General features: G+C 38.2%; 3 protein-coding genes across 5 annotated transcripts; 1 reads left to right on the top strand and 2 right to left on the bottom strand.

Annotated features, from left to right (window-relative positions):
• Positions 1–62,513: 62,513 nt before the first annotated feature.
• ENPP3 (ectonucleotide pyrophosphatase/phosphodiesterase 3) lies at positions 62,514–137,417 on the bottom strand. 2 transcript variants are annotated; one of them, XM_060616683.3, is made up of 25 exons: positions 137,255–137,417; positions 133,617–133,692; positions 127,520–127,642; positions 125,641–125,766; positions 122,584–122,644; positions 121,017–121,114; positions 112,446–112,525; positions 109,240–109,359; positions 108,611–108,720; positions 107,095–107,160; positions 106,282–106,354; positions 98,457–98,565; positions 97,271–97,399; positions 96,498–96,529; positions 93,801–93,928; positions 88,474–88,540; positions 85,793–85,880; positions 84,066–84,244; positions 82,515–82,566; positions 81,023–81,177; positions 74,034–74,169; positions 71,436–71,513; positions 70,690–70,822; positions 68,931–69,087; positions 62,514–62,768 (listed from the first exon to the last, which is right to left on the bottom strand). In XM_060616683.3, exons 1-25 carry the CDS (start codon positions 137,330–137,332, stop codon positions 62,598–62,600), a joined length of 2,625 nt encoding a protein of 874 aa, XP_060472666.1. In that variant the 5' UTR covers positions 137,333–137,417; the 3' UTR covers positions 62,514–62,597. The 2 variants fall into 2 exon arrangements, with proteins under 2 accessions (XP_060472666.1, XP_078303446.1); XM_078447320.2 differs by lacking the exons at positions 133,617–133,692; positions 137,255–137,417 and adding an exon at positions 130,555–130,668.
• A 15,253-nt stretch (positions 137,418–152,670) lies between these two features.
• Positions 152,671–205,015, top strand: MED23 (mediator complex subunit 23). 2 transcript variants are annotated; one of them, XM_060616681.3, is made up of 30 exons: positions 152,671–152,913; positions 153,255–153,286; positions 153,449–153,536; positions 156,188–156,312; positions 157,321–157,432; positions 159,170–159,268; positions 159,869–159,970; positions 160,555–160,624; positions 162,103–162,215; positions 163,680–163,775; positions 164,322–164,339; positions 169,416–169,616; positions 171,201–171,344; positions 179,409–179,554; positions 180,553–180,798; positions 182,610–182,752; positions 183,770–183,944; positions 185,560–185,723; positions 188,147–188,271; positions 189,304–189,509; positions 189,599–189,779; positions 191,222–191,392; positions 191,829–192,045; positions 193,605–193,841; positions 195,160–195,325; positions 196,140–196,212; positions 197,218–197,432; positions 198,373–198,493; positions 199,242–199,373; positions 201,186–205,015. In XM_060616681.3, the coding sequence occupies exons 1-30, from the start codon at positions 152,866–152,868 to the stop codon at positions 201,351–201,353; spliced, it is 4,134 nt and encodes a 1,377-aa protein (XP_060472664.1). In that variant the 5' UTR covers positions 152,671–152,865; the 3' UTR covers positions 201,354–205,015. The 2 variants fall into 2 exon arrangements, with proteins under 2 accessions (XP_060472664.1, XP_060472665.1); XM_060616682.3 differs by lacking the exon at positions 164,322–164,339.
• Positions 205,007–215,813, bottom strand: ARG1 (arginase 1). The gene is made up of 8 exons (XM_078447319.2): positions 215,686–215,813; positions 212,109–212,181; positions 209,432–209,606; positions 207,715–207,874; positions 206,421–206,515; positions 205,995–206,099; positions 205,418–205,554; positions 205,007–205,196 (listed from the first exon to the last, which is right to left on the bottom strand). The coding sequence occupies exons 1-8, from the start codon at positions 215,740–215,742 to the stop codon at positions 205,030–205,032; spliced, it is 969 nt and encodes a 322-aa protein (XP_078303445.1). The 5' UTR covers positions 215,743–215,813; the 3' UTR covers positions 205,007–205,029.
• Positions 215,814–268,301: the final 52,488 nt, after the last annotated feature.

The raw sequence follows: 268,301 nt of genomic DNA, 5'->3' as shown, positions 1-268,301 counted from the left end.
AAATCTAAAAGAAACTGAACATAGACGTCCAAAGTGGCTTTGAACCTAACAAAACACGTGGAATCAGTGTCTTCACTGTAGCATCACTTTGAAGGCTTCGCCCATGGGACCCGTCAGCATAGTCTGCAGTCACAAACTCAAATGCCCTAAATAAGAGAGGCAGCCCCACTGTGGGTGAACCGTGTGCCCTGTTATAGGGGTGAGGCATTTACTCAGCAGGATTGTGTGCCCATTGTGGCCAGATAGATTTCTCAAGAGAAACAGGAAATTTAGACGTTTGTGTGAGTTCTCCAGATTGCAAAACTTTGTCTACAAAACTCAGAAAAACAATTTCTTTAAACACTTGAAAGGCCAAACAAAATGTAACACATCTGCAGGGTGGGCCCGGCAAACAGGCCACCAGGATGTGGCCTCTGACATTGCTCAGGCCTCTCCTGTGCCAGTCAGAACATCTATGGGTAACTATAAAAGTCTAATTGAAATTGTGAAATCAAAGGAATAAGAATGGATCAAGTATGCCACTCAGATTATTTAGCTACAGACATCACGATGCCTGTAGCAAAGATTTGCCTCAGTCTTGTTTATATTCCAAATAGTCTGAGAGATGGCTTTACACTCCTAAGTACAACAGAACCATGAAACATAAATCTGCAACACTACTTTCTTGGTTAGGCCAAGGTTAATACGAACGTTTCGGGGCCCCTAGGTGGCTCAGTCGATTAAATGTCTCAGGTCATGAGCTCACGGTTTGTGAGTTCAAGCCCTGCATTGAGCTCTCTGGGCCCATTTTGGATCCTGTGCCCCCCACCCCTGCCCCTCCCCGGCTGGTTCGTTCTCTCTCTCTCTCTCTCTCTCCCTCTCTCTCTCTCTCTCTCAAAATAAATATATAAACTTAAAAAAAATAGTATTGAATGTTTCATCCTTGGTCCTAAACCACTTTGCTTTAATGATTGAAGACTCTAATCTAGTATAACAGTAAAGATGAGAGTTTAAGATTTTATGAGATTCCTTAAGTTTTACTCTACAGACATACGTAAACGTTTCTCCCTTGCTGCCTGAAACTTGAGACACAGATAAGACCAAAACACCAGATAAAACTGACTTATCTATGTTTGAACTGTGACTTCTCAACATTGAGGAACAGCTCTTCTTGGCTTTTAGAAACGGAAATATGCTGTAGAGTAATTCTTTTACCAGCTGCCCCACACCTTCTCCAGCTTTCTCCAATTCTCCAGTAAAACACCAAAGACATCTAGCCCGGTCTAAAAAACTACATGGCTCTTTCATCTTTGTAAGACGTGGAAAAAAATGTTTTCCATAGTGTTAACTTAATATTTAGATTTTGTATGACATCCTTTCTCTTTCTTTTTTGTAAGCACAAAAATACACTCTCTGGGAGAAGCTTGGATAACTATGTGACCTTGTCCAGATAGATTGCAGGACCTCTGAGTCGGCTTCCTCGTTTATAAACTGGTATTACAAATAATACCATAAAACTACATCATTATTTCCAAATGCCAACAAAATGTTAATATTTCCCCAACTTACATAAAAGTTTAAATGTATTCTTTCCATGTTTAGGGCTGCCTGGGTGGCTCAGTCGGTTAAGTATCTGACTTTGGTTCAGGTCATGATCTCGTGGTTCATGAGTTTGAGCCCTACATGGGGCTCTCTGCTGTCAGCATAGAGCCAGCTTCGGATCCTCTGTCCCCCGCTCTCTCACTCTCTCTTTGCCCCTCCCCCACTCATGCTGTCTCAAAAAATAAAAAAATAAAAAATAATAAAAAAGTAAGTGTATCCTTTCCATATTTAAATCACTCAACTGACATCCCTAACAGAATAAAGCAATTTAATTTCCACATAAATAATGCATGATTTAGGGGCACCTGGGTGGCTCAGTTTCTTAAGTGTGTCTCGGTCCTTGAGTTTCTCTCGGTCCTTGAGTTCCAGCCCTGCGTCAGGCTCTGTGCTGACAGCTCAGATCCTGGAGCCTGCTTCAGATTCTGTGTCTCCCTCTTTCTCTGTCTCTCCCCCATTCACTCTCTCTCTCTTTCTCTCTCTCTCTCAAAAATGAATAAACATTTAAAAATGTTTAAAAAATAATGCATGAGTTACACTTAATTCCTGGAAAGGTTTGAGAGCTGCCATTGAAAACGCATCTATAAAAGGAGAGCCTGTGGGGTCCGGAAGGGATGCTTGCCTCTCGGGGGTGGAGGAGCCATGGTTTGTCATCAAGCAGACAGAAAATTGAGTGAAGCGTATACTGTAACTGAGAGTAATAGACACTGTGGAAAGATGGAAAACACGTACCCAGTCTAGAGGGAGCTGCTGTCCAGCCCACTCCTTCACTTTCCGGTTGGCCGCAATCTCTGCCACTTCCGTCATCTCTCATACCTCATGTCCAGCAAAACCTCAAGGTGCCAACAATCTGAATTCACGTCTGCCACTTTGCTATTTGCTTTCTAGGTGCCTCATGTCTTTTTCCCCCCCTGCTCTTCCTTCACTTGTTTACATTTGTGTTAATTTTTTTTTTTTTTTATACTGGGCTAATTCCTCTGTTATATTTCAGCTTTTTTAAAGGAGTTTTTCGGGGCGCCTGGGTGGCTCAGTCGGGTAAGTGTCCGACTTCGGCTCAGGTCATGATCTCACGGCTCGTGAGTTCGAGCCCCGCGTCGGGCTCTGTGCTGACAGCTCAGAGCCTGGAGCCTGCTTCAGATTCTGTGTCTCCCTCTCTCTCTGACCCTCCCCTGTTCATGCCCTGTCTCTCTCTGTCTCAAAAGTAAATAAACGTTAAAAAACAAAAGGAGTTTTTCTTAGCAGTTGCTCTGTATAACATGACTCTTTAACTTACCACCTGCTTCAGATTAATACGGACTTAATTCTGGGAAAATATAGTGTTGTTTTTTTTTTTTTTTCCTGTAATACATCTTTCTTTCCTCATCCTTTTCTTTTGCTCTTAATGTTAGTCTATATGTGTTATAAAGCCAATGATGCAGTGTTATTATTTTAAACCTTATGTGTTTTTAGAGAAATTAAGAGAACAGGGTACATGTACACACACACACACACACACACACACACAGATTTTTTTCCCCCTTGAATATGAATCACTTTTTCTTGTTTCTGTGCATGTATTGTAATTTTGGGTTGAAAACTGAGCTGTCAGGTAATGTGTTGTAGCAACTTTGGATTCTGATTATTTTTTCTGACCTTTTTTAACACTCCCCTGGACTTATAGCTACAGATTTGTCCTGCTGTTTTCTACCTTTGCCATTTTCATACCTCACCACTACCCCACCAAATTAAGTCCACCCCTCTGGTGGCTGAAAGCCTCAAATTCTCACTGTTCTTATCCAAAGCCCTAGCAGTTTTTCAAGAATAAATATTTCTCAACTTGTCTGCCATCGGTCAACTTACAGAACCCTGAAATTATTGTTATTGAGAGATCTGTCCATTTTTATACTTCTATTTTATAGAGAGAATATGCAAATCCTTTTACACTAACATAGCTGGAAATCCATTTCAGATTTTTTAATTAATGCCGGAAATTTTGATATTTATTTAAAATTTTAAATATTGGCAACTGAGTCAATATTTTTAAAGATGCCATGGAAGCCAACAAAATGTACCTGAAAGATCCGTTGATGCGTAGGCTCTCAATTTGCACTCTATCCTGAGTATGCCAAGTAAGCCTGCAAAGCATTGAAGTTCTCCTTCAGTTTTCATTTTAACCCCAGCCTAGGAATTCCCTATCTGTGCCCATGTCCACTCCATAGAGACTAAATCACAGTATCTCAATCCCTTTATATTTCTTTGGGGTACCTCAGTGATGGGGGTAATATATAAAAAGTCCAATGTGGGGGCGCCTGGGTGGCTCAGTTGGTTGAGTACCTGACTTGAGTACCTGACTGTGAGTCATGATCTCACAGTTCCTAGGTTCAAACCCCGTGTCAGGCTCTGTGCTGACAGCTCAGAGCCTGGAGCCTGCTTCAGATTCTGTGTCTCCCTCTCTCTCTGCCCCTCTCCAATTCATCCCCCCACCTTTCAAGAATAAATAAACATTTAAAAAAAGTTGAATGTTTGTTGAGCTGAGTTAAGGTGTGAAGGGACTGATGCCCCAATATATAATGTTGTTCCAGAAGAAAGACAATTGGATGCTAGATAGCCAAACAACAAACATCCCCTACAACCTCTTCAAAGCTTTATTTACTATTGGAACTCTCTAAGCATTGTGAGGTCTCCATGGGCAGTTCCATACAAGGTAACAAATTGCTACTAAAAGATTGTGGGCATTATGCATGCTCTCTAGAAGCCTCTTGATATGTTAGGAAATATGTGTAGAAAAGACACAAACGTATATGTTAGTATTCAAATGCACAGCATGTATTAAATGATCTTGCCTTCTAAGCCTTCATCTCACAGGATAACTGGGGATTGAGGTGATCTTGGGGCATATTCTCTCAGTCCCTTTCAGTATCTTTGGAGTAACTCAGTGTTTGGGGGATAATTGTGCCCCTTCTTTCTGTTTGCTCCCATACCTCTGCTCCCCAGGGTGTTTGTTGGCAGGGGTTGGACAGAAAGAGCGCTTATTAAGTAGTGTGGAAGAGGCTTGCATTGGCTTGCTTCTTTGGAGGTTTGTCTTTAGACTCTTGCTGATCTTATGTGGGCAGTGTCAGGTCTGATCTAGCCTCTGGGCACATTCACTTGTGTCTTCTGAAATGCGGTTGGTAAATGTCTGACTTGTTTTCTTGGCTCCGACAGAGCTCAGAAACTCTTTACATTTGATTAAACTCTACCTCAACCCATGGTAGGGCTACAGATACTTCTCATTACAGCCACTTCCTCCATCCAACCATGGTCCAAGCTCTTCATGTTATGCTCTCGGAGTTAGGGTCACCTCATCTTTAACTGTAAGGTTTATGTCATAACTCCATTGGCTCTCAGCTCAGCACTTTCCATATCCCCAAAATGCATGCAGGAACTTGTGAATCGTTCCCTTTGTACAGGAAAGTCAAAGAGAGCTCAGAGTGCTACTCATATTCTGCCTAACTATATTAGTCAGGGGAGCATTCTGTCAATGGTTCCTCCAGGGGGCTCCTCAGGAAGTGGAGTAAAAGCATCTGTACTTTATGCTTTCTATATAACCTGCTAATGCTTACCCCAATCCAGGATTTCAGCTCATAAAAGGTAAAGTTATCATAAAAGTGTCTAACTGAGGGCTTTCATTAATGCTCTCACTTCTCCTGTCCACACTCCATAGCATCAAAGTCAACTTTCTCTCATTCTGGCCTAAAAGGGACTTATATATCACATTCTAAGTTCTGTATTCCCATGATTTAAAGCAAAATTAATATTCAGCTCTTTCAGGCCTCACTCTTAAATGTTTGTGGAAATTTGAGAAATTTAGAAACCCTTTTCATTCTTGACAACACCTGGCTTTGAAGACTATGGCCTTGCTAAGTATTCAAATTATATCTTTTAGATGAAAGATTGTAATAACAATTCCTTTATCTTTGTATCTTTGTATATTTGGAATAATGAAGCTAAGGATCCCTACCTTACCTTCCTCACCCAGCTCTGAGGCAGGCGGATAATTCTAGTTGATCAGGAATCAGATCACTCACACAAGAGAAAGACAGACAGAAAGAAATAGGGAAGGGAAAGAAGGAGAAAGAAAGAAATGAAGGCAGAAAAATGAAAACTCATTATTCTTTTCAAAATTATTATCCATTTATATGCCTCCAAGTATATAACCACATTTGATATGCATATATAAAAGGTCTGACTTTTTTAAAATTCACCAATCTGGGGCATCCCATTTTTTCTATCCATATGGTCATGAAAGCTGGTCACGAATGAGCATGGGACCCAAAGGGCCCACCCAAAGGACCACGTGACCTTTCTTCTCACCCATGGGAAAGAACGTTTGTTACAAAGATGCCATAATTGTAGGATAGTCTGAAGTCTTGGGAGAAGGCAAGAATGTTGCAGCTGTGGGTCCCAAAGAATAAGAATGTACTCTTCCTCACTGTGCTGGTGACATTATCCAGGGCAGCAGAGGCTGAGGTCTGGCCTAGTGTAAGACAGAGTTTTTAATTCTTATAATATGGAGTATAGTGGGGCAAAGGGAAGTTCTCTATCCTTAAGCCACCTGAAAGGAAAACATTGGAGAAACAGAATAAAAAAGGGATATGTCACATTTTATTTCAAAATAAACTTTCAAAAAATAAAATGTAAACATATACATACACAAACAAAACAAAAACAAAAAGGAACTCACAAATGCATATAAAGAAAATGTAGATGATTTTTTAAAAAGTACCTCATAGTTCTTGACCTTTCAAACAAATAGTTTTTTGAAAGAATAAATGAATATGAGAGATAAAGTATTATTTTTATTAATAGACAATGAAATTTATAATTATTTAAAGTTAATGACAATTTAAAGTTTTGTACTTAAGAAAAAATGATAAATGACCCAATTTTTTTTAAGATAGCCACTTAATGGAAATAGAAAAGCATATGGCCAAAACATTGAAAGCAATGTCTTCACTAATAATAGGAGAATTTTCAAAGAAACGCTGAATTGCCAATGAAATAAAATTAGACAAAACATTTAAAAACGCTTTTTTCATACTGAGTACAGGCAGGTAAGAACTGCTATCCTTTACATAAGTAAAACAGAGTGATCTTTATATTTGATCAGCTTATAACCGAAAGGCAACTTTGAGGCCACAGGGGAGACAAATCCAAACAAACCCTATGGTGTCACTAAATCGAAGAGTCAAATATTGATATTCAGAGAAGTCAAAACAGCCATGATCTATGGGAAAAATTATCAGATAGGAAATAACTAAAAGAGAGAGAGAAGGGAAAGTGGGGAGAGGGTTACTCTGAGCATCTGTAGAGGTGCCCTTAAGATTTGGGGGATCATGGGGCACCTGGGTGGCTCAGTCGGTTAAGGATCCAACTTCGGCTCCAGTCATGATCTCACAGTTCCTAGGTTTGAGCCCCGTGTCAGGCTCTGTGCTGACAGCTCAGAGCCTGGAGCCTGCTTCAGATTCTGTGTCTCCCTCTCTCTCTCTGCCCCTCCCCCTCTCATGCTCTGTCTCTATCTGTCTCAAAAATAAGTAAACATTAAAAAAATTTTAAATCTGGCCAGAATTATGTCCAGATGACATTTAGGGGGAAAAAAGACTTTGGGGATCATTTGTGTTCTTACTGGCCAGAGTGGAAAAGCCTTAGAAAACACAGGTCACTATAGATTCCTCAGAAGATTATTACCTTGACAATGAAGTTGAAATAGACCCAGCCAAAGCTGGTCTGGATCCACCATACAAAAGCTTAAAAGTAGCCTTGATTCCAAGTAACCAACTAACTATGTGTTAAAGCAAAATCCAACACAATTTAAAGGAATACAATAAAATTTAGCAATGGACAACATAAAACACACCATGTCAACTGTCCAGTCAAAACTTTCCAGACATTTAAGGAGGCTGAAAAATAGGATTTTTACTATGAGAAAAACTAATCAATAGAAAGAGACCCAGAAACGACAGGGATGATGGAGCTGCAGATAAGGGCTTAATAAAATGTAGCAAACAGCCCAATTCTTTTTTTTTTTTTTTAGTAGCGACTTAGGAGAAATAACAAAGCATATTATAAATATCTTACACTTATATACATATTACATTTATATACATATTATAAATATTCTTCATATATTAAAGAAGTTACAGGCAAAACAGTAGCATGATGAAGAAAAAAATGAAAGATGTTAAAAAAATGTAACTTCTTGTCATGAAAAATGCAATATTTGAAAAGAAAAATACACTGGATAGATTTAAGAGCATATTAAAAACAGTATATAGAAAGAACAGTGAAGTTGAAGACACAGCAATACAATCTATCCAAAATAAGTACACAAAGAAAAAAATATGACTAAAAAGTAATGAACAAACCATCAGGGACCTGAAGGACATTTGAGGAGCACAAATGTAATTAGAACTTCAGAAAAAGATTTTGGGGGTGGAGGTGGGGGCGGAAGTTTAGGAAAAAAAATATTTGAAGAAATAATGGAACAAAGTAATTGAATAAATGGATCAAAATTTTCCAATTTTTAAGGCATCTATCAACTCACAGATTTCAGAATTTGAACAAATGCCAAGCAGAACAGACACACAACACACACACACACACACATACACACACACACACACACACACACACACAAAACTGTATCAAGGCACATCGTAGTCAGATTGCTGAAAACTAGCATTAAAAAAAAATTTTAGGAGCGCCTGGATTGTTCAGTTGGTTAAGCATCTGACACTTGATTCTGGCTCAAGTGAGCCGTGACTCTGACCTCATGGCTCATGAGTTTGAGACCCTTGTCAGGCTTTCTGCAGACAGTGCCCACTGCTTGGGATTCTCTACCTCCCACTCTGTCTCTGACCCTCTCCCACTCACGCTCTCTGTCTGTGAAAAATAAATAAATAAACACTTTTAAAAAGTCTTTTAAAGCTGTATTATATGCAGAGGGGGTTAGAGGGAAGATAAGAATCACAACAGACTTGTTGGAATCTTTTGCAGCAATAAGATATGGAGAGACATCTTCAAAGGAAAGAGAGAAAAAACACTTGTCAAACTAGATTTCTTTACCCAGTGAAAAATATCTTTGAAAAACAAAGGTAAAATTAAAACATATTCAGACAAACTAAGCTGAAAGAATATATCCCCAGCAGAATTGTACTATAAAAAAATATCAAAGGAAGTTCTTCAGAAGAAGGAAAATGGTATCAGACCAAAATTTAAATCTATACAAAGGCATGAAGAGTATGGGAAATTGTAAATGTTTAGATAAATACAGGGATTTTTCTTTTAATATCTTTAAAGTAGAATTCACTGCAGCAAAATTAATAATAACATACATAGAAGTCAAAGACATGTCAACAATAACATGCAACATGGGAGAATGAAATGGAAATTTACCACTATAAAGTTCATACCCTATGGGTGAAGTGTTACAAAATTATTGGAGGATAAGTTATGACATGTTCAAAGATGTATAATGCAAACTTTAAGTAAACCACTTGTAAAATAAAACAAAACAAAGAGCTAATATGCCAATAATGGAGATAAAATAGAATCATAGTTAATTATTCAAATTAATCCAAAAAATAGGAAAAGAGGAAACAGGAAAAAAACAAAAGATGGGAATATAAAAAATAAATAATATGGTAGATTTAAATCTACTTATATTGACAATAGCCTTAAAAACAAGACGTCCAGGGGTGCCTGGGTGGCTCAGTCGGTTAAGCATCCGACTTCGGCTCAGGTCATGATCTCGCGGTCAGTGAGTTCGAGCCCCACGTCAGGCTCTGGGCTGACAGCTCGGAGTCTGGAGCCTGTTTTGGATTCTGTGTCTCCCTCTCTCTCTGACCCTCCCCCGTTCATGCTGTCTCTCCCTGTCTCAAAAATAAATAAACGTTAAAAAAAATTTAAAAAAAACCCAAAAAACAAAAAACAAGACATCCAGATGGCTGACAGACACACTAAAAGATGCTCAACATCGCTCATCATCAGGGAAATCCAAATCAAAACCACAATGAGACACCACCTCACACCTGTCAGAATGGCTAAAAGTAACAACTCAGGAAACGACAGATGTTGGCAAGGATGTGGAGAAAGGGGAACACTTTGGTATTGTTGGTGGGAATGCAAAGTGTTGTAGCCATTTGCAAAAACTTTTGAGCCATTTTTTCCTCAAAAAAAAAAAATAAAAATAGAGCTCCCTACAAACCAGTAATTGTACTACTTGGTATTTATACAAAGGCTACAAAAATCCTGTTTCCAAGGGGCACATGCACCCTAATGTTTATAGCAGCACTATCAACAATAGCCATATTATGGAAAGAACCCAAATGTCTATCGACTGATGAACAGATAAAGAAGATGTGGTATATAGGTACAATGGAATATTAGTCAGCCATCAAAAAGAATGAAATCTTGCCATTTGCAACAATGTGGGTGGAACTAGAGTGTATTATGTTAAGTGAAATAAATCAGTCAGAGAAAGCCAAATACCATATAATGTCACTCATATGTGGAATTCAAAAAAATAAAACTGATGAATGTATGGGAAGGGAAGGAAAAATAAGATAAAAAACAGGCAGCGAGGCAAACCATAAGATACTCTAAATACAGAGAACAAACTGAGGGTTGCTGGAGGGGAAGTGGATGGGGGAATGGGCTAAATGGGAGATAGGTACTAAGAAGGGCACTTGTAGGGGTGAGCACAGGGTATTATATGTAAGTAATGAACCACTAAATTCTACCCCTGAAAAAAAAATAATAATAAATGGACTAAAACTGGGGCACCTGGGTGGCTCAGTCAGTTAAGCATCCAACTTTGGCTCAGATCATGATCTCAAAGTTCACGAGTTTGAGCCCCGCATCAGGCTCTGTGCTGACAGCTCGGAACATAAAGCCTGCTTCAGATTCTGTGTCTCCCTCTCTCTCTGTTCCTCCCCTGCTTGTGCACTCTCTCTCTCTCTCTCTCTCTCAAAAGTAAATAAAGATTTAAAAAAACTTTTTTAAATGGATTAAAGCTACCTTAATTAGTTTCCATATTGAATAAAAACGCAAAACCCGATTTCATGCTATGCATAAGATACTCACCTTAAATGTAAAGACAGATAGGATAGACGAAAAGGATGGAAAAAGATATACCATGCAACATTAATCAAAAGAAAGCTAGTTGGGGCAACTTAGTGGCTCAGTAGGTTAAGTGTCCAACTTCAGCTCAGGTCATAATCTCATGGTTTTTGAGTTTGAGCCCCACATCAGGCTCTGTGCTGACACCTCAGAGCCTGGAGCCTGCTTTGGATTCTGTGTTTCCCTCTCTCTGCCCCTTCCCTGCTTGTTCTCTCTCTCTCTCTCTCTCTCTCTTTCTCTCTCTCTCTCTCAAAAATAAATAAATAAACATTTTAAAAATGTGAGCATGTTATAATAGTATTCAACAAAGAAGTTTAAAAACAAACAAAAAACAAAGAACTTACCAAGGATATCAGACATTCTCTTATGATAAAGGGGCCAGTTTATCAAGAAAATGTAACAATCCTAAATGTGAATGCACTTAATCAGAATATATATGCAAAACCTTATAAACTTGAAAAAATAAATCTACAATAATACTTGAAGATTTCAACACTTCTCTCAGTAATTGATAGAACAAATAGAAAATCAGTAAAGATACAGAAGAATTAAATAGCAATATCAACCAAAATGACATAGCGGGCATATATATAAAAAACTCCACCCAACAGCCAAATACACCTTTTTTTTCATGTGCTTATGGAATAAAAAACCAATATAGATCATAAGATAAGCCACAATATTTTTAAGAGGATGGAAATCATACAAAGTATGTTCTCTGAACACAACAGATCTAACCTAAAAATAAAAACATTCCCAAATATTTGGCACTTAAGTAGCATACTCCTTTTTTAAAACAATTTTTTCATGTCTATTTTGGAAAGAGACAGAGACAGACTGTGAGCAGGGGAGAGGCAGAGAGAGAGGGAGACACAGAATCTGAAGCAGGATCCAGGCTCTGAGCTGTCAGCACAGAGCCTGATGCGGGGCTGGAACTCATGGACCACGAGATCATGACCAATGCCAAAGTCGGACACTTAACCGAGAGCCACCCAGGTGCCCCTTAAATAGCATACTTGTAAATAACCCTTGGGTCAAAAAAAAAAAAAAATCACAGGAGAAAATGGAAATAGTTTTAATTTAATGAAAATGAAAACATAATGAATCAAAATTTGTTATAAGCAGCTAAATCAATACACACTGGAAATTTTATGATGTTTAAGCTGGTATCAGCAAAGAAGTTCCCAATCAATGACTTAGAATGAAATGAACAAATTAAATTTAGATAAGCTGAGGGAAGCAAATAGTGAAGAGAAGAATAGAAATTAATGAAATTGAGAACAGAAAAAAGGGAAGAAAATCAATGACACCGAAAATGTTTCTTTGAAAAGTTTATAAGATTTATAAACCTCTAGTTAGGCTTACCAGGAAAAAAAAAGAGAGAAGTCACAAATTCCCCGTATTGAAACAGGTGACACAAACACTATGAGTCCTCCGAACATTAAAAGGATAATATTATACACAATTTTATGGGAAATTCTAGAAGAGCAAAACTATAGTGCTGGAAAGCATGTCAGTGTTGACTATAAACGGGCACAAGGAGGCTTTTGGGAGTGATAGAAATGCTCTATATCATGATCGTGGTGGTTCATGACTCCATGTACACACATGTCAAAACTCATGAAACAACACACCTTAAAGCAAAGAATTTCACTGTATACAAAAAGTGCCTCAATAAAGCTGATTTTTAAAAATTAAACAATGAAGTAATATGAACAGAGACTTCTGGGAAATGGTGATGGATCAAAGCATATATATTTTCTTTCTCTTTCTCCCAAACCAAACTAAAATAACAGAATGATTTTTTTTAAAGGCATAAATCCACAAGGGCAAAGAGAAGTGGAGAAGAGATGACCAAGAATATATAACTTTGGGTGGAAAAACAGATGGACCCTTGGTAACTGCTTTAGGAGACCAAAGAAAGTTTAACCCTAAACCAGAAGCAAAAAAACCAAGATGCAACTAGATTTATATGTAGAATGAGCTGCACCTGTTACTTCTGTTAGAGGGCATAGGAGTTGGACTTAAAAACAGGATAATTGGTTAAAATCTGTTTAAGAAGTAGAGAGCCAAATTCTCTCCCAGCCCCATACAGTTGGCCTGTCTCTTCCTTCTTTGTCAGCACAAAACTGGATGTTTATTCTGTGGAGAAAATAATTCTATAGAATTAGGGTGGAATCCTATCCAGTGGTAGGATGTGGTCAAAGAAGGATTCCCTGAGGAAGTGATGCTTGGACCAAACTTTGAAAGATAAGTAGGGTTTAATGAGAGGAAGACCCAATGATTTTGAAAACTGACCTTTGCTGATTGCGTAACATCTGTAGAGAGGAAGAAATGAGATAAATGAATCATGGGTCATAAACTGGAGACCATTCACATATCAGTTTCTTATCTGCCAATTTTATGGGTTCCCTTTTATACCTGAGAACAATTCAAGATACTCCCAACATTGACGGAAATATTTTTCGGAGCCAGATAGCAGGGGGGCACTTGAATTTACAAGTGGAAAAAAAAAGAAACTTCAAAAAGATGATGACAATAATACACATTTGAAATGGGATTCGGGTATATGCATTCTGAAAATAGGAAGAGAAATAGTAAATTAGATAAAATATACATTTGAAAATAGATTCAAATATGCATTTTGAAAATAAGGGGAGTCACATAAATAAGAAAAGCTATACATCAAAAGGAGATTTGAAAAGAAAGCACGTCGCAGAATGATGTCAAGGAAGGAGATCAGTAAAGATATTTTTTGTTTTAAATTAATTTGAGTCCTGAGGCACTGCAACAAATGACCTAGAGGCGGTTGTCACAGGAAATTGAATGTCTTGTGCTTTTTCTCCTCAATCGTATGAAGTCAAACTTTCAAAGACACTTCATAGGAATGAATGCTTGACTGAGAAAAAAAAAACTGTAACATAAAGATTTATTCTGTTTTTTTTTTTTTTACATTTTGTTCAGAATAGAGATGTTTGAGCTTTATAAATCACAAATCGTAAAAGGTATCAAAATTTTATTTCAGTAGATTATTACGTGTCTTTCAAGATAGAAGGACGTGGACTCCATGGGTCACAACGTTGGGCCTTTGTGCATAAAGAAGAAATCGGCTTCCCAGCTCAGAGGTGAGACTGCCACGTGACCTGGAGGCCTAGGCCCCCTCTCTAGCAATTGCTGAAAATTGTAAACACAAGTGAAGTAATTCCCAGGAGAGGCAGAAGGACTTTAAGGTTTCACTCAATCACGTTCTTCTGCTCACTAGAAGTAAGCCATGATTGAGATTGTCTGGAAAACAGCTGTTGGGGACAGACGCATCTGGTGAGCAGCTGAAACATGAAGTTGCTTTTTTTGAGCCAAGGCTTAATGCCAATGGTATCTCTAGAATTAAACTTACTTGAGAAGAGCCAGTACAAAAAGAACACTCTGACTCTTTCTCTCCGACAGCAGAAAATGAGTGTCCCATGCAAAAGGCACCCTCCCTGCACCAGGATATAGAGACATCCTTATTGCTAAAGGTAGGGAATTCAAAGTCAAGTAGGCTTTGTAAACAAACTTCTTAGTTTCCTCATCAGTTAGCACACAAATCTAAGTTTCCTTGTCTTATCACTTCTTCACAGATTTATTGTTTCTTTGTGTAAAAGGTATAAAAGCTCCCTCCTTTGGTCATTTCTTTGGATCTCATTTTCTTATGAGGCTCAGTACATACGAAATTAAATTTATTTTTCTTCTGTTAATCTGTGCTATGTTAATTTAGGTATTAGGCCAGTCAAAAGAACCAAGAGGGGTTGGGGAAACTGTCCCTTCCCTAACAGTTTTGGCACAGTGGGCAGGATACTTCAATGGCTGGACACCATGTGTTCTGGTACTACAACTGGAAGATCCCAGGGCCTCTGATAAGCACCAGCAGTAAGTAAGAATTCTTACCGGTCAGCCTCCCAGATCTCTATCTAGAGAATTCAACAGAAGTGTAAGTGGTGAAAATCCTTTTGCTCTTTTATGAAATTTGGATTATCAGGAGAAAATACTTGTGGAACTAGTTCCTTGGATAATTTTTTTTAATGTTTATTTATTTTTGAGAGAGACAGACAGAGCGTGAGTGGGGGAGGGGCAAAGAGAGAGGAGACACAGAATCCGAAGCAGGCTCCAGGCTCTGGGCTGTCAGCACAGAGCCCTATGCCAGGCTCGAACTCACGAACTGTGAGATCATGATCTGAGCCAAAGTCAGATGCTTAACTGACTGAGCCACCCAGGTGCCCCACTAGTTCCTTGGATATAATGTCTCTGGTAAAGATTTTGTATGAGTACCCTCAGTTTGTATTGATCCTTTTCCTCCCAAACATGGCCACTATTTCTCTTTGTTTCTGTCTATTATATCATTTATAAGGATCAAGAATCACAGGGCAAAACACAGGCATAGACCTTGTAAGCCCTGCTGTTCAAACTAGCCTCACAGACTGGTGAGTTCACAGTTCTTACCAAACCAGTGTCAGTTTACAACAAACTTTGCTGTGGGTCCCCTGTGTGAAAGCTAAATGAGGCTTTACCTTTTGTCCTATTCTATGTCCTGAGAGTGTGACTTTATGACCAACGAGAATATTCTCTCTGGTCTCCACCATCCAGAAGATGCACTCACCAGTGTCCACTTTGGTGGCCAGTTGAATGGACTGGGATTTCAAGATACCAACTTACAAGCAGCATTCTCTTTGTCTGGATGTGCAGCTCTCAGGGAAATTGGTCAAAACAGGTCCCAGTCCATAAGGGACCCTTGTCATCTCAGGCTTGTTGTCCAATGATGCTACAAAAGTCTCAATTTAGTAGCACCTGCCCAATGTCACAGATTAGTGGGCCTACAACTGGAGGCATCTCATGTTCCTATGAGAGACCAGAAAAACTATTTTCACTTCACCATCCTTTTAAGCTGTCTGGATCTATGAGGGTTGTAGCTCTTGCACTCTCTTGTGGGATGCCTCTTGCATCTTTGGTTTGTTACGGAACCAGGCTGGAATGCTGGCGGAAAAACCAAGCAGCACTTGGAAATCTTGGTGGATCGGAGATTTATTTAACAATGGCGGGCTCAGAGGAGACCATTTCTCTAAGGATCTGAGCCCCGAGTGCAAGTGGGAAGGGTAATTTACAGTTGTCAGCTTCCATATTCATGGCGGGTTTTCTGCGCATGGCAAACAGGACAAGAAGGACCTGGAAGAGAGGTCTCTAAGCGAGAGACAAGAGCTTGTTTTAGTCCCGTCAGCCATCTTTGGTGCAGTACTTTATTCATTTTTCCAACAGGTTGAGTCATTAAAACAAAACAAAAACAAAAAACCTGCTGGTTTGAGTCACTAGTTATATTAGTATAAGATCCTATTCATCAATGGTCATACAATGGATCCTTTGAATTGAAAAACACTTCTACATTTTAGACGGCCATCATCCTAAACAATTGTCTGATTGGTACCTATAGAAAGACCAAATTAAAAAGTCAATACAAAAAATATGATGGCCAGCCTTAGGGACTCCATGAACAAGATGAAAGAACAGAATAAACTTTAAACAAAATTAAAGTCCACATCCAACATAAATTCCCCTTCTTAAAATCTGGTCTCATCTCCCCAAATTTTCTTAATACCTCAAACCCCTCCACCCTCCCCAGAAAATCCCTTAAACACTCAGCTGCTTGTTTTAACTTCCTTTTCCCTATAAGATTTACAGAGAGCACGCCAGCCCAATCTCTAGGCCCAAAGTCTACAAGTTACTCATGTAAATGCTAAAAAGGCCAGAAATAAATTTAGCACAAATACCCGGTAAGAGCAATCAGGCTCCTTTTGCTGGGTTCTATAATCAGACTTTGCCAGCTTCAGGTCTTCCTATGCAAGGTCCTTTGTGGTATCCAAAATGCCCTCCCAAAAAAATTCATCTTCCCTAGACAGCAGAACATAGAAATCTTTTGATTTCCATCTTAGCTGGGAATTTTCCAATAGATATAAAAAGGCAAATTCAAAATAAAGTGGTAGAGTGGGCAAATCAACCTCTAAGCATTCTAAGGGCAAAGGCTACCCAACTCTTTAAGACAGCTTGTGGAAGCTCAGATTTTAAAAGAAGTTAAAATCAATGATTCTTAATTTATAATGACTTGAGAAATGCAAAAGCAGAATTCTGAGAGCAGCTCAAAATTCACTCAGACCCTTTTCTATTTGCCTTCAGAAATTTGCAGATATTATAAAGAAACCAAGATACTGAAAACAAAATTGTTCTGTACCTGAGAAAAAGAATGAAAATTTAAATAGTAGTTACTTCAGGCTTACCTCCAGTAATAGGCAAATATACCCCAAAACTCTGAGGAAAACACTTGTATTCTTCCTCTGTTCCTTGAGGCTGTAAATCTTATCGTGGCTTTGAAATGGAAATACAACCCACTGAGGCTTGATACTAAGGGGGAAAAGAGAAAGAGGGCTTTTAAAAAATAGAAATACTAAAAAGGCTCCCTTGCCCAAACTCCATATCACAGCTTCCTGAAGATCACTTCCAGTGACAAATACAAATCTTTAAAGTCTTCTCCACAAGGGTGCCTGGGTGACTCAGTCAGTTCAGCATTAAACTCTTGATTTTGGCCCAGGTCAAGATCTCACACTTCATGAGATGGAGACTTGCGTCAGTCTCTGCGCTCTCAATCTGCCCCCCTCTCTCTCCCTTTCTATCTGTCCCCTCAACCCCTCCTCTCTCTCTCTTTCAAAATAAATAAACTAAAACAAAAAAAAATCTTCTTTGCAAATAGTAAAAGGCTTTAGCTATCTGAATGGATACACTTATTCTGAATGTTATTGATAACCTAGTGAGTTTGATATTGTTATACCTGATTCATAACTAAAATTTTAAAATTAAAGCCATAGGATCTCTATTTATGTTTCTCCTCTATGTATGTCTATAATATGTACATTAAAATATAGTACTTTTCTACCTCTGGACAGTATCACCAAAATTAATTCATAAAAGAGCTCTATTTAATCGGGTTAAAATTAAGTGCTTATAAATTAAGTATTTCCAATTCTCAAAAAAAGGTAATAGAAACTAACTCTATTGCTCTTCAAAATTACATGCCTTGGGAAAACCGTTGTTATTAAAGCAAGTTTAAGTTTATTGGCTTAATGAATATAGATATGTCTTTAGAGTTCTCAGCATTAAATATGATACTTTTATTCCACCTAGGTTTACTAAAATTCAAATAAGCTCATGTTATCTCTGTCACAAAATTTGTCCGCAAGAAAAAAACCTAAGGTAATGACTAAGTGCTTTAATGTCTCAAGAAATTCTCATGAGTAGTCTAAATATGATAAGAATAAATGAGTTAAATAATAACAACAATGATGTTGATGATGATGATGAGTACTTACTCATCTTCTTCAAACAGAAGAGTTTTTAGGTGGACTTTTTAGCAATGATTGCATTATGATAGGTGTACTTAAAAAGTTTTCCGAATCTATTTGGTAACTTGCAGAACTTCCACCCTTAGGATTTTGTTAAGTTAAATTAAATTATGGGAACTTATTGAATATCTAGATCATTTCCAAATAAGATAAAATACCAAAACATTAATTGCTAAGCAAGTCTAGGTTTACCTACTTTTGACCTTTTTTTTAAATAAAGAAACTAAAGAGATTTGGGTGTATGAGTAAACATATCTTGTGTTATGTTAAATAAATCGTGCTATAAGGAGATATATACTTCTAGAAATTATGAAGTGTATTAATAATTTTGCCAGTCTAGGAATACTGATATAACAGTTCATAATTGCTTACTTTTTAATTTTCACTAGAAATTAAAGTTTCTAACAGTTAAGAATTCTAACTAATATATGTGATTAAAACTACTAGAAATAAGAGAGATAACTCTGTATGCAAAAACAGTAGGATATATGTTTTTAGCAAGCAAATGAATGAGGAATAAAGATGCATTTTTGTTGAGAGAAAAAAAGTAATTTTGTCCCAAAATAAAGCTGATTATTTCTGAATGGGAAAGATAACGAGACAAACTAAAATGGACATAGAAAGTTGTAGAGGGTTTATGGTGGGGAAAGAATTTTTATGTGATTTAGCTGGACGGGATTGAATTGACTTGTTATTAGTATTGAAAAGATAAGCTTGAGGGATGCCTGAGTGGCTCAGTGGGTTAAGTGTCCGACTCTTGGTTTTGGCTCAGGTCATGATCTTGTGGTTCATGAGATCAAGCCCTGCATCGGGGCTCTGTGCTGACAGTGAGGAGCCTGCTTAAGATTCTCTCTCTCACTCTCTCTCTCTCTCTGCACCCCCCGTGCTCAAGCTTTCTTTCTTTCTCTCTCTCTTTCAAAAATAAATAAATAAACATTAAAAAAAACAAGCTTGAGTATCAATAGTGTACTTATATCAAAATGGAATTTAGTTTTCTTTCATCTGTTAAAAGAACAAATAAGTTTGCTTGGACTATTGGTCTGCTTCTCACATGAATTTATGCTTCTCATAAGAGATAATAAAGGTTTTTTTATTTTTTTAAAGAAATCTGCTTAGAAAACAAGGATTCTATGTTTTTCCAATACAATTTCCTGTGTTATCAGGTCTTTGATTACTAAATTAAACCCTCTTGATATTAAAGGAGCTAAGTTTTGCTCAGAACTATGTAACCATCTATGTTTGCCTATAAGGTCTATAATTATCACTTTGGTTAAATAGATAACTAAGTATTGTTTCACAGTGACCTATGATCCTATTTCACCAAGTGTTTTAAAACCTTTTCAGTATTTTTGACAAACTTCCCCCAAATCAAATTCTAAAAAAAGTCTTTTGACCTCAAACAAATGTTGAGAATCTTAACAGGGTCCCTGGGATATCTCAAAAGATTTATTCTCTCTTTTTATAAAAGAAATATTACACAAATTAGGCTTATTTAATATATTAAATTACATAGAAGCATTGTCAAATAAGCCATGGTAAACTTTCTTAGGTTGTATGATATAAATGAATGTTAATAATATGAGCATTCTAAGAATTATATAACATTCCTAGAATTGTGATATGTCCTAATATCAACCATAATTCTATTTATTATTATCTTAAAATGTTATGTGTCACAGAAATAAATGATCTTGTCAATTTTTTTTGCATTATAATGAGCTCTCATCAGATGTTTAACTATGGCTATTTTAAGTCTTTTGTTATGTATAGATGGTTACCGTTTTATTTGGATCCTTTTACAAAAGCTTCCTGAAAACGTGTTTCATCTTCAGAGAAATTCATGAAAGGAATCTAACGGGTACTTCGGAGTACAGATTTCTGATAACTTTCAAATATCACTCAACTAAGTAAGAATTTATAGAACCCTTGGTGGAGACACTGCTGGCTTCATAATAAAAGATCAACAAGAGGTAATTACACGGGACTGAATGAATTGAGAATAACGCCTATAATTTTTATGACTTTTTATTTGAAACGTTGCTATTTTTTTAAGGTTATTTATTTATTTTTGAAGGAGAGAGGGGCAGACAGAGGGAGAGAGAAAGTTCCAAGCAGGCAGCAGTGACCTGCACTTGACGTGGGGCTCAATCTCACAAACCACGAGATCATGACCTGAGCCAAATCAAGAGTCGGAACTTAACCAGCTGAGCTGCTCAGGTGCCCCGAAACATTGCTAATTTTGTAATGTTTGGTTTGCTAGATATAAATAAAGCTTTTTCTTTTTTTCTTAAGCTTCCTGTGACTTAGGGCAAAGATAAAACATCTTTTTTTCCCCTACCTGATCCCTCCAAATTTGGCACGGTCAGTGAATATTTTTATATTTTTCTGGCAATTGTGGGACCCAAGGAATTTAACAAAAATCCCCTACCCCTGGACAAGCAGAGCAAGACTAACTCCATTTTGTGCTACACCCACCATCTCATGTATAACCCCCACATGACCTACTTATTGCTTAAGACACTCCCCCACCCTAGTCAAGCCTCTGAGCACACCCTTACTGGAAACCGGCTCATATAGGAATACGGAACCCCTAACCGCTGAAGAATGTAAACCCCACCTTTTGCCCGCCAAACTTGCACGCCAATTCTGACCAGAGTGATAGGCTAGTTCAAACAGTTACTATAGGGTAAATTGTAACTCAATTGGCCACCTGCGTGTGGACTGACATGACTATGCAACTTTCTGTGTGTGTTACAATCTCATTGGCCCCTGGCCCCTATAAAACTGCTACGCCTCTTAATCTAGGGGTCCAAGTCCCTGCTCTGCTGTGTCGGGTATACTTGGGCCCAAGCTCGAACTTGTAAATAAACCCTCGTACGTTTGCATCAGTATCGGCTCCTTGGTGGTCTCTCGGATTCGAAATCGGGGGCATTACACAATATAGTTATTTGCATAAGTTCAATAAAAATCCATATTTCACGTATTTTTTTCATTGTTTTCATTACATCAATTCTGTGATGCACTAAAAACATCCTAGTACTTACTTGCCCATCTGTTGTGTGGAATCCCAGGGCAGTCATAAAAATCTATATAAAAATACTCTTTCTAGGCCTCCAACATGTTTGGTAAATCTGCCTCCTAAATGTATTTACTCATACAACTTTTTCCATTAGTTGCAGATATTTTCTTTGGGGATTCTTTTTTGAAGAGCCAAGATTCTCTTTGAAGAGAAGGGACAGTGAGAGCAGGAAGGGAAGCACATGATTAGGTTGTGCCTGATATCCATGGATCCCGACTGGACTGCACCCAAATATACTATTTTGAAGGATCTGCAACTATTTGTTAAGGTAGTTAAAGAAGTATCGTTTTGTGGTGAGAAAAGGTTTTGTAATCAGAATACCTTTGTGGAAGTCCTAGTTTCTCTATTTCATAGTTGAATGACCTAGCCCAATTACCTCACTTCTTTCTGCTTTGGTTTCAACATTTTTTTTTTTTTACTTATTTTTTAATGCTTTTATTTATTTTTGAGACAGAGAGAGAGAGAGAGAGAGAGACTGAGCACAAGTGGGGTAGGGGCAGAGAGAGAGAGAGGGAGAGACACAGAGAATCTGAAGCAGGCTCCAGGCTCTGAGCTGTCAGCACAGAGCCCGGGACGGGGCTTGAACTCCTGAACCACGAGATCATGACCTGAGCTAAAGTCGGACACTCAACCAACTGACCCACCCAGGCATCCCTGGTTTCCACATTATAAAAATAAGGATAATATAATACTATCTGTTCTGCTCATCTCGAAAGGCTGTTTGAAAGATAATTAAGGGGCGCCTGGGTGGCTCAGTCGGTTAAGCGTCCGACTTCGGCTCAGGTCATGATCTCACGGTCTGTGAGTTCGAGCCCTGCGTCGGGCTCTGTGCTGACAGCTCAGAGCCTGGAGCCCGTTTCAGATTCTGTGTCTCCCTCTCTCTCTGCCTCTCCCCTGTTCATGCTCTGTCTCTCTCTGTCTCAAAAATAAATAAACGTTAAAAAAAAATTAAAAAAAAAAAAAAGAAAGATAAGATTCTGGACGTTGAAAGCACTTTGTAAATTTTAAGGGACCCTTAGAATTGGTGATGGTGTTCCTGTTATAGTCACTGTGGAGCAGGTGCAAATTGAAGCCAACCATTTATTCCTAAAGAGTGAATCTGCCACTTTGGAGTAGTGGTTTGTTTACTCTCAACTTCCTAGGATTTTATTTTTTTTGTTTCAAACGAAGCATTGGCAAACATAACTTGTTAACATTATGTTTTAAATTAATGCTCATTTTTAATTTCAGACCACGACTACTGGAACACAAAAAGGTGTTTTTACCTTGAAAAAAACTTTTCAGGTTAAAAACCACAAAGGAGGCAAACTGGTTTTTCTTAATTGCTCCAAAGGACCTTCTATCCTGAGGTGATCATTGTGTAAATTTACAGACCTGTCTGAGGATCCAAAGTAAATTTCTAAACACACAGAACTCTATGCAAGAAACTAACCCTTTGTTTCAAGGTAAAATGGGAGTTTAAAAATAAAAGAGTGCTTTTTTATAAGATCTGTGATAAGATAAACAGACCTGCCCTCCCTTTCCCCTCTCCTGACTATAATGACTTTCATTCCTAAAAAAAACCACTTAAGACTTCTTTGCCACTTAATATCACTTTTTGACACGATCCTGGCCTATTTTCACTCCCTTTGAGCCTCTTATTCCAAGACGTCATCAGCTCCAGGTAAAATGCAATATTCAAATACCCTTTCATAAGGAAGATTCTGGATGTTCCTTGATCCTATTGCCCAATCGTCAATATCCCATGTGGTTTTTTTCCCCAAAGATGTATTATTATCATATGATGCATATAATGTAATTTGTATATCATACAATAGTTCTGCTGATTTTAAATTACTCTTTGGCTAATAGTAAAAAGAAGTATTTGAAAGATACCATACTGCTAAAAGAAACAGCCCTTTGTTTTGTTTTCTTTTTTATTGAAGTATAATTGGCATACAATATTATATTAGTTTTAGGTGTTCAACGTAGCGATTCAATATTTATATATATACACTACAAAAATGATCACCATAACAAGTCTAGTTACCATCTGCCACAATACAGAGTTAATACAATATTATTGCCTATATTCCCTGTGCTGGACATTACATTCCTATGATTTTATTTTGTAACTGAAAATTTGTGCTCTTGATCCCCCCTTTATGCATTTTGCCCACCCCCAAATGCCCTTTCCTCTGGCAACCATCAGTCTGTTCTCTGTAACTCTGAGTCGGGTTTTGTTTCATTTTGTTTGTTCATTTGTTTTGTTTTGTAGATTCCACATTTAAGTGAAATCGTATATTTGTCTTTTTCTACATCTTACATATTTCACTTAGCATAATATCCTCCAGGTCCATCCATGTTGTCAAAAGTGGTAATGTTTCATTCTTTTTATGGTTGAGTAATATTCCATTGTGTGTGTGTGTGTGTGTGTGTATGTACCATTTTTTTATCCACTTATCTATTAATGGACACATGTAGCTTCTATATCTTGACTACTATAAATAACACTGCCATGAAGGTAGGGCTGTATGCCTCTTTTCAAGTTAGTGTTTTTATTCAGATAAATACCCAAAAGTGGAATTGCTGGGTTATATGGTAATTCTATTTTTAATTTTTTGAGGAAACTCCATACTGTTTTCCATAGTGGCTGCCCAATTTGCATTCCCACCAATAGTACATGAGAATTCCTTTTCTTTACATCTTCACCAAGACTTATCATTTCTTTTTTGTTTGTTTGTTTGTTGCTTTTTTGATAATAGCCATTCTGACAAGTATGAGGTGATATCTTGTTACGGTTTTGATTTGCATTTTTCCAATGATTAGTAATGTTAAGCATCTTTTCATGTGCCTGTTGGTCATTTGCATGCCTTCTTTGGAAAAACGTCTGTTCAGATCTTCTGAATTAGATTTGTTGTTTTTTCCTCTTGAATTATAAGAGTTCTTCATATTTTTTGGATATTATCGATAGATGATTTGCAAATAGTTTCTCCCATTCAGTAGGTTGCCTTTTCATCTTGTTGATAGTTTCCTTTGCTGTGTAAAGCTTTTTAGTTTGCTGTAGTCCCATTTGTTTATTTTTGCTTTTGTTGCCCTTGCCTGTGGATTCAGGTAGAAAAAATACCGCTAAGAGCAATATCAAGAAGCTTATAGTCTATATTTTCTTCTAGGAGTTTTGTGTTTTCAGGTCTTACATTCAAGTATTTTATCCCTTTTGTGTCAATATTTGGATATGGTGTAAGGAAATGATCTAGTTTCATTCTTTTGAATGTAGCTGTCCAGTTTTCCCAACATCAGTTATTAAAGAGACTGTCTTTTCCCCATTGTGTATTCTTGTCTGCTTTGTCGTAGATTAATTGCTCCAAAAAAAAAAAAATTAAGCTCATAAAAAATAATTACTTGGCTTGCATCGAATCCTAGGTTCTAAATTTTCCACCAGTATCAGGACCAGTCTGTGCACAAGTTTTAAATTTGGGAATCATTAAAAAAATTAGGGAATCATGACTTTATAAACAGCAGGCAAACTAGAAGGGAAGAAAGAAAATATGCTCATCAAATTGAATTATTCCAGTTGGCTGGGTTTTTTTAATCAAATCACCAGAATGACTGCCAAATCCATTCTTTGGGTGGTATGCCACATGCTCCTAATATGACCAAAATACCAGGAGTGTTTAGAAAGGTAAACTCCCTACAGGGAGGAGAACTAAGAAATTCCAGTGTTTCTCTAGCCCCCACCCCAACCCCGACTCCCAAGCCCCAAACCCCAGGGTGACCAGGACCCCTGGTGAAATACCCATACTTCAGACCAAAGATCTTCTGTGGAGTATATTAGACTTTCAGTGAGGCTTGTGTATTTGGGGGGAAATACTATTATGATACGATTTTATATTTAAAACACTAAATAAAAATTTTTATTCTAAAATTTCAAATCATTTATTATTAATTTGGTTTTCCAAGAGGGAGTTTGAAACTTTGGATCCTGTCCATACCTTTTCCTCCTTTCTTCTTCTTGTGGGAATTTGCCCGACTTCTCATGCCAGAACCAAGATCTTGTACTGAGAGTGAGTGTCAGTGAGACCACCACTCTCCCAGGGTGCAAGAAAGAGAATTCCAACCTCCATCAGCTCCCTGGGCACCGATGTTCCATATTTGCCCTCACTCTTCTCCTTCTCAATAAGCCTTCCTGTAGAAACTATAAACGTAATGCCCAGGGGTTCTGTATGAAGCTTGAGTTAAATGTCTTGAGAGTGAGCTGATGGAGATCTGGATGAGTCCGGTTCCAAGGAGGGTCACCATTTCAGACAGAGCGATTTTCTTCCACACCAATTTCCTTGGAGAGAAGTAGAATGGAAGAGAGGGAAGGGAACCCTGACCCATATTTATTCAGTGTGGGCTTACTTAAGACTTTTGCTAAGTAAACATAGAAAAATACACTGAAACAGCCAGACTTATTACTACAACCAGAAAGTATTTTTCATGATTTATTGCTTCTTAATTTCCAACTCCTGGAATAGAGCTCTGCTAATGAGAACGCACTACTAGTTCTCAAACCCACGAGCAAAGTTAAAATAACATATGCTGGAATTATCAGGAAATATTAACACTTACATGTTGCTGTGTCGATGATTTCTTGTAGAGAAATAAAGATCGAAGTCTTACCACACAGAGTAACCAGTGATAATTGACTAGCCTTCTTGATCAGTGATGACTCCAGAGGAATAAAGTCTAAAGTTTTTGTGGTCTCTACAATCTAAAATCAGAAATGAAGCACTGGGGCATCTGCATGGCTCCATCAGTTAAGCGTCCAACTTTGGCTCAGGTCGTGATCTTAGGGTTCGTGAGTTCGAGCCCTGTGTCGGGCTCTTTGCTGACAGCTCGGAGTCTGGAGCCTACTTTGGGTTTTGTGTCTTCTTCTCTCTCTGCTCCTCCTCTGCTCATGCTCTCTCTCTGTCAAAAATAAATAAACGTTAAAAAAATTTTAATAAATTAAAAAAAAATGAAGCACTTATTGTGCATAGATCAGTCTCTCTAGGATCACAAAGATAACCAGGCAGAGGAAGCACCAATCTGAAGGTGGTGGGCATGGCTGGGTGTATCTCATACATGCGTTCACGGACATAGACTTTCATTTCAGAAACCAAAACCTCCAGGTTCCAGTATTCCCTCATTAACCACAAGATGCTGAAATTACACAATAACTATGTTGGGAATGCTTTCATTAGCTTAATGCTTTATTTACCTATATTAACCCTTCATTTACCAAAAAGCAAGTATTGTTGAGATGGATGATAGAATGTTTTATCTAGCATTTATATCTCAGTGGAGAAAAGTTAATGACAACCGGGAGCTGGTTCTGATAGGGAAAGAAGAGAGAGAGGATGAGGGCACGGAGCATCTGAAATGACTATGACAATGAAAATGCACACAAAGGGCACTGTGCACTCTGAAATCAGCTTATTCATTTTCTAACCTTGTTTTATTGAACCTTACTCCTGACAGCGTTCCCCCACTTGAGGTAGTGTAGGTTATCTGGATAAAAGAAAGAAGGAAAAATTAGTGAATAAGATAAATCAGGATTTCATACCTAATGAGGCAAGTGGAACAAGATGGAACTTCCCTTGGCTAAGAGGGAATTTAAAAATCCACAATAAGTGGCTAGGCACATCTGGAGAAAGATTTCCAGAAAACAGGTGTGGAAAAGCTCTAAGAACACATATAGCCTTGGTATGAATTCATGTTCTGTATTCCCGAGATATTCCAGTTGCCCTGGTTTCTGCTGCTTCCTAGTGTCCTTTCTGCTCCTCACCATCCTAGGTCTGTCCCATCCACTCCGTAACAACCTATGATGTGCTCCACCCTGCTGACCATTGGGTTCCTATGTTATTTTCTTCAGAGTCCTGTTTCCAGAAAACTGTACTCTTAATCAGTATCAATGACATAGTTGCCTGGAAGTCCTCACCAGTGGTCTAATCTACTTCCAATATAGAGCTAGCAGGTCATAAATAGGTTTGGGGTGCCTGGGTAGCTCAGTTGGTTAAGTGTCTGATACTTGATTTCGACTCAGGTAATGATCTCATGATTGTGAGGTCGGGGCCCACACTGGGCTCCATGCCCAGCATGGATTCTCTTTCTCCCTCTCCCTCTGCCCCTCCCCTGCTCATGCATGCATGGGTAGCTCACTCTATCTCAAAAGAAAGAAAGAAAGAAAGAAAGAAAGAAAGAAAGAAAGAAAGAAAGAAAATAAGTTAATAAGTTTAACCTCAGCAGGCCTATCAAATCCTCTCCAGCCCTCAATCTGTCCACCTTGCTATCTTGAGCTGCTTTAACCTTCACTACCACCATTGCTACCACCATCAAGGCCCTTCCACCCATTTTTTATGGACATTCACCTCTGTGTGTGACAGAAAGATACTGAGAGCCTATTACATGGCTATTGTAGACTCTGGGTCTAAATTTCTCTCTTGTCTAGCAAAAGAGAGGGATGCAGTATCGAAAGTGAGAGATGGCTAATGTCCAGGAAAAGACAAGAGCCCCAAATAAGGGTCCTTGCCGGTTTTTATTAGGATCAGAAGGCTTACAAACATGGCGATGGACGTGCATAAAGACATAATGAATCTGTGAATATTAACTTGTGGATGTGAGGAAAAGGGGGTCTTGGGATATTTGTGGTTAGGGGTTTGGGTTAATACAAAACCAAATCTGGGCGCCAGGCAGTAGGGAGGAAGGTTGTTTACAGGGGACATGAAGCAGCACCTCTGTTTATCTTAGCTAGCCTCGGGGATGAGACAGGGGAGATAACCTCAGGGTTAATAAGGCACCTTTTCTTTTATTAACCATCTCACTCTGGGCTGCTTTGCCTGCAGGGCAGCAATCCATAGTCCAATTCACCAATTTACCTAACATGGCCATATCCTCCTGTGAAAGCAGCTTTTCTGCTTTAGTACTGAATTGGGGTGCTTCCGCCCTGAACATCTAATCTTGTTTATTTCATATACCTATGTATTGGGTACCTTTGTGCCGTTTCTATTTCAGGCCTTTGCCTCTCCATCTCTATTTTGGGGGCTCAGCAACCCTTCTCTATTTTGGGGTGCCTTTGCACCTTCCTATTTCTGGCACCGTTGCACCCCCCCATTCTTGGGGTGCCAATCTGGTTTACCCAAACTTGGGTGTGAGCATTTTATGATTGTGTATTTCTTTATGCCTTGTCAACCCATTGGAATAAGACTGGGGGATTCCCAAGCTTATCCCCCACACATGGCTGGCACTGGTAAGGTAGCAATGAAGAAAGAGACACAAATCCCTGCCTTTCTGACACTTATGTTTTACTGGGGGGATGCAAATAACAAGGAAAATAAGTAAATAAAACACATAGTGTATCAGCAAATGGTAAGTTCTATGGAGAAAAACAAGTGGGAGGAGGAGAGGAGTGTTAGGGAGGGATGGTTACAATTTTAAGCATAGTGGCCAGGGAAGGCCTTACTGAGAAGGTGTCATCTAAGGCCTGAAGGAGGTGAGGAAGGGCATCTGGGGAAGGAGTGTTGCAGGAATAGGGACCTGGCAGGTGCACAGCTCTGAGGCTTGTGCCTGCCTGGCCTTTCTGAGGAATGCCCAGGGGTCCAGTGTTGCTGCAGCAGAGTTGGAGAGGGAAGATGAGAGCAGATGAAGTGAAAAAGGGGAGGAGGCTGGGCCTTGGAGGTAAGAAATAACCCTGACCATCCCCAAGTCCCACAAGCACTGAACTAACTACCACCATGGGAGGCCCCCCTAGAGAGTATCTTCTGGGACTTCATACCTTTATCCAAGTGCAGCCAGAGAATTTACTGTCTTGATGTTCTGCCCTTTGTTTCGAGCCTCTGCCAATTTAAGGCAAGATCCTCACGTATTTCCTTGTTCCCTCGATGGCAGTTATGTTGACAGGTTTTCATTTGGAATTGTATTTGCTCTCAGTTTCTACAGAGATCTAAATCTGCAAAGATTTATTTATTTATTTATTTATTTTTTTGCTGTTGACTTCTTCCAATTAAGTCAAGAGCAGAAAAAGTATATGGGAGGATTCACAATCAGGAATGTAGGCATTCCTGAGCTGTGACAGTAAGAATGTGGTGATAAGATAATGACCTGCAGAAGATGGGAGAGGCAGTTATGAATTCTGAAGGGGACACATTGGCCTACACCTGTTGCAAGGTGTGTCCACCTCTACTGCCCAGGTGAGTTCATTGTCCTTCCTTCTGCTGAATGAATGCCTGCCTTTCTTCTTCTTCTTTTTATGTTTATTTATTCGTTTTGAGAGTGTGAACAGGGCAGAGGCAGGGAGAGAGAATACTGAGCAGGCTCTGAACTGTCAGCTCAGAGCCTGACATGGGGTTCAATCCCATGACCCTGGGATCATAACCTGAGCTGAAACCAAGAGTTGGGTGTTTGACTGAGTCACCCAGGTGCCTCAAAATGCCTGTTTTTCAACAAGCTAGTAATAAGTTGTGAGTTAAGACTTGCTATCTTTTGAACTATTTTAAACTATTTAGTATTATGTTTCATAGTACCCGGATGCCATTGTAATTTTTTAATGAGGAGAAGACTTTTAAGGAAAGCCCAAGATTGAATCCAAGGGTAGGAAGCATTCAACAGCAAATTAAGGTGAATTGACTCTGGATTCTAACCCCACCCTACTTTATTTATAACCACAATGATGTTTCATACAAATTGTCTGTATTCGAAGCGATTATTTACAACACTTCTGTACCAGATGATATCTGTACCAGATGCTATCATAAGCATGTGTTAACTCTACATGTATTAGCCCATAAAAAGTTTCTGATGTACTCAGTTAGTAAACCATTTTATATATTTAAAAATTTGATGCTTAGAGTCTAAAAAATTTGCACAGCGTTGCTTTGTGTGGCTGCCAAAGGCACATATTTTCATTTACTCTGCAGAGGGAGGTATGAGGAACTGGTAAAATATATTCAAACCGTAAGAAGAAATAAGCAGACTGATATCACTGGCTCTGGCTGTGATATTTAATCTAGTTTATTCCTTGATGGATTTCTCTGATGAATGAGTGATATACACTCTGATGAATGATCTGCTTTAGGTCGAGAAAGCCACAGGAAATCTTGGCTTGTTCAGATTGTACAGGCTTGCCAACTGGTCTGAAAACATTGTAAAAATAGATATAGACACATTATTTCACTTTTTCCATATCTGTGTCCATTTTCAACTGAAGAAGTCAGAATTATGTGTTTTGGGAAAATCATAGAAATCAACTAACTAGATACCATCAGTTCTTCCAGAGCTCATGCAGCACTGTTGCTCTGTGTGTGTCCCTTCCTTATCTCGGGATGAGAAATCCAGAAGATCTCCAAGAAATGAATGAAGTAGGATGTACATGAAGGGTCTTGGCCATTCCTTTTTTTAACCACATCAGACAGAGGAGGTAGTGGCTCTAAGACTCAAGAAAAGCTCTTCACTGAGGACACGGATGAATCAATCCAAGGACACATGATGGTTTACTTTCCTTGAGGTTGGGTCACTCAGGAGCACAGAGTCCCAAGTGTTTCAAAATCCAAACTTCTGATGGTTTTTGCATCAAGATATTCCACCCACTGTCACCCCACCATTTCCTTGCTCTCCTTCCACTGCCATCCATAGCATTTATATTAAGCGAGTCTCTCTTTACAAGTTTGAGGCATTCTAGAAAAGTTCTGACTTACTTTTTTGCAATGTTTATAAACCTTATTAATGCTTTTCCTTTGGGCACATTGTCATTTCAGACATTCCATCTCACTTGAAGAGCACAACTTATACATCTGTATACACAGTTTAAATTTACATATTTATATATATTTAATAAATATCTATTTTTTCACGAGCTACATTAATAGTCACATGTCATGATGCCTCAGACTTTTTGAAATGTCATATTTAAGAAGACTATAATTTCTGATCAAATCATTTTTTAAATTCTGAATTAAAGTTGGTGGATACCTGTGGCAAAACAGCATGGTAGTAACACTGGAAAAAATTTGAAAAATTTTTTCTTATCTCTAAATATTTTCAAATCAGTATCCCTCTTCTAAACTTGAAAAAAAAAATCCACTCTTATTTATTTATTTTTTATTCCACTCTTTTAACAAATATCAATTTATTTAATAAATACGAATTGAGTGGCTGATACCTGCCTCGAGCACCTACCACCTCACAGGCACATTTGCTAGACGACGGAAACATAAAGAAGAAATGAGCACTAACAAAGGTGATCCCTGTCCTCATGCAGTTTAGAGTCTAATGACGGTGCTCAACGAATCACACCAACAAATATAGTTATAAGCAAATGAAGATGAAGGCAAGATGTTTAGGACTTACCAATTATTCAAACCATTTATAGGAGAAATCATTTGATCAATAAACTACATGAGGATGCATATAAATTGTTTGGGAAGTTTCTGCCTGGTTACTCCCAACTGCATTTCGGTATCTAACCAGCACCTAAACCACAATACAACAAAAGTAAGCTCCTTATCTTCACCCCAGACTTTCTGTTTGAGTTGACACCATGTTTATTCTGTCAGCTGCTTACGGCAAAACCTTGGTGTCATCTTGACTTTTCTTTCTCTTTCAATTCTTTTACCCACTCCTTCAGCAAATCTGTGGCTCTACCTTCAAAATACATGTAGAATCTGACCACTTCCCACTCCCACCTCTGCTCCCACTGAGGTCTGGATTATCAGAACACAAGTGATATCGAATCTTGCCTGGATTTTTACAAATACCTCTTAAACAGCCTGTCTTCTACATTTTCCCTACTGACAGTTAATTCTCAATGTGGGTGATGTAGTGACCCCGCTGAGGGTTAAGTCACTTCACTGCTCAAAATGTTCCAGTCCACACTACCTACCCATTACATTCACAGCCCTACAGGGGCCTATTTCCACTCTGACCTCCTCTCCTGTTCCTTTGCCTTTCACTCCCTATACTCGACTCTCCTGGTCTCTTGTTGGTCCCTGGACTAGCCAGGGACCATTCCCTTTCTAGATCCTTTCCTCCCCCAGTTCCTCCTGCCTGGAATGTCTCTCCTCAGAGATCTGCATGGCTCACTCACTCCCTCACTTCCTTCAAGTCTTTTTTCAAATGACATCCATCTAATAAGGCAACCTGTCCTGGGCCCCACTGCTTTCCAGACTCCTTTAATTCTGTTCTCCTTTTCTCTGTCCCCTGTAAGCAAGTATATAAATTTTATATAAAATTATATTGTTTCTTTGTCTTTCCTGCTGGAGTCTAAAATTTTGGGGCACCTGGGTGGCTCAGTTGGTTAAGCATCTGACTCTTGATTTCAGCTCAGGTCATGATCTCTCAGGTTGTGAGAGCAAACCCCATGTGTTGGGCTCTGTGCTGGGCTTGGAGCCTGCTTAAATTTCTCTCTCTCCCTCTCCTTCTGCTCCTCCCCCAACCCCCGCCCCCTGCCCGACATTCTCTCTCTTTCTCTCTCTGTCTCGAAAAAAAAAAAATTCATAAGGGCAGGAAGCTTTGCCTTTTTTCATTCACATATCCCAAGCATTTAGAACACTGTCTGGCATTTAATATATATTTTTCAAATAGAAGAATAGAAGTTAGTTAGCAGGGTAATGTAGTGGAAGAAGTGCAGGCTTTAGGTATGCAAACCTGAATTCTACCACAACTCCGCATGTTCTAGCTGGGTGAGCTTGCGTGAGTTACTACACACTCTGAAGCTTCAGCAACTCCAACTGTGAAAATGTAAACCATAACATCATTGTTGTCAGCATGCAAGACATGGACACGCGGCCTCATTTCCAGCCCCACCTTCTACCTTCCACCCTTCTCTTCCCCACCCTCCATCCAAGCCATCAGAGAAGCTGCTGGCTCGCTCCTGAGTGCTGCGTGTCTGGGGACATTTGGACACCTCTGGACACTATTTGGTGTTCATCCCCTCCTATGTGATCTTGGCCAAGTCACTTAATGACAATAACCTGATTTGCACGGAGTCACAACGTGGCCTCCTCTCATGATATCACAGGATCCTCTAACCAGGCTCACGGTACACACGTCATCTCACTTGATCCTCATGACAACTCTGCAGGATGCTGTCAGTGCACCCACTTCATAGATGAGGAAACTGAGGTTGTAGAGAGAGGCGGTTACAACTTCTTACGGTCATATGGCTAATAAATGGAAGAACTGGAATTCAAACTAGGGTTTATGGAACTCCAGATCTCGAGTTCTTTTATAATCCCAGGATGCAGAACAGAGATTGTCGCTATTCTTACCAAAAAACAAAAAACAAAAACAAAAACAAACAAAAAACAAGGCAAGAAAATGAAGAGTAGCATTGTGAGCATCACACATGAAGCACCCAGTGTGACATACATGTAGTTATCACTGATATCATCACAATATTTGTATAAGAAATAGTGAACAAAACATATAAATGCTATATTTTTTCAAACAAGCTTCTATAAGCCATAAATAGAGTTTGAGCACTCAGAAGTATTTGCTCACTTTGGCACCCTAGACACTACCCAAAAGCTCATCAATAGCACAAGCTCTTCTGAGTTCCTCTGTGAGAACTTCAGCAGGTCAGTTAGTTACTGGGAGGTATCAGTAGCTGAAAGACACAATTGTCCAAGCCTAGGTTTCTTAAGTCATAAACAATGGCCCCATTAATACTATACAAAGTTAGAAGACCAGAAGGGACAGGTTCATTTCTTGCAGCAAATAGTATAATATTGACCAATGACCAAAAGAAAGCAGGAATAGAAATGTGTTCGATTTTGCTCTTTGGTTTTCTTTCACGAAGAAGAGGCTTCAGACCAAGAACAATAGAATAAACATTAATGAGAGGATACAGAAGCATAAATATCTGAATATGTGAGATTGTGAGAGAAAGGGACACTACTCGGAACCAGTTCATCCCCACAAGTTAAAGCGGTGGGCTCTTAAGATATCTTAGCCATTGACAGTTCCTTCTGAGAAGGGAACTGAAATATACTTGCTGAGGGACAGAAGATGACAGTAGGGCTGCTGTCATTACAATTCCCTAAAGTAAATTGCACAAGCCATAGTTTGGCTTTAAAACACGTGTTAAAACCAGTCCAAGGGAGTAACAGGAACATATTAATTCATGAAGTACGGATTCATTCATCTATTTATTCAAAAATAAACCAATGCCTACCAGTGACATCAATAAATGTCTTCTGAATGAAAGAAATTCCCACCCTCATGGAAAATAACACCATGGATTTTTTGTTTGTTCATTTGTTTGTTTTCGGTAACCAGTCAATGTAGGCCATGCTGTAGTCAGAGCACAGCTGGATCTTCACCTTGTTACGGATCAGAGGCACAATGAGTGAACCAAGAAGTGAAATTGGTCTGATAGGAGGGAGGAATCATGTTCAGAGAGGGTATAAAGGCCACTCCCTTCTGTGGAGGTGGCCTGCCCCGGAGCACTGAGTTCAGTACCACGTATCACAATTGAAATGAAAAGAAATAGTGTTAAGTCAAGGACAATACAAATATGTTGAGGAGGTGCACAGGCCTGATTCAATGAGGAACACTGAAAAGGAAACAAAACAAAACAAAACAAAACACACAGGTGTTTGCCCTGAGAGACAAGATTCAAAGAATACATAACAGCTGCCTCCCTTCTAGAAAGGGTGATGCAAGGTGGGTGGAGTTGAGGAGTATGGACCACCTTGGAGTTGGGCCTCTGGGGCATTATCTCATTTAACCCTCATGTTTAGCTTTATGTGTTTGATCCCTGAGGGACACAAGCACCTAATGTCTGTCCCCAAGAACAAGAGGAACACTGAAAGACATCCTTTATGGATGGCCAGTCCCATCTTCCCAGGCTCTGAATTGTTGCTTTTGTATTAATTGATTCCCATTGTTTGCAAAAGTTCCAAGCAGCTGGGGTCACCTGGGTGGCTCAGTCAGTTAAGTGTCCAACTCTTGATTTTGACTCAGGTCATGATCCCAAGGTTGTGGGATCGAGGCTTGCATTGGGCTCCACACTGGGTGTGGGGCCTGCATAGGACTCTCTCTCTCTCTCTCTCTCTCTCTCTCTCATTCTCTCCACCCTCCACCCTCTTTCTCTCAAAACAAAACAAAACAAAACAAAACTTCCAAGCAGTTAACATCAGTGAAGATTCAGAAAAGAAAAAAAGTATTTGACTTTAGGGGCAGATGGCAGTGGAGAAACCACTCCAGGGATCATAAATGACTGTACAAGCTGAAAGGACACAGGGAACACAACATGAAATGCCACAGCAGCCCAATCCCATAGAAAAGTGTGCTGACACATGGCACGAGCCTGTGCAGACACAGCTGCTCACTGATTTCCTAAATGGGCTGTTGGACCTTTAGAATGTGGTGTCCAGGGGCATGTGGGTGGCTGAGTCGGTTAAGCGTCCAACTCTTGAGTTCCACTCAGGTCATGTCGCAGTTTGTCTGTTAGAGCCCAGCATCGGGCTCTGTGCTGACAGTGTGGAGCCTGCTTGGGATTCTGCTCTCTCTCTCTTTCTCACTCTCTTTCTCTCTCTCCTTCTCTCTCTTCCCTTCCTCCACTCACACACTCTCTCTCAAAGTAAATAAACTTAAAAAAAGTATTAAAAAAAAAAGAATGTCATGTCCACTTTGAAAATGAGCAAAATTGGTATGCCTGGATAGCAAAGTCAGTTGGATTTCTCCAGTTCAATAAACATTTCTGAATCTGGCTTCTATTCCTTCAAGAACCATGCTTACCTTCAAATCCATTTTGGTTTATAGAGGCCATCTTCACCAGCGTTGCTCACAAAGAAAGGGATCCTTTCAGGGAGACGTCAGAAAATATATGAAAAGGGTCTTTGAAAGCTATCACATTTGAAACTGACTTTCAATGAGCTACTGCCAGCTGCAGGGATCAGTTCAAGTAGATTAATGGCTTTTCTTTATTTTTAGTATCTAATAGTTCACTTTTTCCTACTATTCTCAAATAACCTAAATATTCTGAGCTTTCCTGTGTGCCCTTAACAAGGAAATGGACAGACAGCATAAGAAGAAGCATTCTTTTTCTCTGGTAAATGTTCCCAGGAGATTTCTGCACCGCAGATGTACTATGGTTAATGGGCATACATCTATAAGCATAAATTTAAGAACTATTCAGGAAAACAGACATCCAAAACATCACCTTCATAAAATGGTAGTGCTCTTTTAAATACTATGTTTTGGGGTTTAGGAGCAGAAAGAAATAGCAGCCTAGATGACTCCGCGTGGGTGAGGGTCACCTCCCCAACATGGCGGATTCTTGTTATAAACTCCGTCCAGTATGTCTTTCCACTGCCTCTCAGATCAGGTCAATCCTTAGCTCCCCTGAACTGTTCTGTGCTCAGGTTAACTTTTTTATTTTTTTAAATTTTATTTTATTTAAAAAAAAATTTTTTTTTTTTAACATTTATTTATTTTTGAGACAGAGAGAGACAGAGCATGAACGGGGGAGGGTCAGAGAGAGGGAGACACAGAATCTGAAACAGGCTCCAGGCTCTGAGCTGTCAACACAGAGCCTGACACGGGGCTCGAACTCTCGGACGGCGAGATCATGACCTGAGCCGAAGTCGGCCACTTAACCGACTGAGCCACCCAGGCGCCCCGGGTTAACTTTTTTAAAATACTTATTATATGCCAAGCAGTGCAGGTATGAGAAGTGAAATAAAAGAGAGTCACTTATGTTAATGGATGTTAAAATGGAGTCAGGAGACCATTTAGAAACTGGGCCTCATGCATGTCTTCTCCAGTGGGAACCCTGAACTTTTGAACTGAGCCAAATGGCAAATATTCTGGTTGGAACTCTGCTCTGAACATGCAACTTGCTACAGTAATGGATTTCTGCTTAGTGACAGCCGTAGCAACCAATTATGTATAACCAAGTTTAGTTTTCTGTCACCAGCACCAATCCAAATTCCTTGTAAACAATGTATACAAGTATTCCCTTTTTGTCTTTAAAAACTACCCTGACTTTGCTGCCCAATATGGGACACTTTTACCCTGAATTGTGATTCTTTGATCCCAAGTGAATGTTTGGGATTATTAATTAATGGGATAATTAATCCCAAGTTAATTATTGCCTTCTGGCAATTTTAGGTTGACAAAGAACACAACTGAATTTAATTTTCACAGTAACGTCTTGAAGTGGGTACCATTTTGATTCCCATTTTACAAAGGCAGAGACTGAAGCTTAAAAATTTGCTTAAACAATTGGCTGGTAGGGTAGGTGGGGATGCGGGCTCGGAGCCCTGGTTCTTCACTGCTGCACTGAAATGCTTTTCTCAGCCAAGTTCCTTCCACGTAGGATGGGTCTATAAATGCCTAAATTTAATCTGAAGCATTCTAATGAAAAGAAAAATCCCAGGTAGAAAACAAGTTGGTGGGATATAGAATCTCTGGCCACTAGAACCAAAAAGATGTCCCTGGCAAAAACAACAGTGAACATTGGGTGTGAGATCAGTTATTTTGGCTGGTTCAGCCACAGCCGTGGCCACAGCCTCAGCCTGGAAGAAGAGGTCAAGGCTGGCCATGTAAGCACAGAGGAGAGACTCTAATTCTTTATTGTTCTTTTTTATTTTAACTTTTCAAGATTTGTGGGGTTTGGAAATCTGCCAGAAAAGCCTGAAAACAGCCTGAGCAGAACTGTTGGCAGTGTCCCTAGGAGTTGTTGGCCAAAAGCTGCAAACTCTTCTCTTCATCACTGAGACATGTCTGTTGGGAGTAGCCCAAAGATAATCTTTCAACCAAGATAATTAGCTTAGCAAAAGGGAGCCATTGTGGTTGAGAGAGCTCACCATTGATTACTAGGTCAAGATAAGGACTGTTTTCTCTTTTTTCCCTCCTGAGACCTCAGATAGTAAAGTACTTTTGACCTTGTGCAATAAAGATTCTCTTTCCTGTTGGGAATTATGTAGGGAGGAAGGGGAAGAGGTGGGAAGAAGTCAACATTCATTGTATGACTTCTCAGCACTCAAGTTTATGCCATCAGCCTTCACTTTCCCCACAGGCATGTGGCCCTCACCAGTAGAATCAGAAGAAAAACATAACATGTCTAAGACCAGCCACAGCCCTGAAGGGTTCAGAGGAAGCCAACCCAAGATATGTTGCTTTGGCATATTGATTATTTTAAGTTGAAGGCCCTTGAGAAACAGCAGATGCAGGAAGCTCCCCCCCCACCCCGCTTTGTACGTAAAAACATGTCATAAAATATGCCATGAGAAATATGCCATCCCTGCACCAGGAAGAGAACATTCTTATGACCAGAAATGAGTATACAAGCAAATTAAATTAACTGCCACAATTAACACACAATTAACTGTCTTGAGCCCAAACCCTTTTGTCTTATCACATCTCCAAAATTTATCATTAATTATTATATATTTTTTTAAATAATAAAAATTGCCCCTGTCATTCATTATTTTAAAAGATATGTAGACTTTGGGGCCTAATGGCTTCTTCTGGTCACCATTTTCCTTTTGAAGACTCACATGTACACAATAAAAATATTAAATAAAATTTGTATGCTTTTCCCCTGTTAACCTACCTCTGTCAGTTTACTTCTTAGGCTCAGCCACAGAACCTTCTAGGGTGGTGGGAAGCTGCCCCCCACCCCCCCCCCCCCCCAGCCGAGAGCCCTCTTGGAACTCATAGAAAAGAATTTTCCAAGTAACTTGATGACAAAAACTAGCCAAACTGATGAAATGCCTCTTTGAAATATTTTTTCTCCTTTTTCATTCTTAGGCATTCTGTTCACAATCATTGATGAAAATTTAGAAAATATAAACAAAAAATAGGTAAATTAAAACCACCCAAAATACCACTATGCAGAGATAATTACCATGAATACCTTTGTGCAGATTCTTCCAAACTTTTTCTATTTAAGTATGAACATAAATTACTTCTTTAAAAAAAAGGGGATCAAATCCTACACATGGTTTAGTAATTTGCTTTTTTTCTTATTGTGTTGCTGGATAGATCACTATGAGCCCACCATCATTTACTAATCAGTTCAACATTTAGGTAGCTCCTTACTTATCACCCTTACTTTAAGCAACAACACAACATCGCTCACACATTTTTTGAGCACTTGCCAATTATCTGACAATAAACTGCCCAAGCTGAAACCACCGCAGTTGTTAGGTCCTAACTGTGTTAGGACACAGTTCCGAGACACTGTCCTCCAGAAACATGGTATCCGACAACAATTTCACTAACAATGTTTGAAAGTGCCCCAAAGTCCTTAACATAGCAAACCAGCGAGCCCCTAAATGATGCCAGAAGAGGGAAGAAGAGTCACATTTCTGTTTTGCCAGGAGGCCTCTCCGTGGGGGCTCTCACCCTTCACTAAGAGAATGTAAACGATTGTCATTCTGTGGCCCCCATCCCAAACTTGTAAAATGAGACAGCAGCAGAGTTCCACTATCATCCCAGAACATCCCAGAACAATGAAGAGTCCTCCAGGACCTTCTGAGAAGGCATTGCCACAGGGTGCCGTGTTGTTCAGAAAACAGAGCAAGAGCCAACATTTGGTGTAGAGGCCTGTCTGCAGCAGGTGGTCAAAACTGATGCTTCAGAGATGCAGAATTGTCTATTTATTTAGTTATTTTGCTTTTAATTAATTAATTTACTAAACGTTTCAAGCTTCTATTTAAGTTCTAGTTAGTTAAAATATAGTGTAATATTGGTTTCAGGAGTAGAATTTGTAGTGTGTGTGTCTAACCACACAGAAATGATGCCCATCAGGGAGCATCTTCAATCAGACCGAGGCATCTGCAACTGCTCCCACATATATAGGGTAGCAAATATTCAATTTTCCAGTCAAGCAGAAAGCACCATTTAACTGTTATTGGAAAAGTAAAAACAATGAAAATGGAAATTTGGACACAAAAAGCCACATAATACCTAAAATAACTAAAATGGTTTTAGATAGTAATATGTTCTCTGTACCTGATTCAGCCCTGGTTTCAACGGTCATTTATTAATTTAATTTTTTTCTTTTCCAGGGAAGGTTCCGTTTTTTTCTTTAATAAATCATAATTGGACTACCTAAGGCCATAATTTCCCTGAGGCCTATGACATATTTCATCTTATTAAATCCCCCCAAACAACTATTTGGGAAAGTGCTGAAGCTTAGAAAGGCTAAGTGATTTATTTGTGGTAACAGAGGCAGGACATGAAGATGTCTTCCAATGACTTCCCCACTCCATCATATCTCCTGGCCTCCAAAACCTTACAATAGGCATGAAATGAAGCAAAAATGTACTGAAGTATGCTGATATATTAACAGACATAGGTAATCAGATAGACAAATAAATATCTAGATACCAAAACCTTACAACAGGCATGAAATCAAGCAAAAATGTACTGAAATATGCTGATATATTAACAGACATAGGTAATCAGATAGACAAATAAATATGTAGATACCAAAACCTTACAACAGGCATGAAATCAAGCAAAAATGTACTGAAATATGCTGATATATTAACAGACATAGGTAATTAGATAGACAAATAAATATCTAGATTCATACATATGCTATTTCATGCATATTGAATTCAACCATCTGATGAATTTATCTCCCAGAACTCAAGATCACCTATTCATTTTATGTATGCATGCATGCATTGATGTATATATATATAATATGTATGTATTTGCTCACCTTTGGTCAGCTTTCTCTTGCATATACCACAGAACTGATTGTGGGTTTTTTTTTTTTCATTATGGTAAAAATTATGGTAAGTGTACTCTTTAAGCCCCATCACCCATTTCACCCATGCCCTCACCCACCTTTTCCTCTGGTAACCATCAGTTTGCTCTCTATAGTTAAGAGTTTCTATCTTGGTTTGTCTCTTTCATTTTTCCTCTTTGTTTGTTTGCTTTGTTTCTTAAATTGCACAGATGAGTGAGATCATATGGTATTTGTCTTTCTCTGATTGACTTATTTTGCTTAGCGTACATTGTTGCAAATGGCAAGATTTCATTCTTCTTTATGGCTGAATAATATCCCATTACACACACACACACACACACACACACACACACACACACACACCTTCTTTATCCGTTCACCTATCAATGGACAATGGACATTTGGGCTACTTCTATAGTTTGGCTATTGTAAATGCACTAAAACATTGGGATGCATGTATCCTTTTGAATTAATGTCTTTATATATTTTTGGTAAATACCCAGTAGTGTGATTGCTGGATCATAGGGTGGTTCCATGTTTAAGTTTTGAGGAACCTCCAATCTGTCTTCCACAGTGGCTGCACCAGTTTGCATTCCCACCAACAGTGCAAAAGGGTTCCTTTTTCCTCACATCCTCACCAGCACTTGTTGCTTGTTGTGTTGACAGGTGTGAGGTGACCACAGAATTGGTTCTTAAATTTCACACCCCAAGCCCTCTGGCTTCTTTTCTCTCTGCAGTTGACAGAGAAAGTTAAGGCCCATCTTTAATTCATTTATTCATATGTTTACTCATATGCATGAAACCGCCCTGGAACCTTCTACGAAACTTATAAAAACATCCTCAGTGTCTTTCAACATAAACACACACACACAAACGCATACATGCACGCACCTACATTCTGCAATCCTGAAATCTCTCTGGTTTCAGTAGCTTACAGATATGATCTCAAATTCTTCTTTTAGTCATTAAACATTATATTATTTCAAGCATACCCCAAGGACCATACTAATCACCTAGGTTTGACAAGTCTTAACATTTTAACATTTTACCTAATTTTTCCTTTTATTAAAGGAATACAACATTATAAATACCATAGGAGCTCCCATATGCCTCTCCTTGACCTCTTTTCTTTCTCTTCCTCACCGAAGGTAACCACCAACATGACTTATCATGTGGGGGTTACATCTTTTATTATTTATATATGTATTAGTTAACACTAATCTTTCATACTCTTAAAATTTCCTTTAAATGGAACACTGAAGTATCATTCTGAAACTCTCTTCATTCCTCCAATATTGCTTTTGAAACTTATCTGCAACAATACATGTCGTCAGTTAATTGTAACTGCGTTTTAGTAGTGGGCTTCTGTAAGTACATGTTACCATTTGTTTATACTGTTACCTCTTTATGAATATGTAGGTTATTTCTATTTTTTTTTTTTAATTACAAGATCCCATCTCCTGCTCCTTCATGGAAACTGAGCTCTCAGCACCAATATTGGGACATTCCCCGGAGGCTGCTTACCGCCTGGGGGTGAAGTTATTCCTTTGTGTATGGGCCCTGGGGATATCTCTTACTTTTTGCAAATTCAGCTACACATTTGAAGTATGGTTGCCATATTTTATCCAACATAGTGTTACTTAGCAAGGATGTTTTCTGGTTAGCAGATCCTTCTTACCACCTGAAATGGGAACGTTACTACTTTCTTTTCTAAACTTTCCTTTTTGTTGGTGTCACCACATTCTGTTGCTTCTCTCCCTTTTTGCTCCTCTTCCCATCTCTTGTCTTTTAAATATCAAAATTATCACAGGGTTTGTCTTAACCCTTCTCGCTCTAATGAGTACTTCCTGGGTGATCATTTTCGTAGACATAACTGACCACAGCATGCTGATGACTCACCAATCAGGAGCCCAGAATTCTCTGACCAGAATCTTCCTCACTTTGTGCTCTGTATATCCAATTATCTCCTGTTTATTTCCACCCGAATGGGCCACTGGCACTTTAAATTCAGCACTTCTAAAACTTAACCCATTCCTTCCCCACAATTTTCTCTTTGTCTTATATTTCTAATGTCATCCACCCAAGTCAGAAAACTTGAAGTCACTCTATACTCCTCCCTCCCTTTCACTCAGACCTTGGCTTTCTGTATCCCACAGAGTCATTAACTACCACATCCACTCAGGTCCACCTGCCTTCTCCTCTATTCAGTCCCCCCACCCCCCGCGTTTTTTTTTTTTTTTTTAACTTTTTGAGGTCTTTGTCATCTCTCTTTGAGCAATCACAAGAGTCACTTTGCTCTTGTGCTTTCCAACTACGGTTGCCAAATTTAGGAAATAAAAATACCGAATTGTCAGTTAAATTTGAATTTCAGGAAAACTATTATTTTAGTGGAAATATACCTCAAATATTGATGGGAACCTATAATTTATCTGGCAGCCCTACAAACACACCTTTAATATTGCACCAAAGGGAGCAAAAAATTTTACCATGGTGTTTCCAGCTTCATGTCGTCCAATTTCCCCGTTGCCCACAAGACTGTCTTTGGACAAATCTTCACCTGGGACACAAAACCTTCCATGACCTGGCCACTCTATACCTCTCCAATTTTCCTCACATATCTATCCCCTCATTCACTGTGTTCCCACCACACTAGCCTTAGTCCTGGAATGCCTGGAGCTGTTTTCTGTCTTAGAACTTGCAGACCCACCTACCCGGATCACTGACCCTCAGATCTTTATATGGCTGACTGATTCTCATTTCTCCAAACTTAGTGAACTGTTACTTCTTCAGAGAAACCTTCTTTGGGCATACTATCTATAGTAGTTCCTGGTTACTCTTCGTCTCATTCTTGTTTCTTTTCTTGATAACACTTTCATAATCTGTCAGAATTTTGCTTATTTGCTCATCAGTTTATTATCTATCTTTTCATCAGAACATAAGTCCTATGAGATCAAAGACTTGTTCACCACTGTACTCCTCAGGCTTAATACAGTTCCTAACACATAGGTGGTATCCAATAAGTATTTATAGAACAAATGAACAGGTGAAGTAATGAATGAATGAACAAATGATTGAATATTTAAGCCCATGAGTTCCTTCTGAGTCCTTGCTTACACTTTATGCTTTCAGCCTATCTTTGTCAGTTTGGACTGCCATAGCACAATATGGTGGTTTAAACAATAGACATTTATATTCTCACAGTTCTGGAGGCTAGAAGTCCAAGGTCAAGGTGTTAGCATGGTCAACTTCTGATAAGGACTCTTTGGCTTTTCCATGGTTGCCTTCTCACTGAATTCTCACATAGTAGGGAGAGACAGATGTGGGCAAGCTCTCTGGTATCTCTTTTTATAAAGACACCAATCCCATCATAAAGGCCTTACCTTCATGACCTCATCTAAATCTAAAGATCTCCCAAAGATCCCATGTCCAAATACCATCACACTGGGAGTGAGGGTTACAATATCTGAGTTTGAGGCACACACAGTTCAGTCCATAGGATGTTCCAAGTGTATTGCCCTCTTTTCCCTTCTGAGTGCTCAAGAATCTCTATATAGAGATTCCAGGTAAAATAAATCACTTCTTCCTTTGAACCTCACCAACATCATATGTACCTGTTGTACTTACTGTAATGAGTTTTTTACACAACTGTCTCCCCCTCTGAGACTGTAAGTTCCTTGAGGGCTGTACCAACACCTCTCTGTGCCATGTCTGGCATGATGTCTGGAACTATATTCACAAGGTTTAATACAGTCCAACCAATATTCATCAACTGCATAGATAATTGGATGAATGAATACTAACATCTAAGAAGTCAATATAAAATGACGAGGATTTGAGCAGCCAATATTCATATTATGTAGCTCGTAAAAGCTACTCCTAGAAGATATATTCCTGGACTATTTCAAAGCCTATTTACAGTTAGTTTTCATGGTATTCATTAATTTGGTTACATGATTTTCAAATCAATCTGTATTAGTTTGCTGGGACTGCCATAACAAAGTACCACAGACTGGGTGGCTTAATCAACAGAAATTTATTTTCTCATAGTTTTGAAAATTAGAAATCCTCAATTAGGAGTTTGGCTGGGTTGGCTACTTCTGAGGGCTGTGAGGGAGGGATCTGTTTCTGACTTACTCCTTGGCTTATAAATGGCCATCTCCTCCCTGTGTCTTCACATCATCTTCCCTCTGTAAGTGTCTGTGTTCAAATTTTCTCTTCTTATAAGGACCCTACTCATATAGGATTAAGGCTTACCCTAATGACCTCATATTAACTTGATTATACTTTCAAAGACTCTACTTCCAAGTAGAATTACATTCTGAAGTATTGGGGTTAGAACTTCAACACATAAATTTGGGGGAGAACACAATTCAGCCCATAATGTAATCTTCATTATGCAAATGAGAAAAGTGGAAGACAAGGCCGGTCTAAGCAGCCACCTAACTGCAGAGAAAGAAATGATAAACAGTCATCTGAAACCAAGGGACGGAATATGGTGGGCATGGGATGCAGAGGAGAACACAGTGAAAAGCAAGTGCACGCGCGTGCATACACACACACACACACACACAGACACACACACACGCACACACGCACACACACACACGGCTGACCAAAAAGCAGAGTGTACTGCTGTATAATAAACAGAGCCTGTAGGATAATACTTAGTTATGTTCAGAATGGCCTGTTTAAAGGGGCAGGAAAGGCTGTGATACATTTTATAACGTGATCCTTCAAGTAAGGTTAAGTACTTGTAAATATAGCTTCTTAAGATGAACATCCAGACACATGAAAAAATTCATTACTCAGTCCTCCAGTGGTCCCAATGGTTTCTAATAGCTCCAATTTTGAAATGAATTACCATAGATCATAGAGTAGAAATGAAAAACCAAAATATCAAGTTGTTCCCCAAAATGGGTTAAAATACCAGGAATATGCATTCAGGCGAGAAATACCATGTGTAAAATAAGATACATTCTAGCATTTAATTTTTATGTTTGCCCTTAATTTCTCCTTTGCCACCCACCTTCTAGAACATCCTGGAAGAGTGAATCACCATGTGTTAAGGAAACTCAGGAGTATTGGTTTCTTGGAAGTCTGGCAGGTGACTCATATTTCATAGATTTTGTCTTAAACAATTTCATTTGGAAAAAAGTCTTCACATTTCCCAAATATACAGTGTGTCTGTTAAAAAAATTAAACATGATAAAATAATTCATAGCTTGGTAAATCTGGAAAGTGTTATACACTTTTTGTAGCATAAGATATTTTCACTTCATCATGTCGACTTCTACACTCATGTTTGTAACCATAACTACAATCAATAATTGTATTGATCATGGTAATGCTAATTGTTTTGGCGAATACATGACCAAAATCAGGTTTCTGTTCGAACACAACAACCCTGAATATTTTATTTTGGACAACTCAGCTCTATCTTGGCAATCCTACCACTTCTATATTTGAAAATAAGCTGACTATGAGGGCACTTCCTATTAAATTTCAATCAACAAAAAGAGAACTCTGTACATTGGATATTCCTGAATTCTTTCTTCTGTAGATTAGATAGTTTGGTTTTGGTCTGGATTTCTTTATATTCCTGAAATCTCCTTGTGGACTTTTTCAATTTAGGCCAGTGTCTGGACCAAAGCAACAGTGGATCTTACCTTTTCAAGGCACCAAAGCCATAAATAATAAAAAGAGTGCCCTTGTAGAACTCTCAAAGCAGTTAATTTCTACTTCTTTAGACAGTCATGTATATCCACACAAATGAGATAGCATTTATCTTTTGGTATAAAAAGAGGTTTAGTAAAATACTTTGTGTAGAGCATTTAGCACAGTACTATTATATGTAGGAGACAGAATAACCAATACCCAGAATATGACCTTATACAAGCAGCACTTAGAAGGATATGCATCCGGATATTAGCAGTGATTTGCTCTGCTTGGTCATATTTTGGGTGTTATTTCTTTTTCCTATCTGACTTCTCTGTTTACAGAAAGCATGTACAGCTTTGTAACAAGATTCATAGGTGATGTTTAGTTTTTAAGATAATATTTTAAATTCAGCGCAAGTGTTTATTTATTCATCTCTTTTTAAAGCTGAAATTCCCCTGTTAATTGCATAGTCCAAACTACCCATTTGCACAATGGGCCCTATTTCCCCATTAAGAATTTCATGTGTTTAGGGGTACCTGGGTAGCTCAGTTGCTTAAGCGTCCGACTCTGGCTCAGGTCATGATCTCACGGTTCGTGAGTTCGAGCTCTGTGTTGGGCTCTGTGCTGACAGATCAGACTTGTAGCCTGCTTCAAATTCTGTGTCTCCCTCTCTCTCTGTCCCTCCCTCCCCCACTCTCTCTCTCAAAAATAAGTAAACGTTTAAAAAATTAAAAAAAAAGTTTCATGTGTTCAAATTTTTGTTAGTAACATAAATTATAAGGCATAAATGAAAGGAAATTTTTCTTGCCTAAAAAAGTAGTCACCCTCTTTGGCTTCAACATGCTAAATTTGGAGGAAAGTATTAATGGCAGATAACATGATAATCATAACAGCATTTTCCATGGAGATCACTGTCTGGAGGTTTGAGGAACCAGATGTGCTCCCATTCCCCTCCTGTGCCGACTCTGAAGCCAAACTCAGCTTTTTGCCACATCTCCCAAATAAATCCAACACTACAACGCATTCATAAGTAATAGCCAATTTTACTGATGCTTTCTCGGGGGAAGTGAGGAAAAGAAATTACATCACATATCACCCAGAAAAACTTAATGAAAGTTGATCTTCACTGTTTGTCCCCACATTCCCGTCTCTCATCAACAAACAAACAAACAAGCAAGCAAACAAAATCTTTCTATTATCTTTACATTCAGATCCAGGCTTTGACTTGAGTTCCTCAGTTATCAAAAAGAAACCCAGGCAGGTGACCGGCAATGCCGTCCACAGACAGCCATCATCACCACCACAGTGAAAAAACCAGATCAGTTGATATTTAGTGTTAGTTAAGTCTGGCCCGTGGGTGTTTCATGCTTCATCTCAAGCAGTTTATCAAAGTATTCACCCACCAAAGCAGGTGTATGTGTTGGTGGTGGGAGTGAAATTCTGCAGCTAAGAGAGTATTATTTTCGCCAGATAGACAAATATGCAATATTGTCATATATCTGTATATGTATAGATAAATATACATGTATTTATACACGTATAGATAAATATACAACAGGAAAATGACAAGGACTCTTTGACTTTAAGTCCCCTGTATGTGGGAGCCATCTATATGCCCTCTCAGACAGCACAGAGCAGTAGCTTCTGAGGACACATGGAACCTCCCAGTACAAGTAGTTTTTCAATAATTTTTTTTCAAATGTTTATTTTGGGAGACAGACTGACAGAGTGAGGGAAGGGCAGAGAAAAAGGGAGACACAGAATCCGACGCAGGCTCTAGGCTCCTAGCCTGTCAGCACAGAGCCTGGCATGGGGCTCGAACCCATGAAGCACAGGATCATGACCTGGGCCAACTGAGCCACCCACATGTCCCCCTCCCCACCCAGTGCAAGCAGTTTTTAAGAAAACTTAAAAAAATTTTTTCTCTATACTTTTATATAACACACTTGACTGATCAAGATGAGTTTTAATTGGAAATACCAAGCAAACTTCTACTTTGCTTCAATAGTCATGGGTCTTGTTGGTATATAAAGTTATCTATAACATAAGAATAAGAAATCTTACCTTGATAGCTGTCACGAAGCCACATTCAAGCGTTTTTCCAACTATTGACGCCATCACTCAGCAACCAGTTAGTAATTGCCTAGTTACTGTTTCCAAGTATGTAGGCTCTGGCTTGTAAAGTCGGAGTGGGAAAAAAGGAAAACCCAGCCTACAAAGTTTCCATCAAATAAGTCTGAACTCCAGACATGTCTTGAGTCACTCTGAGTCTACTTGGTTATTGAAATTATATGGAAACTTTTTCTACTCATTGGCACCGCTAAAACCTCCAGACAACTGGTTTCCAGCCTAATGGAGTGCTGTGCTGTTTTTCCCTAATTGCCTCTTGAAACGTAAGAGAGTCTAACTCTTCCATTCTCTTCTTTGTTGTTTTGAGGTTTCAAAATTTATGTTTGTGTGTTATCCAGGTCATTCTTATTTTGAAATAAAGATAATTGCCACTTTAGATTTTAATATTGCACTTCTTCATTTGGTATTGCTCCTCAAAACCAAAGTCACCCGCTTGTCTAAAGTGGCTACATTCCATGGTCGTCCCAGACGTACCTGATGAATACGGAATACGGCTTTCCGGCAGCAAGCGTGAAGGAGGATTTATTTGCCCTGGGTTGCCCCAAGCTCTCCTTTTGTGGATCCTTTCTCATTATCAGCATCTATCCTCCAAGTTTTACCCAGAACTCTCAGGCAACTATCATCTCTAGATATCTTTAATAATAATAATAAAATAATAATAAAGAATTGAGTGAGTTAATCTCTTAGGGATACATACAACTCAAAATAAAGCACACATATTTAGGATGAATTTAGCAAATCTCTGGTGGGAATAGTTAAAACTACAAAGGAAAACATGTCAGGACATACTTTTCAGAGGCGGGGGGGGCATCACACTGGGATAGGAACAGTACTCTAAATTTTCTGACCCTCACTTGCTGCATCTCTAACCTCAGGATTGTGTAGAAAATGAGATTGTGTAAATAGAAATAAATAATATTGTGTAAAACATGTAAAGAGTGGTGAGGTCTGAATAAGGCCAATAGTCTAGTTAACAGTATCATACAATGGCATTTCCCAGTTTTGATATTTCACTGTAGGCACGTAAGATGTTACCACCGGGGGAGGCTGGGAGGAGGGTATACTGGACTCTGTACTGTTTTTTCAACTTCCTGTGAGTCTATATTATTTCAAAAATACTTTTTAAAAAGATGAGAAAGGATTTTAGAGTCTTCCTACAAAGGTACAGTGCACTGAAGAAATAATATTAAAATGTTATGTCTCATTTCCAATTATCTTCTGTGTCCTGAAGAGCAACGTTATCCCCTCAGTATAACTCATAAACAAGAAGCATCTTCAGTTCTCAAAAAAAAATTATCTTTGAAAAGCATTATTGTAATTTTTCTCTTGTGCCTATTTTGAGCACAGTTATTCATCCTGACTTGCCCAAAGGTGGATAAGGGTGAAGTAGGGAAAATTAATATGTTTTTCATTCTTTAGCAAATATCAAATAAAAAACACTGGTGTTCTGATAGTCAAAACTAGGACTTTGCCCAGAGACATTAACCTTTCACCACAGATTGTTATTTGGGGAAATGATTATGTGAATTCCTTGGTCTCCTCTTCAAAATATTCAGAAACGGACTTGACTGCCAAAACACAGAGCTTTCAGTGCAGCAGATCCAGAAGGAGAAGAGGCTGCTCCTTTTTGGCCTCGTTGGACTGTGGAAAGAAGGAGAAAAAAGAAAATGGCAGCAATTAGTTGTCCCTGTCAGTTTTTACATCCCTGGGCTGCAGACCAAATGTGGTAGGTTTGTGAGGAAATAACTTATGAGGATACAGGGGAGGTGGCCCTGCATTGTGGACTTTGGGAGCAAGCTGCCTGGAACCAACGCAGGGAGACGGGGCACGGTCATGGAGGCATGGAGCAGATGAGGCCCCTGAAGCTCATTTTCCAAAGTTACTGTTTCCCTGTGGCATGGATCCTGGTTTGGAGCCAGCTTGTGTGAGAAGAAATCCCACATTCGGGGATAGGATTGGATTTCGAGGCCAGCTGGATAGAAAAGATGATGCTGAGGTGCCTTAGCCAAATAGATGGACCTTGAGTTCAGACTGGTAGATTTCAACGCTGGAGACCAATAGGGCATTTCCATGGCAAGGCAGAGGGGAATTTACCTGTAAGCACAGAAGACTTGAACCCAAGTCTAGTCCTGTTTAAAGCCTATTGTGGCCTTATAATGTAAACAATTGTTTTGGGTCGTATTCAGACACTCTAGGATGAGAGATTCTTTTAGTCTGCTGTGTATGTGTGTTATAAGTTACGGGCACTCTACAGTGTACCTGGGAAGCTAAAGAAAAGAAAAAAGATTAAAATTAAGCAGAGTTTATTCTCACTTAGATTTCAATATACGTCAGGACAAATCATGTTATTGCATCGTCACGAGTAAAGTCTCTCTGAGCATAGTTTAGTATAGCTGAAGCTCTTAGCACTTTTCTAATGCAAGTTTAAATGGGCGCAGATAGGTTTACTTATATTTTCTGAACTGCTTCCCGATCAGACACCCTGGTGGTTGCTGGGACAAAGATGAATGAGATAAGATTTCTACTCACAAAGTGCTCACAAGCATATAAATAAATAATTATGATATAATGAATATATGCACTAAAATTACTTTCAAGAGTAATGGTATCAGCAGAAGTTCTGAAGTTATGGAGGAAACAAAGATCCATCAGCCAGCTTTTCGCTAAGACTCTATCCAGCAATGTCATTGAAACAATAATGTGTCTAGTAATAGTACCATCTATAGTGGTTCAAAGGGTCATATTTTAAAATTTGTACATTGTTTTATATTTTCCAAAAAAATGCATTATTTTCCTGCAATCCAACTTTTAAGACTAAATTCTTCCACATTGGAATCTATAATCCCAAGGTTAATTCTCAGGGCAAGTAGATTATAATAACAGCAATTTTCACTTTTCAGAGCATGTGTCCTGTGTTAACTCACTTAATCTTTACAACAGGCACTGAACTATCCACACAGAGTTCATGCAGTATGATACAAGAGCCCCACCTTTTAACCATTGTGCTGTACTTCGGTTCCCTGTGCTTTCCCTAAAGCACTTGGCAGGCCCTTCCATGTAGTACTGGGCTTACAAATTGTCTCCACTGCTCCATATTTACAAGTATATTCCTCAGAACACTAGCACTATATGCACAGCTTACTGGTGCCTTTTGTTTTTAGTTACAAAGCTTTTGTTTTTCTTTTTTAACTGAAAAAAGTCCTTGGAGCCTTTGATATATGAATGTGCACTGTATATACTTCTGAAGGACACAATAGTGTTTAATGCTTCCCAAACATATAGACTACTGGGTAATTGAGCATTCCAGGTTTGTTAGGTTTCTCTAGAGAAACAGAACTAATTAGATATGCACACACACACACACACACACACACACACACACACACATACACATACACATACATCTATATAAATAATAAGATTTATTTTAATAATAAACCGACTTACACAGTTATGGAGGCCAGAGAATTCAAAATCTACAGGGTGCTCCAGAATGCTGGAAACCTGGGGAGGAGCCAATTTGCAGTTCAACTCCAAAGAGATAATGCTGCAGATGAAGTCTGAAGATGGTCTGGAGAATCCCCTCTTGTTTGAAGTCAAACTTTCAGATAATTGGATGAGGCCACCCACATTATGGAGGGCAGTGCACTTTTCTCAAAGTCCACCTATGTAATTCAAATTTTATCCAAAAACATTTTCTCAGAAACATCCAGAATATATCCATCCAAGTTAACACACACAATGAGACATTATACCTGAAGATCAGGATTCCAAAGATATCATCTTAGAAAACACTGCCTTGCTTGAATTGTTAGCTCCTTGAAGGCAAGACCTGACGTTTGAGATTCTTGTATCCTTCAATATTATCATTGATTGATAGTAATAGACTGTAATTATGGTAAAATGGAATGAGCACTGAACTTGGAGTTAAAAAACCTGGAGACCAATCCTGGCTTAACGTTCCAGGAACTTTGAGGTCTTGAGTAAATAATTCAAACTCCATTCTTATCAGGTTTGTTATATGTGAAATGGGAACAATAATAACTGTGTCAAAAGATTGTGGAATTAAATGAGGAGATATGTGAAAGTGTGTGGTGCATTTTATGAATTGAAAAGTTTCATAAAGCAAACAATGATAACTCCATGACAAAAGACTGTCAAAATATGGCAATGTCAAAGTACATCTCTGAAAATCAAAATGCTTCATTTTATTTCAATGTCACCAAAACATGGTATCGGTTAAACCATAGGAAATTGTCAATGTTTAGCATATTTGTAGTTTCGTACGAATTTTTTTGATACTATAACATGAATAGAGCATAAAATGCAGAGTTATAATACTTGAGGTTATTGCTAACAGACTTGTTATTGCAAACTAGAACTTGATATACCCTATTCATTATTGTCTTTGCCCACAAGGAGATTTTAGTCTGGAACAGGGTGACTCAGAGTACCTATTAAACACAACAAAAAGGAAAAAAAAAAAAAAAAAACGATCACTTTCCTGAGTTGGTTGCAACTTTGAAAATAATCTCCCTTATCTATTTTGTAAGGTGGATCCCAGGAAATGGTTATAAGTCTGAGAAGACAAGAAATTTTTTCTAACAGCCATTCTGGCTTTCTACAGCTCCCTGAACATACCTGTCATGTGCCTTTATAGCTTCCCCCATGAATCTGCCTGGTTAATACCTCATCTTCTAGTCTGCTCATATCTCGCCTTCTCAAGGAAGGCTACCCTGACCACTCTGTTTTATATGTTCAGCAAACTGCCCTCACAACCCATTTTCCTGATGCTTTCTACCATTTCTTTCTTTCTTTCTCTTTCGATAGCACCTATCACTTTCTTACACATATAATTTAATTTTCTTATCTGTTGTATTTATTATTTATTGCTTGTCTGCCTTGCTAGAATATAAGCTTCTCAAGGGCAGGGATCTTTGTCAAGTTTGTTCATTGATTAGCCTAAGCTCCTGGAACAGTGCCTGGGATATAGGAACTCAATAAACATTGGTTGAATAAATAGATTTAATGAGAAGATCTTGAATAGGCAAGATATGTTGCTGAATGGCTAGGAAAAGGTAGGTTGGTTCCAGATTCAAAGGGAGAGCAAGAGAAGAAGGTATTTAGTATCAAAATAATTTTTAAAAAGATTATTGGATTAATTAAGATTATTACCAAGATTTGATTCTAAATTTCTTATTTTCATTTAAAAAAATTGCTTAAATGCTTTAAGAGGCCAAAGTTGGAATCTGAAGTGATACTTGGTGAAATCTCTGCAGAATAAGCTTATTTTCTGAGATGAGATCCACACAAATCTGGAAGAAACTCATGAAACTACTGCCAAGGCCAGTTGATCTGAGCCACTGTGGTCAATCCATTTCCGTTTTTTTTTTTTTTTTTTCTTTCTTTCTTTCCAATATCCCAGAGTAACAGGATTAACCATGCCATGATTCCTTTTCCCCCCTCCCCCCGCACCCTTAAATTGCTTATGTGGCCATAACTTATAAAATATTCTTGGACCTAACTAATGCATAAGGATTGTAATAGAGGCAGGCCAAATTTAAAGATCAGGGCAACCACAAACCATGATGGAGGATGCTATTAATGTGACTAACTCGTCCTGGCAGGAAATATAGGAGTCAAACCTACAAATCACAGGACAAAGATCAACTTGACACAATCCACAAATCTGAGTCACTAAGATTGTGCCTAAACCCAAGTGAAGCAGTAGCAATTGCCTGGTTAGCTCAAAATGAGTGCTTTCTATATTCCTTAGGAGACTATCATAAACAAATCTCATAAGTATCACATTAAATAGACAAGATACTGTTGTAATCATTAAGCAAATTTCTTAATTTCAAGAAATAGAACATTTTTAGATCTTTGTTCATCTCTTAGAGATATAGAACATTATTCCTTAATTGATTAGCCTTAAGAGAGAGACTAGATGGCCTCTCCAGATTTCTTCTAGACCTATGAGTCTTTAACTTACACATTAACAAACATAGTATCATAGGAGAATGGAAATAGTATAGTTCTAAGTGCCAATCCTGCTTTACTAGTCATCAATCAACCATCTCGATACTGTGGATTTGGGAGTCAAAACTGCATGAATTCTCTGTCACTGGAAGACTGAGGTTTGTTCCTGTCTGGAAGTTTGTTCAAGCGTGAGTCCACTGATTGAGGGAGTGATTGTGGTCTGCCAAGGGTGCTGTGTAAAAAGGAAGTTGTTTCTCCCAACAGCCTTGTTTGTGTTTTCAAAAACTGTTTCAGTTTATGTTCTGTTTCCATTCCCATGCCCAGCCCTCCCAAAGTAAACAGATGACAAGTAGTGGTGGTGGGATAGCGGTGATGCAGGGGTGGGGATGGAGGTGGAGGAAGGAAAGAGATGTCCCCAGGGCAAGAGGATTTTCAAAGGATTTCCAAATGTAATTTGGAAATGAACTCAAGTGCCAAACCAGATGGGATTTATACCAACAAGATCAGCCCAATCTATAAGCATAAAAACAGACTCCTAGAAGTTCCATTTACTTATTTGAAAATGATCAAACACTGATGGGCACTCTTATACTAAACAGCTAAATTAGTGGCTAAAGATGAATCTTTGGCACATCAAAAGGTATACCCCTTTCTTCCATTCATCCCACTCTTCCACTTCTATTTGTCCAGAAAACTAATTTATTTCTCAGAATTTCTAGAAGAATGGACCCTGAATTCTCTTAATTCCAACTATGGCACTAAAAACTCTGAAAGGTTAAAAAAAGAAAAAAAGTAGAAAGAGAAGGAAAAAGAAGCAAATGCACTGAGAAAATAAACTTCCAGAATTTTAACTAAATCTGGAAAATAAGTCAACATTTAGAATTTTCCTTCTTTCCAAGTCTACTCCCAAGACCTTAGGTGACCTCAGTTGGATTAGAAAGTTCTCTTTCTACAAACAAAATTAACTATAATCCTTGATTCAGTAATATTGGAACTCATAAAATCTTCCTTTTATATGCCTGTCTACCAAAATACATATAACTTAAAATAGTAGTGCTATGTGGTTCTTCTATTTAAAGGCAAGTAATTCTATTGTATTAAATTATAATTTATATAAAAAGCACTTGTCAAAATTTAGTTGATCACATATTCCTATGTTAGCAGAATAAAAGAAAAGATAATCACATCACCTGAGATGACATAGTTCTCTTGTCCAAAAGTAAAAAATAGCTACATCTATCTATCTATCTATTTATCTATCTATTTATCTATCTATAAAATAACAACATATATATATATGTATATATATATATATATATATAGTTTGTGTAGTGTTACAGTGAGTATGTGTTACTTTTATGATTCAGAAAGCATAAATTATTTCCATTTTTGGTGGGGGAGAACTTTATTTCATTAAATTCAGATTTTAAATACACCAATTTAGAAATTAAAGTTGTATCAATATAGTACTTATAGTTTTAGAAAATAAAGCTACTATATATATGTTTGCCCACTTCTAGGAATATTCACAAGAGATATTCTTCCAACAAAACTGCATATGCATACGGTTATACACTGGTGTATATTTGTAACTATAAAATATTGGAAAATCTAACTGCTCTTACATAGAAGATTGACTTAATAAACTACGGTAGCCCACAGGTTTGATAACCTCGATGAAACAGACCAAGTCTTTGAAAGACATAATCTATCACAAGAAGGAATAGATTATTTGAATAGACCTATATCTTTTTAAAAATTGACTCAATCATTAATGAACTTCTAAAGCATAAAAAAACCAGGCCTAGAGAGTTCACTGGTAAATTCTACTTAAAGAAGAAATTATACCAATTCTCTACAATCTTTTTCAGAAGATAGGAGTGGATGGCATACTTCCTAACTCATTTCATGAGGTTAACATCACCTTAATACCAAAACCAGAGAAAGACATTATAAGAAAAGAAAGCTAAAGACCAATATCTCACATGGACATAAATTCAAAAATCCTCAACAAAATATTAGCAAATTGAATTCAATAATGTATGAAAATAATTGTACTACATGACCAAGTGGGATTTATCTAGGTATGCAAGGCTAGTTAAACATTTGAAAAGCAATTAATGTAATCCATCACACCAAAAGGCTAAAAAAGGAAATGTTAATAGTCTTATCAATAGATAGATATAAATAGAAAAAAGACTAGAATAGAATAGACAAGAACATTTAACAAAATCCAGGACCAATTCATGATAAATAAGTCTCAGTAAACTAGGAATAGAGAACTTCCTAAACTTGATAAAGAATACCTACCAAAAAACTACCACTAACATCATACATAATGATAAGAGACTCAAAACTTTCCCACTAAGGTCAAGCACAAGGCAAGGATGTTCCCTCTTACCTCTCCTTTTCAACATCATGCTGGAGGTTCTAGCTGATGTAATTAGACAGGAAAAAGATACAAAAGGTATACAGATTGGGAAGGAAGAAATAAAACTGTCTTGTTTCTCAGATGATATGATTGTCTATGTAGAACATCCAAAAAAATCAACAATAAAAACAACAAAAACTCTTGGAACTAATAAGTGACTTTAGTTAAGTTTTAAGATACAAGAAAAATTTATAAAAGTCAATCATTTTGCTTTATGCTTGCAATGAACAAGTGAAATTTGAAATTAAAAACACAATACATTAGCAGCTCCCCAAATGACATACTTAGGTATAAATCTAACAAAATACGTATAAGATCTAAATGAAGAAAACTATAAAAGTGGTAAACAAAACAAATAACTAAATAAATGGAGATATATCCCATGTTCATGGATAGGAGGATTCACTATTGTCAGGATGTTAGTTCTTTACTTGATCTATAGATTCAATGCAATTTCAATCCACATTCCAGTAAATTATTTTATGGGTATCAACAAACTGGTTCCAAGTTTATAAAGAGGTAAAAGGCCCAGAATAGCTATCATGATATTGAAAGAGAAGAACAGAGTTGGAGGACTGATGCTACTTGACTTCAAGACTTACTATGAAGCTAGACTAATCAAGAGAGTAGTATTGGTGAAAAACAGACAAAAAGATCAATGGAATAAAATAGAGAGCACAGAAATAGACCCAAATAAATATAGTCAAGTGATCTTTGACAAAGGAGCAAAGGCAATACAATGGAGCAAAGATAGTCTTTTCAATAAACAGTCCTGAAGCAAGTGGAGAAAATCCACATGCAGAAAAATGAATCTAGACACAGATCTTACACCCTTAAAAAAAGTAACTCAAAATGGACATATATGTAAAATGCAAAACTATAAAACTCTTAGAAGATAACTTAAGAGAAAATCTAGATGTTCTTAAATTTGGTGATGACTTTTTAGATATAACACCAAATGCATAATCCATAGAAGAAATAATAAGCTGGATTTCATTAAAATTAAGAACTTTTTCTCTGCAAAAAGACAATATTAGAAAACAAGCCACAGACTAGGAGAAAATATTTGCAAAATATACACTTGATAAAGGACTGTTATTCAAAGTATACAAAGAACTCTTAAAACTCAACAATAAGAAAACAATCTGATTAAAAAATGGGCTGTAGACCTTAACAGACACGAAACCAAAGAACATAACAAATAAACATATGAAGCTTCTCCATATCATATATCATCAGGAAAATGCAAATTAAGACAATAATGAGAGGTGCCTGGGTGGCTTAGTTGGTTAAGCATCTGACTCTTGATTTTGACTGAGGTCATGATCTCTCACAATCGTGAGATGGAGCTTCCTGTCAGGCTCCAAGCTGGGTGTGGAGCTTGCTTAGTATTCTCTCTCTCCTTCTCCCTCTCTCCCTCTGCACTCCCCCACTGGCACACACATGTGCTTTCTCTAATATAGATATAGATATAGATATAGATATAGATATAGATATAGATATAGATATATAGATATACTTATGCACACATATATATATACACAATGTATATGCATATATACATATATATATACATATATACAATACAGTGTCTGTGTGTGTGCGTATATATATATATATATATATATATATATATATAAAATGAGATACAACTACACACGATTGGAATGGCCCAAATCCAGAACACTGACAACACCAAATGCTAGCAAGGATGCGAAGCAAAAGGAACTTTGATTTATTTTTGGTGGGAATGCAAAATGGTAGAGCTGTTTTGAAAGACATCTTGGCAATTTTGCACAAAACAAAATACACACTTACCATATGCTCCAACAATCTTTCTCCTTGGTATTTACCCAAAGGAACTGAAAACTCATGCCCATACAAAAACCTATACATGAACATTTATAGTACCTTTATTCATGATTGCCAAAACTTAGAAGCAACCAAGATGTTTACAGTAGGTGAATGAATAAATAAATGAGTATATCCAGACAATGGACTCATGATTTTTTGTACACATAGTTATAAATACGAGTAGAGATACAAATAAAAAGATCCTAGAAAAAAAGATGTAGACATCAATTGTACTTTCGTTGACTCAAGTGGAACAGGTTCAATGATACTCCAGAAGTAATGAGGGCACCAGTGCCCACTAAATAGAACCAGGGCTCCTTGGAGAAAGAGCTGATTCCAGAGTTAATATAGGGAAAGTATAAGATGAACCTAAACATTTTTTATACCACAAAGTAAGGAGGTGCTCTAAAAATGATAAGGATATGTCAAAGAACACAGAGTCCACTTAAAGGAGCTCCCACAGGCCAAATCTGGAGCGATTTGAGTACCAGAACAAACAATAATAGTGTATTTTATTTCATTAGGATAAAAAGAATCCGTGAGTCTATATAAATCATAAACAAATGAACACATAAGAAAGGAAAACTTTTCCTTACAGTGGAATGCTAATAAATGTAGAAGGACTAATGGAATTTTAAAAAATCACCCTTTTGCTAACCATCATAGTAAAAATTTAATCAGGGAAGAATCATTAATGGATACTAAAGACAGTGGATGATTTAATGAAAAACAGGAAGTTTATAGGGTCTCAGGTATACCCCCAAAATATCTTATAAGTTATGAAGAGGGAAATACTACCTTTACAGAAAGGAAGCCAGGTAAATACGGACTTCACCAACTGATCAAATTTGGCATCAGTAATAATGGCACAATTGAACATTTTGTGCTTCCTTATATGAAGTGCTGAGAACACACTATCACTGATGTAGTATTGTTCTTATAAAAATGCAAAACATGGATCCAATTATGAGGAAATGCCAGAAAACCCAGTTTGAGGAACAGTCTACAAAATAAACGATCTGGACTCATCAAAAATGTCAACATTATTTGGTAAAGGCTGAGGAACAGTTGTACATTATAAGAGAACAAAGTGGAAAGAAAACTTGATGCAATGAGTGATTCCCTTCTGGATCCCAGAAGAGAAAATATTATAAAGGACATTACTGAAAATATGAGAAAATTTGAATTAGGCCTATAAATTAAATAACAGTATTGTACCAACATTAAACCTCCCACTGCGGTTGTATGAGTTAATGTCCTTGATCCTAGGAAATACACATTGAAGTTTTGGGCATAAATGGGTGTGATGACTACCATGTACTCTCAGAAAGTTCAGGGAAAAAAATAAAGATGTATATAAATTATATCATGAGAATATTAACAATTGGTAAAGTTGGATGAAGGTTATAGAAAAGTATAACCTTATTTATTTATTTTTTAAATGTTTATTTATTCTTGAGAGACAGAGTGCAAGTGGGAGAGGAGCAGAGAGAGAGGGATACACAGAATCCAAAGCACTTGTCAAGCTCTGAGCTGTCAGCACGGAGCGCGATGCTGGGCTTGAACTCCAAAACTGTGAGATCTTGACCTGAGCCAAAGTTGGACGCTTAACCAACTGAGCCACCCAGGTGCCCCAGCCTTATTTATTTTTGAGAGAGAAAGCACAAGTGGGGAAGGGACAAAGAGAGAGGGGGGAACAGAGGGATTGGAAGTGGGCTCTGAGCTGACAGCAGCAAGCCCCATGCAGGGCTCAAACCCATGAACTTTGAGATCCTGACTTGAGCCGAAGTTGGACCCTTAACCAAACTGAACCACCCAAGCACCCCTAAATTCAGGTGATCTTATCTAATTTCCACACTGTGGTGGGCAGAGGACATGAATTGGAGGAATTCTGACTATATTAATTTTTGCCATGTAGCTGGGAATAGTTTTCAGTTTGTGCCTTACATTTTTCACTGCACAATTTTTTAAACTAAATCCTACAAGTGGAGAAAATATATTTAAAAAATCCAATGGCATTTAAACTATCATTTCAATTAGTTGTAGTTAATGATCATACTTCAATTGACCTCCTAATAGAAATAGTTTATTTATTTTTTTGAAGCTCATGTCACAGGATTTTTCATCACTAGCAAAGCCTTTGTCCCCTGAATGAACTGGTCTTTATATCAGAAAATAATCTGGAACATTGCTAGTCTAGTAATCCAAAAATCTGACTAATGGCATTGCTCTTCAAATAAGTATGGGATCTCTTTGATTAATAACTATATTTTGAAAAATTAAAGATAAACATATACAAAGTGATTTTTTTAAATTTTAGATAATCCCGAAGGTCACAAAATAAAAATTTTATTTCCCTATTCCTCTTTACTATTAATTCCTACCTCTCCCCACCCCAGCTTTATTATGCAAATCAGGGGTTGACAGAGTATAGCCCATCCAAGGGTTTGGGTTTTTTTGTTTTGTTTTGTTTTGTTCTGGCTTTTGTTTTTTTTTTTTTTTGTTTTTTTTTTTGTTTTTTGTTTTTTGCAAATAGTGTTTTCTTGAAGCCAAATCTAGCCCTCCATGGTGTCTTTTGTTTTTGTTTTTGTTTGGTTGTTTGTCTGTTTTTTGTAAATAAAGTTTTCTTGGAACACAACAACTCTCCCCCTTTTTTAAAATATTATCTATGACTACTTCCTTGATGTAATGGCAGAGTTGAGTAGTTGCAAAAGAGACTATATGGCCTAAAAATTTTTATTATCTGGCCCTTTAAAGAAAAAGTTTGCTGACCCCTAAAAAATGATAGAATGCTATTCTACCTTGTTCTTTATTTAACAATAGACATACATTCAATATATAGATCTACTTCTTTCTTCATAGTATTGGAATAGCATTGCACTCATATTGTTTGTATAAACAAATTCCAGAATTTGTTCAACCAGTCTTTTAGGTTGTTTCCTAGTCTTTCCTACAGTAAAACATATACTGGCATGGGGTTTTTTTTATTAAAATTTTTTTTAATGTTTATTTATTTGAGAGAGAGAGAGAGAGAGAGAGAGAGAGAGACAGAGTGCGAATGGAGGAGGGGGAGAGAGAGAGGGAGACACAGAATCTGAAGCAGGCTCCAGGCTCTGAGCTGTCAGCACAGAGCCAATGTGGGGCTCGAACTCAGGAACCGTGAAATCATGACCTGAACCGAAGTTGAACCCTTAACCAAGCTGAGCCACCCAGGCACCCCTGTTGGCAGGTTTTACAAGTGAAATTACTGAATGAGGTAATGTGCTTCTTTTAATAAATATTGTCTAATTGTCAAATGCAACATTTCTTGTATAACCTTCACCAAAGTGACACTTAGCCTGGTCTCCTTTCTCTTTAGATAATGCTGGGCAGAAAATATGGCCAAAGATTATAAATAAGATAATAAATATAATATGGTAGGTATACCACAGCACAATCTCTGTGCAAAAAAAAAAGAGGAACTTTAAAATAACACACACTTGTAGAGATGAAAAAGAGAAGGGAATAATGAAAATTCTGTGACATGGCTTTTTAGAAGGGTTAAGGAAAAATAGAACACTTTATTTTGTGATTATTTAACAGAAAAATCATTTACATTCTGCCCCAATTCATTTATATATTAAGTTAAATAACGGTTTCAAATGTGGGTAAATATGTCTTAAGTTGCAAAATTTCAGAGACAGGCTGTACTTTTTCCTGGTAAAAGTCCAGCCCAGTAAGAAGTTCCACATCGCGGACCCGGGCAATGTGGGCTTTCCATCTCTCTTCAATCCAAACAGCTTCTGGTTTATCTTCCTGTAAAAGCGAAACAAAAGCCTGTTTTTCATAGGGCATTATTTTTCATTAACAGAGGGATCTTCTATTATTTAGAGGTTTTCCTTTTCCCTGTGTATTTATTGCCTTAAATCTTAACTTGATACAGCTAAATTTTGTTGTTTACTAAAATAAAAGGAAAACAGAAGTACAAAAAGTACGTTATAACAAATACAGACCACCACAAAGTCATAAAGCTTAGCTACTTTAGTATTTACTTCAGATATAAAAGAAATAAGATAGTACAGATGAAGTTAAATCCCCAATGTCCTTCTACTCAGAACTAATAATTAGCACGAGTCCATGTTTTAAAATTTTTACAGCACATCAATCTACAATATATAGCATGAGTTATGAGTGTTCCAATTTATATAAGCGGTATTATAAGTGGTATTCTATAATTACTTTCTCAATCAGTATTACATGTGCAGGGGCGCCTGGGTGTCTCAGTCAGTTGAGCCTCTGACTTCAGCTTAGGTCATGATCTCACATTTCATGGGTTTGAGCCCCATGTTGGGCTCTACGCTAACAACTCAGAGCTTGGAGCCTGCTTCAGATCCTCTGTCTCCCTCTCTCTTTGCCCCTCCCCTACTCATGCTCTGTCTCTCTCTCTCTCTCAAAATAAATGAACATTAAAAAAATTAAAAAAAAGAATTATGTGTGCAATCTATCCATAGAGATATATCCAGAGCCAGTTAAATCGGTTGTTTTTAGCTGTGGTTTGTGGTAGCATAGTTTATTTTCTTTTTATTGCCATATTGATAGTATTTTTGGCATTGTAAATAATACTGTAATGAATAACTTGGCACATGCCTCCTGTATCCAAGAATATGAGTTTCTAGGATACATAAATGGAATTGCTGGATCATAGTGTACACGCAACTTAATTTTCCCAGATATTAAACCTCACATTCCTCAGGTTATTTATACCAATTTACACTTGCATTGATAGTGGAAGAGAATACCTACTTCCCCACATCCTTGCCAAACCACAGTGTGAAATAGTGTTTTATCTGTTTGATTTTATTACCCTGAGTATCATCAGAGTTGAGTGTCTTTTCACATATTTCTTGGCCATCTGACTTTTAATGGGTTTTTTACTATATAAAAATTAGTTCGATCCTTTAGAGCTATGGATTTCTATAAAATTTCTTATTTTTTATATATTAATTTTCTGATATTCATATGGTACTGCTAATTTCCATTTAGATTTTTTTAAAAGTAAGAAAATTTAAAGGTTTGTTTAGATGAATGTGTTTTAATAACTCTCATTTGACTTCAGCATAGTAGTTTGTTTTTTTTTTTTAATTTTTTTGTTTATTCATTTTTTTGAGAGAGACAGAGACAGCGCGAATGAGGGAGAGGCAGAGAGAGGGGGAGAGAGAGAGAGAGAGAGAGAGAGAGAGAGAGAGAGAATATCCCAAACAGGCTCTGCACTGTCAATGCAGAGCCGACATGGGGCTCGAACTCACGAAACCATGAAATCATGACCTGAGCCCAAACCAAGAGTGGGATGTTTAACCGACTGAGCCACCCAGGTGCCCCTGGTTTACTTGTTTTTTTAAATACGCAAGCTTAACATAGGCAGCTATTATTTGAGCCAGAGGAAGTGTAAGAGGAAACTACTTCTTGTTTCTAACCACTAAAGCATTTCTCTGTGAGATTCACGATGTGCATTAATTTTTTAAGTAAATACGCAGTGTACTAATTTGAGCCTATTTCCAACGAGAATCTAATTGATTCTTTTCTTTTTCTGCCCTTATTTCCCATTTCAGCAGCATTCACTATTTTTTATCACTTTTTTCACAAAGTTTTCTCCCACTTGATTTATATTACTCTGCTCCCTCATGGCTTATTTGGTACCCATCCAACTAAATGTTCACTCGACACCTGACTACGTCTACCCTCTTTTAAAACTGCAATGAAATAAACCTAAAGCAGGCCACCTAACTCTATCTAGTCAGGGGTAATACTCAAGTTCTTTAATACCAGGTAGTTCACCCGCACCAAGTAATCTGAACAGAAGCCAGCAATAGACAACTCTTACCGTACTAATGCATCCAACAGAAGAGCAGCCTTGCAAACATAGAGTGATTATGAGCTATATTTAAAAACAACTGACCCTTGAACAACATCGGCTTGAACTGTGGGGATCCACATATATGCAGATTTGTTTCAATAAATACAATACAGAACTGTCATTGTATTTTCTCTTCCTTGTGCTTTTCTTAATAACCTTTTCTTTTCCCTAGCTTACTTTATTGTAAGAATACAGTATACAATACATGTAATAAAATATGTGTTAAATGGGCTACTAATGCTATTGTAAGGCTTCCAGCCAATAGTAGGCTATTAGTAGCTAGATTTGGGAGTTAAAAGTTATACGTGGATTTTCAACTGTGTGGCGGTTGGCACCCTTAACCCCCCCATATTGTTCAAGAGTCAACTGTGTATGTGTTCAAATTGTTACATAAACAGAAGTATTATATACCCCTAAAATACAATGCCCTTTGTTGGGTTTTTCAGGCAATATCAGTCTCAGTATTTTTCTACCCTACTTCTTTATCTTCTCCCCTTAACCACATACAGTTTGGTTATTGCTGCTACCACACTAATGAAATTGCTTTGGCAAGGATAACCCAGCTGAGTGGGTTTTTGTTTTTCGAACTTTCACTTAGTTGATCACTACAGGCTTCTAAAATTTCCTTTTTTCTTGCATAGCTCTAACTGATGACTTGTTCAGTGAACACCCTCTATCTCTTCAACTGATTCCAGTGATTTCCATCCTAGCAGATAGACATTTCCCTCAGTTTGAATTTTGGATCTCTTCTTTCCACTTTCTTTCCTTTAGCAACTTTACTTCACTCCCATGATTTAATATCAGATCTATTTCTACAGTTCTGGTTTCTCTTCCAAGTTCCATGCCTGCATTTTCCGATATCTGCTGAGCAAGCTACAATAATGACAGTCACTTGGACTCATGACAACATTCTCTTTTAACTGACAGGGATTTAACAATACAAAGCTGAGGGAAAAAAAATAAAAAGGGGGGAAAAAAGGCAGAAAATATGGAAAGGACAAGAGAAGGAAGAAAATAAACGAGGCAGCATGAATCTAATTCCCTAGACCAAGCGTGGGGTGGAATCATGAATCTATCGTTTCTACAAATGGTGTTAATTGCCTCAAACCTCTTCCAGTGGTGGAGTGATTATTTAAAAGTGCAGTTTCCTTACAACATACCCCTGAAAGAAAGACAACAATTTCATTGGGGGCTTAAAGCACTCGTACCTTTTCTAATGCTAGTGGAAATATTGGTTGATTTAGCCATATTAGGATATAGTTTGTATATGTACTGGTACTTATTGGGTGATTTGATATGTAGAGGATTTTGCTTGTATGCAATTTCACTTTATGTTGACTGTAGCTCCAACATAAGATGTGATTTCTTTAAAACTTGTCTAATGCTCACAGCAATTTTATTAGGGAAGGTGATTTTTTATACAGTTGAGGAGATGAACATTCAATTATTTACCCAAAGAAGCCATATCAATAACTGAACACAAGATGTCCAACTCCCAAATCCGTGCATTTAAGATCTATCCTATGCTGCTTCTCCTGTATCCTCCTAGATAATCAACTAGCCTCTCAATCTGAAGACTAAAAAGAGCGAATTCATCCTTCCCAAAACAACTGATTGTCTTATATATGTCCTAGTCAGTTATGCCTAAGTTTTCAGTTACATTTGACCCTTTCCATCCTGCCTCTCACCTCCCTCATGTCTGACAGCCACATCTTGTTCACAATCTCTCTCATAGCTTGGTTTAAATTTGCTTTACACTCGTCATATTATGTCTCATAATTACCTTTATAAATGCCATACCCTTATTAGTATACTTCAAATTCCTTAAAATCTTAGATAATGTTCAATTCATTAGGGTTGATGTCTTATTCCATGGAGATGACACCCTATTAATTCCGAGATCATCTTTACTTGGGATGTCAGAGGCTTTATAGCATTTGTTCTTTACCTTGAAGTGTAGGTAGAATTTTTAGCAGATGGAAAACAAGGGCATTATAGGAGAGAAAAGTAGGAGCAGTGGCGTCGAGGTAGGGAAACCCAAGATATGTCAAGTAGTTTCAAGGACTTCAGTTAGCCCACAACTTGGGTTTGCAGGTCTAACTGAAGATAAATTGTGAAGAGTCTTAAGTGCAGGCTAGGAGTTTTTTGTTTGCTTGTTTTCATTTTTTATTCTTGGTAGATAAAGTTTTGGGATGAAAAAGTATGTCATAATGAAAACCTAAGGTTTAAGGTAAACTGGTATACTACAGAGGTGAAGGGGAGGAGGACAAGAGACAATGAAGCTACTTAAGATTCATTTTCAAAAGTCCTGATAAAAGGTAATAAGGACCTAGATCAGGGATATCCAATAGTTTCTTCTACCTAGAACCCGTTGTAAAGAACTATTTAATTCTGATTCAGTGGTAGCCAGCACCATACTGTATTAGTCACCACTGTCTGCCACTGGAAGAGTAAGTGAAGAATGATGGCTTCCCTGTTTTTGGAAAACTTTCCCCACTCTAGGACTATGAGAGACCCACTGTTTAGCCTCTAACCTATGCCCTCCATCTCTAGTCATTGAAAAACCATTCAAACATTCAAGTTCACATCCTATCTTCAAGACCCAGTTAGAATGTCGCCTTCCCTACCAGGAAATATTTCTCCTTTGAAGTCCTATAACAATTTTATCTGTCCTTTGTGCCACTTTTCTCTTCTTTCTTCTATTTTACTAGGTATCTATGGGCTAGCCTATGAGCACTTTTGATAGAATTCATGTCTATTTCATCTGTGTATCTCCCACAATACATAGTATGATGAAGGCAGTTATGTGTTGAACATCTAAAAGAATAAAGATGAATCCCAGTCTGGCCTAGAACCTACGCTTTTTCCAGTCTCTACTAGCCTATGGGATTTTCCATGTGAACGCCTATTTCTACAACGGACATGCCTAAACTTAACTATCTTATCTACCTGCCAAAATAGTTCTCATTCCTAACTTCCCTCTATGTTTTTTTTTTTTCTAATTACCTACATTTAAAATCTCTGATTCATCTTCCAGTCTCCTTTTTTCTTTGGCTCTTGCATCCAACCCACTACCAAATCTTTTCTCCACTGAAAGTTCTTCTTAATCCTCTCAATTTGTACAAATTCTGCCCATTCTCAGGGCCCAGCCCTACTCCCTTCTCATTTTACATAACCTTCCTTTATTGATTATTCCCGCCAAATGTGTTTCAAATTTGAAACACTAAATCCTTATAACAGTATTTAGCAATTAATAACAACTTTGTGACATCTCTTACTTTTATATTTTTAAAATAATTTTTATATTATCAACTGACCCATCTACATGTCCATATTTAATTTATCCTTATTTATATTTCATTTTTATGTCTCATTTACATATCAAAGTTATAGATGTACTCCGTGAGGGCAGAGACTATGTATTTCTCCTTGGTGCATTCTAAAAAGTTTCTTTCACAGTGCTGTACACTGTGAAAATATATTTGTTGAATGACTAGTGAAACCGAATTACAAGAATACATATTTTTTTCTAAAAAAATTCAGGCAAATTTAAGTAACTAGTTACATACAATTTTCCTTGATCCATTAAGATGCTGAAGTAGACTAACACATGATGTTTAAAAAAGAGTTACTTTAACTCATTGTGTGTATGTATATGTAATTAATTTCAGTCCTCACGTTTCAAGTTGATGGAGTTTTTTTTACGTATTCCTTCAGGAAACATTAATTTAGTGCCAACTTTGGCACAGCACCTTAAATTTCTATAGTAAGAATCAAAATGTTAATAAGGTACCAACCCTTCCCTTCTGAGTGAGTGTGAATAAAATGTGTATGAATAAAATACATAAGATACGCATATCTAAAAACATGTTCATGTAGGCACATCCATATTTAAATTGATATCTATTACATAAAGATCAATAGTCTAAGGAAAAGTTTAAAAATGTGGTAATTTTTAGTACAACCCTGCCCATGTTGTAGCCAAAGCCACTTTTATAAAAGCCTGGAGGAGATCTGACTAATCATTTTCTCAGGTCCTGAGGACTCTCCAGGAGCATACTCACAGGGCAGCTCTCCACGTTGGTAGGTCGGTGAGGGATAATAAAGGGCAGGACATCCAACCACCCAGGACAGGCGTTGGGGGTGTGGCTCTTATTTTTGCAACTGCTCAGCACCACAAAGTAATGAGTTGGGATGGGAACACTAGTGTTCTTTATATATCTAAAAACACAATGGAAAAGATTGGATGTTGTTATACTTTTGCTTCTAAAATTTATAAATGTCATTATATAAATATTTTAAATGCCAAGGTAAAAATATAGTCCAAGAAAAAAGTACGTGAATAGGAAGTACAAAATCTTATCACATATTTTTAGACTTCCATGAGCCAGAACAGAAATTTATAGAAGTCCAAACTTGGTCATTTTAGCATAAATGAAGAATATTAGAATCCAAAGAAAAGCAGACCATGACATTTTGCTTCCTGTGTTTCCCAGCTTTGTTGACTTTATACTTCACAGAGACATTTTCCAGGGGAGCAGGGACTGGGACAAAGAAGCCCCAATTCCAACCCTAGCCGTGCATTTCCACTAGATATTTGGGCGGGTGCTGATCCTCTAACTTTCTATGATTTAGTAAGTTTCCTCAACTTTAACATGGAGGTGATCCTATGCTACCTACTTCACAGTGCGGATATGGAAATAAATCCATACAACAGATGACAGTCTTTTAGATAATGAACATGAAAGTATTTTTTAAAAAACTTAAGAGCACGATAAAGGAAAGCTATTATTATGAGCCTGGTAAAAAAAAAAAAAAAAATATGAGCTGCTACAAGGAGCGATATTACTGGGATTTTAGGATTTTTACATGAACCAGAGCTAGACTTCTGGGTTTGTATCTGGCTTTGCCACTTAGCAGCTGTGTAACATAGGCAAGATACTCAACCTCTCTGTGTCTCAGTTTCCTCCTCTCTAAATGGGGGCTAAAAGAATCTAACCTAAGAATTTTTTATGGACTAAACGAAGTATATGTGTACAGAAAAATACTTGGCATATAGTAAAGTGCTATCAAAGTGTTTGTTAGAATTATTAATTGGTGAAATACAGGATTAATAAACACTAAAATAAGAACAAGGCAAATGAAAATAGAAAAAGGCCACACACTGAGTCACCAAAAATGTTAATCAGAAGGTATAGGTAGAAATTGTTGTGTTACACAACGTAGGCTTAGACAGCACAATGATTTAGTTTGCCTTTCATACATTTTGATAATAAAGATAAAACTTCTAAAACTCTGTATGCCTGTATGCTGCACTCAAAGGTAGTTCTTAGCAACGTATTATGACCAGGTTTGGTACAAAAATGTACAGATTACTAGGACTGCTTTTCTAGGGGAAGCCTATACCCTCTCCTGGAAGGTATTTTATGGATCACTCACTATTGGACAACATTGTGAATCGTCACTACTTGACATTTTATTTATTTATTTATTTTTTGCTGGAATGCTTCTATGTTTACTGATATACAGTGAGTCTTCCTTATCTCTTTAACTTTTACAAAATCACATTTTCCCTGTGCCCATTTGTTTAGAAGTTTTCCAAATAAAAATTTTGCTGAACTCTTCCTTGCCCATTAGTTTAAATGTTTGCCATATAAAACTTTTGTTATATATTTAGATGGTTGAAAATAGTCAATGATAACATCTCTATAAAATATATTGTGTAATATTTCAAATACTAAGCTTTTATTTAGAGTACTGAGGTTTCCCCTCATGATATCCCACTGCTAAATCAAAAAGTCCATTTGTTTTCAAATTACTTACTCTGTAATTTCATTTGGAGCATCAAAATGACCATCATAATTATAATCAAATACTGGCCCACTAACCACATTTACTCCATTTCTTTCCAAGGCATGTTTTACAAGAAGAACACTGTGGAAGTAATCCCACATTTCTAAAAATAATAGAATAAGATGTTAAAAATATCAACCCTTATTGCATATGGAAATATTTTCTATTACAGACAGGTACATTTAAATAGCATCAGAGATTGCTTCGGTAATTGTCCATGGTGATTAGGTAATTCTGCAAAACAGTCCATACAACACAATTAAATAAAGAGCCACATTGATGATATTTCTTGTTGCCGATGTAGTTGCCGTTGTGAAATTACAGTAAAATTTGTTTCCAAATTCCTCCCTAGTGCTGAGTTGCTTTGGAGACAGTGATACTAAATAATGGTCAGAACCTACAGACTGCTGTATTGATTATGATTCTAGGGACAAACCACCTAACATTTACTTACGGTAAGTGCCAGTAAAATTTTGTTTTGTGAACAGCCATTTACAGCTAAATTAGGATTAAAAATAAATTATTGAAGCTCTAGTCACAAGGCACCCAGAGTTGAAGTAAAAAAAAATATGCCAGAGGTCCTTCCTATTCCTAAATTTAAAGCAGTAGAACATAATGACCCAATATCATGGAGAAATTGCCAAAAGGATGTGTTTAGTTTGTAAGTTCACAAAGTCACTTAGGCACTTAAATTAATAATCTAAATGTATACTTACTTTTAAATGCTTTATACATAGGGACCAAGTTACTTGTGATTAAAGCATCATATTGACTATCAGAAGTTCTATTGTTTGCTGCAAAACAAATGAATTTGATTAAATCAAACTAGAAGAGAAAATATATCATACTCCATACTAAGCAAAATACAATTACATACTAGTGAAAATTCATTAGCAGTCAAAACATAGGGATACTAAGTACTCTCCAGCAGACATTATCAACAATGCCAGCAGTTTTACGCATTTGATGCCTGTAGGTTGAACGGTGACCCTCAAAAAGATATGTCCAAGTCCTAACCCCGCTGTACCTGTGAATGTGATATACAGGAAAATTGGGTCTTCACAGATAGAACTGAGTTATGGGTCTCAAGATGAGATTATCCTGGACTTAGAGAGGGCTGGTGTTTTTTATAAAAAGAGAGTGTGTTGAGAACAAGAGAGAGTCAGGTGAGAAGGCACTGGGAAGATGGAGGCAAAGATTAGGAATGATGAGCCATGTATCAAATGATGCCCGGAGCCCCCAGAAGCAGGAAGAGGTAAAAAAAAGGATTCTCCCCTAGATTCTCTCCTTCAGCACCAGAGAGGTGCTGGCCCTGCCAACACCTTGATTTAGATTTCTGCTGTCTAGATCTGTGAGAGATACGTTTCTATTGTTTTAAGCTAGTGGTTTTGTGGTAATCTGTTACAACAGCCCTAGAAAACAAACACTCTACCAACGTGAATGCATAGTTATTGAATGTGCACAAAATAATAATGCTATTATAAGTAACCATTCTAAAGTCAAATTTTCTTCAGAGAGCTAGTTTTAACACAATGAAGACTGCTAATGACACCACACAGGATTGGTTCTGAGGACTCATGGATGTGCTGTCTAGCACAGTGAGTGCTGGGCATAGCATGTTCTAGAACCAAGACTACCTCGGTTGGAACCCCAGCTCCATCACCTACCAGCTGAACCATTAGAGCAAAATGCTATGTCCCTCTGCATTTCATTTGTCTCATGGCATCTATGTCATATAAATATACTGAGGATTAAAAAAGCTGCAAGCCTGTAAATGTTTATTATAATTATAATGCTCTTTGTGTTTAAACATACATTTGGGTGTGTTAACTAATATTTAAATGAAAGGCTAATGAGGGGGCACCAAAAGGCAAGGAAAAACAAGTTGTTGGGTTTTTTCTTTAAAATTTCACATGTTATTCACAGTCCTCAGAACCCCTAGAAGCCTTTTCTACTTTTTAAACTAAGCTCTGAAAGTTGGGATAGCCATCAATATAGCATTACCTCCTTTTCAGAGAAAAATAAAATTAACTTACAACAGACTTTTTAACAGAGTAGTGGAGAGTTAGCAGAGTTTCATTTCATCCTTAATATTTTTTGAGACAAGTTGTTTACTTATTAATTTCATCTCTTTTTCAAGGCAAACATTTATATATCAACAAATGCCTTATGGCTCAACAGATACAATATTATATGCCAATTTTAAAATTTTATTAATAAAATGTTGCAACTGTGTAAGGTTTATCCTATGGTTTGTGTAAGTTTGGGAGCTTTGTCTGAAGATATTTTAATAAGATATATCAGCTTATTTGTCCTAATTCAGCGTTAGGAATTTAAACTGACATGCTACTTGGTTTCATTAAACCTTTCTTTCCTTACTGTAAGAATCCCTAAATTATAAATCTCTAAACTGACCTCACAGGTCATGGCTTCCAGGAAAATGAAGCCAAACAGCAGAAGCAAACCCATTCCCAGAAGCTGAAATTGTTGAAAATCCCATGAGTGAGTTAACAAATATGACATTTCCTGCTGAATAGGGAAAAGATTTGAGTTTAGAAAAATGACATGGGTGGGGCACCTGGGTGGCTCAGTCAGTTGAGCATCTGACTTCAACTCTGGTCATGATCTCACAGTTCATGAGTTTGGCTGCGTCGGGCTCTCTGCTATGGGCGTGGAGCCCTCTTGGGATGCTCTGTTCTACACCCCCCCGCCCCTCCCCCACTTGTGCTCTCTCTTTCTCTCTCTCAGAAATAAAAAATAAACATTTAAAAAGAAAAAAAGGGAAAATGACACTGGCTTTTGTATGTTCCCAAGAGAAGAGACGTTTTCTAAAACAAACAAACAAACGAAAAACGTAAAGTTCATTCAGCTATTTAATCCATGGTGTGAAATTGTCGGACATGAGCTTGCCCCATGTGTGACAGGCCAGAATTCCAGCCTGATTTCTTGCCACGGGCACAGCTGCACTCTCGGTGCAGGCCTTAGCTGGGGTGGCAGCCAGAAAAAATATTTTTTTAGACGCTTTGCATCCATCTCCAAAGAATCTTCCGTTTTAAAATTAAACTTAAACCTGACGAACTCTCTGAACATCTGGGCCAGATTAGAGCCAATGTGTGGTTCCCACTGCAAAATTTATTAGTCTTTATTATAGCTGTTACACTGTATCAGGTCAGCCCACAACCACTGGAAGCCTCTGGGCAGCTAGTTTAGCCCAAGCAGGTAGTTTAGGTGGGGAGCATATGTTTAAGGCACATGCCCACATCCAGCTGATGAGGGCTTTCTAAGTTGTTGCCCTAAAAAAGAGTTATACTAACCAGGAGGATAGAGGAAGCCGTGGGTGATATTCTCGTCTGCTAAATAAAAGGAACAGTTTTGGCTTTCAGAAGGAGCAACCCTAACATCAGCCCGCAGACAGTCTGGGACAGTGGGAGGAAGAGGCGATGTGTCTCCCTGTTGAAAGAGAGAAAAAGAAAAAAAAAAGTTACACCCACAGTTGTGGCTAACCCATCACCTTATATGGTTTGTAACTTCCCTAGAATGTTTTTCATTTAACCTTTTCCTATTTTCTTAGTGAATCAGGTCTACGCAAGCAATGGAAATGGATGTCTTCAGCAATGTTTTCTTCTGTGGTTCCCTTCTGGTTAGGGACACTGCGAGGGCAAATCAAATACATCTTGGAAAGGAACATTTACAGAATAAAATCCTGAACTGGGAGTAAAAAAAGGAATAATGGGAGCTACTGCTAAAAACCAAAATTCTTTTTAGGATCTAACTTTTAGGTGGTGAAATATATTGTACCTGCAAGTAAATTTTGAAAATAAATAACAAACAATTTATTTTAAAAATACACATATGAACTAAGGATGTTGTTATTCTTCAACTGGGCAACCTGAGATTAATTCAAAGAAGCTATGGTTGTCTGATCTTACTTATTTGGGGATTTAAAAAAAATTGTAGCCATGTTTAATTTATCATGAAATATAGGAACAAGTTTTTTATAATTTTCCTTGTAACTCTATTTAAAGACTAATACAATAATTTACCCACTAGCAAGCATCCTATAAATATGCTGCCTAACCCAAGTACTTAAGGTAATACAGTATTAAATCATCATCATATTTCAATTAGGTTGTAACCATGAATGAGTAAACATTTTGTTATTCATTTTTTTTTCAGATTTTGATTCATATGCCCACTACTGCCCACAATGTGTATATTTCTTAACAAAATTTTTAAAATAATTTATAAAAAATGGTTAAATTAATTTAAGATATCCTTTATTCACTGCATGCACTAAAAGCAAAAATAAGCTATGATGTCTAAAATGTATATGGTAATCATTTTACAATATACGAATCATGTTGTATACTTCAAACTTATACAATGTTATGTGTCAATTATATCTCAATAAAGTGGGAGAAAAATAATATGCATAAGCTCAATTCACAAAGAAAAAGGCAAAAAACACCGTGCACCACATTCATAGGCAAGAGAGTACGATGAAGAATAGGTAGGAGAATAGACACTGAATAGACATAGAATAGGTAGGAGATAAAGATGAGGGAAGTCTGGGGAAAGTCACCCAGAGAATGTACCCCCTAACATACTACAACACTTCGGTTGTAAAACACTTATACAGAAATTGAATAGACTTGTCAACTTGATTGAACACATTTATCTCTGTTCCCTTCTGAAATCCCTTGAAAAGAACATTAATGATGAAGACACATAATGGATAAGAAATTTTCAGAAGCTGGAAATCCTATTTGTTTACTATTGTAACATGACTTGACAGAGCAGTAAACACTGACAACCAAAAGCCTGTGATTGGGGAAAGCACAAAGAAGCTGATTCTTACTGCCAAACCCCAAGGGTAGAACTTGGGAGTTTCCTAAAGACAGGTAATGTACATAGGGCCAGAAAGAAGAGTATAGGTTGAAAGTCTGTAAAAGAGGCTAGATAAAACATCTACTCACTAGAGAGGTTGAATAAGAGGGATGTCCAGACTAAAGGACACCTGCCCAGAGAGCAGGTGTACCATATTGAAAGTAATGGGATTAAATAAAAATCTATATACTGAATGATAAGACTCCTGTCAGTCTCATTGCTACCATGAAGGCTACCAATTATATATGCTGGATCAGATTAAAAGTGTCCCTTTTCAGGGAAACAAAAGCCAGCCTTAAAGGAAACCTGGATGCTTACCATTGGGAATCCCCAACAAAATGGCTGGTTCTCACCCTGATCAACCTATAGCGAAGTCTATCATCTTGCAAGCCCCAGCCACATAGCTTAGTTCCTCTCCCTTAACATATAAAATTACAGCCAAGGATCATCAGGCATTTTGTCGGGGTGGGGGAGGAACCAAGACAAAAAAGAGACAATGCGGAGAGAGAAGAAAACTCACTCCTTAGAGAGATGAGAGTATGTATGGCATCCATACAGAAAGAAGAGCACACAATAGAAAAGCAGAAAGAGGGGCGCCTGGGTGGCTCAGTTGGTTAAGCATCTGACTTCAGCTCAGGTCATGATCTTGCAGTCTGTGAGCTCCAGCCCCACGTCTGGCTCTGTGCTGACAGTTCAGAGCCTGGAGCCTGCTTCAGAGTCTGTGTCTCCTTCTCTCTGCCCCTCCCTGAGTCATGCTTTGTCTCTGTCTCTCAAAATAAATAAATGCTAAAAAAAAAAAAAGGCAGAAAGAGCTCTTGGATATAAAAAGTTATGACAGCAGAAACAAAATATTCAATAAGAGTTATAAGATAAAGTTGCAAATATCTCTCAAAAAGTAGAATTTAACAAAAGATGGGAAAAAAATTAGAGAACATATAAAAACATTAGAGAATCAGTCCAGGAAGTCTTATTAATTTGAAGAAAAATCACCTCTAAAATCTAAACGTAACCCATCAAGTAAGTGTGTAGATAGAATAAGAATTTGTTAAGATGCACAAAGTCGTTGGGGCACCTGGGTGGCTTGGTCAGTTAAGCGTCCGACTTCGGCTCAGGTCATGATCTCATGGTCCATGAGTTCGAGCCCCGCGTCAGGCTCTGTGCTGACAGCTCAGAGCCTGAAGCCTGTTTCAGATTCTGTGTCTCCCTCTCTCTCTGCCCCTCCCCTGTTCATGCTCTGTCTCTCTCTGTCTCAAGAATAAACGTTAAAAAAAAAAAAAAGATGCACAAAGTCGCAAAAATGTACCTTTCCGTCTTCCTTTCTCAGGAAGTTCCTGAGTGATATAATCTACAAAACCAAAAAGTAAACCAAGAAACATGAAGATTTTTGTGTTAGAGGCAATGGATTAGCTCTCACCATTTATTTCACTCTCCTGGTGCAGACACTGGAAAGCTAAAAACATCTGTTTATATTCTTTCAAAAACACACCCTAGCAAATAGTTCTCAATGACCAGGTTTCTCCACTTGACATAAAGGGGCACGTGAAGATGTTGCAAAATGGGAGAACCAACAATATCGACTGTCAGCTGCGTAGACAACCAGAATATTGTGAGTTGATGGTTCCTACCACACATCCCTATCGCTTTCCTCTAAATCTTCACATGCTTTGTAAGCTTTACTTGAAGTGTGCAATACATGAATGTAGCCACGGTCACATTTTCCGTAATGTAAGCAAGGTGAAATGCCTGCATTCAACAGTTAAAATAATAAAAATGTTAAGGAGGGAAGTGTACTGTAATTTTTAATGAGACTGCAGCTGTAGAAGTTGTACTCAAATAACTGGCAAAAATATTTACTATTTTCTCTAAGTAGCATAGACTTTGGGGCACATGGATCAAAATGGGTTTAGTCAGAAAGTACTAAAAAAAAGTTACACTTTTTTTGCTTACCGAAAATCCTGTTTCTTACATACCAAACTTGAACCCCAAATATAAGTGCATCAAGACTAGGAAAGACAGGATGTGGCCTCCTGTATGAACATGAGGTTATGCATTAGGCAGCCCTTTAAAAGGATAGAGGGGAGGTGTGGTCACGTCATTTCTGAGTCCTGGGTTCCTGAGAGAAGATACAGTGAACCATCGCACCCCCAACCCCCCACCTCCACACACAGAAACAGGTTCAGCCCTGCTAGCTTTTCAGAGTTCCTTAGAGTTTTTTAAGCCAGGGGATAAAAGTCAGGAAAAGAATAAATAGAACTCAGACACTCAGATAAAATCTGAACTCCCTAGCTCTCAAAATTCTTCAAGAGAAGTAGGTGATGAGCACAGACAGGAAAGCAAGATACTTTCATTTCTAGTCTGGCATGGGGTTAAAATAAAACTTGAATAGGAGATAAAAGTATTTTTATTGAAGCTACAGACTCTCTTTACCTGTAGGCTGATCATAAAAGCTAGTTATTTATTTGAAGATTGGATTGTTACCATCTGAACTTATGGTAAGAATACTAACTGTATACTTTTTAAATTATTCTTCTGGGCATGTGGGTTTTTTCTATAGGGAAAAATATTTCTTATAGTTAAAAAAATGTTTGCAATACATAATAACGTTCCTAGTTTTTTAAAGAGTCACAAAATACGATTAAGTCATAATTTATAATATTAGCGCTAGGAAACTTTGGAAACAAAACAAGGCTATTTAAAAATCCAGCGAAGGAATGTCTGGGTGGCTTAGTCGGTTGAGTGTCCGACTCTTGATTTTGGCTCAGGTCATGATCTCACGGTAGTGAGATTGAGCCCCTCCTCCCCGTCCACCTCTCCCTCCCCCCACCCCCCCACCCCCGCCAAAATCCAGTGATAAGCGAGGTATGTACGAATATAGATCAAGAGAGACAGAAGTGCTTTGCAAGTGTGCTAGATTTTCTTCTCTGAAAAAGTTCTTTGATTTATTTTAAATTTATAAGGCATACATTCTAAAACATAATCATAGTTCTTGCTCTTAATTTCAATTTTTCACCTAACAACAGAAAAAGCCATTCATCTGGCCCTACTGAGCAGGCCCAGAAGCAAAATGCATATACAGTCTAATCAACTCTAATGGTTTTGAAGCAGTTGTTGTTAGGACCATGATTTCAAATCACAGCTACTTCTCCAGAACTCTTCTGAGATAATAACAACAACAAAAATTAGAAAACCCACCAAAACCACAGAAAAACAAAAGCTCCATAAAACTTAAAGGCACAAGCCAATTGGGCCCATGCTCCAAAAAGTGCTTATTTAAAGTCTGATTTTTTTTTTTTTTCAAACACAGGGCTGATTTACAACATTTTTATGTGAATCTCAAAACATCCTTGTATGTAATTTTCTTGAACCACAACATACTAACAGAGTAATTTCTGAATTAGAAAGCAGAAAATTGCTAGAATTCCATCCTGTCACATGGAGGGAGAAATATACAAGTAGGTCTGTGGGATCAGTGAAAGGGCAGGAACTTTTGGTAACAATGAAGCCAGTTTTAAAACAATAACAAAAAAGAATTGTACTAAACGCCTGGTCTGAGCCCACTTAAAATCTCTCTGCCTCTGATTTCCGCTAAAGCTCATATAAATTCAGGAATGCAAGACAGCAGGGGAAAGTATTAAAAACATCAACATTCCCCTTAACTCCACAGAGTCCCTGATAACCTAGACTTTTCAAAATAGAGAACTGAATAATAAGACTGGCCTTAAATATACTGCCCTTCTCAAAAACAAAAACAAATAGAAATTATTTCAAGGAATAAACAACTTCATATTGTTGTTCCACAGTATGTTGAAGAAAATCACAAACACCATGTTGTGTATTAGGAAAGTGATGTTGCCATTAACCATACACATGAACTCAGGTAACTGTTGGTAAAATATTTGCCCACATTGGGAAATATCAGGGCTCTCCTACCACTGACCACAATTAAACCATTGTCAGCAGCAGAGCTGGTGTTCAGAACACACAAAGCTTCAATTAATAGTGGGAAAATATGCTTATTTTTCTCCAGAAATCTTAAATTGGAACAGAAGATAAGTAAATAAACCAATCACTTCCTTGCCATTAAAAGGGGTGGAATATCTGTACCCTTAGGAAGAACAGTATAGGTTGACGTTTGTCATCAGAATCTTTGGATCTAAGATATCAAGATTTTCTTTACAAAACAGCTTCCTGATTATTTATTTACCCTGCTGGTTGAAAGTACTGCATTGTCCTAAAGCCTTTAAAAATAATGGTTGGGGTTAATCTGGCAGTCATTCAGGAAGTATTGACAGGGCAGCTCTATTGTGCGGATACGTTAAACAGGACCATCCATGCCCTGAAGGGGGTTTTGACTGGTTTTTGGCAGGCTGATTTTTGCTTTCATTTACATTTCCCTGATTGCTAATGAAGTTCAATTGCATGGCTCATAGTCTTTGTCCATTTATTAACTAAGAAGTTTATCATTCTCTTGTTCTCTTGTTTATTGGAAGAAATTTATTAGCTATTCTAGATCCTAATTGCCATTCTGGATACTACCCATCTCTTGTTTCTTATATGCAATGCAAATATATTGTCTCATCCATAACTTTGTCTTTTTGTCACACATTAATGTTAATATGGTCAAATTAATAATTTTTTTTTATTCTTGGATCCTAAGAAATTCTTTTCTATCCCAAGTCATAAGGATATACGCAAAGGAAAACAGATTTGCTGTTCACGTTTAAGTCTATAAATCTACCAGCAATTTAATTTTGTATATGGTGTGAGTTAGAGATCTGACATTTTATTTTGCTAGCCACATGTCCCAGGGTCACTTACCCAAAAGGTGTTTTCCAGACAGTGAAAAAGGAAGAGAATATAAACAGCTGGATTCTCAACTTCAGTCTGGAGAGCTCTATGACAAGGGACATCTATACATGTAAGTCCAGCCTGACTTATTAGAATACTGCATCCTTCAGGGAAGGATTACTTTTTACTCACATTGTGTTCCTTGTGCCTGCCATAATATACACAGCAGATAGTAAGGTATTTGTTAAATAATCAAATAAATATAAAGCCCTTTATAATCTAGTTACCATCACCTTCCAGGTGCACCCACCCCACTGTGTACGTAGGATATACAAAATAAACGGTGTGTCTCTGTACTTCCTGTTGCTTCTTTTTGAAATCTTTCCTACCTGCCTTACCAATTGGCCTGTAAGCACCTTCTAATTTCTCCAGGCAAAACTCAGTGTGTTCCTCTTTTGCACCCATACAGCACCTATAAATACCTTTAAACAATATCTGGGCTATTGTCTTACAAGACAAACTCACTTTGGGATCTCTACTGAAAATCAAAATTCAATTCTTAGAATATTAGAGAGCTACAAATGTTTTTTTCCCCAGTCTTTGGGGATCAATGGACAGAGAAACTTACTGGCTTGAGTACTGTATATGAGCTCCACATGGGCATCCTGATAGCTTTTCCAAATCCACTGACATATTCCCTGTGATAGAGAAGACAGTGCTCCTTGTTCTTCTGCATGACCCTGGGCCTCCCAAATGGCACATTTAGTTTCTCTGTGGCTGTTACTAAAATGACAATAACATAAAAATGGTTGTAAAATTAGCAAATGCTTCTATGTGTAACGCTATCATTCTCAGGGTGCCTGGGTGGCTTAGTTGGTTAAGTGTCTGACTCTTGGTTTCAGCTCCATTCATGATCTCCGTTCATGATCTTCCTTCATGTGGGTTCGAGCCCTGCATGGGCGCTCTATGCTGACAGCACAGAGCCTGGTGGGGATTCTCACTCTCTCCCTCTCTCTCTGCCCCTCCCCAACTTGCTCTCTCTCACTCTCTCTCAAAATAAATAAATAAAAACTTTTAAAAAACCATCATTCTCTGGTGGTTTATTATATGCCAGTTACTCTCCTAAATATTTTACATACTTAACCTTTTAATTCTTACAACTCTGAAGTGTTATTATTCCACTCTATATATTACAAAACTAGGGCTTAGATATTTAGCCAAGCAGCTAACAGCTCACAGGGCATATTTGAAGAGGGAAAACCTCAAAACCAAAAGGACATACTTTGTAACAAAGATGACCTACATTAATAATTATCATAGGAACAATGTTGCAATTTTATAAAGAAAAGTATGCCCTAATGTATTTATTTTTATTTGCCTGTTAGTATATTCTAAAACTCCATCAATTATTGATACTTTAAAAACCTGCAAGGTATTCATGCCATGGAATAACACTCAATAGATTATAAAAAGATTTTCAACCAACCAAGACATTGACTGAACTTTTACTGTGCGTCAGGCACTATTTTAAGTGCGCACATAGATTAACTCATTTAATCTTCATAAAAACTCTATAAAGACGGTATCCCCATTTTATAAATGATGAAACAAGCCCAATGAGTTTAACACGAGAATACTTTAAAGATAACGGATAATAATAATGTCGCTACAGGCCAGGCACTGTTCTAAATTCTTTCCATGGATTAATTCCTTCAGTCTTTACAACCACATGAGGTGGGTACCATTATTATAGATGAGTAGACAGAGGCACAGAGACATTAAGTGATTTGGCTCAGGTTACATAGCCAAGAAGCAGTAGAAGTAGGAGTCCAACCCAGGCAGTGAACCCTGTTCACATCTAAGAAAGGGAACAGGGGACCGTAGAGAAGGCACAACCATTTCAAGGAATTTGTTGTGTTCCTGGAACCACTATAACTACCCAGGCTTGCAACTGATCTTACCAGATCTAGTTCTGTTTTTTTCCCCCTCCTACATATTGGCAATACGATCTTTATGTTCAAAAGCCTCTGTGAGTTTATTTTAAAGAACCCCCAAAAAGGCAATATTGTGTTTTGTTGGGCCTAAACATCAAAGACTTGACATGTTTTCTACTGACTTACTTTCATTTTGGGAGAGATTTAGCATTAGATTCACATGTTCTAAAGCAGCATTCTGTAAAACAATGCGGGGAAGGGAGAAAGTAAGTCAAAGTGATAACACATGTTGTAAAAGGTGATCAGGATTATTTCCTGATCAGGATTGCAGTAATCACATGAATATTTTACTACTCAACAAAGAAGCCAGACTAACTTGAGTTTAAATTCCAATTCTGCCACTTACTCAGAAATACAGAGATACTATTACTCCTTAAAAGACTTTGTGTGGGAGTTTGCAAAGATGCAATTGATGTTGGGGCAAAGCATTTTGACCACAGCTAGAATCAACTGCTAAACTGAAATAACAACATCTCTGGGCTTCTAGGGCTTTAATAGGAGTACAACTCACTTGAGGGTCTTGTTAAAATGCAGATTCTGATTAGAAAACCTGAGCTCAGTGGGGCCTGAGATTCTAGATCTCTGAGCAGCTTGCAAGTGAGGCAGATGTTGAATCCTGTGACCACACTCTGAATAGCAAAGGGCATTCTTCACAGAGAAGAATTTGGAAGCTGGCAGTCCGGAGGTAGACCAAACATCCATGACCTGGGACAATTCACCTGACTTCTCTGACCCTTCTTTGTTCCTAAAATGTAGACTAAAACACCCACATTGTGATGTTTATTATTATTACCATTATTTTGAAAGGCACTTCCATCAAAGTTGTCTGTAGGTAAGAAACCCGCATCCATACTTTGATCTTGACTGTGGATTTGATTTCTACTGGGAAGCTTGACTGGACTTTCACCCTTTAAAGCCTTTTTTGGTTGGCATCTATCTATATACTTTTTGATCTGTGTGGTGTAATGGTATTTGGAGGATTATAGAAGGTCAAGTCTTTGCTGACTCCTGGTTATAAGGAATAATTCTTGGCGGAGGCAGCCCGTGCTTATTGAACTCTACAACCACATTTTGAACTTGGCGTCAAATGCACGTTGACATTGGTTTTAACTTGATGGATTCCTGATAACTGGGCTTGGATTCCATTCTGAAACCCCAAGGCCCATCCATGTGCTCTAGTTCTCACAAGGATAACTTGCATTTTGAGCTCCTGTTCTGACTCCTTGCCTTTTGGGGGTGGGGGTGGGGGTTCCTAGCACTGGAATCTCACCTTACTGACGGTCTCCTGGGATCTGAAGTCAAGCTCCTGAACTCAGCCAAGTGCCTGATGCACTAAAAAGACCTGTAAGAGGTCTTGTAGCTGTAAGAGGGATGGTTTACCAAGGAAATAAAAAAGAGCTCCAAGATTCTACCATTTTGAATGGTTAAGGACACTTAGCTCACAAGGGAATTAATAATTTCCAAATAGTGCTTTCCAATTTACAAAGCATAGTCACATACTTAATTGACAATGCATCTCTCATCCCCAGACAAGGTTCAGAGAAACCACATACATTTACTTAGTAAAGATCCTAACTAGAACACAAACCTGGTTGTCAGCTACCCTGACGATAACCCTGGTTATGGAAATTAGTTTGCCCCTTTATATTCTTATGAATATATGAAGTTATTACTTACGCTTTGTAGCACAGGGCATGAACAATGGAGAGTATCTGTGGGCAGTGGGACAGTAAAGCCACAAACAGAAAACTTCGACACTTCCTCTGCATGGGATGGCTCATAAAAAGGGACCTTCAGAAGATGGTTTAAACTACCATGGGTGCCATTATTTGGTGCTGGTTGAATGTGTAGAAGGTCTGTTTTTAAAAATAAGTTCAAAGTAGTTTTAAGTTAAAAGGCAACAATATCTGTCTAGGAGATGGAGGAAAACAAAATTTCCATTAATAAATTCCACAGTAAGGGGCACCTGGGTGGCTCAGTCGATTGAGCATCTGACTTCGGCTCAGGTCATGATCTCGTGATTCGTGAGTTCGAGCCCCACATCGGGCTCTGTGCTGTCAGGCTGACAGCCCGCTTCAGATCCTCTGTCCCCCTCTGTCTGCCCCTTCCCAGCTTGTGCTCTCCCAAAAAATAAATAATTAATTAATTAATAAATAGATAAATAAATAAATTCTGCCGTAAAACAGTCTTGGACTGCATGTGCCATTGGGTTTACTGACTCTTGCCCCATGGTTTCACCACCTCCTCTTTCTAGAGAATGGGGACCGTTGCTGTAAGAGCTATAGGAATTTTCAGGAACTGTGTCTGCTCCTCTACAGAAAAGTATTATTGCTTAAAGGATCACTTTGTTCTTTAAGCATATCATGGTCTTTCTAGCATAAGAAGCTATAGTTTTATCAAAAAACAATTTTGAAGAAGTTAAATAATTTACAATCTTATTGGTAGTATATTTACTTAGTTATATGAAACTTCTCTAAGGACAGATACCTTTAAAAAGTTAAACTCATAGATTTTGCTTAATATTTAGATAACTTTTTCTATTTTGTTCTATAACAATACAATATACAAATATTTTATGGACATAGCCTTTTAAGTGGCTCCTGCTGAATACCGCCTAATAGATCTCTTCCAGAACTTAAATCCTATCTGGTTCCTTCTAAGCTTCCCCACAAAGGGCCAGCATCTCTGACCACACATCCAGCTGGGGAACCAAGAATCAAAGTTGTTAAGGCTACAACACAGTATTTTCAAATGGATACTCTTTGGTTTCTAAGTCATATTCAATCACCACACGCCTTTGGCAAGATTAAGAGTAACAATGGTGAGGATATTTATGTCAGAATTCTAAAGCTCAAGGTGAAATTGCAACTTACCCATTACCTTGCCTAAACGATTTGTTAATACAATGGTTTGAAGTAAGCATGTAGGCATAAAGATAGGGGAAATCCCCTAAAACTCTAATTATTTAAGGTTTTTTTTTTAACACTGAGTATAATAATAAGCAGCTATACAAATAGGATTTCTATCATCCTTTTATGCCAGAAGCTTTTTCTCTGTAATTACAAGAAAATACTTGTGTTTTAGGGGTTCTTTTCCTACTCTGAAAAGTTGGAAATGTGATCTTACTCACCTAAGTTTTATTAAGTTTTCAAGTAGTAACTAACTGATAGAAAGGCTCATCTCCTGAGATCTAATCTCTGTCATTACCAGCAATCAGAAACAATAATTTCATAAACTACTATGGCTGAATAATTCAGAATGGTGATTCATTCTTATCTTTTCTACTTTCTGTCTTCTTAGTGCAGAGCAGCCCCCTCTGGGATTCAATTTATTGCCAATTTCAAAATATGTATTTTTAAAACTACATCCACATTTTGATGTTAAATTTATATAGATATACTCACCACATATTAGGTTATAGACTTCGATATTTTCGAATGGTTCAATTTCAGTCTTCTCTTTAAAACTGGGTCCATGTGCCAAAAAGATAGCCTAGGTGATGACAGTCCTACTGTTACTAGATGCCATCTAAACTCAAAAACAAATAGTGGAAGAGACACAATTGCCTTCTGTCACAGCTCTCCTAGCTGTGTCTCCTGCTATTATAAGGATTTCTTTTCAGATTTGAAAATGACTTGTATGTTACCTCCACCCGTGACTGGGATTCCACAAATCCCAATCAAATATAATGCATATTGTATTTATATTTTTCTAAATGTACCTGATTCCACAGCACCTTGCGTGTCAACAGACGAGGAGAAAACAAGCAACAATGGACAATCAATGTCAGCACAATTCTACAATATCTGGACAGTACAAATTACAAATTCATAATATAACATCAGGAATTCTTTTGGTTGTCTTTTCATATCATTGTTCAAATATGTTAATACATGACCAAAACATGCTGAAGTTTCTAAACACTAAAGTTTTTTCACAGCTTAGACTAACCCACCGATTTCTCAAATATATCTCCCCTTTACCTTTCGGATGAAGAATTCTAAATACTTTTTATTTATATTTAAATAATTAATGTTAAGTTAATTATGTTATTCATAACAATCTAATTCTTTCAGATTGCAAATAACTAGAAGAAAAGTGTCAAACATAATTATTTTTTGGTAATAGGACTATATAAAACATATATATCCTTTTTTTCCAAGATAGCAAATAAATGGAGACATAGGTTTTCTTTCTAGCAATTAACTTAATTATCAAATAGTACTCTATTTGATAGAAAGGCACTCTGTCTCTAGAGACTTTTCAAATGTTTACAAGGGGATATAATGCATCACAGCAATGTTAAAAGGCAGTATATTCATAATGGGCCCAACACATTTTCTTTATTTGAGAAGGAATGTGTGTGTGTGTGTGTGTGTGTGTGTGTGTGTGTGTGTGTGTGTGTGAATAACACACACAGGAAATAGGAAAGACAATGAGGTTGCCTGTTAGAATGGCTAAAATTAACAATTCAGGAAATAACAGATGTTGGCAAAGATGTGGAGAAAGGGGAACACTTTTGCACCACTAATGGGAATGCAAACTGGTGCAGGCACGCTGAAGAACAGTATTGAGGTTCCTCAAAAAATCAAAAATAGAGCTACCCTACAACCCAGCAATTGTACTAGTAGGTGTTTATCCAAAGGATACAAAAATGCCGATTTGAAGGGGCACACGCAATGTTTATAGCAGCACTATCAACGATAGCCAAAGTATGGAAAGAGTCCAAATGTCCACTGACTGACAAATGGATAAAGAAGATGTGGAATAAGACTCCTTGGTGATGAAAAAGAATGAAATCTTGCCATTTGCAACAGTGTGGATGGAACTAGAGGAAATTATGCTAAGCGAAATAAGTCAGTCAGACAAAGGCAAATAACATGATTTCACTCACCTGAATTTAAGAAGCATACTAAGATGAACATAGGGGAAGAGAAGGAAAACATAAGATAAAAACAGAGAGAGGGGCAAACATAAGAGACTATTAAATACAGAGAACAAACCGAGGGTTGCTGGAGGAGAGGTGGGTAGAGGGATGGGCTAAATGGGTGATGGGTATTAAGGAGGCACTTGCTGGGATGAGCACTGGCTGTTGTATGTAAGAGATGGATCGCTGGGTTCTACTCCTGAAGCCAAGATTCCACTGTGTGTTAGCTAACTTGAATTTAAAGAAATAAATTTTTTAAAAAGATAATGAGGTTGCAGAAAATCATGAAGTTTACCTATGTGGGCATATCCGCTACACTTCTCTCATGGACTCTTCCAAATAGTCTCTTCCCTGGGCTTCCAGGACATACTCCACTCCAGGTTTTCTTCTTTGCTCACTGGCTATACTTCTAGGTGTCTTTCAACCTCTTCAAGTAGAAGTGCTTAGAGCTCAGGACTTGGTCTTCCTCTCTACCTGTACTCACTTTCTAAGGATCTTGTCTAGCTGCGTATCTTTTAAATAATTGATATACCTAAAACTCAATTTTTTGTTTATTTCTGGGTAGATTCCCTTTAGGTGCCTATAAAGCATCTCTAATTTACATGTCTGATAAATATTTTCAACTTAACATGCCCAACTGAACCTTCACTCCTTCTTCTCCAATCAGCCACGCAGTCTTACATCCTTCCAATAGCCGATGAAGGCTCTCCTGCCCCCAACGCGTCAGGCACAATCCTACCTTTGGGCCTTTGTACTTGGCTGTTTCCTCTGTTGGGTACACCTATCCCCTGAACACTTGAAAGGCTGATTCTTTCACCTTCTTCAAGTCTCTGTTCAAATGTCATCTCAATGAATCTTACCCTCTCCACCTTATGTAAAGTTGCATACTGCCCCCATGGTACCCTGGGACATGCCCCATTTCCAACTACTCTGTGTCACCTTTATTTCCCATGGCATTTATCCCCTAACATACCAAATAATATATTTCCTTATTATGCCAATTGTCTATATCCCTCTGTTAGAATGAAAGCTTCATGAGGGCAGGGATCCTTATCTGTGTTGTTCACAGGTGTATTCAAGGGCCCTAAAGACTGCCTGTGACAAAGTAGGTGCTCAATAAATATTTGTTAAAAAAAATAAAATAAAGCAGTAAGTTACCTCCATGCTCTTAAACTCATTGTTATAACCGTGGTTGCCTCCTCCACAGGATGAATATGCTTTACTCCTTTAAAGAAATGATATTACATTGCAATTAATACATTAATATGAGACCTTATTGTAAACTGACCTTTAATGGATTTTTATGCAGCTTATGCTTTTATATAGGTAAATTTTCTGTCAACAACAGCATAAATATATTTTCATGCTCAAGTTCATAACCACAGAGGAACAAACAGAATGGTAGCAGAATGGTAGCAGGAAGGAGAATTCCAGAACCAGAAGTAGAATTCAAAAGCCTTTGACTCTTAGACATTGACAAGATAATAACAAAGCATAGGTTAAAAAAAAAATGAATATAACTTCATGTCAGCTATATGTCAATAAAAATCTATTTATTAATTTAAAAATGTAAAAAATTGTCTTCAAGCTTATCTGTATCTTTACACATTAATGTCTGTGTGGTTAAGAATAGTTTAATTAATATACTACTTTAAGCATTTCAGTGCTTTAGAAATATGTCTTTGAAACTGGGAAAAATATTGATTCCTATTCTACAGTAGAGATAGGTAGGGAAATAATGTAAAAGTATAAAGAATACTGAAGGAAAGTTCATTATAACACTCGGTAAGAAGAAGCTAGTATATTCTTGTAAATTTAGAATTTATTTCTAACTTTTGGGCTTTTCTTCTATAGGCTGTTGTGTTCTGTTACTTGAATGACTTTTCAAATTTAATTTGCCTTTTACCCACCTTCTCCTATTTTAGTATTTGAATTGAGCAATTTTAGCAGTCCAAACTGGCAATAAATAAACCTAGATTTTTTTTTTAAAAAACAACAATGCCATACTGGTTCAAATTAGGTCTCTAATGGAAAAAGAGACTCTTATTCCCTAAGAGATTTGTCTCATTTGCTTTCCCACCCCCTACCTCCCACTCCTCAGGGAAAACACACACACACAATGTTTTTGTTTTTATGTTGTAGGCAGGACTTTAATTTAGTGTCCTAAAAGATCAGCTTCTAAAACATTCATAACTGAGTCTCAGCTTAATTAAAAACAAATCACAAAATAAAAAATAAATCATCACACTGAGCAGGCTACACTCAGCTACACTCAACACTACCCAATAGAGGGAAGAAAGGAGAGGCTAAGTACTTACTTACTAGCTGGATGGGGAAAGAAAGGGAGTCCTATTTATAAGGTGTTTAAATTCAATTACCCTAAGATGCCAGCTCATTACCTTAGTTAATTCCAATAAAATGTGGGGCTTAAGGTAAGAGTTGTCTTAAAAATATTTTTATCCTTCTTGCATACATATTTGCTTCCTTCAAGATTACTGGAACTAGGGGTGCCTGGGTGGCTCAGTCAGCTGGGTGTCCAACTTCGGCTCAGGTCATGATCTGCCCATTCGTGGGTTCAAGCCCCATGTTAGGCTCTGAGCTGTCAGAACCTGCTTCGGATTCTGTGTCTCCCTCTCTCTCTTCCCCTCCCCTGATTGTGCACTCTCTCTCTCTCTGTCTCAAAAATAAATAAATAAACATTAAAAAAAGATTACCGTAACCATTTGGGGATAATTCAGTTTTAAATTCTGTGTGGGAGGCTAGAGTATTCATTAATGAAAGAACAAAAAGGTCTTTAGAACCAAGTCATTGGTAAAATTCTCTGAAATTTGGTCTGTTCTATATCTCTCTATTTTCAGAAATATCTCTTTTTATAATATTTTCAACTCCTAACCCAACTCAATCAGAAAACTTTAGTCAATATTGCAAAGCTTTATTCAGAAGTAAAAGATAAAAATTAGTGTTTGAAAAAGCTCTATTTTCTCTTCTCAAGTGAAAATGTTACAAATTTGCTCTTCTAACTGCTCATGTTTATGCTCTCCAGCCATTAATTTGGCTCTGGAAATCCATATGGAAAAATGGAAGCTGGCATTTGGAAAAGATGAGTTGATTTTATCTGTCATGATTTAGCTCAACTTCCAAGTACCATATTAAATCTTCTGGAACAAACTCTCTTTTATCTTCTCCATGTCTAATTCATAAAGTCAAAATCAAGGCCAGTGTCTCTGCCACAGTCGGGTAATGACACAGATGGGAGACAAGTAAGACTTCTTTCCTGACCGCCCCCCGCCCCTCCAGGCAGTTGCCAACTATCTGCCTGTGTAGTCCTTTCACATCTTCCCTTGCTTTCCTACTCTGCCACCATTCTAAGCTAGACCCTTATTACTTCTGAACTGCACGAAGTTCCTAATTGGTTATCCTGACTCTGAACTTCAGAATCTTCCCACATAAAACACACACACACACACACACACACACACACACACACACACACACACGCACACACACCTAATCACATTGAACACTGTGAGCTCTCAGAAATGCAAATCCACACAACCACATATTCACCTGCAGCCACCTTGTATCTACCAATGGTCTATTTTCTTCCCAGGCAAAGTCACACTTTTCAGTCATGACAGGTAAGGTCTGTCAGGCGGAGAGTGGCTTCATTTACCTGGTGCTCTGGCAACACAGAACCAGTGCAATCGAGGGCATCTAGCCTGTCTGCCTGCAGACCCTCCCTTGACCCCAGAGCAGGTGCTGGCTTTAAAAAGGTGCCCCATTGCTCTGGGCAGAATATTTAGAGAAAGAAGCACCCCTGAGAAGACACAGGCTGGCAGTACTCAAGGCTTGGCAAGAATATGGATGCCTTCCAGCAAAAGAAAAGTGGTCCATGGCCTCCTGCAGACAGGCCCCCCATCAGGGCTCAGTGAGCTGAGCAAGGGTTACTTTTCCACTGCCTCTCATGTTCTTGGCTGAGTGCCTCTGTACAACGCACAGACTGCCCAACGGCCTGGGGCAGACCTGTTGTATGTGACGGCATTTAGCCGATCTCATCCTTAATTTTCAAAGCCCAGAGCAGGAATCACACCTACCAGGAAGCATCCTCTGGATGTTCTGTGACATCCACATCTAGTCTGTGTAATCACTCTTATTGTTTAGGAAAGAGCACATTTGTGGTGATCCTAGTGTGGCCATTGTTATACCTGATTATAATTGTTGTCTTCCTCCCTGCCTGGGCAAAGATCCTTAGGGTGAGGACTGGGTCTATCCCCATTTCGTAGAAACGTGCCTGGAAAGTATTTGTCACTTTCCGATCATAAAATAAAAAGCTATTATTCATGTTCTCTGTTCTCTAAGGGGGAAATACTTCAGCTGTAGTTTCAAATAATTGGGTTTCCCCAAATTAGTGAAATCCAACATGTTTTAGGCAAAATGAGGATAGTGATGATGATGATGATAGGTTGTACTAAATGACAAAGTTTGCTATAACTCTGGGAAGGGAATACAATCTAGTTATCAAACATTTGACACTATAACTAAAGACAACATACTTTGCCATAGAAACTAGGTAGCCTGACGCTCATGTGTTACGAATTGGAGGTAGAGTGACTTAACCAGATGAGAACTTGGTTGCTCTGGTTAGGACTATAATCAACATTTCTTTTGGGGTAAGTCGGTTTCCTTTAACATCAAGAGAATAATAAAACCAGGCTAATCTTGTGTTACAGATGATGAAAATGAAGCCCCAAGACATTAATTTGTTTACATTTCCCCCAAGCTAGGCGTGGAGGCGGGTCTGGAACTCAGCCTGCTGCTCTTTTTACATCTCACTGCTAGCTATTAAATATAAAAAGCTCATAATTTGAGACTGGGTGTTATGTAATACCCAGAGGTACCCTGGCAGCTGGACTCTCCTTCTACAACCCACAGGGCATGTTATAGGATGGATGGGCACTTTCTTGTTTTGTACCAGTGGCCTCCTAACTTCTTTGATCTCATACTCTCAACAGTAAGTATTTGGAGAATATACCCACATTTGGGACTATATTTGCTTACATATTACCCGCATACATTATTTAAAACCCGATATACTTAATATAAGTAAAGCTTAGTCTTTTAAAATCTCCTGGAGAATGTTATGTTGAGCCACACAGCATATAGCCAAGGACCTTCACAAAGGGTTATGAAACTTCTTATCCCAAGAAGAGAGGCCAGTGCCATCTAGTGGCCAGGTGTGAACATGCACACTCTCTGGCCTAGCGGTGTATTGCTTGGGTTTCCTGGTTACCTCACAGAACAGGCTCTCCCAACTCCCTCATCTTTTTTGTCTCCTCTTTATTAAATATATCTTCCAGCATCTGTAATCCCATTGTCCTCTGTATCCCCCGACATGACGTAGCATGCAAATAAGGCCAGAAAACAATGTGATCCTGATTCCATTTAAAACCACTTATGCACAGGGAAAAAAACAAAACAAAACAAAACACTGGAATAAAATACAAAAAAAAAAAAAAAAGGAAATATTAGCTAAACTATCAGAAAGTGTATATTTTTTGGTTTTCTGGCTTATTACCAGTCTTCTTCATTTGACAAGGAAGGCAGGAATCCTGTCTGTATCCCAAATGCCTGGAACAAAGCCTGGCATACACAATAACAAGCATCAATAAAATTTTGTGAAACCAACGAATTCATTGGTTATCTTGGGATGAAGCGATCCAGAATGGTTTTTATCTTCCCTAAATGCAGTTGTAACTTGCAGATGCTCAACAATCAACATGAATTAGAACTAGAAAAAAAAAATGTTCACCTAATTGGTTAGCTTAGCCACAAATGTACTCTTTCCTAAAAACCACAAAGGTGACAAAGATTTCGATGACCTATCTAATCAATTACTTACTGCCAACCTGGAAGACAACTGATGTCATCTTTACATCCTGTCAACTACCTGAAAAAAGATCTAACTGGGGGTTAAGAATGTGCTGGTACTTGTGGTTTCTGGAACGGCCAATCAACAGTGCTAACCCTCTCCCTTCTGTGCATCTATATTGTGAGGATTACGATGCTAAGATTGGCCCCTGATATTTCAAATGCACAAATGCTAGGTAGCATATAGAAAGTCAAGGATTGAGGCACCTGGATGGCTCAGTTGGTTGAGCGTCTGAGTCTTGATTTCAGCTGAGGGCATGGTCTCGCTGTTCGTGAGATCAAGCAAGCCCCAGGTTGAGCTCTGCGCTGGCAGTGTGGAGCCTGCTTGGGATTCTCTCTCTCCCTTTCTCTCTGCCCCTCCCCTGCTCAAGTGCACCGAACGCTCACTTTCTCTCTCAAGAGAAATAAACTTAAAAAAATACATATTGAAAAAAGTCAAGGAAATACCAATGCTCAGGAAAAGTTGCATGATCATAATAGACCAGTAAAATTAAGGCAATTTATAATGAAAGATGGTGGTTAAAAGTATTATGAAACAAGTAAATAGATGCACAAACCTCACAGCCAGCCACTGTCGGTCCACCAAAAGATGAACTTTGTCAATTCTGACATTTTTAGCAAAGTGTAGTCGTTTTGGCAAATCAGGAGTCAAATAGGGTTTGAAATGCTGATCAGGTTTTCGGCACTAAATAATAGGTAGATTATTTGTTTGTGTAAGTTATAAAATATGCAGGCTAATTTAACAATTTCATTTGCTAAGACAATTAAGCGCTCTTTAAAAAGTAAGAAGATTTAAGCATGGCTAATAAAATAAGGCTATTAACCCTATTCTCAGTGTGGCCAAATTCCCCAATTAGGTTGCTTTTATTGTTGCAACAATACTTAAATTGCAATTAAAATGTGATTTAAATTATGATTTGGTGTCTGATGTTCTAAGTTTTTATATCTTTAGCCACCATAACCCTCCCCTCCTTTTTTGACAGACAATAGATATGTCTAGATTTCAAGTGGCAATTACAATTTTTGAATTTAAATTATGTATGCATATTATATAACACATTAGTAGATATCAGTAAAAATTTTAAAAACCAGTTTAATTGCACCAAAATCCTTTTACAGTTGATTCAATTTACCCTTGAAATAACCTACATTTGCTTAATTCTCAAGTCAAGTCAAAACCTAGTACAGGCTCCTTATTTGTGAACGATTCATGGATTTCTCACAAACTGAAGTGAAATTTTGTGTCTTTCATAATTACTGCTGTAACTAGATGGCATATTTCAAAACTGTGTAAAGATGCAACTCAGTCATCTAAAAAAAGAAGTGAGGAAATGAGAAACAGAACTACAAAGGAATTTTTTCTCCCTTGTGAACTTTTTTTGAGAAATAAGAGGAAAAAAATACAGGTACGCATATGGGAAAATAATTTTTTTCTACTTTCTCATTTTATTTATTTTAAGCCTTGATAATCACACAAATATTTTAAGTCTGTGTCACTGCTGTTTTGGGCTCAATTTATGTAAGAAGAAAGATACTATGAAATTGAAAAAAAAAAACAATAGAGCAAGGAGAGTAACAGAATGAAAAGGGGAAGAGAAATTATTTATTGCAGATATTTCGGCCAGTTTTTCTTTGCTTATTTTGGTATCTTTACCGGGCTTCTTTTTCTTTCTAATTTATCATTACTTCCTGTTGAAGTCAATATTTTTGTAACATCCAGGCAAGTACATGATGGCAGCAGTTGGTTATGAAGCTTCTTCAAACATACAAAGAACTAGAATGTGCCCTTGAGGACCACAGATCATCTGACAAGTCACACTTTCCTAGCTGGTGTGTAGCCAGAGTAAATCCAGAGGAAAGTGGAGGCACACTGCCAATTTCCGAAGCAGGACGGGGTTATACTTTGCATTTGAGAATTTAGGATGAAGACCTTAGAGTTGGGAAGACTGTGCTCATTTTATCTAAGAACAAGGATGCCATTGTCTGTCATGCAACCAGAATGCTGTTGAACTTAAAGAGTCATCCGTTCATGTTTGATTACGTTTGTCCAATATAAGCTCAAAACAGGCCTACTGGGAATACTGTACCCCCACATGGAAAATTTCCTGGGAATAATGGACTATTCAGGAAATGATGGTCCATTTCTTCGGGGTTCTATAGCTCTAGGCCCAGTCTTTATTTGTGATACCATTAATGGTTTCCAAAGCCCGTGGTATCCAATCCTCCTCCACTACAGGATTATTAGAGATTTTCCCTTCCTCAGCAACAGGGCTTCTGCTTTATGGCTCGTGAGGTGATGGGGAAAAGGACAACAATATGTGGTTTTAGAGAGTCCATCTGTTGAAAATTCTGAAGTACCCATCCAATCAGCATGAACACACTGCCTGTATGCCCTTCGCCAGCAGAGGGAGACATTGTCCACCATGTTTACTCAAGACCAAAATATCAAAGTATAAGAGAAAAAAGAAGTGATTAACACTCTAAAGAATTGCTGCTCTAATGGTCATTTCTGCATCAGACTTGCAGTGGGTCCTAGGTGACAGTAACATTCTTCATGCGGTGTTTTCTTACCTTCAATCCTTCCCAGTTCATCCTAACAGTTTTCTTCTATAATTGCACACGACCTATATACTTAAATAAACATAGCTCCACCCCAAGCAATGATAAACTCATGAATTCCATATAATAGATAATATGCTTGTGAGTATACCTTGAATACAGAAGTATTAAAACTACATGCAAGAACATTTCAGGTCTCTCTAGGAGTAGGGAATTCTACTTTGAAAAGTCCAGTTTTCTTTAAGATCTGTATCTCGAATTTGCCCCACTAAGTTTACTCACAACCTGGAATGTGAGAACCAGTCAAAAGAAGTTGGAATTAGAGGGTAAAGAGATGATTTTTCTGACCTCTATGAAAAGATGTGTAAGAGTTCATGATTCACTATTTTCTTATGTTAAGTCACACAACACATGTGACTGGCATGGCCCTTTTGAATGGGACAGCAACACACTCAGTAAAAGCCAGGAGTCAGGGCCACTGTTGTCACAAACTAATCTCTAGTGGTAGCGACTGTAAATGAAAACACCTAAGACAAAAGCAGCTGATCTGCAGGTAAAATACTATTAACGGAGGGTTTAAGAAATAAATTTCAAGTGGATTGGACTCAGAAATATGGAACATAAATTTCCTCAAATCCAGATTTTAAGGACATTATATTAACTTAGATATATGTGTTAGGACACTGTATACTTACACTGAGGTTCCTAACAATTTCTTCAGAATTAACTGTTTCAAAAGAAAAAAATAAATAAACCACATTACAAATGTGAACATATCAGATGAATTTCACACATACATTTATTAATGACTATGACCTGGTAAAATTAATAAGAAATTCTTTTAAAATTTATTGATTTTTTTTGAGAGAGAGAGAGAGAGAGAGAGAAAGGGAGCATGAGCCAGGGAGGGGCAGAGAGAGGAGAGAGAAAAATCCCAAGCTCCAGGCTCCATCTCACAAACTGAGATCATGACCTGAGCCAAGATCAAGAGTCAGACACATAACAGACAGAGCCACCCAGGTGTCCCTAAATAGGAAATTATTTTCAGCAAAGAATTATTTTAGAATTTAACGTATAAGTAGAATATATTTTAACCTAACGATTAAGTAGAATATATTAATATTTTTGTAATATTAATGTTTAATTGATGTTTTAATTATAACCTAATAATTACATGGAAATATCAATATTTTATTAATAGTAATGTTTGATTGTATTAATTAATATTTTATTCATATTAATATAGTTAAGTAGAGTATACTTTTACCTAACGATATTTGATATTACCATAGACTTTATAGGATGATGATATTTAAACAAGGACGGGGATTTCTTATTTGCTTCTGTGTGGTCTTCCCAAGAAGACAGAAGAGGGGGCCTGGCAATCCCTGTATCCTCAGAATCAGGAAGTTATGGTTACACACTTTCAATTTTACCCCTTTTTTCACATGGGTGTCTTCGTACTTACAAGTGTAAAAGTCCTGAGGTATATTACGAGCCCTGATACGAGGGGCAGGCCCTTCGTACATGTAGAAGTTTATTCGATGAAAATAATTAGTCATATATTCCATCTTGTCACAGTAAGTCTTATCCATTCCTGAATTAAAAAAAAAAAATCCACTGAATGCATATAGATGGTAACAATTAGTTGTCTTTCATGATGTCAAATCAGAGATATTTTATGTGGCAGATCTCAAACTAAGTTTCACTGAGAATCTATATTAATTTAACCTATTATTTCACTCTAAATGGCAGATCTAAAAAATCCTGGCAGTGGAGGAGAAGGGTCGCATTGATCAGAGAAGAATAAACAAGAATTATAAACAGATCATTTGTTCAACATAAATCAATTAATTTCAAAGAAGAAAATCCTCTGTAGAAAGCTCGTTAGATCTTAGGTGTATTATTTAACTTTATATAAGTAGCATGTGCTTAAAAAAAAGATTTGGTAGTTAAAACTTTTTCTATTTGTAGATTCTTCAGACTGCCCTTAAATTTTTATTTTCATATTTATTTATAAATTTATTTCATGTTTTATAGTATCTTTTATCAAAATGCACATTAAAATGGTTCCCTTTAATTTTAAAACAATAGGTCAATGTGTTAAGAAAACATTTCAGAAATTTTTAAATAAATTACTCTGTTTCTCATTATCTTGATGTCCTAAAATAAAAACAAGAGTTCTGTAGACATGGTCCTTTTCCTCCTCTCTTCCTTGACTGGTTCCTTCAAAGCCTTTGGAGCTTAGCTTGACTAATGTAGAAAGTGTCACCCCATCTAGAAAAGGCCTATTTCTGCTTTACATACCTCCAAACACACCATATCTAGGAAAGTACTTGACATTGAGTAGGCACTCAAAAAATATTTGGTTGACTAACAACCCAACCATATCTCTGTTAAGTACTATGACCTCCATTTTCACAAAAAAGTAAGTATAAGGATGGATTTTCATAATGAATGTTAAAATAATTAAAGTAGAAATTTTAGTTTTAGTATTCTATTCATCACAGCCTACCACAAAACGTATTCTTTGCTTGTTCGAGAACCTTTAGGTCTAGAAGTATAGACTTTAAAATATCACTATCCTTTTTGCATGCTCCTTGAAGTGAGAAGATATCATCAATGATAAAATATAATTAAAAAAAAAAGCGTACCATGGTCGGCCAAAAGGATTATATTGACACAATTGTCTAAGTTCCGCTGTTTTAGGCCTTCCATCAACATTCCAAAAGTCTTATCTACCAACTGTAAGGCTTGAATTACCTAAGGGGGAAAAAAAATGGAGTTAAGACTGTCTTCATAAATTAAAATTTAATTGATGAAATCATTATCCAAGGGAGTGAGTAAAAACTGAACACATTTCCTTCTCTGAAATTTCTGGATTTTGAAATAGGACATCAGAGCCCAGCACTGTGCTACCACATTTACCAAATATCAATTCCCTGAATTTCTATAAGCAAATAAAAAAAAGTAAACCATGTTTTCCACAAAGGAATATAGACTACTGTCCAATTAGTATCTGAGAAAAATGTTCTGCCTCAACAAATATTCAGCTGCAAAGGCTTTCATCATAATACCCAATGCTGGAGAGGGGAGTCCATAGACACTTCTCTAGAAGTCCACATGGTTATTTGGGTGCTGAGGGATTATGTGACAATGCCTAACCAGAGCGTTAAAAAAAGGACCTACCCTATAACCTAACAATTCTATTTCTGGAAATTTGTCCTCATAAACACTTATAGTACAAATGGCTATTTACACCTAGGACTATTCATTACTTTATTTATTTATTTATTATTCATTCATTAATTCATTTCTAATTTCAATTTAAAATATAAAATTTCAATAAATTTCAATTTCAATATAAAAATAAATATGCCACACATGCTTACAAACATTTCAAAATGTATTTTAAAAAACCATGGCATGGGGAACTGCTCATAAATACAATGCTAAACATAAAATATTAAAACTAAACTGTATGTACCCACAGATATTTCATAATCCTTTCATGTTTAAATATATTTAGCACTCCTTAGTAAACACACATGCACAGAAAACAAAAAAGAAATATATCAAGGGAATATTAACAATGGTTGTCTCTGTATAGTGAATTGGAGTTCATTTTTATTTTATTGCTTATATTCTTTTGTGTTTTAAAATTTTCTATGCCTTATCAGCATAGTACATTAAACTATTTTAAGTGTGTAACTTTTTTTTAAGTTTATTTAGTTTGAGAGAGACAGGGAGAGAGAATGAGCAGGGAAGGTGCAGAGAGAGGGGGAGAGAAAGAATCCCAAGCAGGGAGCCTGATATGGGGCTCAATCCCACAAACTGTGAGATCATGACCTGAACCGAGATCAAGAGTCAGATGCTTAACTGACTGAGCCACCCAGGTGTCCCTTAAATGAATAACTTTTAATTGACTAACTGTTCATTATTTGTTTCAGTGAAGAGGAAACTGTAATAGCAAATGGATTGGGGGAAAATGTGTAATCTCTTATAGTACTATTATAAAAATTATCGCTTTTTTATTTTTTTGAGAAGGAATTTTACAAGCTAATTATTGTTAAGAGCTTTAGTACATTATCTCATGAAATTGTCATGGCAAACATGCATGGTTGGTGCTATTTCCACCATCTGGAATTTCCAGTTGGAAATACCAGGAAACTTGAGGCTTAAAAATTTTACATAATATGTTTATGGTCCTACAGTTAACAAGGGATAGAACAGAATTGACTTCAAACCAGCTCTATCTACTGCTAAAATCCATCAGCTCGGAGATAACTTTCCTGACTCTCATTCTTACGGTGACCATGCACTCTGGTTTACGAGCATGAGTTATGGTTCCCGCCCATTGTCATGGCATAATTATGTCCCTTTTCACAGTCACCCTACTCACTCCTCCCAACTGCAGTAATAGCCCCTTCTCTGTCCTCTCCCAGCACCCTGGCATCTGTTACCACTGGACTCTCCACAGATTTGAAATCATCTGTGCGTATGTCTGCCTCCCAAGAAGAGTGTGAGCTCCTGCAGGGAAGGAACCGGGCAACCTAACTCACCACACGCTTTCCAAGCATAGGGTTTTTCACACAGTATCCACTCCACAGATGGCACATATTGCTGAATGTAAAATGACTAGATGCCAGCCCCTTACTCTAGCCCAGACAAAGGAAAGAAGAGAAATCCCTGTGACAGACCACAAGTGAGCATTTTGGGGGGTGGTAAGATAATAAATAGGAATAGAAATGTCTGCAGCTTTGGGGTAAACCAAGTCTGGGTAGAAAACCTTGCTTGTTTCACATGGAATCATGATCCTTCACTTTCACAGTGGATATTGTGGAAACAGTAAAATCAATACTGATAAAATGAGTTCAATGCTAAGACCCTCAATAAACAGTTGCTTTTTGGATCCAAACATTCCCTTTTGTAAAATGAAATTCAAGACTGCAGAGGATCCTGCTAGTAGGAAGCTCTATGCAGCATTAACATAGTGGGCTTTTCAATAGGTACAACATCCTTCCTGTGTATTCTACCTCCACATGCTTTCTTGTGGGGGATAAGCTTAGGAATCCCCCGGGTTTACACCAATGGGTTGACAAGGCATAAAGAAATACAAAGTCATGAAATGCTCACACCCGAGTTTGGGTAAACCAGATTGGCACCCCAAGAATAGGGGGTGCAAATGCACCCCAAAGTAGAGAGGGGTTGCAGAGCCCCCAAAATAGAGAGGGAGAGGCAAAGGCCTGAAATAGAAATGGCACAAAGGTGCCCAATACATAGGTGTATGAAATAAACAAGATAAGATATTCAGGCTCGAAGTACTATGCAGAAAAGCTGCTTTCACAGGAGGATAGGGCCAGGTTAGGTAAATTGGTGAACTGGACTTTGGACCCCTGTGCTGCAGGCAAAGCAGCCCAGAGTGGAGCTGGCTAACAAAAGAAAAGATGCCTTATTAACCCTGAGGTTATTTCCCCTATCTGTCTCATCCCCTAGGCTGGCAAAGATAAACAGAGGTGCTGCCTCCTGTCCCCCGTAACCAACCTTACTCCCGACTGCCCAGCACACAGATTTTGTTTTATATTGACCCAAACCCCAAACACTGTATGTCTTCAAAAATCCCCTTTTCCCTCACGTCCCCAAGCTAACGTTCCCAGTTTCTTTGTCTCTTTGTACACACCCATCACTTTTGTAAGCCTTATGATCTGAATAAATACAGGGCAAGGACCCTTATTCTGGGCTCTTGTCTTTTCCCGGACATTAGCCATCTCTCACTTTCAATCCTGCATCCCACTCTTTTACTAGACAAGAGAGAACTTTAGACCCAGAGTCTATGACACTTTCTCAAAAGTGGAGGTCCTCAGTGCTGTAGAATCATTCTACCATGTACATGAGCATTATCAAGAATTAAGTCGATCTGTTCTTAATTTCAATTTTCTTTCCAAATTGAATTTTTCTTCCTAACTTTTCTTTCCATCTAACATGTAATAACTTGTTTTTCAATCATGAGTTAACAGGTGAAACTTGTTAAAGTATTAGAACATTACTTAAGGTTATTCAAGACCCATCAGGACATTCTGTGCCTAATTCAACTTCAATACTAGAGAATCATTGAAACAAATTTGGTATCAAGAAGTTTCTGGGGTGCCTCAATTGGTTAAGCGTCCAACTTTGGCTCAGGTCAAGATCTTGAGCTCAGGTCAGTTAGTGAGTTCAAGCCCCACGTCAGGCTCTGTGCTGACAGCTCAGAGTCTGGATCCTGCTTTGGATTCTGTGTCTCCCTCTCTCTCTGCCCCTCCCCTGCTCCCACTCTGTCTCTCTCTCTCTCTCTCTCTCTCTCTCTCTCTGTCTCCCTCTCTCTCTCTCTCAAAAATAAATAAACATTTAAAAAAAAGAAGTTCCTGGTTTCACAAGACTTTAAATCTCTCCACCACCTTCTACATCCCTAATTCATAAAGCCTTCTCCAGCTATACCAGGCCACAATACTCTCCCCATTTTAACACTGTTGTTTTTAACTCAGGAAACAACAGATGTTGGCAAGGATGCAGAGAAAGGGGAACACTTTTGCATTGTTGGTGGGAATGCAAACTGGTGCAGCCACTCTGGGGAACAGTCTGGAGGTTCCTCAAAAAATTAAAAATAGAGCTACCCTATAACCCAGCAATTGCACTACTAGGTATTTATTCAAAGGGTACAAAAATGCTGATTTGAAGGGGCACATGCACCCCAATGTTTACAGCAGCATTATCAACAATAGTCAAGTTATGGAAAGAGCCCAAATGTCTACTGACTAACAAATGGGTAAAGAAGATGTGGTATGTATACACGATGGAATACTACTCGGCAATCAAAAAGAATGAAATCTTGCCATTTGCAACAACATGGATAGAACTAGAGTGTATTATGCTAAGCAAAATAAGCCACTCAGAGAAAGACAAATATCATATGATTTCACTCATGTAGAATTTAAGAAACACAACAAATGAACATAGGGGAAGGGAAGGAAAAGTAACATAAAAACAGAGAGGGAGGCAAACCATAAGAAACTATTAAATACAGAGAACAAACTGAGGATTGCTGGAGGGGTGTTGGGTGAGGGGATGGGCTAAGTGGGTGATGGGCATTAAGGAGGGCACTTGTTGGGATGAGCACTGGGTGTTGCATCTAACTGATGAATCACTGTGTTCTACTCCTGAAACCAAGACTACACTGTATGCTAACCAACTTGGATTTGCATTTTTAATTTTTTTTTAATGTTTGTTTATTTTTGAGAGAGAGAGACAGAGACAGAAACAGAGACAGACAGAGACACAGACAGACAGAGACAGAGTGTGAGCAGGGGAGGGGCAGAGAGAGGGAGAGACACAGAACTGGAAGTCGGCTCCAGGCTCCTTGCTGTCAGCACAGAGCCCCACGTGAGGCTCCAACTCACAAACTGTGAGATCATGACCTGAGCCAAAGTCAGAGGCTTAACGGACTGAGCCACTCAGGCGCCCCTAAATTTTTAAAAAAATGTAGGTGTGAGAAAAAAATAAACACTTGTTGCTTTAATTCATTTTTTGAGAGAGAAAGCGCACGTGCACAGGAATGCTAGCATGCAAGTTGGGGAGGGGTGGAGGGCGAGGGATAGAGAGAATCTTAACCAGGCTCCACAGCCAGCACAGATCCCAACACAAAGCCTGACCTCATGACCATGAGATCATGACCTGAGCTGAAGTCAAGAGTCAGATTCTCAACCGACTGAGCTAGACACCCCTAAACACTGTTTCAGCTACCAAAATTTTAAAGGTTTCTTAAAATAAAACCTTGCTATACATTAAGTCATTACTTATTTGTCCTTTCAACATAGTTACTGGGTAATGGCTTCATTTTCTTCAACCCCTAAGAATGCCCAGCACAACATCACGCCCACCAGAAACTATTAAAAGTAGACCTTAAAAGGATAGCAGAGCAAGAGCAAGAGAGTATTGATGACTGAAAAATGTAGAAGTTAATAAGCTTGAAAAAGAGTGAGTGAACAAACAAACTAAAGTAGCCTTTTGCTTTCAAATTATGTCACATTCACTCCAAACTAAAGTATATGACTAACAATAATAACAGCAATAAAGCCATAAAGCTTTCCAGGTTCTCCATCCATTTTGCCTCTTCTAAAGTTTTAAATGAGGCATGGTCTTAATCCTTCTATTTTCACTTTTCACTCTCTCCTTAGGACATCTTCACTTCCATGCACCATCTACATGCTGCCAAACTGCCTGATTTCATCCCCTTGGAGGTTTCAATCCATATTCAATTGCCTTCTGGGCATCTTCATTTGGACACCACAAGCCCCTTAACCACGACAAGATCTTCTCCTTCAAAATTGACCCCCTTCAGTCGCCTCATTGATGTAAATGGAAACACCTGCCAGCTAATGATAGCAATCTGACAACTGTCCTTGATCCTCCACTCCACCACCCGAATCCTACCAAGCCGTGCCAGGTCTATCTCCCAAATGAATCTCAAATGCAACTCCTTCCTCCCATGATGGTTGCCACTACCCTAGTTCAAGGTGCAATTATCTCTTTTCAGGAATGTTGCAAAGCTAACCCATCTCTCCCCACCTTCCTCTGTTCCCTCTAACCCATTCCTCTTGCATAGTAAAACTGATCTTTAGATACAACCCGATCTGGTCATGTTGCTTTCTTGATTAAAATGCCTCAGTGCTTCCCTTGCACATTACATGGCCAACAAGGATCTGCATGATTTGGTGCCTGCCTCCTTCTCTAGGCTTCTTTCTAGCCATTGCCCCTGGGTCACAATGCTCCAGACATGGGAGGGAGATAATCCTCATAGCGTTCCAAACAATACTTGGCACAGAGGAGCACACAAGAAGAGTTAACTGCCATTACCATTCTTACCATTATCACCATGTCTATTTGTCCCTTTGCCTGTCTGTCCCTTTGTTCATTCTGTGCATTCCTCTACCATGCTCACCTCCTCCCTCAACCAGGCTGTTTGTGAACTTTTTTCCTTTTTCTTATTCAGAGAACTTTCTAACCAGTCACAGTCCCTGCCCCTCCTCAGACTAGTTAGGACCTCCTCAATCACCCCTCAGGGCACCTTGATCTTTTCCTTTGTGGCACTTTTCAACATTACACTTAAAATTTATTTGGGAGCTAAACTAGAGCATTGACTAGAAAAAAAGATATGGTGCCTAATATTAACTCAGCTGTATGGGTCAGACAAATACAGATTATAGTGTCCCCTCTCAAAACAATTAGCCATATCAAGTGTGGATAAGAATTAAAACAGAAAAGAAGTGGTGAATGTACTTCAGATAGTTACTATGCCACTCACCCTTAAAATAGCCTGATTAAATGTTAAATTCTGGGATATCACCGAAGTGGTGTTGGAATATGGAGGACTAATGGGTTAAAAATGGTAGGACTTGATGGGGCGCCTGGGTGGCTCAGTCGGTTAAGCGTCTGACTTCAGCTCAGGTCACGATCTCGCGGTCTGTGAGTTTGAGCCCCATGTCGAGCTCTGGGCTGATGGCTCAGAGCCTGGAGCCTGCTTCCGATTCTGTGTCTCCCTCTCTCTCTGCCCCTCCCCTGTTCATGCTCTGTCTCTCTCTGTCTCAAAAATAAATAAACGTTAAAAAAAAAATTAAAAAAAAAATGGTAGGACTTGAGCAAGGCCTTGTATCAGGAATCATTTTGGTTTAATGGTTTATCATTTCTGATAAACCACAAAGTCAGGGTACCAGAAGAAATATGCTTTGTTTTCCAATGGAGGATAACTGTTAAATAAGTTTCCATGAAGCAGGAAAATGCCTCCATACTCATGGAGGCCTTCATAGCTTTACATTATTATGTCCAGGACAATACAGGCTTCAGTGTAACAATAATAACAGCAATAAAGGAGATGATTTTTTTTTAAGTAATATTTAAGGTCTTTATTTCTGTAGTAAAAATGTAACATAACGGTTTAGATAATGGCAAAACTAATATTTAAAAGTCTACTTCAATTTTAATGGAGGCCCAGGAGAGGAAGGACTCTGCTGGGGGCACCAGCATATAAAGTCCAATTATAAGGATGTTGTGAATGGAACATAGTGTGTGAATAGACAGCTGGATAGTTCACAACAGACTTGCAAGTGACTTAATTTGGAATGAGCTACATTAGCATGTTGAATTGGCATGCAGTATCTAGCCTTGATGGTTCCACTGTATGAAATAACAGTGCTACATCTAAGTTTTCAATGAATGTTTATCAAATGAATCGAGATGTTGTCATAAACCAGGTATATCTTTTAGACTTTTAATTTTTTTGGTAATTTTTAAAATTTTTAATAAGGTAGAGATACTTTTAGACTGTTCGCTATTTTAATGTCTTCATGTTCATATCAGATACATTTGTATTCAGTGAGAATTAAAGAATATTTTACTTTGTGGGTTAGGGCTAGATGATTTTATATTTGTTCAATAAAACCAACTTACTCCGGCACTGACTGGCCCATTTTTATGTCCTGCAGAATCAGGCTCTTCCACATAGATGGTATAAAAAGCAGGTCTAGGGGTAAAATTGAAGCAGAGAAAGACATTATCAACTTGGAATAAACCTACGGGTTGGATTTGGCAAGTGCATAGGTTTAGAACTTGGTGGCAGTTTCCTTCCTTTTCTCTGGCCTCCTTGTCTTCATCCAGGCCCAGTCGTTCCACTTGGCCCAGAGGGGAGGTACTCGTAACAGGAAGTAAGACCTTCCTGGGCATGAGCGTTGGTCTGACTCACTTATGAAAATCTCCCTTATTCTTTCTGCCAAGACCTCTCTTGGTGTGCCTCAGCCTTCTATAGTTCCCAGTCTCTGACTTTCCACCCACTCTTTGTTTTGCCATTTGAATTCTTTCTTTAGATGGCTGGTTTCTGAGGCGCTGTTGACATGTTGCTCTCTTTCAGGATGCTCTGACTCAGGACTGTTGACAGGGCCTTGCTCTGGCACCTCTAGCTCCATGAATCAATCCTCATAATGAAGTTTCAGACCCTTTCGCCACTCTGCCTCCAGTCTACATCAGGTTCTGTGTTACTTGCCTCTACTCCTGGTACTGGCTCTATCTCTATTGCCCCATAGTGCCAGTCACATTCTCAAGAGCAAAAAGTCAACTCAACTGCTCTCAGGAATAATTCTTGAAAATTTCTTAAAAAAGAAAACGCCAAGTTTCTTTCAGAAGGGGTCATTTAAAGTAAAGAAATAATTGCATTTTATACTCGCAGATATCCCAGTGTGCCAGCCCTTCTCTGATTCTAAGTAATACCTTTCAGCTTTGGGCAGGTCCAGCCATTTCAACAATGTAAAGATCCTCTCTTCATATGGGATACTTCTGAAAAGGAGAGAAAAAATAATTTTCAAAAACTACTCAAATAAAAAAAATAACTCCACTATATTCCTACTCAGAAAGACAGTTAATATTTTCAGATGTCCATTTTGTGTTCATATACGATCAGAATACTGAAGGGGATTCAGTATTACTCAATGGGATTCCTGTTTTCGATACTTATATAGAGATACGTTTGTCTCAGTGTAAATTAAATATATATTGTTTTCTTTCTTTCTCATCCTTCCATCTTCCGACTTTCCCCCAACTGAAATAAACACCATTAATTACTATCCATTCGGTTTATTTTTATTTCATTTATTTATACATTTGTGTATATTGGGCACCTATTTGTTCATTTTAAACAATATTTATCAGTGGGAAAACCAAAGATGCTTTCCTTCCTAGAGATGACATTCTAGTGAAGACAAACCATAAACAATAGATCTGATTCATAAATAAATTCTATTGTGTGTCTCAAGGTGACAAATGCTAGGGATAAAAGAAACACCAGAGTACAGTAAGGTGAGAATTCAGGGTGGGGGTGGTTTGGAATTTGAAATCTTAGTTTAATCAGGCTAAGACAATATTGAGAAAGTAATTTTCGAGCAACAGCCTGAAGAGGGTGACGGAGCAGGCTATGCAGATACATGGAGTGAGTTATCTCAGGCAGAGGGAACAGCCCACACAAAGGCCCTAAGCAGACAATTCTGGCGTGTTAAGGCCTACCCAGGAGGTCAGCACCAGGTGGAATAATGGGATAATGGGAGACAAGGTCTGAGACACAGTGGGGTGGTTGGGGTCATACCAATAGGACCCTGAAGGCTTTTACTGTGAGTGAAACAGGGAGCCATTAAAGTTTTTAGTGCAAAAGAACGTCGTAATTGGACTTGTTTTTTAAAGTTAACATTCTGGTTGGTAGATAGAGAATAGATGGTAGGAGACAAGAATAGAAGCAGGGAGATGGGGAAAATGCAATAATATAGGCAAAAGATGATGGTTTCTCCAACCACAGCAGTAATGCTGGAAATAACAAAAGTTCATAGATGGCATATATTTTGAATTAGAGTCACAAGCATTTACTGACAGACCAGGTGAGGGATGTAAGAGAGAGGAATCAATGATAACTTCAAGATTTTCGACCCAGGGGCACCCGGGTGTCTCAGTTGGTTGGGCCGCTGACTACCGCTCAGGTCATGATCTCGCGGTCTGTGAGTTTAAGCCCCCCGTCAGGCTCTGTTCTGAATGCTCAGAGCCTGGAGCCTGCTTCAGATTCTGTGTCTCGCTCTCTCTCTCTGCCCCTTCCCTGCTTGCTCTCTGTCTCTCTCTCTCGCTCAAAAATAATAATAAAAAAAATTAAAAAAAAAGATTTTTGACCCAAACAACTGGAAAAATAGAATTACTACCAAGGTTAGTAATCATACCTGCCTAGGAGCAATCATATCTTAACGACTACCTGTTATAACTCATATATATAGAAGGAAAGGAGCCATTGATAGCGACGTCTGATCCAGGCCAAAAGAAGCTACCAGCTTTTAAACCTTGATACGTTGCTGTCAGCCAGATCTATAAGAAGAGAAAACCTAAGGTAAGTGGAAGTCAAAAGAATAATCTGTTTGGGTAGAACTTGTAGAAATGGTGCCATTTTTTAGCAACTAAACAATATTAATTAACATTCACAAAATTTAATTACGTAGGGATCCACCCCAAAAGTCAAGAACATAGTAAGGTAGTAAGAAAGATCACTCTTTTTCAAATTGGTAAAACTGTATAGCTCCTCTTTTGCTTTTAAAGAAGTATAAAACAGAAAGGGGGAGGGGAGGAAATTAACAGAAAACCCTTCTGAGAAACCTCTAGATTGTTATGTTTAGAATACTACATCCAAGTTTCAACAGAAGGCAAGTTAAGTGAACAATCATGAATATTTACATGATTTAAATTAAAATTATAAATGGTGAAACACCTTCCCATTACACCCCGCACTTAGAAATTAGAAAGATAATGTAAAAGTGCAGAAAGGAAAGTGATCCACTATCACACTGAAAAATGGAGATTATTTTGATGCCACATGTAGATGCTACATACTGGTTGCCCTTGCCACCAAGCTGGATTGTTTTTCTCCTTTGATGAAAGTGAAAAATTCTTGTTGAGGTTTACATCATACATATTATTATCAATGATGCCATGGGATTCTGGATATAATCCCTAAAATGATAATTTCAAAAAAGATTTAAAATAATATATCAATCAATCACTTTTAAATTAAAATATCATAGGATCTATAACTCATATCTTAGAAAGACATCATATACTTTTCGATACAAAACCCCTGGGTCTGAACCTAAATACCAAATATATATACATGTATATGTATATATGCAGGCATAGGTGCAAGTGTAGGTATTGGTATGTATAAGTGCAGATATAGGTACAGGTATGTATGTAGGTAGGTATAGGTATAGGTAGGTGTAAGTGTAGATATAGGTACAGATATGTATCTAGATAGGTATAGGTATAGGTATAGGTATAGGTATAGGTATAGGTATAGGTATAGGTATAGGTATAGGTGTAAGTATAGGTAGGTGTAAGTGTAGGTATAGATGTAAGTATAGGCATGGTTCCACCATGGTCTAGAGCAGTAAATGAATGATATTAGGCAGATGGCTTGTGCCAATGACATTAATATAACTCTTACGTGATTAATAACTGTTAATTAAAGTTTCTTATATGATAATAATGATCAGCCACTGGTTATACTGGCAATAATAGCAAGAAATGCACTACTTAGAAGCTTTAAGGATCAAATATCTTGGCTAAAGGGGTTAAAGTGTGTTATCAGCACTTTAGAAGGGAGCCTGCCAAATTTCTCTCCATCTTCCCTTCCACTTATCCATCAATCCAATCATTTTTTTCAATCCACTAACACATATTTATTCAATTATTCCACACATTTTATTGAATGCCTATGATATCCCATGCATTTGTAACTATTTCTAGATAGATTTTAGGGTCCTTATTTCAGAACATCACTATATGGATACATACACACATACACAGTAAATTAATAGCACTTATGTATAACACCTTATTTATATATACATACATATGTGTTATATATAATGTGTGTATATTTATGTATATATGCACACATATAGTCAATTCTTTTTTTATTGAAGGATAGTTGACATACAGTGTTTCAGCAGTTCCAGGTGTACAACACAGTGATTTGACACTTCTACACATTACACTATGCTCACCATGGTAAGTGTAGTTACCATCTGTCACCTTACAACATTATGACGTAATTATTGACTATATTCCTTATGCTGTACTCTTCATCCCTGGGACTTATTTATTTTATAACTGGAAGTTTATACCTCTTAATACCTTTCATATATTTTGCGGATTCTCCCCAACTCCCTACCCTCTGGCAACTACCAGTTTGTTCTCTGTACTTATGATTTGTTTGTTATTTTGTTTTGTGCTTGTTTGTTCATTTGTTTTGGCTTTCAGATTCCACATATAAGTGAAATCATAGGGCGTTTATCTTTCTCCGTCTGACTTATTTCACTTAGCATGATACCCTCTAGGTCCCTCCATGTTGTCACATTGCAAGATATCATTCATTTTTACAGATGGTAATGTGCCATATATAACTCGTCTTCTTTATACATTCATCTATCAATGGACACTTAGGTTGCTTCTGTATCTTGGCTATTGCAAATAATGCTCGTTTTTATATGTCTTTTCATTTTCTTTGGGTAAATACCCAATAGTGGAATTACTGTATCTTATAGAATTTTATTTTTAATTGTTTGAGGAACCTCCACATTGCTTTCCACAGTGGTTGTACCAATTCACATCCCTGCCAACAGTGCGTGAAGGTTCCAATTCACATTCCCGCCAACAGTGCGTGAAGGTTCCTTTTTCTCCACATCCTTGCCCATACTTGTTATTTGTTGTCTTTTTCATACTATCCATCCTTATAGGTGTAAGGTGATACCTTATTGTGGTTTTATTTGCATTTCCCTAATGATTAGTAGTCAATTCTTGTTATCTGTGGTAATTATGTTCTATAAAGTTGCTACAAACACTGAATGAGTGAATACTGAACCATTGCTCCTAGGGAAAATAAAGTGCAAGCCTCTAGTCACAACACTTTTATCTGCTGATCAATACATAATCTTGTTTTTGTCTATTTCTGTTTAAAAATTATCATTTAATAGATATTGTTGGTTCACTATAACTCATGCCTGAGTGAAGCTTATCTAACACACATATAGTCAGTACACCGTGAAAACGTTTGTTTGCTACATGAGAGTTAAAACAAGAAAGGCAGAGTGTCACCTTTTAGACCTCAACTGGGAATATGTGAGCTGGGCAACTCAAATATTTAGGTAAAATCTGCAAATATATATATATATATTTATATATAAATTATATATTTATTTATATTTATATATAAATTATATATTTATTTATATTTATATATAAATTATATATTTATTTATATTTATATATAAATTATATATTTATTTATATTTATATATAAATTATATATATTATACTACACACATAATATATATATACATTACATACATTAGACATTGCAACTTAAGAGTTAAAATTTAAATAAATTATAGTTACTGTCCTACAGTAATAAAAGAGTAAATGCAAAGTGGTAAAGACATAATATCCTTTGGTAATAAAGTCTGAGGTAGAGGACTCCTTAAGATGTGTTGTAAATCTATAAATGTTAAAAAATTTAATTTGCCTTTGAGTTCATTTTGATCGTTTCACTTATGTCTTATTACACATTAAGGAGCATTCACTTGGTTTATTTGCTTTATCTAAAGACATATAGCCAGCATGCATTTATTTATCAAACAGAAGTCTTTGTCAAATTAAATACAATGAAAAGATTAGGGAAAAAAGACATTTCCTACTTCAGAGTGGCTGTCTTCACACATAACCTACAATTCCCAGCAGACTCAGAAAAGTGGAGGCAAATCCAAAGATCAGAGGAGAATGGTATTTCTCACAACCAAGAAGCTATCCTGGCCTGTCACACAGGTGAATTAGCCTATTGCTGGGACATTCATTCATACGTAACATCTCAGAGCACTGGATGGCCTCACAATGAGATGCTACCTCCTAGCCTGAATGAAGCCACATGTGCTTCTGAAATGTGTGTGTGACATGGGACTCAGCCACTTCCTGTGTAAGCGTGTCTGTCATGGTCAGTTGCCTGTCTATGGCCTGTCAGTCTTGCCACTGGGCCAAACACTTACCGTGACAATAGTGTAATGATTTGGGAAGGTTTTGGTTGGATAGACAGCTCTCATGTATTTTGAATGAATTCCACATGTTTCTGCAACAAAACATAGTGAGAAATGAAGAAGTTGTTTTTTCCTGGTAAGTTTTTTTTAAGTAAAAATCTAAACATAAAGTTTTTACAGAGAAATAAAAAGCTAACTAAAGAGTGGATTGAAGATGGAAAGAGGTTGAAATTCTTTTTTTTTATTTAATTTTTTATTTTTAAAAATTTACATCCAAATTAGTTAGCATATAGTGCAACAATGATTTCAGGAGTAGATTCCTTAGTGCCCCTTACCCATTTAGCCCGTCTCCCCTCCCACAACCCCTCCAGCAACCCTCAGTTTGTTCTCCATATTTTTGAGTCTCTTATGTTTTGTCCCCCTCCCTGGTTTTATATTATTTTTGTATCCCTTCCCTTATGTTCATCTGTTTTGTCTCTTAAAGTCTTCATATGAGTGAAGTCATATGATTTTTGTCTTTCTCTGACTGACTAATTTCACTTAGCATAATACCCTCCAGTTCCATCCATGTAATTGCAAATGGCAAGATTTCATTCTTTTTGATTGCTGAGTAATATTCCATTGTGTGTGTGTGTGTGTGTGTGTGTGTGTGTGTGTGTGTGTGTGTGTATACCACATCTTCTTTATCCATTCATCCATCAATGGACATTTGGTCTCTTTCCATACTTTGGCTATTGTTGACAGTGCTGCTATAAACATGGGGGTGCATGTGTCCCTTCGAAACAGCACACCTGTATCACTTGGATAAATGCCTAATAGTGCAATTGCTGGGTCGTAGGGTAGTTCTATTTTTAGTTGCTTGAGGAACCTCCATACTGTTTTCCAGGGTGGCTTGCACCAGCTTGCATTCCCACCAACAACACAAAAGAGATCCTCTTTCTCCGCATCCTTGCCAACATCCATTGTTGCCTGAGTTGTTAATGTTAGCCATTCTGACAGGTGTAAGGTGGTATCTCATTGTACTTTGATTTGTATTTCCCTGATGATGAGTGATGTGGGGCATTTTTTCATGTGTCAGTTGGCCATCTGGATGTCTTCTTTGGAGAAGTGTCTATTCATGTTTTTTTGCCCATTTCTTCACTGGATTATTTGTTTTTTTGGGGGTGTTTTTTGGGTGTTTGATAAGTTCTTTATAGATTTTGGATACTAACCCTTTATCTGATATGTCATTTGCAAATATCTTCTCCCATTCTGTTGGTTGCCTTTTAGTTTTGCTGATTGTTTCCTTCCCTGCGCAGAAGCTTTTTATTTTGATGAGGTCCCAGTAGTTCATTTTTGCTTTTGTTTCCCTTGCCTCCAGAGACATGTTGAGTAAGAAGTTGCTGAGGCCAAGATCAAAGAGGTTTTTGCCTGCTTTCTCCTTAAGGAGAATGTATGACGGCTCCCGGTCATACATTTAGGTCTTTCATCTGTTTTGAGTTTATTTTTGTGTATGGTGTAAGAAAGTGGTCCAGGTTCATTCTTCTGCATGTCGCTGTCCAGTTTTCCCAGCACCACTTCCTGAAGAGACTGTCTTTATTCCATTGGATATTCTTTCCTGCTTTGTCAAAGCATAGTTGGCCATATATTTGTGGGTCCATTTCTGGGTTCTGTATTCTGTTCCATTGATCTGAGTGTCTGCTCTTGTGCCAGTACCATACTGTCTTGATGATTACAGCTTTGTAGTATAGCTTGAAGTCTGGGATTGTGATGCCTCCTGCTTTGGTTTTCTTTTTCAAGATTGCTTTGGCTATTCGGGGTCTTTTCAGGTTCCATACAAATTTTAGGATTATTTGTTCTAGCTCTGTGAAGAATGCTGTTGTTACTTTGATAGGGATTGCATTGAATATGTAGATTGCTTTGGGTAGTATCGATATTTTAACAATATTTGTTCTTCCTATCCAGGAGTATGGAATTTTTTCCATTTTTTTTGTGTCTTCTTCAATTTCTTTCATAAGCTTTCTACAGTTTTCAGTGTATAGATTTTTCACCTCCTTGGTTAAATTTATTCCTAGGTATTTTATGGTTTTTTGTGCAACTGTAAATGGGATCGATTCCTTGATTTCAAAAAGGTTGAAATTCTGATGCCTACAATTCCTACATTCTAAGGAATGTCCGTTTTTAATAGAGAAGTGAAAGACTCTACAACATTTCTCTATAAAGGCCAGATCATAAATGTTAGGCTTTGTAAGTCCATATGTTCCTTGTTATAGCAGCTGAATTCAGCTATTGAGGCCAAAAGCATCCATAGATGCTACATCAACAAATAAGCATGGCTGTCCTCCAATAAATCTTTATTTGTGGACATTGAAATTTGAATTCCATGTAATTTGTACATATGACTAAATATTCTCTTCTTTATTTCTCAACCAGTTAAGAATGTAAAACAATTCTTAGCATTTACTAGGCCACACAAAAATAGAGTGGGCCACATTTTGTCCATGAGCCACATCTTGGGGATCATTCAGCTAAGCATACCCCAAATTACACACTGCCACCAGCTTTGTATGTTTGTGTTGCTCCTCTCTTTCTGACTCAGGTCATTATGATGAGAATTTCTATATAACATTTTCATCCCAGCTAATAGTTCTTATGTGACAGCATCCAATATAACAAAAGTCAACACAACTATCTAGGTAACTGAAAAGGAATTTGCCCTATATACGAGCATAAGCCTATGTCACGTAGTAACATTTATAAAATAAGTAGTAAATAACTTTACTACTTATTATTTTCAGTACAGTTTCCATTTGATCAGTGAAGTTTCCTGTGATCTGTTTTCCACAAAGTGCGGCATCAACTTTGCTTTCAAATGTTCTGCTGTTTTCGATCTGTGCAATAACACCACTCAAGGTCAGAACCACTCCAGCATTGCTATTTCCTCTCCAACGGTGAAGGATAAGAAATTTTCCATTTCAAAATACTGTCAACTCAAATTCTAAAAGAAAGCTTCACCATTATTGATTTTATTTAGGTTAAAACAAAAAGCAAAAATGATTGTTGTCCAGAAAGTTACAAAGTTTATAGTTGGAAACAATGAAAGTTTTCTCAAATAGGCTTGGAGTTGGTCCAATATGCAGTGTTTCCAATATGACCTAGGGATTATCTCCTTCAGAACCTTCTTAGGCTCCATATCAAGTTTACTAAATAGGACTCTGGTAGGAATGGAGGGGTAAGTAGAAGATGAAGAAAAGAGATCTGGAAAAAAAATCAACATTTGTGGCAAGCCACCCAAAGTGGTTCTGATGTACCTAAGTTTGAGGCCTGCCCTAGGATTTGATTTCTAAGTATAATTAAAGATTAAAATAACCTTTTTTTTCAGTCAATACTACCATAAGTCTCATACTTAACCAGAGAAAGACAACATTTATTATTTTTAAGAAGTCATACAATAAGAAAATAAAATGAGATCCAATTCTCTTATATAATTAAAAGAATTTAAGTGGGGGAGGAAGCATACAATAAACAGAAATATTAAAGTCAGTTTTTCTTTTTATTTCCTTCAAACATGGGTGATGTAATCAAATTCTTAAATGCCTTAAGTCATGGAGTATAAAATAAAATACAAACTAAGCTACCAGTAATGTAAAAACATGACATTAGTTGGGATGTCCCAAATAGGACACACCTGCGGACTATCCATGACTCATGCTACAATTTTGGATCACCTGCCTTTGAACAAGAGCTGTTGTAGAACAGCTCACAGAAAGCAAAAAATTCTATAATTGTTTCTTCTAGAACTTAATAATCTAAATCATAAAGGAAGGAAGGATACACAAGAAGCCAACAAGAGTAGATGCTTCTGCAGAGATAAAGCTAGAAAAATCTGGAAAGAGTTTTTTTTGTTTGTTAGTTGGTTGTTGTTATTCTACTATATACATTTTAATATCATTTTTAAAAGTTTATCATTTGTGTATTTTACTCTTTAAAGAACTTTTTCAAAAAGGAAGTACCAACCCCCCAAAAATCTGGAAACATAAATAGAATAAACACATATCCTTACAAACTATAAACTTGGGGCATCTGGGTGGCTCAGTCGCTTGAGTGTCCGACTTCGGCTCAGGTCATGATCTCACAGCTCAGTGAGTTCCAGCCCCGCATCGGGCTCTGGTGCTGACAGCTCAGAGCCTGGAGCCTGCTTCGGATTCTATGTCTCCCTCTCTCTCTGCCCCTAACCCACTCTCATTCTGTCTCTGTCCCTATCAAAAATAAATAAACATTAAAAAAATTTAAAAAAGAAACTATAAACTCTAAGAAAGAGCAGAAAACTAAATGCGTAGTAGGTGAAACAGCTGACAGATACAGCAAAAACAGTACGAGGATGGAAGTGTATAGCAGCAAACAGCTACATTAAAAAAGAAATTTTACATAAACAACCTAACTTTACAACTCAAAGAAGAAAAGGAACAAACTACATCCAAAGTTAGCTGAAGGAAGGAAACAATAAAGATTATAGCAGACATAAAGGAAACAAAGAGAAATACTTGTAAGAAAAGTACTTGTAAAAGTCAAGAAAATTAAAGTTGGTTTTTTGAAAAGATAAAATTAACAAATCTTTAGCTAGACTACACCTTCTCCAGAGAAAAGTCTAGGATTACAAGGCTTTACTGATGAATTCTCTCAAGTATTTAAAGACAAATTAATGCACGGGGCTCCTAGGGAGCTGTCAGTTAAGGGTCCAATTTCAGCTCAGGTCATGATCTCATGGTTCGTGAGTTGGAGTCCTTCATCAGGCTCTCTGCTATCAGCATAGAGCCCACTTTGGATCCTGTCTCCCTCTCTCTCTGCCTCTCCTCCTCACATGCTCTGTCTCTGTCTTTGTCTCTCTCAAAAATAAACATTCATATGAAACCAAGAAGAATCAATGGAGATCATTCTTAAACTCTTCCAAAAAACTGAAGAGAAGAAAACTGTCCCAAACTCATTTTATGAAGACAGCATTTACCCTGATACCAAAACCAGACAAAGACACCACAAGAAAAGGAAACTACAGGACAATATCCCTGATGAACATAGATGAAAAAAATCTTCAACAAAATACCAAGAAACTGGATTCAACAGTACATTAAAGGAATCACACACCATGACCAAGTGGAATTTATCCCTGGGATAAAATATGGCTCAACATATGAAAATCAATTAATGTGATATACCACATTAATAAAATACAGGATAAAAATCACATGATCATCTAAATAGATGCAGAAAAGGCATCTGATAAAGTTCAATACTCTTTCATGATAAAGACTCTCAACATACTAGAAATGGAGGGAAATTACCTCAACATAGTAAAGGTCATGTATGGAAAGCCCACAACTAAGAAAAACTGAGAGCTTTTCCAGTAAAATTAGGAACTAGGCAAGGACACTTTCATATACCATAAACAATATCTAACTCAAAATGAACTAAAGACTCAAGAATCTTACAAGAAAAGAGGAGGAAAGATTTGTGATATTGGTTTTAGTAATGATCTCATGAATATGACACCAAAAACACAAGCAACAAAAGCAAAAATAAACTAATGGGACTGCATCAAACTAACAAGCTTCTGCATAGCAAAGGAAACCATCAACAGAAACAACATATGGAATGGAAGAAAATACTTACAAACCATATATGTGGTAAGGAGTTGACTTCTAAAATAGATAATAAATTCTTACAATTCAATAGAAAAAAAAAACTAATAACCCAATTAAAAAATAGGCTAAGGACTTGAATAGATACTTCTCTGAAGAAGACCTACAAATGACCAATACATACAAGATGATCAATGTCATTAAACATCAGGAAAATGCAAGTCAAAACCACAATGAGATATCACTGCACACCTGTTAGGATGGCTATTATCAGAAACACAAAAGACATGTGTTAGTGAGGGTGTGGAGAAAGTGCAACCCTTGTGCACTGACAGTGAGAATAAAAAAGTTATACAACTATCATATGATCCAGCAATCCTACTTCTGGATATTTATCCAAAATAATTGAAATCAAGTTCTTGAGGAGATATTAACACCCCCATGTTCAATGCAATACTATTCACAATAACCAAGATGTGGAAACAACCTAAATGTCCATCAATAGATAAATGGATTTTTAAGTGGTGTATATATGCAATGGAACTTGATTTGGCCTTAAAAAAATGAAACCATATAAATGAATCTTGAGGACATTAAATGAAATAAGCCTGTTACAGAAAGACAGATACAAATAATTCCACTTATATGAGATCTAAAAGAGTCAAGGTCTTAAAACAAAGAATAGAATGGTGATTTCCAGGGTCTGTGGGGAGGAAAAAAATGGAGAGTTGCTAATCAATGGGTATAAAATTTCATTTACGCAAGATGAATAAATTCTAGAGATCTGCTATACAACATTGGGCCTATAGATAACAATATTTCATTATACACTTAAAAGTCTGTTAAGTGGTTATATCTCCTAAGTATTTTTACCACAATAAAATTAAAAAGAAGAAAGAAAGAGGAAGAGGGGGAGGAGGAAGAGGCAGCAGACAGCAAACGGCATCTGCTGTGGAGAAGTTAAGAATTCTATTGTTTGTGAAAGTAAACTTTGCTAACTAACTCTGATCTTCAAAAATCTACAAATGTTGCCTGCCAGATACACCTGTTACTACTAGTCTTAATCTATCCCCAATTTCCTACCTAACTTTCCAGGAAGCCTGACTTGTGGTGCAAGTCGAATCACTTCCATCTCACCTGACAGTCTGCTGTTCTTGGGCCTGACCCTTTTTTTCCTGTCCCCACCCACACTAAGACAAGATAATGACCTTGTCCTCTCACTAGAGTTGAGTCTGAGTCCTTGTAAGTCACCAATATGACTCACTGTGCTGTGGTATTAGTTCATGTTCAGCTTCCCAGACCGCTGTCACTCAACTCATGCAGCTTCTTGGGATACTGGAGATGGGGTTCTAGACTTCCTTAAAGTGATGTCTGTTGTCACACACCTCACCTCAAGCCTACTTTTCCCAGGAAGTCCTAATCCTAAGTCTCATTCACATCTATTCTTAATCAGGCCTCCTGGAAACTAACAGCCCATTTGCCTTGGTAGACCTAGTTAGTGATGTCTACACATTAAAGAATCAAATGTTGTCTGCATGACTTAAAAAATACATATTAAGCTTTAAAAAGGGAACATTCTCAATGGCCCAATGTTTCATTTGTGTCATTTCCAACCCTGAGTGGGATGAGCAAATCAAATAATTCCCCTTCAGAAGGGGTTCGGTTCAGCCTGGCTAGCTAAATTCCCTTTTGGATACAGAATTGGATATCCCGATTGTCAAGGAAAATTCAGATGAGGAAATACAAACTGGGAAGTGTTAATCAACTTTCCAGGCCAAAGTAACTCAGCAGTTAAACGACAAATCCTGAATTTGAAGCTAATTCGGTCAGAGCCCCAAACTCTCAATGTCTTTGCTGTAGTTCTGCCTCAGGGAATAAGAAAAAAGCTGAAGAGACAAAGTATCTTGTGTTGTAGGGGGAAGCAGTTCGTCTCTCTAGAGTCATGGAATTTTAGAGCTGGAATTAACAGTGGAATTCCATAAAGTTAATCCTCTCATTTTACAAATGAAGAAACGAAGACCCAGATGAGGTAATTGACTTACTCAGGCTCAAACAGCTCTTTTTTAATAATTTGGAGAAAAATAAAAACAGGCTTCCAGTAAAATTGTGATAAACTTTGAGAACCTTAGAGGCAAAAGAAGGCCTAGTAGAAGGGGGAAGAAAGAAAGGAATTGTCAGGCAGTGAAGAATACAGAGTCTGGAACCAACCCTCTGGTTCCAACCATGCTCTGATACACTTCTTGGCTCTGTATCCATAGGTACTTAATTTCTCCTTATTAATAACTTTATAAAATTGTATGAAGGCCAAGTGTCCTAGAAAGAAGCGTCACATCCTGATAAAGATGATAACAGAAACAATAATTACAATCACAGCTTAAAACCATTCAGTGTGTACCACATATACATTCTCACAGTATTTGCATCAGGTAGGAAGTGACCATTTTACAGCTGGAGAGAAAGAGCGCCAATAGATGAGATAAGTTTGCCCAAGGTCTCACAGCTAATAAGTGGTGAAGCCAGGTTCCAGGCAGTTTCATTCCAGAACCAGAGAGAGATACTAGACGTTTTGCCTTCTGGAGCGTATGATGTGCTGACTCTGCTCTGCCATTCAGACTCTTTCAGGATCATGTCCTTGCTGGTCATATGCTTGTTGCTAAGACCCAGAACCCAAGTCTGACAAACACCGCTTTTGAGACATTATATGTGAACAGATTTCCATAGGATGAAGTTATATTCAAATACAAAACGAATCACAAGAAACAAACAAAAAGATGAGCATGCGTCAAAAAAGAGGAGGAGCCAAAAGTATGAAACTAGGTATCCTGAGTGGTGAAGTCCTCAGGATCTCCAGAGGTCCTGGGAGAAGACAAACTACTAATATGGAAGGTCAGGAAGAAAGGTGCACATCTACAGGATGGCTAACTAGGTGTCCTCATCGTTTGTGTGCCTGTGGTTGTGGAGGACTTACTCAGTTTATGAATATTAGGTAGGAGAGTATCCCAGGTCTGCAAATATTCAGCTCGAAATCCATCCATGGAAAACAAAATAACTGGCGGCAATTCAAATCTGAAAGTGGAAAACAGAATTAGTACATGTTTTTATTGTAAAAAAAAACAAAAACAAAGACGTCTGTACTACTTACAATTCTGTAAATTAGAAAATCCTTAGAAAGCACATTAAGACAATTACCGTGTTTTTTTATTTCCCTTTTTAAAGATTTATTTTTTGATGTTATTTATTTTGAGAAAGAGAGAGAGCATGAGTGGGGGAGGGACGGAAAGAGAGGGAGAGAGAGAAAATCCTAAGCAGGATCCGCACTGATGATGATGCTGACTTAATTCTCACATGAAATCTTCCAAACTTGGCATTATTATTGTTATTATTATTATTACTACTACTACAACTTTAAATTTTTTAATGTTTATTTTTTGAAAGAGACAGAGAGAGAGACAGAGGCAGAGACAGAGACGGAATGCGAGTGAGGGAATGAGACAGAGAATCCCAAGCAGGCTCCAGGCTCTGAGCTGTCAACACACAGCCTGATGCAGGGCTCAAACCCACAAACTGTGAGATCATGACCTGAGCCAAAGTTGGACGCTTAACTGACTGAGTCACTCAGGCGCCCCTCTACTATAATTTTATAGATGAAGTTCAGAGAAGTGACTAGTGCAGAGTTTCAGGGGCAAGACCAGGAGTCAAACTCAAGTATTTTTTTTCTAAATTCTTGGCTCTTCCTCCTGGATGCTGCTGAACTGGGCAACTGGACCTGAGGACTGGGGTAAACCAAAGTGGCATGGTACAAAAACAGACATGATGCACACACATTTTTTTTATATAAAATAATGCTATCTAAAAATGACTGCACTAAGTCTTCCTATAGCCAGGTACTCCTTTTTTCTTCTACCTCATCATCTTCCTCCCACTGCTTGGGCCAGAATGAAGTAGGGGACGGGCATAAGGGGCCACTGGAGAAGAAATCCATCCTGACTGGGACATGCTGTGGGCATGTTTCCAGGATTGGGAAAAGTCCAGTAGCAGCCACCCCAAATGTGTGGAGGAGATGCATAGGAGGGGTCAGCGAGGGGTTCTACCTCACATGTTCATCATGCAGGTACACATAACGAGTCCTCCTCATCCTTCAAGGTCTACCTTTCCTTGTGAGGCCTTCCATGGGCAAACTTCTTCCCCTCCCCTCAGTAAGCATAAATTCGAGGTACCGGGATGTGAATAGAGAAGAGTTCTGGCTGGAGTAATTCAGATCTAAATTCCAGTCCTGATCATAGGACCTTGGGGATGTCAGTATGTAATAGTTCAGCAAATCTTTTTAAGTCATTGTTGTAAGACATGAATATAAAAAAATTAATTTAAAAATGCTTTGTAGACAAAACTCTGAGTTTGAAGTCAGAAGAATCCTCATCGTTTCTTAACTTTATTGTTTTGAAATATAAATATAGTGGAGGAAATTCCACCCTGTGTCTCAACTACATTCCATGTGCCATCTGTTAAAGGAGAATAAAAACTGCCCTTATTCTCACCCTTCTGGACACTGAGACGGCTGGGCTGTGCCACACTCTTCTTTCACCCATGGGGTTTCTCCTAAAAAAATGTAAGATCAAAATCTTTAGACAACTACACCATAAAAAAAAAAAAAAAACAAATGTTCAATGACCTTGATCTTTCCAAACTACTTAGTCCATGTTATTCCAATGATTTAATTCCACCAGAACATGTTAAGTGTTATTCCACATGGTGAAAAGGTCAGTGCGTCCAGATATTTGCACAGATCGAATATCAAGAAGCTCATCTTTACCAAGAAAAACAAAGGAGATTCATTTAACTGGAAAGGGACAATTAGAAAAAATGAGTTTAACAAATACAGATATACCATCTAAAGAAAGGAGGAAAGAAATCATGGTGGGGGGTGGGGGGTGGGCAGAAGCAGCCAATGAGAATAATTGATATCAACTGGGAAAACCTGAACAAAGATCTTAACTAAAAAAATTTGACTCCATAAATGTTTCTGTTTATAGAACATTCCAGCTGATTAATGAAGTAGAAATGATAGTGCATAAATGTCATCACTTGCACCCCTTGATGGATATACGCAAGATCATCAATGGCTAACATCCCAGAAAAGGTGACAAGCAGTCAAGATGTGCCTCTTGATGGAAGTAATACCACCGTCTACGGAGTATACTTGCAAAATAAAAAAATAAATAAATAGCACCTGAATCTGAACAGTCGTCTGATTCTGATTGCAACTACCAATTTTCAGGAAATGAGATGACAAACTGCTTAAGTTACAGGGGATGCAGTCTACAAAGCTCAGACTGGAAAACTAGAACAAATGGCCCTTTTCCTCCAACACGTAAATTGCAAGGGGAAAAAAAGAAAGAGAACCTACTTTTAAAGGACTTGAAATACATCAGCCACTTGTAATGTATGGAATCTATTTGGATCCTACTTCAGACAATCTTTTTAAAAAATGTTATGAAACAAGCAGAAAAATCAGAACAGTGGATATTTGATGACAACAAACAACAATTGATATTTTTAGATCTATTAATGGTATTATAATTTTGTTAAATACTTACATTTTTTAGATATGTCCTGAAAATATTTACAGATGAATATTAACTCTAGGATTTACTTAGAAATAATCTAAAATTTAGGGAGAAAAGCTGGGGTGGATAAAATTACATTTTTTTTAAGAAAAACAAAATCCAAAACTTGAAGATAAGCAAAAGGAGGACTGATCACTAAACTTCATTTTAATATCATTCTGGGAATTATCTAAAATGGACGTTATCTAATCAAATGGATTATCTAATTACCTAGGAATGTATACCTTTATTTAGCTTATTCTTTACCATTTATTTTACTTCACAGTAACAATAGCAGTTAATTGGTAGAAAAGTGATAGCAACATAACTGATTCTTGTCTGATAACAAAGAAATTTTCCTGTAGAAATGCAAATCATTTCTATCCCACCAAAAGTTACAGTACTTTTTACCTCATTCTAACATTCTTTCCATACTATATATACTCAGTCTCTTTCATTCTCTTTAAGCCAACTGAACATTCCAGTTGGTTATCTCATGAATGAGCTAATTACTCTTTGACATGTTCACATTACATTTATATGAGAGTTGTGTTTTTATCTTTTGAAAATTATACTTTGTCAAGATGAGACAAGACTGGCCATTAGTTGATAATTGCTGGGGCTAGGTGCCAGACATATGGGGAGATCACCATACTATTCTGTTCTGTACATTTGTTAGAAGTTTATCATAAAATCTTTAAAATTCCAAACTTAAAATGTAAGAGTAACTGGCTGGTTTCTTCCAAAATTATTCAAATGCCTTCAAGCTACTGCTTAAAGATTTAATTTTGGCAAAAATCATGTAACCTCTTTAAACAAAATGTTGAATCCTTACAGTAAGAACACATTTACATTTATTTTGAAAAATAAGCTGAAATGATGAAATTAACTCCATCAAAGTGCCCAATTAGTGGTGGTAGTAAACTTCTACACTGCTAAACAATTATTTTTGTATCTATTAAGTTTGAACAATATTGTGCAAGGAATTCAGCAGGAAATTTTACCATATGACCTGAGGACCAGTCTTGAGATAAAAAGTTAAAAGTTATATATTTGGGGTAAAAGCTGGGAAAATATAGAGGTCAGAGGCAGTGTGGTCAGTGAACTTATAGAAATAAGCAAGCAAGAAATTATGCTTGCCTTTGTGAATGTAGCAGAATTTTTAATGATACAATACTAAATGTCAAGCAATAATTATTTGAAAAAGAAGTTACCATTTCAGGCTTTTATTTTTCTTTTTTTGATAGCTCTTTTTAGTTGGTTTTCAATTACATTTTGTAATAAAAACTGATTCATCCATTAGTGCAAAACCTATTTTCTACTAAGAGATTACAGTTAATGTTTCTTCTATAACATCTTCCTCCTAGTCCTCTTATCGGGTGTGGCATTATGAAAAAAAGGTTGATAGCTTGAAGCAATTTTGTTGCTGTGTGTTTATGCTCACTTTTCATAAATTTCATTAGGTGTTCAGAGGGATTAGTAATTAAAAAAAAAAATCTACAGTATCTCACTTAGAGCTGGAATCAGGAGTTGAACCTGTATCCTAATCTTGGCTCTGCATTAACTCTCTCATGGTCTTTAATCAGTAATTTAACCAGTCAGGACACAGCTGTTTCAACAGTAACATTGGTTTAACAGACTGATATACAAGCCAGATAATCTCTTTCCTCATGTTTTAACTTTAGGATCTGCCATCTGGTGTCTCAAACCACAAGTATTTCTATCATAGTCATTGGACTAGAGAAACCTTGCCTTACCAAGAAATACAGAACTTTCACCTTTCTCTTCTTTTCTGTAGTCCCTATGTTATGAGCTCCCTCTCTCTACAGCACACAAGCCGCATTTCTTCCCACGGTAAACACACTGGCCATTTCTTCTACGTGGAGTAGCTCAAGATTCTCTGACTCGTTTTCGTTTATGCAGCCTAGACCAGTCAGCTCTGGGGTCACTGAACCCGTGGAGGCAAATGGTTCGATCTCCTCTGCTTACCTTGACAGACACTGTTATAGTCAGCACAGCAGTCTTTCCTCTGCAGACAATCATCTGAACAAGAGCAGAGGCTGGAATCTAGTCTGGTCTCCCCACAACGAAATCTATTGCATGTCCATATTTGAGCTGTAAAATCACACAGTTCGGTTGCCAGCATTTAACTTCTTGTAAGTATCCAATATCAAACATGAATTCCATGCGTTTATCCCTGTATTACTGGGCAGTCAAAGTCTTGGCTTATCGCCCTAATAAATGAGAATATGTAAGACAAACAAGGGGCTATCCACCGCTTTTCTTCATTTGGCACGGGTGCAGTCTTTCAAGCAGCAGCTCTGATCCACCTAGCAGGTACACCTCTGAGTTTGGAGAAACTCTGAACACTGGCTCTGTCCCCACCCACCCCACCCTATTGGGAAATAGGAGTTCCCAACAGCGATGAACCGTTATGCCTGAATGATTGTTGCCACCCGAGAGCAGTTTTATCTAAGGACAGGCAGCAAGGAAGAGGCAGTGACAACAGAAGTAGCAGGAACACGGTCAGGTGGGTAAGGATGTAGGGAGGTCAGGGCACCTCGCAGCTGAGGGTGACAGAACTGGTGGATGAGCCTCCGCCATGCCCTTGCTGTTCTCCCAGGCTATGTGCTCAGTTATGACATCAGTGTAAATAAACATCTGGGCTAAAAACAGCAAGAGACTGCATCGCCATTGTTTCCTAGTGCCACCTGCTAGGAGTCAGTGTCTAAAATCAACATCAGCCCTGTGCGGAGACAAATGCATTGAACAGGTAACTGCTGTGTGCTTCCATTGTGCACAAAGTTCTTCATTGCCCTTCACTTATTATTAGAAAATACTGGGAAAGGTTTAGTAAAGGGAATACACATCTTATCTACAGTACGTTATCCCTTCCCTCTTATCCTTTTCAGAAAGCGTAATGTAAGGAGTTCTGTTATTCCAGTCTTACTCTCCTTGAATCACTAGCCACCCCCGTATGCACATGCCGTCACTGGTTTCTTAAAAAATTAAACATTGTGAACGGTCTCTTCTCCCCAGAGAATAGTGTTTTTCAAGTTGCGTTCTGTGGAGCACTGGCATCAGAATCACCAAGATGATTCTGCTTTCCAAGTGAATCTTATGCATCCTAAAATCTAAGAGCCACTGCCAATGAAACTAAGATGATTAACTTGAGTCATAGTGAAACTCCATTGTGACATCTGTACTCCATGCAACATACACAGCATCTTGTCTGCTAGAGACTAGTACTCCTCAACCTCAATCAGATCAAGTGTGGACTCTATGTTTAGTACTGTAAAGGGGGGAATGGTAATCATAGATCCCATACACAAGCTGTTATGAGTTAAATAATGTCCCCACAAAATGTTGGAGTCCTAGCCCCCAATGTCATGAATGTGACCTTGCTTAGAAAAAGATCTCTGTAGACACTCAAGTTAAAATGAGGTCCTTAGTGTGGGCCCTATCCAGTGCGACTGGTATTTTTATAAAACGGGGAAAGTTGGACATGAACTCACACACACAGGGAAGACTGCGAAGACACAAGAGAACTCTCCGTGAAGACGGAGGCAGAGTTTGGGGTTACGCTACCACAAACCAACAACTGCCAGTGACTGCCAGCAACCCACCAGCTAGGAGAGGGGCAAGGAACAGATTCTCCCTCGTAGCCCTTAGAAAGAACCAACCTTCAAAACAGCTATATCCCGGCTTTCTAGCCTCTGGGACTGTGAGAAAATGAATTTCTGTGGGTTAAGTCTCCCCCTCCCCAGTTTCTGTGTTATGGCAGCCCTAGAAAACTAATACACATCAGACGTGCATTCGTGAAAGCACAACCAACATGTTACAATGAACTTATCCTCAGAGTCCATACTTGATTTCACACAGGTGTCTTCAAAATCCCAGCAACAGTCACCCCGCTGTTTACATTCCATATCACACCGGCAGCTCTCCAGTCCTCTGAATGAAGAATCAAAGCATTTCTTCCTGCAACTGCCTGCAGAGTAGAGGAAATGAGAAAACCAGTGCTTAGGAGTTATCCGGTATCTCAGAGCTGGATGAAGCACACAGAAGAGGTACCTAGTACAGACCTCTGACCTCTGTAGGTCAAACAGGTATTTTGTTATTGCGCTGTATGATTCATCAGTGCAAAGTGATAAATAATAAGCGATTTTTCCGTAGGACTCCAGAGAGGTCCCAGACTCAGAAATACCAGGCACCATTAGGTGAAGGTAGGAGGCACAGGCAGAGGCTAAATGTAGCGGAATTGGGTGAAAGTCTGGAGCTGGAGCAGCAACTATCCACCCCACTTCTGTCTTCACATTGAAGGCTCATAATCTGGAGAAATTTAGGAAAAGTAGCTTTCCTCACAGAGGTAGACACAGAGGATAGCTACGAGGAGAAAAGAGGAACACGCCATATTCACAAACGTGAACAGATGGTTACCAGACATTTGAGAATGGCAAGATAATATCCAACATAAAAACATAGACCAAAACAAGTAAGAAGAGAAAGAAAGAAAGAAAGAAAGAGAGAAAGAAAGAAAAGGAAAAAGAAAAGCTTGATTGAAAAGGAAACAATGCAAGGAATGGAAGAGTTAAACACAAATATACACACGCACAGCTAATGGTGAGATCCTGTGAAGAGACAACATTGTATCCATGAAATAAGAAAGAAAGCTATAATTTAAAAAAGAGAAATAACATTCTGGGAATAAAAACATGAGAAATAGAAACATAAGAGCGGTAATGAAAAATTCAGTAGAGGGGCGCCTGGGTGGCGCAGTCGATTAAGCGTCCGACTTCAACCAGGTCACGATCTCGCGGTCCGTGAGTTCGAGCCCCGCGTCAGGCTCTGGGCTGATGGCTTGGAGCCTGGAGCCTGTTTCCGATTCTGTGTCTCCCTCTCTCTCTGCCCCTCCCCCGTTCATGCTCTGTCTCTCTCTGTCCCAAAAATAAATAAAAAACGTTGAAAAAAAATTAAAAAAAAAAAAAATTCAGTAGAGGGGTTGTGGTAGGCAGAATCATGGTTCCCAACATGATTTGTTCCCCTAATCCCCAAGACTGAATATGCTATGCTGTTTTACACAGCAAAGAGACATTGCAGATGTAATTAAGGCTATTACTTAGTTGACCTTAAAACAGGAATGTGGTACCTAAAAGTGAAAACAAAGAAAGTGCAGATGATATTATTAAAGAATTCACATTATAAAATTCACCAGAACTGAAAAGCTTAAATTATTACATCAACATTTCGCAGGGCAAAACTCACACCAAGAGGTCAACAGGAATAAAGTGATCTTGAAAGCTCACGGAGAAAAATCATAAGCAATCTGTAAAAGATCACAAGTCAGAATGGTATCAAATTTCTTAAAAGCAATACTGGAACCTAGAAGATAGGAAAGCAATGTCTTCATCTTTTTTAAAGGAAAATTATGTTCATCTCAGAATTCATTATCTAGCCAAACCATTAAGTGTTAAGTTAGGGTGATGAAGATATTTTTATATAGGTAAGAACTCAGGTTAAATCTCATATGCATCCTATTTTAGGAAACTACTAAAGATGTTCTTTAGCAAAATGAGGAAGTAACACAAAGAGATCCAAAAACTATGAGATCCAACACAATGGAGAGTCTAGCGAAATAACAACCATAGGTATATGAGAGCAAACAAAGAGAGAAAACTAAGAGAGCAAACAACACAGATCAGAGCAGCAGGACAGAGGAACAAAAATTAAAATAAAAGATATCACTCTATACCTAACTTTACACTGCCAAAAATGAGAGAGCCAGAGAATGCCAAGAGTTGGTGGAGATACATGGTAAAGACAGAGTAGGCTGTAGCAGCCATTCTAGGAAGCAATCTGGGGCTACTCAACTGAGTTAAAATACAAACCCTAATTATGAGGGAGCTTGGGGCAAGCTGAAGGCAAAATATAGGTTGGTACACACACACACACCCAGGTGGAATATGTGTGATATTCCTCGGACACTCCTGGCTACCCAAGAACAAAGGAAAGGGGTTTAAGTGCTTGCCATGGTAATACGGGAAACTAAAGCAAATGAAAAATTAAATTCCCTTACTGCCTACAGCCCATTGACAAGTCCTTGAGACAGCAGAGTGACCTCCCTCTAGGAGCTCAGCTGCTGGATAATGCTTTACTAGGGGCAAAAAGGAATCTTGGCATAACATTATCCCAACTTTGAGGATCCCGTAAGTCTGCTTCCTTTACCCCAACTGCCCCAAGATATATGCTGGCAATCATACTCCAAGCTTATGGCCCCCCAATATACATCTAAAGGGTCTCATGACTGAGGTTTTATAAAATGGTAATAAATGGCATTTCCCTAGTAACAGCTAGCCCCTCAAGGTCCTGGAAACCCTGCTTCCAAAATTCCTTAGAGACTTACTCTATCCTCGACCCTCTCCCAATCTGAGGGTATGTAATGAGTTACTGGTCAGGACCCCAGTGAAGTTCTTCCTGCCCATGGGTCCTATCCCCATGCTTTAATAAAATCACCTTTTTGCACCAAAGACATCTTCAAGAATTCTTTCTTGGCCATCAGCTCCAGACCCCACAAACCCTCCATCACCCCAAAATTTCATCACTAAGACCCAGGAATTCTATCCCTGGTAGATGATGAAGCAATCTCACACAAGTCCATAAGGGAACCTGCAGGATATATGTGGTGTAAAGGAACTAACGTCAGTCAGGCACTGGGGGGAGGGCATAGGTTAAATAGTACATTAGATACATGCTACAGAGTATTAAGTAGTAAGTAGATAGATGCATAAGAATAGATGCATGATAACAATGTAGATCGATCTTAAGAAACATTCAGTGAAAAAGTAACCAAAAAAGTGTTATACCATTTATACAAAAGGCCTTTACATTTTTATATTCACTCACCTGCTTTGAAACATTTTCTGCACATGGTTTCTAGGAAACAACAATCACTTGGCTTTCCTCCCACATTCCTGACAAATTCTTCCTAGGCTTCATCTGTGGGTTTTTTCCCCCACCGCATGTTCCCAATTCTGTAAGGTTAGTGTGTTCCAGTCACATTGCTTTAAGTCCCACATATGATGCTGATAACCACCTCACTGTATGTCCATCTAGAACTTCCCTTCAAAAGACAGCCTCATATATCCAACTGCCTTCGTGGTTTTTCCTCTTGGACATCTAGTAAATATTTCAAATTTAACATGTCCAAAAACGAGCTCCCGATTATTCTCCCCAAACCAGCTTCTTCTACAGTGTTTCCCATCTCAGTTAGGGAATTTCTGTATTTCCAGCTGTTCCTATCAAAAATCTTGAGGTCATTCTTCTTTCTCCGTATCCATTCTGTCAATAAAATCTATCTACCACATCAAAGATATCCAGGACCTAAACATGTCTCACCAGTTACAATCACTGCTGTAGTTCAAGACATAAAACTTGTATGGATTATGGCAATAATTTCCCAGTTGGTGTTCCCCACGTCTCCTCGTTTCACTCTGCCATTTATTCAAACACAGTAGCCTGAATGAGTGTACCGAAAGCAAACCACAGCATGTCATTTCTCTGCTCCAATCACTTCCCAGCACTCTCAGAATAAAAGCCTGTGGCCATATTCAATCTATCAGCCTCACTGATTTGGCTTCTCTTCAGTCCTTTGGTCCATCTCATTTTATGACCAACCTCCTTCTTGTCCTCTTAGTTCGAACTCACTGATCTTGTTACTTGTTAAATGAACTTGCCAGGCAAGCTCCTGCCTTAAGCCTTTGCACTTGTTTTTTTTCCTCTCGCCTGGAATGTCCCTCCACAAATATCCCTGTTTCTCCCTTACTTCTTCAGCTCTTTACAAAAGTTATTTCACATACACCCCCAATCCTACCCCAACTCAATATTTTATAATCCCCTTTTCAGCTTTACTTACTCCCTAGCACTTTATCATATATATATATATATATATATATATATATATATGACTTATTTATTTTTTTATTGTCTCCCTTCCATGCTAGAATGTAAACTCTTTGAAGTTTCCCAGTAATTAGAATAGTACCTAGCATACAGTCAGTGTTCAATTATTGAAGAGTAAGTAAAAAGCATGTGTACATAAAAGAACACATTTTTTAATGTTTTATTTATTTTTGACAGAGAGAGAGAGAGAGACAGAGAGACAGAGCATGAACGGGGGAGGGGCAGAGAGAGAGGGAGACACAGAATCGGAAACAGGCTCCAGGCTCCCAGCCATCAGCCCAGAGCCTGACGCGGGGCTCGAACTCACAGACCGCGAGATCGTGACCTGAGCTGAAGTTGGACGCTCAACCGACTGAGCCACCTAGGTGCCCCAAAAGAACACATTTATAAGAATACATACAAACTCGGGGCGCCTGGGCGGTCTGTGAGTTCGAGCCCCGCGTCGGGCTCTGGGCTGACAGCTCAGAGCCTGGAGCCTGCTTCGGATTCTGTGTCCCCCTCTCTCTCTGCCCCTCCCCCGTTCATGTTATGTCTCTCTCTGTCTCAAAAATAAATAAATGTTAAAAAAAAAAATTAAAAAAAAAAATACATACAAACTCAAACTAGAAGAACCACTTTTAAAATTCACACTGCCTATGAAAAGCAGGTTAACTGGAATGGAGAATGGTGAAAATGGTCCAGGGTTGGGGATTAGGAATCAGTGGTAAAAGAATGAGGAGGTGACTATTTCAAGAGCGCTGGCAAAGGAGGGGCTGGAGTTAAATACCAAAGTCCTGGAGGGGGTGGTGCCACATGAGGGTTGACAGATGGAGATAAAAGGACAAGAATAAGGAACAATGACACTGGGAAGCCAGCCAGTAGGTGCAATAAAATAAGGAGGTGAGAGAAACAGCCAAAATAACCAGAGATTAGTATGTGCCTCTTGCAATTAATTTACGTAATTTAAGAGAACCAAGAAGTGATGTACTTCTGTGCACACTTACATCAGAATAATACTACTAAAGTGGCCCAGAAACACTTGTTAGATCTAAGCCTAGGGCTCTGTAGTTCAGAAACACAACCTGTAGCTCTGTACTATAATTCAGAAACACAACAGCCAAGTGACTCAAAAAAGATAGTAATTTTCCAGGTAAGGTCCACCTTTTCAGTTCTGCCATGTTCCCATGCTATCCTGGGAGTACTGAATGTTTGTTAATTTTTAAGTGAAAACATAACTGAAAAATTGTTTATCAGTCTCACCAAGAGTCTCCCTAATGAAGAAGCAAAAAGACCTTCCCCAAGGGAGTCAAACTAAAAGTTAATCAGCCAAATTAAAAAGGAGAACAAATGATCTCATGTTCGACCTCCTACTTCCCCTTAATAAAAGTACCCAAACAATACATAACAAAACTTAGACAATGCTTGTAAATGATTTATTTATTGTTCATATTGACCAGATATTGCAAAAAAAGATGTATTTTGATATGTTGCAGCATCTTTCTCCAATTTTTTCTTTGCTTCTCAGGAGGAAAAATAAAGAAACATGAAGCTTTTAGTCTGCACTACATTTCAAGAATGTGTCATTGCCTAGCCAAGAAATAGTGAGATTTCAAGAAGAAAGTGATACCTTCTCCCAGGAGGTCCTGGGAGGGGAGTAACCAAGACTTTTGAGGCCAAGTTTATCAGCAGGTAGGAATGACTAGAGTAGATGTTGAGACAGAAGGAGTCTTTGATCCAGTTATCAAATACTCTATGAAGGTGAGAACAAATGAGGGGAAAATACAGGAATGATATGACTCTCAAAGGAGTAAGGGGTGAGGGTAAAAGAGTGAAGTCCAGAAATGACATTGGATAATGCTAACCACAGATGTGGGCTCCCGATAAGTGCGGTGTGGGAGAAGAAGAAACCTTGGATGAGACTGCCCACGCAAGAGAGAGGGGGCTCGAGAGAGGGGACAAGTTTCAACGGTAAAGGTGAGGAGAAAGGAGGAATCAGGAAATGTGTTGAGAAAACACTGAGGGGTTACCTTGCTCCTCTTGTCGCCTGAGTCCAAGCCCCAGGCCCAGTCCAAGTGACACAATCACCAACAAAGCAAGGAGAACCTATATTTAAAATAAGGAAAAGTGGCCTTTACAATTTTTAAAAAATGCACAAAGGTGCAAAGATCCCGCCCTCCATCAGTGAATCTAAAGCCCCACAGCAAGCTAGTTATTCATAACACCAGATCCAACAGTGACAGGGGAACGTACAATTTTAAAGGCCTGAAAATAAGAAAGCTCTGGGCACAAGTTTAAAATAGTATTTACTACAGATCTTTAAATTCCAATGTATGAGTCCTGGTTAGCATAACCCCAGATTGAGTTAAAGCATGGATGAAACTACGAGGGCCATTTACCTTTGCCCACTTCTCATTCTTAACTAGGTACCTGTTTGGAGATGATTTATCTAAGAGCATTCCTGAGTTGTGAAATCGTTAACTACCTCATTCCTAGGGAGCAGGGGTTTCCCTCCCAGCTCTGTCCTATGGAGGGGATGAGAATAGTTAATACGTGTGAAAATACAGCATTCAAATAATTAACTGGCAAATGATCCGCTTTGATCTCTAGCACAGACAACGATGTGGAAGCTCTGTGACCAAAGATTGTGTGTGTCACTCATTATCACTACTGCTGACAAGGCTCTTCAGTGTAGTGGACTTTATGCAATGACTAGAATTAAACTGTGATATAATTGCAGAGAATTATTCCCACTCACCTTTTTCCCCACCCAGTAAGTCCAATGATAAGCATGCTGGATGACAGAGCTTGAAAAACATATATTGCCATAGAATATGAACACAACAAACACATGAATTACTTAGGAATGTATTTTACAACTCCAATAACCTTTGTTATAGCTTTTTAAAAAATCACTTTCATAAAAAACACAATAACAAAATTTGCTTCGATAATACTGTAAACCACTGATTTTGTTTTCACTCTGAAAATCATCTGGAAAATTAACATATCTAATTTTTACAACAGCAGTGGATTCAGGGACTGGGAAAATATGTGAAAATACTATGTAAACAATTCTTTTTTTTTAATATTTTATTTTAAATAATCTCTATACCCAACGTGGGGCTCAAACTCACAACCCCGAGATCGAGAGTCACATGCTCTATGGACTGAGCCACCCAGGCACCCCCTATGAAAACAATTCTTACATAAAGTCTGAAACTTCGCCCAGGTTTCAGTGACCTTCCAGCATTCAGTGGAAAGAATGGAGAGGCAAAAAGTGAACATAAATAGTTACTAAATAGCATCACTAGCACTGAGTCCCTTATTATGATGCTAAAAAGCCACTCATGACCAGGACTAGGAATACAAAGCAGGGAAACACTGGGACATAGTCCCTATGGTAAACCTCATAGATTTACAAAATCTATGTAAATCATAGATTTAAAAATTGGTATATTTTGGTTTACATCTTATCATTAGTCCTTTTACCATTCAAACTTGATGGGAAAATAAACAGCATCTAGCTGTCCCTAGGATGCTCTAGAACTTTCTCCTGTTAAATCTTAGTGTCTGTTTCTTGACGACTCTACTTGTTCTGTGTATTTTTGGCTTGCTCTCGCATTATTCTGTAAATTCCCTGAGAAGAAGCTTCTTCATTTTTAAAAAATTTTGTTTAAAGGGGCAGAGAGAGGGGGACAGAGGATCTGACAGGCTGACAGCAGTGAGCCGATGTGGGGCTCCAACTCACGAACCATGAGGTCATGACCTGAGCTGAAGTCGGACACTCAACCGACTGAGCCACTGAGGTGTCCCAAAGAAGTTTCATTTTTAATCTCCTATAATGACTTCCCCTAAATGAGTAATTCTGAGTTAGCTTCTTGATATTTAGGTGCATATGCATCTTAAACTATTTATGCTAGCTACAAAATGGACAGGGGAGAACTCGGACTCCAAAAATCACCAAGAAGCCAACATTTGGCTTTAGAAAGCTGTATAAAGAGTGCCAGCAACACAGTAGATACATCTAAAGCTTCTTGAATGAAACCTATGTTAAAATTTGGAAACAGGGTATTTCTGAAACTACAATTTTAAAATACTGAGCTTCTAGGGGCCCCTAGGTGGCTCAGTCAGTTAAGTGCCCGACTTCGGGTCAGGTCATGATCTCGCGGTTTGTGAGGTCGAGCCCCATGTCAGGCTCTATGCTGACAGCTCGAAGCCTGGATCCTGCTTCGGATTCTGTGTCTCCCTCTCTCTCTGTCCCTCCCCTGCTCATGCTCTGTCTCTCTCTGTCTCTCTCTCTCAATAATTAATAAGTGTTAAAAAAATTAAAATACTGAGCTTCTATTATACATACTAGTAAACCACTGGAAGGATAGAAAGAAGGAACATAAGTGATGCACAAAATTTTGCTTTCAAGGAGTTTATAATTTCTTTAATTTATAGATGGAATAAATCTAATAAATGGCATAAGAGTTAAAAGAGCACTCTAAAGTTCCCAGAAGGATAATGACTAAATAGAGTATCTTGACAGTTTATTTTGTTATAGTTCCTGGGCTCAATGCTCACACACATTTCTTCATTTACTTCTAGAAACAATGCTTGAGTGACAGAATGGTGGTGACATTACCTAAGGCAGGGAACTTAGGAGAAAAATGCAGCAGGATAGGTGTGAGAAATTATGCAACTGTTTTTGGCTGGAGTTACTGGATGAGAGCCAGCAAGTAGGCATTTGAAATCTTGTGCCAGAAACTCAGCAAGAAGTCAGACCTACTGGCCTACTTGAAATTCTTGGTTGAGAATATGACTTTTACAACCATGAAAAGATGAGATTGCCTAAAGGAAAGATATTTAGACAAGGTTTGGTGGAATGCTATGTGCAAGAAAGAAGAAAGTCAGCCAAGAATGCAGATAAAGAGAAAAGTCATAAAAATGGGGATATTAATGCCATCACGGAAGCATGGGGAGAGAATAATTCAAGATGAGAACAAAACAATATCCACATATTGTTGTTATGGAGACACAGCAGGAGGACAGAGGAGAAGGAAAGACTTTCAAGAAGATGACTTCAGGAGAGTGAAAACAAGCAAGGGAACAGGGAATGAATGGGTGAGTGGTGAGAAAACCGGGGCAGTGGATGGAGCTCCCCTTCCCCAAACATTTGAGAGTAATCAAATCAAGGAAAGCTTTATTTTTCAGAACAGGGAAGATCTTAACATATAAAAAAAAAAAAAAAAAAAAAAAGCAAAGAGAAAAAAGGTAAAAGAGGCCATCTTTAGGAGTAAAGAAAACTAGATAAAAGCAACAGTCCAACAAAGAATATGATATACAGTGATCTTTGATTTTTTACTCTGTGGTCTTAAAAATATTCACGCAATAAAATGGTGATTTGGGATGGGATTATAATCGTGCTAAAATCAATGCTGCAAAGTGTTTTGCCACAAGATGCCAACTTTTTAGGATGGATCAGATATTAACTTGTTATTCAAATTTCTTAGGCAAAATGGTATTCAAAATATTAACGTGGCATTGGAGCTGTCACAAGGGCCAAAGTGAATGCAATCACTTAAAACTTTACACTCAAAAAGCAACACCAATGTAAATGGGGAGTCATACACTTAACATTTATCACAAAGCTACAAAGACTAAAATTAAAAGCTGTACTTACAATACAAATTATCTTATACGTCCTAACAGTGCTCCTCTTGACAGGTTCTTCCATTGATAGAGTCTGCGTAGACTCCATTAGCTGTATAAACCTGTTTTACTAGAAGACAGTAGTACTCCTTCCTTTTTCTAGTCCAGCAAAGAGAAACTGAATGAGTTACACAGCTGTGAGTAACTTCAATGTTTTGGAAGGTCACAGCTCGTTAATGATTGGACAATCAAAAGGGAGGAAAAAGGCTGTAATGACAATAGTGTCATGAGATGAAAGTCCTCTTCCAGGACATTGTAGACAAATACTACATATTAATCAAAATACATGTAACAATAATAATAATCAAATTTTAATACAATTGGATCATTTGTTTTCTTCAAAAATAACCCAAAACAAATGGTTTTGTTATAGAAATTCCAGGGAGTTTCTACATTTGTAATACACTTAATTTCACAGTTGAAAGTCAACTACTAAAAATGTGCTTTAACCATATAGGAATCCCATAACTCTGTTGAATTTATATAAAGTACTTAATTATAAAAGAATTATGTCTTCTTGTTTTAAAGGGTTCACAGTTTGAAATGTTTTCATACGTATTATCTCATATCAAACTTAACAACATCCCTTATAAACATTTTATTCCTATTTTGTAGTTGAGTCAAATAAAGGTCTGATTATTCAAAGTCAGGTCTGTGACTTACTTGTCCCAAGTCACATATTTTCTAGATTCCAGAAGTAGAACTGAAACCCAAGTCTTCTACTCCCCAAATTCAAGTTAACTTTCATTGAGCAATTAAACTCGCTCTTTTCTTCTTTACATAGACAAGAGCATCCTCATACATGCACTTCATGCTGAGAAGGGGAGTACAGGTTTATGATGAAAGAAATAAATTAACAGCAATGTAGCCAGAGAGTTATGGTAAATGGTGGGCATAAGCTCTTCCAGCTTAAATGACCCTAAGGCAGTAATTCTCAAAATGTGATTCCCTGGAACACTAGTCCTATGAAAACCTCCTTGGTTACATGAAGCTTTAGAACTCTTTTCTAATGTAAAGATTATTAAAAAAAATCCTGTAGGCTCAGTATAGTCTTTGGAAAACACTAAACTATTACAATCTTAAAAGCAGTGAAAAGAAATAGGAAAAGAATCTATCCCAATATACAATGACTTATAAATATGAATATTATTTCTGAAAGTCATGTCAAAATCCCTTTTTCTACTATTGGAGCCCATGCCCTTAAGGAAAACTGCAGAATAAGAGCCATGTTTCCTTTTAAGGGTTTGTGCTGTTCTTTCTCAGCTCAGGATACCCTCCCCCCCCCCAACTTTACCTTCATGCCTAATCACTGGAAGTACCCGCATGAGTTGCTGACACAGAAGAAATGAGTTTTAGAAGAAGATGCCATAGAGATAACCTAAACCTAAATCAAAGTCCAAAGCCTTCTTTACATGGACAGCAAAGAAGTAAACAAAAACACGTTTGGATGCCTTTGGCAAAAGGTTCTCTGCACAGGATAGACTTAGAAATACCCCAAGAAGTTTTTTTTAATTTTCGTTTTTATTTTTTAAATCCTGAAGCCCAGTCCACTTCAACTGAATTAGAATCTTCTGGATTTGGGGCTAAAATATCCCTCCAAGCCATTTTATATGTAACCAAGTTCAGTGTAAACACTTTGTTTTGAGCAGCACATGCACTTTTGAATTCTCTTTTGCAAATATTTCCTACAGATTCTACTTAAACTTTAGGTTTAAGATAAGACTAGAGGACCTCTAGAGCTTGACTTCTTGCCCAAGATCACCTTGGTTAGTGCTATCTCAGAAGTCAGATTCTGCCTGGTGTGGAAACTGCCGCTTCAGGGGGTACTGTTGTCATCATTGCTGTTGTAGCAAACAGATTGTAAGAAAGAAAAATCCAGTCTACACCACAATTTGTATCAAAATTAGGAGATTCCTAGGAATTATGGCTTTTATCTAGTTTTCTGACATATAGCTTCAATTTTTCTATTTGCACTTATGACTATCTAGTCTGCCTTGACTCTCATTAACAGTGCTCTTACTTTTACCTTCCTCTCTGTGATGGTAGTTTTGCACATCAGTTTGGCTAAGCTACGGTACCTAGTTATTTAATCAAAAGCTAATAGAGGATATTGCCATGATGGTTTTTTTTGTAAAGGTGGTAATATCTACAAACATTTGTCTTTTAATGAAAGAAGATTACCCTTAATAATGTTGGTGGCTTTCCATCCAGTTTCAGACTAAAAGAACAAGAAATTTTGCATCAAGATTACACCATCAGCCCAAGTTTCCAGCCTGTCAGCCTGCCCTGCCTTGTAAGTTTCAGACTTGCTAGCCCCCACAATCAAGTGAGTCAATTCCTTTCTCTCTCTCTTCTCTCTCTCTCTCTCTCTCTCTCTCTCTCTCTCTCTCTGTGTGTGTGTGTGTGTGTGTGTGTGTGTGGTTCTGTCTGTCTGTCTGTCTTTCTCTGTCCATCTCCCTCTCCCTCTCCCCCTGCCCCCCCACCTCCACCTTGTTCTGTTTCTCTGGAGAATCTTGACTGATACATCCTTTGAACATTTTTCCTTCTTGTTAAGACTTTACCTTATTTTAAACTCCCTTCCTTATTTGGCCCTCCAGGATCTATTATCTTGGGTTTTGTCTTCTTGATTTCTAACTCTTTGTCTTGGTATTTTCTATAATAATTTGTATACGTTGACTCCAGAAGGCTTACCTGGTACTGATACCCCAGTTGCACTCAAATGCTCCTTGCTGGTACCCTCCATGATGTCACTCGATTCTATACCAACTTTGTTCACCGGAATGCCACCGACTCTGGCTCTGTATTTTTGTTACTACATTCATTACCTCTCCCCACTGCCCAAACTTCCTTCCTCTCTGCTTCTACCCTCATCCTCTATCTTCTTTCAACCCTGAGAACACAAAAACACCAGAGAAGAAAGTCAAGCGGCCTCTGATAAAGTCTTGCCTGTCTCACTTACTGGTTGACTCTTAAGACCAAATTCTACATTTTAAGGTGATCTCAAATTATCTCAAATTTACTAAATTAACGGAAAAATATCTTAGTCCTTCAGATCCTGAGGTGAGCAAACCTCAGGGAATTTACCTGAGACACTTACACGCAGGAGTAGTAGAGACGTTAGATTGTCCAGTCTCTAGTCATATTTTCTGCTGTTAGCAATTCCCCTAAATGAACCCTAACCCCAACCTTTTTTGAGTGTCCCAAGTCTTAAAACTTATTCCCAACAGGGGCACCTGGGTGGCTCAGTTGGTTAAGCATCCAACTATGGCTCAGGTCATCATCTCAGTGTTCATGAATTTGAGCCCCATGTCAGGCTCTGTGCTGACAGCTCAGAGCCTGGAGCCTGCTTCGGACTCTGCGCCTCCCTCTCTCTCTCCCCACCCCCCACTCACGGTCTGTCTCTGTCTCTCTCTCTCTCTCAAAAATAAATAAACATTAAAAAGAAACACTTATTCCTAACAGTTCACCTGAGCATTGGGCTCTGGACAAATCCATACCTTCCATGCAACTTAGACTTTGGAATACACCGTACAGTCACCTGGATCCGATCCTATTACTCTCTAAGTTACTTGAACCTTGTAAGCCACTGTATTCTTTACCCCTGTAAAAACTAGAACAATCTGCACCTTCTGGGTCCTCTGAAAGCTTCCCTGTGCGGACTGTAATACTTAATGGCCTAGAACACTTATGCTCTCAAAGGCAGCGATCATTACATCTCCTACCAATCATAAATATTTCTCACACTCTACAAGGTCCTTGTGCCCACAGAATACTGAGAACTTTTCTAAAATCAAAGAAAAAAACAGCAAGTATGCTGCTGTCTTGGGAAAGCCCCGGGGGCATGCCAACATCAACTTCCTTAAGGCTCATAAACCCGTCCTTCCTGGTTCCAGCACTAGAGCTTTGGTGGTAGTTGGACGAGCCAGACTGGGAAGGCCCAGAGAAACTGGATACACTGAGGGAGGTGGTGAAGTTGAGGCAGATACTGGGCTCAGGCCCAGCAGTAGGAAGGAGTCCGTCAAAGTTGAAAGACTTCAAATAACACAGTAACAGAGGGGCAGGTGGCCAACTTCAAGGAGGGCCTCTTTTACGGAAAAGGCAAAAAAAACCTACAGAGAGGTTGACGAGCATGCCTAGCAAGCAAAAAGCTACCCTGATAGGCAGTTCCTTAGTATAGGAAAGGCAGATGCTAGTCTTTGGCCAGTGAAGATCCCGTATTGGAGCTAATTCCAGGACTGGCCGTCCAGGTGGGACTGGTGTTAGCAATGCTGAACCAGGGCTGGAAGGCAACATTTTACCTGAAGGTCAAAAGCTCAGTGTGGGCCTCAGGACCCAAGTTCTCAAAACTGAAATATAAGTAAATAAATAAAGTGTCTGGGTTACTAGACATCCAAACGATGACTATAATAAAGTAAAATCAATTCCCATAGCTTGAGATCAATATTTTGCAGTACTATGTGTGTGAAATGACATTTTCCAACATAAAACACATAAAATCTCATTGCCAATAAACACAGTTGAACATTTATAATCAACTTAGAGATAGGGAACAGTAATTTTGAACCTCGGGTAAATAAAACATTTTCTCTATAATTATTGTGTTTTGAATTTTATCAATAAAAAATTGCAAAAATTTATTTAACTTCGTATATAAATATGCACACATCTCTGATTTTATATACATAACTACATAATATCTTTAGTTTTGCTTTTTGGCTCACAATGTTTAAAATATTTACTAACTGGACCTTTACAGTATTGCTAATCCCTAATCTACCCCTAAATTCTCCCAAGTTTCAAAGACTGCCACTTACTTACCCAGCCACTAACGTACTTACCCAGAGAAACATGCATCAGCCTGTCATTTGAACCACCAATTACCACCTCTTGTGATTCAGAAGTCAGGAAGCTGGTCTGATGCCTCCTAAAGCATTGCAATTATTTTCTACTGAATAATCAACATTTCTAAGGTCGTCTCTAGGTCCTGGAACACTATTTCTCTTACTTTGTCTCAAGTGCAGAAATATGGCCCAGTAATGTCAGAATTCTAAGACTCTTTCCTATTCACTTCAAAACTCAGAAATAATTTTACTTCCAAAAATTTTCCAAGCTTTAGTAGGCTCTTCATGTTTTCAATGTTCTCAAGTGGACCTCATTTGTAACTGAAGTTCTAGAGACATCTCCAGAAAGACATCCTAAAACTAGAGGGCTATCATACTACCTGAGTTCTCCAAGGCTATCCAAGGTCTATGAATGTATAGGCTGTGGGTTTGTTCTACTTCTCTGAAGCTTGGAAGGAATTGAATTATTTCCCAAAACTCTGGAATCTCTCTGGCATGTCAGCTCCATGCAGGCAGGAACAAGTTCAGTTTTGGCTTGCCATTTGGTCCATTATCTGTGACAATGGCCAGCACCTAGAAGACATTCAATAGACACTTGTTAAGTAAATCATTAATGGTTTCAGAAACAACCTGGGATGTCTAAGCCCACTCTCATAAATGTCTAATAAACCAAATTATAATAAATTATGATAACTTTATTAGATATAACTTTGTATGTGATCCACATCTTTTCCTATATCTATAGCATTTCAGAAATAGCTATCACTTCAGAGGTAAGACTTGCCCATGAAATAAAAGCCCTTTGGATGCTTTCATTTAATTCAGAGTAAGAAATAACAACTGAGCACCATCAAGCCCTAGATTTTATGCCAGGTGATGCAAGAATGTTTAGCATCTACTCTAAAGATCTTCTGTCTGGCAGAAGAGACATTTTTAACCATAATACAGTGTGATATGTGCTATCTTGGTTGCATTAATGAAGTGCTACGGGAATGGAGGAGGAAATAATTGAAATTTTCTCAGAGACAGGGTGCCTGCGTGACTCAGTTGATTAAGCATCAGACTTTAGCTCAGGTCATGATCTCACGGTTCATGGGTGTTAGCCCCGTGTCGGACTCTGTGCTGACAGCTCAGAGCCTGGAGTCTGCTTCAGATTCTGTGTCTCCCTCTCTCTCTCTGACCCTCCTTTGCTCACACTCTGTCTCTCTCTGTCTCTCAAAAATAAATAAAAATGTTAAAAATTGTTTTTTAATTTTCTCAGAGAATTCAGAAAGGTATCAACATTAGTTTGCTAGGACTGCCATGACAAAATACCCCAGATTGGGTGGCTTAAACTACAGAAATTTATTTTCTCACAAGTCTGGAAGCTGGAAGTCCAAGATCAAGTTGATGTACAGCTGGCTTCTCCTAAGGCCCTTCTCCTTGGCTTACAGATGACCACCTTCTCTCTATGACTTTGCATGGCTGGCTCTCTGTGCATGCACCTGTCTGCTGTCTCTGTCTGCATCCCAATCTTCTCTCCTTCAAAGGACACTAGCCATATCGGTTAGGCCCTACCCTATTGACCTCATTTGAACTCAATTACCTTTTTAAAGACTCTGTTTCCAAATACAGTCCTATTCTACAGTACTAGGACTTCAACATATGAATTTTAGGGAAACAAATAATGCCATAACTTAAGAGGTAACATTTCTAATAAACATTATCTGACTTAAAAAGTAACTCAAGCACTATTGCTGAGTAGCAGGATCATAAGTCCCATCACCCATGCCATTTATGTTTAGAGAACAGTCTTTGCCCAGGTTTTGTGCACCTGCATGTGTAGGCTTCAAGGGAAGGTCAGTGAGCCACTTGAAATTATGCACAAACTTGAATTTGTGAATATGTGTATGCATATGGATAAGGGTGTATTTGCTTTCTCTATAGCTTACATCAGGCAAAGAGCTAAACCTTGTAGAAAACACTTTAAAGGAGATAACAGGACCAACATGGCATGAGGAATGAGACAAAACCAAATTGAAGGACATTCTGCAAAACTATTTACCTGGAATATTCAAAAATGTCAATTTTATGAGGTGGGGACAGGGAGGGGTTACAGAACTATAATTTGAAAGGAGGCTACAGAAATCTAACAACTAAATGCAAGATGAGATCCCTGATTGGATCCTGGAAGAACAAAATGGAAAAAAAAAAAAGATCATTGAAGGACAGTATGGAGATAATGGAGGAAATGTGAGTGTGGATGCATTCCAGGTAATAGTATTATATTGATGTATAATTTCCTGAGTGTGATGAGTGTATTGTGGCTAGAAAATTTGGGTCCTACATGCATGACTTTCAGAAGGCACATGGTGAAATATTTCAGGTTGAAGTTATGAGTCTGTAAATAATTCTCAAATAGTTCACAGAGAGATAATTAGATTGGTGGGGAGAGGGAGAGGGGCAGAGAAAAGTGAGAGAGAGGAAGAGACAGATAAATAGTAAATGTGGTAAAATGTTTAAAATATGTGTTGATTGAAAAATTCTTCAAATTTTCTCCATGTTTTAAATTTTTCAAAATAAAAGTTTCGGGGAAAAGGAATAGTTTTTTGAGGAAGCTAACGGAGGATCTGCTCTCCTCCATCTTCCAAACGAGGGAGTATATTGAGGAAGAGGAAGTCATGAAGCTGAGCACACGGAAGATGTTATGTAGGAGAAGGCGAAAGAGAATCACCAGGATGCTATCTGTCCCCTCCCCCAACACACACACATACACAGTAGTCGTGTGGCAGGTATGACAACAGCCAATCCAGACAGGCAGAGGATCCAGGAGGATGCCCCTAACAGGAAGATGAAGTTTATAAATACCTTACGTGTCTAGTTCCTGAGAGGAGATTTACATCTCAGGCAGAGGTTTCTGGATGAATTAGCAATAGTCACATCCAAAACTAAGCAAAGAAGAAAACCAAACCAAACCAAACCAAACCAAACAAAAAAACCCACAAGACAATTATTAACTCCAAATACAAAACAAAAAAATTGTACAGAAAAGGAAAATGCAATCACAATGCACTGTGTTGCTAAGTTGTAAATAATAGCTACAGAGTCAGAACAGTATGAATGGTCTGCAATTATCTACACAACAAATTCTGATATATGAGTAGGTTGGAGAAGGAGGAAATGTGAGTCGTGTCCAAGAACACTAAATGTCTGTCTTTCACGGTAACAAGTTGAAATATAATATCTAAAACCGAAACAGCAAGAAATAGTTGCAATGAAGCATGATATTTAGAAAAAGAATTGCAAGTGACTAACTTCTGAGAAAGGGAAGTTAAAGATGAGGAGGAGTTTGGTTGAAAACTTATTTTTTTAACATAAGCTTTGGAGAATTTTTCATTTTTTTAAATATTTACAGATAGTATTTTGAAAAATAATAACAGCAAAAAGGAGTTAAGAATTATATTAATAGTATTATAAATTGATTTCATGGTGTTTAACCAGAAAATTAAAGTTTTTAATTCTGGACAACACAATGAACACTACTAGCATGAGTCAAAGTACTGTTTGAATCAAATCATCTCTATACAAATAAAATGATCCAGGAAAAATGACGTTTTTACATGGCAAAAATAAATGATAAAAATCAAAATCCTTTAGGCTGTGAAATCTGTGTGGTATGATTTAGAAAATGATACATTTGGAGTTAAAAATCCATTCTTTCAAAAGAAAGAAAAAAGAAGTCACTGGGATTGGAGAAATTTAAACTGTGAGTCTGTAGGAAAGGAAAAGCCAAAGAAGGATCTAAAGTCAAAGAGTTACATGATGGAAGATGTGCTTTCAGAATATTTACCTGGATCTGGAGAATAGAGTAGACTGGAATGGGGAGAGATGAAAATAGAGACACCTGGTAGGTGTGGCTGTTGCATTCCTAGAGCGAGGTGACAAGGTCAATGAAACCAATGGAAACAGGGATGTGTTGAGTTTGAGGAATATGACAGCAGCACCTCTGAACTTAGAGACCAACTCTAAACTAGTAGAAGAGGGATGCCCTTAGCAGAAATGTCTAGTGTTCTAGAAAGATGACAAGTTAGGTTTTGGACCTAATAAGGTTGGATTCTTTAGGGAACATACATGTTGAAATCTTCAGCATCAAAAGTGAAGAGACTACCTTCTAGGAAAGAAGTCTCTACTCTATTTTTCTAAGTATCACTTTAAAATAAATAGTCAATCCCTTCTATCTCTTTAGGTAGCCAATATTGATAGTTACCATTTAGATTAGTTTTCTGTGGCTGCTGTAGCAAATTGCCACAAACTTAGTGGCTTAGTACAAAACAAATTTATTTTAAAGTTCTGTTTGTTACAAGTGTGTTACAGGTCTCACTGGGCTAAAACCAAAGTGTCAACAGAGCTGGGTTCCCTTCTGGAGGCTCTCAGGGGAGAATCGGGTTCATTAACTTTTCTAGCTTCTGGAAGCCACTCACAGTCCTTGGCTAATGGTTCCCTTTCTGCATATTCTAAGCCAGAAATCTCACATCTCTTTGACTATTCTTTCTTAGTCACATCTTCTGATTCTCCAACTCCCTCTTCTACTTTTAAGGATCCTTTTGATTACATTGGATCTATTCAGATAATCCAGGGTAATCCCCCTTGTTTATGGTCAGGTGATTAGCAATCTTAATTTCATATGCAACTTTAATTCCCCTGTGCCATGAAATCTAACATCTTTTCAGGCTCTGGGGATTGGGACATGGAAATCCTTGGGGGGCAATTATTTTGCCCATCAGAGGCAAAAATACTTCCATACTTTCTCCTGATACATGCGAACACATGTCTATACAGATAGATAGTGGTTGACGTTTTCTTTCTTCCCTTCCTCCCTTCTTCTCTTCCTCCCTCCTTCCCTTCTTCCTTCCTCCCCTCCCAGGCTTTCTCCCTTCTCTCCTCCCTTCTTTCCTTCCCAAGAGAAGTGGAATTGTGGTGTGCGTAGTTAAAAAGAGCAGTCATCAAGATTATCCTCACTTTTGACACCCATTCCAAGTTTGGGAGTCCCTAAGACAACACTTAGGTTTGATAATTTTCTAGAAAGACTCATGTTATACCCATGGGTATGGTTTATTATAACTAAAAGATACCGATGGAGATCAGCCAAGGGAAAAAGGCACATAACACAGGGTTCAGGGAAGTTCCAGTTGTTCTCCTCCCATGAAGTTGTGGACAGCATTACTTTCCTGGCATCAATACATGACAACATACATGAGACATTACTGACCAGTAAAGTTTGCTTGAGCCCAGTGTCCAGAGATTATTGGGGATCCATCATGCAGGTATGGCTGACACCCATGTAGCCAAACTCAACCTCCAGTGCCTCCAGAGGTTGACCTCATGAGCCAACCTTCCTCACTCCAAATCACACTGTCAGACTGTTTGGGGTAACCCAAGGGCCCCAGGAAAACCAAAACATTTCTATCAGGCATGACATTCAAAGGGTTTAAACATTATCCTTCAGAATTCAAGGGCAAAGGCCAGATCTCTTTTTGGTCAAAGTTAAATTCTTTTCCTATTGAGGATCATATAATCCTCATTACTGCACAATGTCTTCTGTCCCCACTCCTGCATTACATCACAAAAACCTACACTGAGATGGTTAGATGATGTTCCTTTATAAGATTTCCCAGAACAGCTCTCCAGTGATATCCTTCCAGTCTTATAACAACAGGATAATTTCCTCTTTAACTATCCATGCATTAAGCAAAGATTCAATGTCTCCACCAAAGGTCTTATCCATGAGATAAGGATTTGCTCCCACCTTTCTTTTTTAAGTTTATTTATTCATTTTGAGAGAGACAGAGACAGTATGAATGGTGGAGGGTCACAGAGACAGGGAGACAGAGAATCCCTAGCAGGGATTCCGCACTGACAGTGCAGAGCCAGATACAGGCTCCAACCCACAAAACTGTGAGATCGTGACCCGATCGAAAACCAAGAGCCGGACACTTAACCGACTGAGTTACCCAAGCACCTCTCCCATCTTTTAAATTTATATTACAGTTTTCCTACACAACTTGAACGCTGCTAATGGTCCCAGCCATCTTAGAGTGAAGGAGTTCTAAAAAGCGCATAAATTCCCAAGAGCTATTGATGCTTGATAGCTTACCGCATGCCTGATGCTAGACTGAATCCTTTGAACACATTCACTTCTCTTACCCACAGGACTTAGGTGTTTTGCAGATAGTAAAATTGAAGCTTCAAGAAATGAAGGGGTTTGCTACTTGTTTAGTTAAGTGGGATGTGTCAGGATATGAACCTAGGCTATCTAATGCCAGAGTCCATTTGTCTTGAGTGAGTGAGTGAGTGTGTGTGTAACTACAACTATATATGTAGACTCAGGTCACTCAGAAAGATTGACACGGGAGCTTAACAGACTCTTCCAGTCTTTGTGTCATCTCCATTCCATGTGAAAACCCCATATTTGCATAGGGGAGACTGTTCTCAGGTTAATTAACTGTACTTATCGCTCTAGAATCTAGAAAGAACAGACTTCCAGCATTCCTGGTCTAGCATCCTCTACCCTGCTCCTGTCATCCATGTGCAATGGTTCATGCCCCAGAAGTAGGTCAAAGCTGCCCGCCTCAAAAACCACCAAATGCTGATTCCTCACCAATGGGATTTTTATGGGTAAGCTAATGGGATTTTCATTTCATTGATGACTCCGTGAGATAATTTATCTGATTGGAACCTGGAACCCAGCCTACTCTCCACACCTTCCTTTACAATATCAATAGTCTTTCATTCATCATTTATTCATTCATTCATTTTATGACATTATACTACAATTTGGAATAGAAAACATGACTATACAGACGATGCCTTTATGTTGCTCACAGACTTATGGAGTATTCCTCCTCTCTACTTCCTTCCTCCCAAGGTCCTAAACGACTTCATCTCTACCCTCAACATGTAGGGTTTCTGACTCCCCATTACATTTGCTATCTCCATTCCTTAGGGAGGTAGGTGTACCCCCAGACCCTCAAATCTAGCCCAGTATTTCTTCTAAACCATATGCTTATTATTATTTTTTGTGTCTTTCTTATAACTTATAAACCCAAAGCAGTCATCTCATCAGCTGCTGACTCAGACTCCACACTGTGGCTTTCAGGGCCCTCCAATTCTGAAAGGTGTCTACCCTGGCCTCACCCTCCGGGCTGATCAAACTGTTTATCTTGAGTCCAGCACTAACAATGATCTGAATGTACCAGCTTTTTTTCAGAGATGTCCTGGCTGTTCTCAGTTCGTTCCAGTCTTGCTGGTCACCTCTATTTTCATTTCTGCCTTTGTTTCCTGACTTAGTGACTGTTCCCAGCACCAAGCCTCCACCTTGAACCAATCTAGTTGCACTGGTTTGACCATTAGCACATTTCCCTAGGTGCCGTTTTAATTTGCACTTTCACTCAGTCTGCTTTGACCTGCTCCCGGTAATATCCTTCCTGCTGAAGGCTTGGTCATCTTTGAGGAAAACTAAGACAGTTGATACATTACTCTTTCAAGCATATCTCCAACCAGTCCTTTCCTTGTATGCTTTTTTTCCCCCCCTTCTAGTGAGCGTTTAGTGATTTGACATTTTCTGCTAAGGAAATTATATGCCATTTTATAGAAATTTCAAGCTAAGGATTTAGAGGAATATTTTAATTGAATGGACTGATTCTTGGTTATGGCATACAGAATTAACAAAACCACTCTGTCACTGAGGACTGGTATCATTAAATACTGCTGAAAAAGTAAAAGACCTAAATAAATGGAGAGATCCACTGTGTTTGTGGACTAAAAGACTCAATATTATTTAGGTATCAATTATCCCCAAATTATTCTATAGATTCAATTTAATCCCAATAAAAATTCTAGGTGGTTTTTTTTTTTTTTTTTTTTGGTCAAATTGAGAAGCTGATTCTAAAATTTATATGGAAATGCAAAGACATAGGGGCGCCTGAGTGGCTCAGTTGGTAAAGCAACCAACTCTTGGTTTCCGCTCAGACCATGATCCCAGGGTCCGGAGATAGAGCCCCGCTTTGGGAGTGCTGGGAGCGGAGCCTACATTGAGATTTTCTCTCTCCCTCCCTCTGCCTTTCCCCCACTCACATGCATGTACTCTCTCTCTTTCAAAAATAAATAATTAAAATTAAAAAAAAAATTTTTTAAAAATTCAGAATGAGAAACGAGTAATATATTTGGGGTTCCTGAGTGGCTCAGTCCATTGAGCATCCAACTCTTGATTTAGGTTCAGGTCATGATCCAAGGATCCTGGGTTCCAGGCCCTCCTCTGGCTCCTCGCTGAGCATGAAGCCTGCTTAAGATACTCTCTCTCTCTCTCTCTCTCTCTCTCTCTCCTCTTTCTCTTCCCCCCTTTCTCTCTCAACAAAAAACATTAAAAAAGAAATGAGCAAAGGACCTAGAATAACCAAAATAAGCTTGAAAAAAATAATAAAACTGGAGAACTTAGGCTACCCTATTTTGAGACTTGCTAATAACCTACAGCAATTGAGACAATATGATACTGGCATAACAGTTGGAACCCTCACACATTTGTTGTATTAGAATATAAAAATGGTAAAAACCATTTTAGGGAACTGTTTGGCAATTTATTATAAAATTAAACATATACTTCCCATATGACCCCAAAATTGTATTCCTAGGCATTTACCTAAGAGAAAAGATAACATATGTCTGGTTGAAGACTTGTTCAAGAATGTTTATAGCAACTTTATTCAAATTATTCAAAAACTGAGAATAATCTAAATGCCTCCTAACAGGTGAATTGATAAATAATCTGTAGTATACTACAGATTGACATACATGGATGGTTCTCCAAATATAAAGTTATGTGAAAGAAGCTAGGCACAAAAGAATACATACTGTGTGATTCCAGTTATATAAACTTCAAGAACATGCAAATTAATTCATAGTTACATAAGTTAAAACAGTGTTTGGGGGTTTGGCTGCAAAGGAACACCAGGAACTTCCTGGTGTGATAAATATACTCCATCTCTTCACTGAATTGGCAGTTGGACCAGTGTAAACATTTGTCAAGATTCATGGATCTGTACATGCAAAATGTATGTATTTCATTGTTTATAGATTACACATCAAATGAAGAAATTAATATCAGGGGAAACACATGAAGGTATAGGAATAGATGGTCAATTTTTATTCAAAGGATGGAACATCAGCAAGCATGTTATAAAAATTAATTTGTATTTGGTTATAAAAAAATATAATTCTTTCTTGACCATTCTTCCTTTTTAACTATACAAGCCCTGGCCAATATTGAGATTTTGAGCATTTGCTAACACACTCATTTGGAAACAGAGTGAAAGCCTGGAAATCTGCTAGACAGTAACTGAAAACTATCTTAAAAGTGTATCTGGGGCCGTCCGGGTGGCTCAGTCGGTTAAGGGTCCGACTCTTGATTTCGGGTCAGGTCATGATCTCAAGGTTCTTGACATCAAGTCCTGCATTGGCTGTGCTGACAGGCTGACAGCGGGAACCTGCTTGGGATTCTCTCTCTCTCCCCTTCTCCTTGTCTCTGCCCCTCCTCACCCCAAACAAACTTAAGAAAAGGTGCATCTGATCAAAGATAGTCCAAAATAAGATAGTCTGTTTAGCACACAAAAATAACTCTGGTCTGTCATTCTTCTAGCTTGGATATTTTACAAAATTGATTAATGCATTATGGTTCATTAAGTACCTAACATTGTGTCTAGCTCTGAGCAAAGGGTGAACAAATATTTCATAAATGAAGTACTCCACTACTTATGCACCAAGGTGTTAAATGAAGATAAAGAAGAGACCCTAAATCAGCTTAACTGAGGAGGTCAGGCTTCCAGGAATATGTCAAACTGATGCTTGAAAAAATAAAGTGGTGAGTGAGGGGTACACTCCACAGTGCACTTAGCCACTGATTTGACCATGCCAGTAGATCAGCCTTCCTATTTGCCAACCCTTCTCCACCCCTACCCTCACCAAAGAGGCTAGGTATTCAGTAATAGGTAATAAATAACATTTATTATTTTATATGATTATAACTAAAAATGGTAGATATTATTATTTGATTATTCTAATTAAAAATCAGTAATAATGCGTTCATTTATTTTTTCAACCTTTTTTGAAAGCCTGCTATGTGTCACACACTGTGCAAGTCACTGAAGTTACCGTACTTGAGAAGATAAGGTCCCTGTCGTCAAGAAAGGTGTGGTCTCAAATCCAGGCTCCAGAAAGTCAGCAGGTGACAGACATCATGTTCACCTAGGTTGCAGGAGGAGCATTTCTCGCTGGCTGCCATTCCCTGGGCTCCAAGCTTTTTTCCTTCCCAGGAGCCAAAAGCACTAGCCCTGAGCCGAAAGCATCTTCCGCTCCAGCCGGGAGGTGGCGACCTGCAGCAGACGACGCCTCGGGATACTTAGGTTCAAAGCTCCACTTGGGGGCGCTCTCGTCTGGCTCGCAGGCTGGCCTTCTCCACCGGCGGAACATTTGGCTGGGTCTCTGGTTTCTGCAGGTTTCATAACCCGCACGCACCCGGCACTTCCGGGCTTCCGGGCAGACTCCTGCGGTTTGGTGGGCCTCGAAAGGGGATCCTTTCCGCTGAGCGCTAGAGAAAGCGACTCCTGAGAGCCCAGGTTTCCGGCGGGCGTCTCCGCCCCTCTGCCCCTCAATTCCCGGAGCTCGGGTCTAACCCGGGCCGCTCGCTGGGCGTCCTAGGAAGGCAGGGGCGATGGTCCAAATGGAGACGCAACTGCAGAGCATTTTTGAGGACGTGGTGGTGAGTGGAGCCACCAGGGATAAAGGGCAGTGGCCGGGCGAGGGGGACACTCGGTGGCTGACTCAAGGAACCCGGCCCAGGCAACCTGTCCCCTTCCTCTCCTTTGTTGTGACACCGTGCAGGTCCGCAAGGGTTTAGGAATCTCCAACAGCTGTCAACTTCAAAGTCGCCTTTGAAATCCACAATACCCTTCGTGACAGACCAGGCCGGGATTGTTATTTTGTGTGTGTCTCTGATTGAGTTGATTTGTCCTATGTTACATTGTAGTGTTTTTCTCGAGGTCCCTCCTTTTTTCTTCTTCTTTTGTTTGTTTTACATCGTTTACTTTTTGTTTTTTACAGAAAACGGAAATTATAGAAGAGGCTTTTCCTGGGTGAGTATATATGCATGGCAGATTTTTGTGTTTTTACATGAGTGTATTTTTGTAAGATTTTACTTTGGTTTGTCTTGGAGATATGTAAGATCCATAAGATTCTGGTTATGTTGAATTACCGTTTTAGAACTAGTAGCAAATAATCTGACTTTTGTGTTTTAGAATGTTTATGGACACCCCTGAAGATGAAAAAACAAAACTAATTAGCTGTTTGGGGGCCTTCAGACAGTTTTGGGGTGGTCTTTCTCAGGTGAGCACTGCATTTTTACGACATTCAGCTGATGATTTTTGATGCCTTCTTTTTTACATTATTTTGTTGTTGCTGTTAAGGTATTTCTGGAAAGGGAGAAATAAGTTTGTCAATACTTTTTATTTGTATATTCGGGCTTCCATTTGTTTCCATTTGTATTCTTCTAGTGGAGAACCAGTACTGAGAAGTCAAGTTGATAACAGCACAGTGTGAGATGTCTTTAAAAATCTACCCCATGTTAGATTATATAAAACCATTTTCATCCTATTTTGATTTATTTGGTGCAAGGGAAAAGAGCTGTGGTAGAAGTGTAAAAGATACAAATTTCATTCATTTTCTCAACAAAGGAGCTACAAAGCATTGATACAAAGATACTATGATCAAAGATACTAAAGTAAAGGTACAAAAAAATGCCACAATAAGGATACTATAATAAAGATACTAAGATATTACAATAAAAACGAGGAAAGGAGCAGCAAAACTTAGTAACAAAGAACAGTCACCAGAAAATATGTTCATGAAAAAGACAAAATGTGTGATCCTTAAAGAGCTGCTGTTCCGGTAGTGTATTATCTTCTCATGGTGAATTATTTGTAGGAAAATGAGAACCGTTCCCATTTAAGCCACTGGTGATAAGACTTGCTGCTCAAACATGGGTTACATAATGGCATATATTCTCTTTTTTTTAATTTTTTTTTTTTTTTATTAGAGACCCTGAGAGGAGGAGAGGGGCAGAGGGACAGAGGGGGAGAAAGAGACAGAGAGAGAGTGTCTTAAGCAGGCTCTGTGCTCAGCACACAGCCCGATGCTAAACTTGATTACTTGACCCTGAGATCATGACCTGAGCCAAAATCAAGAGTCGGATGCTCAACTGACTGAGCCACCCAGGCGCCCCGGCATATATTCATTTAAAAAAAAAAAAATGTTTTAATTACTTTCTAATAGGTAATATATTCATATGACTCCAAATGCAAAAGGTACCAAAAAGGGGGACCCTACGAATAGTCTGCCTTCTATCTTTCTTAACTTAATCACCTACTTTTTCATGTCAGCAGCCAGTATCCCCAGTTTGTTGCCTTCTGGAAGTATTTTACACATGTAGAATCAATTTTTATAAAACATTCATATAATGTGTACACTGTTCATTAGCACCTTTTTTCCTCTTACTATTAAATTCTGAAAGTAATTCTACATTAATCCATTGAAAGTTACTTCTGCCTTTCATACAGTAGCATAATCCATTATATGACTGTACCTTCCTTTATTTAACCAGTCTCCTACTGAGTGACATTTAGGTTATTTCTTAGGTTATTTAAACAATACTAAATGAATAACAATACTTTAAACAGTACTAAAATGAATAATATTCTGCATAGGACACTGTGCAGAATAAATTCCTGAAAGTAGTATTGGTAGGTTAGAGGGTATGTCTATTTATAATTTTTATACAGATTGCCTAATAGCTTTTCCTAAGGGTCATACCAGGCAAGGGGAGAATAAGCATACCTGTTCCCAGCCTCACAGTAGGGTGTTAATGAATGTTTCTTGATGTTTACCAGTCTAAAACAGGAGAAATTATATGTCATCATGGTTTATTTTGCATTTCTCTAATATCGAACATCTTTTCAACATATTTTAATTTTTAAATAATTTATTAAACATTTTATTTTAATTTGGGTTAAGGATGGCCTGTGTGTTCAAGAAGTTTATATTCTAATGGGGGAGCCAGGAAGAAAATAGATATTTCTTTTTTTTTTTTTTTTAAGTTTTTTATTTATTTATTTATTTATTTATTTATTTTTGAGACAGAGACAGAGCATGAACGGGGGAGGGTCAGAGAGAGGGAGACACAGAATCTGAAACAGGCTCCAGGCTCTGAGCTGTCAGCACAGAGCCCGACGCGGGGCTCAAACTCACGGACTGCGAGATCGTGACCTGAGCCGAAGTCGGCTGCTTAACCAACTGAGCCACCCAGGCGCCCCAGAAAATAGATATTTCTAAATCATCATTATATTTTCAACAATAGAAGTGTGTTTGAGGGACAGTAGTAGTGCAGAAGAGGAGGACATGTAGGTCCCTCTTGAGGGTATCCTAGAAGACAAACTGATATGGGTACTACATTTTGGTATCAGGTTATACAAGTCTAGAAATTTGATATGTCATTGGATTCATAATTAGGCTCTTAGGGATTAGATTTCACACAATTCTCATGAGGCTGATATACTGACTCACAGTGGATCCCCACCCCACCCCCCTCCCCCAGCCCAATGACAGGAATTTTTATATCTGCCATTAAGGGCATTGCTTACAATTTCTTACACAGTACACAGTCTTTGTTAGCGCTTTCTACTGACCATGAAAATACTAAGAAAATCTTACTCCCTCTGGCAGTCTCATGTAATAAAAATAGTGGGAATTTAATCTATAGAATTGTATTGATTTTAAGTTTAATATGACTGAAATACTAAATCTGAATTTTTTCATTTTGTCTTTTTTTTTTAATTGTTTTCATTCATGAATGTTTATAGTGGAGTATTTCATTCATAGTCTTGATATACTCCCAGGTATATTAGCTATTTGTTAGCTCTGTATATGGCTATATATAAAATATCACTTTGGACCTAAAATATAATCATTTTTTAATTTTCCAGGAATCTCATGAACAGTGCATCCAGTGGATTGTTAAATTTATTCATGGCCAGCATAGTCCTAAAAGAATTTCTTTTCTTTATGACTGCTTAGCGATGGCAGTGGAGACTGGTCTCCTTCCACCCAGGTATGTTCACTGATAGAGCAATCCAAAGAGTTTTTTTTTATTAATATTTGGAAATTGATCCAGGTTGTTATAATAGAGTAAAAGAATGAAAAAGGAGGTTAGGCTCAACAAGTAATCCTTCATAAAACGTCAGGTTTTAGTTTCTAGCATATAGTATTCTTAGAATTGTGTACATAAAAGCTCAAAACCAGGCGGGCTTTGCCTTTCAACTCAGGAGCTAGGATCACTTAACTTTTCCTGCACAATGAACTACATGAACACATTGTGACTTAAAACAATAATAACCCTCTTATTAACACTCATGGTTGCAGTGATTGACTGAGTTCAGTAGGCAGTTTTTCTCAGGATCTTGAGATTGCAGTCGGATGGTAGCTATGGCTATAGTTATCACAAAGGTTTTCCCATTCATGTCTGGTGGTTGATGCCTGGCTGTTATCTGAGACTCTAGCTGGGGCTATCATCTGGAATCTACACATGCCCTCTCCTTGTGATCTGGACTTTCTCACAGCATGATGGCACCCAACACAAGCATTCAAAAGAAGGCTAGACAGAAGCTACATTACCTTGCCTTGGATGTCATAAGCGCCCCTTTTGCCATAATCTTAGGCCTGCCCAGATTTTAGGGAAGAGAGTGTAGACCCTTCTCCCACCTCTTCATGGGAGTAGTGTCAGTGTCACACTTTAAAAGAGCGTGTGGGATTGAAAATCTTGTTTCAGTCATCTTGGAAAAATACAATCTACCGCAAACTGATAGATGATAAGCATTTCATCTATAGTTTCTGGTAGATTTCTGTCTAGCAAGAATATACACAATATTATCGTGTTCAGTTTTGTGTTCTGTCTTTCACTTAAGTGAAAAAAATGTACATAATTTTTTAAAGTACGTTTGAAAAGTAATGTTCCTTTCGCAGAAACACTATGATAAATACACAGAATACACAGACCTTGGCTGTTAGAGAATTTGAAAAATTCTGTTATGTAACTGGAATGGGTATTCTTATTTTCTAGGATGGTTTGTGAATCCCTGATAAACTCTGACACACTGGAATGGGAAAGAACGCAGCTTTGGGCCTTAACATTTAAACTAGTTCGGAAAATAATTGGGGGAGTGGATTACAAGGTATTTTTTCCTAATTATAAAAAGTAATCACTTTCAGACATGATTGATTTTTAGTGTGTAGATCTTAATTTCAGATGGAATAAATGAAATGGAAGCATTTATTTTTTGTTGTATTTCCTAAAGGAACTTAAAATTGCTCAGTGTTTCCCATAGCTTCTCTGCTCTCCTCCCAACATTCTTTTTATTTTTAAATTAAAAAAAATTTTTTTTTAATGTTTATTTATTTTTGACAGAGAGAGAGACAGAGCATGAGCAGGGGAGGGCCAGAGAGAGAGAGGGAGACACAGAATCCGAAGCAGGCTCCAGGCTCTGAGCTGTCAGCACAGAGCTCGACGCGGGGCTCGAACTCACGGACCGCGAGATCATGACCTGAGCCGAAGTCGGCCGCTTAACCGACTGAGCCACCCAGGCAGCCCTCTCCTCCCAACATTCTTAAAAATTCCAGTCCTAATATATATGATGAGTAGGGAAGTCACCAGCAGATTCTGTTGCCTTTTCATGTCACAGATCTTACAATGTTGCGCCCCTTTCAAATGAAAGAGCACAGAGCAGGGGCATGTGAAACCATGAAGGGATGTAGTCATCAGCTGCTAAAGGGAGCAAGCCCTGTTTCACCTCTGCTTTGACCTCCTTTGACCATATATGCTTCAGCGCTCTTCTCTTGACCCAGAATAACAGCACACACTCTCACTGTGTCTCGTAATACAACTCAGGGTCTCCCTTGCTGCAAACACCATTCTCCTCCATTCAGACTACCTTTGTTATTGTCCTTTTTGAAAGGATTGCCATTGTCTGACCCTAGGCTTTATCTGTATTATCTGTATTTTCTCTAATCAGAAATGACTTAAACTGCCTAATTATTGATCTGCATCATGATTTCATACAAAATTAATTCTAAGAAACTTTTTTATTTCTTTCTTTCTTTTTTTAATTTTCTCTTTACTTACACTTCACTTTCCTTAGCAGGTTTACTTGGAGTTTTTGCTTTCTTCACTTGATCTTAGCCAAAAAGCCGAGAAACAATGGAGTTTTTGCTTTCTAATTTGTAGGATGCCTTATAATTTTTTTTCTAATTTCTTTCATGTGTATGTTTTGTCTCTTTTTTGCAAGACTGATCACACAGTTTATACTCAATAAATGCATGTTAAATGAAATTTTTTCTCTATATATCTGATTCTGCTCTGAAATAAGGCAACTAGTAATAGATAGGAGATGACCAATTAACAGAATAGCCTTATTGGATAAGTTTGAGTGATTAGGTATGTGATAGATGAGAAGGGGGAGTAAAGTTAGAATACGACAAAGCGAGTAAGCAGAAGGGATCACCTGCCAGAAAATTTAATATTATGGCCCATGTCTCAGAGTGTTTTCGAGTTCTATTTAAATATATTTTTGTAAGCTCAAATTAAACTTTTTGGACTCTCATAATAATAGAAAGTGTAGTAATGTTGTGAGGGTCCGAAAAACTTAGCAGAGTGTGGACTGATTTTTATTTGTAAGTGACTTTCTTTGTTCATTCATATTGTAGGACATTCTTTAGAATTCTGTTTTGCAACATGACTCTTCTCTTGGGTTAATGTTAGGGACTTAAATGTTAGCTCTGATTCAGAAAAATTGAAAATGTGACATTGAAGGTAACATTTTTTTCTGATTATGTGATGTTGAAATTTTTAGGTGTTTTAACCTAGCACGGGGGGCACTACTTAGTTTTAACCTATGAGTTTTTTCTTATATCAGGGTGTTCGAGATCTCTTAAAAGTGATTTTGGAGAAAATCTTGACAATTCCCAATACAGTGAGCTCAGCTGTTGTACAGCAGCTTCTAGCAGCAAGAGAGGTAATTTAGGACATGTTTGCAATTCATTGATCATAATCTCAAAAAAGTCTATTTTTATATAGATCTGTGCCTTTAAAACATATGGTAGTTTGTGAACTGTTCCATTTGGGTACTTCTACAAAAATCACTTCTAGTTTTACTGTTTATTATATTTTTATGATATGATTAAAATGTATTTTACTTTTATTGTATTTCTAATGAAAATTTTAATTAAGTCATAGCTTTTAATTATGAAAACAATATAGACTTAAAGTATTTTCAGCTGTTACAAGACAATAGCCTGTGGACCACTGAAAGATCTTTGTGCTTAGTGACTAATGTTGCAAGAGTTGTTACTTTGATCTGTTGCTTTCCTCTTAGAGGCTACCAATATTTAAAGCAAGGTTATTTACTAACATCCATTTCATTGTCCATTAATCTTCATTTTTAGAGATTCTTCACATATAAATGAATTCTTTTATGCTATAGTGTAAGCCCATTAAACCCATAATATCATATCCTTGCTTTTAATATCTTTGTTCTTGTTGCCACTGTTGCATATAAAGGGCTTATCTGTGGAACTAATCAAGAACAATAACATTGTTCTTTTATTTTTCTTAGGTTATAGCATATATCTTGGAAAGAAATGCCTGTCTATTACCAGCCTATTTTGCAGTCACAGAGATCAGGAAACTATATCCTGAGGGAAAACTTCCACACTGGGTAAATCTGATATTTTCTATATTTTTTAATAGAAATTTTAATCAAAAATAGTTATATTAATCTAATTTTTGTGGGTTTTTTTACTTATTTTTTTAAAAATTTACATCCAAATTAGTTAGCATATAGTGCAACAATGATTTCAAGAGTAGATTCCTTAGTGCCCTTACCCATTTAGCCCATCCCCCCTCCCACAACCCCTCCCGTTATATTAATCTAATTTTTGTGTGCTTATTTTCAAAATGGTCACTTTTATCCTGAGATAAAATGTGCTTTTTTTTTATCATTATAATGTATTTGTTTTATTTTTCTGCTATCTTCTTGAGACAGTTTCTATATCATGTGTTAAAATATACCAGCTTCATCAAATAGCTAAGGACATGGTGGTATGATTTGGCTTAATTCAGGGACAGATGAACTGGGAAGTAATTCTTTGTAAGGAAGTATAAGAGGACTAACTTTTGAGTCATTTTTATATGCTAGGTATTGTATTAAATCTTAACATATTGTCTCATTTTATATAAATGATGGTTATATTCAGAGCAGTCTTGATTTTATTTTTGTACTTGTTTTTGTTTTGTTTTTAGTTACTTGGAAACTTGGTATCAGACTTTGTGGATACCTTCAGGCCCACAGCAAGGATAAACTCCATTTGTGGTAGGATTATAATTTAAAATACACTAAATAATACCTGGTTTTTAGTCAGCTACTGAACAAAATTTGCAGATGTACCTTACACATGTCCTAGTGGTTTGTTATTTTGATAATTCTGTAGAAGCTTAATAATAGCCATTTCCTTGTTTTCAGGTACTTTTTGTGTTGAGTGTAGGGAGGAAAACACAGGTGTCTGGACTAGGTCTAAGCTTCAGGTGGAATCATTCTAGAAGATGTTTTTCCTGGTGAAAAGAGGGAACTTTTATTAGAGCTAGTAAAGCCCCATGGAATCTCCAGGCAACTAGAAGTCTCATCCGATCTGTCCCTCTCTGGCCATAGTACACAAGACTATCAGGTTCTTTCAGCCCATTCCAATTCACACTTTTGTTCTATACTTCATTTCTTTTGTTTTTCATTTTTTCATGTTTTGTTAGACTCTCGGAATTTTTTTATTTATTTTTTCCTTAGATTGTTCTTTTTGAGAAAAAGAGAGAGAACAGGGGAGGGGCAGAGAAAGAGAATCTGAAGCAGTCTCCACTATCAGCACTGAGCCTGATGCAGGACTTGATCTCACAACCCTGAGATTATGACCTAAGCTGAAATCAGGAGTAGGACATTTAACTGACTTAGCCACCCAGGCACCCCTCAGAATTTTCTTTTAAAAATAATCATGTGATTTGGCAATTTGTGCAGTGCGCAGCAGTGTTTGGGTATATAGACCATTATTTAGTTGATGACCAAATTTTCAGCACTTCTTTTGAGTCAGGTGCTATTCTAGATTGGAAATACAAAAATAAAGCAAACAGACACTAGACAGATAGTTCTCAGACGTCTAGCTTTTGTAACTGAGTGGATATTGGTACCATTTAATGAATTCTAGAAGTGGTGCAGATTTGAGAAGCATGATGAGTTCAACTTAAGATGTGTTAAGTTTGAGGTGCCTGTGGGACATCCAAGTGACAATATTCATTAGGCAGTCGGGTATCTGAGTTGATGGTCATATGCTACATCTAAGGCCTCTAGGAACATCATGTGTAAAGTGAATCGTGTTGACCCTAGACTAGAGATCTGTAAACTTTTTCTATAAATGGTGATATAGTAAATATTTTAGGCTTTAGGAACCATTCAGTCTGTTGGAACTCCTCGGCTCTGTCATTGTGGTGCAAAAGCATCAGTGTTCCAGTAAGACTTTACAAAAACAGGCGGCAAGCTGCATCTGGCCCACGGATTATAGTTTGCTATCTCTAACCTAGATACTTGGACAAATGTAACATTTTTGAATTTGGAATGTCTGTACAATTGGTCTTCGACCATCTGGACTAAAAATAATCAAAGAAAATTCCCGAAATTTAACTACAAGCTTTTTACAATCAGTGTCTGATTCAGCCCAGATATTTATTAAATATTCACAGAATGATCAAAGGACCAGGCATTTCTGTGTTCATGTTTACTTAAAAACATTTTTTTTGTAATACATACAGGCCGCTGCAGCCTTCTGCCAGTTGTAAATAACTCGGGAGCCATTTGTAACTCGTGGAAATTGGATCCTGCAACTCTTCGTTTTCCCTTGAAAGGCCTCTTGCCATATGATAAGGTATGTAGATAAATATAATGGAATTTTCAATCCATCTAACAGCCTTCATCCTGGATTATTTGATGTGTTGTGCTAAATTATCTCTTCATAGGCTGAAGAAGTACATATTTAATGAAAAATTGTGGTTTATCATGTGATTCTAGTATCCAATTATTCCCTGTGGTTTTTGATATTGTGGATGTTTATGCTCCAGTGGACAAAGCACATAGACTAAGAAAACTGAATCTTTAAGTAGAATCCTTGTTTTTATTCTTCCTTTACAAAGTGAGGACCAAAAATGAATTTGTGTGGTTCTTAAAATTCGAAGAGTGAGCCTCTCCTTTGTTAGATTTTTTATTTTTATTTTTTTAAGTTTCTTTAAGTAATCTCTACACCCAACATGGGGCTTGAACTCACAACCCTAAGATCAAGAGTCACATGCTCTTCTGACTGAGCCAGCCAGGTGCCCTGACTTTTGTTAGATTTTTTAAAGAGGGGATGGAAAGGACAAAAGTGAAATAGAGTATTCTCAAAGGAAAAAAATCTATAAGTATCAATAAAATGAAGCATGACATACAGATACAACACTATACTGAAATTTGATAGATTCATTATAGTATGGTTGAAATGGTTATAGAGCAGGGTATGGGGAAGACTAGATATTTTTCATGTAAATGTTTCGTGTCAAAAATGATGTACAGAGTGATTAGGAAACTTGCTCAGAAGTGAGGAGAGTGAATAGTGAAACTAAGGTCACAATTCTGAGTTCTCGGCATATTATTAGTCAGCAAACTTTGGAATGTGAAAGAGTGGTAAACTACATGGAATTTATAGTTACCATGAGAGCAATGATATTGAAAATAGATAAATAACTTATGCACTTACTGTATGCCCAGCACTAAGAACTTTTTTGCAATAACCCTTATTCTCGACTATCGTCTTAGTGTCTCCATTATACATATGATGCAACTGAGACAGAGTGGGGTAGCAGTTTGGCTAAGGCCCCTTGTTTAGGAAATGGTAGAGTCAGTATTTGAACTCAGACAATCTGATTCCAGAATCTACACTCTTAACCCCTTTACTATCAAGTCATTTTCCTCCAAATTTGGAAGTAGTGTTTATATTAACACTATGAAAGTGATTGGAAACTGCCTCCATTCCTTTGGTTAGATTTCTGAGCAGAAGATTCTTTCCTTACAGTGATGCTTAAGACTTTCATGTGACTGTAACTGAAGTCATTTCAAAATTTAGCCTCTGTATGACCTTGGGCAAGTCCCTTCATCTCAGTTTTATCACCTATGAAATGAGGGGTGGGGTCAGATTAACTGTAAGCACTAAAATCCTATGATTTTTTTCCACTAGATACTGCCTACTGTATGAAGGTAACAAGTGCCTTTAGTGGATTTTTTTTATCCCAATTTCAAATTATTTGAATTAACATTTACTTTGATCTTGAAGCAATAATTTTTTTTATTTTCTTTAAAGGATCTGTTTGAACCACAGACTGCTTTGTTGAGATATGTATTGGAGCAGCCTTATTCCAGGGATATGGTCTGCAATATGCTAGGTTTAAATAAGCAGGTACTGTACTATGCTGGAATCCTAGTAAATTCTGCATAGAATCTGCACTATTCTTTTCTCTTTTCTTTGCTAGAGCTAACTGAGCAAAACAGTTAAGAACTATTTGGTGATTTTTTTTTTTTTAATATGTGGTTTATTAAACAATGAATTGTTCCTATCATTTATATATTGCTTTAAAAATGTTTAAATTAAAAAGGAGATATTTTAAAAGTTGGTTTATTTTGCATTGCTTTTTTTTCTATAAGGCCAGTTTCAAGTATACCTTTTGCCAGAGAAACCTACACATGACTTAACCATAATTTTTGACTTTTTTGTTGTTTGGGTGCCTATTTTTATAACCCTTGGTATCTTCAGCGTGGCCTGGCTGCTGATTTTTTCCCCCCTTTTTGGTGTATGTTTGTTTTTGGTGGTTTAACATGTGGGAGGGTTTGTGCTGACTCTGGGTTCCTTGAGGCTGGCCTCATAGTCACTGTTTTGTCTTTTCTTTTTTTCTTCCTTTATTTTTGTTCTGTCCTGTCTTGTCCTGCCCATCCTCCAATGCTCTAGACCTTGAACATTGCTCAGGTATGTTCACAACCTTACTGTTGTATTGTGACTAACGATACGCTGGCCGCTTTGTAGCCACTGATTCCATTTAGAGAATACATGTATGGTCGGGGCTTGAAATTGGCAGGACCATGCTGAGACCAAGGCCACTAAAACGAATTTCTTCTTGGGATATGAGAGTTGTTTTTGGTGGATTGTTTTTGGTTTTGGTTTTTGGTGTTTGTTTTTTTATATTCTTTTTTTTTCTTTTTTCTTTTTTCCTTTTTTTTTTTTTTTAACAAAAAGAGACAACACCTGGCACACAATAACACCTGTCACTTTTTGATGGGTGGTTTTTCCTTCCCACTCCATTTTCCTTTTTTTTTTTTTTTCTTTTTTTATACTTTAGGGCTAAAGCTCGCCTTGTGGAATTTTCAGACATGGAAAGATTTGTGGTGGCCTTTATCTTTCCGGATTATTAAAACATAAATAAATAACATCTATAAAACTATTTACATTGCTTTGCCTTAAAACAAAAACAAATTAAAAACAAAACAAAAAAGAGGGAAAAGTACTTTACTAGAGATACGTTATTTTAAAAGTTGGAGTGGTAAACTTTATGCAGGGAAGGTTTTTTTGGAAACATGGGGATTGACTAAGAAATGTCACACTCTTAGGTGACCCCACACCTGCTTGACAAACACCCTTCTTTGTCAGTCTTTGCCAGAAGTGTCCTCCTCCTAGAGTGGGCTCCTTGCAATTGAAGCTCACCTGTGGTGGGAGAAAAACACTATGGCCAAACTTTACGAACCAAACTCTTATACAGTCCCAAGTCTGTTCCAGGACTTTTCACCTTTGAGATTTTAAGCAAAATAGTGGTTCCAATTATTTTTGTTAAAAATTTTTGAGCCCAACATATTAAAATAGACCAGCTTTTTGATTTTAAAAAGACGTTCTTGTCTAGGTTACATAAAATAGCGTTACTGTTTGCAATACTATAGTGAAGGTTGTGCCAGTGCTTCCATTTATAAAGCCCTATTTTTAAGGACATATAGCTTGGCCATAAAACTTGCTCAGTGTTGAAACTTTGCATGCCAAACCTCACCCTAGTAGCAGTATCTCTTTTATTATTTTAAGTTTTTTCTTCTGAAAAATTTACCAAGTTTCCTTGTTTGGACAAGCCTATGTTCATGTGAAACTGAACTGCCTCACACTACAGTACCTGACAGTCACTTCACACAATCTGTCAATTTAACATCTTAAATAGCAAGTCATTATTTCTGATCAGCTTTCACTTGAGTTAGAGGTAAGTATTCAGCCAACTTTGAAAGAATGCTTCATGCTATGTCTTAAAACTAATTTTTGCAATGAACTTTAAGTCATACTTGACTCAATTTTTTTTTTTTACAGTTTGGTGGATAAATGTACCCATGGTCATTTGAGCTGCGAGTACCTTCCCCCAGATAGCCTTAGCTATCATTAGCTTTTTTCTCTTGGGATGCAGCTCTTCTCAGACTAGAAATTGACAAAACAATTCATAGAAGAGTATTTCTGATTTGATTATTTTAATAACAAGTTTCAACCTAAAAAAAGTTTATGACTAAGACATAAATCCGTAAAAAATAAAGTTTATAATGGAAATGCTGACAGAACATTATTAGTATTGGTCCCACTGTAAACATTGTCAAAAGTTCACAATTCATCAGTAATTGTTTGGTACAAAACTCTGTAGTGAATGGACTTGTAGATGGAAGATATATGCTGAACTGACTTGATATATTAATTTTACCACCTGGAAAGTAGAGTAGAAAGTGAGAATACAAAGTATAAGGCATATGATTAAAAATAAACAAGTTATCTTATCACATCTTTTATCATTACAGAACTATATCCTGCACTATACTTTCTTGTCCTTTCTCTAGCAATGCAATAATTTACTCAAAGCTTGAAACTTTTTAAGAGCTGTCCATATTGCATTTTCCAGTAGGAATTGGGCTATATTTTATCCTAAAGTTGGTCACATTCAAAAAGTCGTAAATAGCCCAGTTCTGTGACCAGCAAGGTGGAGTGTTCCCAGTGGAAGAATCCTGTTTTATATGTTCACACAGCTTCATGTTCTTTCTGCCCAAGAAGAACATCATATAACAGATACACCCCTCAAGCTTTTATGTGGTGGTGTGTGAACTCTGGCCACCCTGAGACAGTGATAGACCAATCACTCAATTATCTTTGAAAGGCACCATTGAAAGTGGTATTAACTGGCATAGGGCTGATTGGCAGAGAATATGATAAATAACGTACAAAGGGATTTTTATTCCCAACTTGTCCTGAATAGGTATTGCTCTAAAATTGATTTCTAGCACTGAAATAATGGTTTGAAATTAACTTAAGCCCACCTAAGTACAGTATGTTAAAATTTTGCCACAAAAGCAGTACCAGAACTGTTACATCAAAAGGGTCAGGGGCCACTTAATCTAGGATATGGTTACTTGGACTGAAAAGCATTATCATTTTCCACTTGAAATAGTGGTGGGAAAGAATCAGGGGCATGAGTGGAGGTCAATGTTAGTATTTCTATTAATGCCTTGTGCCTCCTTTTTAGCTTTTACCAAAGCTGAACATTTTAAATAAGTTTCCAATACAGTTTGAACTATCATGCAGAAATTGAAATGGTAAAATATTGAACTTAGATTCTTAATGTTAAAACAAGTTTTAACTAAATATTCATGTAAATATATAAACTAGCTAATTCAACTAAATGCCTAGATCTCGAAGGATTAAATTTACAGAAGCTTTCAGAAAGCATGTTGTGAACAGCCATAGAGCATCCATTGGCTTACAGAAGTATCATAGCCTAGTGATTGATAATCTTTATCAGATCATTAAACTGCTTTACAAATTTTCATTTGTTCCACTTTGTAAAATAATATACATGGTGGAGAGTATTAATTTTAATGTACTTATTTTTTAGTAATGAAAACTAAAGCCAAACTTACTATTCTAAAGTAGTTAGCGTAGATCATTTTATATTTCAACAGGGGTTTGTTTTTTTTTTTTTTTGTATTAATAAAATTGGCAAATAAACAGAGGAACTAACCTATCTTGAAACTTGGTTTGAGAAATATCCTTGGCTTTCATCAAAACACCTGGGAAACACAGAGTTAATCCTGATAAATGTTCTGGCACACTCAGACGCCAGGGCATTAGGTGTCATAGAGATTCCAGGCTGATTTAATTCTTAACAGAAAACTTAGAGGGAATTTGAATTGTGGTATGTATTGAAAGATCGTCAGCTTTAACTGTAAATTTCCTAGTTGTTCTTACTTTGTCAAAATCTTAATATTTTTGGTTTTCCTCTTTAAGTCATTAACTGTATGACTATTACTACACCCTAGAAATATGTAGGTAAAAGTCTGGTTTTTTAAAGACACACAGCTAATACTAAAAAGGGAAACTCCAAAATGACTCAGGTGCTAAAAACCAATTTTATTTAGTTTGCTCTTTTTTCCCCGAAGCAGACTGATGGAAGACCATCATGGATGGAGGAGTAGATGACAAATTGGTTAGTTTCCAAACTAGAAGGAAATTCCCATCAGTAATGAAAAATTCCTACTGGAAATCCTGGCTTTACTTCTTTTCACAAATTTTTCTGACTCTTGTAATACTTTGAATGATTTCACTCTAAATTTGTGTTGTCTGACACATTCCTTAGGTTGTTGGTGGTTGGCAGAACTAGTGAATTTCAAGCCCTGTACACAGTAGTTTTGCATGCTGATTTAAGAAATAGTTCGTAGTGTTGTCTGTTGCACTTTGCTCTGCTTCATAATGATAATTACATTTGGAGGGAAAGTACTGTAGTCCCAACTGGTGGTGTTAATATTGCTATTTGTAAACCTGTAATGTGGTTGAACTGTGATCATGGCATTGTGTTTTGGAAAAAATATGAAACAACCATTGATGCTTACTGTTTCGGATAGATGTTTGTTTTATTTGCATGCTTTAAGAAAGTGCAGCTATATTGGAGCTTTACAAGTTTGGAGCTGGCAAAGAGCATGCAAAAGAGGGGATGCTATTCATTATGTTTTGTTTTTTTCCCAAATCCGTCCCCATTTTGCATTTTTTCCCTAAATTTAAAGAAATCATATCCCTTTTTCATGGCAAAAGACTAATCACATCTAAAGCTTAGAAGGAAAGCATCTGTATTAGTAATTGTATTCACTAGAAAGGCTTCCAACTGCCTGGCTATTAAGTCATATAACATATTTTATAAAAGAAATATGAAAATGGCTTAAAATATGGCTTAACATATTTCTTTTGGTAAAAGCATATTTTTTAAATCACTTTAAAAGCATAAATCTTTTTGCCTCTAGAAAGGGAAGTTGCATTTTCATTTTAGTGTTTAAATTCAATTCTTTTTCTTGTTTTAGATTTTAAAATAGTCTAATTTGAAATTAAAGCTGCATTATGTTTGGCTTTTAAGAAGGAAGAGCAGAGATTAACTTTGAGGTCGGTTATTCAGTAGAGGAAGTTTCCATTTCAATATCAGGATCAATACCACACACCGAAAAACAGATACTGAGTGTAATCTGGCAGCTATTTAGATATATCTCTGTGTGTAAAGGTACTGTAAACTTGTGGTGGTTGCTTTAAAATACATAGATTCTCACTGCCTTGTTTGTTCTCCTCACGATATTTGATTCTTGGAAATTCGGGGTTCTTCTATTTTGAGTTAGAATAGAAAATTAATACTACTATCCTCATTTCCTATGCTTTTTAAATTATCTTTTTTTCAAAGGATAAATAACTAAATTTTCTGCCTTGCAGTACCCTTTGTCAAATTGAAGCAGTGATGTCTGATGTCTGTAGTAAAAGTTAAAAGTGAATAGGAAGTCTGTTTTGTGTGAGATCTGAAAAATAATCTTTGTAATGGAACTCATCCTCTATGATAATGTAACGTGATGCAGCTTTAATAGACTAAACCTAACCTTAACTTTCTAAATTCAACTTCATTCCATGCTTCTCAGCCTCTTGTTACAATTAATGCCCATTAACCGGTAAACTTCTGAAACTAACCGGGAGGCTTTTGGAATACTGTATCTAATCTCTGCCCTACAGCACAAGCAGCGTTGCCCTGTGCTGGAGGACCAGTTGGTGGATCTGGTGGTCTATGCCATGGAGCGGTCCGAGACCGAGGAGAAGTTTGACGATGGGGGCACGAGCCAACTCCTGTGGCAGCACCTCTCGAGTCAGCTCATTTTCTTTGTGCTTTTCCAGTTTGCAAGTTTCCCACATATGGTCCTTTCTCTTCATCAGAAGGTGAGTACCAACTGTCCTGTCGGAGCCACTTCACCTGTCGATTGGTCGGCTTTAGACGGGTATCGACGCTGCCTAGTGGTTTTGGCAGTGGCAGAAGCTCTGAGCCCTGATGGCCGTTTTGTTCAGTGCCTTTATGGCTTCTAAACTTTCCACTTTCTTGTCACTGTAAATATTGGTTTCAGTCATTCATTCCACATATTCATAGTGCGAGGACCAGGGGATACAAAATGAAAAGGCACTACAGTACCCTCAAGGAGCTCCTTACTCATGGGAAGATATAGCTATAAACAATTTGATTACAATAATAGTTCGCATAATGGAAGCATGTTTTCCTGCAATGGAAACAAAGGAGAATCATCCCTGTTAAAGACATCAGGAATGGCTTTAGCAAAGAGATATTGAAGACAAATAGAAATTTGCCAAGAGGAAAAGATAAGAAAGTGTTTCCATAGCAGTAAGATGATCATTTTGGAAAGGACAAAAGTGTGTGAGAATTGGAGAGAAAAATATAAATGGGGAAGTGTTAGTGAGAACAGAAAGGCAGTAAGGCAAGACCAGACGTGGAAAGCTTTATGTGGACAAACGTATTTGTTCTAATGAGTTTAGATTCTCTTTGGGCGGCAAATGAGGAGGGGAATGACCTCATCATATATACGTTGGAATAATTACTGCTAATTGCCACATGTAGGAAGATGGGGACATAAAGATGGACGGGTCCAAAGTCAGAGGCAAGGATGTTGGTAAGGGAACCTTTGCAGTGATCTGGGTGGGAGATGCTGACGGCCTAAGCCAGAAAAGAGAGGAGGAGCCCAAGACCAGAAAAGCTGAGAGGTGAATAGGACTTGGTAATGGGTAGGTAACAGAGGGAGTAACAGGAGTCTGGCATCACTCACTGGTTTCTACTTTGGCAGTGAATGAAAAAGTGGGACAATGAATCCAAAACAGGGAACACAAATGGACGAGTAAATTTGTAGAAGAGTTGGTTTTATCATAATGTTTTAGACATGTTGAATGCAAATAAATGTTGTTATAACATCTCTACAGCATGATTTTTGGGGGGAAAATTTTTCGTAAGCATTGTTAAAATCCTTCTAACCACCAGTTCCCCCCACTGCCACCCCCACCACCACTGATTTCTGTTCTAATCTACAGGAAACCAGGAAAAGTGTTTTTTGATACCCACTCCTCAAGGATTTTAAATTAAAGAAAAAAAAATCCTTTTTGTATAATGAAGTATTCCTTGTGTTTTGATGAAAGATTTTTAGCAATTATCTTATATTAAACTTGATTCTCTTGCATACATGATCAACTTAGTTATGCTCTAAAAAATTGAACTTTTGATATGTATAGTTGTTTTGGGATCAGGGAGGAACTCTATATATAATATTAAAATAAAAGGCTTTGCTTGGTGTGTCTTAAGTTGAGATTAAGTATTGTAAATGCCAAAGTGGGATGCTAACTTTCGGAGAACAGGGTTTCTCCTGTTTTTTGTGGGGGTTTTGTTTTGGTTTTTTTCCCTTTAAACTTTACTACATCCATCTCTTTAACCAGCTGTGTAGATCTGTATTTAAACATCTTTTACAGTTAGCAGGGAGAGGACTGATTAAAGGCAGAGATCATCTAATGTGGGTTCTCCTGCAATTCATTTCTGGAAGTATTCAGAAAAATGCACTCGCTGATTTTCTCCCTGTCATGAAGCTCTTTGACCTTCTGTATCCAGAAAAAGAAGTAAGTTTTACAAATTGTTAACAGTGTGATGAGGGGAGTATGTCTAATTTATATGTAAGGATTTTTGTGTGATTTTGTGAACAGGTTACCAGATTTGGAAGCTGAAAACCTGGGTTCTTTCCCAATTCTGTGACTAAAAATCATGAGATGGTACATTAGTCTCTCTTGATATTAGTTTACTCATGGAAAGTGAAGAAATTGAACTAGATTAGTTCTGAAGCTTATCTTAAATTGAACATCTATAGCAAGCTCTTTCTCTTTTTTTTTTTTTTTTTTTTTTGAGAGGGAGCATGAACAGGGGAGGGGAGGAGGGAGAGGAAGAGCAAGTATCTTCAACAGGCCCTGTGCCCAGCACGGAGTCCAACATGGGGCTCGATCTCACAGTCATGAGATCATGACCTGAAACGAAATCAAAAGTGGTATACTTAACCAACTGAGCCAGCCAGGTGTATTTCTCTGTATTCTAAGTAGGTTTACAATTTTTTAAAAGCATTAAGCTGTTTTGATCTATACAAATCATTGAATGATCAAATAACATCAGTGTCTGTTAATGTCTGTTTTTGTTTGTTTGTGAGTTTAGTATGTTCCCCCATTGTTCTGTTAGATGAGGTATTTGGGTAAAATATGGTATATATTGACGATTGCCATTTCTTTAAACACATGTTATTATGGAAATTTTTAAATGCACAAAAAAGGTAGGGTGAATAAAAAAATAAACCCCTGTGTACTCATCACCAAAAAATATTTTCTAAGTTTTTCATTAGTCTCAGGTATACAGTATAGTGATTCAACAATTCTGTATGTTAGTGCTCATCAAGATAAGCGTACTCTTATCCCCATCACCTATTTTACCCATCCCCCCACCCACCCACCTCCCCTCTGGTAGCCATCACTTTGTTCTCTATAATTAAAAGTCTATTTCTTGGTTTGTCTCTCCCTTTTTTTTTTCTTTGCTCATTTGTTTTGTTTCTTAAATTCCACATATGAGTGAAATCATATGGTATTTGTCTTTCCCTAACTGCCTTATTTCACTTAACATACTCTTTAGCTCCAACCATGTTGCAAATGACAAGATTTCATTCTTTTTTGTGACTGAATAATATTCCATCGTGTGTGTGTGTGTGTGTGTGTGTGTGTGCGCGCGCGCGCGCGCACGCCATATCTTCATTCATTCATCAGTGTACACTTGGGCTGCTTCCATAATTTGGCTGTTGTAAATAATGTTGCAGTAAGCACAGGGGTGTGTGTATCTCTTTGAATTCATGTTTTTCTGTTTTAGGGGTAAATACCTAGTAGCGTGATTACTGGATTGTAGAGTAGTTCTAACTTTTAAGGAACTTTTTGAGGAACCTCCATGCTGTCTTCCACAGTTTGCATTCCCACCAACAGTGCACCAGGGTTCCTTTTTCTCCACATCCTCACCAACACTTGTTTCTTGTGTTTTCTGTTTTGGCCATTCTGACAGGTGTGAGGTAATACATCATTGTAGTTTTTTTTTTTTTTTTTTTTTTTTTTTTTTTTTTCATTAATGCCTTTATTTATTTTTTTTTTTTAATATATGAAATTTACTGTCAAATTGGTTTCCATACAACACCCAGTGCTCATCCCAAAAGGTGCCCTCCTCAATACCCATCACCCACCCTGCCCTCCCTCCCACCCTGCCCTCCCTCCCACCCCCCATCAACCCTCAGTTTGTTCTCAGTTTTTAACAGTCTCTAATGCTTTGGCTCTCTCCCACTCTAACCTCTTTTTTTTTTTTTTTTTTTTCCTTCCCCTCCCCCATGGGTTTCTGTTATGTTTCTCAGGATCCACATAAGAGTGAAACCATATGGTATCTGTCTTTCTCTGTATGGCTTATTTCACTTAGCATCACACTCTCCAGTTCCATCCATGTTGCTACAAAAGGCCATATTTCATTTTTTCTCATTGCCACGTAGTATTCCATTGTGTATATAAACCACAATTTCTTTATCCATTCATCAGTTGATGGACATTTAGGCTCTTTCCATAATTTGGCTATTGTTGAGAGTGCCGCTATAAACATTGGGGTACAGGTGCCCCTATGCATCAGTACTCCTGTATCCCTTGGATAAATTCCTAGCAGTGCTATTGCTGGGTCATAGGGTAGGTCTATTTTTAATTTTCTGAGGAACCTCCACACTGCTTTCCAGAGCGGCTGCACCAATTTGCATTCCCACCAACAGTGCAAGAGGGTTCCTGTTTCTCCACATCCTCTCCAGCATCTATAGTCTCCTGATTTCTTCATTTTGGCCACTCTGACTGGCGTGAGGTGGTATCTGAGTGTGGTTTTGATTTGTATTTCCCTGATAAGGAGCGACGTTGAACATCTTTTCATGTGCCTGTTGGCCATCCGGATGTCTTCTTTAGAGAAGTGTCTATTCATGTTTTCTGCCCATTTCTTCACTGGGTTATTTGTTTTTCGGGTGTGGAGTTTGATGAGCTCTTTATAGATTTTGGATACTAGCCCTTTGTCCGATGTGTCATTTGCAAATATCTTTTCCCATTCCGTTGGTTGCCTTTTAGTTTTGTTGGTTGTTTCCTTTGCTGTGCAGAAGCTTTTTATCTTCATAAGGTCCCAGTAATTCACTTTTGCTTTTAATTCCCTTGCCTTTGGGGATGTGCCGAGTAAGAGATTGCTACGGCTGAGGTCAGAGAGGTCTTTTCCTGCTTTCTCCTCTACGGTTTTGATGGTTTCCTGTCTCACATTCAGGTCCTTTATCCATTTTGAGTTTATTTTTGTGAATGGTGTGAGAAAGTGGTCTAGTTTCAACCTTCTGCATGTTGCTGTCCAGTTCTCCCAGCACCATTTGTTAAAGAGACTGTCTTTTTTCCATTGGATGTTCTTTCCTGCTTTGTCAAAGATGAGTTGGCCATACGTTTGTGGGTCTAGTTCTGGGGTTTCTATTCTATTCCATTGGTCTATGTGTCTGTTTTTATGCCAATACCATGCTGTCTTGATGATGACAGCTTTGTAGTAGAGGCTAAAGTCTGGGATTGTGATGCCTCCTGCTTTGGTCTTCTTCTTCAAAATTACTTTGGCTATTCGGGGCCTTTTGTGGTTCCATATGAATTTTAGGATTGCTTGTTCTAGTTTCGAGAAGAATGCTGGTGCAATTTTGATTGGGATTGCATTGAATGTGTAGATAGCTTTGGGTAGTATTGACATTTTGACAATATTTATTCTTCCAATCCATGAGCAGGGAATGTCTTTCCATTTCTTTATATCTTCTTCAATTACCTGCATAAGCTTTCTATAGTTTTCAGCATACAGATCTTTTACATCTTTGGTTAGATTTATTCCTAGGTATTTTATGCTTCTTGGTGCAATTGTGAATGGGATCAGTTTCTTCATTTGTCTTTCTGTTGCTTCATTGTTAGTGTATAAGAATGCAACTGATTTCTGCACGTTGATTTTGTATCCTGCAACTTTGCTGAATTCATGTATCAGTTCTAGCAGACTTTTGGTGGAGTCTATCGGATTTTCCATGTATAATATCATGTCATCTGCAAAAAGCGAAAGCTTGACTTCATCTTTGCCAATTTTGATGCCTTTGATTTCCTTTTGTTGTCTGATTGCTGATGCTAGAACTTCCAGCACTATATTAAACAGCAGCGGTGACAGTGGGCATCCCTGTCGTGTTCCTGATCTCAGGGAAAAAGCTCTCAGTTTTTCCCCGTTGAGGATGATGTTAGCTGTGGGCTTTTCATAAATGGCCTTTATGATCTTTAAGTATGTTCCTTCTATCCCGACTTTCTCAAGGGTTTTTATTAAGAAAGGGTGCTGGATTTTGTCAAAGGCCTTTTCTGCATCGATTGACAGGATCATATGGTTCTTCTCTTTTTTTTTGTTAATGTGATGTATCACGTTGATCGATTTGCGAATGTTGAACCAGCCCTGCATCCCAGGAATGAATCCCACTTGATCATGGTGAATAATTCTTTTTATATGCTGTTGAATTCGATTTGCTAGTATCTTATTAAGAATTTTTGCATCCATATTCATCAGGGATATTGGCCTGTAGTTCTCTTTTTTTACTGGGTCTCTGTCTGGTTTAGGAATCAAAGTAATACTGGCTTCATAGAATGAGTCTGGAAGTTTTCCTTCCCTTTCTATTTCTTGGAATAGCTTGAGAAGGATAGGTATTATCTCTGCTTTAAATGTCTGGTAGAACTCCCCTGGGAAGCCATCTGGTCCTGGACTCTTATTTGTTGGGAGATTTTTGATAACCGATTCAATTTCTTCGCTGGTTATGGGTCTGTTCAAGCTTTCTATTTCCTCCTGATTGAGTTTTGGAAGAGTGTGGGTGTTTAGAAATTTGTCCATTTCTTCCAGGTTGTCCAATTTGCTGGCATGTAATTTTTCATAGTATTCCCTGATAATTGTTTGTATCTCTGAGGGATTGGTTGTAATCATTCCATTTTCATTCATGATTTTATCTATTTGGGTCATCTCCCTTTTCTTTTTGAGAAGCCTGGCTAGAGGTTTGTCAATTTTGTTTATTTTTTCAAAAAACCAACTCTTGGTTTCGTTGATCTGCTCTACAGTTTTTTTAGATTCTATATTGTTTATTTCTGCTCTGATCTTTATTATTTCTCTTCTTCTGCTGGGTTTAGGCTGCCTTTGCTGTTCTGCTTCGATTTCCTTTAGGTGTGCTGTTAGATTTTGTATTTGGGATTTTTCTTGTTTCTTGAGATAGGCCTGGATTGCAATGTATTTTCCTCTCAGGACTGCCTTCGCTGCATCCCAAAGCGTTTGGATTGTTGTATTTTCATTTTCGTTTGTTTCCATATATGTTTTAATTTCTTCTCTAATTGCCTGGTTGACCCACTCATTCATTAGTAGGGTGTTCTTTAACCTCCATGCTTTTGGAGGTTTTCCAGACTTTTTCCTGTGGTTGATTTCAAGCTTCATAGCATTGTGGTCTGAAAGTATGCATGGTATAATTTCAATTCTTGTAAACTTATGAAGGGCTGTTTTGTGACCCAGTATATGATCTATCTTGGAGAATGTTCCATGTGCACTCGAGAAGAAAGTATATTCTGTTGCTTTGGGATACAGAGTTCTAAATATATCTGTCAAGTCCATCTGATCCAATGTATCATTCAGGGCCCTTGTTTCTTTATTGACTGTGTGTCTAGATGATCTATCCATTTCTGTAAGTGGGGTGTTAAAGTCCCCTGCAATGACCACATTCTTATCAATAAGGTTGCTTATGTTTATGAGTAATTGTTTTATATATCTGGGGGCTCGGGTATTTGGCGCATAGACATTTATAATAGTTAGCTCTTCCTGGTGGATAGACCCTGTGATTATTATATAATGCCCTTCTTCATCTCTTGTTACAGCCTTTAATTTAAAGTCTAGTTTGTCTGATATAAGTATGGCTACTCCAGCTTTCTTTTGGCTTCCAGGAGCATGATAAATAGTTCTCCATCCCCTCACTCTCAATCTAAAGGTGTCCTCAGATCTAAAATGAGTCTCTTGTAGACAGCAAATAGATGGGTCTTGTTTTTTTATCCATTCTGATACCCTATGTCTTTTGGTTGGCGCATTTAATCCATTTACATTCAGTGTTATTATAGAAAGATATGGGTTTAGAGTCATTGTGATGTCTGTATGTTTTATGCTTGTAGTGATGTCTCTGGTACTTTGTCTCACAGGATCCCCCTTAGGATCTCTTGTAGGGCTGGTTTCGTGGTGACAAATTCCTTCAGTTTTTGTTTGTTTGGGAAGACCTTTATCTCTCCTTCTATTCTAAATGACAGACTTGCTGGATAAAGGATTCTCGGCTGCATATTTTTTCTGTTTAGCACACTGTAGATATCGTGCCAAGCCTTTCTGGCCTGCCAAGTTTCAAAGGAGAGATCAGTCACGAGTCTTATAGGTCTCCCTTTATATGTGAGGGCACGTTTATCCCTTGCTGCTTTCAGAATTTTCTCTTTATCCTTGTATTTTGCCAGTTTCACTATGATATGTCGTGCAGAAGATCGATTCAAGTTACGTCTGAAGGGAGTTCTCTGTGCCTCTTGGATTTCAATGCCTTTTTCCTTCCCCAGTTCAGGGAAGTTCTCAGCTATAATTTGTTCAAGTACCCCTTCAGCACCCTTCCCTCTCTCTTCCTCCTCTGGGATACCAATTATGCGTATATTATTTTTTTTTAGTGTATCACTTAGTTCTCTAATTTTCCCCTCATACTCCTGGATTTTTTTATCTCTCTTTCTTTCAGCTTCCTCTTTCTCCATAACTTTATCTTCTAGTTCACCTATTCTCTCCTCTGCCTCTTCAAGCCGAGCCATCGTGGATTCCATTTTGTTTTGCAATTCGTTTAAAGCGTTTTTCAACTCCTCGTGACTGTTCCTTAGTCCCTCGATCTTTGTGGCAAGAGATTCTCTGCTGTCCTGTATACTGTTTTCAAGCCCAGCGATTAATTTTATGACTATTATTCTAAATTCACTTTCTGTTATATTATTTAAATCCTTTTTGATCAGTTCATTAGCTTTTGTTATTTCCTGGAGATTCTTCTGAGGGGAATTCTTCCGTTTGGTCATTTTGGAGAGTCCCTGGCGTGGTGAGGACCTGCAGTGCACTTCCCCTGTGCTGTGGTGTATAACTGGAGTTAGTGGGCGGGGCCGCAGTCCGACCCGATGTCTGCCCCCAGCCCACTGCTGGGGCCACAGTCAGACTGGTGTGTGCCTTCTCTTCCCCTCTCCTAGGGGCGGGATTCACTGTGGGGTGGCGTGGCCCGTCTGGGCTACTTGCACACTGCCAGGCTTGTGTTGCTGGGGATCTGGCGTATTAGCTGGGGTGGGTAGGCAAGGTGCACGGGGGCTGGAGGGGCAGGCTTAGCTCGCTTCTCCTTAGGTGATCCACTTCAGGAGGAGCCCTGTGGCAGCGGGAGGGAGTCAGATCCGCTGCCGGAGGTTTGGCTCCGCAGAAGCACAGAGTTGGGTGTTTGCGCGGAGCGAGCAAGTTCCCTGGCAGGAACTGGTTCCCTTTGGGATTTTGGCTGGGGGATGGGCGGGGGAGATGGCGCTGGCGCCTTTGTTCCCCGCCAAGCTGAGCTCTGCCGTCCGGGGGCTCAGCAGCTCTCCCTCCCTTTGTCCTCCAGCCTTCCCGCTTTCCGAGCAGAGCTGTTAACTTATGACCTCCCAGACGCTAAGTCGCGCTTGCTGTCGGAACACAGTCTGTCCGGCCCCTCCGCTTTTGCCAGCCAGACTCGGGGGCTCTGCTTGGCCGGCGAGCCGCCCCTCCGCCCCGGCTCCCTCCCGCCAGTCCGTGGAGCGCGCACCGCCTCGCCGCCCTTCCTACCCTCTTCCGTGGGCCTCTGGTCTGCGCTTGACTCCGGAGACTCCCTTCTGCTAATCCTCTGGCGGTTTTCTGGGTTCTTTAGGCAGGTGTAGGTGGAATCTAAGTGATCGGCAGGACGCGCTGTGAGCCCCGCGTCCTCCTACGCCGCCATCTTCCGGAACCCCCCATCATTGTAGTTTTAAGAAACATCCTTGCTTCATCTTTCCACTTATCTTTTTTTGTTAATACTAGACAATTTTAAAGCAAATTCCACATGTCCATATCATTTCCCCCATCAGTATACAATATGTATAGTGTGTGTGATAATATATATTGAATACAGTACTTATTTAGATTGCATATTTCTTAATTTTTCTATGTTCTTGAAAACCATATATGTGACCTTTAGAAATTCTGAGTTTACAGTATATTTATCACATTCAGTAAAATTTCATAATGTGTCTGTTTTTTAAAGAATGTAAATTTTTGAATGATTGTGAATGCTCTGTGACAGCACCTGTGAATTTCTGTTAATTCCTTGGCAAGTAAACAATCTTATAATAGTTTTAATTTTTTATTGCTGTTAGATCTTCTGATTTATATTATTAAAGAGTCAAAGAACAATTGAAGCTGAACTAATACAGGGTATTTTAAAAAGAGTTATATCAACAATGGATTATTAGAATACATATTTATTAAAATATTTACAATTTGTTAATTCTTCTCTTTCTTATAATATGCAAATTGTTTTCCAGTATATCCCAGTTCCTGATATTAACAAACCCCAGTCAACTCATGCCTTTGCAATGACTTGCATTTGGATTCATCTCAATAGAAAAGCCCAAAATGACAACTCCAAGCTACAGATTCCAATACCTCATTCTCTAAAGCTTCACCATGAGTAAGTAATTTGTAGCTTAACAGTTCATTTTTTAAAATTACTGTTTTAAAAAATAGCAATGACATTAGCCTAACGTCATTATAGACTAATGTCAGTCTCGGTATTTGTATGAAGTATAGAAATTTCCCCACACCCACTGGAGGTAAAGGTGAATATTTAATTGCATGTCCTGCCAAGAGAGACTGACCAATAACCTGCATCAGAAAACAATTAGAAAATTAATTCTGTTTATATGTATGCAGATATATAATTTTTAATTTCCAGGTCTAATCTTTGCTTTTACATGTTTTACCTTATTTAAAGTTCTTAATTTCCAAAAGTATGTGGAAATGTTTCCAAATTTCCTAAGCGCTCAGGATTTGAGGGTGATCTGACAGATCTTTTTCGCTCCCTGGCTGCCAGGACTGTTTGAGCTTTTCTGGCTGGTGTGCTCCCTTACATCATTTCCAGAGCTGTGATAACTCAAAGAAGATGCTCTTAAAAAGAGCATAGGACTTGGCTTTAGATAGTCACGGATATTAGGAATATCTGAACTTCCCACCTAGAACTTCTGAAAAGGATCCCCAGATCTCTTCATAGGAGACTGTAGGGGAGTCAGACTTCACATTCCATTTGGCTGTCCCTTTATGAGACATTCCTCAATCATCTTTTCACAGTGACATCTATAATGAAGGCACATTGTTATACTTAGCCAGATGGATAATAAATAGAATTTGTGAGTTACTTGTTCATTATTTGAATCTTAGTGCTGTGTATGTAGTAATACTTAACACATATTCATTAACTGGTAGCTTATTATTATTTAAGTTCTTGTTGATATGCTACTTAAACTTTTGTACGTTAACCACTCTATATTTTGAGCAGAAACTATTATACCTGTAGGAATAAAGATAGTATTGGTAAATCATTTCATGAAAGTAAATGTTTTTTAAAACACAAAGCTAACTTTCTGGAAGTTACTTGCGTTTTTTACTGTTTGATGGTACTTGAAATTGTAGGTTCCTACAGCAGAGTCTTAGAAATAAAAGTTTACAGATGAATGACTATAAGATCGCCCTGCTGTGTAATGCATACTCTACAAATTCAGAATGTTTTACATTACCCATGGGAGCTCTGGTAGAAACTATTTATGGGAATGGAATTATGAGAGTACCTCTTCCTGGAACGAGCTGCTTGGCTTCCGCGTCTATTACTCCCTTACCCATGAACCTCCTGGACTCACTGACGGTTCATGCCAAAATGAGGTATGTTCTTTTTATTTATTTGGTCCTGTGTTGGGGAATTGATATCGGTGTAGTACAGGCATGATTTCATGATTATGTGTGTGTTTTTTATGGTCAGTTGCATTTTTTCATGATTTGGTTTATTATAAAAGTTATTTATTATAGGAACTCTAGAATATAAAATAAATCTGAAGAAAATAACTGCTATAATCTCATCATAACAAATAAGCATTGTAAAATTTTTTGGTATATGTTCTGAGTCTTTTTTTCTATGTATAAATATATGAATTTATGGGCTAGGTTTTTTGTTTTTTTTTTTAATAAAATGTGTTCTTACAGTAACACTTTGTTATAATCACCTTTTCCCCATAATAATCTATCAAACACCTCTTTAGGTTTAGTGTTTTAAACACTAAATTAAACCAGTGTTTAAAACATCTGTTTTAATTGCTACAAAGAAGTCTTTGGTGTGGCCATATATAATTATTTAGCCAGTTCTGCATTGTTGGGCATGAGTTATTCATGGTGTCTTACTATTATAATGATGGCTAGAAGACTATTTTTATGTCTTTACATCTACCCATAGTACATTTTTATCAAGTAATTTGCTGGAAATAGCTGAGTCCAGGAATGTGAAAATTATAATGCCTTTGCTGTATTGATTACAAATAGGATGCTCTTAGAATTGACATTATGGTTTCCAAAAGACAGAAAATGCTCTGTTGGGTGTGATTCTTGAACCTTAAGTACCCCTTAAGAGCCAAGCTGATAATGTAAATGAGTGACACATTCTGCTGAGTGGAAGAGAGTCAGATATTAGTGCACATGGAAGTGTGTGTATATAGAAGGAATTGAGGCTGACTGAAGCTTTCCTCATGGTGCTGCCATTTTAGCTAATTTCTATAATGTAAGAACGTAAGCTAATGTAACTAAATCTTCTACATTTTTTTTGAGAAGGGGTAGAAATCCAGATTTTTATTTCTAGTCTTTCAGCTCTTAAGTACTGGCTCAAACATCAGACACTGTGGGTGAAAGAGAATGTATCTGTGGGACATCAGTTCTAGAAAAGCCATGCTCTTTTTCTCATGGTAAACATTGTCATAAAATTATACATGTGCTTTACCTGCTTGGGTGACAGAGTTGAGGGAAGCCCTGTTAGAACCCAACATTTGGATCTTAGCAGTGATTTTTTTTTTAAGTAATTCCATAATAAAAGTTGTTTACTTTCTCAAACAGTTTTAGTTACATATTTGAAAGAGAAAAACAGACTAAAGCCATCCATGCATGTTCTTTTATTAAAATTATTTTTGAGGTTTGGGTTTCTTTTTGTGTTTTAGTTTTTGTTTCAGTCTTTTAAAAAAAAAATATGTATTTTGAGAGTGCACAGGGGAGGGGCAGAGAGAGAGGGAGAGAGAGAATCCCAAGTGGGCTGTAAGCCGTCAGTGCAGAACCTGACGCAGTGCTTGATCTTATGAACCGTGAGAGCATGACCTGAGCCAAAATCGAGTTGGACGCTTAACCAACTGAGCCACCCAGCTGCCCCTGGTCTTTTTATTTATTTTTTTTTTCAATTCAAGTGCATTATGAGTTGTACCCAAATTTTGCTTTTTGCATGAGCAGAGGGATCCTGATGCACATTGAAAACACCATGGAAACCAGAATTCGTCTCAGGTTATACAGTGCATCACTACCAGGTGTCCTGCATGGCTGAAATGATTAAAATGGAGCTCATTCATTTTTGAACTTAGATTTATACCAAGTTTCCTATAAATACACTAATCCTATGTTTATGTCAAAAATATGGATTTTTCTTTTCTTTTGTTTCTCCTCAGCCTTATCCATAGCATTGCTACCAGAGTGATAAAACTTGCTCATGCAAAATCCAGTGTGGCCTTGGCTCCAGCCCTAGTGGAAACGTACAGTCGTTTATTGGTCTATATGGAAATAGAGTCTTTGGGCATCAAAGGATTTATCAGTAAGACGGGACTTTCTGGTGTTTGTACCCATTAACCCATTCATTCATTCAACAGGTATTCTTTTAGGTGCTGGGGATACAACAGCGTAAAGATGTCACTGCAATCGTAGAGATTACCTGCTAATGAGGGAGACAAGTAAATAAATGAAGTATAGAATATGTCAGATGATATGTCTTATGGAGAAAAATAAAGCAAAAAAGGGGGTAGGAAGTGTGAGAATCAGGAGAGTAAGCTGCATTTTTAAGTAAAGTTATTATGATAAGAAGGGGGTATTATGTTAAGTACTTGGGATACAATGAGCTAAACAGACATGGTCCCTGTACTCATGCAAGAATCTGTGGTCTCGTATGCTTCTTTTGCTAGTTTGCCCCTGGGGCTAAGTCTGGCAATAGGAAAGGAGTTTTCCTGCATTTTAGAAGACAGCTTGTAATGTTTATTAGTTGTTACATAGTTCTAAATAATATATACTTTGTAATATAGAAGTTTTTTTCTGATTCATGGTAATTGTAACTTTTCACTAATATGGTATAATTTTAGTTTTAACCATAATTACTCTTCTTCCCAGATAATCAAGGGTTCAATAAAACTTTTTGGGGAGAGAGGAGGGAATAGGGGTGGGTGTAATGCAATCTGTATATTAAAAAGTGATCCTCATGCTTCAAAAGACTGGAAACATTAACTTTATAAAAGTAATTTGAAAGAACTGAGAAGTGAGGAAGGGTAATTTTTTTTTTCATTTATTGTCTCTTATTTTTCTAGATGAACTTGAGTCTCATTTGTCAAATTCCAGGGGGAAAAAAAGGGCAAACTTGGTATTATAATTAGGATCTGGACTTTTTTCATTACCATTAAGGGAGAAATTATGGAGAAAATTTGGAAAGTGTGTGTGTGTGTGTGTGTGTGTGTGTGTGTGTTCATGATCAAATCTTTACGTAGATTTTACTCCATGTGACTCTTGAAATGTTTTTAATTCATAACTTTTATAATTGGTGCCTTAAATTGTCTTATTCCTCAAGGTCAACTTTTGCCAACTGTTTTCAAGTCACATGCCTGGGGGATCTTGCACACACTTCTCGAGATGTTCAGCTACCGGATGCACCACATTCAGCCTCATTACCGAGTGCAGCTCCTGAGCCATCTTCATACTTTAGCTGCAGTTGCACAAACAAACCAGAACCAGCTCCATCTCTGGTGAGTTCTTTGATGACTGTCTTCCCTTAAGATTTATTAGAAACTTTGTTGGAGATGGGAACTTAATCCTTGATAGTATTTTTATTCATTTGTCATAAAACTCTTCTTCTAGAGCATCTTATTTCCAATATAGAAGTAGAGTACAGCTTTTAAATAGAAAGTTATTAAGATAGTTGAGTCCTTGCCTAGTGATCTTTGGACTGAGAAAAAGTACTTTCAAGGCCTTTGATGATATGTTCTAATTTAGCCCTTTAGAATATTGGATTTAGGAGGCGCTTGGGTGGCTCAATCGGTTAAGCGTCAGACTTGGGCTCATGTCATGATCTCACAGTTCGTGGGTTGGAGCCCCGCACTGGACTCTGTGCTGATGGCGCAGAGCCTGGAGCCTGCTTGAGTTCTTTGTCTCCCTCTCTACCCCTCCCTCCCTCCCTCCCTCTCTCTCTCTCTCTCTCTCTCTCAAAAATTAAACATTAAAAATATTTAGAATATTGGATTTTTTTTTTTATTTTTTTTTAAATTTTTTTAAATGTTTTTTTATTTATTTTTGAGACAGAGAGACACAGAGCATGAACGGGGGAGGGGCAGAGAGAGAGGGAGACACAGAATCGGAAGCAGGCTCCAGGCTCTGAGCCATCAGCCCAGAGCCCGACGCGGGGCTTGAACTCGCAGACCGCGAGATCGTGACCTGAGCCGAAGTCGGACGCTTAACCGACTGAGCCACCCAGGCGCCCCTAGAATATTGGATTTAAATATACTTTAGATTATGGTTAAATTGTCATGTCATTCTGATTTTGTTTTAAGTGAAAATATATTTGAGATTTAAAAATATAAATTTTTTTTAAGGGGCACTTGGGTTCTAATTTAGCCCTTTAGAATGGTTGGTTGAGCATCCAACTTCTGCTCAGGTCATGATCATCGTTCAGTTTGTGAGTTCCAGCCCTGCATTGGCCACTCTGCTGTCAGCACCCACCCTGCTTTAGATCCTTTGTCCCTCTCTCTCTCTGCCCCTCCCATGCCTTTGTGCGTGTGCGTTCTCTGAATGAATAAACATTAATAAAATAAAATAAAATTTTTTTAAATATAATTTTTTTAAATAAGAGGCTACTTTAACGTTTATTTATTTTGAGAGACAGAGAGTACAAGCAGGGGAGGGGCAGAGAGAGAGGGAGAGAGACTCCCAAATGGGCTCCATACAGTACAGAGCCCAACGTGGAGCTTGAACCCACAAACTGTGAGATCATGACCTGAGCGGAAATCAAGAGTTGGATGCTTAAGCGACTGAGCCACCCACACACCCCTAAAAAATGTAATTTTTGAAATCCTATATATCCAGGTGAAATTGTTTAGTCCTATAAGCTGCAGGCTATCTTTTTCAAATATGTAAAAAATGTCAGATGGTGTTTGCTATAACATTTGGTATCTCAGGTTTTTAAGACAAAGTTCATTCTTACTCAAAGGAGGAAGGTTTTTTTTTTTTTTTAATCAAAGAAGAGGAATTCAAAGTTTGCATATTTTTCAATTGTAATTAACCTAGAACTAGATTCAATTCTATAATTCTGAAATTTTATATGCCACTTAACTTTTTCACATTTCTTTTTGTTCTCTCACCTTTTAGTGTTGAGAGTACCGCACTTAGGCTTATAACAGCATTAGGTAGTTCGGAGGTACAGCCACAGTTCACACGCTTCCTGAGTGATCCCAAAACGGTGCTGTCCGCGGAATCTGAGGAGCTGAACCGAGCCTTGATATTGACCTTAGCTAGAGCAACTCATGTAACAGGTACAGTGAATGTGCGACCATCAATAGGGAAAACAAATGAATTAGAGCGTGCTGTGTCCTTAGCGATTATTAAAGAAGCATCGCAAAAAGACCCTTTTCATATGTTTAAAAAAAAAGTTGTTTTAATACCTTCACCATTTCAATCATTAATGTAGGTTCTTCTGTGTACTATCATTTTTTAACTAGGTTGAGCTTCAGTTTCCAGCCATTTTACATCATTTTTAAATAGTGGTTCTTGACCTTTTTTGTCTCAGGACCACTTAACATTTGTAAATTTTTTTTTAATGTTTACTTTTTCAGAGAGAGAGGGAGACAGAGTGTGAGTGGGGAAGGGGGAGGAGGGGCAGAGAGAGAGGGAGACACACAACCTGAAGCAGGCTCCAGACTCTGAGCTGTCAGCACAGAGCCTGAGGCAGAGCTTGAACTCATGGACTATGAGATCATGACCAGAGCCAAGGTGGAATGTTCAACCGACTGAGCCATCCAGGTACCCCAGGACCATTTCACATTCTTAAAATCATACAAATTCCCAAAGATTTTCCATTTATATGGATTTTATCAACATTTATTATTTTATCAATATTTACCTTATAGATATTAAGATAGATGCTTTTTTAGTATTTGTTTGATTCCCTTAAAAATAATAAACATATATTAACATTCTAATTTTTTATGAAAAATAAATTATATATTCTCTAAAACAAAACTTTAGTGAGAAGAGGTGCCATTTTTTCACATTTTTTACATCTCTCTTTAATATCTGATGTAAAGAAAGCTTTGCTAGATTCTCAGATTTACTTCTGCATTTCACCTATCTCAATATGTTATTTTAGAAATGAAGAAAATATGGCCTCACCCAGGTAACAGGTTGGAAAGGAGAGGAGTATTTTAATAGCCTTTCCGATAATTGTGAATACTCTTTGATGTCACACAAAATTGGACAAGTGATGGTTTCTTAAATGTTCGGTGCAATGTAGAATGCAATCCAAAATTCTATCAGTGAACTTTTTTTACTCTATTACATTATAACCCATTGGTCTGTTTTGCACATTTAATGGATTTTTTTAATCCATATTTTGTAGCTTCATGAATTAGTGTTTTGGAAGACATTGGGTCAGTGAATTATATAGATCTTATAAATGTTCACACACTTCATTATACAGTATCATAAAATTACATTTGTTTATATCACTACACATTTCTTTAGGAAAATCTTTAAGTTTTATAAAACTATTAGGTTTATAGTAGTAGATACAAGTTTTCCAAAATTTTGATTTTTCACTTGAAGTGTCAAATTTTATCACTGGCAAAAGATGTGGTCATTTGTTTTCCTTGAAGTAACAGGCTCCCTTTGTTAATTTTCAAGAAAATGTGTGCTTAGTGCCCAAGTCTGAATAACTGTAGTTTTCTGTCAGATGTTCTTTTAAGTAAAAATGGAATTCCATTTTTAAAAAAAGAGCTAATTTCACTCAGTATTCAAACAATTGCACAAGTACTTTTCCTTAAGATACCCATCATACTTTGATGTATAATAGTAGCTAGAACACTATTCATACCTCCGTTTTTATCACACAGAATATTAAAATGAGATGTACTTAAGGGCTGAGATACAGTCTTTTTCACTACTTCAAGGATATTCTTAAGTAAAACTGACTCCTTCTCCCCACCCCTGACCCCCAGCCAAGAGCATAGTGAAGATTACAATGGCTGTTAGTATAGTTTGGTGCCACAGTTTGATTTGTTCTACAGGCCAGCAGTTTTACCTATCATTACCTTTGCACTATTGGTGCACATGTTAACACAGTAAAAAGGTCAATGCTGTCTTATTATAATTATTTTAGTAGTTTTTACCTCATCAAATCCGTGAAAGGATATTGGGGACCCACAGACTCCACAGACCACACTTGGAGAACTGCTGTTTTAAAGAAATAGTTACTGGATTTAGCAGCCTGAAATAACATCTGTGTGGACTATCTTATTTTATATAAATTAACCTTCTTGATTTAGAGAGTTATAGTCTGTAGCTGTTTCAACCACTAGAAAATATAGCTGCTTTTGTAATTATATTTCCTTGGCTCAGTGAAGTGCTGACTCCTTATTGTCAGAGTCAACTACATGAGCATTCGTGGTGGGCCTGTATCACTGTTGTATCATTGGTGCTCTGTAACCTTAAAAAAACTTAGATTGCAATGTCTTTTGTCTTCTTTCCACTAATCGTGTTCTTACTTACTAATGCGATCATTCAAAACACTCACATAGACTAAAAAAACTTAGGTCCTAAGCTGAATGTAGCTAGTTAAGCAGTGAGCGTATTGCAGTGAAATTCCTTGGGTGTGCATAATTGTTTGTTGCTTCCTCTGTGATATTTAAGAATTGTGGGTATGATCATTTATATCTCGATTACATTTTTTGTTTATGTTTAGATTTTTTTACAGGCTCTGACTCAATTCAGGGAACTTGGTGTAAAGATATACTTCAGACCATCATGAGTTTTACTCCTCATAATTGGGCATCACACACTCTTAGCTGTTTTCCAGGCCCGCTACAGGTAATCTGGTCTTGAATTACATGTTGAATATGTAAAAATCATTCTTCCATTTAATATATATAAAGTCATTCTTTCCCATTTAGTGTTGTACTAGAGACTTTGTTTTAGTGATATCCAAAGGAAATTAGCTTTTATTTCTTTTTCAAAAAATCTTTGCTATTCCAAGTGTCTTGACTTGTTCCTTGTCGTACTCTAGGACTGTATATATTCCTAAAAATTTAATTATGATCTCATATTATTAACAGTTTTACAATCTTGTGAGAATTAACACGTTACCTAAAAAATTCTTTCTCTTAGAACTGAAATGGGGAGAAATACAAGTTAATGGAGCTGCACAGAATACACATTGGTGCACTTGACTGAATTTTTTCTTAATCACACAGAGAGAAAAACTATAAGCTTGGCTTTTATAATATGGAGAAAAGAAAACTTCATCTGTCCTCTACTTTGCAAAGAAAAGTTTAAGCATAATGAACATCTGCTTTCTATAACTTCTAATAGGGCTAAAGCATTAGTTCTCAAATTTACCAGAATCACCTAGAGGGCTTGTTCGGATACCGACTGCTGGGCCCTAGGGGCAGAACTTCCAATTCAGTAGGTCTGGAATGGGGTCCAAAACTGCATTTCTTACAGGTCCCAGGTGGTGTCATTACTGATGGTCTGAGACCCATTTGGCTGTGTAATAGATTTTCCTTACAGAGATGCTAAAATATGTAACCAAAGGATACATAAATTTCTTTTTTTTTTTTTCTTTTTAATGATGAACAGAAGTATCAACAGATGATTGAAGAAGCTTTGAATTCAGGCTTGCTTGGAATTTCTGTTTAGGAAATCTAGAAAGGGAATCTTAGAGATACCAAATTAAGCCTGTGTATTTTCCCATTATAGAAATTCAAGGCTTGATTACTAAGTTGCTTGAGGTTGCCTAGAGTTTATTAGTGTCATAATCAAGCCTAGAACTGGCTTCTTAACTCTGTAGCCAGTGTTCTTTCTAGTATAACCCTTGAAGTAAACTTCTCATCTTCCTTTTAGGCATTCTTCAAACAAAATAACGTACCTCAGGAAAGCCGTTTTAATCTGAAAAAAAATGTGGAAGAGGAGTATAGGAAGTGGAAGTCGATGACCAATGAAAATGACATCATTACCCACTTTTCTATGCAAGGCTCTCCTCCTCTCTTCCTTTGTCTTCTCTGGAAAATGCTCTTGGAAACAGATCATATAAATCAGATTGGCTATAGGTAAGCCAAAAACCTAGATCTGCATTCCATTTGACAATCCATTATTACCATACAGCAATATAACTTATTTTTTACTCTCTGATTTCCAGAGTATTAGAAAGAATTGGAGCCAGGGCCTTGGTTGCCCATGTGAGAACATTTGCAGATTTCCTAGTATATGAGTTCTCTACATCAGCTGGGGGTCAGCAACTCAACAAATGCATTGAAATTCTTAATGACATGGTATGGAAGTACAACATTGTTACATTGGACAGATTAATTCTCTGCCTGGTAAGAATATGCTTACTTAGGAATAAGTTTCTAAGCCGCCTCATTCTGTTTTGGATCAGTGTGTGTGACTGATAGATCTTGTGCTGATCAAACTATATTGCCTATAATCAAGTCTTACTATCAATTCCCTAAGGAACTAGAGATTTCCCAGTGTATTTATTCATTCATTCATTCAGTAAGCATGTATTGAATATCTGCTATGTTTGATGCACAGAAAGTATAGAAGTAAGTAAGACAGACATGATCCTGATCTTGTGATGCTGTGAAAGTATAAACAGTTAGTTAAACCCTGAGTTGATTCCCAAAGGCTCCCACTAGAGGCAGGAGTGGTAAAAAGCCATCGTATTTCTTTGCAGAGTGTTAATAATCATTTCTGTACACTTTGGTAGCCACAGTCAGAACTGAATGTTTCACATAGCCACCCAATATTCCTCAAATTATTTTTTTCTCAACTTTGATGTCTATTTCAGCAAAAAACTTTAAAAAATTTTTTTTAACATTTATTTATTTATTTTTGAGAGAGAGAGACAGGGCGTGAGCCGGGAAGGGGCAGAGGGAGAGGGAGACACAGAATCCGAAGCAGGCTCCAGGCTCTGAGCTGTCAGCACAGAGCCCTATGTGGGACTCAAACTCACGAACCGTGAGATCATGAGCTGAGCTGAAGTTGGATGTTTAATTGACTAAGCCATGCAGGCACCCCTATTTCAGCAAGATTTTAAGAGAAGACACTGAACAAGGCTGGAAAATACTTATTTTTTTTAACACTGTAGTGTTGGGGCACCTGGGTGGCTCAGTTGGTTAAGTGTCCGACTTTGGCTCAGGTCATGATCTCATGCTTCATGAGTTTAAGCCCCACGTCGGGCTCTGTGCTGACAGCTCAGAGCTTAGAGCCTGCTTCGGATTCTGTGTCTCCATCTCTCTCTGCCTGTCCCTCAATCACTCTGTCTCTCTCTCTCTCTCTCAAAAATAAATAAACATTAAAAAAAATACTGCAGTGTTGATATTTGGGGTGGCTTAGTTGGTTAACATTAACCTCTTAGCTGCAGAACATAAATATGGTTATGATATAGTAGGGGAAGTAAGCTAAGTCTATAAATCAATAAGATAGAAGGATCAGATAGAGGTGTGAGTGAGGAAAATATCGCCAGGCAGTAATGAGAGCACATCTACCCAGGTGATATATCTTGAAAAATGGGTTAAATTTCAACAAAAGAAAAAAGAGTGATACTTTAGACAGAAGGAATGGTGAGAACCAAAAATGAGTAAGAAAGTTAAATGCGCTTAGGGAATTCTGAACAGTTGGTTAGGGGTAGACTCCACATATGTTGAAACTGTAATGATAGTGAGGTATTACTATATTCCAATTTAGACTATCTAGTGGAGGGGCCATGCTTTTGCACAGGTCAGACATTTTGATATCATTTTTCTGTTTTTCTCCAAAGGCCATGCGTAGTCATGAAGGAAATGAAGCCCAGGTTTGTTATTTCATAATTCAGTTGCTGTTACTCAAACCAAATGATTTTAGAAATCGAGTGAGTGACTTCGTGAAGGAAAATTCTCCAGAGCACTGGCTACAGAACGACTGGCACACCAAGCACATGAATTATCACAAGGTACTCATTCAAATCAGTGCTTCTGTGACTCCTTCTTAAGCCAGACTTAGGTATTTGGCTAATTGATTTGGCTGTTTTCTCTGTGGTTCCACTGTTTTCTCTCTAATCTGTACAGAAGTAAATTAGCTCTCTAAACTTCCTCGAGGTTCTAGAATATCTCTACCGTTAAGAATATATTGAAACTGCAATTTTAGTAGATGTGAGTACTTACATACAAAATGAAAGGGTTATCACAAATTTTCTATACATAAATCTTTTTCGATATACCTTTGGGATAATAGAGATTTTTGTCAAGTGAAGGACTCTAGATTTCATTGCGCTGCAAAACAAAAATGTTTTCATATTCTTTTAAAAATGACAAGTTTATTTAGCTCTATTTTTTAAGAGAATTTAAAAAAAGATGTCCTAAACATTTCCCATTTTCTCACTTCCACAGAAGTACCCCGAGAAACTGTATTTTGAGGGCCTCGCGGAGCAGGTCGACCCTCCTGTGCAGATTCAGTCTCCCTACCTCCCCATCTATTTTGGAAATGTGTGTCTTCGATTTCTCCCAGTATTTGATATAGTAATCCACAGGTTTTTAGAGCTGCTTCCAGTTTCCAAGTCACTGGAGACTCTACTAGATCACCTTGGTGGCTTATATAAATTTCATGGTGAGCTTTTTCAAATTTTAATTGTTTTTCAATAAAAATGTTTTGGGAGTAAGTGCTATATAGTGATGCCATGAAGTATAAAGTAGGTGACATAACAATATGAATAGGTAGGTCATAGCAGATGTACTAAATAGCAGAAATAAAAGTGATATGCAGGAGAGGCCCCCTTTTACATAGTGTGTGATTAATTGCCAAATGTGTAGGGAAAGAGAAGCGTTATGAGTTCAGAGCAGACTGATGTTACTGTGAACTAAAGGGTCTTGGCAGGCTTCCTGGATGATAGGATTTGAGCTGTGATGTATGTGATTTATCTAAACAGGAAGAAGAGAACATTCTAGGCAGAAGGAATCTTTTGGAAAAATCACAGCATTTTAACAACAGTGTCCTCATCGGCTAACTTGAGAATTTAAACATTGTACCCGACAATGTAGATCACCTTTGCCAGGCTCAGAAGTTTTGATTTTATAACATGCAGATAATCAAGAGTCAACTAGATGTTATTGAGTAAGGTCATGGCATAGAGAGCATTATTTTAGAAAGTTAAATCTAGTTGTAGTCGGTAGCATGTTTTGGAAGGAGGAAGCCATTTCAAAAACTTAACGTCAAAAAATTTCAGGTGTAGGATTAGTATCTAAACAACTGTAATGGCATTGGGAATGCGAAAGAAGGGACAGATAGTCCAGGGAGAAGGAACAGGCCTTGACTGCTGCTTGTAGGGAGAATATAGAAAGAAAAGAAGAGAACTACAAAGTTTGAAACCATGTGACTAGAGAATGGTGGAGTCAGTGACAGGAGCATGAAAGTCCTAGAGCAGCCACTGTGGGGACAAAGTATATTTCTCTGGGGTGGCGGGGTGGGGGGCAGTTCTTCTTAGTCCTTTATCTAAGATGTTTTCCTCCTAACCAGAAGTCTGAATTGCATGTTAGCATTACAGAGTAAGTATGAAGTTCAAGTGAGCATTCCTGTAAAAACATTTTGTTTTTGTTTTTGTTTTTTTGGATTAGGTAACATGCGCATGGTAGAGAAGGGTACGCAGGGAAGAATAGTTAGTCCCATCCCTGATCTCCAGCTAGCCAGTTTCTTTCTCTGTGGGCAACGACTGTTACCAGTTCCTTGTGCTTCCTTCCTTAGCTATTGTGTAGTTAGGGTTGGTTTTTTTTTTTTCCCCCACAAATAATATATAATACACACATTGTTCTGCACCTTGTTTTAATACCTGTATAGTGTGTTAGGATGGATTATTTTTATCAGTGCATAAAAAGCCCATTAATCCGTACATGCCATGATTTACCCTGTTTTTGACCATTGAGGCTCTTCTGATCTTTTTGCTAGTATCAGCAGCGCCACAGCAGTTATTCATTTACATACCATGTATATATTATTCGAAGCCTTCTGCCTTGTTTTGAAATAAAAATATTCATCGTACGCAACTTCCCAGCATGTGAAATAGTTTCATTGGCTTCTGAGCTATCTTTTGGTAATCTTGAACACAGAGGGTTAGTTTTTCACAGTTGTTGGTAACTGGATAAACTTCGTGATGATTGTTTTCTTCTTGGCAGATCGGCCAGTGACTTATTTGTATAATACTCTGCACTATTATGAAATGCACCTGAGAGACCGCCCACATCTCAAGCGAAAACTTGTCCATGCCATCATTGGCTCACTCAAGGATAATCGACCCCAAGGCTGGTGTCTAAGTGACACGTACCTGAAGTGTGGCATGAATGCACGAGAAGAAAATCCTTGGATCCCTGATGACTCCTACTATTGCAGATTGATTGGCAGACTAGTAGATAATATCCTTTTCATTGTGATTTTTCCAGACCTTTCAGAAATAACTATATGTTGATTTGTGAGGACACATACTACCTTTTCGAGGTAATATATATTTTTTTAAGTTTATTTATTCATTTTGAGAGAGACAGAGACAGCACGAGCTGGAGAGGGGCAGAGAGAGAGGGACTGACAGAATCCCAAGCAGGCGCCCCGCTGTCAGCACAGAGCCCAACACAGGGCTCAAACTCACAAACTGTGAGATCATGACCCAAGCCAAAACCAAGAGTCGGATGCTTAATGACTGAGCCACCCAGGCACCCCTCAAGGTAATATTTTTATACATGCCAAGGCTTCAATTCTTTTAAGATTATTTTTGTTTTTACTTTTGTAAAGGTTTTGACATCTTAAATTAGCAACATCAACTTAGCTGCCAAATAGGCAGAAATTCACTCCATTAAAATTTAAATCTTAAAAACAGACCTTACAAGATTTGTTTCAAAGAAAAAAAAATTGATCTCCAAAAAAATATACTATGTATTGTAGTAAATGCATCTGTTTGCTACTGGAGAATATAGAATTTTGTTACTTTACTTTATTATTTTTTTAATATGAAATGTATTGTCAAATTGGTTTCCATACAACACCCAGTGCTCATCCCAACAGGTCCCCTCCTCAATGCCCATCACCCACTTTCCCCTCCCTCCCACCCCTAGAATTTTGTTGCTTTAAACAAATCCTTGGATGCTTTTAAAATATATTAATAGATAATAATAAAACTTGTTTTTCCCTCCTTTTTAGTGAAAAAGCTGATTTACTTATATTTTTATTTCTTTTTTTGATTTCATGTTTTAAGTTATAAGCACACTATGTTTAATATGTTTGTATACCATATCACTATTTACTAGGTAGAGCAATTTTACGTAAATGGGCACGATTTATTTTCTTACACAAAGAGATTTATTTCCTGAAGTAAAAGAATTACTCATTATAATGTTCTTACTACCTGCCTTACAACTATTGAAAGAAATAGGTAGATGAAGCCTAGGGCTACTTTGGTTGCATCTATGGCTGTCATGTCACAGTTATAAAAGCACACCTATAGAAGACCAGCTATTTCTACCTTGTGATTATGCATTTCAGTTATGTCAAACGTATTAGTGTATTTGGTTCATGGTATTTGCCTCTTAATTTCTGCTCACTTATTGAGGCCTCATAATCATAAATTGATAATCAAATGAGATGCTTACATGTGAAACATTGGAAAACTGTAAAGCACTCTACAAATATGAGCCATTAATTTCAAAACAAGCAAACAGTTATTGCTTTAATTATCTGCACCGATGGCTGGCAAATCTCCCGGTCCATTCCCAAACTGCGACTGGAGATTCAATGAGTTTCCCAACCCAGCTGCCCATGCACTGCATGTTACTTGTGTGGAGCTCATGGCCTTGGCCGTTTCAGGTGAAGATGTTGGAAATGCTCTTCTAAATGTCGTCCTGAAAAGGTGTGTATCCTGTTTCATGCAGTAAGATTCATTGTTTTTTGTAAAGAGAATGATATTTTATTAGGAGCTGTTAGACAAATCTGTTGTCCCAAGGCTGATGCACTTGGGACGGTAACTGTCTTTTGGTCCCAGATTTTGTCTTTGTGATATAGATATAATGGAGGGAGCCCTGGACAGGGTCAGAAGACCTGGGTTTGTTCCCACGTCTACTATTTTTTTTTTAATTAAAAACAAAATTTTTTTTTTTTAACATTTATTCATTTTCTAGAGAGACAGAGCACAAGTGGGGGAGGGGCAGAGAGAGGGAGACACAGAATCTGAAGCAGGCTCCAGGCTCTGAGCTGTCAGCACAGAACCTGACACAGGGTTCGAACTCACAGACAGCGAGATCTTGACCTGAGCCAAACTCAGACGCTTAACCAACTGAGCCACTCAGGCGCCCCCCACCCCAACCTCTACTCTTTAGTAGCTGTTTGACATTTAGGAATAAGGTTATCATCTCACTAAAGATAATCTTTCAAGATTCCTTTCTTGAAGATCAGCATGAAGTGGGGGATAATGATTGGAGAAGTGGAAATAAGTGGCAATAGTCTTAACATCCCAGCAACCGCTGTTAAAGGAGACAACCAAAAAAAAAAGCTTTTGGATATTTAAATTTTTACTCAATGAAAATCCATTGTAGTTTTATTGGAGTAGATCAGTTGTTAGCCCCAATTTATATATGTTGTCAAAATAAGATCCATTATTAACCGTACAAGGGTGTTTTTGTAATTTCACATTTTTCATATTTTTCTTCTGTTTTCTTCACTTATAGTCAGCCTTTAGTGCCAAGAGAGAATATTACAGCATGGATGAATGCAATTGGACTCATCATCACTGCACTGCCAGTGAGTTAATCATTTTGATTTGTACCAGAATACAGTTGTTCCCTGTCAGCCAAAAGAATAAGATGCATGGGAAAAAAAAAAAAAAAAAAGATGCATGTAAGATGCCCTTGTATAAGGACGTCATGCAATTAAGGAAGTGGTTCATATTTTTCAAGTTTTCATATCATTGTTGCTTCAGACACCTACAGTGACTATTTTGTTTGCCTTCTTCAGATCTAAAAATCTGCCTGACCAATGGGTCTCGGTATCCTTTGTCTGACCAACTTTAGTTCTTACATTATCTAGCCAACCTTAGTTCTGATCTGCTTTTGACCACTTAACATGCTACATATCTAGAGCCTTTCACTCATGCAAATAACACTTGTTGAGATATGTCTGAGGTACTTCTGATGTGTTATAGAATGAGACATTATGCAGAGCCCATCTTCCTTCTGTCAGCTTCTCTGAAGCCTGTTCATTCTTTGCCAGCTTAGGTTCTGCTTCTTCAGTGAACCCTTCCTGGACCTCCCCTCATGTGAAGTCTCCCTTCTGTGACCTCACATGTGTCTACTTAGCACTATTCAGTTGTCTATTGTGATACCTTTTGATGTCAATGACATTATCTAACTCTGTGCTCTCCAAACTTGTTTGATTATGCACCTCTATGAATCATTTTTTCCTTGCACACCTCCAAAATATCTATATTTATCTGTGAGTTATATATGTGTACCAGTGTTGTCTGTATAATAGGTATTGGTAAGGGCAATTTTCCATACACTAGTATCAGATACTAGCCCTCTAACTCACAGACACTTATCCCCAGGTTCTTAACTGTATTTGACTTACTGTGAAACCACTCACTTTTGATTTCAAAATCTCCATTACACAAAAACACAAGCTAGATAAGTAAAAAATTTTAAAGAATGAGAATGTGCCATTATGTTAGGCTTTGGAGTGGAATATTAGAAATGGGGTGGAATACTGGATAAGTGATCATTTTCATCAGGCTTTCCTCTCATTTTAAAGGAGCCATATTGGATTGTTCTTCACGATCGAATTGTGAGTGTTATCAGCAGTCCCAGCTTGACCTCTGAGTCAGAGTGGGTTGGCTATCCATTCCGCCTCTTTGATTTCACTGCTTGTCATCAGTCCTACTCCGAGATGAGCTGCAGCTATACATTAGCTCTCGCACATGCTGTGTGGCACCATTCCAGCATTGGGCAACTTTCTCTCATTCCCAAGTAGGTATTATGATTTCTTAAATAAATTGGACTCTTTTTGTTTTGTGTGTTTTTTAACTCATTTACACATGAGGTATGCATCTCATTCAATAGAAAACTTGCAAAGTGAATTTTAATTACATAGAGTTTCTAAATAATGAGGAAGCTCTTTAATTTCAGAATTTTCTGTAAAAATTAATTTGTATATGCAAGAAATAATCTGATATCTAGTTTTCCATCACAGTTTCAGGAGACTTCGTCAAATGCATGCTTTTTCCAGAATATATCTCACAAGTTGTATTTTGAACTGTATAACTCATATTAGCCTGTTTTCTGATTATTTTTTCTTGACTATACAATTGGTATTACTTAAATTCACATTTCTTGAGTATGGCATTTATATTAGATTGGCCATTCTCTTTTTATTTCAGATAAATGTTTTTCCTACTATTCAAAAGTAGAACATTACTGTGAAACCTTCCATAAGCCAAAATGGCGTAAAGTAAAGCATATCCCACTCTTTCTAAAAGTTCATGTTACGCCACTTCGCTTTTATGGAAGACCTATATTAGTACCTATTTTTGCAAACCAAAAGAAGACCAAAGAGAATTTTTGCTTTTACAAAAAAAAAAACCATCGCTATAATAATGTAGGTCTTTTGTAAAAGCAAAGTGGCATGATGCAAACTTTCAGAAAGCACTCAGGGGATCCGGGGGTACCTGTAATTCCCCTGTCACTTAGTAATTGTACTGTTGAGAATGACTCCTAAATCTGAAGTAATTTATTTTGATAATCAAATGAAAATAATAGCCAGTGAGAAATGTAAGATTAATTAGAAAGAGAAACTTTAAAAAATATTACAAATTTTACAAATGCTTGGGTAGGCTACATCAACAAAGTTCAAATAATTCAAATGATTTAAAGTCACAGGAAATTTTTATTTTTAATCTTCGAATTTTAGGTTTCTCACTGAAGTCCTTCTTCCTATAGTGAAAACTGAATTCCAGTTGCTTTATGTGTATCATCTTGTGGGACCATTTTTACAAAGATTTCAGCAGGAGAGAACTCGATGTATGATAGAGGTAAAATATAATCTGGCTTTTCTGTGATAAGATTAAGTCCTAAAAGATCTATGTAAGTTTATTTCCCAGTGTTTTCCAACCTGCATATCGTAACCATTAGTAGTGAAATTAGTTTAATAGGCTCTAAAAGCAATTTTAGAGGATTTAGCGTGCCTGTAACTTAGAATGCGTATAATGAGTTTGGTGCGGGATGTACTGAATTGGAAATATAGGGGAAATAACCATTATCAAGCTTGAGAAGAAAGTTAAGATGGAGAAGTGCATTTGAGAGCCTGCACTATAGTGCAGAGGAATTGATTAAAATCATGGAAATGGATGAAGTCAGTCAGTCTTACAAGAGTATAGAGAAAAGAAAATGAGACAGGAATAGAACCTTAAAGTATGAGCCACCAAATGGAACTAAGAAGGTACAATCTGAAGTATCTCTGAGACTGTGGTTATCTCAGACACTGAGAAGTGGTTTCTACAAAAGAGATTGTCTACCTCTTAATTTTAAGCGACATTCCTGAGTTACGAAGAGAAACTACGTTTGAGCCCTATTGGGGGGGGAGTTTTGTAGCACTCTGGATTCCATTATTAATGCAGACCGTATATATCCCATGCACATAGAGGTTTGTATGATCAGCGACAATTCTTCAACAAACATGTTATCCCTCTGTGTTTGTCTTGTAATGGAGTCCAGCTGCATCATTCTAAATTACTGAATATTTTTGCCCATTTAAGTAATTTTATATTATTTGTTAAATAGATCGGTGTGGCATTTTATGACATGTTGCTGAATGTAGACCAGTGCAGCGCCCACTTAAATTACATGGACCCCATCTGTGACTTCCTGTATCATATGAAGTATATGTTTACTGGTGACAGCGTAAAAGAACAAGTAAGTTAATTTTATCTTTTAATGATGTTTAGTTTAGACAACTTGACTATGTGATGATATACTTTTGTTTGAGATTTTTAAATTTTTTTCTTTTAAGAGGAGAAGGCTGATGTTATTAGACCTTTTAGGCTATATGAACACATTATTCTGCATGTATAAAGTAATAGTAAATACATGTTATCATTTCTCAAACTTTCCCCCCTTGATATTTGCAGCAGGGCATCTGAAAAAGACCGAGGTTGTTGATTAATAGTAATCTCATTAGAAAGAAACAGTATGGTATGACTACTTTTTGAAAAGACCAGGGAGGTGTGGTGTAAAGAGTAAAGGAGGTCCTGCTTTTCCCCCACAGTGATTAGGGTACACTCTGGGGACATTGGACATATTGCAGCATGACTAGAAAACTGAAGCCAGGGGGATCACGAGAATAATTCGGAAAGGGTATTTGAAGGAACTGGAGGAACTTAACATGAATTGTCAAAGTCCCAGGGAATTGTTCATGTTCTCACTATTTGGAGGATTGCCATTTGGAATAGGCATTAGATTTGTTCTGTGTCACTTCAAAGGGCACACAAACTCCAGTGAAGTTAAAGGGAAGCACGTTCTGAGTCAACATATAAAGAGCTACTTTCTAGTAAAGTCACTGGAAAGTGGCAAGGACGTCCTTGAATCAGAACTGAGTTTCCTTATCTGTAGGAAACAGAATCTTGGCTCTTTTAGAAGGATGGAGGTAGGGCAGGTAGGTGAAGGCAGGTGAACTCCTCTCCATACCTTAATGTTATTCTTTCTCTGGTAGGAAAGGAAGGTAAGTTGATATATAAACACATGAATCCTAGTCTACTGGATTGTTTCCTTGGACCTAGGGACATGGGGTAGGGAGGATGTTGATTCCTTTATGCCTCAGCAAGATTGTCAAGGAGATTTGAGTGGGAACCAATACAGAAATGTTTTATTTAGCATATCCTTTATATTTAGGCCTGAAAAATATGTATATTTGGGACACCAGGGAATACAGAAAGGAAAAATTATTAATGGGCTGATTTTTCCTGTTAAGATCAAAGAGCATTTGAAGGAAGCTAAGAAAGCCATGGAACTGCTTGATGTTTTTATTTCCAAGTAAAAGTAGATTTTTTTTTTTAAGTTTATTTCTTTATTTATTTTGAGAGAGGGTGTGAGCACGGGAGGGGGAGAGACACGGAGAGAGAGAGAATCCCAAGTAGGCCCCATGCTGTCAGCTCAGAGCCCCATGGTGGGGCTTGATCCCACAAACCGTGAGATCATGACCTGAGGCAAAACCAAAGTTGGAGGCCCCTAAGTAAAAGCAGATATAATGTTATTTTGTTTCAATTCCAAGTATAAATCAAAACCAAAAAATTAGCTGTGTTGATAAATGTTACAGATATAAGTTATTCAAAGAACTTCAAAGTATAATCATGCTTCACGCTTCTGTGATGGTGGCATTTTAAAAGGATGAAGAACGCGTAATGTACGCTATACTAGCTTTTGACAGTGAGATGACTGGCTAGCTAGGTAAGTGGGTATGTTTTTGTAAGTGTATGCATGTATAGATATATGCACACACACATATACACACATATATAACATATAATGTGTGTGAGGGCGAATGCAGTTTTTTCCTCGTGTACGAGAATTTTATTTGCTTTTGTTAAAACCTGAAACACATAAGAAACTCTTCATCCAGCCCACTCTACTCCCTAGTTTATCATCTCCAGATATGCATAAGTCACTTCTTTCAAGGTGGGAAATTGAAGTTCTCTGGTTAAAATATTTTTTAATGTGTTTATTTCGCAGGTAGAGAAGATTATCTGTAACTTAAAACCAGCTTTAAAACTCCGTCTTCGATTCATCACACACATTAGCAAGATGGAACCAGCTGCAGTGCCCCCACAAGCCATAAATAGTGGGTCTCCAGCACCTCAGTCTAATCAGGTGCCAGTGTCTTTACCGGTCACTCAGTGAGGGCAGGGTGTACCGCGGTGAAAAGGAAGACACATCTGTCTTTGGAAGTGGACTCAAATCTATTAAATCTGAACATGATCCTGCTACATAGAGAGAGATACAGTAGAAGCAGTGATGTTCAGATTGTTTTATTTTGATTCAAATGATGAATCTGTTGATACTTTACAACTCCCATCTCCCTACCGGTATTTTTGTCTCTAAGAGATAAACTACATGTTGCTCATATCCATCACAATTTATTAGAGCTACCTAGGAATACTGAGGTATCTATGATCAAATGACTCTTACTAGATCCTTTCGATCTTTCCTATCTAGTCCCCGGTTTTATTTTTAATTTTTATTATTAATGACTTCTGCTTTCAAATACATTGTTTTAAAGGCAACACACATGTGAAATAGTTATTACAAATCATTTTATACATAAATCTATCTTGGTGTATCTTTGGGATAGGAGATTTTTGTCAAGTAAGGGACTCGAATTTTCACTTCATTGCAGGAGCAAACACAGTTTCCTATTCTTTTAAAAATGGCTTAAAATTTTTACCATAGATTTCCAAAGAAATGGGCTAACATTTCTATTAAGGCAGATTGGCAAGTTTTTGCTTTTGCTATGGACTTGAACTTACTGTATGAAATGAGTTTCAAAGCCATGTAAAAAAATAACACAGAAAGGCATAAACTTAATAAAATAATACTTAAATGGTGATTCTCCAATCTCTGTTTCTAAAAGTAAATTAATTGCTTTTCCAGGTTGACACTCTCACCTGGCCAATGATGTGATTCTTTAAGTTTTTATACTCTTGAAATTCTTAAGTTAATGTATTTTTAATTATAGCATACATTGTGGTTCTTTATGGTTTATCAGATTTTAAGAGGCAAACTTAATTTGGGGAGGGTGGGGCAATGGCGTTAAGATTGTAAGATTTGAAAATAATTAGTAAACTCTGTTGAATGAGCAAACCGTCTGATTAATTACTCAGTCTGAACGGGTGTCTGCTGTGTTCCAGGCAGTATGCTGGCTAGGTTGTAACAAGAGAACTGGGCTGTTTCTACAGGTTGTACACTGCATTTGGTGACTGACACTGACCTAATAAACTGTAGTTTACTCTCATTTATTTTCTCCACTTTCCTGACATTGACCTAGGAACTAAGAGTTACTGATTTTTTTTTTAAGGAATTAGAAATGTGGCCAACTGTATTTTAGATTTTTATTTCTGAATACATTTCTCTTAGATCTCTCCTTGTGGTTCATATTATTGTAATCACTACATCTTTATTTGCCATGCAAGTCTGGCTTAAAATGTATGTAATGGTATAAGTAATTTTTCTAGGTTAATAATTTCCTTAAAATTCTCCAGAAATGTTATGCTAGAAATGATTTCAAGTGTTCCCTTTGGCATAGTTTCACTTACTCTTACTGACTTGAAGAATATATTGCTCTGAGATCCTAGAATGGAATAATTGTGACTCTGGTATTACACAAACAGAATAAAGGAAGTGAAAATCAGTGTGACTGTCTCAAGGACAAATACATTCCAGTTAATTTATTAAAAATTCCATTTGTTTCCTCTCTAGCTAAAAATAAGGGGATATGATTTTCCCAAAATAGGCTTTTAAAAGAATTGTTAATCAGAGACAATAGAAGAAGATAGAAGCTTTATTTGGGTTTAGAATGCACCTGAGGGAAAAACATCGCCTTTATATTCATTTCATCCTCAAAGTTTTTCTTTTTGAAAATGAATAGTAATCTAGAGTGGCTCTGTCCCATAGGACTTTCTGCAGTGGTGGAAATATTCTGTATCTGTGCTGTCCAGTACAAGACTCAGAAGGTCCGTGTACTGAGCACCTGAAGTGTAGAGCTGCATTTTTAATTTTATTAAGCTTTAAATAATTTAAATAACCCCACGTGGCTATTGTATTGAACATTATACTTTACAGTAAGATGTATCATAATTGCTTTGACCTAAAAGTAATTCAGTAAAATACGTATCTGACAGAGTCTATAATGTCAACAGTTAGATTTAAAATTCTGGATTGCTTGTGAAAAATCAGGTGATAGGGGCTCTTTAACACATAGCTGTTACAACAACAATAAAAATCCTTTCATGGGACCTGCTTCATCACAGAGTCCATTTGAGTTTCTATGTAAGTTGGGGAGAGGGGGAAGAGTTTGCTTCCCTGGTTTTAATTATATACCTGACCCTTGAACAACACAGGGGTTAGGGGTGCTGCCCCCCACACATAGTCGAAAGTTTGTAACTTTTGACTTCCCAAGAGTTTAACCACTGATAGTTTACTGTTGACTAGAAGCCTTACGGATAACATTAGCAGTCAATTAACACACATTTTGTCTGTTACGTATATAATATACTGAACTCTTACAATGAAGCTAGAGAGAAGAAAATGTTATTAAGAAAATCCTAAGGGGGCGCCTGGGTGGCGCAGTCGGTTAAGCGTCCGACTTCAGCCAGGTCACGATCTCGCGGTCTGTGAGTTCGAGCCCCGCGTCAGGCTCTGGGCTGATGGCTCGGAGCCTGGAACCTGTTTCTGATTCTGTGTCTCCCTCTCTCTCTGCCCCTCCCCCGTTCATGCTCTGTCTCTCTCTGTCCCAAAAATAAATAAAAAACGTTGAAAAAAAAAATTAAAAAAAAAAAAATCCTAAGGACAAGAAAATACATTTACAGTACCGTATGTATCAAAAAATTGTATATAAGTGGACCCATGCAGTTCAAACCCATGTTGTTCAAGGGTCAACTGTAGTTTACTCTCATTTATTTTCTCCACTTTCCTCACTATATTCCATAGCCAAGATGAGTTTTCAGGGTGTTTAAGGATTTCAGCTAATGAGATACACTCTGATTACAATGAGTAAAAGTAAGAAGTTTGGAAGCCACAGATCATTTTAAGTGAAATTCCTATCCGAGTTAGATCTTAGAAACAATAGCAATTTGATTTCTTTTTTCTACCTCCAGGGTAGGCCTCCAGAAAGCCTACGTGAATAGAAGCTTTGCTTAAAATATAAACCAACACCATGTCTGAGGTTTTTACAAAAGTAAAACATGATCGTCAAACATTAATGAATGTGGAGATTCCCCAGGCCCTATCATTGCCCATTTTGCAGTTGAAGAAACCAGAGCCAGAGTTTCATTTCACCAGGCTTACAGAATTTTGAGGATGATGATTTCACTGTGGCTTTTTAAATCCTTAGCAATTCCATGTATTTAGAAACATGTAGACATGAGAGAACCTTAATATAGAGAGTTTATTATAAAAATCACATCTTTTGAACAACATAAGAATATGATCCCTTTCAGGTGGGGTAAGCTTAATCTGCTGACATCAGGAGTCCCATTCTACATGTGTGGGCTTAAACAGGTGTGTGTTTGTTTTAAAGGCCAGCAAATGTTATTTGGAAGTTAACGTATCCTTCTCTAAGGATGTCTTTTGCCAAAATGAGAAATACAAACTTTTCAGTTTCACAGAAGTTAGAATGTCCAAGTCTTGAATTTCATACCAGAGGGAATTGATAGTTTATACTAATTTTAATAATAATTACCAAGGCAGAAGATTTTTTGGGAAGATCAAATCATTGGGGCAATAGCTGTAAGCTTAAGTAAGTTATTAGATTGGCAAATTATGACATTAGCTATGAGATTTTTACATGGCATGTCCACATTTACTTAGGTGGGTTAAGGTAGTCAATAGGCTTATGATTACCCTCCCGAGCAACTCCAAAGCAAGCCAAGGTTACTGTTACTGCTGTGTTCACTGTTCGAGTTACTTCTTCCGGTGTCTTCCCCAGAGATGGGTTCACTTCCATTATATCTAATCCTGAGAGTAGCCCTGTAATAACAAATGAAAATAATGTAATTTGTTAAATAGTTGACGTTTTTAGTTCATAACCTGACTTGAAATATTATCCAGGAGTGTAAAGAGGTGGGGATTGCATCATGAGATGGGCATTCTGGAAGTGTCCAATGGGCCTTGACTTTGAGATCAGGGGGTATAAATCTATATTGGCCATGTGTACACTTGCTTCTTTATTCACCCCAGTTTTTACCTACCTGTTTTGTAAATTTCTTCTGTAATGTAGAGACCTTCTCTGTAAGTCAGACCTCCCGGGACTGGTGTGCCAGTAGCTGGTGTGAAGGATGGGTCCAGTCCATCAACATCGAAGCTCAAATGAATTGGCCTTTTCTTTCTTTTAAGAGGTGGGAAGGACACTCAGCTTAATTTTTTTTTTTAAATTTTTTAATGTTTACTTATTTTTTGAGAGAGAGAGAGAGACAGAGTGTGAGTGGGGGAGGGGCAGAGAGAGAGAGGGAGTCACAGAATCTGAAGCAGGCTCCAGGCTCTGAGCTGTCAGCACAGAGCCCGATGTGGGGCTCGAACTATGAACCATGAGACCGTAACCTGAGCTGAAGTCGGACGCTTAACCAACTGAGCCACCCAAGGCACCCCAGGAAACTCAGTTTAAAGTTAGTGGTTTAATATGTAGTACAGAAATACAGTTCTTACCTTGTTTCATCAAAAGTAACAATCCAGTGAAGTTCTGTGATTTTATATAGAGTCCTTATTAATAACTTAACATCTATTAACATCAGTAGTAAGTCTTTTTAATAATATTTACAAGGATCATACCTTCCTAGTAGGTAGCTTAGTGCTTCTTCCATCACCTTGCCAATGCCCAGTTTATCCACTTCAGTCATTGAAAAATACTTAATACCCAGAGTTTTCAAAATATAGCTATAAAAGAGGAAATATTAATATAACCTACAATTAATAAAGAGTCTAGTTCTATGCACTACTGTTTCCTTTTAAAGAAAAGAAAGTTGTGGTATGATACATAAAATATTTGAGTTCTGTGACCTATATGTATATATCAATGTATTTTTAACAGCAAGCCAATATAAAATTCACCTGAGTTATATACATAAATACTTATATGGATATATAGATATCGATATAATGCTTGGTACTTAAAACAATTTTTGTGTCACAGGTTTGACCAGCATGCATGCAAAAGGGAGAAAGCGAAGGTAAATCGCATCAAGGAATTAAACTTACTGTTCCCCAGGGTCCACGTCTCTCAGGCCAATATACACAATATCTTTGGCGGATATGCAGGGAGTCACCCACGAGAATCCTGGTACATCAGGGATCTAAAGTTGCAATGTTTCCATTTGGTTAACATGTATGATTCTTGAGCAGATCTTACCTTAGAAGTAAAGGGCACTTATTGGACTGCGTATATCTTACATTTAGAACACGAGTTTCGAGGAAATCATTAAAGACAGTACAAAATTCAGAAGAGAATGCCTGCCTCCCCTTGTGGCACTCTAGATTTGCTTACCCACCCTCACCCTGTGGCCCAGACCTGAGCTGAATCATTTGTCAGCATTTACCTGCTCTGTGCCCCTTTCCACTGGACGCTGTTTTCCCAAAACTCTGGCATAAAGAAATCAGTGTGCTTTCATTACTTTTGTAGCTTCCTTCTTTCTCTCATCAGTAAGGACTTAATCCCAGAGGATGGCTTAGAGTGACTGGGGGAATTTTCGGGCAGCCCTTTGGTTGCTTTCCAGATGTCCCAGAGCCAGGGATGGCTGTTCCCATGTAAGTTTATAAACCTATCACTTGGTCATCAGTTCTGAGCCTTTAACAAAGGGATTTGCATCCCCAAGGATCATCATAAAGACCAACATACTAAAGCTATATCAATAAAAATTGTTTTATTGATATGCTACAGAATATCAATGAAAATTATGAACCACAGTGTTAAATCTGGAATGTCATATGTGTTAGAAAAGAAGTTTCTAGGGAACAGGAGGTAGTTCTTCCTCTTGCGATGTAGATATGAACTTCTCACAGTAAAGATGTTAAATAATAAGCCATTGTAATACACATTTTAAAACACTTTTGAAAATTCCCATGACATGGAGGGGACACTCGGTAAGAATGAGAGGCTGTGTGTCATGCAGTAGGAAGACGTAGGTTGTCGGAGACCAGTTTTGGCCCTTGCCTTGCCATGTACTTGGCATGTGATCTTGAGCAAGTTATAACCTCTGAACCTCTGCTAACTTGCTTATATAAAGGATCACTTTCTGCCCCACCTACTAAAAAGGGTAGTTTAAAAATCAAAAGGGAAGATATTTGTAAGGTCAGTTTGCAAACTACCATGTACGGCAGAGGCACAGAGCCTCACTACCCTTATCCGCCACCCCCTTTGCTTATTGACTGCTGACAAAATGGATTGAGATCACACCACAAATAAGATGGCACAGGGTTCTTCCTTCCTTTCTATCTCCTGAACTTCTGCTAAAGCGATGATTCTTCTGTAATAGAATACCAACCAGCCTTTTACCTTTCCTTTTAGTTCCTTCAGGAGGAAAGACACAGGTTGTCCGTGCAAGTTCCCACTTGTGGTTGTCAATGGAGTGTTGATATCAGTGTGAGCATCCACCCAAATGACGCAGAGATCTGGGTGGACCCTGGCATGGCCAGAGATGCTTCCAATCGCCATACTACACAGGAAAAAAAAAGTTTGTGTAAACATCAGCTTTGCAGTTTATGACATCCATCATATTATTAACTCAGTGCTCTCACTTGGTTTTCCTTTAAGTCAAAATGGCTGCTATTTCTGACAGATTTTTAATTAGAGCTGCCAATTAAAAGAGAAATCATAGCTTATGTTAATTGCTAGCAAGTTATGTTTGCATCAATGGCCTTGCTAAAAAACTTGTGATTTTTTTGTTTTTTGGAAACCACCTTCTAATAAAATTGCAAATTATTATTTTAAGCAAAAAAATCTGTATAAAACACTAACCACATGAATTCCTTAGCATGAGACACTATTTAATTCTCAATATTGTATCAGGCTGATTTTCTGTACTCTCAATTCTCTCAGTAAATACTTCATTCTCTCAAGTGAATTACCACAGAATCCTTCCATTTTTCCTAAAATCCAATTATTTTACAATGGGAGAGTATCACTCAGAAATCCTTGTATTCATTTCAGCCAGGATATCCTGGGTGCTTACTCACTGTCAACACTCAGATCCTCTGCTTGAAGTTTGAGTATTAATTACTCAGCTTGATGTTTGTTTTCCCTTCAGATTTCTTGTCTTGAGGCTATATGCCACTCTTAAAATTTCCACTTACAAATGTTTCCACTTAAAAAGAAAGTGAACCCCAGTTTCTCAGCTGAGTTTTAGGGGAAACCAAGGAGCTGAGGTGATTGACTCTTACATCAAGAGTGATTGTAATGTTGTACTTTCTGACCTGATCAGACTTCTGATAATGTATCCAGCGACCTTGAGGGTAGACGTTAAGAAGGCTAATGCACAAAAATATTTTTGCCACATTTATAATTGTGAAAATTTGAAAATTACCTGAGTATCTGACAATATGGAGATGTATAGTGATTTTTAATACCTTGATGAAAAATTATGCAACAATAAAAATTATGCCTATCTATATCATGAAGTAACATAAGGAAATCTGTGCTTTAGGTTAAGAATAACGTATAGGATAACACACGCACTTGGTAAACAAAATCAGGTACAATAAAAACAGTATGGCAGGAAAGAAATATGCCAGAATTTCAGTTTCATTTGAAATGGTTGTTAGGAAGCTAAAATTACTACAATCTTATTTATGTGTGTGTATGTTTCAAGAATTTGAAAATATTACCTTTATAATGGGCAGCATAGACTTTAAATATTGACTTTAATAAGTTGTTCCTATTACCCTATTATTGTATCAAGTACAATGAGCTGGCTGTGACTTCCTCATGCTTATTTATTTCGGAATGTAAGTTTGTGTGGAATTGTTTACGGAAATCCATTCATGTCATGTATTTTCTGCTGTAATAAAGATAATGCAAGACTTCAAATAGAGGGGAGTCTGTGTTTCCAAAAGAAAGTAGCAACCAATGCAATTAAAAGGAAAAAAGGCAGAAAATTTGGTATTAAGTATTGATCAGTGCTTTCCCTTTCATATTTTCTCTCTCCTCATGGTTTTGGTCATCCTCCCTCATGCCATTTGTGCCAGACTTCATGGAGAAAAGCATTAAACAAGACCTGTGGTCTCCGCCCAGCACCAGGCTGGTCCTTCCATTCTTCTTCACCTCTGCCACCACACCAGCCAGCTGCTCATTCGCTTTTCCCACAGACCTTGGATTCTTCACAATTTCAAAGGGAGGATCATTAGGGACGTCAACAAAGGGCAGGTCCCCGTAATCTTTCACATCACACCCTATAATTAACACCAAAAGTTTCAGGTTACTACATAAAAAAAGATGAGTCTGTGTGCGATGATTCCAAATTTACAAAACAGTGCACTTTTATAAGCAAAGAAAGCATCTGGAAGGACTGCAAAAGTTGCAAAGGCAGAAGAATCCATGTCTACTTTTGCCTGACGTCATCCTCTCAGCTGAACACCGGGGTCTCGGTCAATACTTGTGGAACCAATCCAGTTAGGCTGGACACTAAAGTATGACAGCGATAATCTTCTGGTTTGGGCTTAACGAGTGGCTTCGCTCTCTTGATCTCTGTGTGGCCCTCTCTCTGCCTATGTTCTTTCCACCTTTGCAATAAGTGTGTCTTGTATTTATAATAAAAAATAGTTTTTTTAGAAGAATATGTGTGTGTGTGTGTGTGTGTGTGTGTGCATTTATGCCCAGAAGGAAATACACTAGTATTTTCTAAGTTTCCTGACTCTGTAATTAACAGTCCTTGGTTTCAATCCAATCTGTCACTTGCTGAAGTAGCTCAGCTCTGTCCTCTGTGCATTGGACCTGCCTCAGTAATGGTATCAAAATTCAATAAGTATATTATCAGCAATGAGCCTAACACTTCAGTGAACTCAGGAAATAAAGGCTTTATTATTATACTTTTATAATAGGGAGAAATTGCAGGTAACCCAAAGTTCCTAAGGACATGGGTGCATTTGCTAGAAAGCCTTGCATGAAGCTTCAAGGTACAGAGAGCTTCATGTAAAACCGACATGGGACCAGTTCAGTGTTCTGATCTAACTAGTCATTGTATATTGTATTTATTTTATGCTTGCGCATATCCGTGATTCAGTAACACCTTTAAGAGATTTAACTTGATATAAAATCTGACCAAATGATGCTTGTTTACTGAGACACTAGTCCAGTCCATTTACCCAACATTTCTGTTCTCTAGCTCCCTCCTTTTTTCAGCTTCATGAGGTGTAATTCTTATTTACTATTTTATTCTTATTTAATTAATTCTTATTTACTATTTTATTCTTATTTAATTAATTCTTATTTATCATTTACTAAAATTCACTCATTTTAAGTGTACAGGTCAACGAATTCTAGAAATCTATAGTCTTGTAACCAGAACCATAATCAAGATTTAGAACACCTCCCCTATGCCCCCCAAACTCCCCCATGCCCCTTTGCAGTCATGCCCTGCGCCCACCCCAAGGTAGGCCCCCCTGCTGATCATCTTGCTGTTGCTGTGCTTTTGTCTTTTCTAGAATTTCACGTAAAAGCGGTCATACAGTAGGTAGTCTTTTGTGTCTGGTCTCTTTCACTTAGCATGTTGTCTTTGAAGTTCATCCATGTCCTTGCTTGTGTCAGTGGTCTGTTCCTTTTTATTGTTGGGTACTATCTTATAGTACGGATGTACTACTTGTCATTTATCCATTCACCAGTTGATGGGCATTTTGTTTTTTGTTTTTGTTTTTGTTTTTTTTTTGGCTATATAAATAATGCTGCTAGAAACATTCAAGTGCAAGTCTTTGTGGGGATGTGTTTTCACTTCTCTTGGATAAATACCTAGGAGTAGATTTGATGGGTGAAAAGGCAAATGTATGTTTTTTGGAGAAACTGCCAACCTGCTTTCCAAAGTGGCTCTATCATTATACATTCCCACTGGAAACGGGAGGGTTCCAGTTGCCCTGTGTCCTCTCCGATACTTCATCAGGATGTTATATGCAAAGACAACATCTGCTTTAGCCTGTACTTTTAAATTCTATATCATTTTTTCCTTTGTCTGCTCACGTATGTGTATGTGAATGTATATGTACGTGTATACGCACATACACACTATGCAAACACCAGGTGCTATCGTCATCATCATCATCCTCGACATCATCATTTACTTCCTTTTACAAACAGGGGTCCTCTTGCTAGCATTGTACTTCCTGCTGCCCCTTACTTTTCATTTGCAAATCCCCCACCTCCCTTACCACCCACCCAACCCCAGTTCTTGCACACAGATTCTTATACAGTAAAAAGTTTGGCTGGAAAGACAAAATACCTGAGTGAAGATATTCATCCAACAATACTTACTGAGCATTTTCTCCACACACTGCCATATATATATATATATATATATATATACACATACACACACACACACACACATATATATATATATATATATATATATATATATATATATATATATGATTGTACTTCTAAAGTTATCACTAGTGCTGCAATTCTGTGCGATAAATGTCATTCCAGATATACCCCATTCCAGCAGGAGCCTCTACCTTTTTTTTTTTTTTTTTTTTTTTGAGAGCACATGAGCACACAAGTTGGGGAGGGGGTAGAGGGAGAAAGAGAGAATCGTAAGCAGGTGGCACACTCAGCATGGAGCCCAACTCGGGTCTTGATCCCATGACTCTGGGATCATGACCTGAGCGAAATCAAGAGTCAGCACTTAACCAGCTAAGCCACCCAGGTACCCCAGGCTGATCGTCTTTCAATGGAAAAATTACCTTTTTCTTTAAGTTTCTCAAGCAGGCCAGCCTTTCTCAATACTGTAGGGCCTTCTTCCACGCCTCCTCGTGGCTGAACAATTAAACAATAAAATAATTCAGATGTGATCAGCTGCCCACAATAGAAACTCTTCTCATTATTTAATCAGTTGAGTTCCTACAGAGCTGGGAATTTACACCATCTCATTTAGTCATCACAGCAAGGCACACTGAATTAGTCCTATGTTAAAAATGAGGATCTAGAATCAGAGAGGTTATAGAGTTCTCCTATGGGCACACAGCTAACAAGTGGCAGAGCCTTATTTCACATCCAAGTTCTTTGGATTCCAGAACCTGCATCGCCTCTCCCCATGACAGACACCATGTTATCAACAAGGTGAGCACGTATTTTGTGCGAAAGCACTCTGATAGAAAATCATGAAAAAGAGAGGGCTTCTTTCTTGGGGTAACTCATAAGCTAATATGGAATTTGTATATTGAACCCCAATTACGGTACTAGGAGAGTTACTTCAATGCAGATACAAGATGCTTTAACGACAAAAACAGGCTGCTCCTAGCTCGGCTGGGGACAGAGCATGTGTCAGGTAAGGCTACATGCAGTAGGTGACATTTCAGCAGAGTCTTGCAACACAAGTAGGTTTTCAGGAAAATGGATGGTGGGATGGAAAAATACTGCAAACCCAGGGGAAAACTTGGGTAAAAGCATAAGGGAAAAAAAAAAGCAAGGCAGGAGAGCCCTACGTGCATGTCCTCATGGCAGTGAGTTAGCAAGCTCCTGGGGAGAAAGCAGGCAGCAGAACGTCATCACTTGGGAGCTGAATCCACAAAGACCAGCCCGGTATTTCAGGTTTTGACCTGGTTAGGCACCATGGACAAGAATTCTCCTCTTGTTGTTTTTACATCAGAAAATCGAACACACTTCCTTCTTGCAATAAATCCTCTCTAGACTCCTGGCAGAATAGAAGTCTTAAGAAACAATTTTCTTATGCACCTCTCTGATTCTAATTTCCAACAAGGCTTTTAGACACAGAACGTTATTTTGCATTGTCCCATGAGATGTGCCAAAAGGCTCATGTGTCTATATCCCTGGGATTGGGGCTATGGCACCAAACGAAGCAAATATTTCTACCTAATTCCAGATGACTCACCCTGGCTGCTAAGCAAATCCTCAATGTCAAATTCCTGTTCCTGACACATGTTGCTCCTTTTCTCCATTCCCTTCTTGAACGACTACCCTCCCCCCCCGCCCCCCCCCCACACACAACCTTCATCAAGCAGATATAATTTCCCTTTCTTTAAACCTCAATAGAGTGCTGCTTGGCTCAAGTTTTGCCTTTGGTTTTGTACTTGCTTGCTTTGTCTTTCCTCCTTATTAGAGTTCAGTCCAATGTTCTTTCCACTTCCGGCGCTGTGTGTTGTAGTTAGGGCCGACACTTACTAGGTGCTCACAGATTGTCACCTTGAGAAAACTCCCTGGCCTTTTCCCCTTTCCTTTCAAGCTTTAGAACAAGTCTTACAGACGCCTTGGTTGACACTATATCTGCTCTAACACAGTGGTTACATTTCCCAGAGTGACTCTTTCCATCATTCTTTATTTGTTTGATTCAAAATGCTTCTCACGATTGGTATCTCCTCGTTGCTTGGTTTATCCGCCCAGTTTGGAAATCATTTTGTTAACTCTACTGACTCTGAAGCTGGGTCCAGATCCCTAAATGCCCACAAGTGTGAAGTATGCTGTGGCTCTACAGGCATCGACACAAGTCAGGTGCATAGGCTTTGAATCATACAATCCTGTCTGGAACCACACAGCCAAGGCTAGCAACTTAGCAAATTACTAAACCTCTCTGATCCTCAGTTAACTATAAAATAAATATAATACCTCATTTTTTGCCATCGCCTCTCCCCCACCCCTCACTGCCTTGCGAGGGAGTGAGGCAGGGGACGGAGGCTTTTCTCAGACTCAACCTTCTCCTCATCCTAATCCTCTAATCCTCTCCTTTGCCTGTTTGTCAGCCTTCTACCTCCTTTAGGTGAGGAGAGATGCTAATATGCTGGCCACCATTTCCCTCTATGCTATGGCTTAGTGCAAAAATATCTCTGCGTCCTTACTACCACGAGACAGTAAGCTTCATTCTCATGGGGCCATTAATAGGGGAAGAGCTGTAGGGAAAAAACAAAAAAAAGAAATACCAAGAATGGAAAATGCATCAGGCTGTATTTCAAAATACTATCCCTTTGAAGAGCTATCCCTATCAGCATAAGGTCCTCTGCCGAGGTCCAGGGGCCAGAGTATGCTCAGGCTGTTACCTCCCTCCCTCGCTCCCTCCCTTCTGCCTCCCTTCCTTCCTTCTGAAATTTTTTGTTTTCCTCCCTCCTTTCCTTCCTTTTAGTCAGCTATTTTAATTCTGTCTTTGTTAAAACCTGTCCCAAGAATAGGTGAGTACATTGTGGGTTTTGCGATTAACCCCAGCACTAGAAGAAACATTTCTCCGTCAGCCAAATGTCCCCATGATTCGGGAGAGGGCTTTAAAGGACTAGGAGGGAAGTGCTGCCGTATTTACTGACAGTCCAAATGCAGTTTGGGTCTCTACCCTCTGACCTCTCCCAATCTGTTTTGCAATAAAATGCCAGAGTGCCAAGCGCAGGTTCAAAACTAAGAGGAGCGAAGTACGGCCTACATGGGCAAAGAGACAAAGAAGACCCCGTTTGAAATAACAACAGTGACAAAAGTTTCACCCCTAGGAGTTTCAATTCGCTTTGTCAGGTTGCCTTTGTTTTTGTTCTTTATTTCCCCCTTTAAGCACAGATGCATCCTGGAGCCTAAGGTGTCCATAATCACATTCTATCTGCCAGAATGAGTGTGCCCAGGCAGAAGAAAAGACCATGTAATGAAATGTTCCTGGCATGTGTTGGCAATCAGGGAATTTCATAAATGCATCGGTCCTTTCAATACTGCCAACTTCCAGTTGGATTTTCTTTTCTTTCTTTTTTCCTCCCTCAAAAAGGGCTACACAAAGGGTTCTGCCCAGCCCATGAACTAACACTTTCACAGAAGCATTAAAGCCCTCAAATGATGTGAATCAGTCATAAAGTTGCATAAAGCAATAACATTTAGGTTATGCAAATTACAAGAAGTCTGAAAATTGCTACCAATCTATGAAATGGCTCTAGGCATTAATACATCCCTAAACCAATGTGTTTTCTTAAAATCCTCATGCCCTCTATGTATGCACTGTAAAACCCAAAACCACAAGAACATGGAAATCTCAGTGAATAGCTATAATACAAAAATAGTCCATTTCCATTCAAATAAAAATATGTTCTCTTAAACAATAAGAAGAAAAACTTAGTAGGTTCAAATAGAACTGGCTGTGGCTGAGATTAGGAACCACCAGGATAGGTGACATGGTGATCATAATTCTACAATGTTGCAAAAGGGTAAGAAGACTTTAAAATATATATTTCAGGCCCAGTTGCACCAGGGAACTGAACTAACCAGACATGAACACTTTCCTAATTCTAAAGTCTGAAACTCTGTGATAAATTCCAGTTATTCAAAGCCGAGTGTTTTACTCACCTGGCCCTTTGAGAAAGGCACTCCGATGATCCCAATGGATTTTGACTTGGAACTCATGCTCTGCCCCTTTTCTCTGCTGCACTGAGTTCTCCAGCCAGGCACCGCTTCTACAACCCTCAGTGACAGAGGACACACATTTTCCCCCCCCCATTTATAACTGGGTCGAATCTGTTTACCTTATTCTAATGAGGAAGACTGGCTCCACCCGCTGCACCAAAGCATGACAGGCAAACCGGGATGTCTTGCGAATTCTTCATACCTGGAATCACCACGAGTCTTTGGAGTCCAGGTCTCTAATTAGGTGAGATTATTCATGTCACCGGTTCATCCCATTTTACAAAGTCAGCTGAATGACTGGACTCTTTCCTGACCACAACCTTGATTTCCTAATCATGATAATCTTTTTTAATCACAACCAATTAATCATAACCACACAAGTAGCACCACGGTTCTAGCTGTGGCAACTCGGGGCAGGGCACTTGCCTCCTCCAGGCCTTTGAACCCTCCTGTGTGGGACAGGGCTGGGCCTGGTGAGTCGGTCTCTCACTTCCCCTCCAGTCCTGCAATGCTGAGTTCAGGTGTCACACAGGAGGATTAATGTTTAACCCATGGGACACGCCTCAGACACCACCAGGGTACAGAGGCAGGGAAAGCATATGATTTGCTTTTCTGGTCATTACTTAAAAGGAAAACGAATTACCTGATTCATAACCCGAAGATGTTACCGTACTCATTTTGAAATACGGTGTGCAGGAAAATAACAATTTTTGGAAGCGTAAGGTCCTAATCAAGACATAGAAGTAAAAAGAGCCAACATTAAGTTTTTATCATGTGCCAGATGCTGTCCTGTTTTATATTATATCATTTAATCCTTTACCGATTTCACAGCAAGTCTGACCATTAGTTCCATTTTATGATAAAGACACTGAAGCTCAGAGAAGTTGCCAAATACTATGCATAGGTGATAGGGAAGAGCCATGATTCAGTCTTAGGCATTCTGGGTCCACCCAAACACTAGGCTTTACACTCCAAACACGGGTGAAGCGTCAGCTTTCTGTGCCTGTCAAACCTGTGTGTCCTTGGAAGTTATTTATCATCATGCAGAAGTATGAATTTAAAAGAAATGCACCCTAAAAATTCCTCACAATTTAAACTGATACCATTGACATTTAAAAGGAAATTTCATTTAGTAGAAACTAATGTCTTTTTCCTATTAACGGAAGAGAATATTGTGGAGTATTTAAATGCCATAAGGGCAGGAAGCGTTGTCTGCTCTATCCCCAGTGCCTGGAACAGTGCTGATATGTGATAGCCACTCAATAAGTATTCATTGAATGAGCAAATGAGGAAACCAAGGTCTCACAAGTCTATCTTGATAGGACCTTTTCTAATTAGGCTTCTTTTTTTTCAGAGTTTTATTTATTTCTTTTGAGAGAGAGAGAGAGAATGCAGGGGAGGGCGAGAGAGAGGGAGAGAATCCCAAGCAGGCTCTGTGTTGTCAGTGCAGAACCTGATGCAGGGCTTGATCTCACAAACTGTGAGATTATGACCTGAGCTGAAGTCAAGAGTTGGATGCTCGACCGACTGAGCCAGCCAGGTGCCCCGTAACTAGGCTTCTTATCTTTCCCTTGTGAATTGGTCTATGTATCCTAGATATTTACTTGTGGTGTTTTGCATAGCTAGGTATTCACTTCTCATGGTGTTCATGTTGCAAATAGCTATTTACAATCTATCACTGTTTACTCTGATAACTTTGCATAGGTTATCACTGAAAAATCTTTCAGTTTGAAATAGACAGTTGAATATTTCCCCCCTAGGGCTTTGTGTTTTGGCAATTTCATTTAAGTCCTTCCTACTCCAAAATCACAAAATGTATCTCTATATTTTTTTCTGTTTGCTTTAGAGTTTCCTTCACATCTAGTTCTACATCCACTTTTACACTAGTTCTTCCATCTATATTTTTCCCCGCATAGTCCACCAGTTTCCTCAACAGCACCAATTGAACAATCCATTTGTTCGCCACTGAGTTGTACCTCCAACGTGCACTAGGTTGCCCTAATGGCGTAAGTCTGTCACTGAGTTCTTCTTTTCCATTGGCTTGTTTCCCTGTGGCCGCACCGGCTCCCCCCTGTTTTATTATCATGGCTGTGTGGTATACCTTACCATTCTTTGGGCAAGAGTAACATTTTTGCTCTTCTTTTTCAAAGGTGATTTAGCTACTGCTGTGTCTGGGTGGCTCAGTCGGTTAAGCATCTGACTTAGGCTCAGATCATGATCTCACAGCTCGTGGGTTTGAGCCCTATGTCAGGCTCTGTGCTGACATCTCAGAGCCTGGAGCCTGCTTCAGATTCTGTTTCTCTTTCTCTGCCTCTCCCCCACTTGGACTCTGTCTCTTTCTCTCTCAAAAATAAATAAATTAAAAAAAAATTATTTAGCTACTTACAGGCCTCTATTCTTCTACATATTTAGACCAAGTAATTAGATTCCTAAAAAAAGAACCCTACTGGAGTTTTTTACTAGATTTATAGATTAATCCATAGAGATTTGCTTTCTTTCAAATGTTGTTGTCAGCATTTTTTATTTTACTCTAACATCCTGAAAGCTCCTTTTATGCCAAGTGGAGGTCGCCTTCCTACTGTTTGATCCATTGATTACAACCCTTCAAACCAAGTAAAACTATCTCTTGACTGCCATGTCTTTCTTGGGTCCTCCATTGTTTAGCCTCAATATCCCCAAATACCTCACTTGGTGTGTGTGTGTGTGTGTGTGTGTGTGTGTGTGTGTGTGTGTGTATGTGTTACATAACTACTACTGTTTTCCAGGTTACTAACCTAGTCACTCTTCAAAACATTTTCTGGCTTCCCTGTGCCCTTCTTAAGTAAGTGGCTCCATCCAGAACCACATGCATACCTCTAGATATAGATGGAGTCATCTGGCCCATCAAAGAAAAAAATGGCAATGCTTGAATCTTCCAGGTCACTGATAAAAATGTGGAAAATGGCAGCACTTACGTAAGAGCTTCTTGGCATTCCACTGGAAACCTCAACTCAGGCTGGCATAGCTCCATTAATTAATCACCAATCCATAGGTATAGCTGTCCTAAATCCCCAACTTAACCACTTCATCTTGTTCATAAGGACATCATAAGGAAAACTGCCAAGTGTGTCTAATTCTTGCTATGCTTTGTCTGCTACCTTTTGTCATCTACCAGTCTGACTTCCCAGTCAAAAGTAATGAATTGACTTTGATGCATACTGTTCTTGGAAAATATGCCAAAATCTGGTGATCCCTGCTTCCCTCTGCCCATAAACACAAACCATGTTTTCAGTCTCCAAAGTTGTCATCTCAGGACTTCCAAAGGAAGAAGACAGAGGCTATCTTACCTGTGTCATCCCTTCAGGGCTCCACTTTTTCCAGGCCAACTTTTTTATTTATTGTAGAGTGTGTGTATAATACATGCATATCTCTGTCTATAGATATATAGATAGATAATAGATATAGATATAGATATAGATATAGATATAGATATACATATACATATACATATACATATACATATACATATACATATACAATGTTGTTAAAGCCCTTTTCCTAACAATACAAACCTCTTAACCAATCTCTTTCTCTCTCTCTTTTTTAAATCCTGTCTGGTATTTTCCTGAGAATGGGATCACATCTTATTTGATTATGATCCAAAGCCAGTAGGATGAGATTTGACACATGGGCCTTTGTACTAGTTTCTTAAGGCAAAATACCACAAACTGGATGACCTAAGACAGCATAAATCTACTGTCTCATCATTCCAGAAACTAGAAGTGTGAAATCCAGGTCTTCCTTGCCTCTTCCTAGCTTCTGGTGATTTCTCAGCAATCTTTGCCATTCTTGTTTTGTAGATGCATCACTCTAATCTTCCCGTGGAATTCTCCCTGTGTCACTGTGTTTTCACATGCCCGTCTTTTTATAAGAGCACAGGTCATATTGTGTTAAGTGCCCATCCTACTCTAGGATAACCTCATCTTCACTAATGGCAACTGCAGTGACACTATTTTCAAATAGGGCCACATTCTGAGGCACTAGAGATTGGGACTTTAGCAAAACTTTTGGGGGAATACAATTCAACCCTTAATTTCCCTCAATGAATATTTTTGCAGTAACAAAGAAAAGATAAATAAGTTGCATGATGAGAGGAACCAAAAAATGACATATCTCTTAGTCTCTACTTTTTTCTCCTTTTGAGGCTCTAAACTGTGACTAATTTCTTGCATTAACTTTTCCTCAGCCAGCTCACAGATAAGGCTCTGTTCAGATGAAGATCAGGATTTCTAGCACTTTTAGGGAGGGCTGGAAAATACACAGAATCCAAAGAACTAAATCTCTAATGGAGTGATTTCAAGGCACATTGTCCAGACTCTTTAAGTCCAATGCAGTAAAGATAGGGCTGCTGCTGGAACACTTCAAGTTTTTGGAAAAGTTTACACTGGATAATTCCTGGATAAGTTACTTAGTCATATCTCTGGGTAATGACTCTCAACCCTTTGAGGCAAACCGGAAGCCTAAGTAGAGAGCGTGGCCACGAAAGAAGGTAGACTTTGAATGTCCGGCTCATGTTGTTTCATGTTGCTTCATGACTATATGTTTATAATCTCTTCCTCTGTCTTCACCTTCCTCTCTCCTTACCCAGCCAGACTTGAAACAGCTTTCCTGGGAGTTTGGAGACTACAGGAAATAAAATACCAAAGAATAATATTACTGATATCCCTAGGAGCAGAAGGAGCTCAAGACCACGTTGCACCAGGTGACAGAGGGTGACCCAAAAGTGGGAGCTCCACCCACATTGGTTCCCTGGGTTCTCCAGAGATATCACACAGTGTCCAATGGGCCTTGGTGTCAAGAGAAGATATTTAAGTTCCATTTTGGAAGCTGCAGCTACATATTAAAGAGAGTCTAAAATAGGGAGAAAGAAGAAAGAAATAATAGGAAATTAAAATCACTAAGTTCAGGGGCATCTGGATGGCTCAGTCAATTAAGCATCCAACTCTTGGTTTGGGATCAGGTCATGATGCCACTGTTCATGTGATCGAATCCCACATGTGATGCTGCACTGTCAGTACAGAGCCTGCTTGGGATTCTCTCTCCCCCTTTCTCTGCCCTTCTCCAACTCATGCATGCCCATCGTCTCTCCCTCTCTTCCTCAAAATAAACAAACAAACTTTTTAAAAAAGATCACTAGGTTCAGGAGCACATGAGTCCGGTCTGGGTGACATCTGGAAGTAGTATGGGGACTTAATGTCCTGCACTAATGGGTAAAGATTAGAACCAGAGAACAAGACACCATTATTTTAATCTAGATTTTCTCTGAGGTAAATGTAGAGAAACCCAGAACATAGCATGGTAGACAAAAATAACTGTGGCCCCTGAAGTAGAGTGGCTTGTCCAAATCACACAACTATTTGAGTCTAAACGGAGACTGGAATCCGCATCTTTTGGATCCTGCTAATGCTATTCCTACTTCCTTGGGCCACATCTCTTCACCTGTGAGACTTCTTTGTTCTTATAAATGAGACAGTCATCCTATAGCTTTTAAAATATTAAAGGGATTTTCAGAATCTCTCAGACACTAAACCTGGTGAGTAGTAAAAAAACATAGTCTCAAACATTTGACAAAAAAATCTCCAGAAAATTCATCATGTTCTCCATCCAAATCCAAAGAGTCAAGCCAAATTTGTATCTTATGTTTCTGTATTTTCTTTCTTTTGATTGGTTCTATTAAACGGTGCATACCTTCGAAATCCAACTTCTCTGGAAATTTAACAGAAATTAAAAGCAAAATTCTTTCTTTGCTGAGAAATTTTAGTGTCTTCATATTAATTGGCACTGAATATCAATTTCTTATAATTGTTAAATGAAATCAGAAGTGTGTTAATTTAAGAGATGGTAAGTTGGTTTTTGCTTTGTTTTTGTTTTTGTTTGTCTTCCTTTTTGTTTTTGCTTTTGTTTTGTTTTTGTTTTTGTGTTTTTGTTTTTGTAAAATAAAATATCTGGGCTAAAGCTCTGAGAACTAACTTACGTAAGTTTCCACTGAGGCATTTCTGACGGAAAGTGTGTTTTTGTTTAGTTGTTTTTAAGATTCTTCTCTTCGACTTTGGTTTTCTGTAATTTTAGTGTGCTGTATCTAGCTGTGGATTTCTATACATCTTTCTTGAATTTGTTAGGCCTCTTGAATCTGTGGGTTAATAGTATAAATTTTTAAAAATTCATAGCCAAGGGGCGCCTGGGTGGCTCAGTCGGTTAAGCGTCTGACTTCAGCTCAGGTCACGATCTCACGGTCCGTGAGTTCGAGCCCCGCGTCGGGCTCTGGGCTGATGGCTCAGAGCCTGGAGCCTGCTTCCAATTCTGTGTCTCCCTCTCTCTGACCCTCCCCCGTTCATGCTCTGTCTCTCTCTGTCTCAAAAATAAATAAACGTTAAAAAAATTCATAGCCAAAAAATAATAAAATAATAATAATAAAATCCATAGTCATTTTTATGTGCTCATGTCTCATATTCTGTACCTCATATTCTCTCTCCTCTCCTTCTGGGATTAAAGTCAAAGGTATGTTAGGCCTTCAAACTTTATTCTCTTATCTCTTGCTCTTGCTGCCTTTCCACCTTACATTCTGGAGAATATCTGCTGACCTGTTCCCTGGTTCAATAATTCTTTCTTCAGCTAAATCTGTTCAATGAATTCTCAATTTCAGTTATTTCATTCTTTTTTTTGGTATGGTTTCTTTTTTTCTGTACTTATTTTCAAATCTTCTTTTATTTCCTTAAACATATTAAATGTAGTCAGATTGTAGCCTGTATCTGGTGATTTTATTTTTCTGTATTTATTTTTAAAGTGTATTTATTTATTTTGGGATAGAGAGAGAGTATCTGTGAGTGGGGGAGGGACAGAGAGAGAGGGAGAGAGATAATCCCAAGCAGGATCCGTGCTGTCAGCATGAAGCCCAATGCGGGGCTCAGTTTCATGAACCACAAGATCATGACCTGAACCCAAATCGACAGTCAGATGCTTAACCGACTGAGTCACCCAGGTGCCCCAGAATCTGCTGATTTTAGTATTTGAAATCTTTGTAAGTCTATTTTTGTTCTTACTGTTTCTTTCTTAGGGTGACTTTTTTTTTGTTACCCAGTCATCTTTGTTTCTGTACTGATCATTGTTCATGAAAATACTTTCAGGAATAATGTGAGAATATGATGAAGGTATCCTCCTCCAGAAATTTGCATAGTTTCAAGGTACATGGGGGCAAAATGAGTCAAGGACCACCTTAAATCAAATTCACGGGCTGATGTTCCCTGTACCTCCCAGGTGAATTAAAATTTGGATGTAAATCTTTGTGAAAGTTGGTTAACTTCTTATTCATCTTACTCTAAAGATCTAGCTCCTTAAAGTCACAAGTTTTTCTCATGTGTCTATTATTTTTAGCTCTCCTCTTCAGTGCTGAACTTTTATATGTCCTGAGCTTTGATTTATGTCTGAGGCTACCAAAACAAAAGTTACAATTGACTGGAATTGTCAAATTCCTCACTCCTGGGTGGCTCAGTCAGTTGAATGTCAGATTCTTGATTTCGGCTCAGGTCATGATCCCAGGGTCATGGATGGAGCTGTGCATCAGGCTCCATGCTCAGCAGGATGCTCCACACTGAGCATGGAACATGCTTAAGATTCTCTCTCCCTCCCTCCCTCTGCCCCTCTCCCCAACTCGTGCTGCTCTCTCTCTCTCTCTCATAAAAAAAAAAAAAAAAAAAAAAAAGAATTGTCAAATGCCCCAGAAAAAAAAGCAGTTTCTGTTCTAGCTTACTCCTTGAGGTTCCCATTTTATTTTTTAATTTTGGCCTCACAATTCTTTACTGCCATGTTAGGTCATCACTGCTTCTAAGTGACTTTTGCCCAGTAGTTTTAGTTTTTTTCATCAAAAGAGATGACCTCAATAGCTAGCCTACCATTCTTGGAAACTGAAAGTGTACAGGTGGATTTTTTAGAGCACTCAGGCAAAATACAGTGGGAATTTTAGTTTTTTATCTTTCCAATGACATTGCCCAAAAGAATAAATAGGAAAGGTATCCACCCTTAGGATAGATACGTGAACCAGAAGAATGCCATCTTGGACAAACATGCCATGATGACCACTTTGTGACCTGCAACCTTCTTGAACACAGTCCCCCACCCCCATTATTTATTTTTGTTTAATTACACCCTTAAGTACACCCTGGGGGCACAATATCTTTGATCTATTTTGGAGATATGACTATGATTCTCAAATATTTCCTCCCAGGCAGTCTCACAGTTACAAAAGCAGGCCTTACAGGAGGTGGGATTATGGAGATCTATTAATCTTGTAGCCACCCAAGACATGCTTCTGTCCATAAGTCCTTTTAATAAACTATTTCTTGTCAAGCTGGACTTGAGGGCCTTTTTCTTCAGTCTTATGGCTCCTTCAGGTTTTGGAGGTCATTTTGCATGCACCTTCCTTTCACAGAACAGTAGACATTCTAAGATGTGGACTAAGGACAACATGATCAAGGGGCACTGGCTCTCTAGTTCTCCAGAGCCAAGAAAAAATGAGTCAGAGTCACCTCTGAGATCATAAAATATCTTTACTTGGCAGAGTCTAGCAGTTTCAAGGCAACTGTTCAATTTTTTTTAGCCTATGCACTATAAATTCTCTGGTGAAGGACAGAGCTCCTCTGACAAGCCTAAATGCACGCCTATCCTCTATGGATGGTTCAGAGCACATGCTTCTACTCAGAGAAGGGGGAGCTAATTAAGTCAAAGGACTCTAGTCATCTAGATTCTTTCGTAAACAATCAGTATTTTCTTTTCTTTTTTTTAATGTACTCTTTTTTTTAATGTTTTTTTTTTTTAATTTATTTTTGAGACAGAGAGAGACAGAGCATGAGCAGGGAAGGGGCAGAGAGAGAGCGAGACACAGAATCCAAAGCAGGCTCCAGGCTCTGAGGTGTCAGCACAGAACCCGACGCCGGGTTTGAACTCACAAACCGAAAGATCATGACCTGAGCTGAAGTCGGATGCTTAACCGACTGAGCCACCCAGGCACCCCAACAATCGGTAAGTATTTTCTAAAAACCACTGTACTTAGTGCTTGCTTCTATGCTTTTTGTTATGTGAGACCCAGAAGTATCATATATGACACTACCCTTAACTCAAGATGGATCTAGGATCACAGATTGCATGAGCTTGTCACCTCTGCTTAATTTGGTATTGTTCTTCAGTTTTTGTCTTTCATGAACTTCAGACTTTTAGGGTCTCTCATTTTAGGTTTGTCTAAGGTTTCCTCTGATCGAATTCAAGTCTGTGTTTTTGTAAGAATACCACAAAAGCAATAGTGTATACTTCTCAATATATAATAGTAGAAAACATGTGATGGCAATCTGTCCTATTACTATTGATGTTAACTTTAATCACTTGGTTCAAGTCGGATCTGCCAGGTTTCTCCACTATAAAGTTGCCATTTTCCTCTTCAGAATTAATAAGAATCTTGTGGGGTGATACTTTAATATTGTGCACTTACCCTGTTTCTCATTATACTTTGACTCACTAAGTTTAGTATCCATTGGAGATTCTTGACTAAAACAACTATTACTCTGATATTTGCTAAGTGGTGATTGTTTACTTCCATTATTTTTTTAGTCTTTAGTTGGAATTCTGCTCTACCAAAGAGCTTTTATTTCTCTCGCACTTGTTCAGTTATTCAATTATTTACATGTCCATGGACTTGTGGATTCTTATTTTACTCTGTGGGTTATAATTCATTATCCATTATGGACTGAATGTTTGTGGTCTCTCCAAAATTCATACTTTAAAGCCCTAATCCCCAATCTGATGGTCTTGGGAGATAAGAGCCTTTGGGAAGTAACTAGGTTTAGAAGAGGTCATGAGGGTGGGGCCCTCAGAAGAGGATTGCCCCTAGAAGAAGAGACGCCAGAAAGCTTACTCTTGCTCTGTCTCCACACATGCACAAAGAGGTCAGGTGACCACAGTGGGATGGCAACCACCTATAAGCCAAGAGAGGCCTCTGAATGAAAACTCTCTTGCCAGCAGCACCTTGATCTTGGACTTCAGAACTGTGAGAAATAATTTTCTATTGTTTAAGCCACTCAGTCTGTGGTATTTTGTTATAGCTACCAGAGCTAAGACATCATTATTTTTTTTGTTGCTCAGACTACTCCAGATTTAGTCAATGTTTTAGGTTGACTCCTATACCTTTGTTTATATGACCGCCACATTTATTGAGCACTTGCTTTCTGGCACCACAAGATATTCCAGGCTCATCTATAGAAGTACTTCATTCTATACTTTTCCTGCTATCATCCTGCTAGCCATTTGTCCAAGGAGTCCCAGGTCCTTTTATTTTAGAATGGTATGTGAAAACAAGATGTGTGCTAGAAGGGCCCATTGGTACTGAGAAATCATTCCCTCTCTGGGCTCTTTCAGCACATTGAGCTAAAAAGTAAATGTGTGTATACACATGTACACACAATCACATGCGTACACACACACACACACACACACACATCCTATTCTTGTATCTGTCCATCTGAAGATACTGTAAAAATCACAAGTTTTTACCGATGGAAATATATTGGATTGTACTGATACTCCAATCCAAACCCATAAATTTCAAGGATTCATTCTAGCCTTCTGTTTTTCTGTATTCATAACTCCCTTTCTGACAGCAAGACACCCGGCTCTTGTTATCCACGATGTATTCATTTATTTATTCATTTGTTTATTTTATTCTTTAAATTTTTTAATGTTTATTTTTGAGGGAGAGAGAGAGAGAGAGAGAGAGAGAGAGGGTGAGTTGGGGAGGGGCAGAGAGACAGGGAGACACAGAGTTGGCTCCAGGCTCTGAGCTGTCAGTACAGAGCCCGATGTGGGGCTCCATCCCACGGACCATGAGATCATGACCTGAGTCAAAATCAGATGCTTAACTAACTGAACCACCCAGGCGCCCCAATTTATTTATTATATTCTTTCTTTATTTTTTTTTTAAATTTTTTTGTTAACATTTATTTATTTTTGAGACAGAGAGAGACAGAGCATGAATGGGGGAGGGTCACAGAGAGAGAGACACACACAGAATCTGAAATAGGCTCCAGGCTCTGAGCAGTCAGCACAGAGCCCGACGCAGGGATCGAACTCATGGACCGCGAGATCGTGACCTGAGCCGAAGTCGGCCGCTTAACCGACTGAGCCACCCAGGCGCCCCTATATTCTTTAAATTCATCAAGTTCTTTGTTCATCTGCTGTTCTCCTTTTTTCTCCTTGATGACTTTTAAAATCTTCTTTTATATTAAGACTATTAATTAGTCCTTTGTTGCTCAAATGTGTTGCAAATGTATATATTTTTCTTTACCTTCTTATGTTTCGGCTTGAGTAGTTGAAAATACTTTTCTTTGAGACATTAAATTCATTAACTGGTGTTTACTTTCTCATAAATAAGCATATTCTTGAGAAAAGGGAGGAAAGCAATGTGCACTGACCAGCTTTACCTATCCTACAGGTGTATTGAATTTAGCATGATTTCACTTCCCATGTAAACTCAATTCCTCCCTTTGGCTTAGGACAAGCAACTGTCATATAAATGGGAAAATCCACATACAGTAACAGCTCACCAGTCCCATTAACTTGGAGGAAGACCTGTCTGAGTGAAAAGTCTGAATTATGAAATCATTCCAAAAAATGTTGCTTTGTGGGGTGCCTGGGTGATTTAGTCAGTTAAGCACCCAACTTTGGCTCAGGTCATGATCCTGTGGTTAGCGGGTTTTAACCCCCTGTCAGGCTCTGTGTTGACAACTCAGAGCCTGGAGCCTGCTTTGGATTCTGTGTCTCCCTCTCTTTGCTCCTCCCCAGCTCATGCTCTGTCTCTCTCTCTCTTTCTCTCTCTCTCTCTCTCTTTCAAAAATAATTAAATAAGCATTAAAAATTTTTTTAAGTGTTGCTTTGTTACCTTCACATAAATAGTAACTAAAACAGCTGAAATTTTAAAAATTATACATATATAATTGACATATCAAACACAAGAAAATACAATCAGATGATGTTGTTAGTGTTGTGTTTTAAATTATCTTAACTAGGTTAAACATTCTCATAAATAGCATGTTACTTATGATGTTGATGTTTGGCCAGCTCCTTTTTTCTACCTTTTATTCAACTGTGAACAAGCCCAGAAAATTACTACAGATGTTAAGTGGGGAATAAAATTGTTTACATATGTATTTATTATATGCACTGATTTATGACCTGTATATTTAATTGTACTGATTGGATTTTCAAAGCAGCTTACTGAACATCACTTTTCGTTTTTAGTTATCAATAGCTTGTCATAATGTTGTAATGGACTTTACATAAACAGTCACTATAATTATTATCTGGCTTTTGCATTGTGAGTTTAGAGGTTTTGTTCCCTCGGTGCTGTTTGGGTGAGAGCTGGGTGCAGAAAGAAGAATGTAAAAACATTATTTTGGAGTTATGACATGACACACTCCTACTTACTATATTTGACGTTAACAATTGTGGGATGGTTGTGAAACGCATTAATAAGCATTAAGCAATTTAGGGGCAGCTGGGTGGCTCAGTTGGTTAAGCGTCCGACTTCGGCTCAGGTCATGATCTCACAGTTTGTAAGTTCAAGCCCTGCATCAGGCTCTGTGCTGACAGTGCAGAGTCTGGAGCCTGCTTCGGATTCTGTGTCACCCTCTCTCTCTGCCCCTCCCCCATTCACATTGTGTCTCTCCCTCTCAAAAATAAACAAACATAAAAAAAATTTTTTTAAATACGTGTTAAGCAATAACTGGTTTGAAGTGCCCTGTGCATTAGGATTGTAGGGGCCAATGCTCTGCTGGCGACGGCAGAGGACTAGGAGATGCCTAACATGATCTATGCTGTGCATGGCTGCTTTTGGAAAACACTTGAAAAGATCATTCTTGAATAGCATGTAACATCTGAACTCATCAAACTTCATTATCTTTTAAGATCTGAACTCAGGCAATAAAATTTAATCTCACATGGAAACTGGCATACAGCTTTCAACCCTGGGGCAATTTTTAAAAGTTCTTCTTTGAACATTTTATCAGTTGTCAATTACTTATTAATGAAAACTCTATGACAAGATCACAGAGGGCTTGATAAGGAGGAGAAGCAGAAACACCCCATGCTGTCTTTTCTTTGAGAGGCCTCCCAGGCAATCCCTGATGCTCTCAGCTGTGCTAGCTGTCAACAAGAAGAGAAGTTATTGTCAAGGGACACTCAGCACCATGGAATAGCGTTCTAACCCCCTTTGTATTAAGGGGCCATGTTTCCGTTTTGTCCCACCAATAGCATTTGATAGGTACTCAAATAAATACTCGTTAAACTGAATAGGTAAAGAATTTTAAGAGGAAGTTATTAGGGTTATAATCAGAACCTTTAGTCCAAACAAATTTCTAATGGTCCTTAATAAAATGCTAACAGATGTAACAACAATCTTAGACATTTTGTTGGTGTTTTACAATGCACAATGCCCTTTCAAGTTATTTATGTCATTTGATCTTTGATCTTTGATTAACTATTCCCATTTTTCCAAATAGAAGTAAACTCAGAGACACTGGTTGATTTGCCCAAGGCTTCATTGTCACTGGTGAAGCTAACTTTACGCAGACTTAATTTTAGTCCAAATGCTATCATTCACTGGATACTTTTGAAATATTTTGTCCCATTTGGTTATAGGTTTATCCTATACAATTGTCAAGAGTTATTAGTTGACACTCTTAAAACTATATTTTCAACAATTTGGTTCAAATGCAGTCCCCAAATTGTTGTTTGAACAACATTCTAACTTTGTAGAATAGCTCATCAAGATAGACTGGTTTAACCCTTGATTTTATAAAAGAATATCAACACTATTTGGTTGATCTTAAAGTATTTGACTGGAACCTCCTTCAATTAATGTAACTTTATATCTGCATCTACTGACACAGAAATGATTTAAGGTGAAGTAAGTCATCAATTCTGATTTTTTTATGCAGGTTTTATTCAGGGGTTGAACTAAAATCTAAGAAAACAACATCCTTGGGCATCACTTAGATTCACAGGAGACTGGTTTCCCTGAGTTGCTTTCTACTATCATGAAATTGACTTTGGGGGGAAGACACAACAACAAGTATCCTTATAAAATCAAGATCTACATTTGTTGCAGGGATATTACTGAGGTCATTATATACTATGTCTTTAAGTGTTCCCTACATGCAGTCCACTGGGTAATTTCTTTCAGAACGGAGTTCTATACAGTCTTTGCTTGGCCTGAGAAACTCTAAATTTTCTTCTTTTGGGCAATAAATACTATGCAACTGACTTTTCTCTTAGGCTATGTTTTCCAAGAACTCAAAGCCAAATTTGTGTCCCACCTGTAGCCAGTTATGTTGAACTATACTATATGTTGAAATAGTTTCCTAACTATTTGTGTGTGTGCGGGGCGAGGGAGGGGGGGCAGTGGTGTGTGTTTGCACCACACTTTCATTTTATCTGGTCCTGATTTTTAATTTATTTTTGACTGTTACAGTTTATGTGTTGCCTAAAAGCACCCTCAAATTCTTTATACTCTCAAAGCATGAAAAAAAAACACCAAAACCCCCAATTAAATTGTAAATTTTAAATGTTTTCATATACTCTTTTTTTTTAAAATGCCATTGGCTGATTTGTTTGCATCTGTTAGAAAAAAAAGACCCTAAACTGTTCGTGAGAGTTATGAATAGCCACAGAGCCCCGAGAGTATAAAACTACAACTTTTGTTTGACAAGCAGTTTCTCAGTTGGGTGGATCTAATCTCTTTTCTCCAATTTAGGGATATCCATTGCTTTGCATTCCAACTAGGGTCCAGCTTCTGCACATGGGTCTTCCAGAATTACAAGATGTTTGCCAACAAGGCACTTGGCATCAGGGCTATGAGTCGTGTTTACTCTGCTGTCTATGGACTTGGTTGCCAAGCCACTACAAGTGAACACCCAGGAGGGTTTGTGCTATTGGGAGGCGTTTCTACCGTTTCAAGACTTTGAGACAACTATATGCACGTTTAAGATCTGATGTTTTCTTTTCCGTATTGTCAGAAGGAAGTCACACCCTCATTAAGACGCGTGTAGTCTTAGTATCAGTTGAATTCCTATTGCTGTTATAAGCATAGTAAAACTCGTCCTTCTAGAGGTGGCTTAGAGAAAACTATGGTTAGAATATTTATAGGATAAATGTTCATAAACATACTTGATGGTTGATTAAATAAAAAAGAATCCAAGATGGCAGTGATAAAAGAAAGTGGGCAAATGGTGACCTCTTCACTCATTACAATCTGAGTAACCATTCCTACTCCTTCCTTCAACCAACAAATACTTATTGACAACATTCTTTGCGACAGGCAACTTCTATTCTCTTTCCAGCATGAAAACAGTGGATATTTACAAACCAGTATCTTATAAGACTAAACTCCCAACGAAGGTGTTAGGCACCGGTGGTATCTATAAAATAGACACTCTTTCATAAAAGTTTTACATCTAAACATGAATATCTTTATTATTATTACTATTATTATTATTATTATTTCATTTAAATCCAAGTTAGTTAACATACAGTGTAATAATGGTTTTAGGAGTCGAATTTAGTGATTTATCACTTACATATAACACCCAGTGCTCATCCCAACAAGTGCCCTCCTTAATACCCATCACCCATTTAGCCCATCCCCTCACCCAACACCCATCCAGCAGCCCTCAGTTTGTTCTCTGTGTTTAAGAGTCTCTTATGGTTTGTTGGGACACCTAGGTGGCTCAGTCAGTTAGGCATCCTACTTTGACTCAGGTCATGATTTCATGATTCATGGGTTCGAGCCCCACTTCAGGTTCTGTGCTGACAGCTCAGAGTCTGGAGCTTGCTTCAGATTCTGTGTCTCCCTCTCTCTCTGCCTTACCCCCCACTTCTGCTCTCTCTCTCTCTCTCTCTCTCTCAGAAATAAATAAACATTAAAGTTAAAAAAAGAGTCTCTTATGGTTTTTCTCCCTCTTTGTTTTTACCTTATTTTTCCTTCCCTTCCCCTATGTTCATCTGTTTTGTTTCTTAAATTCCACATATGAGTGAAATTGTATCATATTTATCTTTCTCTGACTGACTTATTTTGCTTAACATTGTAATTCTAGTTCCATCCACTTTGTTGCAAATGGCAAGATTTCATTCTTTTTGATTGCTGAGTAATATTCCATTGTATGTATATACCACTTCTTTTCTATCCATTTGTCAGTTGATGGACATTTGAGCTCTTTCCATAATTTGGCTACTGTTTATAGTGCTTCTATAAACATCAGAGTGCATGTACCCCTTCAAATCAGCATTTTTGTATCCTTTGGATAAATACCTAGTAGTGCAATTGCTGGGTCGTATGGTAGTTCTACTTTTAATTTTTTGAGGAAGCTCCATACTGTCTTCCAGAGTGGCTGCACCAGTTTGCATTCCCACCAGCGGCACAAAAGAGTTCCCCTTTCTCCTCATCTTCACCAACATCTGTTGTTTCCTGAGTTGTTAATTTTAGCCATTCTGATAGGTATGAGGTATCTCATTGTGGTTTTAATTTGTATTTCCCTGATGATGCGTGATGTTGAGCACCTTTTCATGTGTCTGTTGGCCATCTGGATGTCTTCTTTGGAAAACTGTCTATTCATGTCTTTTGCCCATTTCTTCACTCAATTATTTGTTTTTTGGGTATTGAGTTTGATAAGTTCTTTATAGATTTTGGGTATTAACCCTTTATCTGATATGTCATTTGCAAATATCTTCTCCTATTTCATAGGTGGCTGTTTAGTTTTGTTGATTGTTTCCTTTGCTGTGCAGAATATTTTTATCTTGATAAGGTCCCAATAGTTCGTTTTTGTTTTTGTTTCCCTTGCCTCTGGAGAATGTCTAGTAGGAAGTTGCTGTGGGCAAGGTGAAAACGTTGTTGACTCTTTTCTCCTCTAGGATTTTGATGGTTTCTTGCCTTATATTTAGGTCTTTCATCCATTTTGAGTTTATTTTTGTGTACAGTGTAAGAATTCTTCTGCAGTCGCTGTCCAGTTTTGCCAGCACCATTTGCTAAAGAGACTTCTGTTGGATATTCTTTCCTGCTTTGTCAAAGATTAATTGGCCGTACGTTTGTGGGTCCATTTCTGGGTTCTCTTTTGTATTCCATTGATCTATTTGTCTGTTTTTGTGCCAGTACCATACTGTCTTGATGATTACAGCTTTGTAGTACAGCTTGAAGTCTGGAATTGTGATGCCTCTAGCTTTGGTTTTCTTTCTCAGGATTGCTTTGGTTCTTCAGGGTCTTTTCTGGTTCCATACAAATGTTAGAAAAATAAAATTATTTATTCTAGCTCTGTGAAGAATACTGGTGGTATTTTGATAGAGATTGCACTGAATGTGTAGAATGCTTTGTATAGGATCGACATCTTAACGATATTTGTTTTTCCAATCCATGAGCATGGAATGTTTTTCCATTTCTTTGTGTCTTCTTCAATTTATTTCATAAGCTTTCTACAGTTTTCAGCATATAGATCTTTTATCTCTTTGGTTAGGTTTATTCCTAGGTATTTTATGGTTTGGGGTGCAATTGTAAATGGGATAGATTCCTTAATTTCTCTTTCTGCTGCTTCATTATTGGTGTATAGAAATGCAACCGATTTCTGTATGTTGATTTTATATCCTGTGACTTTGTTGAATTCATGTATCAGTTCTAGCATTTTTGTTTTTTGTGTTTTGTTTTTTGTTTTGGTGGAATCTTTAAGGTTTTCCACATAGAGTATCATGTCATCTGCAAAGAGTGGAAGTTTGACTTCTTCCTTGCTGATTTGTCTTTGATTTATTTTTGTAGTCTGATTGCTGAGGCTAGGTCTTTCAACACTATGTTGAACAATAGTGGTGAGAGTGGACATTCCTGTCATGTTCTTGACCTTAGGGGGAAACCTTGAGCTTTTCCCCATTGAGGATGATATTAGCTGTGGGTCTTTCATATATGGCCTTTTTGGTATTAAGTATAAATATGAATATCTTTAATGAGACTGACTGGGGTATTTATAATTTGAGTTAGTTAACTCTTAGTTATTCACTGGATGATTTCTGAGATTCCTCAGAATTTTAATTTTCCTCCTGCTGACAGACCAAAATAATATTTCTTCTTATTAAAAAAATGGATATGTGCTTATTTTAATATATCTACAATATTGAAAACGTGAAGCAAATGAACATTACCCACAACCCTAGCTCTCATAGGTAAATGCTCCTAATATTCTGCTCTATTACGTTCTAATATTTTGCATATTTACATATTTTTGTTTGGGGGGACAATTTTGCTTTTTGGGAACAATCTTATACCTTGATTTTTTCCTCATGGATTTATTTTCTGAACATATCTCATATTATTAAAAAATATTGGAAGAATTTTTTAAAAATATTTGAATATTCTATCAAATAATACTTATTAAATACCATAATTAATTTGAATAATGACTATTTAGATTATATCACTCTTCACTACTGTCAAAAATACTGATAGGGCTTCTGAGGGGCTCAGCCAGTTGAGTATCCCACTCTTGATTTCATCTCAGGTCATGATCCCAGGGTTGTGGAATCAAACCCCAAGTCGGGCTCCATGCTGAAGCATGGAGCCTGCTCAAGACTCTGTCTCTCTCCCTCTGCCCTTCTCTCCTACTCATGCTCTCTCTCTCTCTCTCAAAAAACAAAAAATATTGTGAGAATTAAAAGTTATTTCAATATCTGATCTTCTATGAATAAATTTAAATAAAATGGCAGTGGCATTTGATATAATTAACTGCTGAATTTAGTCATTTCTTTTTACTTGTACCAAGAACTTTGGTTCCTGACGGATTAAATGTTTCATGGATTAAAAACTCTGATTTTCTGAAAATGTTTGTTGATGTAATAAATCAATATTCACATGTGGATGAAGAAAGCAATATTCCTAGCAAGCACAACATCATCTCTTTCTTAAACATTTGGCATTTCCAGGCCAGCATGAAGCATGAGCATTTAGAGACCATGGTTGTGATGAAATAAGCAATGTGGGCTAAAGTCATTTATACCATTTTCCCTTGAAGCCTTCCCTTTCCTCTGAGATGGTCATTTTATTATTTTCTATTTTCCCTTCTGATGAAATGCACTTGTATAATCCAACATGATAAAGCTGGAGGTTAAAAATTATCATTCATAAATCAGATTTGCAACATACCAGGAGTGAAGCAGCCTTGGGCAGGGAAATGCAGAACTGTTTGTGCATCTCCCACATGTGAACCAGTAATTAACCTGATGGGACCGAAGGGCTTCTGGAGGCTTTACAAGTGGTCCTTCAGACTTCACAGAGAATAGAGGTGTAAGTGTGAAATTCTGTAAAAGAAAGACTTTGCACCTATTGCTTTTGCCTGAAGAACACAATGTGACGATTTTGTTCTAAGGCAAGTAAGTCGTTAGGATCTGTGTTACTTGCAAGAACCATGGTGTTGTTAAACAGCAAGCACGTGCCAAAATTCTGTTTCACCTGAAACTCTTCCCACAGGCTGTTGTCATGTCAGGATCATGTAACCAAGCCAAGTGAAGATTTGGCAAATGTACGTTTATTCTCTTTAATAAAAAGACATATCATATCCATCGGGCCCTAAATGGATAGTTCGTTGCTTAAACAATGTGTTTAACTTTTCTTCAACTTACCAAAGAAAGCAGATCATTCTTAGAGAGGTATTTTATTCTATGTGACTTCAGTGCAGTCTTAGATGACCGTATGAGTCCATCCATTCTACAGGCTCATAAATCTCCTATCAAATAAGAATGTTTTCCCAGCTTAAACTGGAGGCAGCTCTCACAGCAACTAGAACTGGGAGATGGTGAGCAGTGGTGCAAGTAATTTCTCAAACAGTTTAAGAGTGCTCTTACAAGAGGAGTTTGGAGTTCTGTCATATGAGTCTTTCCCCGGGGTCATTTAGGAAGCATGTGACTGTGAGGGCTCTGTGCATTACAATCAGAGAGAGGATCATGCAACGTGGGGAGAAGTCCATAGACTCTAGAATCAGAAAGGTCTGGGTTTGCATGCTGAACGTTTGACCTTGAACAACATCTACAAAATGGGAATAATAACTCTGAGTAATTCTTGTGAAAAATATATTAAATAATGTATGCAATATGCCCAATGCAGTGGCTATCTATACTAATTGCTCAATAAAATGGTGGCTATTATTATTTTATAATAATAGATATATCCCATTATTTAATAAAGATCACTCTAATAGGAAGGGCAGTGACTTTTATCTGATGTTTGTGACCCCTTGCAGATATTCCAGAGGGCAGTGACTTGCAAAAGTTGCCTGTCATGTAAATCAAAAGCCTACCATCTCTTCAAAGCAAAGATTTCTCCATTCATTGTGAAATAGATGTCTTAACAGAAGCTGTTAGCAGAGAGGCTGATCAGTAACAAAAATTGATCTATTTGTTGCTAGGGACAGCAATTGGAAGGTAAGAGCCTCCACCCACAGAATTGAGTTCCTATCCTCGAGTTTCATACAGACAATTCAGAAATTGTCTTTTATCTTTTTCATTAAAAAAAAAACCCAAAAGAGAAATTAATATTTATTAATTAACTAGAAAGCGGGATTTGGAGCTCCTGCGCTTGAAGGGTGAATTAGTCCAGGGGAGGTGGGGCGTCGGGACACAGCTTCCAAAGTGCCCTGTGATGGAAGCAGGGCTGCCTAGTCCTTTAAGGCTCCTAGCCTGGAGCCACAGTGCATGCATGCTGGGAGCCATACCAGGTGTAGACCATGGATTTTTTTCCTTTTGGGGCTATGGGTGTTTATCAGGAACAGAAGGCACATTCCAGTCGTTAAACCAATAAGTCTCAACTATGTTGCATATGGGGATTTCCTGGAGATGTTTTAGGAATACCAATGACTGGCTCCCCACATCAGACCAAATAGGTAAAAACTCACCTCCAGGGGCCAGGGCCTCCGTACGGCATATTTTGGTTTAGGCTAGTGGATACCAAACTTCAGCATGCTGACACTTCTGACGAATCACTTGAAGGGCTTGTTAAAGCAGATTACAACCCTACATCTAACATAGTGCTTTTTCATAGTATAGGTGCTCTAAAAATAGCTGAAGAGTATCAGATTTACATTTGAAAAGAACAGCCTTCTAGAACAGAATTGATTTCCTGGTGTCCGTGGATAGGTTTGGTCATTCTTGAGCTCCTAAAACTAGCTGCAATAGTTCATGGGTTTGTTCGAGGACAGTTCCTTATCTTCATCAGATTCTTAAGGGGGCGTGGATGGGGGGCCCATGACCTAGAAATGTGATTAGACACTCTAATGAGAATTAAGTGTTATTTTCCTTTAGGCTTTGTTTTCATGAAGAGTAAAAAAAAAAAAAAAAAAAAGTAATCTTTTGTTTTCAAAAAAAAAAAAACAAACTTCAGTATTCACAAGCACAAAAAATCATTTCATCTTGTTAAAAATAATAAATCAGCCACTAAAGACATGAGACTCTTCACCTAAGAGCCTTTGCCCATCATTTGTTCTGCCCACGCTTGTTTTACCTGGAACAGAATTTATTGCAGGTTGAAAAATAAAGGGTAAGACTCTTGACTCCCCAAGGCAGAGATATTATCTTGTCATCTTTGTCCCCCTAGGACCTGCCCAGGAAAGGCATACCATGATGGGCTAAAAGTAGAATGATAATGATAATACACATTACCCAATTCTGGAAAAGCATACAAGGAAACGTCAATAAAGTATCATCTTATTGCACTCTGTAGTTGTGAATTGGAAAACTTCTTTGACTATTTTTCACATATGTGTTTTTATTTTTTTTTTCCTTTCTTCCAGCCAGTACTTGCCTTTCAAGAGTCAAAGATTCACCTTCAAAAGACAATCTTCTTCCTAAATGCATTTCCCTTTGCAAAGTATATGACAATTAAAAAATTTTTTTTTTACAATGCTTGGCTCTTATAAACTAATACCTTCATTTTATTGCTGTTTTGGGTACATACATTAACGTTACTCTGTTATAGCATATGAAATAGAATAGCATTATAATTATAGTTAAGAAAAAAGTTGTGAGGGGCACCTGGGTGGCTCAGTTGGTTAAGTGTCCGATTTCGACTCAGGTCATGATCTCACAGTTTGTGAGCTCGAGTCCCACATTGGGCTCTGTGCTTGACAGCTTAGAGCCTGGAGTCTGCTTCAGATTCTGTGTCTCTCTCTTGCTCTCTGCCCCCCCCCCCCCCGCCCCCGCTCACACTCTCTCTCTCTCTCTCTCTCTCTCTCTCTCAAAAATAATAAAATAAACATTAAAAATTGTTTTAAATGTTAAAAAAAGTGATTTTTTAAAGTTATTTATTTATTTATTTATTTATTTTGAGAGAGCAAGAATAGGAGAAGGGCAGAGAGAGAGAGAGAGAGAGAGAGAGAGAATCCCAACCAGCTCCACATGGCCAGTGCAGAAACCAATGTGAGGCTCAAACTCAAGAACCTTGAGATCATGACCTGAACCAAAATCAAGAGTCAGACACTTAACTAATTGAGCCACCCAGGCTCCCACAGAGCTGTGATTCTAAGGAGAAGAGACCCTAACCAATGGCCAAGACCCCTAATGCAGTTCTTTCTATACCAAATATGTCTCAGATTTACATACAACTTAGAGAAATTATCTCTTGTTCCATAAAAGGTCAAGTGAAGGCTCTATTGACTAGTATTTTTACAATGGCAACTATTCACCAGGTGCCAAAAAATATAGCAGTAATCTGCACCTTTCATAGTGCTCTCGCTCACTCTCTCTCTCCATAGTGCTCTCTCTCTCACTTTCTCTCTCTCTCAATGTGTAGACGGAAATGGCCTCAAAGAATTTTAGTTTTTTAATTTGCTTATTTAAATTCAAGTTAGTTAACAGACAGTGTAGTGTTGGTTTCAGTATTAGTGTTTCATTAGTTTTCAGCATTAGTGTTTCATCACTTACACATAACACCCAGTGCTCATCCCAACATGTGCCCTCCTTAGTACCCATCACCCATTTAGCACATCCCCCCACCCAACATCCCTCCAGCAACCCTCAGTTTGTCCTCTGTATTTAAGTCTCTTATGGTTTGCCTCCCTCTCTGTTTTTATCTTATTCTTCCTTCCCTTCTCTTATGTTCATCTATTTTGTTTTTTAAATTACACACTTGAGTGAAATCATATGGTATTTGTCTTTCTTTGACTTATTTTTCTTAGCATGATACATTCTAATTCCATCCACATTGTTGCAAATGGCAAGATTTCATTTTTTTTTGGTTTCTGAATAATATTCCATTACACATACCACATCTTCTTCATCCGTTCATCAGTTGATGGACATTTGGGCTCTTTCCCTAATTTGGCTATTGTTGATAGTGCTGCTGTAAACATTGGGGGGGGCCTCAAAGAATTTTAAATACATGCATAGTTTATGCATAAAATTGATCACTCTGTACATGGAGTTCTGTGGTTTCTTTTAAAACTTTACAATGCATCACAAACATGTTTTCCATTAATAAAGATCTACCTTTTCCTTTTGAAAGACTGCAGAGTATTCCATTGTGTGAATAGACAATACTTGGATTCTTTTAACCAAATCCTTATTTAGATTGTTTCCAATTTTTCCCTGTGGTAAACATAGCAATGGACCTTTGTGTCAGCACAGCTTGATGCCCTTGTCTTTCAGAGGGTTAGTGTACCTATCATTAAAGTTTTCTTCCTTCTATCCCCAGTGGTCAAAAGTCCTGGATATTATCTATGTCTATCACCTAGCAGCCATAGAACCTGGGAGAAATGACTTATGTTATTTCTTCTGTAAAATGGAAACACCAATCACTGCCTCTCACATATGTGACACGGAGGGGAAAAAATGGAGGTGAACATGTTTTGCAGACCCTCTACTCATCAGTACTTTGTATCTTTTGTCTCCTACACGGAATGCATAGTTTTCGCTCATGATATCCAGTTTTACCCTGAACACTCAGTAAACGCTCACTGAATGAAAAAACCTGTGAACGGCATCTACCAGCACTCCTCAAACTGTTCTGGGCACTGCCTGCCAACGAGTGACCTGGTGCACTACTTCCTGGGACCACCTCCCTGACCTAGTGCGTTAAAACCTGTGTGTAAAGGTGAGGGCAGAAGTAGAGAGACCTGGATTATAACTCTTCTCAAACTTCCCAGGTGATTTGGAGACAGATGAAAATTTAGAACCGTTGGACCAGGCTAACACTCATCAGCAGTCATCATTTAGAGCTCCCAGGTAGGAAAGGGTCACACTACCTCTTTGAGTAGAGGAGAAGCAAGTTCAATACAGGAAAGTGTCCCCTACATGTTTTACTGACTTAAGTCCCATCAGAGGGTCCTGAGAGATCCATCACAGAATAGGCATAATACCCAAATAGACAGTAAATTTCTTGTAAATCAATTTCCCAAGAGGGGCTTCAGCTTTTTATTAAGTTTTAGGGTGTGTGGATGTCTGGATCTAGAGGAATAAAGTATTACCTGTCATGACCGCTAACAGTCACACTGCATGTGAGCTGTGCAAAATGTCCCTATGGAAATAGAAAACTAGGCCAGTCCTTTCTGAGTAATGAAGGCCATGAATAATGCACAGAGAAGGTAGTTTCTTTTCATATTGTTCTTACCGTGCTAATATTTGTGGCCACTTTAGAAGGTAGAAAATGCAGAGAAAAGAAGAAGGGGGAATACATTAAAAATGCATCAAGCAAAAAAATATCAAATCAAGCCAAGTTCAACAACTAGTCCTTGCTTTCTCATCTGGTGTGGTAAATGGCTACATGAGAGAATAATGAATAAAATCATTTCTCTGAAGATTCGGTAACAAGAATAGCTCACAATGGGAGAGCTTGGTTAGTGTCTAAGCTGGGTCAAGTGTTTACATATAGTATTTTATTAAACCTCATTAGTTTGCCAATCAATACAATGTTTTTAATAAAATTAAATGTGGAACGAAGGTAAGAAAATATGAACAAGGGCTGCAGATACTTCAAGCCAGCAGTCAAGCCAGAAATCTTGGCTTGTCCTAAAGGTTATTAGCTTCAGTATCTGTGACGTCATTTGCCAGATGACTTTATTGGACAAGGCTGTGGTTTGGTAAGCCACCAGGTGAACTACTCTGGGGAGTGTAAGGTAGTCCTCTTGGGAAAGAAAAACAAACACGTTTGGAACATCTAGTGCTGTTTGATATTGTCACCAGTGACGCTGAGGACAGAGCCGTGAACATTCCCATCAGAATTAAGGGAAATAGATGTCAGTCAGTTAATATTTGACTATCCTGTTTGTGTAGTACATAATATAAGGCATCTTGTAGAAGGTGGGTTCGTATCTCAAAGGAGCTTACAATCTATGTGGGGGGTGGGGTGGGGGGAAAGGTATTAATTCCCAAATATTTTTATTTTTAAGCTTGTATGTTAACCCTCAAAAGTGGCCCGAGCATTACAGACTAGTGGGTGGGAATCAAGAGATGAAAAACAAAGGTAGTGAGGCTCATGGAGCCAGTTGGAAGGGGTCCCAGCCTCAAGGGGGATGGTTAGGCATAAGCTGGATGGTTAGGGAGTCACGGAGAGCATCTGAGACCACCTCTGCTGGAAAAGAGCACAAGAGAAAGAGGAGAAAATTAAGCTTCTGGTTACCAGCCTTGTCCCAGTCACATTATGCTTTAACTCCCCAGATCTGTGTCTGAGGGTTCAGTGCTGTCTTCTCTCTGCCCCACAGGCCTCATAGGAGCCCCCACACCCCCACCTTCCTTTTCCTTCTTCCTGAATCTATGCAGCCTGACTGCAGCTCCTTCAGTGCTGGCGCCCCTCAGAGGCACCAGCAAGGCGTGGCATCCCCAGCCTCCCAGAATCCAGTGTTCTGCTTCCTTCCCAACTTTGACCTTCCCTGGAAGTCTGAGTGTGCCCCGGATGCCACTGTGCACCGATGTTCTCTTGGAAATCAGCCGTCCCCTCTTTTCAATAACCTATTATAACTGGGCAGGGGTTTGATTCCAGTGGTGACCAAGGAGCGCTCCTGCCTATTCATATAAATGGTGATGGCAATAGGAGCAACGTTTCTTAGTCCAGCTCCCATGTTCTGAGCAGTGAGCTAATGATATGTGACAAGGATCACGGTATCAGAAGCAGGCAAGGGTCTGTCGTGTGGTCACTTCTGCTGATATTCATTGTTCCATTAGTTTCTTGGCTGCTTCTGCTCTTGGGCAGCCGGGTCTACAAAGCTCATTCTGTCCTCCTGTGTCACCCCAAGTCTTCTCCAGATCCACTCCCTCCTTAGCTATGTCTCCTTTAGAGTACAATAAAACCCACACCTCTGCTTATGACATCCTCCATGTTCTGTTTTGGCAGAAACATTAGTGTGTGAGTTCTCCCAGTTTGATCTTGATACTCAAAGATGAGATCTTTGGACTTCTAACAGACAACTCACTGAATGTCTTGGTACCCTAAAATATCTGGATCTTGAAATTGAAAATTGTGTTTTGAAGATGAACATCTCCCTTATTGATGGGTTTGAAGAATCTCAGTAGGAACCCCAAAGTCAATAGTTTGACTCTTTGTCCCATTCCTATCTCCTATACCCAAAGCCATCTTTGCTGCCAGAATGAAGGGGGGGAGGATATTGAGACTAGGAAATTCTGACATTGGATAGAAGGCTACACCCCATCGAGTTGAATATCTCCAATTACCATCCTGTACAAGGGAGGAGCAAAACAGAGAATTCAAAACTTGGTTGCTCTTTTCTTTTCTTTTCTTTCTTTTCTTTTTTTAAAGCAAAGTAATGAGGATAAAACAAATGTCAAGGACAGGCTGAGAGAGTGGGTCAAAGATAATTTATTACTGATGAAGTAAGGACAGATGGTACATTCTTTTTCCTCACTCTTTGTATTTAGTATTGTTTAATCATTATTTTTTCATAAAGAGTATTTAGGTCAGAGTTCTTAGTTGTAAGCATGAAAAACATACTCTGGCCAATTAAGCAGAAAAAGAAATTTGTTAAAGACTCCCAGACAGCTCAGAGAAACGTTGGATGAGCTGGAAAAACAGGCTCAAGGCTCTGGGCACACGGCCCCAAACATCACTGCAGAGGGGGCCTGACGAAGGGACCCTTCCTGTGACCACTGCCCACAGAGCACCAGATGCTACCAGTCACCCTGTTGCCACCAAGTGGACTTTACCAAATCTGCAAATGACATAGTCACCCACGCCACTTTTGCACCATAGACTGATCTTTGAAGTGCTCAAAAGCCTCGCACTCCTGCCATCAAAAGGGATATTATGCAGAACTCCTTCCCCAAGCACTGTCTGCCAGTTCAGCTTGCTTGGAGGTATGCCAATGCCATTTTGCAAGAGGAGTGGGGCATGAGAATCCATTTTTCTGGCTCTATCTACCCTTAAGAGGATACATAGTCACTAGAATATGGTGAAACTGTTCAAAAGATGGATTAGGGAACTCAATACTCTATGCAGTTAGAAAAAGGCAGAGCCCTTAACCTCCATCACAGGAAACATGACAGCTACCCTACAGGCAGCCCTGAAATATCCCCCCATCAACACCAAGAGTCAGGCGGTGAAAGCTCGAACAGGCAGCATCGTCTTGAAGGGGCGCACCTCTTTTAAAGCTAATGATATTGAAAAGGCTGTTCAATCCCTGGACAAGAATGGTGTGGATCTTTTAATGCAGTACATTTACAAAGGCTTCCAGAGCCCTCGGACAGTGGCAGTGCCGTGTTATTGCAATGGCATGGAAAGACACTTGCTGCCAGAGGAGTGGGGTCCATTGTTCGAGTGTGGACTGCAAGGAAAAACGTGTAGTCCAGCAGGGTCTGGGTCTCTCCTGTGGGTGTGGGAGTTGCTGGTACAAAGACCAAAACAACCAAACGCCACTGTGGCCCTTGGCAGTGTAGCATGTTTCTCTCGGCTTTGCCTTCTTGCTTCTTTTTTCATATCTGTAAAGAAGGAAACTACATATCAATTTTCCTTTCATGAAAATTGGGATAATACAGAGGAAAAGTTTCAATGTGAGTGTTTCATGCTGTCAAAACTATTTTGGTGATGTGTATTCCTCTCTGTATATCATATAATTTGCCTTCCAGCTTAATCGTGCAATTTTAACCCCTGTTGGCTGGTGGGGTTTTTTTTGTTGTTGTTGTTGCTTGTTTTGCATTTTTTTTGAGGTGTTTTGTTTTGTTTTTGACTAACAGTGAGAAAGTTGATCTGAATTTGAGGCCAATTTCCTAACTCCTTGCCAGCCAGGAAATGATCTTTACCAAAAATATCTTTGAGAAACTGGTAGCTATTAACACTGCAAAACTGGACCATAATTCCCTTCTTTAAGCAAAATGTGTTTCTGGAACAGGTGGTACATGAACAGCACTACCGAGTTCCAGCTTTGTTTGTGCTTATCTCAAGGTCACGTGAGCTTAAGTATGTCCCTTCCTCTCTGCATCCATTAAGCATGGCCTCTCAATTTCTCAATGGTCTCCAGGGTCCAGAGCAAGAAGTCTTGCTCTACAAAAATGTATCTCTGAAATGCCAGAGCCTGTTTGGCATGAGCATAAAACTTTGTTCTAATAATATGACCCTATTTGGGGAAACTACTCCAAATCAGAAAAAGTGTGAAAACTTTGATGAAGTTCAAACTCTGGACAGCCTCTGAATGAAATGCTGTTTTCTTTAGAACTGTAATAGTTGCCTTAGCCATTATGAGGTATATAACAAGTATGTGATATGCCCTGTTAATGTCTTCAGTATTCTTCAGGATAATTAGGATCTTAAAAGTTTTGGTTCAGATCCAGACACATACACATTCTGTATTTTAGCTCAGTGGTTTTTAAAAAAGGAAAATGCTGTACAGCAAACAGTGTTTACTTATTGGACAAACCAATTGGGTTCTCAAAAAAAAAATGACTGGTGCTTATAAAAAGTTAGTATTCAGTAACTCCAAAACAAACCACCTGGATGGATATGGCCAAGAAGGAAATCAGCTGTGTTTCGTGTTTACATTGGACACCGGTTTCATAATCACTGTCTTAAGTGAAAAATGTGGGGAAATTCTACAACCTCTTTGCTGTTTGTGAGACCTGCTTTTTGTTTTGTTTCATTAAAATTATAAAGTTCAGAAACTAAAAAAGAAAAAAGAAGAAAGAAAAAGGGAGAGATACAGCACTGTGGGGAGATCCCCAGGATATAGAGTTATTATAAAAAAAAGGGAGAAGAAAAATAAACGACATGCTACATTTTGGGTAGGAAAGGAGGGCAATAAGAAAAAAATATGCACTTGCAAAAATGAACACTGGCAGGATAAAGAAGAAATCATTAAAAATGGTTGCCTAGGGTGGGGAGAAACAAGGAATAAGGTGAGGCTTCTCATCTGGGTCTGATTTCTGAGTCACTCCCTACTAAAACTAGCATTTCTTGTAAATCCCAATGGCTGAAGTGGAAAGCAAAGCAAAACAAATGAACCTAATTGTATATTAAATTCCTAGAGTCACTCCACAGAGGAAAGATGAATTTTTTTTTTAATTTTTAAAAAATATTTATTTTGAGAGAGAGAGAGAGAGAGAGAGAGCAAGGGGACAGGCAGACAGAGAGGGAGAGAGAGAATCCCAAGCAGGCTCTGCAGTGTCAGCACAGAGCATGACGCAGGGCTCGATGTCACAAACTGTGAGATCATGACCTGAGCTGAAACCAAGAGTCAGATGCTCAACTGCCTGAGCCACCCAGACGCCCTAGGAAAGATGTATTTTAAGAAACTTTAAAATAATGTACCTTGACTGTGCATTCTTACTGGGATGCATTCTAAGAAAAGAAGAAGAAGAAGAAGAAGAAGAAGAAGAAGAAGAAGAAGAAGAAGAAAATCTACAAAAGTTTTTTAAAACATTTTTTAGTGGTAATACTGTTGTTTTTTTTTTTTTTTGGTGTTGTTTTTAAAAGCATTTCTTTGTATTGTAAGATAAAAGATAAAGGGACAGAGATAAAGAATTAGGTAAAAATGCTGTATTGCTACGATTCGATTGAAAATACTAATATGAACTCACTTTTTAAATATATATAAAGTTTAAATATATATATATACATGTATTATATGTATTATATATGTGTGTGTGTGTGTGTGTGTGTATATATATATATATATATATATATATATATATATTTAAACTTTCATTACTGAAATATCCAAGATGTAATGTCACTGTGTTTGCATCTTGCCATCTCAGAACAGTGATTTTGGTCTCTCATACCAAAGGCACAGATTTAGTGCCCAAAAGCAAGCAAGAAAACTTTCAAAGATTAAGGAGTTACTCTCCCCCACTCATGCTCTGTCTCATTCTCCTTCAAAAATAAATAAGCATTAAAAAATTAAAAAAAAATATTAAAGACTCATGTCAAAAAGACCCAGGAGCCAGCTTAAAGTGTCTTCCACTGGTTCTATTTGTGATAGTTTGAACAACCCCCCCCCCCATGATTGTAGTTTATTAAAATGCATTGAATTTGTAAAAATCCACAAGTCTATATTGATCTTAACAAAAGGGAAGGAAAAAAAAATCTCTCCACCATTCCAGACCGTTATTAAACTAACTCTTGTAGGTGAGAAAAAAGAATTTTCCCTCCATCCTTCTCAGTTCCTAACTGAGACATCCCCAACCCTCAGTAATAAAAGACGTATTAACAGGAGAAAAATAAACAGAACATATAGGAAATGATAAAAGTAAGAAATCATTATTTTGCAGCACTTAATAAAATCATTGATTCAAGCAAGGAACTGACCTCAGTAGGAGGCTGATCAATGGGAAACTGGACGCGTGTATGGGGTCAAATAACAACACAGGATTAGTTCTGGTCACCATGGATGGATCAAATGTTGCCACCACATTTGGCCTCACTCAGCATCCCACAGGTGAGCAACCAGATATCATGAACCTCCTGATGAGATCCAATATGAAGTAAAACACACCATCTAGAATGTACTGTTGCCAAAAAGGGTTGAATCTAATTGAGCCTTTGTATCTAACTCCAGTTTATAGGGAAAAAGTAAATGATACCACAAGGAAACAATCAGATAAATTCAGAATCTGAGGTATTTTTTTCACTGTGAGCCATTGCCTTCAGAAAGAAAATGCCATTAAAATGTGACTGGTCATATTAAGAGATTTAAAGAAATAACAATCAGTTGCAATACTTGAGCTCAAATTGGATCCTATTTTGGAGTTAAATATGATTTGGGGGCATATAGGGATATTTAAATGTTGACTGGTTGATTGATAATACTAAAGATTTTAAAACAATATTTTTAAATGAGAAAGTGTTATTTTTCTATGTAGAAAAATGCTTTTACTTTTGAAAGATGCAAATTTTGTGGTGGAATATCTTGATGTCTAGGAAGTGATGAGCACAGGGTATTGTATGGAAGTGTTGAATCACTATATTGCAGGCCTGAAACTAAGATACAGTTAACACTGTATGTTAACGAATTGGAATTTAAATAAAAACTTAAAAATTAAAAATAAAACAATTCCACGTAAAAATAAATATTCAGCAATCTTCTGGGTATAGAGGAGGAAAAATAGTCTAGTTTATGGGAAGTTATCAGGCAAAGCACAGTAAACATGGTATGGTGGCCAATTTAAGTCCTTTCCTGCTGCATTGATGAGACCTTTTTTTTAAAAGTTTATTTACTTATTTGGAGACAGAGAGAGAGAGAGAGAGAGCACAAGCAGAAGAGGGGCAGAGAGCGAAGGGGAGAGAGAGAATCCGAAGCCGGCTCCGCACGGTCAGCACAGAGCTCGCCCGTCGGGGCTCAAATCCAGGAACTGCAAGATCATGACCTGAGCCAAAATCAAGAGTGGGACACTTAACTGAGTGACCCAAGTACCGTAACCTAGATGAGACTTTGTAGAAATGTAATCATCCTCTTTCTGGGACAGAAGTGTAAATGTCCCTTCCAAAAGGGTAACTTCTATTCCATTTTCAGAACTATTCCTGTGTCTGTTTCTTCAAAATAACCAGCTGAAGATAATCCTTAGGCCAAAGAGGAATATTTGGGGGAGGCATCCTCTGCTCCCCTTCAGGGGCAATTTCAAAACACATTCTTCACTGAGCTAATTACTTTCCGTGATAGAATATTTAATTGCACTGCGTTTCAAAGTTGTCATATCTCTGGGCGAGACAGGGAAACCTAAGGGAAAAAACTGTCTTTTTTTTTTCCTTTGCTTCTTTTCCAGCTTCTAGCTAGGACCTGCATCCCCACCTTACACATGACTCAATGTGTGTCCATCTCATAAAGGTCAAGAAGTTAATGATTTCTTTGGAGTCTTCCAGCACAACAGGTGACATCTAAGGAGTGTCTGGGTGAGGTGGCCATGAACGTTTTTCAAGACCACTGACTCCAAATACCTTGACCCCCAAGACCCTTGGCTCCCGGGTGTAAGTGACTTGTGAAGGACACCTGAGCACTCATCCTTGTTCGACCAGTTCCTGGTTGTCTGAAAGGATACATCCACCAGATCACTGTCCTCGGTAAAAACTCCAGATCCCAAACAAAGACAAGACTCATCCTCCTTTTCCTTTCTGAGTCTCCCAGACCCTCCACCTGTATCTTCTCTATGTCTTCAATAAACTCTGCTCTCACTCCCTGCCAGCCCAAGTTTGATCTCCATCCTGTGTGAAGGCCACAGACTCTCTTGGCTGGTTCTGCCAGACCCCCTCGGAGTCCCCGGATCTGGCCCGCCTGCATCGTGGGGATTTGTAATTGCTCAGGCTGACTCTTAAGTCTGTGTTAGCGATGCTACGTCAGGCAGCGGTAACAACCCCCAGTGCCACTGACAGTGAATGTGGGCTGTTAGTTTGTTAGGGTTCCACTAATAAACAGGTGGCTTCAACCGCAGAAGTGTGTTCATTCTGGAGGCTAGAAGTACAAGATGAAGGGGTCAGTAGGGTTAGTTCTCTTGAAGGCTGTGAGAGAATCTGCTCCAGCTCTCTCCCCTAGTTTCTGGTGGTTTACCAGAAACCTCTGGTGTTCCCTGGCTTCCAGGTACATCACTCTAATCTCTGCCTTCATCTTTACAAAGCCCCCTTTTTATAAGAACACCGGTCATGTTGGATTAGAGCCCACCCCAATGACTTCATGTTAACCTGATCATTTCTGTGAAGACCCTATCTCCAAATAAGGTCACATTCTATAGTACTGGAGGTAAGGGCTTCAACATATGAATGTGGGGGGACACAATTCAACCCTTAATAGTGGGGAAGAGCAAAATCTGTAATTGTGATGTCAAACCATCATAGTTCTGAGAAGCCTAAGAATTCAGAGAATACACAGCCTGAGGAGCGACCCAGAGGAGAGCCCAATAGACGGGGTGCCACCCACCCAGCCTTTGACTAGAACAGCACTGTCTGTGTCTCTTCACATACTGATGTGCACGTGAGATTTCCTGAAAAAAGAAAAATTGTCAGAAAGGAGAAAAGAGGAGTTGTTGTTCAGTGGGTACAGGGTGTCCGTTTTGCAAGATGAGAAAGTTCTAGAAATCTGTTGCGCAACAGTGCTCATATAGTTAATACTGTTCTACACTTAAAAATGGTTAAGATGGTGTATTTTATGCTACACGTTTTTACCACAATTTCTTTAAAAAATAAATTTGTCAGAAAACCGTGCTCTGACCAGTCAGAATGGCTAAACTTAACAACACAAGAAACGACAGGTGTTGGCAAGGGTGTGGAGAAAGGGGAACCCTCTTACACTGTTGGTGGGAATGCAAACTGGTGCAGCCACTGTGGAAAACAGTATGGAGGTTCCTTAAAAAGTTAAAAATAGAACCACCCTACAACCCAGCGATGTCACTGCTAGGTATTTACCCAAAGGATACAAAACTACTGATTTGGGGGTGACTGGGTGGCTCAGTCAGTTGAGTGTCCAACTCTTGATTTCAGGTCATGATCTCAGGATTGTGGGATGGAGTCCCACATAAGGCTCCACGTTGAATGAGGAGCCTGCTTAAGATTTTCTCTCTCTCCCTCTGCCCCTCCCCCCTGCTCATGCTCTCTCTTTCTCTAAAAAAATTACTGATTCAAAGGGATACATGCACATGTTATAGCAGCATTATCAACTATATATGTGTGTATACATATATATTTGAATATTAATCAGCCATAAAAAAGAATGAAATCTTGCCATTTGCAATGAAGTGAACGGGGCTAGAGAGTATTATGCTAAACAAAATATGTCAGAGAAAGACAAATGCCATATGATTTCACTCATATGTGAAATTTAAGAAACAAAACAGATGAACATAATGGGGGAGGGGAAGAGAGGCAAAGCAAGAAAACAGACTCTTAACTACAGAGGACAAACTGATGGTTACCAGAGGGGAGGCAGATGGGGGATGGGATAAATAGGTGATGGCATTAAGGAGGGCACTTGGGATGAGCATCGGGTGTTGTACATAAGTGATGAATCACAAAATTCTACACCTGAAACCAATATTGCACTGTATGTTAACTAGTTGGAACTTAAATAACAACTTGAAAAGAAGGAAAAAAAGAAATCCATGCTCTGTCTGGAGCACTAACAGTGCCCATCAGCCTGTTCCAGCCCCACACAGCGACAGCAGCCTTTATACAGGAAAAACAAGTGCCAACCATATTCTGTCCCTCACTAGATCTCCACATTTTCTTCTTGCCCTAAAATTCCAAGAATCTATGAGAACTAATTGTCCGGTTTTACAAAATTATTTTTCCTGTCTTGCAAAATTATTTTTCCTTGGTATCTTGATTGTGCACCTGGTTTTCTAAAGAAATGTCCTGATTCATAAACATATTTTTTTGTTTACTGACAGTCATAGGCATAGCACAAAACCTGCAAATTTCAGTCTTGCTCCTTTCGGATAGTTTTTATTACGTATGTCTTTGAAGGCGAAGGAAAAAAAAAACACAAAGAAGATAAAATAATGCCATTATCCAATGACTATTATCCTTTAGAATTAGAAATCAAAACAGTATAGAAATAGACTGCCAAAGTTTGTTATTAAAATGTATTACACAAGGGGGCGCTAGATTAACACATAACAGAATGTCTGAAAAAAAGGACTGACCTTTAAGTTAGCTTTAGTATATAATTTAACCTGAAGTGAATTTTATCCATCAGTTTTTCAGAGCTGAAAATTGGCAGTATTTACTAATGAAAGAGTCTTTTCACATTCAACATAGAATTTAATCTCTCTTTACTGCTGAAATTCCAAGTTTTTTGAATAAAAGCTCCAAACATACACACACACACACACACACACACACACACACACACACACACACACATTTACACACCCACAAATGCCTGGCAAATACATACATACACCTCTCACTTGATCTGAAATGGCAATGGGGTGTTATATTACTATGCATTTTTCTTACCCATGTAATGTGTGTTATATTAAGTAATTAGAAGTAGTTGTCAAAATAAATTAAGTAAACTCCATTGGTGATGCAGCATGCCCTTGAGAAGGTTGCTCATTTATATGGTTGCTTAGTTCAAATCTATAAGGGAATTCTGTGTTGTCATGAATGTGCAGTTCATTCTGGCAGGCGTCTTCCTAACTGTACCCTTAACCATCCCACAGAGTTACTTATAGAAACTATCAGGCCAAATCAGCACAATTTTCAGGAGTGAGAAGAAATATCTGGAAACATGCATGTCCTCATTTCAGATTTGTCCAAGAAATGTCCAAAGTATAAAATTTTGAATTTATGTAGCAGAAAAAGATCATCAAACTCTAATTAAAGTTCAAGGGGAAAAAGTGCTCACAATGCAAAATCTTATTCTATTTTACAGACTAGGTATTCAACTGATAACTTTGCAAAAAATAACCAGAAATCTTAACTAAGTCTCTCCCCGCCCCATCACATAAAGTTAAAAAAAGAGAGGGGTCTGGGGATAGGTGTACATGGCTTTAAATCCCAGAGCCTTGGTTTCTACCTCTAAAATCAGATCAACATTCTCAACATATTTGCTGTATTGTGATGACATTTTCAATAAGATAATGTTTGTACATCATGAGGGTCAAATAATATTTATAAAGTGTCAGATATTCTTTTTCTGCTTTTTTTCCCTCTTCCTTTTTTCCTTTCTTCTTTCCTCGGTCTCCTTTCTCCCCTCCCAATTTCTTTGATTTCAAAAGGTGTCAGGCTTCAAAGAGTAGGAAGCTTTATATGTAGCTTTTACCACCATGTTTAATATTTTATTATTTTTATCTGTTAATCTCTTCTTGCACCCTCCGTGGTCACCTCATACCCCACACTTAGATTTATAAGCTCACACAGGGAAATCCTTGGCGTCTGTACTGCAAACACTTTACATAGTATCAGGTGCAGACTATGCGAATCAACCATATTTGAATGTGTATTTCAAAGGTTATATTCTTTTCCTGTTGTTAATTTCAGCTCTACTGAGAATGCGATGATCTGTCATAGTCATCTGTGTTTGGTAGGTTTTTAGTGATAGACGACAGATTCCACTCCCACCAGTGTAAGACAGATTTTTTAAGGGATAGAGGCAGTTCACAGAATTGTTGGAATAACTTCAGAAATGGGCCGAGCTTCCAGGAGCTGCTCCCTTGTCCACAGTTGGAAGCTGTCAAATCAGAAAGCCACTGATTGCCACAGCTGCTGACACAAATGTGCCACCTCTGCCATGATCTCCAATGACAAAGTGGTTGCCCCAAGTTCTGCCTTTCCCGCCACGTAACTCAATTGCAGGTGAGAAACTACTACAGACAAACCAATAACAAAAGGCATGAAAAGGAAATTAAAAGCAAACCATTGCGTATTGCTAACACACCATTGCTTTTCGAAATATGAAAAGAATTTCTATAACTCATTCATTTCTTTGGTTTCCTCAAACTACACTCCAGGAATAAAAGGATTGATAGATTTGATTATGTTAGAGTTGACTATTGCATAACAACAGACATAATAAATAAGTGACAAGATACAGACAGAAATCCTTAACACTGTATAACTGACAGAGGACTCAGTTTGCAGAATATATGGAACAAAAATCACATACTTGCTTAGGGTTTTTAAATTGGTATCACTTTGAAAATCAAGTTGACAATGTCTAGTAAAATTGAAGATGCTTATACTTTCAATGTAGCAATTTCTAGATACAGTCTTCAGAGAAATTCCTAGACTTGTGTGCAAGAGGGTATGTACGAGAATATTATTGCAGCACGGTTTATAATGGCAAAAAAAAAAAAAAAACGTTAAACAAAATCCAATTCAGCAATAGGAGAATGAATAAATAAGTTGTGGCACAGTCATACATTGAATACTACAGAGCAATGAAAGTGAATGACCTAGAGCTTCATGTATCAGCAAGCATACACTTCAAAAGAAGATGGATAGGGCTCCTAGCTGGCTCAGTCTCTTTAAGCGTCTTTTACTCATGTCATGATCTCACCAGTTTGTGAGTTCAAGCCCTGAATCATGCTATGTGCTGTCAGCGTGGAGCCCATTTCAGATCCTCTGTCTCTGTCTCTGTCTCTGTCTTTCTCTCTCTCAAAAATAAATAAACATTTAAAAAAAAAAAAAAAAGAAAAGGGATAAACCTCAAAAGAAAGCACTGGGGTAAATTATTGAAGGGTACACATAACTTGATATTTTATATGGTACTTTAGATGTTTTCAGCTAGCTACACGTATATGTAGTAAATGTGTAAAGATATGCTTGGGGAAAAAAACAGACCAGATTCGGGATGGTAGTTACCACTGGTGAGCATGGTTTGTGGGAGGGAACTGGGTTCTGAGAGCAGACCACAGGGGACCCCAACCACGTTGGTAATATTTGATTTCTGAAGTTGAATGACAGATACATAGATATTTATTCTATCATTTTCTACATCTTTGTGAAGTCTAAAATGTTTCATTATTAAAAATAAATCAAATGAAGAACTATGACAGTGTAATGAAGAGGCAGCAATGATAAGTAATAATATTAATAATAATAATTAAATAGTGAAAGAACACAGGCTCTGAAGTACAACAGATATGGTCTTAAATTCCAGCTTCCCCACTCTCAAGTCATTTGACCTTGATAAGTGACAACATTACAGACCCTCATGTAATATATAAGAGTATTAATAGTGTTCATGTCATGCCACATGTACCTCCACTCCCTGCTATCCTCCAGGGAAAGAGTGTCTGACCTATGGTTCCTATGGTTCAACCATACTGATCTTTCAGAATGCCTGCTGTTTTCTCTAACCACAGGACCTATGCACATATTCATGCTATATACTTTACCTCATAGCACTCATCTGACCTGGTCGTTGTGCACTATGTGGGCAGTTGTTTGATTAATATCCATCTCATGGCCAGGCTGCTAAATTCCATAACAGCAGAGTCACTATTATTTTGTGATTTCAACGTTGTATCCCTAGAACCTAGTAGATTTCCTGGCTCCTTCAGTGCATTCTGAAAGCATTCATATTGAAAAGTGAATGCATAAGCACTTAATAATAACTACTGATATTATTATTTTGTAGTTTGACTAAGGCCATAGCTACCAAGTGAAAGAATTGAAATTCAAAGCCACCTGAAGGACTGTAAGGTCTCTGGGTTGACACTGTGTTACCAGGTCTCCTGAAGAAGGGTCAGTTGGGTCACCGCACATAAAAGGAACTGGAAAATGAAGTGTCTAAGCCACTGGTTCTCAACTGGGGACAATTTTGCCCCACATGGGATACATGGCAATGTTTGGATGCATTTTAGATTGTTATGACCGAGGGACGGGGAGTATGCTCCCAGCACCTACTGGACAGTGGGCAGAGGTCAAGATGCTACTAAACACCCCATGGTGCCCAAGACAGCCCCCATAACAAGGAATTCCCTGGCCCAAAGTGTCACTGGCACTGAGGTCGACAAACTTGGGTCTAGGTTCACCCAACCTTGTGTCTGGGAATTAGGACCATATTTTTAATCACCCCTAGAAGACAAAAATCTTACAGAACAGCCTCCTTTTTTCCTCAGTCATCTTGGATTCGAGCAATTAGGCTACTCTGTAGTCTCAGACTTCTAGATATTCAACTTGCTTTCAAGTGGCCAGCACTTTGGAGGGTTACCCATGAACTCTGAAATCCCAAACAGCTCCTCTTTCTTTCTTTCTTTCTTTCTTCCTTTCAACTTTGATTTTTCTTCTTGGCCCATTTACAGGACTCTGTGTGAAACCTATTTTTCCCATTAACTTTCAGGATTTCACTTCAGGGTTTTTTCTTCTGTTTTCAATGTTAAGAAATACTTCTCAGTCATGGACAGCTGGGAATAAAATATTTTAATGAGTATTTTACAGTATGGGGTCAGGAAGGGAATAATAACCATGCCTTTCAGTCATACGCCCAATTCTTTCTGTTGCTTTAGTGTATAATGCGCATTTTTTTTTTTACTTCATCCCAAACAGAGAATTGTTTTCTCTTCCACCCACAGCAGTGCTGACTGCTAATGGGCTTATTAACCAAGGCTCCTTACATCACTGCCACCTGGAGCCATTAGCATGTGCTGTGAGTCAGGGATACAGAACAGGGCTCCAGGAGAAGGAGATTAAATAGAAACGTCAACATCACAATGACCTCAGGGGTACTGTTGCGGGTTCCAGAGTCTAGCTGGAGATATTTTGGTATTGCAGAGCGAGAGGAAGTAGGTTTTACTCACAGCAGACCAGTTAATAACAAGCTATATGGCAAAGGACTAGAAATGCCTCTGCTTACTAAAATATTTACTTGTAGTCAAAATCCTGCTACAAATGTTCTATGTGACACTTGCCTTGAGAACAAATGAAAACGTACCTCTTACTAATGAAGATGAGTGCGAATAAGGTCTAGAAATTCCTACACTTCACCTTCACCATTTAGGAGCTGAACAAACTACTTAATCTCTTTCAAGTCCCAGATGCCTCATTTTTAGAATGAGGCTGATGATGGTACACACCTCACTAGATTATTGTAAGAATTAAACGAAACAATGAATCTAAATGGGCAGATTACCGCGCCTAACACATACTAAGTGCTCAGGAATAGCTATTATCATCATCCTTATTATTAGCAATCCTAGGCAGTTCTGAACACTTTTCCTATCCCTAGAAACATCTGAAAGATGACCGTTAAGACGAATTATAAAATATAATTAACTAAAGTGGAATTTTTTTGTTTTCGGGAAACTTTCCTGGAGCACATTTTATTGCCCGAGGTAAAGGACAATGCTTCTTCACCAAATGTATTTTGAAATGTAGCAAGAAGACAACTCACTGTTTGGAATTAATGTGCTATCTCTCGTCTTCCCTAAATTGGTTGTCTTGTGATCTGACAAGTTATAGACCATTCAGTGTCATCATAAGCTGAGACTCTCAGAGTAGAACCTACACCTGACTGCAACGATAAGAAGACATTGATAATAGGTTGTCTTTGCATTAGAGGAAGTGAAGGTAACACTATCTGACCGTATTATCTCTAATTTAAGTTTACAGGTTTATGCGTCATACACATGAATGTATCCCGTGTTGTGTCGTTAGTGTCCTGAGGGAAGGAAAACTGTGGTTGTTTATCTTTGTGTTTCTGGCACCTAATTTTACACCTACCAGGTAGAAGGTTCTCGGCTACTTGTTTAGGCAACAAAATAGTTTCTAAGTGTTAAATGCTCATGACAAGTCTCACATGACTGTGTGAACTATTAAATAAAAACCTCACGAAAGCAGCATATTCTGCATTTTAAAGCAAAACTTAATATGTTGTTTATTCTCTCTGGGTTTATTACAAAAGAAGTTAAGGCAAAATTGGGTGGAATGTAGCTGAATATTCTATTTATAAAGTGTGTCTAATGGTCTGAATGGGACTAAGGACATTGTGTTGTCATGGTGACAGTATGTGGGGCTGTTCTGCACAAAGACATTGTCAGTGTATAAAAGGAGATTATTTGGAAATATATTGAATTATTTTTCTCTTATTCAAAAGTCCTAACAACCGTCATCTAAGGATGGTGATAAGGTAATGAAGTGGCCAGGATTTGAGTTCAAGGTGATACACTATGAAACCCAATGTAACAATTAGAGGACATTGAGTCATTCACTCAATAAACATTTAATGAGTGCCCCTGTGTGCCAGGCACTGTCTAGATTTGAGACTAAATGCCTCGGATGCCCTACTAACCTAGACTGACTTACTGCTATTAGTAAAGGGGTGTCTTAGTCCATTTGGGCTGCAGACTGGGTAGCTTATAAACAACAGAAATTTAACCACTCACAGTTCTGCAGGCTGGGGGCCTGAGATCAGGGTTCCAGCATGGCTGGGTAAGGATCCCCTTCTGGATTACAGACTTCTCATTGTATACTTACGTGGCAGAAGAATGTGTGAAGGAGCTCTCCAGAGCCCCTTTACAAAGGCACTAATCCCATTCATGAGGGCTTCACCCTCAGGACCTAATCATCTCCCAAAGGCCTAACCTCCACCTCCTAACACCATCACCTGAGGACCTAATACATCAACATGTAAATTTCAGGGGTACACATATGTGCAGCAAGGGATAACATTAGAAAGTGACTTGACTTCTTTGAATCTCAGCTTCCTCATTCCCTACATCATTATACCTAGAACAGAGAATACAAAAGAATTAAACAAGATATACGCTACATATTAAATTATTGCATATTAAACAAGATATATATCACAGCTACTTTGTGCAGCATGTGTTCATAATTATGATGCTGATTATTATAATGTACAAGGTCACCGGTAACACATGCCAAGTGAATGGCATAGACTCTGAAGACCGTTGGAGTCCAGACACAAAGGGAGTCTGGGAGGGCCCTGAATGGATTCTGACAATCACTTTCTTTGACTTTCTTTCACTCTTAAGTATATATTATCTATTTTAGAAACATCGCCCTTCACCTCTTGCCCCTTGTCATTATATGGTGGTGTTAAACTACAGAAAAAACTTTATGGAGATTTTTTTCTCTTGAAATCAACTTAACTCAGAGATGTATGGACTATGCTCCAAAGTCAAACAAAAGCCAACTATCTCTTGGGCAGACTATCGCAGCTTTTATGAAGAATGCAATTAGTCCAAACTTAGCTATACCATTTATTTACAGTCTCCGAGAACCTAGAGACAATTCGTTTTATGCCACACACAGGATGCATTTATTAGGATACTTTGAGCTTCAGTTTTTGATACTGAAATTGGCTTAAGATTTTGTAAGGATATTTATTAGCTTACACAACTGTTGGCCAGATTTCTGTGTTGGTTAATTTCATAGTCTAGTGATGTCAACAAGGACCTAGGTCCTTACTGGGCAATCTCCAATCATCCCAAGGTTGGTTACACTCATGTTTATAAGACATAGATCTGCAGTAGTATGAATTTTCTTGTTCAGACTGAGTGGGAAAGACAGAAAACCTAGCTGTCTTTCCCATAGTGTTTTCTTAGCAGTCTAAAAGCTTCATTTCGGATGACTCTGGTAAGCCTCTCCTTGCTTGTCTTTGAAATTGTCCTGGGCCTGCTTCTGTTAAACCTTTATTGGCAGGGGAATGGGATTATTGTGGTCAGTTTAGGTTAAGTAGTTGGCATGGAATGGATGTTGGTGAGTAAGCAACAATATGTAATACACATAGAAGATTTGGGATTTTATTTGAATCTTTAAGCTATTCTTCAATCATTTCTATTTTTATTTGATTTTATGAATTGGCTTGGGTCTTTAACTTTTTTCAACATGAAATAAAAACCGTAACCAACCACACCTGTGACACAATCATAATCTACAAAAGATTCAACCTCAAATACATCTGAAAGAGCAGTGATTGAACAATAGAAGAGATCATGGGACCTCTTTTCTTTTCTACCTAGACTCTTTTAATGATTTCATCCAATTTCATGACTTTAAATATTAACCATTTATTAAGGCCCACTGAATTTTTGTCTGGCCTATATCTTCCCTGAGAGCAGCTTCTTATCAAAGAGCTTAATAACACCTCCAATTAGGTGTCTAATAGGTATCTCAAACTTCAGACATTCACAACTGAACTCCTGCTCTTCCTCCCAAAACTGTTTCCATCCGAAATCTTTCCCATCTCATTAAATGTCAGCTTTTCGCCCTTTCAGGACAAAGGAAGAAGATCTGCTCATATCTCCAGCCTGGTCTGGACGCTTCAACCTCAGACTTTATCAAAGCACTTGCCTTGGGACAGTAGGCCCTGTGCAAGTGCTTATAAGGGGTGCTTCAACTCACAAACCATTATTGATATTTGAGTGTTTAATTCTGCCAGGAATTCCTGGAGACGAAGATCTTCTGGCAAGACAGGATTCATGCATTTCAGGTATCATTACAAAAGCACCAACATTTTACCATAATTTTGACAATATTAACTACTACAAAAGTAATTATCCAAAGTCATGATTTGAAAGAATACAGAGAGCACAAAAAACCATGAAAAGATCCCTTCAGTTACACCATGGGGAAAAATTCATTCCCCTTGTAGTGGGATGCTCAGTACAGCTCATCTTGATTTAATTTCAGTATCTCTCCTCCTTCCCCATATTTTCACGCCTCCTCAACTCTCTGCCAACAAGAACTTGCAATCTAATAAAGAAAGCACGCAATTATCTATAATATAAATCAGACCCTTGACACAGGAGAATTAAGCAATTAATCTAAAACTCTAGTTGAGGGAACATTTAAAGGCTTTACAGGGAAGCCAGGCCAAGAATTAGTAGGTATCAATGGTAGCAAAGTGGGAACATGTGGCAAGAAAATATACATTCAAAGCACAAAGCAGTGGAAGTGTCAGAGGATGTGAAATTTGACTTTAATGTTTTGGGTTTCAGAGTAGATCTCAAAGGTGAGAACAATAGGTGACAGCACCCTCCCATTGAAACAAAAGAGCTACATCATCCTAAGGACCTACTACTAAAGGTGGGCAAGATTGGTTCCACAACCAGGATCTTTATATTAACTTGTTTGGTTTTTTTTTAAACTGGAGACACACCTGCTTAATGTTGCTTCACCTAGAATTTTCAAAATATACTGGATCCAGAATCCTTGCTTCACTCTGATAACATCTATTGTTCAACAAACCAAGGACGTTCAATATACTGATACAATGGGTGAGGGAAGTAGGAGGGCTCACAAAGTGGAGAACTATTCATATGGAAGCACAATGAAAAAGGCAGGAGAGGTAATGCAGGAATATAGAAGAATGAAACTAGAAAATAGCAGTGGTTGGGGTGCCTGGGTGGCTCAGTTAAGTGTCCGACTTCAGCTCAGGTCATGATCTCACAGTTCATGGGTTTAAGCCCCACATTGGGCTCTGTACTGACAGCTCAGAGCCTGGAGCCTGTGTCTCCCTCTCTCTCTGCTCCTCCCCAGCTCACACTCTGTCTCTCTCTCTCTCTCAAAAATAAATAAACATTAAAAATTTTTTTAATTAAAAAAAAAAAAGAAAATAGCAGTGGTTGACTTAAAACAATGAGATGGAAAAGAATCTCTTCCCAAAATAAGCCTATTGTTGTATTTCTGCACTCTGATGATATGTTATCTTCTGGGGCATTTTTTTCTTCTCTATTCACTTTTTAAGGCTATTTATTTATTTATTTAGAGAGAGAGAGAGAGAATGAGCAGGGGAGGGGCAGAAAGAGCAGGAGAGAGAATCCCAAGCAGGCTTCATGCTGGCAGTTCAGAGCCCAACACAGGGCTCGAACTCATGAACCATGAGATCATGACCTGAGCCAAAATCAAGAGTCTGATGCTTAACAGACTGAGCCACCCAGGCACACCCAGGCTTTTTATTTTTAAATAATCATAGATTTATAAGAAAGTTGCAGACAGTAGACAGCTCCCATATACCTGTATCAGCCTGAGAGGGCTGCCATAAGATAGCACAGATTGGGTGACCCAAACAACAGACATTTATTTTTTCACAGTTTTGAAGTCTAGAAGTCCAAGATCAAGGTGCTGAGGCTTGGTTTCTGGTAAGATTCTCTTCCTGGCTTGTAGACAGGCACCTTCTCACTGTGTCTTCACATAGTCTTTCCTCTGTGCACATGCACACACATACGCGCATGTGCACATGCAGGGTGAGAAGTCTGAGGTCTCTTCTCCTTATAAAGGCATTAATTATAGTCTTATTGGGATAAGGCTCCCCACTTATGATCTAATTTATCTTTAATGATATCTCTAAAGACTCTACCTCCAAATATAGTCACAACGGGGTTAAATCTTCAACATATGAATTCGGTGGGGGTAGGACGCAATTTAATTAACCATAATCCTCACCCAGTTTCCTACTGTTATCATCTTACATTACCATTTACAGTACCTTAAAAAATGTCATCTCCTGCCTGTCTTCTCCTTACTCATCCCACTCTGGAATGTCAGACACTTTGCTGGCTCACACTTTTTCCCTTGCTGTTCATCTCCTTTAAATCTTTGCTCAAATGTCACCAGCCACCTCGAGGATATAAAGGATGAGGGAGGATTCTTTGTAGCATTTTCCTTACCATCCCCACCTCAGGCCTAGTGAGGGAGCCCCAAGAGAAGTCTTCGCAGAGAGGATGTTCTGGCTAGGAGTCCCCAGAGAGTGCTTGTTGTCCTACAGAAACCTGTTAGCCTGGTCTTACCGGAAATGCATGGCCTACATGGCCCCTGCTTCCTTTGTAGCTCCTAGAATGGAATATAATAAGACCTTGGAAGACTCTGACATGTGTCCCCATGAAAATGAGGGTCCCCATGAAAATGGCAGCAGGAGGAGAGTGAACTGCAGTAGAGGGAAACAACTACAATTCCATGGACGTGGAATAAGGTGTGTGACCTTTGTGTTTGTGCTTGTCATCCTCAGGAGGGTAGCCAGGCTTCAGTCAGCTAGAAAGGACCTGAACCCAGAGGACTGCCTGTTGGGCCAAAGGATAGCAAGAAAACTGGCTGGAAGGTACCACTGGCTGGGCAAGAGCTGAAAAGGAGCGATCAGTTAGAGAGTGTGTCACCAGTGTCAAGGTACAGGGTGGAGGCCATTGCTGGAGAGGGAGTGTCCAAAGAACCGATACTATTACTTCTAGAGAAATCAACAGTTCAAAGTCTGTCCTGGAAGGAGGCATTCGACAGCTTCATGAGAAGGAACAATAGCACCAGCTAAATAAAATGCATTTGCTCTTCAACCCTCATCCCTTTCCCCTGATCTGATCCTGGACAAGTCAGAAGCAGCAGAGTAAAAGAGAAAGAGTAGAAGAGTCTTATGGGCTGAACTGTGTCTTTCCACGCCCCCGCCCCAACTGCCCACAAATTTATACATTGAAGTCGAACCTGCAGAGCTTTTGAAGGTGAGCGTATTTGGAGTTGGGGTCTTTAAAGGGGTCGTTAAGTTGCAATGGTCATGGGGTGGGTCCTAACCCAGTATGACTGGTACCCTTAGAAAATAAGGAAATTGGGACAGATACATGTAGAGGGAGAGCCACATGAAGAAACAGGGATGAAAAGATGGCCATTTACAAGCCAAGGAGAGGAAGCTCAGAAGAAACCAATCCAGCTGACACCTTGATCTTGGACTTCCAGCTTTGCTTCCAGAATTGTAAGAAATCAAATTGTTGTTGAAGCCCCTAGCATGTGGTATTTTGTTATAGCATCGCTACAAACGAATACAAGGAGCAGGGTGGAGGACTAGGTATGCAGAAGCATAGAGCCTGTGTGTGCCAGAGGAAAGGAAGAAGTTTCCATTTGACCGAGAGATGAAGTTTTGATATGACATTGGACTTGCACTGTTCCAGGCATCACATTCATAGTCTAGGCCAGGTGTTGACAATTTCTTTAAATTCTTTTAAATGTTTATTTTTGAGAGAGAGAGAGAGAGAACATGAACAGGGGAGGGGCAAAGACAGAGGGAGACACAGAATCTGAAGCAGGCTCCGGGCTCCAAGCTGTCAGCGCAGAGCCTGATGCGGGGCTCAAACTCACAAACCGTGAGATCATGACCTGAGCCGAAGTCTGATGCTTAACCGACTGAGCCACCCAGGCGTCCCGGCAAAATTTTTTTCTAAAAGACCAGAGAGCAAACATTTTCAGCTTTATGGGCCATACCATCTCTCCGCAACTATTCAGTGTATTATGGTCGCCTGAAAGTAGCCAATACGTAAACAAACAAGTGTGGTGTGATGTGTCCCAATAAACTTAATTTATGGGCACAAACTTGAATTTCATGTAACTTTCCTATGTCATGAAATATTCTTCTTTTTCTAATTATTTTTACCAAGCATTAAAAACGTATTTAAAAAAATTGGGCCACTGAGGAGTTTTCAGGTCCTGTGACAAGACAGTAACAGAATGGAAGAGAATAGGGTGAACAATTTCTGCGTCAGGGGTTTGGGGGATATCCATGTGCTTGGGGTTAGGGGATTAAAGATGGTGGATATAATTCAAATCGTTGGCCTTGGCTGAGAGCAGTACATAAAAATGCATGGTAATTTGGTTTACACGAAATACTGGGAAAAATTGTGTTTGCTTTGCATTAAATTCAGTAAGACAGATATTATGATCCTAGAAGACGGAACCCAAGGAATTACTTGTCCACGCTAGTGTTTCTAGCTTTTGAAGCCTGAGACAGAGCCCTACCTTCCTAATTCAATCTCAGTTGTTCCCCCTAAGTGATGAAGAATTACAGGAGGATAGTTTGCTTTCCTAGCGACCCAAACATTTCTGTCCGTAGGAATTTTCCTTTGTTTCAAGAAGGGAGAGATTCCATACCATGATGTGGGAAGTTCATAGCACTGATGGAAGAAAAAGTACCACTGAATAATCAGACATTTCATATATCTGAATTTAGAAATCTGATCTTCTAAGTGATTCTTTTCCTAGAAGCCATGAAGCTCTTAATTGCTTTGAAACAATTTGACAGCAGTCAGAGCAGGGTAGACCCACCTGACCACCCCTAAGGGTGCTCATTTTATTCCTTTTCTGTCCTTTATGCTCCACTTACTCAAAACATCTTTAAATTATTCATTACACTGCAGGGAAATCACTCAAAATGACTCTCTTTGGATGTGTCTCATAATAAATGAAAAGTGGTCTTCACCTCTTCAAACTTCATCTAGTCACCTTTTGGAAGCTCCGATCACATCCAACAGCCCTTCCTCTTCACCATGTCTCCTGCTACCAATGTGGGCAACTATAATACCCATTATCAGTAAATTGAGAGTACACTCACAAAGGCAAAGAAATTAATAAAGTTAATGAATTAGAAGGCAAACATAGAAGTAGAATTAATGAACAAAATCAGGGCTATTTCTTCCCCCAAAAAGGCAATAAAAAGAGAAAGAATAGCTAAGATTAATCAAGGAAAAAGAGGCTAAAAAATGTACAAATTTATCAATGAGAAAGGCAGTAAAATCACACACAGGGATACATTGGAAGGTTATAATAAAGTATCATGTGTAGCTTTTTGCCAATAAGTAGGAAGATCTAAATGAAATTGCTGATTTTCTAGAAATATAAATTTTAAAAGTTGACTGAAGAATAAATAGAAAACCTGGATAGACCAATTATGACTGAAAAAATTGAAAAAACTCCCAAAGATCTACTTTTAAAAAAATGTGCCCTGCCCGGGTGATTTTACAGATAGTTATCCTCTATCTGACCTTCAAAGAACAGGTGTCTCCCATGTTATTTAAATTAAATTACTGCTGAGCATACAAAGATGGAAATCTTTCTAGTTCATTTTAGAAAACTAGCATATTTCTTATACTATATCTGATAGAGATAGTACAAAAAAGTAAAACATAGATCAATTTCATTTATGATGAGGGAGCTTTCCTAAATAAAGACATTTTTTATAGCATTTCCATGTCAAATAATCCCAGGTTTCTTACTCTTTCCTCATAAATCCTGTATCTAATGCTGGGGTATGAACGAAGTTTAAAGGAGCAGCAAGTGGAATTTGGAACTTCAGAAAAGACCAAAGTAGACCCCAAAAAGGTAGTCATAAATAAATTCTAAGATGTTTACAAATGGCTTGTGATTTATCACAGCCAGTCTTTAAAATCTAAGGGTGTTTTTGATTTATTAGCTCCCAAAGTCAATGCTGATGATCAGCAGTTCATCTAGATCCTAGAAGTTGCAATGTAACCAAATTAGACCAAGGCTTTGGGGAAAAATACTCTCTACTCTAGCTCATTTTGTGTGCACACAATGGGCTTACATGTCTGATTCTCAGACTTGGGGTCAGCATGTCACAATAGTCAAGTCAGGGAATGCCCCTTAGCCTTACCTCAGACAATCTATTTTTTTCTGAGTCATGTTCAGAAAATGTGATCCCAGAAGGAGTAAATGGCAATATGAACACAGAAATACTTCTTAATAGCTGGTTCAAAGGTGAAAAAAGGAAGATTCTTAAAATCAGGTGATACAGCATTACAAACAAGATACACACACACACACACACACACACACACACACACACTCCAAATCATGCCTTGGCTAAGACGTCCTGAACAGAATTTACAAGCCCACTAGGGTCCTGTAATGCCTCCCATCCTGCATAGTCTTTTGCAATATAACTTGTCATCTCCCCATCAAAAGCTGGAGTCCATTTCCCCGCCCCTTACATCTGGGCTAACCTTGTGACCCATTTCTCTGTAAACTTTTAATTTTAAAATAATTTTAATTTATAGAATATTTACAAACATAATATAGCGTGTTCCTGCATACCCTTCATCTGGCTTCCCATAATGTTAACGTCTTACACAACCAGGATACATCTCTCTGATATATTTTGATCGATAGATTTCAGTGGTGGTGGGTAGTTCCTTAGACTGGGTTTGGAATGCTTTTTCTTAGAGCCCAACTTGAACGCAGTCAAAAGCTCAGGCAGTCTCCTGAGACTCACAGAGAGAACCGCTGTCGCCAGTCAACAGTCCCAACTGAGCCCCCTGCTGGCAGCCGGCACCAACTGCCAGCAATGTGAGTAAGGCTATGTTGTCCTTCTAAAGTCCCAGCACCCCAGCTGACACCTCAGAACACAGGACAATCACCTGGTCAACTCACAGAGTTGGGAGAAATAATAAATTGTTATTGCTTTAAGCCACTAAGTTTGGGGGTAGTTTGTTATGCACCAATACGTAACTGAAACATCAACTCTAACTAATTTGACATTTATATATGTATACTAAATAAAATTAATCCAGACAGGCTGGATGCCAAAAAAAAAAATTTAGATAAGCAATATTCTATCTCTCTAATTCAAGCACGCTAGTCTCTTTTATTATCAGCCTAAATATAAAGCAAAGGTGTTTTTCAGTGATAAAACTCAGCTCTGGCATTAGAAGATTCAAAGATCTAGCTGGCTAGTGGAGAAAGGCTGATAAGGAAACTTTTGAATTCTGATTTGAATGAAATAATGTTCATGTTTACCTATTCAAAAACTACATTTAAATAAAGAATCCGCAGACATCTGAACTAATTTGGTTAGTCACACATTCCCTCTAAGCTTAGCTGTGAAATTAGCAGTTACAAAAATGTCACATAAGCAGGACCCATTGCGAAGGTTCTCTCGATTACCTAGATCAGGAGCCAGCAAATGTTTTCTGTCAAGAGTTACGGTTCTCAGGCTGAGAGGCAAAAATCGATAATGTTTTATAGGAACTTACAGAACAAAAAACTATTTTTTAATTGACGAAACTCAAAGAGTTTCAATAATAATTGAGTACACTTTTTTGTAACACAGGTCTATTAGTAAGAAGAATAGAATCCTCTTTTGCGGGTGTAATAATTTTCTTATTTAGGGTTCAAATGTAAAAACCATTCTTACCTTACAGAATGTACAGAAATAGGCGGTAGGCTGGATTTCGGGCAGTCTACAGTTTGCCAAGGCTCTGGCACGCCAGAGAGGCCATTTTGCCATGGGCAAAGTGGGCATTCCTGTACGTTGTTGGTTGGTATGCCATGAATGCACAGCTCTGACTGCTGTTTACCAGGCCATTTTCAGGATCACGTTCATAGGAAGCAATATTAGGGGATGAGGTACGTCTCCCCCAGACTAGGAGTAGGAATGTCATAAAAGTGGTGGATTCCCCAAGATGAGTGTTCCTCTTCTGTAATGCAACTCAGTGTGTCTGCAGGTATCCCTCATGGGCTCCTTGAATTGCCCTGGAGAGACTTGGGGACCATGAGAAACTGATGGAGATGAACATGAAGATCTATCTACTACTTCTGCTGTGATTGATAGTCCTTGTTCTCTCTGATCTAGGAGTCTCATGTCTTCTGCCGTCATCCACGAGAACTTGCTAACTTGTAAGTAGGAAAGGTATCAGACCCGTCACACTTCTTGCCACCAATCCATGATACAGGAGCTAAGATTATTATGGGACAACCAATGACACATTGGAGGAAGTTCAAACACAGGGAAGAGACTGGTCTAAGGGTAACATGCCATAACCTGGTCTTAAGGGAGAGCTCTGGAAGTGACATTCAGTGTGAGGTGAGGGTGCAGATTGGACGAATCACCACTGCCAACACCGCCTATAGCCCAGCCAGTAGAAATAGCCCAGCCCTACTGGTCAAAATTTTTCCAGTCTCAGTTTAGAGTTTATCACTATTTTTTTTAAGTTTTTTTTTTTTTTATTTAGTTTGAGAGAGACAGAGAGAGAAAGAGACAGAGACGTGTGTGTGTGTGAGCCGGGAGGGGCAGAGACAGGAAGAGAGAATCCTGAGCAAGCTCCACGCTGTCAGCACAGAGCCCAACATGGGGCTCAATCTCATGAACCGTGAGATCATGACCTGAGCTGAGATCAAGAGTAGGACATTTAACCAACTGAGCCACCCAGGTGCCCCAAGTTTATCATTTTTATGTTTTAGTCAAAGATGTAAAATATCCTACCGATAATCCTTGAGTAAGAGAATCCTAGAATAAAGAATTCTAAGCCAAACGCCAGGAAGAAACGTTAGTTTATGAATCAGTTGCTCAACACTCAGTACACTAAGGAGTAAAGAGTTCCTTTTCTATCAGGAACCTGAATCCTTCCTGGTACATTTTCTATAGCATATAGTAGAAGACAAAAAGATATATATGAAAGTTACAATAGTTTCCTAGTGCTGCCATAATGAAGTGCCACTAATTAGTTGCCTTAAAACAACAGAACTTTACTGTCTTGCAGTTCTGGAGGCTAAGAAGTCTGAAATCACGGTATCAGCCGTGCTCACTCTGACACCTGTAAGGGAGATTCCCTCCGTGCCTCTTCCCAGCTTCTGTTGGTAGCTGGCAGCCTTTGGAATTCCTTGGCTTATAGCTGTGGCATTTCAGTCTCTCCTTCATCATCACATGGGATTCCCCTCTCATGTGTATTTCTCTTCCTCTTCTTATAAAGACAACAGTCATATTGGGAGAAGTGTCCTTCCTACACCTGTGTTACCTCACCTTAAGTCCACAATCTGAGATAATCAGATAAGTCCACAATATGAGGGGCTGGGGCTTAGGACTTTA

This window comes from Panthera onca, chromosome B2 (assembly GCF_046562875.1).
Source record: "Panthera onca isolate mPanOnc1 chromosome B2, mPanOnc1 haplotype 2, whole genome shotgun sequence".
Taxonomy (NCBI): Eukaryota; Metazoa; Chordata; class Mammalia; order Carnivora; family Felidae; genus Panthera; species Panthera onca.
Note: the sequence above shows the minus strand (reverse complement) of the source record. Positions and strands in the feature narration are given on the sequence as shown.

What these genes read in the sequence shown, in the direction of transcription:
- ENPP3 (XM_060616683.3), bottom strand. Translation starts at nt 137,332, where the DNA reads ATGGAGTCTACGCAGACTCTATCAATGGAAGAACCTGTCAAGAGGAGC. An exon ending in ATATATATGAGTTATAACAG is followed by an intron (nt 107,161 to 108,610) that starts GTAGTCGTTAAG and finishes TCTCCTTTTCAG; the next exon opens with AAGTATCCCATATGAAGAGA. An exon ending in CCAACGTGGAGAGCTGCCCT is followed by an intron (nt 62,769 to 68,930) that starts GTGAGTATGCTC and finishes TCGCTTTTACAG; the next exon opens with GAAGATAAACCAGAAGCTGT.
- MED23 (XM_060616681.3), top strand. Translation starts at nt 152,866, where the DNA reads ATGGTCCAAATGGAGACGCAACTGCAGAGCATTTTTGAGGACGTGGTG. An exon ending in AGGGAAAACTTCCACACTGG is followed by an intron (nt 159,971 to 160,554) that starts GTAAATCTGATA and finishes TTTTGTTTTTAG; the next exon opens with TTACTTGGAAACTTGGTATC. An exon ending in TCATCATCACTGCACTGCCA is followed by an intron (nt 196,213 to 197,217) that starts GTGAGTTAATCA and finishes CTCATTTTAAAG; the next exon opens with GAGCCATATTGGATTGTTCT.
- ARG1 (XM_078447319.2), bottom strand. Translation starts at nt 215,742, where the DNA reads ATGAGTTCCAAGTCAAAATCCATTGGGATCATCGGAGTGCCTTTCTCA. An exon ending in TGAAGGAACTAAAAGGAAAG is followed by an intron (nt 206,516 to 207,714) that starts GTAAAAGGCTGG and finishes TTGCAACTTTAG; the next exon opens with ATCCCTGATGTACCAGGATT. An exon ending in CTAAGCTACCTACTAGGAAG is followed by an intron (nt 205,555 to 205,994) that starts GTATGATCCTTG and finishes ACCTCTTAAAAG; the next exon opens with AAAGAAAAGGCCAATTCATT.